This window comes from Chlamydotis macqueenii, chromosome 1, assembly GCF_036417535.1.
Source record: "Chlamydotis macqueenii isolate bChlMac1 chromosome 1, bChlMac1.mat, whole genome shotgun sequence".
Classification (NCBI taxonomy): Eukaryota; Metazoa; Chordata; class Aves; order Otidiformes; family Otididae; genus Chlamydotis; species Chlamydotis macqueenii.
In genome coordinates this window covers 102,055,514-102,340,166 of record NC_141556.1, presented here as the reverse complement: position 1 = coordinate 102,340,166, position 284,653 = coordinate 102,055,514, and the positions used below count along the sequence as shown (strand labels likewise).

At 48.7% G+C, this 284,653-nt stretch overlaps 5 protein-coding genes across 9 annotated transcripts; 3 read left to right on the top strand and 2 right to left on the bottom strand.

Moving 5' to 3' along the window:
* The first annotated feature begins 84,291 nt into the window (after positions 1-84,291).
* POGLUT1 (protein O-glucosyltransferase 1) lies at positions 84,292-100,582 on the top strand. Its single transcript, XM_086763550.1, has 11 exons — positions 84,292-84,394; positions 84,751-84,841; positions 87,640-87,783; positions 88,216-88,351; positions 90,851-90,972; positions 92,516-92,575; positions 93,622-93,721; positions 94,492-94,550; positions 96,648-96,815; positions 98,259-98,315; positions 98,942-100,582. The coding sequence occupies exons 1-11, from the start codon at positions 84,310-84,312 to the stop codon at positions 99,096-99,098; spliced, it is 1,179 nt and encodes a 392-aa protein (XP_086619676.1). The 5' UTR covers positions 84,292-84,309; the 3' UTR covers positions 99,099-100,582.
* A 597-nt stretch (positions 100,583-101,179) lies between these two features.
* Positions 101,180-108,916, top strand: TIMMDC1 (translocase of inner mitochondrial membrane domain containing 1). The gene is made up of 7 exons (XM_086763535.1): positions 101,180-101,300; positions 101,490-101,655; positions 102,816-102,904; positions 104,775-104,842; positions 105,746-105,824; positions 107,273-107,383; positions 107,945-108,916. Exons 1-7 carry the CDS (start codon positions 101,206-101,208, stop codon positions 108,042-108,044), a joined length of 708 nt encoding a protein of 235 aa, XP_086619661.1. The 5' UTR covers positions 101,180-101,205; the 3' UTR covers positions 108,045-108,916.
* A 1,723-nt stretch (positions 108,917-110,639) lies between these two features.
* LOC104486105 (T-lymphocyte activation antigen CD80) lies at positions 110,640-138,086 on the bottom strand. Its single transcript, XM_086763447.1, has 7 exons — positions 137,962-138,086; positions 137,703-137,808; positions 124,587-124,925; positions 121,608-121,889; positions 119,474-119,599; positions 115,141-115,264; positions 110,640-113,260 (listed from the first exon to the last, which is right to left on the bottom strand). The coding sequence occupies exons 2-6, from the start codon at positions 137,788-137,790 to the stop codon at positions 115,158-115,160; spliced, it is 942 nt and encodes a 313-aa protein (XP_086619573.1). The 5' UTR covers positions 137,791-137,808; positions 137,962-138,086; the 3' UTR covers positions 110,640-113,260; positions 115,141-115,157.
* Positions 138,087-154,106: 16,020 nt separating this feature from the next.
* On the top strand, positions 154,107-163,290 carry ADPRH (ADP-ribosylarginine hydrolase). Of its 2 annotated transcripts, none has more exons than XM_086763509.1 (4): positions 154,107-154,293; positions 154,951-155,297; positions 161,686-162,046; positions 162,775-163,290. In XM_086763509.1, exons 1-4 carry the CDS (start codon positions 154,220-154,222, stop codon positions 163,160-163,162), a joined length of 1,170 nt encoding a protein of 389 aa, XP_086619635.1. In that variant the 5' UTR covers positions 154,107-154,219; the 3' UTR covers positions 163,163-163,290. The 2 variants fall into 2 exon arrangements, with proteins under 2 accessions (XP_086619635.1, XP_086619644.1); XM_086763518.1 differs by having other exon boundaries at positions 154,161-154,446.
* A 1,259-nt stretch (positions 163,291-164,549) lies between these two features.
* On the bottom strand, positions 164,550-266,896 carry IGSF3 (immunoglobulin superfamily member 3). Of its 4 annotated transcripts, XM_086763468.1 has the most exons (11): positions 266,584-266,896; positions 238,180-238,265; positions 237,888-238,050; positions 202,350-202,760; positions 201,118-201,507; positions 199,022-199,423; positions 194,936-195,340; positions 175,822-176,232; positions 173,664-174,071; positions 168,291-168,725; positions 164,550-167,533 (listed from the first exon to the last, which is right to left on the bottom strand). In XM_086763468.1, exons 1-11 carry the CDS (start codon positions 266,624-266,626, stop codon positions 167,283-167,285), a joined length of 3,405 nt encoding a protein of 1,134 aa, XP_086619594.1. In that variant the 5' UTR covers positions 266,627-266,896; the 3' UTR covers positions 164,550-167,282. The 4 variants fall into 4 exon arrangements, with proteins under 4 accessions (XP_086619594.1, XP_086619583.1, XP_086619611.1 ...); XM_086763457.1 differs by having other exon boundaries at positions 237,888-238,265; XM_086763485.1 differs by lacking the exon at positions 173,664-174,071 and having other exon boundaries at positions 237,888-238,265.
* Between the last annotated feature and the right edge of the window lie 17,757 nt (positions 266,897-284,653).

Genomic DNA, 284,653 nt, shown 5'->3' with positions numbered 1-284,653 from the left:
CGCAATTTGGATGGATTGAAATTACTTCAAACCTCAATTGCAGAGACAAAAGAGACACTCACATTTGCAGAGATAACGATAGGTCCTCGCCTTTCCAACAAAGTAGCTTACCAAGACCCCTGGTGTCACGACACAGCAGTACTCATTGTGGAGGCCATGAGTTGCAAACCACTCGTCTCACAAGAAAAGAAGACCTGGAAACAGAAGTGAGAGGAAGAGTTTCATGAACAAACATGCACAGCCAAGCTGTGCATCCCTCCCATTGATCCAGCCACAGAAGCAGAGGAATCAAAACTTGCTCGGAACCCACTGACACGTGGAAGTCTGCTCATACTGGCACTATTTGTCAGCAGTGAAAAAGCCACCATCAGACTGGACAAGCCTGAAGATGCGTGCTGCATATGGAGGGGAAAGAGCTCAGACCTGCTTTAGCACTCCCACATTTGAGCTAGCTGGATTCCCATGAGCTCATCCGTGCTTAGAGAAGCTGGCACAGAGCTTGGACATGTAACCTCCCCCTCTCTGCACTCATCCCTCTTCAAAGGCTCACCTTCCCCTCGGTATGAGCCCATCAACTTCTGCCAAATCCCTGTGCTTCATATATACAACCTCCTCCATAGCCAGACAATGTCTAAACAAAAACATCAAGCATCAGGTAAAGCCAGGCAACCGCTCAGTCACATCTAGGGGAAAACCAGGTAGGTTTCAGAAGGAAGAAGCACTGTCTACTGTTCTGGCAGGTCCTTGCGCTACACTATAGGGAGAAGGGAATCCAACTGCAAAACCTTCCAAGTAAGACATACGGCAGGTTTGTTCAAGACAGAGGAGTTAGTCCCACCTTGCACTACAGTTATTTCCTATAAGGCCAAAAGAGTTCACGGCCCAAGAACAAATCAGCCACACTTTCAGTAACAGAGACAACCCTGCACCAATTAACGTTCACTCACATGTTAAAGCAAGTTTAAGTGCCTGAAAGTTCCATAATAGAAGGAAACGCAGACTCTGAGGCATGGCTTAATGGTAAATTTGAGGTCAGTAAAGAAAGACAGAGCAGCTATGGGCCAGCTTCTCCCTCACCCACTGTGAAAACTGGAGAGCCTGCAAGGACAGTATGAACCCAGACAACATTCACACTGTCAGGGCCAGCATGGTCTCTCAGAGCACTTTCAGGTATTTACACAGCACGGACAGCCTTGCAGTTAAAGTACAACTGCAAACTGAAATCACTACCAGAGGTTTTCTGTGTAATCCCAATGCATTCTGCTGACCAGATCTCCCAACAGGAACACAGGAGCTGTTGCAAGGCTCAATTAGTTACGCATTGTGAAACCCTGTGCATATTCTCTTCCCTCCAACATTCTCCAACTATTATCTACTGCAGCTTCACCTTAATAATGTAGCAATGCGCTGCCATGTAATCCACTTCAACAAAACCAAACTACAAAGCTGGTCCCAAACAATGTAGCTACATTCTCCACCCAGTCCAGCCAAATCAAACAATGAAATCATCAACGTGATAGACCATCCTTATCTAGCCAAGTCACACCTGCAGACAGAAGCTGAAACAAACACCTATCGCAACAAGCTGCTTCATCCAGTAAAACCTACCACAGCAGCACAATGATCCCTGAATCCAATTACCCAGTTATATCTCCTCTCCCCTTTCCCCCACCCAACAAAACAACACAGGCTAAGCCATGCCAGTGCCAATACTGACACGCCTCTACCACAGCAGTGACAGAAATCACTTTTTCCCTTGAACACCCAGCACACATCAGGATGGAGAGAATCTATCACACAAACGATCAGGGCTCTATTGCTTGAAACATTCAAGTTCAACTCGACAAAGCACCGGAGCAGGGCAGCCTTACAGGCCATAGCTCAGGACTGCAAGAGGGACACAAATGGCCAGACACGACTCATCTTCAAGGTTACCCAGACAGTTATCACAAAGTAATGCCATCCCTGCTGCTCACCTGCACAGTCTTAGGCCACAGTCCGCACAAGACAGCTTGCTTCACAGTGAATTTAAGCGCAAAAGGGTAAGAGCATGTACCCAAGCAGCTACCAGAGTAACTAACAAGACACATCTTGGCTTACCTTTTGACAATTTATTCACGAACCATCCCTGTACTTCTATGAACTAGCCACCACATTACTGTAGTGCAAACAGAAGGAAAAAAAAACATCCAAACTAGCTTGTTCCTCCTTTATGCCCTTAAACTGCAGAAGCTTGATAGTGACAAGTGGTCAGGTACGTGGAGGTATACAGCACTATGGCTGCTTCAGCAGGAACAGCTGCAGTTATCACTGACTCACTTCAGTCTTTTCTCCCTCTTTGAGAAGGAGAATGTGGAGAGATGAAGTAAAGGCATACCAGGCAGATAAAAGTATCAAAGTTGTGGCCTTACTGTGACACGAAGCATTAAAGGCAAAAAACCTCTTTCTGTGTGTACAAGAAAGAGCACACTTCTTTTTTTTTCCCCCATGGCCTTTCTGAGATTGTCAATCTGTGCTGGTGGTGAGAGCCCAAAATCAGCATGGAAAAAGAAAAAAGGCTAGAGACCTGCTGCTACAGCAAACAAATGATGACTTTGAATGCAAGCTGAGCCAGCACCCCTGAATTGTAGCTGTAGTAGTTGAGCGGGAGAGAAAGAAGAGAGACAGTGGAGTAAGAAACTGCTCTGGGAGCAGCAGTAGCTTCAAGAGGGACCAAGAAGAGCAGCACCACAGCAGCAGTAGCTGTTTGAGCAGCCGCTCATCCTGACAGCCACCAGGAAGCAAACCTCTGCATGTGCATCCACCAGTGGATTCCCCGTGCAACCAGAGAGGTGGGGTAAAGCATGAATCAACCGACGCACTCCTTCAGAGCAATTTTACTGGGAAGGGCACATCCTATTTCTCTGACCCTCATTCAGCCACGTAAGAGGGAGAACAGCTGCACTGGGAAAAGGTGACTCCATGACACCCAACACACCCCAAGAGCTACCACCAGTTTTCAGCACGTGCTGCACTTACCAGTTTCGTTAAGCATTTGCTTATTTTGCACACTGGCAGCTGAACTGCACGTGTTACTTTTTAATAAGCTGCTGTTCATTAAAGTACTTGATTACACACCTCATTGATAAAAAGTGCAACTGGGAAGCAAGTAGGATGCAGGAAGTTTTATTCAATGCTTTTATTGAACCGCCAGACTCCCTTAAGATCACACAAAAGTAAAAGCAAATAGATAAATTGACATAAGTATTCTATACTACACACACATCTCCCCATGACACTTGAGAATACAGGGACAGAGGACACTCTTCAGTCTCTTGAACCAGTCCCGATTTCTAGATATGGCCCCTGCTAAGGGCTTTTAACTACACCTTTAGATTTGCCCCTACCTCTTCACAAAAGCTGTCCTCCTCATCCTTTCCCACAAATTCACAAAGCATGTGCTTGTAATACAACCAGTATTGGACCCACCAGCATTGAAATAGATTTGTCAAAAATGTTGCCTTACCTTTTGTACATCAAGTGCATGCTGAAAGGAAAGCAACTTCAACCAGCCAATGCCTATCCAACTCTACCCCTTCCAGGTATCGCTGGCACTTGTGACCCAGCTGAAAACTAACTCCATATAAGATATTATTAATTTTCATCAGACAAGCTTCCTGTTTCAGCAAACCAGGTGGCCACACGCTCACTGGCACAAAGAAGGCAGCAGTGACTGATGGCACAGGCACGGATAGGCTTAAGCTGGTTGTTCAAATACACCGACATCCTTCTCCTGTCAGGTCCCTCTGCCCTTTTTCTTAAAAAAAAAAAAAAAAGTGCAGAAAATACATAAGTGCCTAAAGAGCTGTTGAGGCTAAAGGCACAGTATCAATATGCATGTCACTTGGACACAACACAGCTCTGCTTGTCCAAGCAAGTAATCAGTAGATGGCTTGATTACCTACTGTCCCAGCTCTTTCCATGCAGGGTTTGTAGACCTCATCCTTCCATCAAACTACGCAGTTATAACACAGCAGTTTCAGCTGGTTTCCTCATGTGCTCTCTGCCAGACAAGCAGTGGCCACTTGGACCAGAGGCACCTCATATGGTACATAGACCATACTCTACACAAAACAGATGTTGATTTGGGGAAAATATCATGTGATTCCCTAATAAGCCACAAATCCCCTTTACTTACTTATTATTTTCTCAAAATCAAGAGCTATATTGTTAATATTTAGCTCTGTACTTGGCAAGATCATGGAGCAGATTCTCCTGGAAACTATGCTAAGCCACATGGAAAATAAGGAGGTGACCAATACGGCTTCACTAAGGGCAAATGGTGCCTGACAAATTTGGTGTCCTTCTGTAATGACATTACAGTGTTGGTGGATAAGGGATGAGCAACTGGCATCATCTACCTGGATTGTGTAAAGCATTTGACGCTGTTCCGCACAACATCCTTGTCTCTAGACTGGAGAGACACAGATTTGACAGATGGACCACTTGGATGAATAAGGAATTGGCTGGATGGTGGCACCCAAAGTGGTGGTCAATGGCTCGACATCTAAGCAGAGACTACTGACAAGTGGCGTTCCTCAGGGGCTGGTATTGGGACCCACACTGTTCAACATCTTTGTCGGCGACATGGATAGTGGGATAGAGTGCACCCACAGCAAGTTCGCTGATGACATGAAGCTGTGTGGTGCGGTTGACGCACTGGAGGGAAGGGATGCCAGTCAAAGGGACCTTGACAGGCTGGAGAGGTTGGCCCATGAGAACCTCATGAAGTTCAACTAGGCCAAGTGCAAGGTCCTGCACATGGGTCAGGGCAACCTCAAGCACAAATACAGGCTGGGCAAAAAATAGATCGAGAGCAGCTCTGAGGAGAAGGACTTGGGGATACTGTTGGATGAGAAGGTCTGCATAAGCTGGCAATGTGCAGCTGCAGCCCAGAAAGCCAACAGCATCCTGGGCTGCATCAAAAGAAGCATGGCCAGCAGGTCAAGGGAGGGGATTCTCCCCCTCTACTCTGCCCTGGTGAGACCCCACCTGGAGTACTGTATCCAGCTCTGGAGCCCCCAACATAAGAAGGACACGGACCTGTTGGAGCCAGTCCAGAGGAGGGCCACGAAGATAAGAGGGCTGGAGCACCTCTCCTATGAGGACGAGTTGAGAGAGTTGGGGCTGTTCAGCCTGGAGAAGAGAAGGCTCCAGGGAGACCTTATAGCAGCCTTCCAGTACCTAAAGGAGGCTTACAAGAAAGATGGGAAGAAACTCTTTAGCAGGACCTGTTGTGACAGGAAAAAGGGTAATGGTTTTAAAATAGAAGGAGGTAGATTTAGACTGGATATAAGGAAGACTTTTTTTTACACTGAGGGTGGTGGAACACTGGCACAGGTTTCCCAGAGAGGTGGTGGAGGCCCCATCCCTGGAAACATTCAAGGCCAGGTTGGAGGGGGCTCTGAGCAACATGATCTGGTTGAAGATGTCCCTGCTCCTTGCAGGGGGATTGGACTAGATGACCTTTAGAGGTCCCTTCCAGTCCAAACTATTCTATGGTTCTAAGCTGATGAGATAGTAACTTGCAGCCAGTCACCAATTTCTAGATAGTCTTAACCTATCCTGAAACATTATGGACTTCTCTATATATAGGTCTTGGCAGTTAAGAAATGATGGCTTACACAAAGTTTCCCAAAGCCAAGAATTCCTCCTTAAGCATATCAGAGAAATCACTGCTAATTCCAAATCTGCACAGCATTACCTCTTTGCTCATGGTCTTGTACCAGAAGCAACTCTCTAGAAAGAATCAAGAACTTGTCATCTAAACCCACTTTTGCTACTTGAATGTGGAGATTACACAGTCTTCACTAGGCAGCGTTACAACCTCCACAGAGAAAATAATTCCTCTTGTACACATGGTGTGTATGCACCTCTCTGTAAACCTCTAAAACACAGGCAGGTTATTGCCAGCAACTAACTCGATGTCTTGAAGCACAGAGAAAGAGGCTGAGCAAAGATAGGATCACTTAAAATTAACACTTTGATGATCTACAAGCACATTGACAGAGAAAGACTAGTCAAGATTATGCCATTACAAGGAAGAGAAGTTCCTTCGACCAGCTCAGATTAGTTTGGGAATTGAGGACCACAGCATAAACATCCTTGAAATAAGAATATACTTAATCACCCCTGTGTAAACTCGGTATGCACGATCATGTGAATGTAGCTCCTCTGAGCCCACCTGTGCCTGCCCATCCACATATCTTGAATAAGACAGAGCAGATACTCTTTCTCCCACTCTCCTATCACCACACACATGGACATTTCCCAAAGAAACAGTCTCTCCTGAAGCCCATTCAAAACAGGGACAGCCACAGAAAGTCCAACCTTTTGTTCTCCATCCTTAAAAGGTGTAGTCAAGACTGTCACTGACAAGGCACAATACAAACCCGAAGGCTCAGAGAATAAATTGGTTTATGACATTTCTCATGTAACTATCCCCCGCTCTCAGACAATGGTATCTCCACCAACTATTCTCTTCCTTCCTCCTTCTGACAAGCACATGGATAACCAACAGTAGCCATAACGTAAAGGCTGTTCAAGTCATTATTCTCGTTAAGTATTTACAGAAATAATTCTAAAATAATCTTTTGCAACAGGCACAACGTTCACTACACTCATAACCATCACTTAAGAGCTGTGAGTAACACTAACTTTTTGTCAGAGACAACTACATGCCCACTAGACTTTATTTTTAGTGCATCTAACAACACTTCAGTGGGTTTTTAATACAATGGAGATGGATGCCTGTCCTAGACAGTTGCGGATTTTGTACAACTCTTTCCATAACTCCTTCCTCAAAGTAATAGAGGAGACAGACACTTACGGACACTGGTGAGCAGACTCGGGGTGTACACTGACAGACACTTGAAGTCCCTTTCAATTTCCCAGCTGCTATTATGTAAAGAAAAAACCAAACTTGAACTACGTGGTCCACCTGGGACTAGAACAACCTCTTGGCAAATTCTGACAGTTACATAAATCAGTTTGGGGAAAAAAAGCCAAAAGGAAAACCCTAAAAAACACCCAAAGCCTAAGCTACAACTATCTGCTTCTGTACAGGAATGCTAGGAACACTTCTCCTTGCTGCTCACACCACGTCAGCATCATCAGCGTTAGCAGCATTTGCAGGTGCAGGTCAGCCAGACTGCTGCCAAGGCATTAGGCACGCTGTCGCATAACCCATAGCGTGCCATGACATCACACTGACCTCAGCTCAGCCTCAATATACTCCAGCGCAGCTGCCAACATCAGTTCGGCTCCACCTATGTTAGCAATGCTGGGAGCAGTCTATGTACATTACAACTGGAGTTCTAAGCACTTTACATGCAGCGTCACTTACCTTAGCAGCAGTCTGTCTGCTGTTGTTAACACTGATACAGATCAGAAGCTCTAGCAATACGAGATTTTTCAAGAAACGTTTTAACAGTATTTCCCTAATATATGGCAATTTTTGTACAGCTTACTGTATCATGTTAGCAGTTAACAGCCCAAGCATCAGTCAGCATTACACGCAGGAGTCCAGTGGATAATGTAAGAGCTTTCCACTGGCTGTTTTCATAGCTTTGCCTTCTGTCTTCTTCTTTGCCTTCATCTACTTCTTGGGAATTAGGTAATACATTTGGAGCCAGAGGCGATCTCTTTTCCCTTTCTTCTCTGGGTTTATTTTTCCTAAAATTTAAATAGGGACATCAGCATGAACAACCTTAGGTAAAAGACACCTGTACCAAGCTTGCCAGCAGCCCATTCTTCAGAAACTAATCTGTGGAGAGGAGGAAGCGGGGCGGGGAGGAAAGATGCGGAAATAATGGATGGGAAGATAAGACTGAGTAGACACCAGTTTGCTCTTCAGTATGTAGTAACATCACCCTGTTTAAGCAGAAGGCTTGGGAGAAATAAGCCACCTATGAGTCCAGCATGGAAAAAAACAAGTGCTTTTTCTTTTGATTTCAGCATCCCTTCACTAGGCTTCCAAAATGAAAGATAAGAAACGGTCCTCAGGCATAACTCCTCAGGCTGCAATCTTGTCAGTTTTCATAAGCTAAGTGGGGCTGAGATGGGTCAGTACCGGACAGACCTCCTCTGAGTAAAACTTAGTGCTACAGAAAGCAGTAATTCCCCAGTAGGCTGCAAGGGGACACCACACACCATGCCTGTCAGAATTGCTGGGGGCAATCTACACACCTTCCTTCATGTTAACGTTCACCGTAGCAGGTATCTGGTGTCTCCCCTCATCCCAAATGAGCAGTTTTTCAAGGCTCCTCTAAGCACCGCTACCTTCCAGCACTGCCTGTGAGACCAGTTTTCGTTCAGGACTGTCTCCATCAGCTACCTCTGCTCCCCCCCCTTACACCAGTCCTCCTGCAGTTTTATAACACCAGGTACTCGCATCTGGGGAGCTCAGCACTGCAAAGCAGGCATTCCCACAGGGGCAGAACTGAAGAATTACTACTTGCCATGCAGCTTACTGCTAGGTAAGATGTGTGTCAAGGGATATGTGTTCCTGTTGCACTGAACCTCTCATTTCTTTGCTTTTAGACCCGCACTAGGCACGTTAGATGTAGCACGACCTTTAGTCACACAGTGCAGTGCTTCTGTATACTGGTTTCCTAGTCGTCAAGTGTAGGATCTTCAACAGAGCAATGACTCTTCTCAGGAGTAAGGCACTTCAAAGAACTCCAGCAAGCAAAGACTGCATGTACACCGTACTCCACGATGCTACATGATTATATCAAAGCTGCTGGGATGAAAAACTGACATTTGATAAATAACATGAGGTCACTCAAAAGATCTCAAAACACTGCATGTAAAAATGTTATTTTGACAAGAAATTAAGCAATCGTATAATCAGGTCTATTATAAAGTCTACTGCTTTGACATGATCTTATAGAAGTATGAAGAGCATGCAATTCCAATTGCTGCAGGATCCTCCCTCACTCAACATGAGATGTACACGTTTAATATTCTTCTAGTTAGCCACGCATGTACAGCAAAGCCTAACGTACTTCAAAGTATTTACTGTACTGTATAAACAGAGCGCTATTTTCAAAGACTCATAACTGTCAAATCAAAGCTAGCTTTCACAAGAACATTCAGAAGCATTTCTGCTGGATGGTGGCTATTTGCCTGACAGTTTCAACTTTCCATCCCCAACCACAAGAAGGTTAAAATTGTTTATATATATATTATTTTTTTTTTAACAGATAGAAGAAAGCATTTTCTTGCTAACAAGCTGTCAAGTTATTTTGGCCTGAAGTTCTTTACTCCCTTCTCATATATACATACAAAATGTGGTCAAAAACTTCAATTCCACTACCGTAAGTTCCAAGAAGAGTTTCTCCATACATAAGACTGCCTCAACTCTCCATCGTAACAGCTCTCACTGTAGAAGCTGTGGCTGCTCACCTCGATAGGCTACAGCTTTGTTTTATATTACACTGCAAATACAGTTCTAATCAATCCTCAAACAAAACCAGATTGGTACATAGATAAAATACTGCTATTCCTCAGGCAGTGGAACAGGGATATCAAGACACTTGAAGAAGTCAGTTTAGCAAAGTGCAGAAAGCATAGCTCTGAGTAACCCGAAAAGGGGTCTACTGCTTGATCTTACCCAATGTTTTTACCAGTGAACAACTAAACCAGAGTTTTCCTTCAGGTTTTGCATAATTCTATACACATTGCAAAGGTGGCAAAGATAGCTTCACACAACATACACAAGCAGACACACAGATTTAAAGCCATTTGTAGAGTGTAAGTAACACCACCAAGTAGATAAATCACAGGCACTTTAAGAGCCAGGTTCTGTTCTCAAGTTCGTCACCAAATCCAACTTAACCTGGTTTTAAAAGAGTCCATGGGCCCCAGCCACTCTACTGATAAGGTAAAACACATATTTGCACCCTTTGTTCAGAAGGCATAGAGGACAACAACAGGCACATGGAGAACATCGGTGACAAGACGGGTCAGCAATTTAAAGCTCCCTTGCTCCGCTACTACACAGACAGCCGCATCAAAGCTAAGTAACAAGAATACAGTGGGACTGCTTTCTCAAGAGGCCAAAAAGCCATGAAAACAGGACAACCAGCTCAGAGTAACTGCAAATGCTAGGAGTTGAGCGGGCAGCTGTACGGCTGTCCATGCCTGAATCACAGCTGCTCTGAACTGAACAGAAAGCAGCAAGCTCTCCCTCAGTTCTATATGCAGTTAGATTATTGCATATATCATACATTCTTTTTGCCGTAGATTGTACCACTGTACCACTAAGAAGCACTTAAAATCAGTATTGTTTTCAAGACTACAGCACCCAGTTTTCAGTGAACTCTCTCAGAGGACATTGCTCCTCCACCTCTAAGCCCTGCTTTGTTGAAAGAAATTGTCACTGGTAAAACATACTTTCCATTTTCCTTCCTTCAGAAGGATTTCATTGATTCTGCCTAGGCTTTAAAAAACAAACAAAGATGCCAACCACCTTACAGTTCCACTTTTCATCTCCCTTCCCTATTCCACAAGCTCCTTCTCAGTCAAAGAAAAGCTCACCTCTGCTTTTAAGTTTGTCTGGGGGAAAAAAAAAAAAAAAAAAAAATCTTGGAGCATATCTATCTACTCTAAAGATATAACATTAATTCTTCAGATATAGTAAACTGCAATTTCATAACAGTCTTTAAAATAAATTCAATGAGTGTTGTCAAGTAGATCAAAAACTGAGCACAAAGATCCAACTCTGACGAAGAGCAGGTAAGAACAACCCATAGAAGTTGGAGCAAAACAAACTCAGAGTCCGGTAGCAGCACTTAACTTCTCACAATAGCTACGGTTTGGTAGCTCAGACCCGATTTCAGGAAGGGTCACCAGGATCCAACCAGAAACCCATGCAGTTTCATGGCACACCTCACACACTGATCTCAGTCAAGTTTCCAGAGAGGCGTGCGAGAACGCTGCAGCAAACCGAGGCACAACAAGCTATTCCCTCCCTCTCTTTCCCAATATAAAAGCATATCTGTTAGAGCAGAATAAAAATCAAGGCTTAGACCACAGGCTTAATACCTCTTCCAAAATTTCTACTGTCACTGATTATGATAATTGAATATTCTTTATATTCCTACAGACATTAGATCCTTTCTAACTCTTGTTGAATTCTTGCTCCTGATGATTCTCACAGCATGAGTTTCACTGCTTAATTGCAACCATACTAGTCTATCATCAATTTATACTACATGTTCTGTATCAGTCTTGAAGCAGCAGAAACTTTTCCACAGCTAAACCATGATACTCATTTTTTTGCCCTGTTTAAAGCTTATAAAAGAGAATTTATCTTTTTATACATTGCATATATGCTCAGAGATGAGAAACATTTTTGGCAAAAAGAACAACGTAAGCCAAAGGAACTTCTCAGGCAAGGGAAGCTGTAACAAACAGGTGTAAATAACATATAGCAAGTTTAGCAGACTCTTAGGGGTATAGTTAGATGAACATTTCTTTTGGCAGCAATGCCAGCTTAAAGAACTGCTGCTACCGCTATTTACTGACACCTCTGCACCACATTGTCTGATGCGCCCGTACAACCGTTTGCATGGCCAAACAGTGAACCAGTTTGGCAAACTGATGCAGGCTCGGTATAACCGTTTTTCTTGCCAGGCTACTTACAATCCAGATCAGGTCCTTGATCCATTTCAGCATACAGCAGCAGTACCAGCACGGACAGAGGGGTGCTGTAGAGTCAAACGGGCCAGTGTTGAGGACTCCTCAAAAACCAACTCTGGCACCAAAAGAAACGCTCACAGGCATACGAACAGAAGGCAGCCAGGCTTATAGGTAAGGATACAGTCACAAAGTACAGCCTTGTTTCTTCAAAAAGATGAATAATGCTCAAATTAAAGTGAACATTGGACCAGTTTGTTTGGATCCAGCACACACTGAAGTATCACTTTATGTTTTGCTATTGTTGTTGAGATAACGAGAGTTTGTAAGACTGCACATCTGAAGAGGTAACTCTTCAGAAATTTCCCAACAGATTTTTTTTTGCTCTAGTTCTTCAAGATTATCTGGAAGTCCTAATTATGAATAAGGTCCCTGTTCTTCTGCACTTGTATAGTCTCTACCACAAAGGAGGTCCAGCTCCAAAATAATTAAACTTTTAAAACAGAAAAAAAAAAACCTAACAGACAAGTAAAGGTAGAGGGGGGAAGCTATTTTAGATACGACAGTGTTCTGGTTTTGTTTAGTGAGGGTGGGCCTAAGGTGGCAGCTTCTGTAGGAAACTGCTAGAAGTCGCTCCCCTTTGTTCAGTGGACTCGGCCGGGCCTAGGGAAGACCCGCTGCTGGCCAAGGCCGAGCCAACTGGTAGCAGAATGTCCCATGATAGCGCCTCTGCGATAACGTATTTAAGAAGGGGAAAACAGAAAAAAAAAAGGGGAGAAGATGTGAAGCAGCTGAGCAGGGGCAGAGAAGGGGAGGTAAGAGCCTTGTGGGCCTTGCAGGCCTCACCCTCTGGCCTCCCGCCAGGCAGCCGACTGGGCCCGACTCAGTCCAGCCCAGCTGCAAGAAGTGGAGAGGAGATGAGATGTGAATGAGATGTAAAAAGGATCCTGAGAGGCATCTGCCAGCCTGTTGTGAGGAACGGCTGCAGACGCCAAGGTCAGTTCAGAAGGAGGGGGAGGAGTAATGCGGCTCCTGGCCAAGATTCCCCTGCAGCCTGTAGTGACGACCATGGTGGAGCAGGTTGTCCCCCTGCAGCCCATGGAGGCCCACGGAGGGGCAGAGATCCACCTGCAGCCCGTGAAGGACCCCATACCGGGGGAGGTGGATGCCTGAAGGAGGCTGTGGCCCGTGGAGGGCCCGCTGGGACAGCTGTTCTGGAGGGACTGCACCCCGTGGAAGAGATGACCCACGCTGGAGCAGTTTCACGAAGGACTGTGGCCCCTTGGAAGGACCCCACGCTGGAGCAGAGGAGAAATGCGAGGAGTTCTTCCCCCGATGATAAAGTAGTGGCGTGAAACAACGCGTGATGAACTGACCGCAACCCCCATTCCTTCTTCCCCCCTGTATTGCTCAGGGGGCAGGGCGGAAGGTGGTAGAGAGGTGGTTAAGCCTGGGAAGAGGGAGGGGTGGGGGGAGGTTGTCTTGTTTTCTGTCTCATTCTCCTGCTAGTTTTAGAAATAAATGAGTATTTTTCCCCAAGTCGAGTCTGTTTTGCCCATAACAGTGACTTTTTACTTTTCCTTATCTCAAACCTCCAGCCATTTTTCTTATACCATCTCTCCCTATTCTCTCGGAGGGTGGGGGGAGCGAGAGAGAGACTGCGTAGTCTGGTCCCGATTGGGGCTGAACTACGACAGATAGGCAGAGCAGTTGCTCAGACAAAAAGTCACCAATGAAATCTCCTTCCATTCACAAATTGCTCTGAAAGCCTAAGTTTACACCTTCTTTTTGCCAGCAGGAAGACTAGAGGGACTCCAGCAGAGCTTGTAAGCAGGAAATCCAAACCCATAGCAAATCTTGCTGGGTTAAAGGACTTCATATCTATGTAAACAGACCACAGACCTTAGCAAGGCACAGAGATTTCTGTGAAGTGCAAGGCCACACAAACTAGATAGAAGGATTTTATGAAGGCTGCCTGCATCGCTCTGAAGAAATTTTGGTAAATTTCTAGAAAGCGGAAGAGATCAAACCCTGCTAGGTAGCACAGCTGACATTTAAAATGGGAATTAGTTTGAATACTCACTTGAGTGTAAATTGCTCCACAGCATAAAGCTGTTGGTTTGGTTTTCTTTTAATTTATAAAAAAAAAAAAAAAAACCAACAAAATTTCTAAGCCATAGGCACAGTTTGTAAGGCAAAAGAATTGACACAGCATGTCAGAAACTCAAGAGGGGAAAAAAGAAATCTAGAAAGAAACATGGATTAATACGTATGGGAAGTCAACATATTACAGAGCAGCAAGCCTTTGAATAGCTAGGAAATATGGATCAAAGGTACTCCATTCTTATCCACCTCAAACACATAAACTGCTCAGAAAAGCTGTTGTGTATGAATATTTTAGCCTTGTGGCTTATAGTTGCCTTAGTTTCTATATTTGGATGTTTAGTGACAAATAGTTTCTCTGACTGTGGACTAACCCTAACTGAAAACAATCCAAGTACACGAGCTGTAAAGATGAAATGCAAGATGGGAGGGGAGGGAGGGGGGGAAGCACATGGAAGAAAGAGTCCACACCCTTTGTATTCATAATATACAGAAAAGATCTACAAAGTTTCTGGTTGTATGAACAGAAACCTATTTATTTTCTTTCACATTAAAATTCAGGTCCTGCCTAGCTTAGAAGACTGCATTGATCGATAAACAAATTAACTGATCACAAGAGAGGAAAGCAAAACATCTCCCCCAAAACACAAAAACCTAAAAAGACACCTACACGCACACCCCTAGCCACAAAAAAAAAAAGACGGTTACAACAGTGCTGTCATAGTCTAGCTACTCCCCTCACACCAGAGTGGATTGCAGTTTATCCCAAAACACCTTTATTGCATGTACGAGCTAAATAATCTGTACTGGGAAAACTATACTGGTAAGTCAGTAACAGAACTTTTACCAAACATTGCCAAACGCAAAAACATACACACACACATAGAAACTACATCCCCAAAAGAATTTCTAATGTTAACCTGACCAAAGATGAGCAGCTGAATGGGAGGGGGACTTAAACAAAAACTTGTTTAGGGTGGGATTTTTTTTGTTTGGTTTTGTTCACACTTATTTAACGTCAATGATTGATTAACATTTTGGATAAAGGAGGTCTTTGTTAGTGATTCAGCATCTCCACCCCTTCAATTAAGGTGTTAAGAGTTCACAACAGTGCAGTGAGACCAAAGATCCTCAGACCCCTCTCTACAAAAAAAAACACGCCACGCAACACAACCGAAAGAACAGATCAACAAAAAACAAACACAAAAAACCACCCATCCCACTGCGAAAATTCAAAAATCCCAAAACTGACATCGTTGCTAACTCCAACTTAAAAAAAAGAAAGCTGCCTTTCTTTTGTTGTTTGAGAAGGGGCCAGCAAGGGAGACGGGGAAAGAATATGAGCCCTTGAGCCATTTTTATGCTCCGAGTAAGAAAAAAGGACACATTCATTAAAAATAATCTCTTTGGAGATCACTTTAAAAAAAAAAAAAAAAACACCACCACACAACAGAAACATCATGCCAACTTGTCCAAAATGGCTACAATATTTCACCAAAGCAACTCCTGTGATGATTCCCAGGAGAAAGCAGATTGGTCTGCTCCGGGATACGGGCATGTGCACTTCTGCTAGCACAGCTCTGCTGCAAGCGCAGGATGAACACAAGACAACTGTGTGTCGTGTGTCTACTTAACTTCACCAGTTCAACACCTGTAACACCCCACTGTAGACAGCAATCGGGCATTACAGCCCTAACATAAAGCAAGAGAGATGTAAACAAAAAGAAGACAGGAATTAAGCTGTTTAAGTATGTTAATTCTTTCATTCCATATCCTGTGAATTTTTTTTTTAATTTCATTTCATGTAATGCCTTGCCTAGCTTTCAACACTCGTTTTTGTAATATTTTGAGCAACCACTGACCAAATATTATCTTCCAACAAAAGAGAATACATCACTTTTTTTTTTCCCCTCCTGCTTTTAAAGCTTGATACATTTAAGGATGCTTCAGAGCATCCTATGATGTCTGTGCGAGCTCTTCCCAGAGAAATCGAGGACAAAATACTTCCAAGAAAATAAAAATGTTACTGGAACCCCTCAAAACTGGAAGAACGGTCTCCTTCGCTTCCTCCAACTGTATTTTGACAGTGGAGCAACTAGTCACCAAAAGGGGAGGCTTAATGAGACAAATTTGACTTGGCACAACCTCTTCCTCTCTGCCTCAAAGTCAGTGAGGCTAATGCCCAAACTAAGGAGAAGATGTTACTTTACAAGGTAAGAGCTACAAGACTTGATGCTTCTCTCCCAGAAAGTGAGGTTCATGGCTATTTCCAGACTAGTTTCTGACTCCAAGTTAGTTCTGGCATCTGGAGAACAAAAGCATCTTCCCTTTCTCATTGGTGGGCTTTGAATTGTTCCACAATCAGCTCCCCACTGCCACTTATTATTTCATATTTTCTTTGCCACACAACAATTTCCCGATTTCTCATTTTGTTGACTATTAAACCACTAACCACGTAATCATCCCACCTTAACATTTTATACGCAAATAACCACCCACAAATGACTGTCACAATTGATTCTACCCCTCTGTCTCCTCATGCTTTGTCTACCCTCCTAGAGCAACATCCACCTTCCGAAACCCAAACATTAGACCATCAAAGGCCTTTTTAGTCCCATCATCCCATGACCTACATAGTGGCCTCAGGGACAGAAAGCTGGACAGCACAGAAATACAGGGCGCTCTCTCTCATCCTAGAAGTGGAGCCTTGCTGCTTGCATGCATCCACCTGTCCCATCATTTTCCTAATTATCTGGGGTCTGCAGCGTTGGGTTTTTTCCCCTCCTCATCATCCAACCCATAACCTCATGAACTTGCAGTGTCTCTACAGATTTAGCATCTCTCATCCCACTGACAGCCTCTGGTTCATCCTTTGCAGTAGGCCAGGGCACAGACTCCCTCTCATGCACACATGCACGGTGCCACTTTTCTACCTATCAGAAACACTTCCAAATAAACACATTTCCCCTGCCTTGTCACATACTGCTCTTCCCCACAATCCCTATATACAAGATCCCCTCCCACACTCTTAGTATCCCACAAACTCCTCTTGCACAACTATTCCACATACCAGCTTGATACTACACGCTTCGCTTCCCTGGATTCCTGCTCTCCTGAACTATCTACACTGCTTCCCAGCTCCGGACCCCTACAATTCCTTTTATAACCACGTGCACCACCTTCCTCATGCTGAAAGCGCTTCCTAACCCATATTCTGGCTCCCAATGCTTCCCCATTCCACAGTCCCACTCCTATATCCCTTTCTCCCAATCACTCAAGTCCCAGCTCCTCACATCTTCCCATCACTACATCCATCCCTTTGTCTATCAACTTATTTATCCCCAGCATACCTCATACTCCACATTTTTCATCCACCTTTCCAAATCCCTTCTTGCAGACACACATATTTCAGTTCTTTTTGCAACAAAGCCCCTTATCCCTTCCTCACAGCACCTCTCAGATGATCTAATGTCCCACGTACCACCTCCCACCCCCTCACTGCATCCTTCACCCTATATCCCACTCCCTACATCCCTACTGTAGACCTTTGTGCCCCAACCCCTCACTTCAGCTCCTCCACAGAGTCCACACACCCAGTTCTCACCCCATTTGCAGTAGCTTCTTTCTCCTAGAACAGCCCGCACCCCCGATCCCCAACAGCCTAGCCCTGGTGTTGCAGCCCCTCCTATCCTATATCCCAACCTCTCATTAGGATTAAAACCTCAGAACTACCTCTCTAATCCACCCAACACCATCCTCTCCATACAGCACAGCCCCTAGGGCACCTCAAGTACACCAGTGCAGCACAGAGCACTCCACACGCCTCCTCATGCAGCACAGCCTCCAGAGCACCCCAGTGCTGCAACCCACAGCACCCCACAACCCTCCAGACAGCACAGCCACCTAGGCACCCAGGGCCCCCTGGTACAGCCTAGGGCACCCCAAGCAGCCCAGCCACGTGGCCATGCACCCCACTGCAACCCAGAGCACCCCACACATCCCTCCACGCAGCAGAAGCCCTAGGGCATCCCTTGCACCACAGAGCATCCCACATACCCCTCCATGTACCACAGCTCTCAGGGCATCCCACACACCCCAGTGCAACCCAGGGCACCCCACGCATCCCTCCACCCAGCAGAAGCCCTAGGGCATCCCCTGCAAGCCAGAGTACCCCCTGCACCACAACGCAATGCAAAGCACTCCATATGCCCCTCCATACAGCACAACCTCCAGGGCTTCCCATGCACCCCAAAGCACCCCACACGCCCCTCCACAGAGCACAGCCCCCCAGGTACCCCCTGCACCCCACACGTCCCTCCACAGAGCACAACCCCGCGGCACCCCACGCACCTCGGAGCACCCTCCACCCTCCCCTGCCACGCAGCAGAGCCGCGGGGCACCCCACACCCCTCCACGCAGCGGAGCGGAGCCCCCGGGGCCCGTCACGGAGCCGAGCAGAGCCCCGCAGCCACCAGCAGAGCCGCGGGGGCGCCGCCGTCCCGGGGGCAGCGCTCCCTTCAGCCGGCGGCGGCGACCCCTCCCCGGCCCCCCGCCGCCCCGGGGCCGCCCCCAACTCTCAAACTTCGGGCGGGCGGGCGACGGCGGCCGGTGCCGGTGGCCGCCCGGTGCCCGCCGCGCCGCCTCCCCCCTCACTCACCGCCGGGCCGTGGGGGAGGGGCGGGGGCCGAGGCTCCTCTCAGCCCCGGGCGGGGGGGGGCGGCGCAGCGTCTCCCCCCGGCGACGGCGGGTCCTTCCCCCTCCCGCAAACACACACAGGCTCCATTGTCCGCCAGCGCCTCCCCCCCCTCCTTCCCGCACACATGGTACCGCCCATCGCAGCCCCTCTCGCCCGCTCCCCCCACCCGCTCTGCTTCTCCCCCCCCGCCTTTTCCCCACACCGCTCCCCCCCCCCTCTCGCCACCCCCCTCCCGCCGCGTCCCGCAACCCGGAGAGAGGAATGGTACCGCCCGTCGCGCGCGCCCCGCCCCGGGAATGGTACTGTCCCCTACTCACTCCGCCGGCGGGACCGCCTCTTACTCCCCGTTCCGGGCAGTGGTCTCGCCCGGCCCCCCGCCCCGCCCCTCCCCAGCGAGGGGGCGGAGACTGTATCCCTTCCCCCTCGCACACGCTCTCCTCCCGCCTTCGCCTACACCGTGGTGGCAGCCGGGCTCTTAAAGGGACAGGCCCACCGCGGCGAGCGCCCCCCGGGCCCGCGGGAAGCGCCACCCACCCCTCTTTCTCTTTCTCTCTCTCCCCCCTCCCTCCCTCCGTGCTCGCTCGCCGCGGCACCGCCCCCGCCATTAACATAGCCTGTCCCCCGCCTCAGGGCGGCCCCACCCCCTCCTCCCCTTTTAAAGAGACCGCGCGCCCAAGCCGCTTCTTAAAGGGGCCGCCCTTCCCGCGCACCACCCCCCCCCGCCAACCCAACACGCCGAATGAACACCCCCACCGCCCCCAGCGCCCTGCTCCCAGGGCGGGGCCGTGCCGCCGCGGCGGGGCGGGGGCTCCGCGTGCCCCGGTGCCCGCAGCCGCAGGGGAGGCGCCCAGTGAGCCGGGGAGGGGCCGGCGCGGGCCCCCTGTCAGGGCGGGAGCCGGCGCCCCCCGCCCCGCCCGGCGGCGCGCGAGCACCTCGCGCTCCCCTGGAAGCGGCGCGCGGGGCCCGCCCCCCTAACGGCACCCCTAACGGAAACGGCGCGGGCCCCGCGGGGATAGGAGGTGGGGGCCCCCCCGCCTGCCCGCCCGCCCGCCCGCCGCCAAGCCCCGAGGCCTCGCCCGGCCCACGGGGGAGGAGGCGCACGCCGGGGGGCGGCTGCGGGAATGCGGTCGCCCGGCCCCGAGCGGCTGCCCTGCCACCCCCTCCTCAGCACCGTCCTGCCCAGACCCACCGCGGCTGCCAGGCCAGCGTGTGCCATGGCACCTTCGCCGGGCGCCGCCTCAGTTTGACGGCAGGCGCCAGCCTGAGGGGCTTCTACGCGCCGGGAAGCCGAGGCGGGCACTCAGCATTGCAGCCAGCCGCGGGCGCCGTCGTCATCCCGAAAGGGGCACGGCCCAAAGGTGCCGGCGGGCGGGTAGGCAGGACCATTATGGAGCAGGCACGCTGGCTCGGCCCGCTGACACCAAGCGTGGAATTTCCCTTCCACATATTTTTGGGGAAGGAAGGGGACGGCTGGCTATCGGCAAGGCAGGAAGAAAGCGGGAGGGAACTTCTGGAGGAGAAGTACGTTTCTCCTACCTGGTGGCTGAGCAACTCGACTGCCCACCAGCTGCCAGCGGGTTGATGGAGCCGCTCTGAGAGATCTGAGGGCCTTTTCTGATGGGAGAAAGCACTGGGTTAAGCAGCAGCTTGCAACTAAGCAGGGAGGAACCAGACAGTAATGACAAACAGACACAACCTATCAACTCCTAAATATGCTCAAGGGCCCTATCCTGAACAATTGCTCCATGTTTGGGGGATTAAACATCAATGTAGTTTGAAATCGGCTGGCAGTTAAGAGTTTTGAAGATTTGTAACAATCCCCCGCCCTTTTCAGTACGCGACTTACACTGTGAAAAGAGCGCTTTCAACATCCACTAATCCTCCTCCTTCACCTCCACAAAAATGTTCTTAAAATGGGTGATCTTGTGGGTTGTAAGGAAGAGCTTTCCAAACCACCGGTGGCACACCGATGCACAGATCCGCTGCAGCCTAACCAGAGAAAGCAAGCTGATCATTTTTGCATATCCATAACGCCTGAATAACCTGTTTTGCCAATACAAGAAAAGTGAATAGAAATGCAGAGTGTCCTCTCCCTCTCCCTTTATCCTCAAACGACCCACTCTTTACCCTGTCCAACTCCCACTTTTAAATAACCAACTCTTTGGAAGAAGACCCTTTCAGCACTGAGCATTCACACGGGGCATCGGACTGGCATGGCAGATAAAACCACCTCCTCTCGCTGCTCAGCCCCCAATCCCTACCGGACTTTTCCTCTTTCTGTCCCTCTCTTCTCATCCCCTTGTCCATGTCTACCTGGTAACATCGTTAAAGAACTCTTTACAGCTTCCCCAGCACTGCAAGAGTAGCTAATTCACACCTCTTATCCCAGATACTCTTCCTTGACCGGGATACTTCTTAACAACCGGTTTCAATCCCTTCTGATTTGCAGACCAGACCCCCTAAAACACTTCCTGCTGGACAAGACTTTCAGCCCATTGATGCCTCTTGCTTCTCTCTGTCACTTTTTCCAGACAAGTCACTTGGGCTACAGGTGCCCAGGATCCACAACCCAGAGGTGGAAATTGTTGGTCTCTGGCCAGTTCTCCCAACTCGTCCACCGACGAGTTTCCGTGGATCACAGCAGCACCTTCTAAAGCTGAAATGTTGGTGCAATCTAACTGATCAGCTCCATCTGAACCACCACCTTTGCTGCCATCCATTCAGCCTGCTCCTCTCCCTGACATATAAACCTTCTCTATTTTTACATTGATATGGGTCTTTTTCAATGTAACACCTACAATTCCCCCTCTGCTTTACACATCCCACACCAGAGAGGGCTCAGTGGATGAAGCCCAGGAAAGGCTGCAGCGGCAGTAGCTACGTGGAGTAGACCGGCCAGGCAGCAAAACACGGTGTAAGGAACAGATATGCCTCATGGTGCTTTAAACAGAAGACCCGGTCCCGCTCTCACCGATATCAGGGACCCATCGTGGTTTGCTTAAAAGGAAGTTTGTTTCCCCTGGGCAGCAGAGACTGAGATTTTTCTAAGGAACCTAAGAAAGCCAGGCACCCAGCTTCCGTTTCCTGAAGGTACCTTTGAAAATCTTACCCTGTGCTTCAATCCTGGCACATGCAACAGCAGCGATAAAATATGAGGTGTTAGCGGACTGCCTTTTTTGTTCTCCTACCTCCTCTGACCCTGTACTTTGCTGTCTTGTCCCTTGCGGAGTTAGACCAGGGAGAAGGAGCACAAAACGCTACTAGTTCGCAGATGCCGTGGTTCCTCCAACTCCCCTCCCATCCCCCCGACCCCATCCCCCCACATTTCAAACAGTTATAAATGACTGTGCAACTCTGCAGGCAGCGGTCTCAAATAACCACACCAAGCCTCTCCCCTCCAACGGCTTTATGTCTCTTCCTTCCTCTCTTTGGGGCTCCGGAGAGAAACGATCAAGGTGTTTTGCTTTGCTCTCAAGAGTTAAGTTGCTACTTCACCCACCACCTTTGGGAATCTGCCACAGCAAACTGCCTCGAGCAGTGAATTCCCAAGGCAGGAATTCTCAGCTGAGAAATCCCTCCTGCTGTCCTTGAAGGATTTTACCATGGGAACTGACAACGACAGGCTCCCAAATGATCTCAACTGCGATGACAGGTTGTAAGGCAGGATTTTAGGTAGCGGAGCCCCAGACTATGGGACTGCCACTGCCAACCTCAAGAGCATCCCCTCGTCTTGGGGCCTTGCCCTCCTTCAGCTAAGGTCATAAAAGCCGCCCCAGAGAAGCCAGCTGTCCCGGCTCTTTAGAGCACTCCAGCAAATCCAAGAACATCTTGGAAACATTACAGCTCTCACCACACTGCGTACACACTCCTCACAGCTCCCTGGCTGCAGCAGGGACAGAAGATCAGCCTTCCTATTCAAAAGCACGGTCCTCTTCCATGACAGCAATCCAAGCCTAAGGAAAGTTGCTACAGGAGCTCCAGTTCTGCAGAGCAGACAGATCAGACGAGATAGGCCAGCCAGCGAAATACATTTGCATTACTCTTTCTATATATGGTTCAGAGCATGGCACACCCCAGTCGTGGCTTTTATTCTCATTCAGGGCCAGGCCCTACAAACACTTAATTTTACATGTGTAAGTAGAGTCCCACTGAAACACAATGGAGCTACTCATGCAAATAACGTTAAGAGTGAGCAGGGCCGTGGCTCCGTTTCACTATTCCATCTGCAGCAGACCCAGTTTAAGAGGATCTGCCACGCTCTCTCACAGTTATTGCCGCTCACTTGTGCCAGTTAAACTATTTATGTAGCCACACACATAGGTGAGCTGTTTAAATGATCCAACTTATTTTTAAGAGCCCTACTAACAAGAACAAATCCTTAACGCCAGACCAGCTCCGATGTAGATTTCATCCCCACAAGCGGCTGAACTGGCACAACTGGAGGAGGTGGAAACATCTGAGGAACAGGAACTTTTGAAGATGGGACTGAGGGCAGGCAAACTGGCGACATGGAGCCTTAGCATGTGAAGGCTGGAGGCATTACTCTCTTCTGAAGCTACAGCCTGCTCCTGACCATCCACTCTCTGAAGTTAAGCCTCTTCCCCAACCACATAGTTGTTTCACGTGAAACAAATTTCACCTCAAATGTGACATCAGATTGAGCCTTTTCAGTCATTAATGCTTAAAAACCTTCCCTCGAGAAAATCTATCACCACTAAGAAGGATCTGCCAACAGTCACTATACCCAGGATCAGGGACACACGCGCATCTGTAGCCAGTACGCCGCTGCTTCTGTAGTCAAAGGATCCCTCGCTATTAGCTTTGACATGGCACATTTGGGGCATGGAAAGTGTTTCCTACTTTTTTTTTTTTCCCAGTTTATGGGCTATTTTATCTCTAGCAACTCTGTGCTCAAATTGCACCACATATTTCCTGTCTGCTGAGGCAAGAATTCACTCTTTCAGTGTGATTATAACCTTCCAGCAGGGAAGCTCCACCAACTCCTTAAGAGCTTTGCTCTTTACACTGCCTCCCGACTTCTGCGTTCATGTACACCTGCGCAAAGTGGGTGTAAAACACTATCGCTGTTGGAAGTGAAGAACACACATCATTAGGAGGATGTTTTGCTTTGTTTGTTTGCTTTAGATTTGGGGGTTTTTTTTCCCTCTTTTTGCTCCAGTGTAAATGATCAGAGGAGCTGCAGGACGAGAGCGAGAGATCAGGCTCTATGAAATCTTTTTCTTACGAGCTTTGACTTTTACATGGCTGCGTGTTCTAATGAGCCTTCTTGGAAGGAAACAGCCCATTTCTGTAAGGAATCCAGGTGATTATGGTTCGCATACTGCCGTGATCTCTCTGCATGGGCACAGTGGAGCTGCCTTCATGAATCTTCCTGCAGGATGAACTCTAAAGCTGGACAGTGTGAAAGAAATGGGAAAGGACCACAGGGAAGGGTAGTTTAACATCCACTGTTAACTTGGGAAAAAAACCCTTCTTTCAGAAAGTCTTTTATTTATTGTAAATCATTCCTAAAAGATTGTGAAATCAGGACTGGGGGAGGGGAAGAGATTGTTGTGGCTTTCTTTCTAGTTCAGTGTCTTTCGGTATTAGACATTACCCCGATTCTCTCCAGTTTTGCCGAACCTCAGTCCTGCAAACATCAGAGAACATTCTTAACTTGGTTCAGGTGAACATTCCCTCTGCACCCTGACTTGTGTGGGACTTCATAGACTCACAGAGGAGGGAAATATATATATAGATTCATATAAATGTCAGTGTCCCTCTGTTCACACACACACACACATCCCCCTCAAAACACGCACAGACACCCCCCTACCTCTGTCCCCACTGCTGGCATAAGACCACCCGTAGCTCACCTATACCGATCACTACTGCCTCGCTGGCTGCACAGAGCTCTGTCAGGAAGGAGACTGGCTGATGGATCTGACCAGCACTGGCTGCACAACATCACCCTACGGCAACAGTGTACAGATGATGGTAAATTCAGAGCCTTGCTCTCACTTTTCCTTTCTACACCAAAAAGAGAGAAACAGTTGATCTTGTGTTTTCCTATTCGCACATGAACATCCAAACAATCTGAGGCTTCATCAAGTTTGGGCTGGAACATGGAACTGGGCCTATGGTTAAAACACTCTTCCGGACATCCAGAGAGCCTTCTAGTTGATCTGCCCCCCATCAAGACATTATCCCACATCAAAACTCTTGACACGATGAACGAATCTCACGTATTATAACATTCCAATTGCAGGAAGCTCTTGCCCTATTTAGAGAGTCATCTTTCAATGCAATAAGCAGGTATGAGGCAAATGCCATGCAGCCATAGATATAAATGCTCAGCTTTATCTCCTATACTTTAAAAAAAAAGAGAGAAGAAGAAGGAGGAGAGACGAGATACTGAATCAGAAGAGAAATGAGGTAAACAGAATCTGGGGAAACATATGTTCCTGCAACACATGAAAAATACGAATTCATACTAAACAAAGGTGGGAGATTTTAGCATACAGGAGACTCCAAAATCAACGTTTGCCCAGGAACACAGCTCCCATTACACTGTCCCCATATTTTACGGGGAACTGCTAACACACACCGAGTCCTGTGGTGCTGCTAGGAGAATTTGGCTGTGGAATCACCTGACCCTTGAGCCTTTTAACATTCTCGGCCATGACTTTACACTCTCTTCGTATGTGTATGACTATCTTTGATTTCAATAAGAAAAGACACGTCAGCAGCCTAGAAAATTCCCAGACTCACCTCTTGCTTCCGTTCGGCCGCCTGCTGAGCCTAATCCAAGACAGCAAGCCCTCCTGCACAGCCATGCCTCTATGTTCTCTATAACGCCTGCCTCACAGCACTAGGGCACACACGTGTGCACTTTCATGGTGTAAAACCAACCAAATGAAATTTCCTTCCCAAAGGACTATTTCTGAGAAAGCCATGACCAGCTGAAGAAAGCATCTTTCACTAGGAGCATCCTTCTCACGGGATAAATAGAAGGAGGCTAAGTCTGCCCCCAGACAGACAGAAGAAGTCATCTGTCGCCAACACATACAACAGCTCCTTTGGCATAACAGGCTTTTTGTGCCTTCCAGTGCTGCTCCTCCAGCATCCGGCTGCTCAGGGTACCTGCCCGCTGTACAACAGGGCAGCCGCGCACACAGGTTATACTCACAACTACAGCTGCCCCTACAGTCAGCGCTCAGGTGTTTGAAGGTAAAATTTTGCTCATGTCGCTCCTGCAAGGCTACAATAAAACAAAAATAACTTCAGCATGATTTCCCCTTCGATTGCACACAAAAGAAGAAACCAAGCCCCACTGTACTGCAGACTGGCCCATTAAAGCGAATGGTTAAATTCTTGCTATGAAAAAGTAGGCGTTGTTGTCTGTTTTGTGAGGCAGAAATCAATATTCCCGCCTCCTCTCCTTCTGTTATTTCACCTTGAGATACTCATGCTCAGACAGATGAGATCTGAATCTTACTCACTGCTACTGCAACTTTTCTCTCTCCTGCATTTCACAGGGTCACAGATGTTCTTGGAGTCCTAACCTGCCTGTAATTTACCACTTAGCTCCCTAAACTGAACACCACTGGTGACTGAAGTAGTGACTGATTTTCCTTCCAAATCACACCACTGTGGCTATTTCTAACTATTTATGTACACCCTCTATCTCAGTCATTTTTCTCCCTGTGTGCTCCAATAACAACCTTCTCTCTTCCACAGCCTCTTTCTTCTCTGGACCCCTATAATTCACTCCCTGGTGCTAGCCTCTTCCATACCACGGCCATCTCATAGAAACGATGTTTTAGTGTGAAATGCTCCTTCTGCTCTCTGTCTCCCTTTAATCTAACTGTGGGGGGTAGCCTGGTTAAGTCTACTGGGGGGGAGGGCGAGGGGGGAAGGTCCTGGGTGACTGATGCTCAGCCCAGGCAAGCCTGAAGCAATGTTGGCTGGGGAGAGACAAGCAGGATAAGATAAGCTAGCACCGTACCTCGACAGCTGCTCCTTCAACTAGGTTTCCCTTCGGCAGTTCAGATTCAGGGGCCTGGACCGATTCCCACAGATCAGGTAGCAATAATGCCAGGCTGACTGGGCTGTTCAGATGAGTCCTCTTGGATGCAGCTCTGTCTACTATCATGCCTGCCTCTGTCACCTAAGGATTAGACAACTGCAGTATGCTCTGTTTGGCACCATGCTTTAAATCCATTCATAAACTGAAGGCAGTGCAGAATTCAGCACTCTGTTAGATAAGCCGTGTCTCTCGCCCACGATCATTCTCACATTCGTGCTCCATTTTTATGCCATCTGACCACCGGTTTCCAGACATATTTTAACACATTCCTGTTGACCTCTAGTGCCTTGCATACCAGAAGCCTTCCCACCTAAGAAATCACCTCTTACACTTCCTAGAAGCTGTAGAAAAGACCGGGTACTCTCACACGGGTACCCAGGAGAGTAGAGCTGAGGGTTGCTCAGTCTTTAATTTGCCATTGTTTGCTGGTGACAGTCTGATGAAATTGCTTGAGCTATAATGAAGACAGTTTTCATTATCTGTCATTTAAAAATGTCAAGGGAGCTTAGACTGAATGGATAGGTGCTACCTGTTGTTTCAAATAGCTTTTGATGAAGGAAATACATTTCAAAAATACCAGTCACTGATTTACAGGTGCTGTACAAAGATTACATAAAACAGTGAGATCCTTCCAAAGAAAACAAGCAGATTTCCCCCCTTGCTCACTAGTTGAGACATTGGTTTATCATCAGTGTGGTGCTGACTTTCTTCTGCAGTAATCATTGGCAGCTTTCAGATCTGCAAGATCCTAGGTGATCGAGGACTATACCAACGAAACCAGGAGTCTTCATTATTAGAGAGCACTCGAGAGCTTTGGCTTAGCTACATAAATGCTTCACTCTCATTTTTCTCAATTTTTACTTGCACACTTTCATGGTGCAAACTCTAGACCACTTTAGCAACAGATGTCACAACTGGAGGACATACTTCTGCCCAAACATTTTGCTAGTCCCTCTCTGCTGAAGGTGTTGGCCTCTCACAGCTGAACTGCAATAACAGTCTGCGTAAATGTTCCTAGTCCATCTGAGCACAAAATCTGCCAGCTTATTTTAAACCATATCTGTTTATTCCCTAACATGAATACATCTGCCTACAACACCTGCCTTACAGGTCCTGAGAAACACCTAGGACAGCACGTTTATTTTCTGTCTGTACCCTTATATTTTAGAGCATCCATTTAACATGTGAGATGGTCCTGCATAGGGGACCTGCCTTGGTAATGCATCTCTGATGGGATACACGCCCCGTGCCTTGGATTGCTTACAAGACAGGCTGCTCCTACACACAACTTGCACCTTTTGCCTCTCCTTTCTGTCAAACCAAGACAAAATGAATGCCAGCAGTCCAGCCAACGTGCAAGGAATGCAGGTAATATTTTGGCTTCAGTGTCTTTAAGAATCACTTGCATTTTTAGTAATTGCTTTTATATAAGTATCCACCATCAAAGGCTGTAGCACAAATCTCGTGTAAACATTTAAAAGCTGAAGCACAAGTACCTTCCCCTGAAGAATCAGAAAACAAAGACTGCTGCTGCTTTGTCCAGTTAACACTTCAGCCCGCCTGGGTCCCACGCAAGTCAGCTGGCTTCCTCATCCAGGTCCCTACTTCCTCCATGTGCAGAGACTGCAGTGTCCCCCATGGTGTCACAGCTCTTGGTGGTATATATGATGTTCAAAACTAAGATTTGATGGTAATGAGGAAGGAGAGAAGGACTGAGCCTTAGGATAATAGACTCTGAAGCCACAGATGTGCTAAAGAAATAACAGTTGTTCTGAGATCCATTGTTTCCATTAGGACAACGTTTCCCAGGCACTTACTTGAGCCATCCTTACAATGCATCTCCCAAAGTAAAGGGTTTATGTTCCTGGCAACACTTTCCAAAAAAACATGTCCCCAGCTCCCTGCTGCCATAAGTAAGCACAACTCCAATGATTTCAATAAAGCTGCACTTTATGTGGCCCTAAGGCTACAACACTACAGTAAACAAAGCCAAATACCATAAGCCAGATGCTTTAAGGTCTGAATCCAAGTCTTCAATGTCTTACACATGTGATCCACCAAAAGATGGCTGAACCCACACCTTCAACTGGCTGTCACAAAGCTCTTTCACCTACCAGCAGAACATGGATCCCAGGGCCTCCTCTTGAGGCAGAGCGATGGCTGGTGGACCTCAGCCTGCTCCTCACAGGCACTTCCCCTTGAAAGGGCACCAGTACCTCACTCTTCAAGGCTCTGTGCTGTGTCAGCGCTCCCAGCCTCCCTGCTGAGTCCTCTGCCCTCTCCAAAACAAAACCCCGCACCCAACTCTAATGGCCACAAGGATGAGTTTGAGCAATAAAATGCTGATACAAAAACCAAATGACCTTACGATTTCAGCTGCTTACCACTCCAGTTTCTTCACTTCCTCATCATACAGCTTGTTTTCCCTTTACATCTAAAACATCCAAACAAACACCTCTCACTCCAAGAAAAGGATAGCTCAGGGCTGTTGCCAGACTAGGTTTGGGATCCACTGGCACAGGCTTGAAAGCAGACCCACGGCTCAGTTAGATGACAGCATATATCATCCTGGAATACGAAGGACGTGATGCTGGATAGTTGCTCAGGACTGAGTGAATACAGCAAACAAATGATCTTCCCAGCTTCAAAAGTGGTCCCCAAAGGCCAGCAGTAAGGGACCTTGGCTTGATAGTATAGCCTGGGGAATGTACCACACAGAGACCCAGTGAGTAATGTTGAAAATCCATAGGCAAAGGAAATGTTTTAAAACAGAGGAGGAAAATCTACTTGAAATCAATAGTGTGAAGATCTCTAAAAGGAAACACTCTGCAAAAAAAGGACACATTTGCCACATATAAATCTTTAATGATATCTTGTAGTTCTAACAAAGCCTTTCTAAAAAAAAAAAAAATCACACACTGTAATACACCTGATAGAGCAATCATCCTCACATGGCAAAATAAGATTTTCTCACCTGGTAAAAGAAATGACTCTGCTGCATCCCGAGGCCAGGGTTAGGGGCTAAGGTGAGTTGTTAATGGAAGGTTAGAGACCACATAACAGCTCTTTAGGGAGCACCTTTCAGATGCTCTTTTCATGTACAGTAGCGCACAGTGATCAGAAGGCACTGGCAGCACATCCTAAAGTCACTGTCGCTAACAGTGGTTCTAACTGTGCAGTCGCTGGTTGATAGCTCAGGTTAAGATAGCTGGCTTGCATGCCGGTGCTCCGCAGACTCGGGATAAGGCTTGCTCTCTTGTAAGAGCAATCCTGGATTCTTTCATCTCCCTCCTGGCATGCCTTCTGCAGCACACCAGGGTTAGCCACTCACTCTCTCCTCGCAGACGAAGAGTGCAGCCATAGAGCCAAGACAACAAACTTTTCGGCCTCACACAGCTAGATCCTCTGAACCATTAAAAGAAAAGCACACAGCGAAAATCAAGGAAAATACTGATCATAGGTCATGCTGGTAGGAACCTGATGGCATTAAGAATCTGCCCTGTATCAGCACACGAGACTGCTAGATCCAGGCAGGATAGCTACACAATTTGCTAATCACTTGGCAACAAGAAAGAAATTAGATCTGTGGGGAGCCAGCAGGCCCCAGAGGTACAGATATTTACAACAAAAAAAATCCAAGTGGAATCAGCAAGAGGAAGATGCATGGAGAAATACACTACACGCTCTAGCACCAAATGAGACATGTGGCTTAACAAGATGCTTTAGAATATCTGGCTCCATAAATTAGACCATGATTCCCAGTTCTTTAGCTCCCAGCTCCTGCTGATTTCTGTGGATAAAGGGGATGTTTGTCACTCCCAAGATCAGACGCCAGATCGAACGCTTTTCAAGAAGTACACAGATGAGTATGTTCCTAGGGAAGAATGAGCCAGAGTTAAGCCTTCAAATGAGCACAAGGAGAACCTCCTGCCCACAGACAGGAAAGTGGTAACCTCCTTCACTTCCTTTGTGGCTTTAACCTAAACCACAACTCCTCCCTTTGGGTTAGGAGTCTCTTCCACTCATTCAGATGTTTGTCAGCTTGTCTCTCTCTAATACCCAGCATCCGTCGCTGCCACATAGGAAAAATAAGCTCTCCTTCTTTTTTCCTCTCTCCCACACCCCATTTGCAGTTTCTTTCCTAAACAAGAATGGCTTCCATGCGCAGCAAAGCAAGTCTAAACTACAGCTCTTCAGGCACAGGCACAGAAATTAGCAATTGCAACATGAGGGAGCAGGGAGAAAGGAGATGTTGGCATACAGGCTACACCAACATTTGGGAATGCTGGCAGTAAGGAAACGCTGCTGCCAGGAGGGAAAGTGATGCCAAACCAACTCACAGGGCTTTTCAACGAGTGCAAGTTCTCCTTCCCAGCCCTGGGTGCAATATCCCTCCTTCTCCCCTAAAGAGCTTCAGAGCATGGAGGAGGTGTTGAAAGCAGGGGGTGGAAGGGGGCAAGTGCAAGGAAGAGCTGTGCTGCCATAAAAGAGGACCCTTGCCTGTGCACATGGATGTGGGAAAGACAGGTCCCATTATCCCTAGTGCAGGGCGCCTATTAGGGAGAAGGGGGAGCTCCCCCCTCACTAAGATCCCATCATCTGCTGGAGGGAAGTTTAACAACGTGAGAGACAGTGGCTCCCACCCAAAACCCTCTTGGTTCAAAGGCTTAACCTTATGATACCCAGGTGATATTGGGTTTTTTTACAGAGAGTTGGGCCTTGTGAAATATTTAAGCAGTACTGCACAGGCATTTTTTTCTACCTTACAACTGTCGATACCAGGTGGGCAGAGCGACACTTTGGGGGGTAACCTCTCCCACTGCTCCCACTGCAGCACACCAGGCAGCCACACATGGTGTCGAGTGATACTGTCACTCCCTTGTCACCCCTCACTCCCAGGACAGTTTGGGACAATGTAGGGTGAAAGGGAATGCTTTTTATTCCTCCAGGATTTTCAGAGATTTCAAATCATTGTCTGATGATCATATGAAAAAAAAAGAAGTTTTCAAAACTTACACCTAGAAACTATGACCAAATGAAATAAATGTAAGATTTCATTTTACCATCTTAAAGCACTTCATTGCGATAGCTTCAAAACTTTTCTCCATTTTTTTTCCAAAATACGACATGACACCGGAATCAACTTTTCCTGAAAGTAGCAAGAGTTTTGGCAAATCAGCAATTTTCTAAGAAAAATGTATCACTGGAGAAAAATCCTAGCAAAAGCTAGTTCTATTATTTCCTCCCAGCGCCACACAAGAATATGCCTCCGTGGTGTAATTCAGCCTTAAGTTTCATAGCAACTCCGATTCAGACATATCGCACACACAGATATTAGAATATGCCTTTGACATCAGGAGAGCAATGCAAAATAGTGCATACACAATATGGCCAAGCAATGCTGCTATGGAAACCCTTGCTTTGAATTCCCATATACGGGGTGTTTAAATTCTTATCCCTAATATTGCTTTAACAGAGTTTTGTGTATTTTATGCCCTTGCTCAAGTCACCTCCCCCATTCTGGACTGCCCCCCTTGGAAAAGAAAGATGTTTTTGTGGGTGAAGCAGAAGGTGCTGAGATCTGCACGGCATTCCTGGTGCTGCCATACACACCAGCTCCATGAGAAGTAACTGATTTGTGCCTCAGTTTCTGCGGCTGTAAAATGGAAACAAGCTGATGTCTTACTTTGGATATGACTCGAATGTGCTTTGAAATCCTTTGTGGTGGCCAGAAGATGCATGCATCCTTATTCCTATTTGTTACTTTCCGTAGGCGAGGAGTTACTGTCCTCCACAGACCTATGCTGATGATCTCTCTATACTGAAGAACCAAATCAGGAAGTACAGTCGCCCACTCATGTAGCGAAGAGATAAGTAATAAAGCAGCGCGCTTGCCAACTCCTAAGGAGGCGGTTTCTTAAAAAGACATAGGAAGCGTTCGTGTTTCGGAGCTGACTAATTTCAGAAAGTTCCTGTTTCGCTCTCCTTTTCTTGAATTTCTTCAAAAAACGTCTGTTTACGTGCTCTTACGAAGTGTCTTCTGCTAGGGAGGGTCAGACCAGCTAGACTAAAGATAACAACGCTGGAAGAAAAGAGGAGACTTTATCTGTCTGTCTCCTCCATTTGCAAGGTGCTCCTCGTGACCCCAGCAGTACCTTTCGGGTCTCACCCGGACAAGGAGAGGATGCTGCAGCCAGCAGCGGCCATCTGAAAATCTGCCGACTGCTCCTGAGTGCAGCGCGTCCCAGGACACATGGCACCACCTCCTGCAAAATTTGAGCAGAATGTGCAATCTAATAACGATCACCCAGCAGCCAAACAAACTCACCCGTGCAATCCAGCGATCACAAATGCAGATTAAGTTACGTGCATTTGTCTGATGGTGTAATTGCCAGACTGCACATTCAAATGAGTATTTGTTTAACTGTGTGATATACAGATAGAGCTTACGCACTTGAGGCCAAATTCACCCCTGTTGTAATTTCGCTAACTCCAGTAGCAATTACTCAAAGGATTAATTTGGCCCACAGTGTTTCCTAGTATATGTGATTCATCATTTCTTTCCTATTACAAAGAATAATACACTGTTTCAATCAGTGGTGATGTCCTGGCCTCCTTGAGGCTGCCGGACTCCCTGTTTAATCAGACATAAAACAAATCACTTGCAGAGGCAGAGGCGTATAAGCATGCTTTAATTACAATATTGTAACACCAATTAGAGATCTATCTAATCGAGGACTCAGTACTTCCTACTCGGGTATTACTCCCATGTTGAGATAATTACTGCTAATTAAGCTTGGAACTAATTAGGCCAAATGATCTCATTTATACCAACATAGATGACTTCTAGGAGTTCACACACAGACACAAAAAATCCAAGGGTGATTTTATCATTCCTGGACTCATCAGCACTTTGCTTTTGAAATGGACTGTCCCACCCCAATGGATAAGGCCTGTTAAAACTCAAGTCCCAGATCTCAGGTGATCTCAGATTCTCCCAAAGGAGAGAAACGCTCCCTGAAGGTGTTTCAGTTGGTTGCCCCAAGTCACCTTCCGCTCTAACAGACACAGTGGATTAACAGAGCTGTGCCCCATCACCTACAGACCGCTCTGACTCAGTGATGGTTACAACCTCTCAGTGCACTTAGCACGATCCATACCACCACAATCGCTGCACAGAATAAGCAGGTTTGTCATAGGGCACTACACAGTGTTAAGACTTACAATAACTTAAAAAAAAATATATTCTTAAAACACGGCCATAGCTGTATGTACTTGTTGCATGATTCGCATCAATGCTGCGTATAATTAGAGATTACATCCCAACACGGTTTAGTAACTGTGGCTCAGCTGTGCTGTACGCGATGGCTGAGGGAAAGAGGCCGTCTCTAGCTAACGGAGCTCCTTGCAAAGCCTGTCTGTGCTACAAGGCTCCCCTGCACTACAGTCTGACTCTGTCTAACAAAATTGGCTTTACACTGCAGTCAGAAAAATAAAAGACAGCCCATGAAGCTATGGTTATGTTGTAGCTTCTCCTCCTCCCCTCCAACCTCAAAATTTCTGCGCCAGCTCAGCACTGAGATTCTCAGGTAGAAGAAACACCAAGGCAACTACCATTTAGATCTGCCCTTGGCTTATGAAAACAGTCGCAGGCAGTAGGTAGCGTGTTCCCTGCCTAACGTCGACATGGCTAAACTGGTGGGTAAAACAAGCCTTAAAAACAAAACCTCTGAGCACTGCATATTTGTCTGGCTATTTTGGGGACTATGAGTTGGCCAGTATTTCAACAGTTGCTTCTCATCCAAAGATGGTTTGCAACAGTAGCATGATTTCCTCCTGCAGTATTTGTTGATTTCAGTTTCCTGGCTGAGTGAAAGAATGCCACCAGTTCCACCTCTGAAAGCAATCAGATATCTTTCAGACGCAAGGAAGGACTAATATCCAAGAACTAGCTGGGAGCACCCATCCTGGCACCCATCTGTGTGCGCTATGAACTTTACAACCTACATGGCCTCCTGTCCCTGGGTGGTTAGAGTACCTCAAAACCTCTGCTTAGCCTGTCACGTCTGCTGAGGCTGCAAACCTGGCAGGTCTGTGCTATCGTACAGCACAGATAAGTCAAGAATGGTTCAGTCACATTCACTGCACAGGCCATCTCTTTCCATATATCCCTTCTTCCAACTCCTGCCTCAAATTCAAGTCTTCCAGCATCCGCTTCAAGGCACAACATGTAGTAAAACTTGCTTTCTCTTTACCTTTGGCTTTCTCTCACCAGCTACCTTTATTACTCCTAAAGCTTCCTCCTAAACACTTCATTTTCTTACGCTTTCTCATACTTCAGGCTTGAATCCCGAAGCCCCTGAACCCGGGAATTCACCACTGCCTCTAGGTCTACTTCCAGCCTGTCCCTTTATTCTCACAGTGATCATTGTTCCCCGGTGAATCACAGACACCCCCCCTTCTCCCCTCCAAATGCCTCATGAACAATCTTCTCTTTTCCAAAGCTTGTCAAAACTGAGCCCAGCAGGATTCCCTACACCAACCTGACCTGGTTACAATACCTCCTGGAACTGATCCTCCAGCTGTCTGTGAAATTTCTGCAGAAGTGCCACTTCTTTATGCAGTACCATTAGCAGAAGATTAATAAATAATGCACAGAAATAACACAATCCCCAATAAACAATGTACTACTACTTCTATTTTCTTAAGTGAGCAACATGGATCCTAAATCTGATCTCCCTCCCCCAGCTGTTACCCAATCCCCATCTCAGCTACCAAGCTCTCTCCCCCCAGCCCTGGCAAGCCTGTCATTCCTTTCTTCCCAGCTGCCAAGGCTCTCAGTGCTACCTCCTCCAAACCAAATACACTAGCAGACACGAATGCAAGCACCCATACATGTATCAGGTTGCATGTTGAAAATGCACATGCTTCCATACACTGCAATACAGTAGCCCACGGCCCACTGAATCGTATTTATTTGGGTATCTGCTGGAACTCCTGCAGGAAGAAGTGAGTTGGGAGGAGATCTTCTAATGGAAACAAAATCACTGAACCCAGAGTCTGAAGAAGACAGCGGTAAATAAAAGATCAGGGCAGTGTTCAGCAGGAGCACACACTGAGCCCAGGGGGCCTCTCTGAATGGCATCTTTAGTGTTAAAAGGGAGGAATTCAGGAGCTTTAGTTCAGAAGTGCATCCCAGCTGGGCATTGGACTCTAATAAATAAGATGCTTTACGCTGACAGAGTGCCAGAAACCTCCTAACATCCTCCCCAAGCTCTGCATACAGGCGTCTCTTCAGCGGATGGCGGTTTGGATGGCAGAAACCAAGCAAACAAGCTCTCTACGTAACAGAGGAGGGAAGGGAAGCAACATCCTGGTGGAGGAACATCAAGTCACAACCACTACAGAAAGCACCATGAATGCTCTAATTTGGGACTACAATAGGTCCTTCAGGACAGGGACTGTCTCCTTCCCGTGTCTGGACAGCACAACACACAACAGGACCCCAGTCCCATATTAGCACTTCAGTACGGAGTGTACAAATGTTTACTGTTACCAGTGGCCTGCAAAGCGAGGCCATCTCAGAAGGACCTCCCCAGGGGGAGATGGAGGTTTGAGTCAGTCACCTGAGACCCAGACCTTGGGAGCTCACAGTGAGTCACAGTTCAACATGACCCCTTTCCAGCCAGGCTTCCTCAGCTATTTTCAAACACCCACCAATTTCTGGGGTTTAACACACTTTTTCAGAGCAAATCCCGTACACCCATTCAGGGTATGCTTACGTGCAGAGGTCTAGTCAGTGGCCAGCCCTGTATGGCCCTATGGGGCCAACCTTATACATGAAAAGACGAGGCAGAAAGTGCAAGGAAACAGACACAGGCCAGAAATAATCAAACTCTTGTTCCCCTGGAGTGCTAGCCACAGGAAAACATCCAGGGTCCCAGCAGCAAGACGTCAGGAGAGTGCGGACACCGGCCCTGTCCCATCTCATCCTGGGTACCTGGGTTGATACTGGCTGCATTTCCAAAAGCAAAGCAGAGGGGCTGCTGCTTACTGCAGGCAGCTGCCAGGTTTGTATCCTCAACCCTCCCAAGAGCTCTGGGTCAGGCTCTTGTTGCATAAGGCTGGGACACATCCCTAAATCTGAGGTTTAGAAACAAGATGTTATTTATTTGTTATTATTTTCAGTTATCTGAGTGCAGTAAAGGTCAGAACACTTATCTTCTGGGGCTGGCTCCTGCTCCCACTCATGTGATTCAAAACCAATTGAATGATTTTTTCCATACTTCTCAGACAGAAAAAATCCAGTGGGAATGAAACCTGATACAGGGCATTTTCTAAAGAGGATCTGCGGCAAAACAAAGATCCACCACAATTGGAGGAAGGGCAGGCTTGTGGGCATTCCTGGGTACCTCCTCCCCAGTCCCCATTAGATGCAATGCAACTCTAATAAAGATGGGTGGGGATGCCACAGCTTTTTCCCTAGGTTTTAACCTAAGCTGATCTTGAGGACTGGAGGCAACAGTATCACCTATGTGACACTCCCAGAGCTGCATTCTGGGTGAGAAGACTCAAGGACATAGCTGCGTGTCATGTGCCCTGCACACAGGCTGCTCCATAATCTCCAAGATTAATTTATGCAAAACATGGGAAGACGTGCTTTTTTTCCTTTTGCAGTGAATGACTTCATTAACCTTTCAGGAGCTTGCCAGTGGAGAAGTAGAAGCAATGGGAAAATCCCTCTTCTCGGGGAAGGAGACTTCTGCCCGTTTGGAAGTACACACCTGGGAGAGGTCAAAGACAGCAGCAAACGATGGACCCTGACCTAGTAATACTCTGCCTTCCCCCTCTGCACTCCCAGACACCCTCCGGTCTCTGCCCTGCTCTTGCAAAAGTCCTTCTTCCTCTTCCCTAGCTGCTGACAGCTCACAGCGTGACCAGAGAGACAAGGAAGCCAGATGGGAAGGCAAATGAGGCAGAGGAACACAATTTTGGATAGTCTGGAGAGAGACCTAGCCCAAAGGGAGAGCGGGAGGGAAAGAGCAGGTAAAACAGGTGAGACAGGTATGGAGAGGGAGAGAAATGGCTGTGGGAAAAATGGGAAAAGGTGTATGGCACCTTGCGTGGAGTGCCAGGGATACCATCTCAGCATGCTAAGGAAGCTCACAGAAACAGAAGGCAGAAATCAGGAACTCTCTGGTTAGGAGAGCTGAGGCTCGTGATTTTTGAGCCTGGAACTGAGACATGCCTGGCAGGGGCAAATGTGGTGCTACTCAGAAACAGAGCTCAACTCCACTGAAGGCCAGAAAGTCACCATGCCCTGTCCTGTAGGATACCAGATGACCTTCAACACGGCCATCTGCATGACCTCTTCGTGCCTTGTTGTCAGGAACACCCGATGAGCCCCGGTTTGGCAGGCTCTCCCATCAGCCTCGCTGCAGCCACCTCTCCCTGCCCTGGGGATAGGACTTCTCCATGCCACATGTCCCTGTTGTGGGAGGCCAAACAAGAGTCCATGAAGGGATATCCAAAAAATCACTACCTTTCAACTGTCACTGCTGGCCAGGATCCTTGCAGCCAAAACCCTGTCCCTGCAGGGAGGTGGTTAAAGAGGCTGCATTCACTCCAGCTGACTTGGAAGAAACTCTATCCCACATCAGATAGTGCGATAGCCTCTGCCTGGGATCAGGTGGCTTGGGCAGATGCGAGAGGGGTTCTCCCTAACACAGTGACCCTGCTGCCCCTGTCCCACCCTAAGAGCAACTCTCTTCCCCTGCTAAGCACAAGTCTCCCAGGAACAGAGTGCAGCTGTCCTGACCCACTGGGCGCTGGCTTGCTGGCTCAATACAACTGTCCAACAAGGTGCAGAGGCCTCCCCAGATGTTTGGTGCTAGTCCTCTCCTCCTTCCATCCCAGCTTTCCCTGGCAGAGCATGGGACCCTGAACTCAGCTGGAAATGACACAGGGGGACAGTCACCCTCCTCTTGACAATGAAGATGTCTCCAAGCAGCCAGGTAGAACACAATCCACATTTTTAGGGCAGAGTGTCAAGAGCCAGGGGGAAGTTGGAGGAATGGAGTAGGACAACGGGCCAGGACCAGAACAAGATGCGAGGCCATGTCCAAAGAGGTAAGGTGACATCAGGAGACAAAATTGTGAGACTACAGACTTCATCAGGCTCCCAGGGAGAAATAAAGCACACAGACATCGAAGTGACAACCGTGCTGCAGCTCAGAACAAGATCCAAGGCAGCCTTGTCCAAAGCTGGCAACACACAAGCAGAGGGAGTCTCACCTTGCCCCATCAGAGGCCAAGCTCCACCATGCCCAGCCAGTGGCCGGGCCCTGGCCACGGTGGGTGGCTGTCCAGCTGATCTCATGCCCTGTCCTTCTCCCTCGAGCCCTAGCCAGCCAGCCCTGCCAGCACCTCCCAGGCAGCCAGGCTGCAAGGACACGCAGCTAGGGACAACAAAAAGGGGTTCACGGAGGAGAGACACACAAGGGAGGAATTTGGGAAATAAACTAGAGAGAGGCGATAGGAAGAGTGTGCGGCACATGAATAGTGGGGGAGGGTAGAAGATACAGGGTGAGAGAAGAAAATGACATGAACAGAAGGAAGGGAGCTGCAAATAGAAGGGGATGTGGAAACAGCAGAGAGAGACAGATTGCAAGAGCAGTGGAAGTAGAGAAGACCTAGAGGGACAGAATATAATAAGAACTCCTAAAATGGAGCGGAGTGGAGAGGAGCGGAGCAGAGCGGAGAGGGGAGGAGAGGATTGGATTTATAGTCTACCCAAGAAGAAAGAAGCAAATCCTGCACGTTTTTCTCCTTAGCTTTCAATGGTTTTGTGAAAGCAGAGTGAGGAGTTGTCATCTTCATTTTAAGAAGGGAGGAACTAAGGCACAGAAACTGAGAGAGGCAGTGAATGAGTGAGATGGTAGAAGGCAGCTTAGCTCCCTACTTAGCGTCTTCCGTCAAAGATACAGGTGAAGAACAGTCTTGACTTTCTTCTGCTGACCACACCAGAGAAAGCCCACCATCCAAAGATGGTAGGAAGAGGCCCTGCTGGAAGAACGAGAGACAAACCAAAGTAGCATAGGGAAAAGAGTGGCACCTGCCCTTTTTCACCAACACCAAAATCTCTGGAGATCAGAACTTAGACATATTCCGAGTAAATTAACCTAGCATGCACCAAAACAAGCACTGTCTGAGTGCTTACATGGAGAATTACCCGCGGGGAGAAGATGTTGCAGTGTGGGCTCAGCTACTTGCCAACCCTACCAGCTCACAACCAGCTGCAAGGAAAACAGAGGAGAGAGGTGCGTGGGAGGCTGTGTGACGGGGGCTTTGCTCCTGCAATGCTCACTAACACCTTTCATTTGCAGCTTTTTTTTTTTTCTTGATGTCTAATATTTATCCAGTTTAATTTGTACCACCTTTATGTTTCAACTGCCACTATGGAAAACAGGCTTTTTGTGTGTACAAACAAACACCAAGTCCCCAGTGTCACGTACACCTTAGCCAAATATAGTTTGTCAGAGCCCTGAATAAACCAAATACCTGGTACCTGCTTGCACTCCCGTACACACACGGGCAAACAGAGCTTCCCAGTTACTCACTGCACACAGGAATCCAAAGGATTCGGTATTTTCCTAACGTCAGACAACACTGCTTTAAGGCTTGCTAGTGCAGGAATTGTCTAGGATTCCCTGTCAATGAGTGACGAAGGTCTCTCCGCTATAAACTGAAGTTAATGGCAGGTTGTGTACCTTGTTTGTTTATTGCCAAGGAGGAATGTTTGTCGTGGCTGTCAAGATTATAAAAATATTTCCATGACTTCAGACAGCTTGCCATTTTTGCATGCAGCTGAGGGAGTGGGTGAATGTACAGATGAAAAATTGAAGAAACATTATTAAGGGAGGAAAAAGAATATCTCCTAGCACCACCAAGACAGCTTAGAAAGGCCAGAGAGGTCAGAGACATTTCTGAATAAAATGCATTTTTTTTTCCCCTGGGGGTTTCTGAAGGGCTGGCAATAATTAAGCTTTACAACACCTTTCTGGAGCAGATAAGTCAGCTGAGGCCATCTGAGGTTAAAGGACTTGCCCATGATCACACACAGCAAATCAGTGGCAGAGAGGAGAATTAATCCAACAGGCTTAGCTTCCACTCCCCAAGTCCTACACACCTGGCTGATGTCCAGATCAAAGGACGGGAGCTGCAGGGATTGTGGACCTGACTGTCAAGCACAGGTCCTCCAAGACAGTACAGCTATCGGGCGAAAAGCTGAGCGGCAGGCATCCATCCTATCTTAAAGATGGTAATTGTGAAAACAAGTGACAGAAGGCTGGGAAGCAGTGCCTAGTTACAAACCGTGGTGCCAAGTGGATTAAATATACATCGATAGATTCAATTACAAAGAGCAGCATGCAAAATGGAAGTGACTGCAGTCAAGGACCCAGGATGGCAGCAAATAACCCCAAAATACAGTCACAGTTTTCAGTAGGAAGAAATCCATCCTTCCAGACCTCGTGGAGAAGGTGCAGCCTTCAGTCTCCAGAGGGACTGTCCCAGGCCACCCCAGGCAGTCAGCGGACAGTGACACCCAAGCCCCAAGGCCTGCTGGGGGGCTGTGGGACTCAGGTTTAGTGACCTGAGAGAGATCCGTATCACCTAACGCAGAGCAGCCCTTTGTTATCGCTGTCACCAGAGAAGAGGGAAAGAGGGAGAACGAAGTGGTGGAGAAAGTGAGCTATGCCCCCGGCCCCCCCAGCCATCCTCGCCTCCCCAGGGCAGGGCTGAGACACACCCGCTGAGCGAGGAGGAGGAAACCTCTTCCACACTTTGGGGGTCCGTGCCGCCCTGGGCTAGAATATCCCAGGACACCCTCACCCGTGTCCTCATCTCCGCTCAAATGCACGTTGTGTTTTCAGGAGATTTGGCAGAAGGTGAGGCCAGATCCTGACACCTCTGACCAACTCAATGGTTGAATACTCCTCGTCTGTAGCGGGAACAGAAGCTCACCTCTTTGCTCTCCTCCTTCACCCATGCATTTCCCCAGGATTTCAGAGTTATGAAATTATCTCTGTAACCCCCTGCTCCCAAATTCATCCTGGGCTTACCACGATACATGTACTACCCCAATCACCAGTAATGATTTAATTTCCTCCTCCTTCTTCTTGAAGCAAAAATAGCAAGGATAATCATTCAGCACTCCATACACACAGCTGCCACCTGAAAAATGCAGGTGAATGCAGTTAAATGGAAAGGCAAGTACAACCTCAGACCATTTTTTGTACCTGGAGAACTAGACCAGCAGTATTTTGCATGCGAGATTACAGGTCTGTGTGTAGTTGCATTTTCACATTCCATTACTGCAATTGCACACGGCCAGTTACGTGCCTTAGCAGCAGTTTACAAAAGCAATTGCTGCTAAACATACAAAATCCAGCCCCTAGATGCACACGCGCAAGACTAAAAAAACGGTCCTTATTTTTCTGCTACAGAAAAAAACATGTATTTGCTAGCCGCCTGCCCCCTGCCCAAACACCACGCTAGTGTATTTCCTTGTGCTTATACTTGTATGTCGATCCACATATTCATTCAAGCCTTGCAACAACCTAAAATACATACAGCATTTGGCAATTAGAAGCGTCCCAAAAATGCAAAAAAGCCCCAGCTTTTGCATAAAAAAATTCTTCTCCCAGCAAGCAAATGTAACCACCTCTCCAGCGAGAATGTACTGTCTGTTTACGGCTCCAGAGAAATACAGCGCTAACCCTTTAAGACAGTAAGAGATGAATACTTTTTTTCATTTAAACTATAGGGGAGTTTTACCTAGATAGACTGCAATTTCCTGAGCTCCAGTCTGGCAAAGTGCCCAGGGCTAAGACCACCCCCACCCCCCCAACCCCCCTTCTTTTGGCAAAAATTACCATGGCGTCTTTAATAGTCAGAAGTAGTTTTTAGGGTTTTGTTTTTACAAAAGATTCCAAGACAAAACTCAGTTGTAAGCAAGCCCGGGTACTGTAGACTTTCTTCCAAGAACGAAACTGATGCGCGACGTCCTAAGCGTGCTATCCCCAAATACCCTACCGAGGGATGGTTCAGTACTGAGTCAGAGGGAAGCGGGCTGAATCACAAATAGCCATTCCTGCAAACTGCTCCCCTCCCCTGTTCCCCAAGTTTACAATCCGAGCGGTGACCAGGTTGCGGTCAGCTTGGGAAAGCTGATGAGATCACAGTCTGGGGAGATACAGCCTCAGACAGCCTCGAGTTTTCGTTAATCGGCTCCTTGTTTTGCGTGGAGACAGGGACAGCAGTTGTTACACCAGGTTTACCATATGTTTATAATATTGTTGTTATGGGAATACATGTACAGCCTGTGTCACTGGCAAGTTGCGCTGTTGGAAGTACAAAACAGAATTCACCGTCCAGTGGAGCACCGGGTGTGCACATAATTCTAGCAAAATTTATCGTAGCACGAGTCACGCTCGGTACAAAACCGCATGGTTTTGTTTGTGCAACGGTGTGCAAGCCCGCCATCCTGTCTGTGCAGGAGCACGCAGCACCTCACAATCGTACGCAAGCAATTCGGTGTGCTGCTCCTTCTCTGAGAGGCTGGCAAGCATTACCCCCATTTTACAGATTTCAGCAGTAAGTGTTTTGCCTAAGGCTGCCCATCAAATTGGTATCAGGATCCCAATTTCTGCGAGATCTCCATGTCCAAGACCGCTGTTTCTCAAACGGGACAAGTGAAGGATAAAGCAGGGAGGACGTTAACTCACTTACATACATAAGTCCACATCACATAGCAAAAATATTTGCTTCCCTGCATGTCCCAAAATGGTGTTTAGAGCAATGAGTTTGCTCACAGGAATAATGTGTGTGCGTGTTATCAAAACTGTGATGCCTGAGACGCCTGCACCCTTAGGTGCAGCGCAGGGAGCATCAGCGAGTAGTGCTCGCATCTCCAGTGGGTAGGAGCAATGCCAGTGACTCGAGCAGCTCTGCCACACAGGAGCAGCACCAAGTAACTGCTGAGGAGAAATCCTCTTGTCTGACAGCCCCCAACGCCACAAAATCCAGGCTGATGGAGTGAAATACGTTTTGTTTACTGCCAGCCCCACCAACTCCTGAGCCGCCACTGAAAGTCTCAGAGGTGAGAGCTGCTGACAGGAGCAACACACAACCAGTTCAAAGGAAAACCAATCTACCCATCACCATCTCCTTCTAGACATCAGCAAATAGCATAAGAAACGGCCAACTCCCCTCCCCGCCTCCCCTCCCCGGCCCTGACACGTTGCCATTTTCTGTCCCCGTCTCCATGCAGCTAGTCACATCCCATGCCGTAGTTGAGGAGCGGCGTGCAGGCTTTAATCGTGCACGTGCTCTCCGGGGAAGGGCGGCATGGGATACAACCGACTGTCCACAAAGGAGCAGAGGCAGGAGGCCAAGGCTGGAATTGGCCTCAAGTCATACTTGCTGATCGGCGCGTCGAGGATTTTAAAATGCATAGCTGATCAGACCAGCAGCTTGTCCTAGAAGGAGAAAGTGACATAAAATATGCACAAGCCTTCCTTCTGTCCTGACAGCAGGTTGAGTTTTCAGATGATGTGGAAACAGCAGCCTGCTCTCCTCCCCCCAACATGGTCTCCTCTTGTGCCTTTGCTGCAGTGCTGCTGTCTTGTTCCTGACTCCAGAGACTCGCTCCCTCCCCAGCCTCCGCGCTGAGGCTCAGGCTCTGGCCAGGGGGCTCCACACCCCCAGTGTTTTTATGCCCGCTCAGCCCTTGGCCTTTCTTCTGAGCACATCAAGCCAGAGCTCATCAGTGTTCCCTGGTGTTAAGCTTTTGTGGCTCAAGCCCATCCAGCACCAAGCTGGAACAGAAAGGGCATCAAATCACCATCCAGGGGGTGCAAAACTTCCCTGGGCTCCCAGCTCAGCTGGAACGCAAACAGGTGATCCTGGAGCGCAAAGGTGGAGGATGCATGCGTGTGATCTGCGTGTGTGGGAACAGCATGCGAGCTCTGTCTGTGATGAGCTGGCACTGCCATTCTGCCTTCAGCTTCTTCCCAAAGAGAGCAACTTCGACTGTGTTTGACCCGAGATCAATCCTCTGCATGTGTATGTGCGTAAAATTTTTACGGCGTCATTTGTGCGCGCGATGTCTGTGGCATGTGCCTGCTCTGTCATGGGAACTCTGCCGTGATCATGGCACATACTGTTTTCAAGTCTCAGCTGCCCTGCACCTCACATCGTAATTTGTGCTATTGCAAAGTTGGCTGTAAAACACTATTGCTACCTGGCTGATAGAATAAGCTATTATGTAAACGGAGGAAAACACGAGGAATGGGCCATGTCTGTGCAGGAACCACGCTTACAACGTGTGCACGTTGCCCCTCGGGAGGAAGAATGTGCTACACAAGCAGGTGTGTTTGCACAAACTTGCTGTTTCCATGCATGCAGAGAGGCAGGGTGTGCTGGAGCATTCAGGAAAAAAAGCTTTATTTCATCCTCACACATATTTTCACAAGGGATGGATATTTTCTCCTTGCTGTTGCCAGATTCCAACATAATTAACAGAAATTTACAAAGACATTTTAATAGAAGGTCGCCCCACAAAAGAAACCACCTATGGAAAAGGCAAGCCACACGCTCTCTCCCCATTCCTCCAGCTGCGATCTTTGCCCAAGTTGCTATCACCCCTTGAGCTGGCTACGAAGATCTCTTCCCCACCAACTGCCTCAAACCCTGTCGAGTCAGAAAACTCAGCCTCTGTTTTCTTCCACGCCAAAAAGTCCTGCTACCTCATGTTCCATCCTTGCTCATGTCCTAATTCAGTTCAAAATTCCCCCTCTTTACAAAGCCCTCCAAGGAGCCGGTCCAAGGTCTTGCTTGGACATCCTTCCTCCCCGCATCCCCATCTGTCTACATCCTTTCTCCGCAGGTTTTCCACCCAGCATCAGAACAGTAGGTGCCAGAGCCTCCTCCCTGCCAGGTCCAGCTGCCTGGAACAGGCATTTTTTCTCCCTGCCTCACAGCCTGACAAGTCTCCTTTCAAACATGATCCGATACTTCTCCCCCTCCTGTGATGATAAACCTCAGAGCCTTTCTCCTTGCTTCTCAAATACATCCATCGCTGGACTCTGACTGTAAACCCTGTGAGATAAAGGTATCACGGAAAATGTTACAGCAAATCATGGGGCTTTGCTTTGATTCTTTTTCTGCTTATTTATTTATTTTCTGAAGGGAGGTAACAAGTCAGAGAGAAGCTGGCTGAGATTTCTGCCGTGCATTTTTTTTTGCAGCAGCAAGATCCTCCATCTTCCTTGCTGGATTGAATAGGGTCTCAGGACAATTTAGACTCCCTCCCCCATCTCCCATTCCTGCTCATATTCTTCAACACATGATGCTCTCCTCCCAGCCTTGACTGGGAAAGCACATATCCTTGCTCGCTCTCCCCCTGTTTCAGCTCCTGCCTCGCTTAGGTTGTGTCAGGACATTAGGATGACGAACATTTGTGCAGCTCAGATTCTTGTAGGTTATTTTTTAACAAAACAACTAGAATCAATGAAACCTGAATGATGGCAGATGACAAACTTAAAAGACCTCATGAGGATGCACCTAGCGTACCGGGAGGCTTTCTGCGTCTCACGCCACTGAATAACCCTCCAAATTTTAAACAAACCCAGTGCCGACGCTGTAAAGAGGCCAGGCGTGAGGATCGGGGTTTCTCTCCCCTCTGCCTTTTTTTTTTTTTTTCGGTTTTTTTTTTTTTTTTTTGGCTCTCGCACATTATCACCTCGCCAACAGTAGGTTAACAGCCACAAAACCTTCAGCAAGCAAGCAAGCAGGCTTCACGTTGCCGCTCTCACGCCGAGCTAGGTATTTACTTGCTGATAAACGGCAACTGTAAATACACCTCATTTAATCTCCCAGCGCCCAGGAGAGAAAAATGCATCTCCCATCCCCGCGGCAGCCTGCCGGGGTCTGGCGGGCTGGGGAGGCAGAGGGATGGAGCACTGACAAAAGACCCCGGGTTTCCACCCTCCCCCGGGCCGCCCCCAGCTCTTCCCCCCGCCCCATCCCCAACCCGCCACCCCCTCTCCTGCCCCCAAAACCCGCCGGGACAGGAGCCAACAGGTGGAAGGAGCTTTTTGTCCCCTCGGCGCTCGCTCTCGGCTCTCTCCCCCCCATCGCCTACCGGTCCCTGGATCCCCCCCTCCGGGGCCACCGCGATCCCTCCCCGCCGGCCGCCGTCGGGGGGAAACTGAGGCAGGGCGCCACGGGGACGGCCGCTGCCGCCCCCCCTCGACCGCTGCAAAACTTTCCGCCCGTTCGCCGGGCCGGGCCGGGCCGGGCCGGGCCGGGGTGGCGGGGCAGCGTGCCGGGGCTGGCTGCGGCACACGCCGCCGCCCGCACAAATGCCGGCGCGCACACGCCGCCCCCCCGCCGCCGCCGCCGGCGTGGCCCGGTTGCCGGCGGCGGGGAGGCGGCCCCGGGGGCGGCGGCGCCAGCCGTGGGCCCCCCGCCGGCAGAGCGGCGCGGCGGGGCCGGGTCGAGCCGAGCCGAGCCGAGCCGAGCCGAGCCGGCCGGCGGGGCCGGCGCTTACCTGGCTCAGGCGGCGAAGGCGCGGAGCGGCATGGCGGGGGGCGGCGGCGGGGAGCGGGACCCAGCCGGCGGCGCGGCCTGCGCTCGCCGGGCGCTAGGGCAGCATCAAGGCAACTTAGGGGGAACCCTTGCGGGGCCTATTGTCTGCGCGGGGCGGCGGGGCGGCGGGGCGGCCTCCCCCCGCGGGCGTCGCGGCGCTTGGTACGGCCCAGGCATTCATGCCAAGCGGCTTTCACACATGGAGGCTTGTCTCCAGCGGCTGCTGACAAGCCACAAACAAGACGTCCCCCTCCCTCCTCCTCCTGCCTCCTCCCTCCCTCCCTCCCTCTCTCCCTCTCCTCCTCCTCCTCCTCCTCCTCCTCCTCCTCCATGCGAACTCCAACTCCGGTGACAGGCGGCCGGGCGGGCCGGGCCTGGCGGCCGCCTCTCCCCGCACCCCCACCCGTGCTGGCCGGGGCGCGGGGGCAGGGAGGAGGCCGCTCGTTGCCTCCCCGGGAAAATGGCAGGCGAGCGGCCCCGCTTTCCACAGGCCGAGCCGGATCCGGGCCGAGCCGGGAGGGTGAGGGGGTTTCCAGCCTCCCCCAGCCGGCATGCCGGGCTCCAGGAGCAAAGCGAGCGGGAAACGTGCGAAGTACAAAATACAGGCCCACTGCATCCCTCCCTCGCAAGCGCGGCCGCTAACGATGTCTTCCAGCGCTCCGGCTCCTCGAGGGTCGTCGTAGGCAGGGGAGCTGCGAGAGAATTTGTCCGATTTCCCCCAAGGTTGTGCCAACAACCTTGCGTGCCAAATGGTGGAGAGCCCCCTTCATGGCAGCGCAGTGGCAGGAGGCGGGAGAGAAGGGCGAGGAGTGGAATCACAAAAAACAAGCCCTTATGGGCTGCCGAAAATCTTTGCAGCCCCCAGCACCGTAAACGGCAGGGGTGAGGGAGCCTGGTTCTCCAGTGGGAAAGTCTGGGTCTCTCCAGGCATGGCTGGCTCTGACAACCCAAGACACTCGAAAAGGGTCTCACCCAACAGCAGAACCGTGTTGGGTCTGAGCTCGCAGAAAGTTGGGCAAAGTTTTTTCGGTGACTTCAGCTAAGAGGCTTTCCTGGACATTCAGGTTTGTACGCCCTCCGTGCAGCAAAAGCTAAACCAAAACAGAGCTGGTGTGAATCATTAAACTCTGTGCTGCCGTACGTATGGGTTCAGCAGGGTTCACTCAGCCCAGAAAGCAAACCACATGACCGACTGTCATAGGTTTCATAACAAAACCACAAAACTCAGTCTCAAAAAAACACATCCCTGTCCAGGGACAACAAAAGTTTTTTACTCAGCGGAAAAGGTCTGCAGAGCCCAGAAGAGTGTTGCACAAGCATCAGCTGGTTTCATTTAATAAAAATAATTATAATAATCATCATAATCACCAGTTGGATAGCCTTTTTTTTGTCCAATGATTTCAAAGACACTTTACTAACCCAGACAAGTATTTTTATCTTAAATTTAACAAGTGGTAAAGCAGATTGAGGCATATGAAGTGACCTACCCAAGGTCATCCTCTGAACCTGTTTCAGAAGGGAGAATCCACATTTTTTAACTCAGGAGCTCAATAGAAAAGCTACTTCCCTAAAAAAGACTTCCTACAATCCCCGCAAACTCGGGCGTTTCATACCAGTCGGGGTTTCATTGTGAGAAGTGTTAAGCAGGCCTAATTTGTAGCTTGGATACTAGGACAGATGCAAATGAGGTGCTTCCCAGGAAAGAGAAATAGAGGTCAAGTGAGGAAGGAAGACTGCAGACTGCAACCAAGAATGACTGGGGAGAAAGGAGAAGAGGAAGAGCAAAGCCAGGAGAGGAGCCTGGAAAATCAGAGACAATCTTACAAATTTCCCAGCTGGAAGAGCAAGGTAGTGCCAAGGCGAAAGGACTGAAGGCAACAAGGAAAATATAAAAAGATGGAAGAAGGTACAGTCTAGAATTGGACAGGCAGGAAAACCAAATCAAACCATTTGCAATCAGGCACTTGGGACTTGGTAGAGCGTGCTCTTACCAAAGCCTTGGGCAAAGGGGTCAGTCAGCCCCCCTGAGCAGGCTGTGGGAAGCAGCGGGGGCAGGCGGAGAGTCCTCCACAGGACCGTCACCTTGGCAAATGCTGGGAGCATGGCACTACAAGTCCTCAGAAAAGTCCATCCTCTTCTGTTGAAAGTAAAGACAGATTATACACAGAGTGGTCATCACATGCACCTTCATCTCCCGCAGTCACCACAACGGGATGTACGGCAGCAGGGTCTGCAGCTGTGCGTGCTCTCCGCAGCAAGGCTCTGACAGGTCTCCTGAGCCCAACATCCAGCTCAAGATTTCTGGGTCTTTTAAGGGAGAACAAAAGCCTCTCTGTAGTGTCACAGGTTGAAGCCTGATTATTTCAAGTACCAATGTTCTGCTAATGGGGAAAAACAACCTGGGGCTAAACTTACCTTCTCCGGGAACCACTGTGGCCAATAGATGGCCTTTCTCCACTGCTCCAAGTCTCACTCTTTCAGATCATTTTTGAACCTTGGTGAAGACGATTTGGTCTTCTTCTCCAGTCCCTGGACTTCCTAATGCCTAGTTAGCTCTGAGTTGACGCCATACCTTTTTGCAGCTGATGAGAGCTGCTGCTCTTGGCAGGCTGGATTTTCCCTCTTCCTTCATTTCCATAACGTTTCTCTTCTGTTTACTTTCCCATTGCTCTCCTCATGGCCTCAGTTCAGGACAGCATGTAAGCACATGTTTAATCTCATTGAGCTCATGGCAGTCCATGTACGAAGGAAAACACGAGTCCCTTTGCCCAGCACCTGCTTATGAATTTTACATTAAAGAGACATGAGGTATAAGTCAGAAGTGGTCACTCGAGAGTGGCCTGGATCATGGGCTTCCCCCTCCTCTCCACTGAAGCCCTGAACAGCCAGGCTGGTGATTCCTGCAGATGCCTCCTCTCCAGGGTGTGTGTGTGCCCAGGGAAGCCACAACTCTTTTAAGAAAATCGTAAAGCCTTTGGCAGGAGAGGTGAGCATGCCCTCCCTCTCCACAGCTTGGGAGCTGGGGCAACTCCATTAGAGATGCAGACAGGAAAGCCCTGGGGGCAGAGGAGGCAGTGCAGTCTGGGTCTTCCACATCTCCCGTGGGTGCTTTAACCCCTTTGGACACTGCACCTTGAAAAGAAGCATCAACCTCTCTAGGGTCTTGCACAGAGTCCATCCTGGAGGCATGCTCCTTTAGGCAAAGAGGCGTTTTGTGGCCAGCTCCTCCTGCTGCAGCTGTTGTGCTTAGCCTTGTCAAGCAGGAGGCTTTCCTGGAGAGGTGCAGAGCAGAGCTGCTGAAGCCATGGGGCCTCACTGCCAAATCTGATGGGCTTGAGGGGTCTGGGCATCCCCAGCACCAGGCATCAGCTGAAGAAGGGTTTGCAGGATCAAAATTTGCACTCAGATGTCTAAAATTCATGTGTGTCCTGCTTTAGGAGACTAAGAGCTTCATTTTATTTGGCTCATCTCTGAGATTCATTTCTCTGTCTGTCAAGAAGGAATTATAATGCCCCTTTCTTGCACTAATATTAAGTTAGATTAATCCTGGTGCAGGATTTTGAGGGGAGGGGAATAACACCTTTTCACTACGTGCATGAACAATGTCTTGAATAATGGAACTCGACCCCAGTTACATTGTTTAGGTGGCTGCTGTAAAACAAGTAGCATGTTATAGGATAGTCTAGCTTCCATACACACGAATATAACGAAGTTTCCCTTTCAGCTGCACTGAGGCATTCAGCTGTTCCCACTTCCACAAATGTATCAAGAATGTGTGAAACCCCTTATGTTCATCCTGTTTCCCAAGCAGCAATACCTACACCTGCACCATATAGATGTTCTGCGCACACGGGGTAGACCAGACACCTTTAGAGCGCGCTGGGTGTACTGTACATATGCAGATCATCTGCGCAGCACATGCGCAGCAGGTCTGACGATTTTTGGATTCATTGGACATAGTGCATGCATGCTATACAGTTCACCTCCCCAGTGTGCAGTCGACCTATCCTGAATTTCTGGATGTTCAGCAGCCCAGCTATCTGAAAGGCCTGATGTGCATGTGAAAACTCTGGATAAACATAGGCAGTGTCCAGATTTCATCCCAACAGAATTCCCGGGTGGAGAAAGATGAGCTGTTCAGGGAAAGAGGCACACATGGAAGCTCACAATGCTGAAAAAAAAGAGGTGGTTCATCTGTACCTGTGCAGCAACTATCCATACCTCTTGACCTATGCTGCTCTACCTCACCTAGTACTTGCTCTTCTCAGTGAAGTGCCCAGGCTGTTCTGAAAACTGGGACTTTTGCATCTACTCTACTCCTTTGAACTTGCACGGCTCTCTGTGGTTGCTCGTACATGCACATCCCGTCTCAAAATGTGTAAGCTGGTTGTGATTGCTGCCTGTCCCTTTGTCCCTTGGCGTAGATGTTCTGAAATGCTGTGCTTGGTCACATTTTGCAGCACTTTGGAGAGTCTTTTGCTCAGGCCCATTAGTTTTTCCCATTGTCAATACAGCCCATCTAATTCCATTGCCATAGATGCTTCATTCCTGGTCAGACCCCAGACAAGATATTCTTAAGAAAATCTTGGGAATCCCATTATTGTCAATTTTCAAGCCATCTGTTACTTTTCTTAAAGTCCCTGATCTTGGATTCATGGGCTTATGCAAGAATCTCAGCCTTCACTAAAAAAGGAAAAGTAACTTTTCCAGCTCGCGAAAGGCTCCGACACTGGAATAGCAGAAAAGGTCTCTGAAGAGATTGTGCATTTATTTTCAAGACAGATTTCTGAGCTCATGCCCTGATTTGCAGGTCCTGCCTCTCAGTGTTTCTTTCTGGGGGGTGACAGTGCGCTGTTCAGCTGGCTTTAGACCTTTCTGCTGAAGGCAGAGGATGTGCGGTGGAGGAGGAAGGAGGAGGAGAAGGACGACTCGGGAGCCATGCGCTGGAGAGGTATCCTGAAGTCTTCTCAGCCGGAGGGGGGACTGTTCCTCCCGCAGTTGCATTGTTTTATGGTGGTGTCATGCAACGAGATGGTGCCGGTTGTGGTTGTAACCAGCAGGCGGAGCTGAGCTGAATAAACAAGAGCGAGCTATTCATAGCCACCAAGAGGGCAGAGCGCTCCTCTCCTAGCAACACAACCAGAAGAAGAGCAGAAGAGCTCTGCCCAACTGGTGAAGAAACGTGCACGCGAAATGTTGGTGTTCCTCCCTTCCCGAGCAGTTCCTGCGCCATCGCTGTGCGATGCCTGGAGACCTCTCACCTACCCCACTCCCTCTCTTCCAAATCTCTGATAGTAGCAACACACTGCTGCAGCTGGTGGCAAGGCCTATTTGCTGGGGTTTGATCAGTGAAAATGTCCTTTTCTGTTTTAATAAGACAAATAGATGAGAAGTGAAAGGTGGAGTGCACACCCATGCCGTAGGCTGCGGCAACCAGGGGCTCCTCACAAGTGGTAGGAGGAGCAGGGACGCACACTGCCCTGCTGCCTGTCCCGGGGTGGGTGCCAGACCATCCTTGGTCCAGGATACCCACAGCCAATGCAAGAGCTGCTCCATCATGTCATTTCTCCACCCACTTCTCCTTATCTGAAGACCAGTCATATGAACACCTACTTATATGGCCTGATTTTTTGGGGGGAGGGGCCTAGGAAATCCTAGGGCATAGCTCTGGAAGCTTTGGGTGCAGGTATGTGATAAAGCCCACGGCAGGGGAATAATATCAGGTAAATGTGCAGGGACATTTTGCAAAGGAAGCCAGCACACCCAGCTGTTTGAAAAATTAGGCATGTAGTAGCAAGGTACTGACAAGTGTTCCACACACCTGTAACATCGCCAGTAAATCAAGCGAAAGCATTTGTCAGCTCATCATTAAGAGAATAATGAGGTAAGTACAACAGAATTTAGGGCAAGCAAAGAGGCCGGCATCCGTCTGCAGGAGATATTGCCAGAGACAAAGAAGAGCTGAAGTTTAAACGAAAACGCATAGACTCCAAACAGAGGGAACCCAGTCCCTAACAAAGAGCACCCCTTGCTCTGACCTCTGCATGGTGAAGGCATACAGCCTCCGGGAAGGACCAACTCTGCCTTCATCCTGCTAGTGCTGTGTAAGGACGACGCAGACTCCTCAGCCCTCAGGACCACGCGCTCCTGATTTCACCAGTCCATAACGTAACAAACGCCCCCAAATCAGCACACAGGTATTCTGATCGCTGGCACACCATGCTGAGCGGACTGTTGAGAGACATCTTAGTTTTCCAGCAAGTTTTCAGCATGCAAATTTAATAAATCGTTGGGAACAAAAAAAAGGGGGGGGGGGGCAATCATAGATACAATTACAATGTCTATCTGAAAGCTGCTTCCAGATCTCTCGCAAAACATGCTGCCACTTGAACTCCAGGAGTAATTATCTTTTATGGAGTTTGGCGAGGAGACAGGGCCTCGACTCATAGGTTGCCATTTGGTTACATATGATTTGGTAAGTAGCAGGAGAATGATCAAACCCAGGAGTCCTGGGTTCTGCTCCTAGCTATAGGACCTAGAGGTTAAAATAGCAGAGGGGCCAACCGAGTCACGCAGATTTAGCCCATCCAGATCCAAGGCAGAGTAGCTGAAGGGGTAAGAGAACTGTATTCTAGTCTCTCTTTGTTTCATTTGGCATTTTGGGAGTGTTAGGCGTGCAGAGGTCACAGAGTGAAGTCTTGGTCAGCAAAGGAGGTTAGGAAGTGCCCTGAAATACAAGTGAAATAGCAGTAGCGGAAAGCCAGTGATGCAAGGTGTGCGTGCTCCCTCAGTGCAGCCTCCCTGACTCTGCCGGAAATTCAGCCTGGGACTCTCACTTAGTGTACCTGATTCAGCTGAAAATGCAAAAGCATTATCCAGAATGTGCTCTGTCACCTCCCAGAGGAAAGAAAAGATTTGCTCCAGCCCTCCCAGCCTGGTACAGCTAAGAATACGTGATAGAAACAATGATAAGACAAGAGAGAGCAAAGAAAAGGGAACAATTGATTTAATGCCTTCTTCAGTTGTATTTAAATAAATAAAGATGCCAATAGAAGGCTCTAGGCACCTTACCACACAATTAACATAACCAAAGAGAAACCAAAGTACGCACCCCTCCCAAGCAGCATGAAAACATTATCCAGAATGTGCTCTGCCACCTCCCAGGGGAAAAAAAGACTTGCTCCAGCCCTGCCAGCCTCCCTTCTCAAAGGGTGCCATTTGCAGTATGCTTGCCCTGTGGACTTCTGCTGGGAAGGAGGGACAGCAGGCCCCCAAGAGCTGCGGCTGCCCTGCCGGGGACCCCCTTTACCCTCTGCCTGCCCGCGGGCCGAGGAGACAGGCGATGCTCCTAGCAACTAGTGCATGGGAACGGGATAAAACGTGCTGCTCTTCTTTCTCTGGTAGTGCCTAGTGGGAAAAATGTTGCCTCACCCAAGATCCTGTTGACACTGACGAATATTACTGGCCCTGGCATAACAAGCTGAAAAACTTCTGTGTCCTAATGAAAAAGAGAAAAGAAAAAAAAAAAGTATTTAACTGGCAGTTATTTCAGTAGCAAGACTGTTACAAGCTCCAAGGTTGTAACGTCGTTAGTGTTTCCCCCACCACCAAGCAGCTTGAATTGTTTCTGGTTTCCATTAGCATCTCTTGCCCAACACTGCAGCTGCACACACACCCCTCTCCCCGCCGGCGGGGCCAGGGCTGGAGCTGACAGCCCTCCTGCTCCCGGCCCTCAGCTCAGCGGGGACCCTCGGTGCCTTCCCCCTGCCTGCACCCAGCGCTTGCAGTGGGCGACCAGCACCCACACCACTGCCTGGGCTGGGCTCCGCAAGGCAGGGGAGCACTGGGGGTTCGGGCAGGGCTGTGCACGTTTCAGGTGTGGTGCCCGGGCGCTTGCAGCATGCCGGCCACTCGTCCTGCACAGCAGCAGTTACAGGACGGACAGAGGTCCGTGCTTGGGTTCAGGTGGGTGAACCTAGATTACAGCTGGTAAAACCAGAGACCAGTTTTCCAGTAATCGTGCTCAAGCGCTATGCCAATCGCTCTCAGAGCTGGGGCAGAGCCCTCCAAAGTCACCTGTGTGTGAACGCAGGAGGGTCCCTCGTGTCCCCTCTCACCAGCCCCAATGATCCTCAGGCCAACTTTTCGCCCAGAAGCCCCTGAGATGGCACAGTGCTGCAAGGCGAGCTCAGGGGTGTGCACTGGGCCAGGACAACAGATCAGGGGATGAGGCAGAGGAATGGCATGTACCTGTGTGTGTGATGGCCCAAAGAAACTCAGCAAAGCTGGGGCACACAGCTAGGACCCAGAGTGAGAGGGCACAGAGGGTTGGTGCCACGAAAGGGGACATCAGGGGAATCAAAACTTCAAACTGCCAACCGGTGTTTTATTGCTGACTTTTTCCTGCCCAAATATCTGTTGCTATTATCAGGCAAATTAACAACCACAGTTGCTGCAAAAAAACCCCACCTCTGCTGCAGTAATGGCTCTCTGGTGTCGTTAGCCTGAGCTACCTGCTCCAGATTCAGCATGAGCTGGTATCCAGACCATCTAGGTGATTGCAGAGGTGCTGGGGGGGCAAGCCCGGAGCAGTGTAACCCATGTGGGCACAGCAAGGACCAGCAGACTAGCTGGTTCTCCAGACCTCTGGCAGATCTGGTATGAAAAGGAGTGCAGCCCCTGAGTTATGTATAAGCCGGGTACAGGAGATTGACATCATCTCCAGCTTCTGCCAGCCTGGCAGAACTTGAAAGCACAAGTGGTCTTGAACCACTGGCAGTGGCTTTGCTAGGTTAATTCTTATATCTTCTCAGCTCTGGCTCTACACTCATAGTTGACCTCTGACCATCTGCTCTGACAAACATGTAAAGTCCTGCAGGATTAAGTTACAAAGAGGAGGCTTTCAACACTGCAGTTACGTCTATTTGTCTTTGGGTTCTGTACAGGTTTACAGTCACCAACCATAGCAATAACCAGAGTGATCCTTATGAAGAAAGGCAGGGTTGCCAAAGCAGAGGCAGGTCCAAAGGTCCTCAGGAATCACAGCTGGATACATTTCTACAGTGATGGGGATGGCACTAGGTAACCAAGCAGTCCTTTTGAAAGCTACACCACATGCAGCTGGCAGGTCAACCAATGTCCCAAAGAGTCGATCTGCATGGTCCTGCAGTGTTGGCCACCTCGGTAACACTGACACCTACGCAGTACAGAGAGTTAGTTGGCCCTGCTGCTGCTAACTGTACCAGAGCATACGGGCATAGCAGAGCTGCTGGGACATGAGACATCTTGGGTCTAGTTCTAGTCTTGCTTCCTCAGTTCACTACTGTGCCTTCTGTAACAAGCCTTACCCTTATTACTTTGTGCAGAGCTTCAAAAGGTACTGTGGCTCCATGGGATCAAGGCCTGAGCTACGAAATCTACATGGTGCTGCATGGGCATAGTGACTTGGGTCTTCACTAGCATGGACATCTTTGCACCACCTTTTGTGTCACAGTGTCCAGATGTTTGCAATGTCCAGGGGGAGCAAAAGGAGGAATGCGTGACATCAGGAGATGTGTTTCCAGAGGGCTTACCCCAGAGACATCTCAGGTACGCTTTGTCACCTGCTCCAGTGCTGGGTATGCCTCACAACGCACGCTTGCATACTTCCAGCCTGGCAGTCATCGTCATGCATCCCCTCAGTGAGCACTGCCTGGCTCTGAGCCTTCTCCTCAAGTTCCCATCAATTGCCAGAAAAGCTCCTGCGCTGTTGTCCCTGGTGGCCAGCGCTCACATTCAGAAGCACAGTCTGGCAGTCCTGCGGGAAGCCATGCTTAAGTTGAGGAGCTGAATATATCTCCTCCCTCATCCAGCAATTATTTCGCTTCCTCTTCTCACTCTAGGTCCCCAGCCTGAGTGCCTCTGCCTCCTCGCAGGCTGGATGCGGTCCCAGCAGTGCTCAGCCCTGCGTGTCAGCTGGGAGCACACACAGCCGCAGCATCAGGCATGATTCCTGATCCCAAACAGGACCAGCTGTCACCACCTCGACCCCCTGGGACTCAGTGCAACGTGGTTTTTCTAGTTTGTGCATTCTGGCCACCCCGAGCCTCAGAAACCCATCCAAGCTGTGCATTACTCGGCAAGCCCCAGTCCTAACCGCCGTGCCAGCAAGGACAAGCCACAATTACTCTGCTGCCTGCTCGGGGGCAGGAGGTGGGCTGAAGGAAGGGGTGACCCTCCTGTGGGTCAGGGAAGCTCCTGGCAGTCTTCTCAGCAAGTCCCTGGGCGGTGGGCTCACCCCATCCATGTGCTGCCGGTGATCACCTCACAGATACTCAGAGGAGCTCCCCGGGGAGCTCCAGAGGCACAGTGAGCCAGGGCAGTCGTGTGGATGTACCACACCTCCCTGGGAGCATGCGTGGATAAAAACCTCTCTTATCCAACATCCAGCCTTGAAATAGTACAGGCAGCCTTGTCTGGCTCCCAGTGTTCTCTAAACACCGACAGGGTTGATGTCGAAACTGTGCTGCTTAGGGTGGAAGAGACTGGTCCACTTCCAATGTGGAAGCTTCACTGGCTCCAGGGAGGATTGGGCTGGGGCCCAAGGGAAGAAGAGATGGGATGCGGTGCCACCATGGAGGAATCAGCCTGTCCCGTTCAAGGCCGTGTGGCCATTCTCCTGGAGGCAGAGGCGGCAAAGGAAGAAAATCCAGAAGGGGACAAACTGACATCTGGAGCTATCTGGCTCCATAATTCTTTGTCTCTCCAGTATTTATTGTTTGTACAACAGCAGCGATTAGTGCCCCTGCCAATGTCAAGGCCTCCCTGTGCAAGGCACTGAATAGGCATAATGAGAAACAGCTCCTGCCCTGAGCAGCTCGATTGAGGGAGAGAGCGAGGGCAGGGGGAAGGGGACAGGGATGGGAAATGACTTGCTTACGGTGGCAGGGGCTAGGGGGAGGGCTGAGATCATGGGCACGGGTCTCCCCGCCTCCGTTCTCTCCCTCTCCCCCAGCTCAGTGCTCTCGGCAATGACACCACACTGACGCTCCTCCGCAGCTCCGCGCGGCTGCAGAGTTAATTAGTTGGGTCTGTGAATTAGTTAATTTCCAGGAGCGGTTCTTTCATTACAAACACCACGCGGCAGGCATTTTGCATCTACAGCTACAAGAGCAGCCTCTAAGCCCACAACCTTTTGTCAAGAGTAAAAATAGAAAACAGTCACAGTAGATGGGAAGGGAGTCAGGAATAAGGCAAGGGCAGGGAAAGATGGGAGCACTGCAAGTTCTGCAGAAGAATGGAGGCTTCAAAAATCTCCAATTCTTTCTGGAGCCTGAATGTGCCGCACGCTTGTTTTGGCACAGCAAGATGGTAAAGAGCTGTGGCTCAGGGCCACACGAAGCCATTTCTGACAGCTATTTGGATTCAAGCACCTTAGACTCATTCCTAAGTAATTAGGGAGCCCATCCTACCCCAGAAGTCACATCTTTCCACGTTGACTTAAGCTGAACTTAAGGCCCTTGCCATTTCCGTCCCACCAGGGTCCAGAGATTCGGCAGCATGGGGGCTCTATCGGGGCTGGGGAGGCAGCTGCGGGCAGGGGCGGTGGAGAGGGGCAACAGCTGCAGCCCCCAAGAGCCCCTGTGGAGGAATGATGGGGAATGCCGGGGCAAATACATCCTTGGGGAAGGACTCCTCTGTGAGACGAGAGGCTGCGGGAGGGACACTCAGAGAAAGGAGCAGCTCCATCTGTGAGCGCAGTGGTGCTGGGCCAGGTCAAAGCTCAGGGCAGCCCAGTCGCCTGCCTCCGACTGCTGCGAGCAGGAGATGCTGGAGGACAGGCAAGTGCAGGGCTGGGCAAGTGGCCTTCCCACTGCCCATCCTCCCAGCCAGAGCCGTGGCTGTTTGCCTGCAACAGGGGTGACAGCGGGTATGAGGGGCACGGAGTGAACGTGAGCGGGGCTGAAGTGCTGTGAAAGGGAGCATTGCTGCGCAGTCGTGGTGTGTGACAGGCATGGAGCAACTGCGAGGTTGGGGTGGGGGGCGTTTTCATGGTGGGGAGCTGGGGAGGGATGGCTGAAGCACAGGCAAGTGTTGGGTGGCCAGAAAGAGGGAGATGGAGAAGATATTTTAGAAAATAATGGAAGGGAGAGATTCCAAATGGAGAAAAAGGAGATAGATAGGTCTCTAGAAGAAGGAGGAGGCTTCGGTGAAAGATGGTGGTAGAAGAACAAAGAATAAAAGAGAGGTGGTGTGAGAAAGAGAGCACGAACAGAGTCAGACTGAAATGAGAGACTAAAATAATGGTGGGGAGAGCACCCCTCAGACAGCCTTCAGAAAGGAAGTGACAGGAAAAAAAAACATAAAATGCAAGGAAAATAAGTGAATATCATTTTGTCATCAAGTGTAAGGTGATGCTGGTGTGCAGAAATCCAGTGACTGAAAACCACAGGCAGAACAGTGAAATTCCCCAACATAGAATCAAAGAATCATAGAATGGTTTGGGTTGGAAGGGACCTTAAAGATCATCTAGTTCCAACCGCCCTGCCCTGGGCAGGAACATCTTCCACTGGAGCAGGTTGCTCAAAGCCCATCCAACCTGGCCTTGAATACTGCCAGGGATGAGGCATCCACAACTTCTCTGGGAAACCCGTTCCAGTGTCTCACCACTCTCACAGGAAGGAATTTCTTCCTTGAATCTAATCTAAATCTACTATCTTTCTGTTTAAAGCCATTACCCTTTGTCCTATCACTGCATGCCCTCGTCAAAAGTCCCTCCCTAGTTTTCTTGTAGGCCCCCTTTAGGTACTGGAAGACTGATATAAGGTCTCCCCGGAGGCTTCTCTTCTCCAGGCTGAACAGCCCCAACTCTCTCAGCCTGTCCTCATAGAAGAGGTGCTCCAGCCCTCTGATCATCTTTATGGCCCTCTTCTGGACCCTTTCCAACAGGTCTGTGTCCTTGCACATGTGCTTGCACAACACCAATACAAATAACCAGGGGATGCAAGGACTGCGTATTAAGTTGAAGTGATCTCCAAAAGCATGGCCCACTATCTTTTCTGCATGTTTTTGTGCTGGGCCTGAAGTTCAGGCACAAATTCACCCCAGGCAAAACACCCTGTGTCAGTGCATCCCTGGCTCTGCAGCCTGCTGCCAGTGGTGGGAAGATGCTGCTGCCCTGCAACTGTGGGTGCAAGCCTTGGAAGCGCAAGTATCCTGCCTGCGGGGAGCCAGGATGCTGAAAACGTTGGACTGCTTTGAACAGCGATGAGCTTCATCTCCTCACCTTGGATGGTCTGCCTTTTGCCTATGCTGAAGGCTGGAAACAACCGCAGGGTGATGAGGTGAGCACCCCTTGGGGTCTGCCCGGGCTCCCCAGGATAAGCGCGAGGCTGGCCTCAACACGTGAAGAGAGGAACCCAAACACCACCTGTCTGTGGCCCCTGCTCTGATGCTCCTGAGAGACTGCTAAAACCAATTTCCCCCTCTAACTTCCTTTTTAACATTGCTAGCAGTTTGGTCTGGAAAACATGACTCAGGAAGAGTCTGCGGACGTCTCGCTGAGCAGAGAGAAGAGCAGCGAACATCAGAGAGCAGAAATCACGTCCCTCCTCACACAGACACCACCACCCAGGCAGCCCAGCCTGCTGCGGCTCTGGAGGAGGGCTTGGGCAGAGGAGGGTTTGGCTGCTCTGGCACACGCAGCGGGTTTCTTCACTGAGGGGATCAAACGCATCATTTACAGCTGCGATTATCAAAGCCAATCTTTAGGTTTCATTGGTCAAACTGAGGAAACCTCCCAAGTGCTTGTACTACTAAAATAAGATCTTGTTCACTGGAGATTATGCAGAGCCATTTCTTTCCAGGCATATTTTGTTAGCAAGGGATTAACTAGGAATGTTGACATTTAAGTTGTTGTCACTGCGTATTTGAGGTTGAGTGTACATTAATTACAGGGCAGTAGAGCTCCGGGTCTCAAAGTGCTTTTTCACCGGGAGGAGGGACACAGTGAGAGGGGTCGGTGGGACCTGCAGGGATTTCAAGGGGGCAGATCAGGGGACAAGAGGTGAGAGTCCTGTGCAACAGAGGCAGCCGCCGCTCACACCGTGTTAAGGTGAATGGGGCCGCATACACTGACCGCAGCTGCTGTTTCAGGTACCTTGCAGACACAGGCAGGCATCATGTTTCTGTATTTAAGGAATTGGGCAATTACTAGAGGTTCTTTGATTGCAGAACCATATCTTATCTCCAAAAGAAAAGGAAAAAAAAAAGAAAGAAAGGCTGACACCACTTCTTGGTATGTCCTCTCGGTGCTGGGATGGCATGGACAAGCAGGGGGGTGCTCTCCTTTCCTCCCATCAGTATCCAGCCTGGGCACTGCGGATAATTCTGAACTACACCAGCTCAAAACATCAGTCTAACCATCCATCACATCTCATTCACGCTGGATTTCCAATCTCATTACCATCCAAAAAGGCACAGGCAGAAATTCACAGTTTTGTTATTCTCCTAGCATTTCCAGCACGAGTGCATTCAAAATACCGCAAGAGAAACGGTGCCTCGGCACAGGGACATATGGCAGCGACAGAAAAAGCTGCTCCGGTGCAATTGTTCAGCTCCATTTCGTGGAGCGAGCGGCACAGAGGGAGGGCTGGGCGGCGGGGAGAGAAACAGAGAAACGCGCCAGGCTACACAGAGCTGACAGGGAGAGAGCCGAGAGGCAGGCGGAGAGGACAGCGAGAGACGAATGCAGCTCAAGGGGAGAGGCAGCAGCAACGACACCCCTCCACACAAAAGAAAAAAAAAAAAAAGAAGAAAAAGGGGGGGGAAGGGGGAAAAATGAAAGAAAAAAAGGGGAAAAAAAGGGGAATAAGAGGGAGGGGAAAAGGGGACGGAGGGAGAAAGGCCGGTGCGTGCACCCAGCTGCGGAGGGCGGCCTGCGGGCAGACACCAGCCCCGCACCGGCCCCGCCGCGCCGCCGGAGGCGGGACCGCGCCTGCCCCCTGCCGGCCCGGGCGCGGCGGGACGGGGCGCCCCCTGCAGGGCGGCGGGGCGCGGCCAGGCGGCACCGCCGAGCTCCGCACACCCCCGTCCTCCCCCCACGCCGCCATCCCTGGCTGGGCCAGGCCGGGGGCTGGCGTGGCCTCTCCCGAAGCAGCCGCCGCTTCTTCGGAGCGGAGCAGCTGCAATTGGCTGCCCAAATCTGGGAAGGAGCCCTGGTTCCCCAGCAAGGAGAAGTGGGTGGAGAGAGGAGCTCTGGTTACCCAGGGAAGGGGAACTTTTGGATAGATAAGACCCTCCTCAAGAGCGGTGAAATGGAAAAAAAAAAACATTTTTTTTTTCTAGAGAGACTGGAAGAGAGCTGATGTGTCCCTGTCGCTCTGCGGGCAGCGTAGCACCACCGCTGGAGAGTGGGGAAGGGGACACAAGCTTGCAGCCCACAGCGGTGGCAGACTTCGGGCCACCCCGTATGTTCGCTCTTGGCACACGTAATGGAAGGAGGATCCGTGGGATCATCCCATGGGATAAGGGCCATGAAGCCCCAGTGAGGCTGTTGGGCGCTGTGATGCGAAAGGGCCACCAGAACTGAGCGGGTCTTGCTCCCACCACGGTGGGGAGGGGGTGGCCAAAGTGTCTGGAGTCATTCACCAAGCAGTACAAGCTTTGTGTGTTTTCAAATTGTTTTTTTTTTCCCTCCCTGTGTAAGAGCCTCCCTTGCTTCTCCTCAGTCACCCTCACCCAGGTGCTGGGAGCCCCTGTGCCAAGCACTGGGTACAGCGGCTGCCGCAGTGTAGTGGTTAACTGTGCTCCCCCCCCTCCCCGAGGCCCACCCGCCTGGGTGCAAAGTGAAGGAGGCAACTGCGTGTTTACAGTGGGAGGGTGCAAATTAGCCTTCTGGGAGAGCCGCACCGCTAATTTCCCTGCAGCTCTGGGTTGGGTGTGGGGAGGGGAGACTTCCAGCTGAGGAAAACAACCAGGAAGGCGAGTATCTGCCATTTCCTAGGGGGAAAGGATTCAGAGGAGAACTGTCTGAGTCTATTAACTGATGCTGGTTCCTGTGGAGAGATGGTGGCACACCAGTTTGCTTCAAATAGGCTGTTTCTATCCCTCATACCACCTTTAAGCATTCAAAACCAGCCACATAACGCTGCCTTCCTGCTACTTTCTCCGGCGCGTCTCTCGACGACGATTTTGTTTTCGTAACGGGAGACCCGAAGCAGGGTTTGCAGAAAATGAAAAGAACCGTGTCCATTTGCATGGTTGCATAATCACGTTATACAGGGATTTTTCAGATGCTAGAGAGCAGAGCGAGCGAGAGAGAAAAGCGGGACGTCACGAGCGAGAGCGAAAAGCCAGATCTCTCGATGAGATCAAGAAATAGATGTGAAGTCAGTCAGATGGAGAAATGTTTGGGTAGCTCTTCCAAGCAGCGCGAGTCGCAGGCTTCGCTCGGAACATAAACAAAGCAAGATGTTTCTGGGGGTTGGGCTAGGTTTTGTATAAACTCTGTTTCCTCTTCCATCATTGAAACCGGATGAGAAGAACGGCCTGTAGCCAGGATCCTTTTGCCTCTCTGCTGGGGGCTTACATGGGGCTCAATTCCCAGGGCGCTCAGGCCAGGACCTTTCACCAGCAGCATATTCACTGCAGAGTGAAAGAAAAATCGCTCACGTCCCTGCTGCTGAACGAGAAGCTGAAGCCAAGCATCACTGAGGAGCAGTATTATGTATTCCAGAATACATGTTTTCCTCTTACTAAATGGTAGTTCACCAGCACTGGCAATTTTCCCTTTTGGATTCCCCAGTGACTGTCGGTTAGCCCAAGCCTCAGCCTGGGGTCACCAGAACCACAGCCCTCTGAGACAGAAAGCATCACTCAAAATATAAACGCTACTAAACCGAAATGGCAAATTTTCACAGAAATGAAACAAGGGAAACCAAAACCAGGCAAGTGTAGCGTGTCCTTTCTAAGGACGAGAAATTTATTTTGAAACCTAGCATCACCCATTTACTTTCCCGTTACCCTAAAATTCCCGCCTCCCTTCCCTTACTCCATTATTTGTTCTGACGGCAGTAGCAGGAGGGTAAGAACATCCCCACAAACACTTCACGGGCCACTTCGTAGCTTAAGTACTTCTGCGAAATTTTTAAAATCTAGGACATTTACCCATCCAAAACCATTTGAAATGTTTAACCAGCTGAAGGATTTCTCAGCTGCTTCCTTGAGTGTGAAGTCAAACATCGCCTATCCTGTGGAAAAGGCAGAGTGGGAGGACATGTTTTTTACATGTTGTGCCTCCTCGCCTCCTTTGCACAGTCTGATTTCTTGCTCACAGCGTAGGTAACGAATACAGTGTCTGAAGGAGATCTGTCCTCAGCTGGGGAGGACGAGGGAGCAACAGGTGCCCAATCTAAATTAACTCTCTTACCCCTAGGTCCAGAGCTGTCATCACCAGCCCCAAACCTGTTACGCGGAATAAAAGGCTAATGTGAGAGGCACAGGAGAGCCTTCCCTCCCCGAGCAACCTGCAGCATATGGCAGCAGGAGCCTGCAGGATTTCCAGTGGCACCGAGCATGACTGCCAGGGGCTGCCTTCCCTTTGATGCTCGGGCCTTTTCACAGTATTCGGGGAAGTGTGAAGAGGCGATGGGCGAAATGCAAACCTGGCCCGCTGTGCTCACATTAAATTCCTCTACATGTGGTGTTTCGTGCGAGTGGGATAGCTGTCAGACATTGCCTCTGAGGACACCTTCCTCAGTGGGCTTGGGCTGCTCAGAAAATGCTGGGTTCCTCCCCCAGGCCAGGCAGTTCCTGGTTACCCCTCCCTGCACAGCTATGCCAGGTCCTGCCTGCTGCAACTGCACGGTGAAAATTGGGACATTTATCTGTACCCCTCTGCTCAAGGTAGACATAGCTTAACTAAGTGGGATAGAGTGCACCCTCAGCAAGTTCGCCGATGACACCAAGCTGTGTGGTGCCGTCGACTCGCTGGAAGGGAGGGATGCCATCCAGAGGGACCTGGACAGGCTGGAGAGGTGGGCCCGTGCCAACCTCATGAAGTTCAACCAGGCCAAGTGCAAGGTCCTGCATCTGGGTCGTGGCAATCCCAAGCACAAATACAGGCTGGGTGGAGAATGGATCGAGAGCAGCCCTGAGGAGAAAGACCTGGGAGTGTTGGTAGACGAGAGGTTCAACATGAGCAGGCAATGCGCCCTTGCGGCCCAGAAGGCCAACCGCATCCTGGGCTGCATCAAGAGGAGCGTGGCCAGCAGGTCGAGGGAGGTGATTCTGCCCCTCTACTCTGCCCTGGTGAGACCCCACCTGGAGTACTGCGTCCAGTTCTGGAGTCCCCAACACAAGAAAGACATGGGCCAGTTGGAGAAGGTCCAGAGGAGGGCCACAAAGATGATAAAAGTGCTGGAGCACCTCTCCTATGAGGACAGGCTGAGAGAGTTGGGGCTGTTCAGCCTGGAGAAGAGGAGGCTCCGGGGAGACCTGATAGCAGTCTTCCAATACCTCAAGGGGGCCTACGGGAAAGATGGGGAGAAGCTGTTCAGTAGGGCCTGTTGTGATAGAACAAGGGGTAATGGGTTTAAATTAGAAGGAGGTAGGTTTAGATTAGATATGAGAAAAAAATTTTTTACAATGAGAGTTGTAGAACACTGGCACAGGTTGCCCAGAGAGGTGGTGGATGCCCCATCCCTGGAAACATTCAAGGCCAGGCTGGATGGGGCTCTGAGCAACCTGATCTAGTCAGGGATGTCCCTGCTTCTTGCAGGGGGGTTGGACTAGATGACCGTTGAAGGTCCCTTCCAACTCTAACTATTCTATGATTCTATGATTCTAAGTGCATCTCCTGTCACATCCTCACCACAGCTGCAAACTCCCACGAGAAGCACCTAAACCTCCCAGGGACTGTGAGCAGTCCCAGGAGTGGGACCGAAAAGTAAGCTGAGAGGGGTATGTCCACAGTGCACGCTGCCGCGGAGGGGAGGGGTACCTGAGTTACCTGCAAATGAACTCGTTCAGGCTCTGGATGCAGACTGGGAGCTCTGAAAGCAGACTAGGAGGTTCATACAGATGCTGCTTGCAGCTGCAAGCCACTTGACATGAAACAGGATGTGTTTGGCACTAGACAGGGTGGGTAACCGCCTTTCAGATTTTGCAGAAAACAATATATTGCAAACCCATTGTTTGAGATGTGAGGGCCCGAATTATCTGCCACATAAAGATGAAGAGGACCTTTGCATCAAACTTCCTACTAGTTGTCTGGCTGGGATGTCACGAGGAGGAAGGAGATGGTATTTTTTCGTTATGAGAATGTTCCTTTTTGGCCTGGACTGTGCCACATACACATAGACTGGCCTGGCTGAACAGAGAGCTTTGGCTGGAACTCAGAAAAAAAGGGAGAGTTTATGACCTTTGGAAGAAGGGGCAGGCAACTCAGGAGGACTACAAGGATGTTGTGAGATTATGCAGGGAGAAAACAAGAAGGGCCAAAGCCCAACTAGAACTTAATCTGGCTACTGCCATAAAAGACAACAAAAAATGTTTCTATGAATACATTAGTAACAAAAGGAGGGCTAAGGAGACTCTCCATCCTTTATTTGATGCGAGGAAAAACATAGTGACAAAGGAAGAGGAAAAGGCTGAGGTACTTAATGCCTTCTTTGCCTCAGTCTTTAATAGTAAAACCAGTTGTTCTGCAGGTTCCCAGCCCCCCAAGGTGGAAGATGGGAACAGGGAGTAGAACAAAGCCCCCATAATCCAAGGGGAAATGGTTATCGACCTGCTACACCACTTAGATACACACAAGTCTATGTGGCTGGATGGGATCCACCCAAGAGTACTGAGGGAGCAGGCATAAGTGCTCACCAAGCCATTTTCCATCATTTACCAGCAACCCTGGCCAAGCGGGGAGGTACCAGTTAACTGGAGGTTAGCAAATATGATGCCCATCTACAAGAAGGGCCGGAAGGAGAATCTGGGAAGCTACAGGCCTGTCAGTCTGACCTCAGTGCCAGGGAAGGTTATGGAGCAGATCATCTTGAGTGCCATCACATGGCACATACAGGACAACCAGTTGATCAGGCCCAGTCAGCATGGGTTTATGAAAGCCAGGTCCTGCTTGACTAACCTGATCTCCTTCTATGACAAAGTGACCTGCTTAGTGGATGAAGGAAAGGCTGTGGATGTTGTCTACCTAGACTTTAGTAAAGCCTTTGACACCATTTCCTGCAGCATTCGCCTGGAGAAACTGGCTGCTCACGGCTTAGACAGGTGTACTCTTCACTGAGTAAAAAACTGGCTGGATGGCTGGGCCCGAAGAGTTGTGGTGAATGGAGATAAATCCAGTTGGTGGCCGGTTACAAGTGGTGTTCCCAGGGCTCAGTTTTTTGGGGCCAGTCTTGTTTTTAATATCTTTGTCAATGACCTGAATGAGGGTATTGAGTGCTCCCTTAGTAAATTTGCAGATCACACCAGATTGGGCAGGAGCGTCAATCTGCTTGAGGGTAGAAAGGCTCTGCAGAGGGATGTGGACAGGCTGGATCGATGGGCCGAGGCCAATTGTACGAGGTTCAACAAGGCCAAGTGCTGGGTCCTGCACTTTGAGCACAACAACCCCATGCAACGCTACAGGCTTGGGCAAGAGTGGCTGGAAAGCTGCCTGGTGGAAAGGGACTTGGGGGTGCTGTAGACAGCAGATCATGAGCCACCAGTGTGCCCAGGTAGCCGAGAAGGCCAACAACATCCTGGCTTGTATCAGGAGCAGTGTGGCCAGCGGGAGTAGGGGAGTGATCATGCCTCTGTACTCGGCAGTGGTGAGGCCACACCTCGAATACTGTGTTCAGTTTTGGGCCCTCACTACAAGAAGGATGTTAAGGTGCTGGAGTGCATCCGGAGAAGGGCAATGAAGCTGGTGAAGGGTCTGGAGCACAAGTCTTATGAGGAGCAGCTGAGGGGACTGGGATTGTTTAGTCTGGAGAAGGGGAGGATGAGGGGAGACCTCATTGCTCTCTACAACTACCTGAAAGGAAGTTGCAGGGAGGCAGGTGTTGGTCTCTTCTCCCGAGTAACAAGTGATAGGATGAAAGGAAATGGCCTCAAATTGCACCAGAGGAGGTTTAGATTGGATATTAGGAAAAGTTTATTCACTGAAAGGGTTGTCAAGCATTGGAACAGGCTGCCTAAGGGAGGTGGTTGAGTCACCATCCCTGGAGATATTTAAAATGCATGTAGACTGGAGCATAGGTACATGGTTTAGTGGTGGACTTGGCAGCGCTAGGTTGACAGTTGGACTTGATGATCTCAAAGGTATTTTCCAGCCTAAACAATTCTATGATTCTATGATTCTTATACCCTGAAACAGGGATCAAGTACTAAGTAAGGGAAAGCTCCAAGCAGCACTCAGTGAGAGACCTTTTGAAGCTGCTATGAAGTGCTAACAGCCCCGCCAGCTCATACCATGCCCCAGGCAAAGGGGTTAGCCTGAAGTTGTGAAGGGGCAAAAGCAAGGAGGGAAGGTGACTTACATTGCTCAGAGGCTTCTGCTCTACTTGTGACAGAGCATGTCTTCTGGATGGCACCCATGAAACTGATACAGAAGAGTACAAGGAACAGGATCACTTGAATCGAAGCACGATCCATGTGGAAAGCAGCTTTTGCTGCAGCAGCAGTCCAAGGAGGAGAGCTTTGGGAGCAGTGAGACACCCTAGAAGGATGGAGCTGTTAGGAATTGCTGATGGCTGATGCTGGTATTAGGAAAGCACGTACCAAGGAGCTCACCAAGCCATAAAGCTATAGAAGTGCTTCCTACTGCAAACTAGCTGTGCTCTTCCTGATACACAAGCAGTGCAAACACCACCAGATAGCTACAAAATCGTCATAAGCCACGACAGCCAGCAGGACAGACTTCATGCCAGGGTAAGTCACAGTGAATCAGAGCTGCATGATGCGGCCAGCGTAGGAAATGGTTTTCCTGTTTCAAAAATGTTCCCCAGTGTAGCTGGAACAGAGGCAGGCAAATAGCAAATGTCTGTGAGACAAACTGCCAAGGGAATAACACTTGGGTGTACTAAATCAGCTCTGAAATTGAGGACTTTCCTCACCAGTGTCACTGTAAAGATGACCAAAACCACCAAGAAGAGTAACACCTGGAGGGACAGGTGGTGTGGAAAGCCTAAGAAAATGAATACTGTTGTCAAGATTTGATTTCATATTTATGTAAAGATTTCTTTTTAAACTACTGGCAAAAACATAAGATGCAAAAAAATAATCAATATGTAGACAGGGGAATATCATGTGGAAAAAAAAAACCTTAGCTTTTCTAAAGAAGTTTCCAAACAACAGGCCAGATCTCCTTCAAAGTGACATTTAATTGGAAGAAAAAAAAATGGAGCTACTCAGGTTTAGTAAGGAAGTGATCCTATTGTTCTAACGTTATTTTGTTTCACTGATGTTATGAGAAATTGGCTCCCTCTGGTTTGGATTTTTCCAGATTGGCACAGGACAGATAGAACAAATGAAGAACGCCAGTAGGACTATAAATGGAATAGAACTGTAGTTTCTACACTTAGTTATGCCTGTATCTCACATACCAGAATGAAAAAAAAAAAAAGGCGAGGGGGGAGCTATGTTGACATGGAGCTAGGGCTGAGAGTATTTGTTAGTAAATTTAGGGTAAGATACATCGCAGAGCACTGTAAACCCTCAGAGCTTAGCATTAATTTGAAAATAAAAACAGAAAAAATGCAGAGCTAAGAGCACCCAAAAGAATGTGATTTTGCTGTACAGTGCCACTGTTGACTAAGAGCATGATTATAGTTACATCATTTTGACGTTTGAAGTCAAGAACCCCAGCCTCCCCTGCCAGCCACCACAGTAACTCCCCATGGCAGAGGGAATCCATCTCTGCCTTTTCAGATATCTCCATCTTTGGTTTAACCTTGGGCCTGAATTGCGACATTTCTATTCATAGCACATCAAATAGTTATTTCCATCCACCCACAACAGTTTTCTATGAAGTTTACATTTCCATCTTCATCAATATATTTTCCAAATTTCTTCCATAATTTAAACGCCCTAATATTCCCAAAGATTTTATACGAAATGAGTTCTGCCATGTCAAGATCTCACACTCACCAATTCCAGCCTGTCTCACTAGATAGTCACATGGGTATTTATTTTACTTAACCTTAAAGCAAAGCAGCTCAGCTTTGTTGTGTAGACGATCCTTATATTTTCTTGTTTTTGTGAATTTGTATACAGATAAACAACATTCAGGATCTGACATTTCACTTTGATTGCAAGTTGCTGTAATTAAGAACCAAAGCTTTATGAATTTTAATCATCAGCTGTAAGTGGTACATTATCTCTCGTTCACAATGAAAGCAATCAAGTGGACAAGATATTTTTAGAGACATTACTGTGGTAATATTACATTAAGTAGTGGTTAGTACACTAGTTTCACACCCAGTGATTTCACACATTAATGCGGCTATAGATCAGTGTTAATGACAAGAGAAAGTTATTTTTCAAGTAGTATGAGGAGGGTGGTTAAAAGAACTACTGGGGATTTACACTTCAGCAGCAGGAGGGACGTCTCAGCGGGGCTGCAGTTGAAGATGCTCCAGCAGCAGGGGCTGCTTCCACTTCTCCTGGAGACTGAGGTAGAAGCTCCCGTTGTCCCAAATGGATATGGGTTAACGCGACGGGCAGCATTTTCTCCCTGCTTCTTGGGAGAGAAAGAATGACAGGAGGGGAGAGCAAGGCAAAGTACTCCAGTGCTGGCACTTAACCCCAGAGCTGATGAGAGAAATCACATACCACATCTTGCCCGAGGCCACCACTCCAGCAACACAACACTCCCCCCTTTCAAGGAGGGCACAGTAAAGAAAAAAATCAGAAACACCCTGCGGCTTAAAGGAAAAAAAAGGCAGGGAGTCTGGCACATTTTAAAGTTTCAGTATATGCTACTCCATGAGGATATGACAACACTGTCTAGCTAAACCTGCAAATACAGGCATCTCTTCTTTCAAGGCAGGAGGGACAAATGCACAAAGCACACTGCCCGAAAAGGAGCGCAATTAAGGTACTGTTGTCTCACTGAAGGATACCAGTTCATCCAAAAATTGTTTGCCTGAAACTAAGGCTAATGAGAAACACTGTTCTGGGAAGGAGAAATTCTTCCTTCTTCCTGGAGTCTCAGATCTGGGATAACAGAGGAAGATCCAGCAGCCTCACCCCAGACTTGCAGGCCATTTTATTTTACTGCAGAGGTCCTACAAGGGTGGCAGGGCTGGGATTCAGAGAGCTCAGCCGCTAGTACCAGAGAGAGAGTGTGCTACAGTGTCTGGGTGTCACAGTGGCAGATAGCCGTTGTCACAGCATCTTGGATTCTATTGGAAAAGCCCTCATAGAAAGCCAGTTCAGCTCCACAGAAGGTGGCACTCAGAGGCTGACACCTCTGCAGCCAGAACTTGCTGGTACCAGCATCACAGCAGCACTTTGCAATCCCAGTTTAAACCACCTGGTTAGGCAGCCCAGCTGTTGATGACAGGTCATTCATGAAATTTAGATGGCATCCAGATGCAGAGATATAATGGCCTCTTTTGCTACTCTCCTTCAGATAGCACCAGTTACAACCCAGTGATGGGCCTGCCCTCAAATTCAGTCCAGAATTACTGAACATGAGTATAGAAAGGTTGGATCACTACTGCTCTGTGACACAGATAGGCAGTATGGAAATACTGATCAGACTTTAAATACACATCAAAATGTCCCTTACAATGTTTGCCTTACTTTTACTATAGGGTAACCTAAGCAGCCCAGGGCTGTGGCTAGGGCACCAGCTTCATCTGTGTCCTCGCCCAGTACGGGAGAGAAAATGCAGTTGCTTCATCATTAGGTCAGAGTGGGGGATGACTTACATATCCATCTTTGCCTGTAATTAAAAACAGATAATGATAGGAAAATATTAACAATAATAATAATGGATAAAGTGTGTAACTGAGTGACAGCATTCTTAATTATATACCCAGACCTGCACGTATAGAAAGGTCTGCACTTACATCACACAGGGCTTTCTTCACCACTTCCTTTTGTCTTTCCAGAGTTAGTAATGTGTAAAATGCTAACTTGGCATCAGTTGTCTCACTTAAGAGGTGCCTCTGCTAAGTGCGAGAGACAGGGAACAGACACCTTTTTTTCATTCCCTTATATCAAAATGCAAATTCCTCCTTTGGACTCCTGTACAAACTGGGACTCAACTCAATGCCCTGTTTCTGATGGTGCCACACATGGATGCTCTGGAGGAATATGTAAGAATGTCCTCAAGAATCAAAAAATCATTGAGGTGGGAAGGGACTTCTGAAAATTGTCTAGTCCAAGCCTGATCAAAGCAGGGTCAACTAGAGCACATTGCTTATGCTGTATCCAGTCAGAGTTCTAGTATTTTCATAGCATCATAGAATAGTCTGGGACCCTTAAAGGTCATCTAATCCAACCTCCCTGCAAGAAGCAGGGACATCTCCAACTCAATCAGGTTGATCAGAGCCCACTCCAACCTGGCTTTGCATGTTTCCAGGGATGGGGCATCCACCACCTCTCTGGGCAACCTGTGGCAGTGTCCCACCACCTTCAGTGTAAAATATTTTTTCCTAATCTCTAATCAGAATCTACCTCCCTCTATTTCAAAACCATTACCCTTTGTCCTATCACAGCAGGCCCTGCTAAAATGTTTCTCCCCATTGTTCCTATAAGCCCTCTTTAGGTACTGGAAGGCAGCTATAAGGTCTCCCTTGAGCCTCCTCTTCTCCAGGCTGAATGGCCCCAACTCTTTCAGCCTGTCCTTATAGGAGAGGTGCTCCAGCCCTCCGATCATCTTTGTGGCCCTCTTCTGGACTCTCTCTAACAGGTCCATGTCCTTCTTATGTTGGATGCTCCAGAGCTAGACACAGTGCTCCAGAGCTGGATGCATTACTCCAGGTGGGGTGTCACAACAACAGAGCAGAAGGGCAGAATCCCCTCCCTTGACCTGCTGGCCATGCTTCTTTTGATGCAGCCCAGAAAGCCAACTGCACCCAGCACATTGCCAGCTCATGAGCTTCTCGTTCACCAGTACCTCCAAGTCCTTCTCCTCAGGGCTGCTCTCACCCAGCTCTGCCCAGCCTGTATTTGTGCTTGGGATTGCCCTGACCCATGTGCAGGACCTTACACTTGGCCTCGTTGAACTTCATGAGGTTTGCATGGGCCCACGTCTCCAGCCTGTCAAGGTCCCTCTGGGTGGCATCCCTTCCCTTCAGTGTGTTGACTGCACCACACAGCTTGGTGTCATTGGCAAACTTGCTGAGGGTGCACTCCATCCTACTGTTCATGTCACTGACAAAGATGTTAAACAGGGCTAGTCCCAATACCAACCTCTGAGGAACACCACTCAGCCCTGCTCTCCACTTGGACAACTGAGCTGTTGACCACAATTTTTTGCTTGCGGCCATCCAGCCAATTCCTTATCCATTGAGTCGTTCATCTGTCAAATCCATGTCTCTCCAGTTTAGAGACAAGGATGTTGTGCAGGACAGTGTCAAATGCTTTGCACAAGTCCAGGTAGATGACATCAGCTGTGTTTTGTCCACCAATGCTGTAACTGCATCAAATCCATTTTCAGGGATGGAGACTCTGCAACGTCTCTGGACAATTGATCCAGTGTTCAACCCCTGATCAAAGTAAAAAAGAAATCTAAAAAAAAAAAAGAAAAAAAAAAGTGATTTCTTATGTTCAGACAGAACTTCTTGTGTTTCAGCTTGTGCCTGTGGTCTCTTGTCCTTTCACTATACACCATGGAGAGGAGTCTGGCTCTGTGTTCTTTACTCTCTCCCCATTAGGCATTTGTATGCATGGATAAGATCCCCTTGAGCCTTCCTTTCTCCAGGCTGGACAGTCCCAGCCCTCTCAGTCTTTCTCTGTATAAGAAATGCTCCAAGCCCTCAGTCATCTTTCTGGCCCTTTGCTGGACTTGTCCCAGTAGCCCATGTCTGTCTTGTACTGGGGAGCCCAGGAGCAGATAGCACTCCAGATGTGCCTCACCACTGCTGCATAGAGAGGAAGGATCACCTCCCTCAACCTGCTGGTGATGCTCATCCTAATGCAGCTCAGGAGCTGTTGGTTTTTTGCCACAATGGCACATTGCTACCTCATATTCAACTTGGTGTCCACCAGGAATCACAGGTCTTTCTCTGCAAAGCTGCTTTCCAGCTTCTGAGACCCTGGCCTGTACTGGTGGCATGAGGTTATTCCTGCTCAGGGATAGAGCTTGGCTTTTCCCTTTATTGAACTACATGGGACTCCCATGGATCTATTTTTTATCCAGCCTATTGAGGCCCATTTGGACAGTAGCACAACCATTTGGAATAATCTGCCTTCTGCAGAGAGCTCTTCCTGATACCAAAAAGTTATTGGCCTAAATCTTGAAGGTACAAGCCATCATTACCTTGAAAAATTCAGGTACTCCTCTTGGACATTTGAATGCCTAAGCCCTCTTAGAAGGATGTCTGAGAACTACTTAGCTACATGCAGATCAATGTACCATCAGCATGAGATCACTGTACAACTCAAGTAGCAAATCATGGGAGCTTTTTTCAAAGAAATAAAACCTTTAAGGAATTGCTGAGCTTTCTACAGAGGTCATACTTGTTCCAAAAGACTTAAACCCACAGGTTTTTTTTTTTCAACAGTCTGCTAAGACTATTTCTGTAACACTCCAGCTTTAAGGCCAGGAGGTGTCTTGGCCTGGTAGCTGTCTGGCAGGGTGCCATAAATACTTAAAGAATTTCCTTGAACAGATCGTCTCCCTTTAAATGTTTATGAATTTTAGAGCTAGAGCATGGATCTTCTACAATCTAGGAGTAAATTCTGCTGTTAGGCGTATTCTACGCTTCCCCAGCCTTTGGAGACTTTCCTTTGTGACAGATTGTAAACTTGGAACATTTCACAAGCTGTGAAAGCAAATTGTTCTCGATCGTCAGTTGGGGCAGGGGGAAATTTCATACTCGGTGAAGTTACTGCTGCTTCTCCATCAAACTAGAGAGACACATCAAGCTAGATTTTTGTAGAGAACTCTCCCAGAACTTATATTATTCAGTATTTTCATTAATGACAACAATGAAGGAACAGAGGCTGAGCTTATTAAACTTTTAGATGGCACCTTGATGGGAGGGGCTGCAAATATGCTAGAAAACAGACTTAGTATTCAAAACAGCTTTGATTATCTGAGAAAGTCTGGGGAAAAAAAAAAAAGATGTTATTCAAAAAAGACATGCAAAATTCTAGTTACTTAGGAAAAATCAGCTATTCAAATGGAGTAGACAGGGGTAGGACTAGCTACACAGGAGCTATAATGTCAGCATTAGAAGACAGGATTTGGACTTGCTATGGAAGCAAGCCCAAAATGAGACAAAAATTCCTACTTGTCTGAGCAGGCTCCATCACTGCATGCCTTTAAGAAGAGGACAAATGTTGGTCAAGAATGACAGATACAGCTAGTCATGCTATTGGATAGAGGGATGGACTAACAGGCATCCCAATGCATCTTTCAGTCCTCGTTCCTGAGTTTTCAGTGATACAGTATTTAATAAGAAGAAAAGTTTCACTGCTTGTTTTAGACTGGTGGGCATCTTGGAGCCATGCCTTATCACCACTGTCAGACCATCTCAGTATCCCTTTTAAGACAGATCTAGCCCTATGACAATAGGAGGTAACAAGATAACCAGTAATAACTACTTCTTTTGGAAGTCTCTTCCAAAAGCTCTGCTCTCTGATCAGTAAAAGCCTTTCTCAAATTTTCTGCTTAAATAGAGTCAGACCAGTTTCTACCTTTTCTCTTTTATGCCTTTACTTTAATTAGCACTTTTCCGCACACTTCCGACTTCTAGTCTTCTCAATATATTTCAGTAACCAGCAATACTATCAGGCTCAGGATTTATCTTGCTTTGAGGACGGAGTAATGGGCACTCTCCACAACACAGGTGCTTGCAGCGCATGGTCCAAGGGCCTGTCTTCCTAGCCCAGGGATATTCTTTCCAGTCCTGTCACAAGAAGATGTCCCGGGTTGCTGGAGAGGAATCCAAGCCATCTGTTGTACTCTGGGCCAACTGTTTCAAGTCTCTTCTGGATGCATGCATCTCTTGCTCCTTAGATCTTCAGTAGCTGGTAATGATTCACCCTTTATAACTTGTAGGGTTTACCTGACAGGAAAAGTACTACTATTGTTTTTCTAGCACAGGTAGTCCAAGTCATGTGTTCAAGTTGCTATCTTAGCGCCCGCTACAAATTGGTGATTAGTCTACCGCAAAACAAAGACAATCAGTAAAGTAGCTCATGGTCTGCAATGGCCTTGAAAGCTTCTGGAATCTCTGGTGTCTCTGATGACCTTTCTATAATTTCCTTATCCTTTTCCAATCTCCCTTCTAAGTGTCTCACCTTTTATTTTCCAAATGTGGATAGAGACTTTATCAGCCTTTTCTATAACCATCCCCTTTCCTGTTGGTGATAGCTCATCCAAGGTGGCCAAGTCCCTGAACTGCTCTCTAACCATCTGTTCTATAAGAACATCAGAGTAAGATGTGATGCTCTGACTTCACAGATGATGTGCTAGTCATTTAAATAGTGTAGTAGGATGCAAAGTTGCAGTGGAAGACTCAATCTCTAACAGAGAAGTTCAGCTCTGATAACTGTTCAAGTCAATGGAACAGCAATAGGGATTAAGCTAGCCTAAAGACTTTCCTCAGGGCCAGTTGTTCTCAGAAGTAAGGTTGCTCTCTCTCTTCAACTCACATAGACATTGGTACTGAAGAATCCAGCTGGTTCATAGACCAAAAGGTGTGCCAGATCTGAAAGAAGCCTACCACAAGCAGGAAGCTTAGCGACAGGACAGATTTTTTAAACCCTGAAAAAGTTCTGATTTGAATTTGCTTCTCCCTGATTTTAAGACAAGCTTTAGCTGAACCAGAGAGAACATTCTTGATGTCCTCCTAAGAGGGGTATCACTGTGAAGGGAAGATCCTACTCCTGGGAAGACATGAACTAGAAATGCTTTGGAGATCTTCCTATCCTATTAGATATGGAATAAGTTGTTCATCTTACTGCCACTTGAGACCCAGCTCTTACAAAGTTTGAGGGAACTAAACTAATCACCATTAGAAAACAAGGGTCAGAAAGTGATAATTAAGTAGCTTGGGGATCTATTAAAAAAAACTTTAGAAATCAATGTTTACACTATGTAGTTACAAATTAGCTGCAATGGGCATTGTTAAGAAACCATTTTTATAAGACAAACACTGAACGTGTGCACATTAGGAGAGTTCTCCCATGATTAGAAATCACGGCACAACTCATTTTATCCCATCCCTAAATTAGAAACTTAATGCCTCAGTTTATTAGCAGAAGGAAATTCTATTACATCCAAGCAATGTTAAGATTCAGAAAAGCACAATTTTTGTGCAGCTCTGCAAAAAAAAAAGTAGTAGTTGTAACAAAGCTGCTCACAATTACAGTTCAATGCTTCAATGATTTAACAACTTGAATGACTTAATGTCTGCAGAGTTACAAACATCTAGGAATTCTCCAGCGACGATGGTCTTCAGGAAACAAAGTAGTTGAAGCAGTGACACTGGTAGTGACAAGCGCCGGGACGTTAGGAGGAGCTAGAGCCCTCTCAACACTCAGGGCTTTGTACACAAATACACCATTAGTTGCAAGTTGAATTAGCACGTAAAAGCTAGCATATTCCACGTTGTTCAGGAATTACTCCTAACCAGGAACCCCAAAGAGCTTTGCTTTAATCACTGTCTGAGCTCTGGCTGATTGGTGCTGTTCAGAGCTCCTGAAAGGTCCAGGACCCCAAAGCTTCCCTGGGGAGCCGAGTTCAACTACACCCAACTAACGGACAATGGCAAGTACATACAAGCTGTCTGCTCCCCCTAATAAATGTCCTGTTGTCCCAGATGTCCCATGTGTGGTCCACTGTGTCCTCAGGAAAACCCATACCATGGTTAGTTAGCAAAAGCCCACTACTCCTAGCTGCTTGCCTTTCTGGACTACAGCCGCTCTAACCTGACACCACCACCGTGAAAGGCAGCAGTTTACACTCTCCCACTGCCCTCTGAAATTTGGGAAACGTGAATTTATTTCCCCACAGCACGCACTGCCTACAACTGTGGCAGTAAAAACACGGACTCCATGGATGGTGTTCCAGAGACCTCTATTGTTAGTCAGCATTAGTCTTTTATAATCTAAGTTACACACGAAGTGCACACACTTAATAATCTAATTCGATTGGTAGCAATATACTGTTCACGCGCCTTATGCTTCATTCGGATTGGTTATAGTTTTTTGGTTGTCTTTACTATTTTTGCCTTTGGTATTTCCTTATCTTGTTCTAGTTGCTGTTTTTTGTTATTGAGCAAGTGGTGTTCAAGGACATGGCCCAAATTCGTCAATATCAAACAGCGGTGCTGCACTCTTTGCCTCCACATACAACAACCGCTTCACATGATCCCAAAGTCTCCGCAGAGCACACCCCGTCTGTGATTGTTGTTTCGTGCTGTTACTCTCCATCTATATCACTTGTGAAACACTGCCAACCCCAGACTACAAAATCATACCACGTTTTCATTCCACTTTTTCTGTTTACCTCTCTCAACCAACCCACCCGTGTAGGGTATCAGTTTCTGCTAGCACAGATGTGACAATCCACGGCAACCGAGTAGTGCCAGAAGTGCAGCAGATTGACGCTGCCCCCTTTCTGGCAGTATTTTGACATCAGTTTCCACCGGCCGGGGTAGGTTTAGGCACTGAGGATTAGCTGCGGTACACGTAAGCTTGTACTAAACTGCAGTTCATTGACGGATGTTATTGTTATGTATATGAAATCCACTGTTAGCAGATACAAGCAACCTGCTCCCTTATAATGCTGTAGTGCCCTCCAGAAAAGACTACCCTGCGATATGAAAATGGCTGCTCAGGACTCCCCACATCAAGCTGATGCAAGCCTACTTCGTTAACTTCCTTCTAGAGGGTAAGTGTTTTCCACTAGCACGCGCTCCTCCATTTCACATCACTTGTATTTCTGACTATTGAGGGAGGCAGAGATGTCTCGCGCTGCCTTCAGGCTCTAAATGGCTTTCTGTATCTTTATTTTCCTGCAACACTTCAAGGATCAGTTTTCTTCGTGCCTCGGAGAAGTGGTATCAAAATCGTTTTAAACTGAAACAGGGACAGAATAAGCTGTGCAAATCATTTTCTAGTAAAACCTTAATTACATCCTGCAGTGTCTCGTCCTCAGCGAACCACTAGCAATAAAATTCTGCATTTCATTTGAGAACCGACAGGGCTGGGTTTTTCTGTTTTGTTTTCCCCAATTGACATATACATAATCTAGCCAGGGACTTTGTTCCACAGCATTTTTGTCAAAGGCACTAGAGAGTATGCCTGCAACTACTAAATCTTTCTCAGGTTTGCATTCAATTTGCAAGTTATACAACTGCAGATAAAGAAAGAGACGTTCTGTTTGCGGGAAGGTGTTTGCCAGATCCCCACCAGCAACGGCAAAAAGTGATTTATGATCAGTTTTAGTTAACATGGCCTCTCAAACAGATTTTAAAAAGCCTTTATGGCCAAGGCCTAACGCCAAAGCCTTTTCTATAGGAATATACTCAATTTTCACTTGTGTTGGTGCCCTGCGAGGCAACTGCAAAGGCAAATGGGTACAAAGATTAAATACATCCTCTTGATGAGGCAAAGGCCCTGATACCTTCCGAATCTACCAGATCCCCCCACGCTCCAGCATTACAAATCTGCGGCTTTTCCAGTTTGTTGTTTGTGCAAGGGTGTTGATGACTTTTAATCCCTCAGTTAATTATTCTGTACGAAACAATAATCCCACATTTTCTGAACTCCAAGAAAGGTAGATTCACCTGTTCCCTTTTTTTAGGGGTACTAATAAAAAGACTGAAATATAGTCTTGGCCCCACATTTATACGTGCACTTACCCATGCAGCTCACACTAAACTGGTGTCCTTCTTCCCTTTTGGGGCTGCTACACTCTGTTGCCATAATGAAAAATCCTTTATATCATATCGTCATGTCATCATTGTCATGAGCACAGGCATCCCCTGGCACATACAAATTCCTCAAGGGATGAAACCACTGCCATTCTTGCATCTTCTCTCAAACACAAGATGTAGCTGGTTTCTGTTGGTCCCACAGCATGCACAAGTACTTAAACTTTGACCTCAGGCTTGAGCTACAGACACTTTGCCCACTTTTTCTTGGATCTTCCATTGCTTCCGTTGCCTTCACAAACCCTCAGGGTGGGCTGAGCACTGGGTTACTGACTTCCTTCACTGGCAGACTTGGATACAGTTTCATCAAGACTGAACTCTGAACTCTGGGATCTCCTGCTCTGGTGTCTCCCAGTCCAACTCAGCAGTTCTGTGGGCCCCGCGGAGTCTTAGTCTGAGCCTTAGTTCATGACCCCAGCCGTGACTGGGTGTCATATTCGGGTACTACACTTCTCATGCAGTGCTCCAGTTGCTGTAACAGTTTCATAATTAGCCTCCTTTGCATAAAATAATTGAGTATTCATTACCAAACATCCCCAAGCCAGGTACTGAGGATGCGGCCAGCTTTCCTGAATCCTGCCAGCCACAGTCCAACACCTCCACAGGGCTGCATGCTGTAGGACGTAGCTCAGAGCCAAAGGGAAAAGAAGTTCCATGAGGAGCTCATCAGCAGGAAGCAATCTTGACTCTCTAGAAGCTGTGTGGCTTCTTATGGGAAACACTGGGCTCAGCCCCAGAAGCCCTGCTAATGTCAATCACAGGTTTTGAACCTCAGCAGCCTGTATAGCTTCTTTCCTCCCTCTCCTGAGCTTTGAGACTACCTTTTGCAGCAGCCTAGCCCCACTGATGATCACATGTGAAAGCTATATGAAGAGCTACACATCAGCTACCTCACAACTATTGGAAGCTTCACTTGTAATGTTTGGGTATTTCTTAATTTACTAACACCATCTTTTCTATCTGCAAATAAATAATCTCTAGTTGTCCATACTTCAGGAACTTCAGTGCAGGTAGGATGGCCATTCTTCATAAGAAAAAATTGCCATTCTTTGAGGAATTCAGAAAACCTAGGACTTCCATTTATCACAAAAAGATAAATTAAAGAATAAGAGCCCCACTGGCACCCTGGCACGAACAGGCAGTAGCAATTAGACAAGCCAGACCACAGCTCTGAGAGAAACTCAAGATGTAGGAATTTCTTTAGCTCAGTCTTATAACCAGCTTAGAAAACCAGACTCTTTCCCAAGCACCCTTCTTCTACCCCATGTTGAATATGTAAAGCAAGGATACCAGACTTACAGCCAAGTGATTTTCCACTCCAGGCACATGGAACATGATGAAAGTAAATTTGTGGGTGTTTGTGCTTGATTTGGCAGAGAAAAAAAAATGAGGGAGGGACTGTGTTTGAGGGAGGGTATCAAAGATCAGAGCCAGATGCTCCTGCACAGAGCTCTGGATTTGCAGGAAATTAAGAAGGTAGAGAAGGTGAGGCAAAGGCTGTGTTTGAAGTGAGAGTCAACGGGTTCTGAAGCTTACAGCCATCCAAGGTGCTTGGGGGAAACTACAGCACATGCCAAAACCACACCACAGTGGCCCGGGGTGCTTTCATTAAACAAAGCCTGGGAGAGCAGAGGCTGTAAATGTAGCTTCAAAAGGAGCTTCATCTTAAAGTCTTAGCTCTCAGGGCCTATTAAACATTTATGCTGACTACCACTCCTACTCTTTGCCTCAGAGAAAGCACCCGAAATAACCTTTGTTACAGAGCAAACTACTACAGCTTTACTGGCTGTGTAGGAGACCAGTGGGGAACTGTGACAAACAACCAGAAACGGTGTTGGAACAGCACGCTGATGTCTCTATTCAGTCAGCTAGGAAAGAAGTAGGAAAATCTGGTTTGGAACCTGAGAGGGAAGACAGAAAACTGTGCCAGAAATAATGAGTGGATTAGCCATGTAGAGACGGGTAAGACTGAGTGACACCATTGGAGGCAAATATAGATACTTAAAAGTATTGGCAATTTTTGCTTTTACCTTACTTAAGGTTCACACTTTTGGGCAAGTCTTCAGACCAGCCTCCAGTTTTGGAGCTATGACTACTGCAGCTGTGAGAGAGACTGTAGAGGAAAAGGAAGAAAGCGTACCCTATGCAGAAATCAAAAGGAAGACAGAGGGACTGTAGGAGAAGATGGAAAGAAGGGATAAATTTGCTTAAAAATTCTTTGGCTGCACAACAGGAATTTAGGATGAGACAGCCAGAAGTACTCCAGGTTTTCAGTCTAGGAAGCTGTTACTACTAGTAGAAGATAATATACACAACGTTCACTTATTGCCTCATAGTTCACTCATACAATCACCCAGTTACCCAGCTGGAGCTGCGTACTCAGCAGAGGGTTGTGCTGACACACTAGCAGCTTCCAAGTAGATATTCAGAAAGTCCCTCAAAGTCATTTATTTCAACAGCAAAGTCACTTATTTCAACAGATGTGCACATAATCCTGCAGTCTTTGCATATTGGAGTCCCTGCCCTACAGTCACACAACCCACAGTTGATACTGGCATTCACTTGTGGCCTCACACAGACTGGGCCAACACTTGGTGCCCAGAGTTCATCAGCTTTTCCAGATTCAGCCAGTCTTTAGAATTTATCAGTCCTCTGGAAATCTTCATGCTCCTTCTCAGCACATGCTCTTCCTCTTTGGTCTGTTTTCTGGTAACTATTTCTCCATCCAAACCTACAGATACCTGCAGGACCAAGTCAGTTTCACACACAAGAAGCCTTAATGATAAGTTGAGTTGGTGGCTTGTGGGGCTAATGACTCAGCCTTCACACTGCAGGTACAAACTTTACATAAATGTGACTTTGTGTTGCTGTGGCTTTCATTGGAGCCACAGCACCTCCTCCTGGAATCCAATACCACCGAGCTGGATCTGGGCTAGGAAAGATGAAAGTTTAGTGTTCACGTTTGAATACATAGACAGCCATGAAGAGGGAATAGGCCTTCCCATGCTCAACCTAGGGAAGAAACATCAATTGACTGGTCTGGATCCATGCTAGGATAGTGTCTGCTTAGCCCCTGCCCCTCTGACCTACATTAATTTGGCTGCTTATCAGCATGATTATTACATCCAGCACCAGGTTAATGAGCCTGTCTCCTGAAGGTTGGCCAGATGTGACTGAGCTGATCCAAACAATAACTGGGGGCTAGTTTTGAAGACTATATTCTTAGAAACCATTTTGGAAAGAGAAGGTACTCTGCATTACATTGATGGCACGCCACCACCAATTCTCGAACTTGCTGTTTCTCTCCTTTCCTGCAGTCCACATCTCTGAAGCTGCAGAGGAGTTTATACCCATCAATCTAAACTTCTGAACCGTAACAATGAGATTCATGACTTAATTGTCAGTGACCAAATTGAATCAGGCCTTGGCAACAGTAAGGGCCAGAAGGAGCCCCATACAGGTTGGACAAACCGCTTGATGAATTCAGGTGTCCAGGGAAGTTCCCCCCACAAAAAAAAAAAACAAAAACAAAAACAAAGGGAGCGAGGGTCACCAGGTACACAAGATGTGCATAAGGCTTGTGAGGCTCCTGAGTGACCTTCTCAGGGCAGTGAGTATTTTGCAGCACAGTCCCGATCTACTATAGGTCCCCCACCGCGTCCGTGCCTTTATTTCCATAACAAAGCTACAAAAACCTATTGCGGTCACGACGTGACCCCCGCGGGGGTCTCCCCACACAACAGTCTTTGAGGGGGAAGGGACAGCGCCGCCACCCAGACGCCGCGGGAACTACAGCTCCCACCAAGCGCCGCGGCACAACGCCCGCCGGTAGTGCCGCCATCTTTGTGCGGGGCTGGAGGCCGCAGCCGCCATCTTTGGTTGGGGCATCGCCCCCACCCACGCCCCACTCCGCGCCCTGCCGGTAGCGGGTCGCGCATGCGCAGGGCGGTGCTGGCGGTGGCGGCGGCGGAGGTGGCGGTGGAGGTGGAGGCATGGGGCCGGTGGCGGCGGCCCTGTGGCTGCTGGTGGTGGTCGCCGTGTGGCGGCTGGAGCCCACCGTGGCGGGCGGCCCGTCAGGTGAGCGGCGCCCGGGGCCCCTCGTGTAACCCCGGGCGTGAGCGTGTTGCCGGGGGAGGGGGAACCGGACGCGACTTCGCGGCGGGCGGGGAGGGTTTGTGGCCCAGGCGGGAGCCCGCGCCTCCTGTGAGGGGGTCTCGGTTCTTCCTCCTCCTCTGCCCGGCTGGGCTGCTCCCCCGGCACCCCGCCACGGCATCCCGGGGGCCGTCGCGGGGTGCCCGACCCGCTGCTCCTTCCCCAGCCGCACGGACTGGAGCAGCACTGGTGTTGCCACGTGGGCCAGAAATCCCGTTCAGCTTCTCGCTAGTTGCTCTGGTAGTTTAATTCCTTTGGCTTTTCCTTCCCCTGTGTTTCAGATGTCAGATGGAAAACGGTAACCGACCGGATTAAGAAAGCTGTGGAAGTCTATATGCCGTGTGTAAAGGAGAACTGCAGCTGCCACCAAAGGTGAGAGACTGGTTTCCTTTTGGCTGCACAGGCTTTTGGCCATGAGAGGGAATACTTTTGCCAGTGCTGATGGATGGGAATGAGCTAGAGTGTTTACACTCTAAAGGGCCACATCTGCAGCCATCATAAGTCACGGTGCTTGCAAAAGGGAGGTTTTTAATGGCACTGTGTGAAGCAGGTTGGCCTCCATAGTTCCAATAGAAGGTGTGTCCACCTGCAAACTGATCGTTCTGCTTGTTGTCCTCTGTGACTGAACAACGTAGACTATGTCAGCATTTTTTATACGATCACACAATAAACCCATACACCCATACCCCTTCTCTCTTAGTGTGGTGTTGATAACAAATCTTTATCATGGGCTTTTGAAAGTGGAAGAAATCAAGTGTGTGCAAAATATTTTGAAATAGCTAGATTAAGATTTTTACAGGACACAGATCAGATTCGTTTGGTGTGATAGTGTGTTGTACTTTGCTTACTCCCTGTGCTTGGACAGGGCTTCCAGTGGAATAGGAGAAGGGGAGACTTGGAGAAGTGCTCTTTCTAGGAGAGTTTAGCTCACTGCTTGTGAGAATTGGAGTGGCAGTGGATATTTAACTACCTGATTTTCACATGACCAAAATATGATCAGAGGAGTTCATTCAGGAAGACACTAGTCCTGTTTATTTTTTTATAACTGTGGAGCATTATGCAAAATGCCAGCACTGTGCCTAATCTTCCTGCAGTGATTTAGTGCAGAGAGCTCAAGACTTACACGAGGATGCAAGACCACTGTAGGCGGTACAAGTGTAGACGTAGCAAAACCACATTTCCCTTGTGTTCCTGCTGGTAGAGCGTGACTTCAGCATGCAGAATATTACAGGTGCATAGGTAGTGACTGTTATCTGGGTGGAGGCTGTAGGACAGGGTTTTTCTGATATCTTTAAGCAGTGTTTTTATTCAAAGGGGAAGAGAATACAGGGAAGAGTCAAAATATTCTTTTGCCCTTAGGATTTGGATTCCAAATGCAGAAACACAGATGCCCAACTTTAAGCCTGCTGTTTAAAAAAATGCCAGATGTACTTGCTCATTTTTGGGGTGAGATTGAGCTCTATATCGGCTTTTAATAACAGATGAGTCATATTGGGCAGCTGTTTGTACATTCTGTTTGGAGTTTTTGATCTTCATTGCTCTTGAAATATTGATGAAAAGTCTCTTCCAGCTTAGCCTTCCAGTCTTTTTCCTAAGTTCCATTTCACACACAGCCTAAAGGTATCTCCTCGTCTTTAAACATAGATTCCACCATCTCCTGCCAACCTTTGGGTAGAGCACTTTCCCAAGTGATTACAACCTCCAAATCTGCTTCAGGTCATGGTAGTTGATAGTAACATGAAGTTATGGTTGCTGTGAGTCTCAAAACCTAGTTTTCACTAGAGCAGTAGTTCATTTAAGGGCTGTTAAGGAGCACTACTATAGTGACAGACATTACGAAAGAATCCGGGAAGATAATACAGCACATGCGCTGTGTGACACTTCAGAAACTCAGTTCGTTTTGATAGCCGATTTTGAGATATGTAAATATGCAGTAGAACACCAGACACCAGTACTTTTCCCCATATAACAGTTTCTACTTGTGTCTAGTCTTCTGTGATTCAGTGGCCAAGGCCTGAAGGTCTGAACTTAATCATTGCTACCTTTCAGTTGTCACTTAGGTTATAATGACATGGATATGCCATAAAGCTGCAGCTTTCTTCCTGTTCTCAAGCTCATTATGTTTGCATCCCTGCCAGACTGCTTATCCTGTGGTCATCCTGTCTGCACAATGGCAATTCTTTATGTAATTTTACTGTTTTCTAACTGATTACGAAATAGCAGAATCCTGGAGGTTGGAGGGGACCTCTTGAGTCCATCAAATCCAACCCCTCTGCTCAAGTAGGGTTGCTAGGACTGTGTCAGTCAGGTTTTTACTATCTCAAAGAATAGGCACTCCACAGCCTCTGTGGACCAGTGTTTGACCACCCTCACAGTGGGATCACCCTGACAGTGTTGTATTGATGCAGTGTCTGCCAAAAAGTGGGGAGGATGTCTCCATGGCTGTTACATTCTGACAGCGTTTGTTAAATGCTCCAAGCAGTTAGATTTGAGGACCTTTAGACTAAATTTAATAAACTGCATCCTCCTTCTGTGTTTTCTTATATATGTTAGGTTTATTTTTTCATGCTACATTCCTGGAACTTACTGGTGATGTGCAGATGTCTTGGAACATGTGCTACCCGGACCTCTCCAGCTGGGATGGCTTGCACCACACAGAGCATTATTTGGGAATGCTGGTCCGTGCAACTAGACTCTTACCTTCTTTTTTGTGTCTAAATAGTGTGACATTGTGTCAGGAGTTTGGTCTTGGTGTGGCCCATAATTTATGAAAGGCCAGAGCACAAGCTTCACAACTCAAAGTTAAGTGAGCTGAAAGCTCTTATCCATAACCATAGAATATGTAAGGTGCTTTCCACTGTGTGGCCTCTCTTTTCTGGGAGAGTAACTAGAGTTGTTCGTGTTGATTTAGCTTCAGAGTCCTGTGCTGGGCTTTCTGTTTGGCCAAACAGCGTGTAGATAGTCAAAGAGTGAAGCTTGGACCTTGGAGTCTCCGAGTAACAGCTCTTCCAAGTGACTTAAATAGAATTCGGTGTTATACCACGTGTAGCAGAGCTCCTGGAAGCTACACAGAACTTGTTTTAGCTGAAAGTCTGTTCTGTGTACTGCAGTGATTTAATGTACAGTATCCTTCCTGTTGTACATAATAACAGCTGATTGTTTTGTTTCAGTGTCTGGAAGCAGGACCTGGCTCCTTTTCGAGGTGGCATTTCCAAGGAGATAATATCAGATGTGGTGAGCCGGAAACTTGGGACACACTACCAAATCATTAAGAACAAATTATACCGTGAGCAGGACTGCTTGTTCCCTGCAAGGTAAGAGCTGTACAGAAGATCTCGTCTCTCTACCTGTGGCACAGGAGTACTTTCAACTCTGCCAGGTTGGAAGTCATTGAGCACAATGATATTTCAGAGGGCTAAATTCCTTATCAGAGCAGGAGCCTAGATAATTATGTATGAGGCTTAAATGTAGCCAAGAGGTAAGTGTCATTGTTGCACTTCAGTGTACAAAGGGTTTGTTGGTTGTGGGATCCCAGAGAAAGCTGCAGATCAGGCTGGATTTAACAGGATGGGTTACTTCATTGGTGTCTGTACTGTGTTGGGGCTTAGAGGCTGCTGTAGGCAGTTTTTGGCTTGCATCGTGGTGTGGCTCAGGCTCTCTTCTGCTCCTGTGCAGAAAAGCCTGCAAGAGGCTGCAGGATTCTGCCGCCTTCTTATAGCTCCTTGCCATATGTCATTTCTCCACAGATGCAGTGGAGTTGAGCACTTCCTTCTGGGGATCGTCAGCCGCCTTCCTGACATGGAAATGGTGATCAATGTGCGAGACTACCCCCAGGTCCCCAAGTGGATGAAACCCATTATCCCAGTCTTCTCCTTCAGTAAGGTGCGCACACCTTTAAAAGCTGAGGATTTCTGAGACATGTATTTTTCCTCCTTTCTCTTGGGAACATATTTTTGAGGATGGTTCCCTGCAGATTTTCTGTGTGTCAAAATTGCTTGCTCTTTATGTTTCTTTTTGCTTTCAGTTTTCTAGCAGACAGACTTCCAGATTTATTCATTAGAACAGTTTTTTTCCCTCATTAGCTCCTCTTCCAGGTCAAAAAATGTACCTCTCTGCCACAGTGGAATGATGCACAGCTGGATGGGATATGTGCCAGCATCACTATCATTTGCTGCAATGTCTCTGTTAAAATTGTAGCCGTATTTTATCAGCGTTGTTAAGGATTTTTGATCATCAATCAGCTGTCATACAGTTAATCTCATTTAATATGGATATTTTAGTCCTCTTTTTGGTACTACAGATAAGTGTTTCTTATCTTCTTTTCTGTAATATTGCTGTCTACTGTGAACCCTTTTCCCCTGGATTCTCTCTTCTATCTCCAGACATGCATACACATGCAGAGGCATTTGCTCTCTGCTTCTCTGTTCCCAGACTCGAGAGTCCTCCTGTATGTTTTCCTACCTCTCCCATTGTTAAGCTCGTGTCTCATCCTTCTGAACAAAATATCGTTACACCTCAAGCTTCAGCTAGTCTTGTTTTGCGTTAGTGTGTGCCCAATGGGCCCAAATCCTGCACCCTTGCTGCCTAACCCTGATCATGATCCTGTCCTTGGCCTGGAGCCCAGCAAACAGTAAGATGCAAAAAGAAGCTATAAACCATTTGTTCTTGCTAATTCATGCCCTATTCTGTTTCTGCTAACTTGAGCATTTTACTCTGGACCCACATCTTCAGCTCATGCAGTCTGAATCATAGTATGATCCATAACTATTGCCTAGACCCCAGCCATCCTGAAACTCTAGAATTTCAGTACAGCATTGCAAGCACTGTTATTCTTTAACCATGTTCACTGCCAGATGTAGTATTGAAGATAGCGGTCTTCCCCCTTGACCATTGCACAGCCAGAATACAGCCAGCAGAAACCAAACTGATGCAGAGCAGGTCGCAGGAATTTAATCTTTGCGGCTGTGTTCATCATCCTGCCCCTGGGTGCCTTGCAGAACTCCTCGAGAAACTGAGTTCTCTGGTCACCATTGTCAAATTTCTGAACTGTAACTACCTCAGCCCCATCCTTAAATGAAGCACAGTGACCCAGGCAGAGCTCACATTTAACCAGCGAGAGCTGGTTGCTACCAGAATGATGAAGGATCCAGGATGCATTCTAAGGCTGAAAGCATAAGGGGTTGCAGGACTGTGCTACTTTGCATCTCAGAATGCAAATGGTGGTAAAGCTGTCACAGTTTGTTATCAATGCCTGTTTATAGCAAGACTAGGAAGGAGCAGATGATAGAAGCACACACTCGTTTGAGTTGGAAGGGACCTCAGGAGGTCACCCAGTCCAGCACCTCGCTCAGAGCAGGACCAACTAGATCAGGATACTCCAGACTGTGTCGTGCCCAGTTCTGAGCATCCCTGAGGACAGGGTGTCCACAGTCAGTGTTTGACCACCCTCAGAATGAAAGCATGTTTCCCAATATCTAACTAGAATTAATCAAAGCCTGTTGCCTCTCATTCTGTCTCTGGACTTCTGAAAAGAGTCTGCCTCCATCTTCTCTGAACTCTCCCATTAGGTAGTAGAGGACAGCATTTAGATTCCCCAAGCCTCCTCTTCCCATGCATGAACAAACCCATTCCTCAGCCCCTGTTTATAGGTCATGGACACCAACCTCCTGACTACTTTGGTGGCCTTGAACTCTCTCCAGTATCTCCAGGTGACAGGCAGATGGATAATTGTATAGGAATTTTATTACTAGTGCGAGGAAGTGGCCTATAGACCAGTTTAGTGAAAGGTTTTAGTCTTACTTAAATGCCAGTCTTCCCTCTGATTATATGGGAATTTAAGCATCCAAAGAGGAGTGAGAAACTGAAATTCTTACATGACCTGGATGTTTGTTAACAGTAAATTATTGAGAAATTTTTAGGAAGGCTGGAATTAACTGAAGCGTTGGAATCCTAAATGTCAAAGTGGCTATAATGCCTCTATCTCTGAGCAGATAATAATGCTTCTTAACTTACGGTCAGTAGAAAACATTTGTAGCTACACATAGGCACAAATCTTTAGAAAGGTGAGTGGAACTCAGATCTTCTGCTATTTCCTAATCAGCTATATCAGGGATCTGTTTTGTTACTTTCTAACATGAAAGTCCTGTGTTGTCATGCAGCAAGACATAGCCTTTTTTAAATCACTGAAACATTTCAATATTGGGTTGTCTTCATATGAACCAGCAACACCATGGTGACTGCAAAGCTCTCGTGGCTGCTTATGGAACAGTAATGGAGAAAGGCGACAGAACTCCCAGAAGGGCTGTTCGTGATTGGCGGGCTCGGTCAGTGAACTGAAGTAGGTATTACTTGTATTCTTACATTATTTTCCTTTTTCTTAAGACATCTGAATACAATGATATCATGTATCCTGCCTGGACATTTTGGGAAGGAGGACCAGCTGTTTGGCCGATTTACCCAACAGGTTTAGGGCGCTGGGACCTCATGAGAGAGGACCTCAGGAGGTAAGTTTTGGAAGTGGTTATGTGGGTGAGGAGGTTTAGTGGAAGACAAACTCCGAGGAAAAGCTGTCTAGCCCTGGACAGCATTAGAGCAGCGTTGAAGTCTAAGGCTGTAGGTCTGTTGGCCTGTGATCTGTCCTGCTGCCTGTCTGAACCACATGCAGCCTAACTGCTGTATAAGAATTCTCCATGGAAACCTTGAATGATGTAACTAGAAGTTATAATTAGCTTCTCTGTTTCCAGCACTTTAGTAAGGAGTGCAGAGGGCAAAGTGTACATGTTCTTTGTGCTGTCAGAGCCAGATTACTATCGTTTTAGCTGGGATAGGGTTTGTCAATAAAGCAGCAGTTATCTTTTGCCTGCAGAAATCTCCCCTGACAGATGGAAATATTTTCCTTTGTTTCCAACTACTTCCCTAAGAGCTGTGGTTTTTTCACTGCAGGGATGATCCAGGATGTTTGTATAAGCTTCTGGAAGGGTAAAGGAAAGCCTTCTTTAGATCTCCTTTTACTTGAGTATTGTTGTGCAATAGAGAAACCTGGAATCATTCCCAAGAATCAGGAGTCGTGACTGGTCTGAGAGTAACTCAGAAGACGTTTCTGATCGGGAGTCTTTCTCTTGGCAGGATCTTTGACTGTTAGCAGAATAAGGGGCTGTTTTCCGTGGAGAGTGACAAAGTATGCGACAGTGTGTGAACGTAGAAATATAACAAGAAAAAAACACCTTGGTGTCAATCGCTTGATATCAGATTGCAAGGCTGGATATTTTCCTCTTCAAAATCTGAAAATCTATGGGACAAATCGTAGCTGAAGCTTAAGGTGATATAATATAGTGAAGGTCCTAAGCATTTACTTATCCTTGCTTTCCCAGTGAACCCCACTTGTGTTGCTGGGTTACAAGCAGATGCAAAGCTTGACCTGCACAGATCAGTTTGGGGATCAGGACCTTCATGTCAAGCCAGGTGCAACAGCAAAGTACAACAGAGTTCCCCAGAGGGAGGCAGGTAACTGCACTGAGAGAAATAAAACATGTGAACAGCTAGTTTGAAGGACTCGCTTAGATTTAAAATGGAAGTTATTTGGGAAAACAATGAATCTCTGTGTTTTACATGCAAAATGCTAGGCAGGTTTTTTTGTTTGTGTCTTTTTTTTAATGGAAAATGGCAGTGGTTAGAAACGAGTCATTTTGCACTATCCATATTCAGTGAAGTATAGAAAAGTAAAGCAACAATGCAAAAAGTGGATTCAAATTTTAGATAAATTATAATACCGTTAAAGGTTTGGTGAGGGGGTTGTGTGTAATTCGTTGTTTTGACTGAAAGGTATTCTGAAAAGTAGCATATATCATGTTGCCTTAAACGCAATATTCACAGGTAAACCTGTTTCATTGGACCTGAATGAGAATTTTTTCTGCTATAATGAAAAAAGTAATTTCCATCAAAAATGAAGAATAATAAAAAGAGATCATGCTGTGAAAACTGATGAGAGCACTGTTTCATGGTTATGTTAAATCATTTTTTTTTGCCATGTATAAACACTATTTTCAGATCTGCAGAAAAATGGCCATGGATGAAAAAAATCTCTAAAGGATATTTCCGAGGATCCAGGTGAGCATATTTTCCTATAGTAGGAGAGTCTACTAACATATGCTGTGACAGCTGTCTGTATGCAGAAACTTCTCTATCTCCAAGACCTAAACAAATGTAACACAGCATGTATTTTTTAAAAGTAAGGAAAGCAAGACATTTTGTACAGCAGCATTTCACCATTAGTGATTCTCCGTAAGACTTGCCATTTGCGGCTAGTTTATTATAATAAGTCGAATATTGGAAACAGAAGTTGTGATGGATTTGCTACATTATTTCTTAACGAGTATAACTGTCACACTAGGAATCAGCTTGTTTTGTTCTGTGAAGGGAGCTGCAGGTGCTTGATAGAAATATAAAGGTTTTATATTGACGTGCATGCTTCTTGCCAATGTGGATACTTCATTCTCTGTGCAAGTGCTCGATGGTGAATTAACAGATATTCTTGGATAAAGTTACCTGAGTGGTGGGGGATGAGAGAGAAGATGATTTTTGCCCTCTTCAGTGACAGCTTGAAAACAGAGTGTTAACCTCTACTCCTTTTTCTTCCTGCAACATTTTGTTCTTTCTCCATTCGCAATAGGGATGGATCTGCTATCTTACCAGGTAGACTCAGGACATGATGAGGAGGGAGTCTCAGGGATGTTGTAACCTTGTTTATCAGTAGTGTTTTAAATTAATGTCAGAGGGATCAAGTGCTGAAGGTGCTTAGTGTCCCTTCTCTCTCTCTCTGACTTAGAAGGTAGTTAAATTATTTGCCACCCATCAGGATGAGGCCTGAAGTAAATGTCACCTCTGCTGATTTTTCCTGGGAATTGCTTAAATAATACTATTAAATATTTAGTACATAAAATAAAGAAACAGGGCCTCAAATCGGTACACATAACTCATTCTCTTCTGCTAATACGCCTTTGGACAGAAATACACTGTATGGTAGGCACTTAATATATGTTTTTGAAGGACATGGAGAGGTCAGCCTCATAAAGAGGCAGGAACTTGAGTCCTGTAGTTTGTTAGCTGTGTTGGGTCAGGTGGATTGGTGATGACTGATAGCATTTCTTTTGCAGAACAAGCCCTGAGAGAGATCCCCTCATTCTGCTCTCCCGTGAAAACCCAGAACTTGTTGACGCAGAGTACACTAAAAACCAGGCTTGGAAATCTGAGAAGGTGTGTGGGTGTTGTCTGTCTCCTGAGTGTGAAGGCCAGAAAGGGTGGCATTGCAAGATGGCTTTGATGATTGAGATGCATCTTCTTGGAGAGTTGTGGGTGATGCCCTAGAGTGAGGGAGGTTTGTGGTTCCCTTGATGGCCGCATCTCTCTGACAGATGAAAGGAAGGAGTCTCTAGAGCCTGGCAGGCCAAACACCTACAAGGAAGCCAGCACACATAAGAAAATGAACCTATGCCAATCCCCTCCTTCTCTATTACAACAAAATTAGTCAACTCTTCCCCTTCTAGCCCCGAGCTGCCTGTGTGTCGTTGTCAGTCTTTTTAAACCTTTTTCTGTCATCTCCATTTCTTGGTCTTGTTGTTAATAACTTTCTGATAACTGTTGCTAATAACTTTTTAGTTCTGTACTTAGTCTACAGTCCAGCTCTCTCCAGTCAGTCTTCCAGTTATGCTTGGCTTCACGTAGTCCGTTGTCTCAAGCTGTTTTCCACTCTGTAGCTGCCAGCTAAACATTATAATTTAATGTGTTTGTGCTGGCATTTGCTTACAGGTAGTGTGTAATTTACTGAGCTTTTTTTTCTTGTTTGAAGGGCTGTGAATTCTTCATAATACTTCTAAAAGCCCACCAGAGCCGGTTTTCTCAGAAGTAGGAATGGAGGGTTTTGAGACTTCAGCCTTGTTTCTAACTGAGAAGGAAAAAGGAAAACAAATATGAAATAACCATATAAAGCTTACTGATTTTTTTTTTTTAATTCTCTTTATTTTAAGGATACCTTAGGGAAGCCTCCTGCAAAGGAAATTCCATTGGTTGATCACTGCAAATACAAGTAAGAGTTTTCATTAGTAAAGCTATTCAAGGGCTATAGGTTATTTCTTTCCTTGCGTGGTGTAAGGTCTCAGTTCATTTTAAGTTGTAATTGCAGCAGCTTGGCTCCATGCAGACAAGAAAGCTTGTGAACAGACATAAGGCAGTTGAAAGTTTGGGAGTTTAGCATGGCCTCTTTCAGTGTCAGCTTTCCTCTGTCAGATCAGGAGAATTAAAGTGTTTTGGGGAAAGTAAAGGTTTTAGATCGCTAATAAACATATAGATAATTTTTTTTTTAAATCAAAAAGACCTTCTATGAATTTTTCTTCATATTCTTTTACCAAGCTATGTGTTCAAAATTATTTCTTTGATGCTACAGTCATAGCATTACTGTCTTTGAAGACATAGGGAACTAAGGAATCGTATTATCATATATATTTGTGGACAAGTGTTGCCATTGGATGTACATAGTAAAAGAGAGAACATGAAATATGATTGAGCAGATATAGTAATGATTCATACTTTGTATGTTGTTTGGGAGAATGTGCTCTTAATTTGCAAAGGTTTTTATTTTTTGACTGCTTTAGGGAGGGGTTTTTGGTGTAATATTCTTGTGGGTTTCTGTGTAAGAATATAAACTTGTAGTGTGTATGCACTTGTATGTCTGATGTTTTGCTTTTCTTTTGCTTTAAGTTCACCTAGTTACGATTCTGCCAACTAGAATCTGCTGATACAAGAACTCAGTCATTTGGCTGGATCTGTGTTTTTGTGCAAATGTGATTTACTTGTCTCATTTTATATTTCACTAGACTGTTGCCCAGATTTCTCCCTTCTGTTACACATAGACTTCCCAACTGAGATGCCTCCTAAGCTCCTTGTATGGTATCGGCTGAGACATTCTTACACACTCTTTTTGTAGCCCAGGGTCTGGTGGGGTCAACATGAAATTGTCATGGCTTCCTTCAGTGTAGGTGGTACAGCAGGCTGTCGAGAGCAGCACTCAGTGACTTGGCTGAGGTCATGGATGGTGGGAGCTGTGTCTGGAATTGGGCAGAGGCATTTCCTCGCTTCTAGACCACTGTTCTTGTTACATCTCTACATATATTTGTTGAGTTCCTAATACAATAAGCTCCTCATCCCTGCCTCGAGCTCCTAGGTAGTACAAAGAATGCAAAGTAATTTCAGATTTACTTCTTGTCACTTACTGCAGAACTAAGTTTAGCTGTAATTCCCATCTCACCCAAAATAGCTTCATTAAAGGAAGAACTCCCTTCCCCCAGCCCAAAATATTTGGCTTCAAAGATTAGTTGTATGTACTGAGGGGTTTTACCCACAGGAAAAACAGCTTTCCATGTAATTGGAGAAATGTGGGTTTAAAAAAAGAAAGCAAATAAGCAAACAAACATCCCTCTGAGATACAGTTTGCTAAGAGAAATCCCCCCCGCCTCATTCAAGCCCACTTTACTAACTTGGCAGAAAATACTGAAAACAAAATTGTGTGTTCTTTGTTATCTGCAAAGTCCATCTGTTGTGTGCTCGCCTGTTTAACCTCCTAGGGTTGCATTCCCAAGTTAATATGAAATGATTAGATTCAGATTAAAGCAGGATCCCAGAGGGGGGAAAAAAAAACCAAAACAACTGAGATAGATGTGTCAAAGCAGAACAATGAACAGAAAAGCTCACTGCAAGACAGGAGAGAGTTGGGGAAAAAGCTCCTCATGGTGACAGAGTCTCTGAAGCGTAGAGTGACAGGATGAGCATCCACATTGTGCCCTTCCATGCCTTGTTGGCAGTTGTCTGTGAGACCTCCTTTGGTTTGTCGCAGACAGGTGTCTTTATCAGAGGGAAAACCTCACGCCTTGATTTTCTCCCTCAGTCTTGACAGACAGCAGGAACTCACCTAGCACATCCTTAACTTTAGCACACCTTTCCTTTGAGGAGCTTCAAATAAATGTCTTCACTTTGTTTTAGCGACCGATGCTTGGCTGAGTGTGAGTGAGACGCCCCCAGCTGCTACCTGTGAGGGAAGATTAACTGTTACTTAGAGCCCGGTTTTAGTGCATTTCCTCACAAAATGCCAAGTGTAATCAGGTCTCTCTCTTTGCTTATCCTTTTAAAGGTATCTGTTTAATTTCCGGGGAGTGGCTGCCAGTTTCCGGTTGAAACACCTTTTCTTATGTGGCTCACTTGTCTTTCACGTTGGAGAAGAGTGGCTGGAGTTCTTCTACCCCCAGCTGAAGCCTTGGGTCCACTACATCCCTGTCAGATCAGACCTCTCCGATGTCAGGTGTGAGACCTCAAGTGTGCTCAGCGGAGCATTGCACGCCACAGGAAAACACTGCTGTGTTTGAGAAGGCAGTTTGGTTTGTGTTGCACTAAGAAGTGCCTCCACTCCTAGGCATCAGACATCAGACAAAGGCTCATGGAGGTCTCATTCTTTTCTTTTTATTATTGTCCCCAGAGAATTCTTTGTTCATATTACTTTGAGGGTACAGTTTCACTGGGGTATTGTCGTAGTTCAGCCCCGATCGGACCAGACTACGCAGTCTCTCTCTCACTCCCCCCACACTCCGAGAAAAACAGGGAGAGAAAATATAAGGAAAAACGGCTCGAGGTTTGAGATAAGGACAGGGAGAAATCCTTAAAGTTACCGTCACGGGCAAAACAGACTCGACTTGGGGAAAACTATTCATTTATTACTACGAACAGCAGGATAATGAGACAGAGAACAAGATAACCTCCCCCCACCCCTCCCTCTTCCCAAGCTTAACATTATCTCTACTACCTTCCCCTCCCGAGCGGCACGGGGGGGAAGAGGGAATGGGGGTTGCAGTCAGTTCATCATATGTTGTTTTATGCCGCTGCTTCATGGTCGGGGGAAGAACTCCTCACATTCCTCCCCTGCTCCATTGTGGGGTCCCTCCCACGGGCCACAGTCCTTTGTGGAACTGCTCCGGCGTGGGTCATCTCTTCCACGGAGTTCAGTCTCTCCAGAACAGCTGTCCCAGCGGGCCCTCCACGGGCCACAGCTGCCTTCAGGCATCCACCTCCCCCGATGCGGGGTCCTTCACGGGCTCCAAGTGGATCTCTGCTCCTCCGTGGACCTCCATGGGCTGCAGGGGGACAACCTGCTCCACCATGGTCGTCACCACAGGCTGCAGGGGAATCTTGGCCAGGAGCCGCATTACTCCTCCCCCTCCTTCTGAACTGACCTTGGTGTCTGCAGCCGTTCCTCACAACAGGCTGGTAGATGTCTCTCAGGATCTTTTTTACATCTCATTCACTTCTCATCTCCTCTCCACTTCTTGCAGCCGGGCTGGACCGAGTCGGGCCCAGTCGGCTGCCTGGCGAGAGGACATTATCTCTACTACCTTCACCCCCCCCGAGCGGCACAGGGGGGAAGAGGGAATGGGGGTAGGTCTCTTACCCTCACCGAAATCAGCAGGCATTAGGCACTTAGATTTGGAAGTGGGCTCTGCAGCACAGATAAGGGGGAGGGGGAACTTATCACTGGGCTAAAAATGTGTTGGCTCCCAGATTTCAGCATGCTGTCTAGAATTGATACAGAACAAATGAGAAGGGCAGGTTTCTTCTGTGCTCTGAAATGAGGAGCACCAGTCCCTCACTCAGTTGTAGATCCTTCATTTCATCCTCCGCAGTAGTTCAGCTAGGGGACAATGTTCTCCATTGAGCTAGTTGTTTCATAGCATTATTTTGGTCTTCGTTTTAGGGAGCTGTTGCAGTTTGTAAAGGAAAATGATGCCATAGCACAAGAAATTTCAGAGAGGTAAGTTGTCCTTTCTGGCTATCAGGCAGTCTTCTTCCAAAGCATTTTCTTAAGCAGCTTTTGAAGGGGTTACCTATCAAAGACAACCCAGTGTGAATAGGGTGCAGTGTAACTGATCTTCTGCAATAACAGCAGGAGGGTTGGAGAACTCCTAACAAGCAGGGGAAGCCAGAGAACAAGATTATATGCTTAGGTCTTTGGTTCCGGTGTGACCCATGTCAGGAACCCCACTGAAAGCTATTGGAAGTTGGGAGCTTTCTTCGCAGTATGAGGTGTGTTGACCCCTGGGAACTGTGTCTGCATTGTAAGCATTATGTATCCAGGCTGGCAGCGACTGCCTTCTGAAGCAGCATGCATCAGTGCTGCTCAGGCTATATCTGATACATGAAATCTGATATTTATTATCCCAGATAACAAATACCGTCTTGAGGGTAACAAAAGCACTGCAACTGTCAGAGCTGTGAGCGTGAATGAAAAGTGTGAAATTAAAAGAGACGGTACAGAGCAGAGCATGTTGTTTCTCATTTGAAACACAGAAGAGTGAAAGTTGATGTACATATAAAACAAAACCAAAGATTCTTGTAGGAACTGGAAATTGGTTCTGACTGTGCCTTATGTGTCTCTAGGGGACGCCAGTTCATCACCGAGCACTTGCAGATGGAGGATGTCTCTTGCTACTGGGAGCATCTGCTGTCTGAATATTCCCAAGCCTTGACTTACAAAGTGAAAAGGAGGAAGAGCTACAGTGAGATCACTTCTGGATGGCTGAAGACAGAACTGTAGAGATTTCTTTGTTTTTTCTTTTCAGCTCAAACTGATCTCTTTCTTGTTCTCTCAAACTTCCTATCCTTTACACTAGAACTACAGAGAACAGCGATAGGCTGACTTTGAAGTTGCTCCCGTACAGTGGGACCTGGTTGTACTGTCGCCGTAAGAATGTTAAGTGGAAGGTTGGATTGTGGCTCTTTAGTGGGGTTGTTATGCTTGTGTCTGAAAGAGGGTTGTTAGCATTTGAGACTTAGTTACTACCTGTCTCAGAATCATCCTAAATCCCATTCAGTCAGTGAGAAGCCTTTCTGTTAATTCTACTGACTTTTTACCAACTCCTCTGTACTCGTGCGCAAGGTACACAGACTGTCAGCTATGCTCGGCTGGGAGATACCTGCCCATTTTCGGCAGGTGGTCAATGTTTTCTCCCCTGTGTGATAGTGCTTGGGATATTAGATATTCTCTGACAGAAGCAGGTACTGGGATTTGGGGTAACCTTAGGTAGCTTAGAGCTTAGTTTTCTGGTGTCTGTGTCAGGTTTTTAAAGAGATTTATGGTAAAGGCTTTGATGTGCCACTGGAGGGACAAGTGATCCTTGCACAGTTAAACTACCTACCTCATAGGGGAGTGGCAGGCAGTGATGGTGTTGCCACAGTGCTGATCCTGAGTAGCAGACAGTCAAGCAGTTGGCAACTGAGATAAAGATGGTTCATCCTCTGACAGATGAGCTGGGTGCCCGTACAGCCATGCAGAGCCAAGCCCCTGTGAACAAGCGCTCACCGGTCGGCTGGCCAGACATCCTTAAGGACCCAGGGGAAGTATATGCAGAGGCAGAGTCAGCTCTCCTTTTTACCAGATGTTCACAGATTCTCTGCTCTGAACCCCCTCTGTAATCTTTCTAGGGTTGCTTTTTTGTTGTTTTTTTTTCGAGGCTGGTAACATGTCTGCTCACTTCAGTATTCGCTTTTCTTTCCCACTGCTGTTACACTCCTTTTCTCATCTCCTTCAGTCTGGTTGAGGGACCATCTTCAGCCCCACAGTGGCAGCTACTCCTCACATCAGTCGTTTTGAGTTCAGTCACAGGTTGCTTGTGCTCACTGTATTTATGCCCACTACAGGCTGCTCAGCCCAGAGGGACTGCAATTTCTAAAATCCTCTCCGGCCTCTGAGTTGAGCGGCCTGGTAGGAAGCTGCATCTTTTCTGAGCACCTGTCTGGGTGCCAGAGGAGCGTGGGCAGCAGCGTGGGATCCCAGGAGGGCTGCTGCCTCCCAGGTGAGCACCTTTGATGAAAAAGTGGCCTCAAGGCTGAGGAAGCAGCGCATCGGTGGACGAGAATGACTGCAACAGCTTACAGTCTTCTCTGCAGTCGGTTTGGATCGGAGAAGAAAACACTACGAGGAACAAAAGTGTACCTGCTCGCGTACGTGCTCAGACCTTGCGGCACTGCCAAGCCCTGCTACAGGACCGTGACTGCCAGGCCTACCTGTCAGGCGCCGGTTGCTGGTTACCCCAGCCTGCAAGGGGAGCAAATCAGGGTACTGAAATAGCGTGGTTTCTGAGGAAAGAACGGTGCAGGAGTGGAAGGGGTTTTCTGGTTTTGTATTTTTAGTCAATGGAGAGGCAGCGCTCTGAGAAACTGAAATAGCTCTGTATAATGTTTTTAAACCGTTTTTAATGATGTGCTTTTGGAATAAAACAAATGAAAACCAAGCTTTGTTGGATGCATCATTGCTTAATCAGAACGGCCATACAAGCTCTGGATATCCCTAGCTGTTTCGCCACGGATGGCAAAGCGTGTCTTTTGGTTTTTCGTCTGCCACGGTGATACTTTAGGGTGTCGCCACTGCCAGTCTCGGGTCACCGCGGCTGGAACCTTCCTCTAGTCACTCGCCCGCGTGAACTGGGGACTTTTCAGTCCCTTTCCTTTTTATTTTTTTTTCTTCCCCTCGTTGCCGAATCAGCCCTGGCCCCTTGCTCTCAGTAGGGAGGACCAGACCCCGCCTCTACTTGCCGGGGGAGAGCTGGCGGCCCCCGCCGGCGGCGCGGTGCGCCGTGGCCCGCCGGGGCGGCAGGGGGCGCTGCCGCGCCCGCCCAGCGCTGGCGCCGGCGGCGGGGAGGGCGATGGCGGAGGGGGTCGGCGCTGGGCCGCAGTTCGGCCGCCCCGTGCCGCCGCCGCAGACGGGCTGGGAGCGGCTCAGCGAGCTCTGGCGGCTCGAGTGAGCACCGGGCCGGGCCGGGGCTGGGCTGGGCCGGGCCGGGCCGGGGCTGGGAGCCGGCCGGGGCGGGCGAGCCGCTGCGGGTGCCCTTGGGCGCAAGGGCCCGGCGCTGCCCGCCCGCCCCCCCGCCGCCCCGGGTTCCTTTCCTTCCACCCGAGCCCAGCGCCCGGCCCTGCCCTTCCCTTGCAGCGAGCGGCGGCGCTACCCGGAGGAAACGGTGAACATCGTCAAGTCGACCTTCACCGGGGGACTCGTCGGCTGGTTGTACGGCGGGCTGCCGGCTTTCCACCAGGCCCGGAAGGCTTTCATCGCGACGAGCCACGGGGAGCTCTTCCACAACCGCGCCGATGCCGTGGTACGAGCCCCACGCCCACCCGCGAAGCCGGGAGCCCCGCCGGAGTGTGGGGTGTGGGATGTGTGGGGGGGGTGTTACAAGGGGGTGCGGCAGCGGGACCGAAGCGAATCCGGGCTCCCGGCAGCGGCCTTCCCCAGGGCGCTTCTGTGTTACCCAAATTCTGCACGGTTAACTTGAAAGAAGTTATCCATCCTTTCCGAAAAAGTTGATGACAACGTTTACCGTTCTGTTAAATGGCTAATTAATATGTCTCGGAATGTCTTTTGCCTTCTAAACTTCAGCGTGGTGGCAGGAGGCTTCACCCCATAGTGTCACACTGGTGGGGTCTTCTTAGAATCCTTTCGGCTTTGCACTGCACCTCACAAGAAGGAACACCTGTGACATTTTATAGGTGTATTTGAACTTCTAGGCGTTTGCTGTTCAATTAAAATGTTGGTTACCTGGATTATTAGGAAGAAAACCCCTTTAAAAATCTGCCTGATTTTACATAATTCACTGTTTAGATTTGTCCCCGATGTAGCGGCCTGCAAAGTATTGGGGCCTGGCTTCACTCAGTCCTTCTGCTTGACTCGCTTGTGTGTCTGCACCCAGGCTAAGCACTTACACCACAGGCACTGGAAGGAGAACATTTATTTTCTTTCATGTATGAACTGGAATATTTTTAATTTTTATGAAGCTTCTATTTGTCGCATCTTTTAAAAAGCCACTTACTGCTAAACTTTTAAGCACCAGTGCTAAACTGCAGAGCTTGATGATCTGATTATTACTTGCTTATTATAGTTATTATTTATTAATACCTATGAACTCATAATAATAACAAACTAGTTTCTAGTTTGTCCCCCCTTTCTTCTCCTCTGCCACTCTCCTGTGCTGTCCCAGGAAGCTCTCTCTGGCCCCCTAGATGTTTTTCAGCACCAGGATTAGAAAGACCAGTTGACGTTACGAACCAGAATTAATTCTTGGTTTTCCCGTGGGTGGCTGGGGTAAACATGAGTGGCCTTTCCTCTGAAGATGACTGACTTGATCCCTAAGGGTCAGGGTATCACTCCCCAGTGACATCAGTCCCATGACCCGTCGCGAATACCCTGGATGGCAGCGGGCTGGTGGTACTGGCAAGGAGGAGGGCTATGATCTGTAACCTGTATTCTCTCTTCCCCTAGCAATCTGCGCATCGTGCCGGTCTCAGGAGTTTCATCCGCTACGGCTGGCGCTGGAGCTGGAGAGTAGCTGCTTTTGTGGCAATATTCAAGTAAGTGTTTCCCCGATGGTAGTGGGAGAAGAGCTGGCTTGTGCCTAAGCACCAGTGGCAAGGAGCCCTTCGTGCTGTCAGTGCTCCCAGCTCCTTGAGAGACTGCTGGTGATTGATTGAGGCTCAAAGTATTCTGTTAGCAGTGAGTCTGATTGATAAGGTGTGAACATAAAGAGGATTTAACCTTTTGTAATTATCCCAGAATTCAGGTCTTCTAGTGAACCAGCACAAAAACTAGAACTGGAAAAGCCCTGTTCCTTACATCTAATCCATGCTGTTACTAACCTGAATACTGTTCTTCCCTGTACTTGACAGCTTCTTTCTGCTTTTGCTTCATCTCTTTGTTTGTGTTTTCCTCTGGGAGTGTTACAGTGTGTTGGCTGTTCCTGGAAGAGCTTTCTATCCCACCCTAATTTTTCTCCTTTTTGTTAGGGCTCATTGCTCCTAGTTTGTATACACTAGCATTACTCACTGTTACTTGTTCTTGTCCTCAAATGCTTGCAGGTGATCGTCTTGTGATTAAGCAGTTTCTGAACATCAGATCTACCGGTTGTGTACTCTTTGGGCCCTCAAATTTTTCCTACACGCACAACCAACACAGATATTGTTCCACTTCCCTGATTTTCTCCCCCAGATGTGCCAGTGTGTTTCTGATAATATAGCATCAAACTAACCACACTTTTCTGAATAATGCCCTTTTAAACTAGGAATATCTATTTCCCTGACGTTCAAAATGGTCAATTTATGTGTAGTCCTGACCCTGCATTGACTATGTCTGCAGGTGCGTTCCGCTTAAATTCCCCTTCTCCTTTTAAGATACCAGCAGTATTGACTAGCATTGTTTTATATTTCCATCTCCCTGTTTTGTTTGTTCCTTTCTGAATTTCTTCCTCGATCTCTCTTGGTTTTCCTGGCTTCTTTTGGTTTAGTGTCTGTTCTTACGTTTAGTTAGCGTACTGTTTGTTTTCTCTCCTGGAGCTTTTGACGTTTCTCGATTTTCCTGGGCTTGGCATGTCAGCTCGTCGTCTTCCACCAGGTGTCTCCCCTGCAGTCCCATTATCACCTTTTTTCACCACCCCTTTGTAAAAGGCTTTGAAAGAGGCTATTTGCCGCTCAGCATTAATTGTTTCTGTAAAGCCTGAGTTGAAGATTTTGTCCCGTGGCTGTGTGAATTTTTAGGTTTGCAGTTTAAAAATAAATTGTTTAGTTTGACGTTCTACAAAGGCGAGGGTGACGTTACAGCATTGGGAAGGAAAGGAAGGTTGCTGTTGGCTTGTAGGTGTCACACTGGAGGCTCACTAAAGTGCTGGGGAGGCAGCGGCTGCTGAACTGAGAACAGAGAGTGTTTTGGGGCTTAACTAGTGTTTCTGGAGGAGATGTGTACCTACCTTGGTGGGAAATCTCATGCTGCAAGAGTAGGTGACCCTGCTGAGATCATGAGTCTGACTTAGCTCTAGAGGTGGGGACTGTCTGTCAGGCAAGATCTTACCGACACACGGATTCAGCTTCCGGGGGTAAAGGTGCTACATCAGGACTGACTGACAGGACCTTTTCATTGCTCAGTTCCTTTTATCCTTGAATATGCAATAGAAAAAAAATATCCTTGATTAAATAGAAGGAATATCCCCAGATCCAGGCCAGGATTCCTTGGCCTCTGGCTGTGCAGCTGCCTGCATTAGCATCACAGAAATGAAGGCACTTGTGGCTAGTGCGCGTAAAAGGGGCAACAAGGGAGCTAGATGGGCAACAAGGCAGCTAGAGGCAACCTAGGGACTGGCTCAATGAAATCCAGCTTTATTTCAGGCTGTGTTTTGCTACTTATTTTTTTCCATGTGCAACTGCTGACTTCTTCTGTGACTTATCTTTGCAGCACGGTGAGCACTAGTCTGTCTGTGTACCGCAATAAAACCACCATCAGTAATTTTGCTTCGGCAGGAGGTAAGACTGCTGTAAGCTTGTGTACTTTTCTCTTTATGAGCGAGGGTCAGAAATGGAAAAACATAAGCAGAAGTCCATATATCTCAGATTTGAGCAGGTCTCTGGCTTCTGTGCTCCTGGGTTTTGTTTCTTGTTTTACTGCCTGCTGTTGTGACTTTCTTCCATTGTTTAACTGCTGTGTGCCTTTATTTGTAACAGAGATGTTGATGCGCTTCTGAAACCATTGGGGAGTTTTGCGGTTATCAGTTCATCTTCAGAATACTTGCTGGAGTTTTTTGGGTGAAAAATGCTTGTGTAGGGTAAAGGCAACACTTGGTGCATAACCTGCTCTCATAACCACCTGTTTAGCAGGGAAAGCATTTCTTATTTCCACTCCTTATAGCAGCTCAGCGCGCTGTTTATAAACTGCCCTTTTCATGCTAAGTTTTGCATGTCTGCTTTTGGCAACAGGGCTCCAGGTAAGTGATCTGCTTGTTCGGTTTTCTGGGCTTTATTGCCCTTACAGTTGGATAAGTGTTTTACTGATCTTTTCTGCCTTACATGGCAGCTACTATTATTAGCTGTTGTTGAACAGAAAAAAAAAAAAAAAAAGGCGGAGGGATCATGCTCCAGCCTGGAGAGACCTTGGTTTTACTTTCATAGATACTTTTACTTCTTAGCATTTCTTGGGGATTTTTTATGAAGCAGAAGGAGTTTTGTGCAATAATTTAGTGCAAAGACCATGATGACTGTATGGTGAGAGTCCCTCATGCTGGCCATGGCACCTGGTTTTTGCTCTGTTAAAAGTGGATGTCAGCTCACGGAGAGGAGAAATGCAGCAAATCAGCTCCCTCCATCTGTATGTGATGGCTGGTGGGGGACTGTTTGTGTTTTTAATGGGTTTGTGGGTTTTTTTTTTTTTAGCCTTCACAGGAGCCCTTTTCAGAATGCACTTGGGCCTGCAGGGACTGGCAGGCGGCTTCCTGTTCGGAGCAGCGTTTGGGTGAGTTGTGACTGCTGCCAATGAGTGATTGAGACACAGCTACTCTTCAGGGATGTTTGGTAGTCGGTGGCCTCACACACCAAGCCTTGAATAATAGGTGGGGCTGCAAAAATTCCATTCCTCTGTTGCCTTGAGGAATTTTCTGTGTCTCTCTTGGGAGCTCATGATGATAACTTGTCTTCCAACCTTTAAACTGGTTTTCCCCCGCCCCATCTTTTTTCCTTGATTTCTGTTTTGTTGCTTCCTCAGTGATAAGAACTCAGTGTGCTCAACAGAGCATCTTACTTGCTGCTGTTCACTTATTAGAGGAGACACTAACTACTGTTAAATGGGAAATTATGAGGATGGGTTATAGACGTGTCTCCTGTCCCCCTCCCTTGGTGTGGTCGCTGATGAGCCCGATGGTTGTGCGCAGAACTGTTGGACATCTGTTTTAAGGAACTATGTTGTCTGTGAGTAAAGGCAGGCATGTAAGACACATATTCTGGGCTCCATCCTCAGCTTCATCGGCAACTGCTCTTGTAGCAGCTCAGAATCCAGATGGCGCACAAGGGGTGTTGGATGTCATGATAGCACCTTTTGAAGAATGGAGTACCCTGAGAACTGCCAGCTCCTAGGTTAGGAAGCTGTGTAAAAATGACTTTTTTTTACAAAATAGGCTCCATCAAAGCCAAAATGTGGAACAGCAGCCATTAGGAAATGTTAAGGAAGAAGCTGCGTGGTTGGGCTGCACAACCCAAGGCTGTAAGGTGGTACATCTCTTCGTGTATCTCTTGCAGTCGTGTATCTCCTAAAGTCCCCAAGGCATGGAGGAACCAATGGTTCTCTCTCTGGGGCTCTGTTCTCAAGACAATGACCTCTTAACTCAGGAGAAGTCTGACTTTTCAAGCAGAACTAAGATTTCTTCTCAAAGCATATCCTCAAAAAGTGCATCCAAAGAATGTCCTCACAAGTGAATTTGGGGATCCTGCCTGGACAGGTGAATGAGCTTTTTATATGTGCTACTTAGCACCATCAGGGTGGTGTCAGCTGCAAGCAAGCCTGGAAGCAGCCTAGGGAGCTTTACCAATGAAAACACAAGTACCTCTAGAGCCAGACAGAAGCTAAGCAGGGGTGTGACTGTTAAAATTACAGGTTAGGAGATCTACAGAGGTTGTTTTGGGACCTTAAATCCTTACACCCCTTTGCCCTATGTGTGCCTGTGAATGAGTAAATTCAAAATATGTTATTGAAGGGGCTACAGTGACTCACAGCTGAAGACAGGCTATGTTTGGTGACTGACACTAGAATAGGAATACCTTCATCTGTGGTGTGATGTGAGTGTTGGGGACTGTTACGCTCCGCTGATCTGGTGGCTGGCCCCCGCACACTCCTTTTGCCGATGCCAGTAAGTTATTACTGTTGTGTGTCCCCTGGGTGACTTGTGACTTTTCTGCTTCCTCCTTTAGGATCCCTGCGGGAGGCCTCTTAATGATAATGCAGAAGCTTGCTGGTGAGACCTTGCAGGAGAAGAGAAATCGTGAGCGCAGGGAGCTGTATGAGCAGAAGTTAGCAGACTGGTAAGGAACAGCTCTGCCTGTTCGAGTCTTTGACTGGAAGTGTGTCTAGGTCTGTGCAGTTCAAACATTTAAAGAAACCATGACACACTACATGTTCTGAACCTTTGTTGTTCGGCTCTTGGTTTTTGGTGTGTTTCACACACCAGTTTGAGAACTGATGATTTAGTCTTCCCAGCGTGAGATGTTGCTGCTTATTTTGTAACAAGTTATTTTGTTCAAAATTTGTGCCCCGGCCCGGTAACTCTGCATCAGTATTTCACTTTTGCAGTGGCCGAGAAGACAAGCAGGACACGCACATTAGTATTTCTTAACCAAAATAGCCAGAACTGTGGCTTTTCCTTCATTGCTGCTTTCTTTCCATTCCTATTAAAGAGAGGAAAGAAGAAGGATAGCTGGAGGCTTTGGGGAAAAAAGGCTATGACAGTGGTTGTGTGACTTACTGAAACTCACAAATAGTGCCAGTTCTAGAAGAAACTTTTCAGGAGCTGGGATTCTGCAGTGATGCCTTTGTCAGGAAGATACAGGCCTAAGATTACTTTGCACTCTCTCTTCTCTCGTTAGGCAATCCAGGCTCAGTGTGACTGAAGTCTTAGGCCAAACAGAAAGCAATGCCCAGGGAAGACCGGAGACGGAGAGTGCAAGAGAATCTGGGAACTACTGAGTCTTCTGGGATCTCTGTTGTAAGCAGCTACAAAGTATTTTGATTCTGCTCGTAAAAGTCTTCAGTCAAAGGGTCACCGAAGTCTTCTGTGAATGCAGTTATATCCTCTGCAGTTGTGAAAAATCCTTTTGCTGAAGACATTGTTCATGGATGCATATCACTGCACAAGAGCTTGGAAGGGCCAAACCTGTTCCACCCAAGAAGGTGGAAATGCAGACTAGGAACTGTCATCTAGGTTTGGCAGGGGGTGAGGGCAGCCCCTTTGTCTAGAACCCATTTCACTGCTGAAAATGTCCAAACCACCAGCAATGTAGAAATATTCAAGGTGGAGGAGCCTATGAATATTTTGGATGCTAAAGGTACCTTGATTCCAAAAGCGAATTATGCTCTGGTGAAAGATGCTCTTCAGACAGCGCCTGAGGAACTTGCTGTCAAAGTGCAATGCAGGCAGCACCAGAGCGAGTGGGTCTCCTCCTCTTGCCAGCCCCCTCCCACAGCTTGATTTGGCCTGGCTGAGACCAATGCTGGTTTTGCCGACCGTGGTTTCTTCTGGCTTTTTGCAGAAAAACACAATTGACTCCTACAGTACTTGGGGTATTTTGCAGTCAATGTTGAGGAAGGGTGGAGGAGCTGGGAATGATGTGGAAATACCCTGAGAAAGACATAAAAGACATATTTTGGGTTCCTCAATGGAAGTGTGGCTGAGGGGGCCACAGAAAGGATGGCTTGTTTCTGGTGGTGATGGTGGAAGAATTGGTACTGCGGACAGTTTTAACAACAATAAAAGGGCCTCTAATTTCATTTGAAGGTTGGAAACTGGAGGATTACCTTTGCGGGAAATGTGGTTCAATAAAGTCATCCAGCAGTGGTGATTGTGTTTGTAAGCTCTTTGTGTTAGTACAGCATTTGCACTGGAGAAACGTACTTGAGTGATATCCCGTGAGAAGAGCTCTAAGATCCCACCAGCGAGCAGTAAAGTCTGGTGGGGGTGTCAGACATTCCTCTATCCAGGCGGTAACGCAGACAAGAGCCAGGAGAGTTCCAGCTCTGTTTATTATTTTTTGCCAGAGATCAAGTGTTAAGTCATAGCTGTTACCTGTGGGTAGGGCTGAAGTTAATCTAATAATGGTTTGTACCCAGAAGGGTCAGATGGCCCATCACCATTTCCCTCAAAGCAGAAGGTCAGAATTCTGGTCCCCTGTCTTTGTTGCTGTTTTTTTCCCCCTATTGAAGAGAACTGAGTCCAGGAAGGTGGTTCAGGTCTCCTTCCCACAAGAAGAGAGTAGCCAGTCAGTTCTGATTCAATGCTTTTCTCTGTAACAGCTGATTACTGTTTATTGAAATACGAACAGTCAATTCCACAGAGCGTTTTCCACCCACCCAAATAATTTTTTTTTGGGACAGCTTGCTTCCAAGAAGGTGGTGTGTTTTATTTTTCAAACACCTGGGTGTAGTTCATTTTTCCATTGAAGAAATATGTGTGTTTTGAGGTTGTCATCAACCAGCTTTGATTTTCCTTTTGTATGTGTAAGTGAAGGTTCTGAATAAGCAGAGGTATGGATGTGCCTCTCCCCCTTCCTTTTTTAAGCTTTGCATGAATTGATGACAGTAGTGGTGGTGTCCTCTGCCCCCCCAAAAAACAAAATAGGCCTTTGAGTCACATTTTTGCCATTGTGGCTACACAGCAATGTTTTTCTTTTTCTCCTCTTCTTTTTTTTTTTGCTGTTAAATCCCCACCTGATATCCTACAGTCTTATCTGTACAGCAGTTGTGATGACATTTAGCGGTGTCATTGCTCAGTCTTTCTCTATTCCTATTTAGTGGTATTTGTTGTGATGCCTAAAGAATACTAATTTTCTTGTGTTTGATCATTGCTGCAGGGATGCTCTTCCATGGGAGGGTAGGCAGAGCCAAGGTGTAGCAGTTGTGTGGATTTTCTCTCCACATGAAGAAGGAAGGACTGCTAGATGTCCTTGTGCTGCACATTAGCAAGAGGAAGCAGAGACTTCCATCTACGTTCAAGATTAGCAGCCATTTTTTGTTCCGTTTCCTGATGAATTTAGTTCCCTGCACTTCCTCATTTCTTGTACTCAAAGTCACTTTCCAAACGGGGAGTGAAGAGTTGGTTCAGAGCTTAATTTTTAAATACAAATGAAAGGGATTCTTTACACCCCTACTTCCTTCTGTCCCCATCAAAAGCACAGCACAGAAGTTACCGCTCCTCCACTTTCAGAGCGGGTGACACAAGTAGCAGGGACACAGTGAGAACACCTTACACTGGATTTTGCTTTTGCAGAGAACCTGCCTTTTTGGGAGGGAGAAGAAAGACCTGTGGCAAACTGAGCATCGAGCACTGTAGCTGCACTGCTCGGTTAATCCCTGACAAATTGACAGCCATGAGATATGTGGAGGTTACGAGATGGGTACCTGAGTGGCATTTTGTCATTGCTGTTGAGCACACCAAACAGAGCTGTACCTTTGCAGCTCTGTCAAACAGCTGCATCACTTACCTTGATCCTACACAGCCTGTGTTTTTAGCAGCTGCGAAATGGTGGCTGGAGCTCATGTGAATGATTGAAATGTTCAACCACTTCCCAGCCCATGGAACAGATATCTTTTATTACTAAGGAAAGGAAATTGAGTTTACCATTTATTTTTTAATACAATTAAAGGAGGAACCCCGGGAAAAATGTTATATACAAAATACCTGTGATAAACAGAGCAGCTCATCTGGTACAAAGACCTAGATATTAAGCTGAAAAGGTCTCACAGAAACCATTTGTGTGCAATTCACTGAATACAACATTAGGCAATAGAAAACATGATTCATAGTATAAGTGCTTAAGGAAAAAGTAAACCAAATAACCTGCCCATCAATAATGTAAAAACAAACTGATGCTAGATATATTTGTCAGTGAAACTTTTTGTTTCCTTTAGAAGGCATGACTTAAAGTGTCACAGGTGTCTGTGGTGATGTAGAAAGCTTTGACACAGTGCAAAAGACAAACCCTTCTCCAGGACGCTGTGCAATCATCAGCCAGGAGCAGAAGCAGAGCATTGGATAGAGAGAACACGTGCAGGTACAACTGTCAGAGCTGTAATGTGGTTCGTAAGGTGGAAATGCATCGTGATTGCAGCAGGGAAGGAAGCACAATGTTGAAAATGAGCAAAGTAAATACAAAAAGAGGGTGTTCAGCCTGCAAGAAGCCAGTAGGGTGTGCTAGAAAGAATGAGCATAGATTGAAAGAAAAGGAAACATGAAAAGTCTGAGACACCATTGCCCATACACCAAGTCAGGCTGCCTTTTGGCAGAACTGCTTTCTGCATCACCTGTGTTCTGCTTGCAACCAGAATGCAGAATTGCAGAGTATGGTTTCCTTATCACCCCCCTTACCTCCTTTTGTCAAAAAACCCTCTGCAAGAATGCTCTGAAATTTCCTTTTCACTTAATACAATGGGAAAGCAGTTAAAAAAACTGATGGGGCAGCATGACTCTGCAGGAGGAGAAAGGGAGCAGTATCTTACTTTTCACTGGCAACTCGATCCCATAGCCTCTCATAGCTCAGTCCTCTATAAAACACTTTTAGTGCTCCTGTTTCCTCCAGCAATTTCTCTCTCACTATGTACATGCTAGAAAAAAAGTGAAATGGATGGAATATTTCTTTGCTGTGTCCTAGACAGATAAACAGCTCAAGCAACAAAACATCCCACGAAAGACAATGGCGTGGTCTTTGGTCTGGTCTGCCCTGCTAACTACACACATGGACAGAGCAGTGAGGGAATGGGTACAGCTTGCAGTGGGACAGAGCAAAAGGGAAAACCAAACTCGTCAATCTCAGTTCAGGGTTGAGTTAGGTTAGTATGAAGAGTTGCTGAGGAAGTTTTTGGGGCTTGGGTTTTTTTTTCCTCTCTTCCCCTCAAAATGAGAAACTGCTTTTTCCTACACAGTAGGCAAGAATATCACCAGATCAGATGCGTCCTGTCCAACGTTAGCATCCTGTAGGGAACTTCCTTCAAGTCCTGGCTGGGTAGAGAAAATGCTGGCAGAAAGCAGCAGCCTTCAACACAAAGTAAATCCGTATGTCGCTGTGAGAGACTCCCGAGCATCTGGAGGGCCTACCCTAACAAGTGTTCCTAGGCAAATGTACAAACAAAAGCTGACTTACGTTTGTGAAGCAAGGCCTTGAGTTACATTTCATGACAGTAGATACATGTGAGATAATCACTGAGTGTTACAGAAATTTAAATGGGGCTTTACAGGTGTGGGTTGGAAGGAATGTATATAAAAGCTTGTACATGCACAAACGGGTGCACATGCCTGCACTCACACACACACCCCCCACCAGCAGCCGGCTGCGCTCGCTCAGATGTGCTCGTCTACCTCTGAGTCATTGAACAAGAGGAGCTCTACCTCAGTACCTGTCTTGGCGAGGCCGTTCTTTCAGGAGAGAAAGTTTACGAGAACTTCTGCCACTGCTGTAGATAAGCAATATTAGTTAGCTGTTAGGTGTGCCGTCAGTGTGTATAATTCCCTAAAATGTCTCATAGCATTGAAAATAAGCATGAGGCATACAGTCCCACCTTAAGGTGCTTCTTCACGAAAAGTGTGTGCATTATTGCCTCTTTAAGGTAGAAGGGACATGTATCTGTAATGGTCAAGCTCATATCCAAAGTCTTCCAGCACAAAGAACAGTACTGGCAGATACCTGTGCAAGGCTGAATATAAAAGTTTTAGCTGCTCCCAGTTGCAACATGGTGGCACAGCCTGACTTGAGATTGTGTGTCGGGGTCTGGGGTCTCCCAAAGGCCAGCTCTGTGTTACTAAAGGGGTAGGTGGGCCTGGGCTACCTGCCAGGGCTCTGCAGGCCCCCTGATTTTCATACAGGCAGCATCAAAGCCAGAGGATCCCGAACTCTTGAACTGGTGTGTCGATGCTGATGGCACTCTTCAGCCTCATTGCAGGAACACAGAGGGTCCTCCCAGTTGGAATTCCAGCAACCCCTTTGTAACAAGACCATCCCACAGCTTCTGGGGCGTAAGTGGGGTTTTGTGTTCATTCACACAAGATTATGTTGTCAGTCTTCTTGAGGAGAGTTTTCTACTGCTGTCGTCCCCTTTCAGAGAGCCAAAGGGTCAACGCAATAAGCATTGCTGTACAATGAACGGTGGGGACTGCAGTGCGGAATGATGATATGGATCATCACAGGATATGAAACCTGAGGGACACAAAGAAAAGGTTTTACTGCTTTTTCCCTCTCTTAATCCTAAATGTAAGCCAGAATGTTGCAGAGCTGAGTCAAACAGGAATCACCTGCAATAGCCCTCCACAAGAGGGCTCTTACTATAGGTGAAGACAGAGCTCTTCAGAGCTAGACAGCTCAAGACAGGTGCTACAGCGAGCTACAGACTGGCTCAACGCTTACTGTGAAAACCTTTGGACTGTGCAGAGGTGCTAGACCTCCGCAAAGTGAGATGACTAATGAATGCACTACCCTGTTTAAGCAGTAATAGGGCAGTCAGCCACTAAGGAAGCACAGCTGCCATCCCTATCCGTAGACAGCAGCCACTCCAGGCACTGGAGTTGGGAAGCACCAGCCACTTAGAGAAAAAACCTGGCAAACTTTTATAACCAAAGAGGAATGTGGCAGAATGGGTTTATTCAGTAGGTGAACTCCTGCCACTCCCATCACAAAACCCCCGCAGAATTCAAGCTAACCAAGGCTCTAGTATCTGTTCCAGATAGGGCCTTCCCCAGAGGAAAACATGAGTGGGTGGTCAAGTTTGGAAATGAGATGAGTAGCCTGAATGATAGTTTCCCCTCCTTTCCATCTCAAAAATGTTATGCTTTTAGATTACTGCAGTGCACAGCGTGAAAAATTCATGACTTCTAGGACTCTACAGCTGCTACTCTATGGCATTACCCTGGCAATTCAGCATGCTGTCGTGAGAGCAGGAAATGCAGTCACCTGGATAATGATGGAAATAAGAACAGTTAGCTGCTAATCCTTCCTTAAGTCTCCTAACTTGAAAAATGTCTTTTTGGAGGACACAGCCCTGAACACAGCTGAGCTTTCAAGCTGAAATTAATGTAATGCTTTGTAGTCATAAAATCTTGGTAAGCCAGACTTTTCCTCAGCCTGTCCTTCACAACATCTCATTATTGAAAGTAACTCCTTTTAAAATATGAGTGTTTCCTGGACAAGTCTTAGACGACTTCCTTCTCCATTCCTCCAGCTGCTGGAGGGAATGGAGATATCTCAGAAGTGGACTGGCATTGCTGATCTTACTGCGAAAGTTGGAGTTGTTCTCGTCGTTTGCATCTCCCTCACCCCACCATTTGGTCAATCCTTTCTTTCTACCATCAATGATGTTCCCATATTTGTGCATCTTATCACGCACGTAGCTCACAGGGCATCAGCCAGAAATAACCTCTAAGGGATGAAGCCACATGTGGGACCTGTAGTAGTGATGAGCTACTGACAAATGAGTCCAGCAGGACAGGAACTGAAAGACTGCCCAGTTCTTAGTTGGGAGGCCCATAAAATGAGCACGAGGGCAGTGGCAGGGGATGTCACTGCAGGTCCTGATAGATGGGTGACCATGTTACAAAACCACCTCTGAGGTATTAACCAGCTTCTTTACACAAGTTGAGAGGAGACACTGACAGTCAAATTTGCCAAACATTCCTTTTCTTTCATCTCGCTCTCTCTCTTTATCCTCATTTAGTCCTTAAAAATTTGTGTTAATTAAGGAAATTAATGCCACAAAAACTTGCACGGCATCCATGCAGGGCCCCTTCTGTGGAGAAAGCAGCTTAGCAGCCCGGGAAATTTGGTCCCCTAACTAGATTAATTTCTATAAATTTGAAATAACTCAAAAAAAGCAATGCCCCACAAGCAACAATCATTCCTCTTGTTACCTGACCAGGAAACACCATGTATTTGAGCTGGCAGTAGGGCCCTACCACTTTTATTTACCCTACAGGACAGCACACACTCATATTAAAAGCCATGCATGGTTTTGTGAGCTAACATCACATGAGAATCTAATAGTATTTGAGAAGCTATTATGCCAAGAGACGAATGGTGAAAACTACCTGCAAATGTGATCTGGTCATACAGATGATGTTTCAGATGTCACTTTAGAGCTCACAGGTGTCTTTGTACATTCTTTCACACTCTCTTCCACTGGATCCTGAGACTTACAACAGTGAGAACAGACTGAAAAAGAAGATCCCTCATTAGTATTTGGAATTCCAGAAGACATAAAAGTGCTGAATCCAAATGTCTCCTTCAACAAAGTAAAGTATAACTCAGAACGGGAAAAAAAAGATAGAAGAAAGTAAAGAAAATGAAATCTTTTAGGTCTAATTACTTCTAATTTTCCTTGGCAAGAATCATCCCTGCAGTACCTCTGAATATGGCTGGCCCATAGCCACAGCCTGATCTGACAGAAAGCTCTGTTGTATTTAAACATTATCTGTGTAGTGTCATATGGATAAAACAGTTCTCATGAGCACAGGGCTAGGACCTCAGCCTGCCACAAAGACAGGTGGCTACATGCTAAGATAAGGTCAGAAGGAAAACAATGGTAAAAGTTAGGTGTCACTAAATGCACTTACCAAGTGAGTGAAAGAATGCTGGTGTTGGAACCAGCCAACCAACTCTTTCAGTGCTTTAAGAGGAGATCAGATTAAACAGGTCCCTTAGTATCTCAGCATCTATGAATGACTTCTGTTTTAATAAATTAAGTTGAATCTCCCTGTGCTATTACAGCAAATTGTACTTGCACAAGTTTTACAACATGGATCCTAAGCTATTCTTTAAGTGATTTCTAATCTTGGTCTAATCTTGGTGCTTTGTGTTAAATTAATTGAACAGCCAAAAATAAAAAAAATTTAGAGAGTTTCCATTTTTAAATTACTGCAAAGATAGACTGTGAGCTCCTCCAAGTAGAGAGCTGTGAACCTCAACAAAGCATCTACATGTTTTTGTGACCACCACAATCACGCATGTGAGAACACTTATTTACATTTTGCTCTGTGTTTCTATTCTTCCCTCCCATACTTCAACTCTTTGAAGCATGGCTTTTTGAGCTCAGAAACCACTGTTAGCATCAAGGCAGCTCCTGACTCAACTTTCCATATGCCAGAACAACAGAGGTACTCTCAGACCTATTCTGAGCTCCCACAATAGCTCTTCAAAGGTGACCCATAGCAACACCAACACTTAGGACAGATATTTCCCTTCCCAGACAAGTGACAATGCACAGCAGCGCCAAAATGGGACAACTATACAAACTGGGAAGTTGGACTGAAGCTCTAGCTTCAGTTTCTTACAGTATACCCCTGGTCTGGAAAGTGGCTGCACAAAACTGCCTGACCAATTTGGTGGCCTTCTATGATGGGGTAACAGCATCAATGCACAAGCGACAAGCAACGGATATCATCTACCTGGACTTGTGCAAAGCTTTTGACACTGTCCCACGACATCCTTCCCTCTAAACTGGAGAGACATGGGTTTGATGGATGGACCACTCGGCGGATAAGGAGTTGGCTGGATGGCTGCACTCAGAGAGTGGTGGTCAACGGCTCAATGTCCATGTGGAGACCGGTCACGAGTGGCGTCCCTCAGGGGTCCGTGTTGGGACCGGCCCTGTTCAACATCTTTGTTGGCGACGTGGACAGTGGGATAGAGTGCACCCTCAGCAAGTTCGCTGATGACACCAAGCTGTGTGGTGCCATTGACACGCTGGAAGGGAGGGATGCCATCCAGAGGGAACTTGACAGGCTGGAGAGGTGGGCCCGTGCCAACCTCATGAAGTTCAACCAGGCCAAGTGCAAGGTCCTGCACCTGGGTCAGGGCAATCCCAGGCACAAACACAGGCTGGGCGGGAGAGAGCAGCCCTGAGGAGAAGGACTTGGGAGTGCTGGTGGATGAGAAGCTCAACATGAGTAGGCAATATGCTCTTGTGGCCCAGAAGGCCAACCGCATCCTGGGCTGCATCAAGAGGAGCGTGGCCAGCAGGTCGAGGGAGGTGATTTTCCCCCTCTACTCTGCCCTGGTGAGACCCCACCAGGAGTACTGTGTCCAGTTCTGGAGCCCCCAACATAAGAAGGACATGGACCAGTTGGAGAAGGTCCAGAGGAGGGCCACGAAGATGATAAAAGGGCTGGAGCACCTTTCCTATGAGGACAGGCTGAGAGAGTCGGGGCTGTTCAGCCTGCAGAAGAGGAGGCTCCGGGGAGACCTGATAGCGGTCTTCCAGTACCTCAAGGGGGCCTACAAGAAAGATGGGGAAAGGCTGTTCAGTAGGGCCTGTCATGACAGGACAAGGGGTAATGGTTTTAAAATAGAGGGGGGTAGATTTAGATTGGATATTAGGAAAAAAATTTTTACAATGAGAGGTGTAGAACACTGGAACAGGTTGCCCAGAGAGGTGGTGGAAGCCTCATCCCTGGAAACGAAACGTTCAAGGCCAGGCTGGATGAGGCTCTGAGCAACCTGATCTAGTCGGGGATGTCCCTGCTTCTTGCAGGGGGGTTGGACTAGATGACCTTTGAAGGTCCCTTCCAACTCTAACCATTCTATGATTCCATGATTCTATGAAAATAGCACCACTTGACTTGGCCAGTCTGCTCCCTGTGCCTATTAGGAAAATGGGAAATTCCAGTTCATGCAGCCATGTCCCACGCTGTTGCAGGTGATCGCATTCTACCACACTGGTATGCTTTTCACATCTAACTTTAAAACCAATTTGGTTTCTATGTAAAAGGCTATCTTGGAATGCTTCAGAATCTTGCTGATTTAATGGCAAGGAACCTTTTCATTTCCAGCCTATATTTGTTCAGAGCCAAATCTTCCAATTCCAGTACATCTTCTCCTATAGTGAGAAGTTCATTATTCACACAGCTAACAGCACAGGCTGTGATCAGCTATGATTTTCTTGGTTTCAACCTGCTTGTTGCTTTCCCATTGATATAGCCCTATGGAAAAATAGGGGAGAACCAGCACTGGTGTCATAGAGGAACATGAGTGGAAAATGAGGAGGTGCACAGGTGTAGCCAAGAGTCATCGCCTTCCAGAAACCTCCTTTCTTTGTGATAAAACACCAAAAAGAAAATTAGCCCAGCTTGACTCAGTGGTCACATCATATTTTGAAGGGATATGGTTGGTGAGGAGAGAAAAAGAAAAACAGTAATGCTACCTCCACACCTCTGACTTGGGAGTGAACTTGTCTGAAGTTGAAATAGAGGTAACGGAAGACACAAGCATGACAAACAAAGTATCCCCAAGTGAACTCCGTCCCTGCTGCCTAGCAAATAACCTCTTTCCAGCGGGGGGATACCACCACAACCATGATGAGCTAAGATGCTCAGACTGGTGGCTTCTGGTTTAAGTGGGCTGAACACAGAGTGCTCTCAGTGTGGGATTCTTGTTTCCAGACTTGACTTCCCCAGTGACCTGACAGAACTTGATTGGGTGATATTTATAACGTGTTGCAAGGCCTGCTGTCTTTCTCCAGGGCTGCTTTTCAAAGCTGCTGACAGGATGTGGATAGGACATCTACTGCTGTTGCCTTTCAATACTGGCTGGATGCCTAGCTGCCTTTAGCAATCCCTTAGATGTCTACCCACATCTTCAGGGCTTTCTGACTGGGTCAGCTTAGAGATGATTAGGGGCAACAGCTAACAGATGAGATTTTTTTTTTTGAGCTACAGAAAAAAAAATATCTACTCAGCTGCCAGATAACCTAAGATGATTGAGGTTCCTCCCCTTTGCCATTGAAAAACTCCTGGAAACATGTATGGAGTTACTGAAGACTTTAGAGAGTGGGACAGGGCACCTCACCTGCACCATTTTTGGCCACACCAAGAAGGCAAATCCATCTCTCCTGATTGGGATTCTCCTAAAAGTGGGACATTGCTATGCTTAAGTCCTTTCTGTGGCCCTAGCACTATGTATTTTTGCAACTTTGGCTCTGTGACTTTTCTGAGGGATTGTCTACGTAGGGCATGTAGAGAGAGAGCGAGCCCATTTTGAAACTGTCAGTGCTCAGCTGCATCTATCGTGATCACCAAGATTCTTGGCATCTTCAAGCATCTTAATACATAAAAATGGAGCTTTGTGACTCTCTTCAATTCTGTGTACCCCTGATTTTGGAAATATTCTGATCTGCTGTCAAGACTCCCAGTCATCCCTTCACTCTCAAACCTGAACCCTAGTGCTGCCTGCACTAGGAAAGTCCTGAGCTGGACTTAGATTTTGTGACAGTAGATGCTGCATGGAAAAAAAAAAAAAAAAAAAAAGGAAACAAGAAGAATGTATAAAAATACCTGGTGTATCAGTATAGTTTCTATAAATGTGTATTTTATACAGGAACTCCATAAGCAGTAAGAGACTGCTTCTTGAAAAAGGAGCTACACTTACCATGCCTGAGGAGGTATCTTGCTGCTAGGGTGAGAGCCAAAAGGAAGATGATAATGATGATACTTGAAGCAGTAATGACGTTATAAGTTGGAGACACAGTAGGGACAATGCAATCATTTGTTTTTCCTGAGACAGAAGAAATAAAACATAAATAAAAGGTCCAACAACATATTGGCAATTTCATGTAAAAACAGGTACGTGAATTTTGATGGTTCTGGCCAAATTCTAATTCAGCTATTCAGCCTGAAAATTTACCTGTTCAACAAACAAACAGACAAAGCTGGCACCTAAATTTCTTCTGTTCCCCTACATGTGCTATGTGCTGAAATTTTTAACACATCCACAGAATCTGAAATGATGGGTCTTTGTCCAGAACAAGACTGAGACAGGCAATATTTTAAAACACATAAGCTGTTTTTAAAGAAACTGCTTAGGCTTAGTGGAAAAGTCTGAGTCCATATCTAGAAAACTTCCATTCTCAAAGGTACTCTGCAGGGTTTTTTTCCTCTTTTCACCAGATTTATGCCTGATTTTTTCCCTCTGAATTCACAAGTAATGGAGAATGATGCATTAAACAGAAGAGAATAGACTTTTTTTTTTTCTGCATGGCAGGAAAAGAGTGTTGTGGCAGAATTCAGTTTCAGTGGATCTGCAGCCTTTAGCTTTTCACCACTGGAGATGACCTTTCTACCAGTTGGACATGAGAATAGATAACGGGCTGTGTTCTTGTACAGTACAGGACAACCCTAATGCAACAGGAGGTTCAGCCTTGGTGCATGTTCATAGGTCTTCAGATTTTAATCATCTGCATCTAGCACAATTAAGCATCATTCAGCTTCTAAGACACTAGCCTGATCCGCTGTACAACCTTCCCCTCCACTGTAGGGTTTGCCTCCTATATTTACCAGAGGCTGGATTCTGTCTGGAACTCTGTGTTCATGAAAGACTTCTTTGGAGGACCATTTCCGTCATACCAAAATGGGAATGGTTCCACATCTTAAAAATCTGTGACTGCTGTTGTCACTGTTGATTGCACCCTCCTCTGAGAATTTGGGTGACAACAGTGTCTTACTATTGCTATTTTTTTTTGTTGCTCTCCTTTTCTGTGCAGTATGATATTCATAGCCTTCTTTCATTGTCATCTCTGCATCCAGCAGTAACCAGCATTCATAAAGCACTGGTTTCTGGCATTTGTCCTGAAGCTGAATGGCACCTCTCCTCACAAGCCCCTTTGATTTTAGTAAGATTGATGAATAAGGTACCTGGATGAATCAGGTGCAATTCCCTAGGAAAAATAGTGCTTCTCTAGCTTCCCTTGAAGGTGCCCTTATCTCTACAGCAAAAATATCAGAGCCAGAGACATTTCAGAATACTTTTTTGGTAACAACACTAAAAAAAAATAAAAATCCCTTTGACTTTAAGAATTCGCTTGCAAATCCCCTTCTACTGCCAAACATCTGGGCTGTAGTGTGCCGCCTTCCCTCATGCTGTTTCCACTTGTGCCTCAAGCTTTTCAAAGCACAGACTTATCTATTATGTTATCACTTTTAAGCCACTCACAGTGATGGAATTTTTTTTTCCGTATGAGTTAACCCTATGTTAAATGTGCATATGAAAGCAAAGTTTCGTCTAGACCCCAGCTGACAGTTTCTGTTGCTGAAGCAGGAGCAAACATGCTTGTTAGATGAGGAAATTCTTTTTAAGCGCAATCTGTGGCTCTTAAGGCACACGCGTCTCTCAAGTCCCTCCATTCAAATACCAGGTCTGTGTCACTGGCAGCAAGATCGTGCTGGTACAGAGGGGTGCTGAACGGTGGCAACTCCAGCCTGTGGGAGCCACCGAGGTTGACATCACCAGATCACAATGGGATCCAGTTGCCCTCTCAGCCCAGCTGTGACTCACGGTAGAGCAGCAGGAAGACAGAGCCGTCTCTGCTTGTCAGTCACTGTCCTAACTCTCCTCTCCCACCCCTGCTGTTTTACAGCCTTTGAAATATTTTGGTGTGCAGCTCACAGGTGGGTTCATTGGGTCACCCTTGCACGAACAGATACACAGTATCTACTGCTTTCTCAGAGACGCAACTCAGCAGATTCAACAAAACGGTTTTGTAACACAAAGTATTAATAAAACCTACTCAGAAGCAAGCTGTTGGTCTTGGCAAAGCCATTGTATTCAATAGAGCAAGTGATCCTGATGTCTTTGGTCACGTTGAGCCACAGTTCGCCAGTGACGTTGTACGGGCTGAAGCTGGACTCGGACACCCAGCTGGCATTCCACACCACGGACACGTTGTTGCAGGTTCCAGAGATTCTGGCTTTGGGGAAGCCTCCATAAGAAGAACATCTTACCACCATCTCAGTTGATTCGCAAGAATTAGCGGATACTTCTGCTGTAATGTTCGGCTTACTGAAGTCAGCTGAAGCAAGAAAGATTTAGTTACCATTCTGTCAGATTACAGTGAGGGCTGCGGTCCTGTCAAAGCAAAGACTCCCCCACAGGGTAACGTTCCTCTGTTAAAACCTGTTTGGCCTTTCTTGGGCCTTAGTCTTCTCCTCACAGCCTTGACTGGATATGGCCTTGGCCTTTGCTTCTTCTCCTCCCTGGGCAGTATACAGACCTCAGGACCCCACCTCTCCAGTGCTGCTGTTTCTCTCTACATACACCAGTTTGTGGAACAACAGGAGGAATCATAAAACATGTAGAAAAAATATGGAACTGAATAAAAAATCTTATTACAGGCAATAGTAGACAATTTCCTTTTCCCTCCCTCATTAGTCTCTTCCCAGCCAGAAGCTCACAGAGGGTCCATCTCTGCTGGGAAAGGAGGTGAGTCACACCTTGGTCTCTCAGCCGGGATGGCCAACAAGAGGCTGAATTACATTTTCTGCATAAGAGCCCCTCCAGAAGGCCCAGCTGACAGCAAGGCCAAGTCACACTAGTCATTGCAAAAACACGTAGCAATACACAGGTCCTCTCAGACCATCTTCTCACTATACTTTTTTCCCATTGCCAAAGACAGTTTTCAGAGGTTTCCCACCCAAAAAGCTTGTTCCATGCCTTCCTGCTTGGCCAGATGTGTTGCTGTAAGTGTTTGTGAGGCTGCATGGTGAAATGGATGAGAGGAGTAATATCAGTGAAGAAGGAGGAGAAAGAGGGTGCCCTTTTTGGCCGGCTTCCCTTTGCCTATCTGGTTCATCATGTTACTGTAAACAGTTGCATTGGTACAACTGAGGATGCCCATGGGTTGCAATAAACAGCCTAGGGTGAGGAGGAGGAAGCAAGTGGTGGCAAAGGAACTATTTAAGGCAACTCTCTCACTGAAAAAAATCTCTCTGGGACTACATCTTTAGCAAGAGAGGCACCAGTCAGAAAAATAAACTTTGTGTGTGGCTTCCTGGTGGGCGTGAGTCGCATCAACACCTCTGCTGCCAAAGGGACCAAATTCTCCCTCCCACCTCTGCCAGCTGTAGGTCTGTAGCCTGCCCACCCCCTCCGGTGCTAGCCCCAGCCATGGCAAGGCCAGGCAGAGAGCTGCAGCAGCTTGTTCAACTCACTGCAAAATGACCCTTTGTGGGGCAGCTAAGATTTTGTCTGTGATTGCTCCCTACCTGACTCACCATTTGACCACATGACTGCTGGGACAAGGCAGACAGCCTTGCGGTCGTAACGTGTCTTCCACAGCTTCTGCTGACCACGAACCCATGGTCTCGGCTACCGAGCAGCTAGTAACCAGTGAAAGAAACTTGCTAAACATTGCACGACTGACCAGAGACAGACAAGGAGAGACACGGATTTCCTCCCAGGCCCACTATCTGTTGAGCAATACGGCACTGACATCCAGTCTGGAAAGTCCCTTCAAACCTCCCAGCTGGCTTCACTGAGGCTCTGTGATCAGTCACCACGGAGTAAAACCTTTCTGCCTCTCTCAACGTAGCAATATTCCAGCAAAGGCGAGGGGAGCTTTCCCTTTGCTGATCTCCACAATAACTGATCCCACATTTCCAAAGGGAGCAGAAGTCTACCACAATTATTACAACTGGCCTGTTAAGACAGCAAGGGGATTTCTGGAAGGAAAGAAACTTGAGTATTTGCAGGGAGGAAAAGAGATCCGTTGGCTCACATTTTTCATGCCGTTAACTCCTCAGCCCTCATGGCTAGAGCGGGTGTTCTCAGTGTACTTCCCTTTTTTCATATTGGTTCCCAGAAAGATCACTAAATTTGTCTCCTTGCACGTATGCCCACCAAGCCCTCAGACAAGCAGGCAATGGCCAAACTGCAGGAGCTTTTTTTTTTTTTTTTTGCCAATGAGTCTCATTCCAAATGGGGAATGTTCATTCATTGGCTTGTCTGGAAGATTCCTGGAACTCTCTGCTGCTAAAGGTATTCAAATATATGTATATATTTATATACGTTACCAGTATCTCTGCCTTTTGTTGAAACCAACTGCCACAAAAACAGTGGTGGAAATGGAAAATAATGTCAACGGAACTTTTTGTAGCCTCCAAGAAAAGATTCAGATTCGTTTTGAGCAAAGGAAGTCAAGTTGCTTATTTAAGGTAAAAAGTCTCAGATCTCCAGCTGAGTTCAGCCTTAGGCTGTGGAGCTGCAGTGCAGCCGGCAAGCTGGCCAGCCCCCCGGAGAGCCCGGGCTCCCAAGGGGTTGGATGCAGGGCTGAGATGCTGCTGTGGCCACAGAGGAGCCGATGCCACCGCATTCCTCTTTCGGCTTGGATGCTTCCTGTGCACCAAGGACTTGGTCTCCGCTTTGCCCAAAAGACAGCAGAGGGCAGAGGTAGCCCAGGGCACCCACCAGCAGTGGTATGTGGGGAGGTGTCCTGGGAAGGGTCCTTGCCCAAGAAGGAGGCATCAAGGGGAGGTTGGTGGGCTGGTGGTGGGAAAGGTGAATTTTCTGTACCTGGGTTACCTTTGGAAAGGTAAGGAGGGAGAGAGACTGCTAGAATGGAAATACAGGGGCCTTAACAGACATTCCAGCACTCTTTTAGGCTTCCTGATGAAAGCCTATTGCTACACTGTGATTAAAGCTTGGAGGAGTGTCTCTTATCCCCAGAGGCTGGCACCAGAAAGCCTCAGGTGTCGGGAGGCAATCCACCTACCTGTAACAAAGAGGGTGACAGGCTCATCACACACAACAACTGGGTTCTGCGGAAATCTGAGGTGCTGAACTACACACTGGTAAGACCCGTTGTCCAGGATTTCCACGGGGGAGATCCACAGGGTGAGGTTCCTGATGTCCATCTCTGTCCGGTTCTCGTACCGTTCATGATTGGAGATCTTCTTCCCCTCTGCGTAGGCAAGCACTACCTCTGTGGTGTTCTTCTGCCAGTAGACCCGGTAATTATGTAGGCTGTCTGAGCTGGGAATTTCATGACAACAAGGCAGGCCAACTTTTTCCCCTACTTTGCTTTTGGCTACTTTCTTCTCCAGTGCATAGCCTGTAGGTGGGGGGCAAACAGAAGTCAGTGATATAGCCTTGTGCCAGGACCTGCTGCATTGAGCTCACCTCTTTCGGCTCTGTCTGTGCCCACATCACCCACCGAGCTGTTTACAACTTCAGCTCTGCACTGAGGGGAAGCCTACCTTGGTACTGCCTTTTAAGTCATGCTCCAGTCCCAGTTAGGGTCCCGAGCTAGCGGGCACACAATGATTTCTGCATGGATTACTGAAGGCAAGGTAGGGAAGTTACCTGCCTGAACAGAAATTTTGCTGGCCTCTTAAAAAAAAACACACCTCAGAGTAAAGATTTGCCATTATTCATGTAAAGGGATAAAAACATACATGCCCAAACTGCTATCTATCTCCTCTGTTCTCCTTTTTCAAAGCTCGGAGTTTGAAAAGTCTGTGTCAACCTCCGGTGGGTTCCCTGCATGCCAAACAGGGCCACAGTGGACTATTTTGGGAGATTGGGGCTATTTTTGGAAGGATTTTTTTTTTGGTAAAAGAAAAAATCCCAAACCTTTCAAGATCCCAGAAGCTAGAGGCAACCCTACAGTGATAAACAAAGGTTACAGCCGCACTGAGATCAGCCTCCCAGTATTAGCGAATGAACAATTTTGCCTAGTCTAGCTAAAACAAATTTATATTTGCTAAGGCCCATGGTCCTCCCTCGGGATTACTAGCAAACCAGCACAGGCATTCCTCAACCCCTGCCCAGTGACCGTGTCGGTGCCATACCCAGTATACAGGTGTGCACCCACAACAACCAGCTGAGGCCCTTGCAAGGGGGAAATTCGGTACAACTTTGACTGGCTTAGCAGTAATGCCCCTGCTTTGCCTGACGATTTCTATGCATGCCACTCCTGTGATCAGCCCTGCTTTCCCACTCTCCTTCCCCTTTCCAGTGGGTAGGCGCAACGGGCAGGCAGCCTAGCACGCAAGGGAACGGCCCAGCCAGGAGCTGCCGCTGCGGCTGGAAGAGTGAAGAGGGACCCAGTACTGACACACGGTCCTGTGCTGCGCCAAGGCCAGGGCAGACAGTTGGGCTTTTGCCTGGGTTTGTGCAACCTTCAGGATGATGCTTATCCCTGCGCACCCTGCTTTGTTAGTCCTGAAGGTCAAGTTGCTTCACATTTGCTCTCTTTGCCCCAGCCTCACCACCTTAGCACCCATCTCCTGGAAGGAGATGGTGGAAGGGAGATACCAATCTGTTGCAACTCCGTTGACCAAGAGGAGAAAAACAAGGAAACAGCCGGCCTCAGGACAGAGAAGATTCAAATTCCCTCTTCCTTCCCTGCAGAACAGATCTCAGTAAACACGTCTGAGAGAGAAAGTGGGAAAGTCCTGAGCAGGCAGTGTGTCACTGATGGGGAGAGTGTAGCATCAGCCGTCGGTGGAGGTGAGACCCCATGTGCAATGCCTCAGCCTGAAGCGTGAACGGAACACTTGACAAAGCTGAGCCTAAGAACTGCCACCCACCCCCAGCAAAGTCTGGCTGAAGCTGGCTGAAGCATTACTGTCCCTGCTAACGCCTAACTGCAGCCACGTCGTACAAGGGCACAGAGCGCAGCGCTCGGCGCGTGACCGGGCTGTGACATTCAGATTCAGCTGAAGTGTTGAAAACAGCCGCAAGCTTGTTGCCTGCCAGGGCTCGTCTGCTTGGCGATGACTTACAGACCCGTAGGACACCGTCACGTAGCCGCCAGCGAGACCCCGGCAGCATACTGACCTGTGCCCGGCGGCACACCCTGATGAAGTGCTTCTCAACCCTCCAGCTGCTGGTGCTGAAGGGAAAGAAGCAGATGTGCCAGCCAGTGCCCCGCACAGCTGGATCTCGGAGTAACATCGGGGGCTGCTCACTGAAGTTAAGTTCAGACAGAGACCCTGGGACAGAACACAAAATAAGCTTTCACCCCCTTCCCCTGTGGCACACCTACCCCTGTCACACCTGCACGCTTTACATTGAATCTGCAGAAAACACAAAAAAAATACTGGGGAGGTCCTGGCAACACTGTGGAATGTTTTCATATTAATTAAATAAAATAGAATACGTCGTTAAAGGAGCAACTTCTCATGTAACTGGTTTCTCTCCACTAGCCACTTCATTGCTCTTCCAAAGGGGAAGATTCAAACACAATTTCTTTCCCCCACTACCGGTACTTCCCCTTACAATGCATCGCAGACTCTGAGCAACCAGACTGAGGCAGACCAGGAGCCCACTCAGCCCGCTGACCTGTGTCAGTCAGCAACTGGTAGCAAAACGGTAGAAAAACCAGTTCTTCTACACTGCATGGGATAAGAACTGCCACACCCTGCCAATCTTTGGCAGCCAGGAATTTAGGGATTTCTTGACATCAGCAGTTTAATTGCTACTGCTAGACCTACCCTTCCAGAATAGTTCTTGCCCTTTCAGGAACACACGGATGTTTTTGGCTTCCACAACATCCTGTGACAATGAGTTGCATAGTTTGATTACATGCTGTGTGAAAAAGCATTTCCTTCTGTCCACCTTAAAAGCAGCTCACTTCAGGTTGTGATTCTTGAAGTTCCCCCTCCTGCGCGACTGCCTGCATTTGTGTGTGCGTATGTTTTTTCCCCTCGACCACATCTTCAGTTGTTCTCACAATTCAGCTGTTACTATTGCCAGGGCGACTCACAAGAGGAGCCAGTCAAACTTTGGAATTATGGAGTCTGATAAAGATAATTTTTTATTTTCTTTTGCAGCAATAGGGGAAGAGTAGGCGTATGCTAAATGTCATGGTGACATCGCATCATGAGTTGCATGAGGTTCTCTGCGCCTTGCCCCAAAGAGTCTCCTCTGCAACCAAAAGGAGAACAAAAACCTTCTCGGCAGTACATGTGCAGGGGCTGGAAACTCCTGCTGATGTCACATCTACCCTTAAAAGGCTCTGCACTCTTGAAACTGCAACCTGAATGCTGCAAGCCTGAAGGAACCAAAGTCCACGAGGAGTCATTCAGCCCCACAAAAGTCCCCTTTCACTTTAAAGGTGAACTGCGAAGCAAAAATGAAAATGCAGTTCTGTCCCATTTCTGTGCTGGATGCTCTCCGTAACCAGGCTGTGGGGGAGGTATCCACCGTGGAAATAGTTTTTAATGACTTTTCTAGAAGTCTTTCTTCCCAGCCCCCTGAAGCCCATCCTCTCCCTTGCTGTCCATGCACTTGGCTCCATCACTGGAAGCCCACGACATGTGCCAACGCTGAACCGATGAAAGGGCTGACTTTTTGTTTCCCAGGCAGAAAAACGTGTTTCATTCAAACTACGCCTGTGCTGCAGATGCCCCACATGGCAGGGCTAATGAGAGTGGAGAGACGAGTGCAGAGGAGACCCGTCCTTTCTTGTTTGCTCTGAGGGTCGTCAAGCAGGAGAGCTATTGAGCCCATATCCCTATTTCCTTCACTCCTTGCCCAAGCTGTGTTTCAGAAATTCCCTGGCCACAGAGAGCTTGGCTCTCCTGACCACACGTACAGTCAGGAGGTAAGGCAGAGCCAGTTGCCTCTGGGACAGAGGTCCTGAAGAGACATTTGACTGCAAAAGGCAGTAATAGACCAGGCCATGCTTTAGAGAAGCAGTGCTGAACTGCTGGAAACCTTCAGATAATTCCTGGTGAACAGAAACCCTAAAGCCATTCTCTTTCCCCTCCGTCCACCATTTTTCTGCCCTTCTGCACTGCTTTGCCTTTTTTTGGATCTTGCCTTGTGTTACCTTGCTTCACACACAACCCACAAAGCAACACACATGGAGGGAAAGGTTCTTCTTGGTGGGCTTGGAGTCCTTTGCTCCCCTCCTTGTGTAAAGCAGCAGATAAGAGTGGATCTGCAGATTTTTTCAACCACAAGTCCTGCAGAAAGCTCTGAGGCAAATTGTTCATGGCCCTCCAAAACCAGGAGGGTCTAAACAGTCTTGTGCTGCTTTTTTTTTCCGTAAGGTTCCCAATTTATCTTTGCAACAGCACCCGGTGTCTCTACTCTTAAATTATTGTCAATGCTGACTTTGCCTGGACCATGCAGCCAGGACTGCTGCTCTGCTGGGGCACCAACACCTTTCTTACCCTCTGCCTGTGCATGGGCTGGAAAAAGGGACTTGGGGCAGCTCTGGGAGAAGGTGCACACCACGTCATGATGAGGTAAGGACACTTCTAGATGGGCCAACTGAGGAAAACTTGTCTTGTGGAGCTGCTGTTTTCTCCTGGTGGCCACCCCGTGGGGTCAGTGTGGGAATCACACTCGACAGTCCCTGGGTAATTCTGCAGCTCTGGCTCCTCATTTTCTGTGAATAGCACATTTGCCCCAAACTTGCAGGATTTATCGTTTGAGGCCAACACAGTATTTTATGGGGCTTTCCAAGCAAGACAGATTATCAGTTGAAAAATTGAGAAATTTTGCAAAGCTGTGTCTTTAAAGGACTAGAAACTCCTCCTTGGTCTTTTCTTTATCCCAGGTGATTTTACCAGTGAGGAATCAGATTCTCCCCAATCTTTCCACAGAGTTAAAATTCAGCAAATGTCCCGTGCTACTCTGGAATATGGGAATAAATGCTTTGTATTTAAATCAGTGTTGTGACAGATTCCTGTGAATGCACTGATCACAGAAAAGACCCCATTAGATGCTCAGATGGCTTCTATGTGGAGATATTGGGATGTTTCAGTAGCATGTAAAAACATTGCCTTCCTCTGCGTTTCACAGTAAAGGCCCTGTACAATGAGAAAGATGGGACGAAACAGAGAAAAGTGGGTGCTGGCAGGCCCTGCTGGCTGTCCTCTTTAAGGAGTCCGTGACTGCGTATTAACCTGGGCATGAGTGCCTGGCAAGCCTCTGAGGTTCCTTCTACCCAGACTCCACTTCAGCAAGTGGAGGCAGGCAAAGGGAGGTTTCGGCACGCAGAGAAAGGATGAGCGGCCCTTTCCCCTTGCACAACCCCATGCCCAACCTTCCGGTTGTGAACCACAGACTTGCTGCTACCCTTCAACTGCTCTACGCTGCCCTGGCAAAGCAACGCAATGGCAAACACAGTTTGCTTCACTCGTGTCACAGTGACCTCTTGCGAGGTCATGTTTCCTTACTCATCCCAAACGTGGTGAGAAAGAGGAGCAGAAGAGAAGGCGTCCCGAAGAAAAAACAGTGACACACTTCATTTGGCAGCAGTTCCACTCAGTCTTGCTTCCCTGCACCCACTCACGCTAGTCAAACATGGCCATGGCCTTTAAGTGACAGAATTCATCCAAATTTATGATGATGTCGTGGCTTGCCTGAGGTAGGGAAACATTTTAAAGAGGTTTTTCTAAAAGTTCAGCTCTACTTGCTTCTGCGGCGTAACCCTGGGGTGCCCTGCTCAGAGCAGTACAGCGAGGGCACGGCACCCCTTATGTGGTGGCTCTGTGCACTTCCCATCTTCACATTCCTCCTAAACAAAACAGTAGCCTTGCTTCACCCAGCTCTGTACTGTGTGATTTGGCAAAAAATATAATATCCCCATGGTGTTTTGGTGCTTGGTTCCTTCAGCAGCCTGCGTTCCATTTTAATGCTGTTTTGTTTCACATGCAAAGCCTTTAGTGAGGAAATCCTTGAATGAAGCAGCTGTGAAAACCAGAGGACATCTTCCTGCATCTATAGACAGAAAAACAGCTCATCTTTGGGAGTGTACACTAGTCCCATTTTTTTTTTTCCAGCAGCGTGCTAACTTGCGGCCCTATTGATGACAAATAAAATTACCCGTCTCACTCATCTCCCTGAGCATGCTTTGAGAAGCCGTGATGTACTGTAGGTACCACTCATTTCAGAGTGGTTCACAGGGCACTCTCAACACACACTGGTGCCCAGTGTGGTCCCAGTTTCTTAGACACGCAGTACTCTGGCTGAAGTCCTCCCTCCGACTACAGTTTCCTTTGCAGGCTGCAGACTGAAGGCTCTGCCTTCTCCAGTCTCAATCGCTGCTCACCAGAAAGCAGATTTCATGCCCGGCCGATAGCCTTTTTGCCACAAAAGCCAGCAAGGCAACAGAGTCAGATGGGGAATGAAAGGAAGCACCAATACTGAGTCACCACTGTCAGCGATCTGGCTTCGAAGGGGAGGAAACTCCATCAAACACAAAAGAGTTCCACGTTGCTCATTTGCGATTAGCAACTGGGAAGACGAAAGGGAATCTGAAATTCTTTACTAAAAGGGACTCTGGGGCAACTCCAGCCAGCTGACACCCCTCCCTCTTGCTCCTGCCCTGCCCAGCTTGTGTTTCCCTGTTTCAGTACTTCTTGAGACAAGGATTTACTACTTTCTGAGTCACCACCGCCCAGCGCTGGGACAAGCCCACTGCCTGGGTATGTCCAGTCTGCTTTGTTTATAACATGAGTAAGAGCGCAACTCTTCATTAAGCCAGCTGGCCAATTTATAATCTTGGCGCTAGCGAGAAGGTCAAATCCAAGCAAAGAGCTGGAGCTGAGATGTCAAAGTACTTGGGGATGCGACAGGGACTGTATCATGTCTTGTCTCATATCATGCGGAGCCCTCTGCATGGAGGTTGCTCTGGGAGCAGTGGAAGGAGGGCTTGCTTATTTCCAGTGCTGCATACCAGCAGAGACACCAGGGATGAGGACAGAAGGACATCTCTGACTTGGGGAAAGGAGCGAAGGGAAGAGTCCTTCTGAACCTTCCCCTTTTCTCTGTTCCCAGCACATGAAGTGGGTGACTCCACTAGAATGAAAACGAGGACACTAAATCTGGATGTCCTCAGAGGGTTTGCATATTTTAGTCCATTTCAAAATCAAATTCCTGCAACTGGATCAGGACTCTTACAATTTCCCAGTTTGGGGGCAGAAACTAGATGTTCCAGTTGTGTAAGACAGGCCTTTGGGGGAGATTTGTCACACACAAAGACAAAAATAAATTTGTTAATTTTTTCCCCTGCAGACTCTGTCCCTTGCTGACTGGATCACTTTGCACTTCCTCTATATTTATCTCCTAGCTGAAGATCTTCTCAGATCATTTTTCTAATTCCTCCAGAACCACTGCCATGCATACCGCTGGACTCGCAGCACAGCTTCTGAAGTTGAGGTCCTCCCGACTGCTTAAGGCCCCAGTTTTCTTCAGTGCCTGCTAAAATCTCACTGCCTCGCATGCTCCCCAAGTAGCGACCCCGCTCTTGAAACTAACAGAAGGTGAAAGTGCCCAGCAACCAGGAAAATTAAGTATGACGCCTCTCACATAGGCCCATTCAAAATCAGAAAAATTACAATTTTTAATATTTTTTGGCTTCTAAAGTACTTGTCCACAGCCATAGCAATATTCAGCAGTGCAGCTAACAATGCTACAGGCCTGCCAGCCACTATCTTGTTACAAAAACCTGATCTTGGCTCAGGCACTAACTCACAAACGCTCTGCAGACGACAACCTTGACAATAACCCTGCAGCTGGAGGCCTGGCAGGAGGAGAGATGAAACAGCCCTATGTAAGAGTGCGGCATGGCACAGGGTAATTAGCCGAAGGATGCCTAAGGAAGTGAGACCAAAGCAGTCCAGAGGTGTCTGAAAGCTGCAAAAGCCGCAGAGAGAGTAAAATGAGAGACTCAGGCAGGGGCTGCCGGAGGCACCGGCTGGGAGCATCACAGGGCAGGGTGGCCTGGGGAAGGGGCTCTCGTGGCTGGTAGGAAGCAGTGTCTGACAGCAAGGTCTGTTCAGACTGAAGCACTTCTCCTGACACAAGGATGAAATCCTTTTCTGCCCAGCACTGAAAAACTACAGTGGAAGGTACCTGCTGCGGCGAGAACCGCGGTGCGCAGGGAAGCTTGCCTCAGTGGTCTTTCCTAACAACTTTTTATACGATACGGCAGTATTCTGGGTTCGCCAAAAAGTGAATGGCTTTTGAGCGCAGTATAGGCAGAGATGCCACCATTAGCCAGCAGTCAGCACTTTTATTTTCAGCTAGGGAGTCCCCTGGGACCAATGATATTTTAAAAGCATAACAGTGAAAAAGCAGAAGCAAAGTCTGACATTTCCGTGTTGGGAAAGATTTACATATTCTCAAATGACCTCCTGAGACTCCCAATGGTGATGTCCCTCCAAGGGGACAGAACAGCTACAATTGGACATAAAGTTAATCTATTTAAAAACAAAACCGACCTCCTTTCACCAAGCAAGCAGACTTCACTGCGTTCATCACATTTACCTTGCCACCTCATGAAAAACACCACATGTGTGCAGTGCTTATAGCAGGAAGCACAAGTTTAAAAGGAAGGGGAGTTTCTCTGAACGTGGAAATTCTCCTCCAGCCTGGCATGGCCTTGGGGTGCAGCCAGATGACAAACTGGCACTGATCTCATGCCTTTCCCACACGAGCAGAGGGGATCTGGCTTCTCTTTCCCTTCCAACCCCACGTGCTTCCACTGGTTTCCTTGCAGGGCTTTCCAGAGCCTGGTTCAATGTGCCACAGTGGTGTAAAACAAGGGGGGAAAAACAAACTTTCAGCTAAGCTGGAAGGCAAATTAGATCATCCAGGGAACACGCAGACCAGAACTAGGGCAAAGGAGAGGAAGATCACGTCGCCAGAAGCAGATGAGATAGGAGCAGGACTGCGCCTTCCAGTGGCAAGGACCTTTTGGCCCCTGCAGCTGTGCAGCCTGTCTGCACCCCCCCTCCACATGACACAGCATCGAGTGTAAAAACAGACTGGCACTAAAGATTGTGGGCTGACCCCTGCAAAAAACCAACTTATCACAAGCGAGGCAGGGGGATGACTCCATCAGTGGCAGCCTTCATTTATGACAGATTAATTCCGCCCATGAAACCACGCTTGCAGCTTAGAATTGAGGCAGCAACAAGCAGGAAAGGTGTGAGGGCGTACGGAGTGGCAACTTCTGCTGGTAACCCACCACAGCGCGTAAAATCCTCAGCCCCAAACTTTGCATGTTTAAATGCAGGAATGTTTCACATTGCAAAAAGGTTGCAGATGTCTCCATGATCCAAAAAGTACAGAAAAGCTGTTGCCCTCAGAGTAAGGTGAGCTCACCAGAGCGATCTGGGTTCATTCTGATCTAACTGGAGAAAGGAAACAACGTGGGTGAAAGGAATGTTCAACTGGTAGCTTTACAAACTCGGTATGCGGCATGTAACTGTATCTTGATTGTGTAAGAATGTAGTTTGCCTATGTTTAATTTTTTCTAAATAATTCATTCATTAAAAAAAAAAAAACAACAGGATAGAAGAAGCAAAACAGAGTCTATAAGAAAAAGCAGGAGCCTCTAGTTGGGTTTCTGTTTCTCCAGACAAGCTGTTATGGGTTTCACCCTGGCTAGAGAGACAGACAGAAAAAGGAGCTCCTTAGTTCTGCTGCTCATTTGTGAACGAAGGACATTTCTTTTTTGCATGTCTGGAACAGCAGGAGAGAGAAATTCATCCAAAAAAAAAAAAAAAAAAGAAATTAAAAGAAACAGCTGAAGGCAGCAAGAGCAATAAGGCAGAAACTCAATTTGCATCCAGTGATCAAGCGGGCTAACCTGGTACATAAAGAAAAATTTCTGCCATCTCCGCCATGTGATCTGCCCTAAGCACAATCCGTACTGGAGCCGGCACGGAAATCAGCCACCAAGCACCTAAAGCTTATTGCTAGACACCTCAATATTTGGGGGTGGCCATGAAACAGGGAACCTTTCTCGTTCTCGGCTCTCTTTGTCCCTTTCCGAAACCCAGCTCCACTCCAAGCGCTTTATTGGCAGTAACATGCAAGAGGGGATTCCCAGAGTGAGTTACTTCTGAGCCAGCGCTCGCTCGCAATGCAGAGGGAAGTGGATATTCCCCCCCCTCTCACAACTCTCCGGTAACTCAGAAAAGCTGTAGGGATTTTCCTCAAAACTTCCCAAAAAATTTCAGCACTGGGAAGAAACCAAGAATTAGGCAGTCTCCCCAGTCGGAAGAAAAGACTCCAGGGAAGCTTAAAAGGAACAGTCCATGAACGAAAAGCTGGGATTACTGGGTCCCTGCAATCGGTGCCTATGCCACGTTTGCACACAGGGCAGGGAAAGGTCGTACTGGCTGACTTCTAGCAAGTTTTCCTAGTATAAAAAAACTGGGCTGAGAACACGCAGCGATTCGTAGGTAGGTGTGAAGGTGCAATGGCAAGAGAAAAACAAGCCCGCAGGGATACCAGCAGTGTGTTCAGACTGTAAATAAATAAGTTTGTGCTGTAATCAAGCCTGTAATCAAGGCTGTTCTGCCGCTTATCCACGGTGCTGAGACAGCAGGGTGTTCATGCACATCCGTGTCTCCAGTGCAGTTGACATCTCAGAAGCAGTTCTGAAATACACTGTCATTTCAGTGGCTCACCTCAGGTGAACCCCAGTGTAGCAAAATTCAATTTAAGAGGAAACAAATGTATCTACATAGCTTAGGCATATATGATTTCCTATGCAATACAACCTTAAAATCTTCCTTTTTAATTAACTCCCCCCCCCCCCCCAAGTAATGCCTTCTACTGCTATGATGTAAAACATCAGCCTGGCATTCCCTGTATTGCTATTTTACTCACACAAGGTATAACGGAGAGCACTTGCTTTCATCCTAGCACGCTACTTGGCATTTCGGACACCTGGGCTAAAGCCAAGGACGCAAGATGTAGCCACAGGCTCTGGGGGATGGCTTTGACTGCACCTTGATGTGGTCGTGAGCAGCCCCATGCGGGGTCAGTTCAGTAAACACTGGCCTCAGCGACTCACTCCCCAACGCGTGGGAAGCCACCGGCAGGGCGACGGCAGACTCCCAGGGCTTCACTGTTTTGCTACAACAAGGTCAGAAGTCAGCCCTTGAGATGCCTATGGGTGACCTAGGAAAGGCATCACCTACAAGTCCCAGTAAAGCTTCTGAAAACACTTGTTTGTGGGTACTGCGCCATGTACTTTCAAGGGTCACTAACGTAGGTACCTCTTTTTAGAGAGGAAGGTGGCTGGATCTGTATGATGCATACAGAGAGAGAGAAAGGCAGTGCTGTTCTTATCAGCCTGCCAAGCAGTCTGCTCCTGAGGCAGCAGGACTTCCACAGACCCATTGTGTGGGAAGTATCTAACAATTATGCCCCAAAAGCTGAAATAACATTTTAAAAATAGCGCTTTTTTTCCCCCATTCTGCCTCTTGCAGAATTAAACCTTGGAATTTTGTGATCAATCAGATTCGGAGAAACATATCTCAGCAACAGGATGACCAAATCCTGCTGGCCTATGGATTTGTTCCTTGTGTCTCCCAGCCCAGGTACCTCGGTGCCACCAGGCTCCTCACAGCCTCCCTGGGCATGAGGAGGGGCAGCGCGGGCTCCGGCTGTTCGAATGCTGCCCCTGGCCAGCCAGTGGCTTCTACATAGCAGGCAAGGACGCTGCACCTCTGCCAGTTCTACCTCCTTGTCAAATCTGGTAGACTGGGCAGGGGATTTGAAAGTTAGGAGCAGGGGCCTAAGTCACAGATGGAGAGAAAGAAAGCAGGATAAACTATCATTCCCTTAGGAAAACATATTGAAAAAAAAGTACAACTATAGGAACACCTAGTTTTCTATTATCAAACTCCTATTTCTAGTACTAGATATCAGCATGCATCAGGCTGCATATCCAAGTATTGCCCGTCTTCAGCCTTGGAATCAGCATCCTTTCTAGAGAAACCACATGACAGGCAAATTGCCACATGCTCATAATTACATTAATAACATACCACAAGCTCTTAAAGTACGGAGAGAGAAACAGTTCTGCGCATGATAGATTGTTTGCCCATTGCTGTACGGGCAAAATACACCCGTGCTTGACACATGCTTCGCGAGCGCAGAGGTAGGGGAAGGAGTGTGGGGGAAGACAGGAGAGCAGAGATCTCACAATCAGTGTTTGAAGTGGTTGCTTTCTTTACAAGCGAGCTTTGCAATTCAATCCCTGTTAAATTCTCTGAGTTTTGTTTTAAGATTCTGAGACTGAAACTCAAAATGAAACTCAGCATCAAATATCTCCCAGTTTCACAACATCAGCATGAAAAACTTCTAATTTTGCATCACTTGATTTTTAATCAAAGCCTCAGTTCAGCCCAGGTTTGCTCCAGAGTATCGTTAGCTGCAATAAAACACTAAAATTGCCCATAAGCAAAACCTATTTTGCATCCACCATGAATCTCAGCTCAGAAGTGAGTTTTGTGCGGTTTCAGGGTTAACATTTCACACAGCTGAGAAGACTCATCCCAAGCTTCTTGAGGTCAGGGAGAATCTGTGGACTTCAGCGAGCTTTGCAGCAGGTCCTCGGAGAAGGACAGGGGACAGCCCTCGCAGTCCTCCGACGGGGACTCGCGTTGTTGGAGAAAGCACCCGCTGCGTGCTGCGCTGCCTGGGTGGCGGAGAGCCCTCCGACTCACCACCCTGCCCCATCTTCCCCAGCACACACTCACTTTTAGCCATCCAAAAAACTACAGAAACCACCCCACCGCCACCGCACCACATGCTCGCTTTGGATGTCAGCTGTCCCAAAAATGCCTTCCTTTCTGTCACCTGGGATGGGTGACCTCCTTGCCCCTCTGGGAGCTGGCAGCCCAGCACAAACGGCTGGGGAGCTGAGAGCTCATGGATCCTCAGTGCTCACTGCCATGGTTAGTAGAGCCAGCCACCCCCAAACCCTGGCCCAGCCGTGGCAGAAGGCACCAGAATAAGTGCCCTGGGGCCACCGTCCCCCCCAGAGACTGGCAGGTGGGCATTACCACCCGCTCAGGCCCAGCGTGTCCCCTCCCGTGCTCCCAATCTGTTCGCGCTTGCTTACCTAAATTAAAGCAGAGCAGAACGAAGAGCCCGAGCCCCAGCCACCTCCTGGAGGCCGGCGCTGCTGGGGTGGCAGGCAGGCACGCCATCTTCCTGTAGCTCCTGGGCTGGGAGGAGAGGGGCACACGGTTAGGGGAACGGTGCCCGAGGGGCCACAGCACCCACCATCGCGCCCCTCTCCTTCCTGCCCGCTGCCGCCCCAAAAAACCACAAGCACAAGCCTGGCCTGCCTCGCTTCTCTCCCCAACGCCCTGGTGTACCTGTGGCTTCCCTGGGCGAGTGGCTCCGAGGCCACCTTGTGAGGCGGGTTGGAGGCAGGGGGCTCAGTGCCAGGCCATGAGCACCCAGCTCCCACCGCAGGACCGCCGAGATGCTCACTCCTCGCCGGGGCGCAGGGGAAGGCCGGGCGGCGACAGCGGGCGCGCAGCCTCATAAGTCGCCTCATGCCCGCCTACGGCTTCCTCATGGGGCGTGCGTAAGGCTGCAGGGACGGGCACGGGTGCTGCCTTCGCCCCTCGGTGCCGGTTTAGCTGTGCCTCCAGCAAGGGGGCGAGGGGGCTTTTGGGCTCAGGGGGCAGAAAGGACAAGCGGGCACTCGTGACAAGCGGGCGTTGAGCGTAAACATAAGGCAGCACTGGCTCTGGTGGGACTTCTCAAATCAACATTTAAAATGCAAGTGAGTTAAACACCTGACACTACTTTGGGAATAATTCTATAAACTTACATTTGAAAACAAAAAAAAAACCAAAACAACCACACCGTCATTTCATGTCCAGCTGGATCTAATCCATCAAGTTCAGTCACATAAAGAAAATTTAAGAAAGATCACTTAAGCTGCACACGTTGGCCATCATGGCCAAGCACCCAGACGGGGAGCCACTGCTGGACACCCCACGAAGACCAAACGGGCTCCAGAGAGCATCTGTCAGTCCTGGCAGGAGACACCTCTTCCAGAGGGTACCCACCGCTCGCCCATGGCGCCCACCGCCAGCCCCTTCCTCCCGCTCCCCGTCTCACCCTGGCTCTAGACAGGGCAGAGCCCTCAGGAACCCAAGTGATCAAACAGAACCAGTCTGAAGCAAATCCTAAGCAGAAAAACAAACCACTTCCTAAATAAGAGCCCGAGGGAGTAAACATGTGCTGAGTGATGTAGATTTGTACAGATACTGCCCACCTTCCTGCAAAATAACAGTGTAAGGGGTTATATTTAGCTGTAATAATCACAGCGAGAGGTTTACATGCCAATGAAAACTTGATTTTCTTCAAGGAAAAAAAAATTAAGTGCAAATGCAAACCAAGATTAAAATCATTTATTTAAATGCAGATTTCTGGCTTGCTGATTTAAATTACTTTGATTTAAAGCAAAGGCATCCTTTTTATCAGAAATGATTTGCCCCTGTGTTGCCCCAGTTTTTCTTCAGTATAACTGGCTTGAATTAGATGGATTAGAGGGACTGATGTAGAAGTGAATTGGGCTTATTGGATCGTGATACAAATCAAAGTTTTATTTTGACATAATTAACTAGGTGGTATTCTATACCAGATCAAATCAAATCAAATACCAGAATAAGAATCAGTTACAACTTCTCTGCAGAGAAAAAAAAAAATCATTCTATATGAAATAGCAGAGAGGAGTTTGTCATTGAGTCGAACCGGGACTCTGCCTCTCCACTGCGGGGTTTCTAGCGCACGTGTTTTGTGATTTGGGCTCTGCTTTAAGTCCTGAGCGTTTGTACTCTACCCATGCATTTTCTAACAGGACCACCAGCGTGGTTTGCAAATGCAGATGACAGTAGAACCATCTGTTTACATACAAGTGTTTCCACGGTACTCAGAGAAGAAAAAAAAATAGCATTAATATAGTAATTAATACCTTATTTTCCCCGAGTCACAGCACCAGCTCTCAGGCAGGGACTGCCTCTCTCTGCAACTCAGACAGGCCCATGCACTTTCTGTTCCCAGTCTGATCACATATCCTGCATCATTACAGAGCTACTGGCAGCCCTGTTACAGCCGAAGAGTTCATCACCTCACTTTAATTTTAAATTCAAGCTTTTTAAAAAATATTTCTGCCATTAGCATATTACAACTATTCCATCCGCATCTGCATCTCTTACTTGGGGTTTAATCCTGCTTTGAGACGAGCAGTCCCAGGGAAAGCGATGGAGCTCATCAGCTGCCAGTGTGCAGCAAGGAGGGATCACACCCCTTCTCACCCACAGAGAAACCCCGAGTGGCTAATTGCTTCATTAAGGCTGCCTGGATGTTAGACAGACAGCTGATCTCACAGATGCTATTCTCGGTCAGAGCTCCTTCTCTTTTTCTAGGTATCATGGCTCTTGGTATTTTCTTCTTCTGAGAGCTCCCTGATTGCAAGGAAACTGCAATAACGGTGAGGGTGTAGTGGCGAGGACCTTTGCTCTGCTTTGATCAGAGGCAGAAGTCATAATTTTCCCATCACTTAAAGCTTCCCTAAGCACATGTCCTTGATTCTTGGAAGCCATCTCTTCAAGGGAAGAGGTATTATGTGTCCTTAGGATGCTAACAAAGTTGAAGGACTCACACATATTGAAGTTACAGTTCAGAAGAGACTCCTTAATATGAGCGCTGTAGTGGGTACGATAAACCCACTAATTCACAGCAAAATCCCCCCAGGAATAAGCTTTCTCATGCACTTTAATATGCCTTCAGCATTTCACCTATGCAGGCTCCAGAAACAGGTTTAAATGGGTAGAAGCAGCATTGTAGCCTGAAAGGGGAAGCTTGGATTTAATATGAAAGGGCCTTTAAATTCTGCTAAAAACAACTACCGTGGAAAAGAGGAAGATGTGAGAGCCACATTTTTCCTTTGCTTTTCACACAAACCATTAGGAAAAAAGCAGAAAAGACAAGTGAAATTTTGCAACGTATGTGCTATGTAGAGGAAATTAATTTCACTAATCAGCACTTGTGGTAGGAATCCTTTGCACTCAAAGGGAAGGCTGTTCAAATGTATCACTGCTAGATTCCTCTCAGACCCACTGACATCATCAACTTTTTCTGAATAGCAGAGCCACTGTCGCAAAAATGTACTTCCAGCACAGCCAAATATTACTATTTTGAACATTTAGTAAAAACAACAAAAAAAAAAACCCACCAAACAAAAAACCTTCCCCTCTTTCTCAGTTGACATCACAAAGAAATATCAGAAAGGTCAGAACAGGGTAAATACTGAAAACCAAAACACAGCACCTAGTCTCCAGTTAGGACTCATAAGTACGTTCCCTCCTGCAGAACTGGGATCCCATTTATTTGTTTTAATGTGAATGGACATTCCCATCTATGTTAATCTGAACTAAAAGCAGATCTGCATGCCTTTAATACAAGAATGCCCAGGCTGGATGGGAAGTATCCAAGATGTGTTTTTAGAGATGTACATTACTAAAAAGTGACTGTGTGAGTGCCCTAAAAACATATTTGTCAGAGAAATTATCCCATTGCAAAGCACAGTAACATTTTTAGGAAGTTTTTTTCCTCAGCATTTGATGGCTTCAATATCAGCAAGTGGAATACGAGGTATATGGAGTAATGAACTGAATTCAGTGGTAACACTCATCTGTTCATCAGCAGAAGTAAAGGACATCTTTTTTCCTTTTGCTGTAAGAAAAGGCCAGAAGTCAGCCTTACAAAAGAGGTCCCAGCATCCTGAGAAGTTAAGCTGTCCTGACAAAGGTAGACTGTCTCTTATGCAATGTCAATAACAAAAGAAAAAAAACTTTGTGGGGAAAGAGGAAAATCCAGCAGTTTCAGGTTACAGAAAATCACTTTCATCTTACAAAGGAAAATAACAATAACAAAACCCCCACAGCTCAAGAGATTTGTTGTTCTCGTCTTTCTCCCTAGCTGTCCCCAACCTTCAGGCTGTAAAGCTGGCAAGATTTGAAGAATTTAAATGCTTCACCTCAACACAGATTAGAGCTTAAGTATGGTCCTGTTTACAGAAAAAAAAAAAAAAAAAAAAAAAAAAAAAGGACTTTCATGAAACAAGGGCACGTTTCACTTGTGCAACCTGCTTCCAGCATGTCAGGACAGACAGCACTGACTCCTCAGACCATGGGAGGGAGCCTGCCCCTCTCATGTCCTAGACCCTTCACTCAGAGGTCTCAAAACTAATTTCATCCAAAGATGCTGTTAGGTGATGGCCCACTTCAAGTGCTTTGGCCCTCGATGTGCACTGGTGCTCAGGCCAACTGGAGGAGGAAACCTGGGGCAGTGTCCCTGTGCTGGGCTCAGTCTTCTCCCTGAGCTCAGCATAGGTCGCATGTGTTTGCTGGGGATCCCTCCCCTGGCATTATCCCCTGGGTGCTGTGCTCCTCCACCACCCTGGGCCCAAAGAAGTCCTCAAGACCTAGGAAAGCCATTTTAAACCTAGGAGGTGGGCTCAGACCTAGCGTTCGCCCCTGTGCACTGCTATGGGCTTGGTGCACTGGACTGGCCATGCACAGATAAATAACGTGCTTTGGTGACACGGTGCGTTAGAAAGCACAGGGAGTACGTCTGCCGCACCATGGTAAGTTAGGAGTGATGAATAAAGTTAAAAAAATCTTCAGAACTCAGAAACAGAGAGGGGAAAATGTGGGAAATGAATTCAATAAGGTAAATGCAAAATGCACCCACATTGTTTGGCAAGTGTAAGGTCGCCCTGATTACTCTGTGGATATTTGATTTTTACCACTCAAAGCACCAGGGCTTCTTGCCAAAACCAAAATTGCCTTAATAATCTGGGACTAACCTTCTTCAATTACCCTCACAGCAAACTGCTGTATGGGACCCACTTGATCACTACACTTCGTTGTTGTGAGGCATCACCGTTTGTGTCACCACCAGTTTATGCTGGTGCTCACGGGGTCTACACAGGAAAGACTGAGCAGTCTCTGCCTCAGGGGCATGCAAACTGGCACTCATAGTTGCCCTCATCCACCCCAACCCTGCCCCAGGCTAGTTCCTACAAGCTCTTGCCTTGCAGCAGAGGTGATTCATCCACTGTTAAAGGAGAACCGGATGTCCACCGGATTTTCCACCCCAGTGCTTGAAGACAGAGCAGCAGAGATGCTGGTTCTCCTCAACAAAGCACTGCCTGCAATAGCTGTGCCAGCCCTCCTGGCCAGGAAGTCATAGCCCTCGGCAGTAGCAAGCTGTGAAGAAGGCACAGGCTGGTTAATTATTTTTTTTTAACATTCACACCAGCTATTTCAGTGTCATAGGCTTCTGCTGGCCCATAAGGGGCTGAGAGCCATGGTCCTGGTTTCACCATCAGCCTAGCCTGCCAGGGCTGATATTACTGTGGTTGAGATGGCCTCATCCTCACTACCCTCACTGTGGCCCTGGGACGGAGACCAGGGACAACACGGCACCATGTCCAGCAGCACTGCCTGCCGCACCAGGCGAGAGATCAGGTGGACACCTGGTAGTACATACTGGGCTGTATTTCGTTTTGTGTGTGTGTGTGTGTGTGTGCTATCACACTGAATAGATTAAATGAAGGAATGAGCAAGCATTGACAAGGCCCCTGCCTGACCCCAGGGGGCCGCTGCCGGCTGGCATGCCAGGGTGCACGTTTACGGCACGCTCCCTGCCTTGTTCTCCTGCCTCTGAGGACTGCTGTAGCCCTGCCTTCCCTGGCATGCAGGGCACCTGCGCTCCCCGCTCCAGGCATCAGCAGTGCCGGAGTGCGGCTGAAGACAGCCGGTCCCTGGAAAGCCCGTCTAATCAGGCATTTTGCTATTTGGCATCAGTGACTGCATCATGGGGAAGATGATTTTCAATCTGGTTCTTATCCAAGCAGGACAGTATTGCTCTGTGTTACCTGGGGAACAGAGTCTGCTCTTGCATTAACAGGGGAAAAACGTGTAAGGCTCTGAGTCGGATTCAGAGCGGACCACATGTCAGGGAGGTCTGAGGACTTTGGTCTCAGAGGTTTTGTGGAGGTCCACGGAAGTTCAAGCTGTCCTAGTCATAAAACCACAGCGACAACGAGAAACCAACACAGTGCAAATGTAAGCAAGTAAATGTTTAAGCATGTGTGCCAACATAATGATGTGCAGATATGAAAACGCATGTGTAAAATGAATGAATGAAGGTATGAAGTAGCATGAGAGGTAGCTTTGCCTTCTTCCTCTTCTGCCTTTAGATCTGCCTTCTACGTGAGGTCTGTTGGGCATTTGTCCTGGGAACTTGAGGAATTTGTCAACACGACTAAGGGCTGACAACCTGTAAGTGGGTTTTGTGCATCAGAATGTTGTTTTGATTTTAGTAATCCACAGCTGATTCACATGGTGGTTGGTTTCTAAGACGCAGGCTTGAAAAAAATCCCAAGAATTACTTCCATACAGTCGATCAGAGAGAAGGACAAATCTCACCCAGGGACATTTATCTGTCAGTGCCCCCGTGGAATCTGATTCAACACGCAACGCAACAAAGAAAATAAATAGAATAAACTTGCTTTTCTTTCCCACCTTTGTGAGTTGTATCATTTTGCTGGAATATCAGATGAGCCCAGGAAGCAGGGTCAGCAGCAGGACCTGGTGGGATGAGGGCAGAGAAAAAGGGTCAGGTCCCTGTTGGCAAAAGCCGGGCATTAAATCAGCTCCAACTGTCCTATGTAACTTCACCTGACCCATTGTGTTTGGACCTCTGCTGTCTTTGAGAGTGAAGTAAGGCAAACCACACCCGGTGCCCACTAAGGCCATGTAAACGAGGAGCTAATTAGAATCAATGAGCATGCTGCTATCTTGCAGCCCAGCTTCCTACCTGCAATTTCCCCGTATGGACAAGCACAGTAAGTGTGGCACAGATTTGTATATATAATGCAACATTGATTTCAATGGGAGTCACGCCCAAGGAGCAAAATTATAGCCTTTGTTGAAAGCAGAGCTGAAAGTACTACCTGTAATCAGTGCTTCTAGGCATTGTTATCCTCTCCTTTGGTTGTGGTTAGGCTTCATTTTAAAGGCATTAGCTCTGCTGTGATGAAATTTTATACACTGGGATGAAATTATATACAGACATGGTTTAGACTGATCTATTTTAAAAATCCACCTAAAAAAAAAATAGAAAAGAAACATCTATTTCTAAGATTAATAGTAAGAAAACAAGAAGCTTATTTTCTTTGTGCTGACGTTGTGCCTGTATATCCTTACTGGGCTCTGGCTTGCTTCTTTTTGCATTGGAACAAGAAATTCAATGGTCAAAAGAGCATTGTCAGGGCCTCTGCTTTTTTTGATCCTTCGAAAAAAGTATGCCCATATGTGTGTTAAAAAGCATCAGCTGGTTTCAGTTTACATGTGCTCAGTAGAGGGATCAGTACAGAAAGCCTCCAAAACCTCCATCTGCAGCAAGGTTGTGCTGGCAACCTGCAGACTGGCCAGTCCTCACGTTGGAGTAGTTTTCTTGCCAAACACAACATTTTTTTGGCAGATTTGCTTATATAGAAACAGCTATGTATCTGTCCTTGCTGATGTATCTGCAGACACAGCTCACTCTAGTGTACACACAAATCAGGTGGCAACATGGGAAGTGCAAATTCAGGGCTTTCAGGAAGCAAAGCTCATAAGGACTCAATTCCAGAAACCTGCCAGGTTGACATTTGAAGGTGGGAGGGGGAGTTCAGGGGAAAACAAACAAAAGCAAAAGCCCCCAAAGCCTAAAACAAGAACCAAACCTGAAAACATTTGAACCTCAAACCTAAACTTGGCCTCCAGCTTTGGTTTGTTTCTTTTCCCTTCGAACCTAAAAAAGAGTGATTTTCTGTAAGTGCAAGCCATGGGACTTCCCCCTTTACAGGAGTATCACACTTTTTGGATGGAAATCCTCGGACCGCTGGGGCACAGGTACCTTTTACTTGGTTGTGCTTTCCTTCAGAGGCACCATCCACTCGCTGTGAAGCTCGGATGAACCCGTGTCCTGAATTCAGCTCCTCCGCCATTATATCTCATCTTCCACTTAGGGTGCTGGGAGATGGCGAAGACTGATGGGAGACTCGAGATCTAAACGTCCTCATGAAAAGCCACGAGAAGAGATAAAGCAATCCCACAGCACAGATGCTCTGTTTCGCCTGTTCAGCAGGCTTCTCACAGCCAAGACCCAGTTGTCAGAAGTTTGCAACCTTCAGAAGGTGAGGACCTTTAGAAGGTTGCAAGCAACCCTAGGACACCCAGGTGTTTGGAAATAAGCCTCAAGCAAACATGTCTGGAAGAGCTGTCCTGAGCACTCAGCCCTGTCCCTGCTATGACGGGGAAGATCTACCCCAGGGTAAGGTGGCACACTGAGCAATGGACACCTGGCATCGCAATCCCTGTTGAGTGAGTGTGGCTTTGTAGTGGGCTCGCAGAGAGGCACAGGCTCAGACTCACTGTCCCCAGGCCCTGGTGAGACACAGGCAGTGTGGATTTTCCAGCATCAGCACCTTGCTGTCACTTGCCATGGAGCTTCTCCCACCCAGCAGCCATGCCCCTGCACAGCCCTCGGCACTGGCCATGCTGTTTGGGTCTCTCCTCACAGAGTGGGTTCTCCCTCCAGCCTGGCCCCCTCTGCCCTGTCCTTTGTCAGCCTGGCAGGGCTCCCCAGAGCCAGCCTGCATGCCAACTGCAGGGGTCCTGCGCTTCCATAGCCACCCAAAGGCGCCTTTAAACCAGCTGGGGAGATCTCATCTGTGGTCACCTTCTTCCTTTTCTCGGCTACACTATGGTGAGGACTCATCACCTATCGATCAATTAAAATTCTCCTTCCTCTGTAATTTCTGAATGGTATGGAACAAGCTGGGAGCAAAACATCTTACAGCTACTCTCTGCACATGCAAGCTTGTGCTTTGTGCTGCTGACTTTCATCCTGTTTCCCCTATTCCAGTCCTTGGTGCCATCAGCTCTTCTCATGCTGCAGCCCAAGCGACCTCTGCAGAGACTAGCCCTTCAAATCTTACCGAATCTGATTAGAGCTTATTTTCCTCTGGGTAAACAAGATCATCTCTTTGAGGAGCATCGTTAATAACCCCTTTCTACCCTGCTTGCTTCCCTTGAGGCACAACTTCCTGACATCTTTTCTTTAGGCATATCCTTACAACGCTCACGTTAGTCCCCTGTTTCTCCAGCTTAATGGCTTTGCCTGTAGCACTGAAAGGACTGCATTTCTGAATGCACTCTCTGTCTACATAGTCAATTACCTTATCAAAATAAACCTGCTATGATAGCTTGGCATGAGATAGCCTTGGTAAACTCATTTTGCACTTTATCTCATTTCCCATTTACCGAGGTCAGGCTAGTTGGCTGCTTGGAGATCCCAGCTCACATACCTCTCCAGCCTTGGATTCTTAATGGTAGCGGTGACCTCTGCTACCCTCCTCTCTGCTGGCACAAATTCTTACCACCGGACTGTGTTTTCACATCCCAGTTCCTGCACTTGGGGATTATGTTGCTGCTCATTTTCCCCTACCACCACCCACAAATGCAACCACCTCTTTTCCAGCAAGGAGAGCCATCAGCTCTTCTGGTTTGCTTCCTCCTGGCCATGGCACAAGGAGCCTAGGGGTTCCTCATACCAGCCTCCTTTATGGCCGGACACATTTGTGTCAGTCCAAGCGTGGCCTCACAGATTTCACTGTTGCAGCCAAGACAACTTAAGCCACGCACGGCTAGGTTACATCAAAGTGGCTGGCATGTCAGGGATATTCAGTGGAAAAAATGAGAAGGCTCTGGAGACTGAGGACGGGATAAGCAACATTTCACTTCCCAAGCACCAGTCCCAGTGCAAACAGATGACTGAACAGCATGCAAAAAGATCTCACACTCCTCTGCCTCTTACAGCTCCCCAGCTACTCCAGCGTGACGGCGGCTTTGACAGACTGGAGACCAGCACGTTTCCCATACCCAGAAAACGCCTGCTCTGACACGAAGCCTGACCCCTGAGCTCATGCTCTTGTCACATCCATGTCAAACAAGAAGCTGTCCTGTGATCCCGCTGCTGAGGGTTTGGGGTGGAACACAGTGGAGGGGTCATCAATACAGAATGAAAGCGCAAGTCCCCTGCTCCATGCAGAAATGACTGTGCGGAGGAGGTGCAGAGCCCCTCTCATTTTGGGGGGTATGGACTGCACCAATACTGGACCTACAAGAGGGGGAGCATTCTTATTCCCATGCCTCCCTCTGTCTCCTGGAGCTGTGATTTTCTTAACCTTCAACTGACTTTTGACAAAACATGGTGTGATATATATCACCAATCAAATATGTGTGTTTTTTTCCCCAATCAGATCCTCTTATGCTGTCTTACAGCTTTCTGCAGCCACGCACCTGGTATATCAGTGACAGACCATCTCCTCCCAGGTCTCAAATGCTATCTCTCGGTTTTGAGAGCAAGAGGCTTCACAGTTGGCATCTTCCTTTGCCTAGAGATTGCTGTCAAGAGCTTGCCTGTCCTTTCTGCCAGACCAGGGCCATTGTGGGAACACGCCAGAGGGCTAACCACAGCACAGCGATGTCTTTGGTGGCTTCCTGCAGAAGCTTTGTTCCCCTGCGAGTTTTGGTGTGTGCTTGGGGTGAGGGGAGAGCCAGAAGAGGGGACGCCAGCAGTCGATGTCCTTGCAACAGCTCCTCACTCCTCCTTCCAGGAGGACTTCTCCACGCATCAAGGCGATGTTACCATTGAATTGCATCACACAAAGTGCGTAAGTACAGAAAGGAAGCAGGCAGATATTTTTAAGCCTTGTTAGACCAATGGATAAAACAGAGCATTCAGTGGTCTTGTTCATATGTTCCGCTTCTGTCACACACTAGCACTTCCCAATTCTCTGAAATCCAATTCATGAAGAATGAAATGCAGAAGTAAGCTTTCAAATGTCATGTTTTGCTGCCCTTAAGCCCTTGCCCACTAATTCTCATGCCTCTTGGTTTAGTATATGGCCAAAAGTAGGAGTCATTGTCAGGAAAAGCAGTGTTTTAGAGGGAGCTGGTGAAGAAACAGTCAGAAGAGAAAGGCAAGATAGAAGGCTTGGGTCACAACCCTGCATCAGAGAAACCCCTGTGGTGGAAAATAACCACCCAATCAAATAACTCAAAGCCACTACAGGGCTTTTCCTAACCCAGCATACCTAGGATTTTGCCGAGTCTCAGTTTAAGTCATTCAAGCTGGGGAAAGTCATCCTTCAGCCTGGCAGGTGCTGGTGCTATAAATGATCCCTGATAAATTAACAGGAATTTCTGAGTACCGTTCCAATCCACCTGCTTCCCCAGACCTCAGCTAGTGTCTCCACCTCTTCCTCACTTAAGTTTAGCTCTCATGCCTGTACACAACCTGTGATTTCCTTAGACAGCTCAAACACACTTGCGACTTGCCGGCAGAAGAAAGAGGAGACCCTACTCCCCAGCCTTGTTGCCCTCCCACCCTTATTTTTACACTATCCCTCCCCTTCACCTAACTCTGCTTCAGCAGGATGGAGGGCCAAACGGGCTTTACACTGCGGGTGGATGACCCTCAGAGCAACAGGTGGCTGCATGCAGCTGGGAGGAGGGAAAGCTGCAGGGGAAGAGGAGGAGAAGTAGTTACTGGAGGGGTTCCAGTAGTTAATTTGCCTCTGTGTAGCGTGGAAGCACATGTTGCCTGTGTAACCCACGCGTGCTCAGCCGCATCTGCTGCTGTTGCCACACCAGGAGCCTCAGCGAAGTTACCATGGGGACTGCGAGATGCACTGCACTCTGTGCCCCACAAGGCTGAACTCCCTCTCCTGTGGCTGTTCGTACTCCTTGCACCTGATACGTCTTTTACAGCACAGCCTGCAGTTATGTTCCCCAGAGTGTATCTTTTTACACAGAAAGGAGAAACCTGCTCTTGAAGCGGAAAGCACATTTAACACTTTAAACATTGCTGCTTCCGAAATGCAGGAAGAGCATCACATTCCAAAACCTATAGCATGAGGAAACCTCCTCCCCTCACATCGCCAAGTGGCTGGCCACGTTTAGCCCATCACATCCCACTAGGATTCATCTTCATTGGCAAGTGCCAAGGACCTCTAAATTTAGCCTGCCAGTGGCTGTAAGGTGAGTTGAGAGTGGTTGAGAGTGAGGCAGGCTTGATGGGCACCTCTGCTTGCAGACACGACACCCCTCCAATGGGCTCCCCTAGTCCCCCTCAATATACTCAGGCAGGACATGGATGCGACTGCTGACAGCTCACGGAAAGAAAGCGGCAGAAGGGACAGCAACGCAGGCCCGAAGATGCCGTCACCCTGCAGGTGGGAAAGCACAGTGCCAGCAATGGCATGCAACCAAAAATGAAAACGTGACTTGATTCACATCAAGGAGCAACCGGCCTGCCAGCCCTGGAGCCTCAGATCCACTGCCCGAGCCAAACCCCAGGTCCGCAGGAGCTGGCTGGGCTTGCTTCACTGATGTCCCCAGGCTCAAAAGCAGGACTTGCAGCCTGCTGGGGAGGTCCCTGTCCCTACACACTGCCGTTTACCAACAAGCCAACTATAAACCTAATGGAGGGCCAGTAAAGACGAGTTTGCAGTTCCCTTTCCTAGATGTGGATGTGGGAGAGGTGATCACAGCCCTCAGCTCACCCAGGAGATGTTCCCTGTGTCACTGACCTTGCTGGTTGTCCCAAATCGGCATTGCAGTGCCTCTCTCTGTGGTAAAGCAATTATCCTGCTTACCGTCTACCCTGTAGAGTTATGGTTGTTTGAAACAGTTAGACTTAGTGGGGGCTTTTTGTATTTTTTAAATTTTTCTTTTAAAATCTGTGTTTGAGAGGGCTTTTGGAAGCACCGTGAGGAGAGCGGCAGGGTTCCACAGGCAGAGTCATGCTAATTTCTCACTGTTTCCCTTTTGCCCTGGGCAGCGAGCTAGACCCTCTCTCGGACAGTTTGTGGAAGGAGGCAAGACTGGACAGAAAGAGGCAGGTATTTCTGCAGTGAAGTCTGGTTTCTTGATCGAAAGGCCAAAGTTCAGTATTCCCTGAAACCAAGTTGGTTACCCAGAGGTACCTCCTCTGCTGCTATCTCCAAAACTTGTTTCAGCCAAGCCCTTCAAAAGGTCTCTCACTATTCCCCAAATATGCCCACACATGATCCCACATGTCTAGGCAAAAGCAGCTTTGCAACTGGCTTCTGCCCAGGCACAGGCTGTGTTTGCAGCCAAGGCTCTCACCTTCTTTTTCACCTGTGCTTCCCTGGACAGGAAGGAGGGAGGCGAGGGCCCCCCATATCATCACCACGGGAAGTCAAGCAACAAGTGAGGATCACCACCCCACCAGGCTTAGCTGGAGAAACTGAGGCACAAAGTGCCCCTGCCGTGCCTAGGGCGAAGGAAGCGCAGAGCCAGAAGCACCCGCTGCTGCTGGGTGCCCGTCTCCTGCTGCAAGCATCCATCCAGAGCGAGCACAGCAGCCCTGAGCATCTGCAACGACGAGTGTTTCTCTCGCACGTGCACGCGGGGTCATGCGCTGCTGCCTCACCAGCAATTGCTGCCTGGGCTCCCCACAACGAGCCGGCCAGGTCCCGAGCAGACCTCACATGGCATTTGCTGCCCCTGTTTTGAATGCCCCCGTTATAGCATACTACTATTTTCTGGCCAGCGACACACACAGACATGCACCTGGGGACTGAGAATTAGGGTAAGCCCAGAAATATTCCCCACTCAAAAAAATGCCTGCTGACATTACAGAGAAAAAAGCTCTATTAAAAGAACGAGAGAGTGTTAAGAGGTTGGCACTGGTCCAAAATGAACATGCTTGAGGGTCCCAGAAGATCCCTTGGAAAGTCACCTTTGAACCCGTGGGACAAAGAGAAGATGAATAGGAAAGGTGAAAAAGGAGAATTCCAGATGTTCCCTCGCAGTCCCGTTCCGGGGACAGCGGTAGCATCTAGAACAGGGGCACTGACATGTTTAAGAGGGTGCACTGTGCATTTTTAATGATCACCTTCTTCCAGCTCTAGTCCTGAGGGCCTCATGTAGTTCTGAGGAAACGCCTCACAGGGTCTACACCAGTACATAGCTCCAGCGCTGCAACGCTGCCCTTCATAGCCCCTCTGAATAGGAGCCCTCAACCCTGGGCTCATCTAGAAAGGTACCTTTTTTTTTAGTCAGAAAGAATTACCCTTTTTTTCCAGATGAATATGAAGGAAAATTCTGAGTCTGAGTGAGTGCTAACCACAACGTCCAACACACGGCAGGGTCATGTCAGTGAGCTGCTCCAAGGTGGTACTTTCCAGAAGGCCAATCCTGGCCATTGGTCCACCGCAGCCTAAATTTTCACTAAACAAAAAAAAATACAACAAAAACCCCAGAAAGGTGCAACATGGTGAGTCTTTAACTCTTTGCGTGGCTCAGCACCAGAAGTCTATCCTTGCCAAGGCGGGAGCAGTGATGCCCACATCCCCACACCACGGGGTGAGTCAGGGCAACACTGCCCTAGTGCACCTTGGAGCTGGATGTGCTCCCTGACGGAGAGTATGCTCGTGGACATCCTGTGGGACTCGCACAAGGAGATCCCTTTGGGATCAACGCGTGCATTTGAGCCTGAAAACTGCCACCCTCCCCACCCCATGTTTGCTGGCTCCTGCTGCTGGCTCATGATCTGCTGTCAGTGAGGAGCATTCAATGTTTCTCTGTGACACATCTCAGATGTCACTTTACTCCATTGTGTGTCTTGGTTTCAGTTTTTAGGAAGCTGAAAGAGCTCAGAAACCAGGAAATAATGATGATATCCAAAGATCTCAGTGCCACAGGCATTTTGTGCTGATGCAGAGGTGTTCTCCCATTTTCCTGTCCCTTTGGGGAACCCTGCAACTTTCCTCTCTGCTCCTCTGCCCTTTGGGCTGCAGCAGAAACCCTTCCTCACAGCCAGCCAGCCAAAAGCAGGAGGGATTTTCCCTCTCGCAGGCTCAAACCTTAGGAGAGAAAAACTCCGCTTTGCTTTTAAGCACTGCACCAACCTGAGTAAATTCAGAGCAGTTCTATATAAAACAGAAAAGCAGAGAAGCAGAAAAGGTCAGCAGGCACCGTTGGCACTGCTAAGGCACTAGCAGCTTCTTTTCCCACTTCCTTTTCTGTTACTATTTTCTCTACCAGATGCTTCTCAAACTCCATGTTTGCAGTGGGGTGCAGAGGAGCAGCAGATACCTGAATGTGCACTGCAGACCAAACTGTTGCAGCCGGCGGGGCAGACGCTCCAGCACAGCCCTATCTAAAACTGCCCGGTGTCCCGCTCCAGGCCCCTGCTCTCACTTGCCCCTAAATTCCCCAGGGACTCTGCTCTGACCCACCGCTACATTCATGATTGCCTTGAAATCCCCCAGGGCTGCAGCTCAAAAACTACCACTGCTTTCTTTCATAGGCATGGGGTGGGGGGGGGATTTTTTTTTTTTTTTCCCAATCGTGTAAGAGGCGTTTGGTGCCTTCTGGGGCGAGCCTGGGCTCTGGTGACCTGGCGTGCAGCCCGTCAAGTGACCGCTGGTTAGTAAAATGGCTGGGCCTCTTCAAAACGCAGCCTGAGCCATGCTCCAGCCTGCTTCTTGCTCCTGCTTCCTGCGGCTCTCCCTTCCTTGCCCATTCACTACAGGATCTCAGCCGCAGAACCACTGCCATCATTAAAAATAAAGGATAAAGCGAGGCATGAAGCGACTCAAGATGTAACATAAAGCAGCACCACTGGACATAGCGTAGACCAGCTCTGGTTTGGGGGAAGCTGGGGTCACCTGGGGGCTGCGCTGGGCCACGCCGGGGACTGCGGGGAGAGCACTGCCCCCAGTTACCGAGGGACAGGGCAGCTGCTCCCAGTAAAAGGCTGGAGGCTCAGCTCAGGCTGCAGTGAATGAATGCTGAAAAAGGATAGGGAACCAGAAGCCAAGGCTGGAGAAGGCTGGGGAAGCCCGCCGCTGAGGTCTCCGGGGCACAGACCCTGAGCAGGCCCCGCAGAGCGGCCATGTTCCCCCCGGGAAGGTGGCTGCCCCGGCTGGGGCTCAGTCGGGAGGAGGGGGCTGCTCACGAAACCCCTGAACAGCTTTGATAGAAATAGCAGGGGAAATGCTGCAAACGCCTTTCAGTTTTTTCTTTTTCTTTTTTTTTTTTTTAAAATAACATATTTCATTCCTACGTGGTGACTTTACTTCCATGTGGCAGCTTCATTTCCGAGCTGACGACTGTTGTGCCGCTGAGAGCACCGAGACAATCCCGAAAACGAAAGGAGGAAACGCCGATCTCCTCCCGCAGCTCCCGGCCCTGCCGCCCGGGGTCAAAACCCTCCGCGGCCAGCGCGGCCCCGGCAAGGCGGCACCGGGGGGGGGAAAGGGCGGAGGACCAGAGGCCCAGCCTCCTCAGGCACCGACCCCCGGGGCGCCGGGCAGGGAGGGGCGTCGCCTCTGCCGCTGGAGCGGGCCGGGCCTGGGCGGGCCGATCCGGTGGCGCCGCGGCGGGGCAGGGCCGGGCGGAGGGAGCTCGGGGGGGCACAGCGGCCGCCGAGGTCTGCGGAGGCCCCGCCGAGCCGTATGTCCGGATGTCCCCGGGGAGCTGCCTGCCGCTCCCGAGGGCGGGCCGGGCCCAGCGGCCGCTGCTGGCAGGGCTGGCCGCGTAAGTACCCTCCGGGGCCGGGAAGAGGCCGCCTCCTCCAAGGCGGCGCGGATCCCAGGCTCAGCCTCCGCCGGTCCCGCCGTCCTTACCCGCCTCCGCTTCTTCCAAGCGAAGGGGCCTCGCCGTGAGGAGCAGCAAACCCCGACGAGGAGGGTGGGTGTTGGGGGGCGGGGAGGCAGGCCAGGCATTGCCCAGGGCCCCTCGGCTTATGCCAGGCCCTGCCAAAACGGACCAGCTCGCCCTCATTCTCCCCAGGGTATGAAAGCCGTTGGGAGCTGATCTAAACTTTCTCTTGGTGTAGGCTGCACTCCAAAAAGCAGTGAACATGGGTACGGTCACATAACTTGCACGTGTCTCCGCGGCCCTGCCCATGCTTTTCGGTCTTTGACCTGGCTGTGAGATGCAGCATCATCCTGGGCTGCTCCCACCGCCGCCCTGGGAGGACGTAGGCGGCTGCCCTTGGCCCAGGGCTGGGGTGCTCGGCAACTGCTGCACGCTTACCCCTGTGTTTTGAAGGAATATACCCTCTGAGGGAGACGCAGGTGGTAGGCTGGGTGTCCAGCCTGCTGGAGCTTAGCAGTAGAGACTCGTATTGAACTGGGAAAGATTCTATTTTCAATCTCCCTCTCTCTTTTTTTTTTTTTTTTCTTTTCATAGCATTTTCTGCGTTGAGGCAGCCCTGGGGCAAAAAATGTGTCCTAAGGCAATGGAAAACTATGTGGCATCGATGGTGTTGAGCGCAGTTGGTGACACGCTGGGCTATTACAACGGGAAATGGGAGTTCCTGCAGAGCGGCCCAGCCATCCACAAGGAACTGGCAGAGATGGGGGGACTCGGCAACCTCAGCATCCAAGGTTGGAAAGTCAGCGATGATACGGTGATGCACTTGGCCACAGCCGAAGCCCTGGTAGCTGCTGGAAAAAACCCAAGTTTAGAACATCTCTATTCCCTGATTGCAAAGAACTACAAGGAGTGCATGAATGACATGAAGGGCAGAGCTCCAGGTAACCCCTCTATAATGCTGTCTGGGCAGGGCTGCCCTCTCGCTAACGTCACTCCCTTTCCTGCAGCTTGGAGCTGAGGCTGGCCCTGCCTTTGCTTTTGGCTGTTCATAGCATTAATTGTATTTCATGTAAAGGCAAAAGTTTTCTGCACTCAGTACCTGTTTCAGGATGAACTAAAGAGAACAGAATAAGGCAAACTGAAGTGGTTTGGCCTTCTCTAAACTAGATGAAGAAAATACTGTTTTGCTCATGTTTACAGAACGTTCTTACAGGTATGTTTGAGGCCTGGCCTTGAACTTGGGGGAAGGATGCTGGTTTTTGTTCTGGGCATGTGTCTTTTCCTGCACTCAGTGGATGAAAAACACAAATTCAACCATGTGTAATGCACACCCTGAGATGTTGTGTTAAAGCAAGGCATTTAAACAGAATTAATACAGAACATCTTGTAATAAATGCAATAAATCACACATAAAATATATTTAAAGGCACAAAGATCGTCGCTTAGAATAATTAAGTTTATTAAACCAAAAGTCTAGTTTTGGCTAGCCCCACATGTCTACTTTCTGCGACAGGACAGTCAGGCCACAATTGTCTTTTCCGAATCCTGTACTTCCATCGTCTCTCTTTTCTCTGCAGAGACACCGTGGTGCCGAGTTTGGGTCACAGGCAACGGGGACTGGCAGTGTGTGGCAGTATTCAGTAAGGGCGCCTTGACAGGCTGCAGTAGCCAAGCCGTATACAACATATTCCTGTAATTCCTAGTTCACCCAGGCCTGCTGACCCAACTCTTCCCTAAGGACCCCATCTCTCTCTGTGCTCATGGCCCAGCCTCTTCTGGATCCTTGAATTAAATTTAAATCGGAGCTGCTGAGGCTGGGCCTCTAATTTATCTAATGCAGGCAGCGTGAAGTATCCAGGAAATACACAAATTCAGCAATCCTATGCAAAGTTTATACATTGAAAAGAAATTGCCTAGACATGCCCGTTTGGAAGTGGCCAGAATATATCAAGTATGTTCTGATTTGACATTAAACATGGGGGAGGCCAAATCCTGTGTTGCTCTCTTGGGGTCACAGAGCATAGCGTGACAGAGCTGTGCGTTCCCACGGTAAACCAGGTTGGAAACTTGAGCAAGAATTCATTCTGCTTACCTTTCCACAGTGACCTCCTTCCTTCGTGTAAGGAATTAAACTACCAGTATTCTTTAACACAGAGAGTCTCAGTTGTTGGAGCAGCCTAATTTATAAAGTATTTAGGAAGAGGGTAACAGGATAACCTTGCTAACCTTAGCAGGTTAGCAGGAGCCGGCAGTTTAAACTTCCGAGAGACTCACTGCTCTTCTGGCAAAGGAGCATCTTGCAGTTCCCCCAGCTGATGGGGTCTGCTAAGGTGGACTAACCACAGCTGGCAGTGAGACAGCACCTGGAAGCTATTTTCATCTCTGCTGTCTAAGTTCAGTGGCTAAAACCTGAGATGAAAAGGAGAAGAATCTAAAAGTTAAATGTTAGTAATTAATAGCTAAGGATAATAGCACACCTGCTGCAGTCCTTCTGTGAGTAACTGAGCTGCAATATGCCCAAAAGCAGTTCTCATTTGGAAGTGAGGGATTTTAAAAGCACATTTGCTATGGACACTAATCTGAGTGACCAGGAAAGGTCAGGTTACCTAGCTAAACAAGAAATGCAGCTTCTTTAGTGGGTCCATAGACACTTAACCTCATAAAATTTGGGGGGAAGTGGGGAAAGTAACGTGCAAAAATGTGGAAGTCTGTTGGGAATGCTCTTGCAACAGCGTTCTGAAGTGCTCCTGCTGCAACCACAAGAAAGGCACTCAGCTCTGAGAGTTTAAATCCTGACACTTAGCATTTTAATGCCCACTGACTACCAAAGGGGACACCTAATCCATATCCTAGAAGCTGTCTGCGATCTGCAGTCTCCATGTGTATTGGTGAATCGTAGTGGTAGAACCTGCGTGTCAGTAACTTCTTTTGGCAGTTCAGAGGAAATGGATTTTAACTGAGAACATAACCCAAGGTGATGCTCTTCTGGCCTAAGTAAATACTCACTGGGGAATTGCGGCCCTAAAGGCTGAGAATGGAAAGTTGCTGCTGCAGCTTTCACCCAGCAGAGAAGAGATTCCCCCAGAACAGTGGGGGAAAGTCACATTGCTCGCCCACATAAGGGAGTCCAGACCCGAAAACCAAAACCTGCAGTAACAAAGGGATTCCCACAATGGTATGAGTCATCAGACGGCCACGGCAGGGTCCCTCAAGTATGCAGCCCCAGGAGAGAACTCACTGTCTTAATTGAATGGCACGTTAACCCCTACATCAATTATTGCTCGTTATGGTGTGCCACAGCCACAAATTCATTGTTCTTCAAAGATAACGAAGCCAATAAATTAAGTGGCACAGGCATAGTCATATTTCTTTTTGCATGATAGTACACCTGCCTCCACAACTCTCCCAGAAACTTTCTGCTTCAAAAATGTTGCCTGGCACTCCGTGTTTTTTAATCCAAGTCCTCTCCCTGTGGAATTACGTACAACCGTGTGGTTGTTTTAACTCACCTTTTTAACTTGTATGGACAGATTCCAACAACTGTTCCTGTCTGTGCTCATGAAGAGTCTTTGTAATTTGAATAGAAGCCTATTCCAGAAGTAGCATCCGGTTGTTCTTGAAACTTTTTTCAGGTTGGCTTTCTTCACACAGTGCTTTTTGCTTGTATTTCTTTTTTCCTTAAACGAGTACCCTCCTCAGGTTACTTGTCGTTTCTTACTGTTAGTACAAAGGATGCCTACCCAGGATTTAATGGATTTCCAAAACAGAATTTCCTGATTCAAAAACTCCTAGAGCATTTTTTTCCTAAACCTTTTTTTTTAAAAAAAAGGCCCGACAAGGTGATTTCAGCTTAGTCCTCCTAAATCAGCTTTCAAATGTTTTAATATTTTAATTGCTTAAAAGCATGAGGATAATACTTGTAATACTTCATAAATCACAAGAGTCTTAGCTGTTGTATACTGGTTTGCTTTATACATTTTTTTTTCATTTGCATGTTATCAGTAGTCATCTCCTAAAGTAATACACACATTTAAAGCTGCAAGTAAATTGGTATTGCAAAATAACCCGTCTTTCCTTACAGTTTAAGCCTTGTCATCTTCCTCATTTTCTTTTGACTACAGTTAATGCAAGAACAATCTCACTTTTTATCAAGGACTGAGTTGCTTGCTCTCAGCTTGCCCAAACATGTCCTGAAGAAATGTCTTTCTCACAGTTCCAGCAAGATTACAGAGCTCGTTTTTCTTTTGTTACGCAGATTTTGATTTTAAGCTACCCTTTGCCCTCTCCGGTTCCCCTTGTTCCTGGCTAAAGGTCTGTTTTACCAGGAACATATGAATAGGGTAGTCAGCACCGCTTTTTAAAAACGTGGCTTTGTTTTTGTTGGCTCTTTTTAATATCCTGTTATATGTCATAATTGTAATGCTTAGTATAGTTAGATTTTTTTTTTTAAATGCTTCAGTTTTCTGTTAATCATCATAAAGTTGGAAATTATACTGATATTCCTCTTTTAACGATTTTGATACATAGCAGCCAGCAATGAATTAATAAACTAGGTGAAAAGCATATTTAGAGGCTTGAACATGTTCCCACTTATAGACATTACAAAAACAAACTCCCTGGCAGTTCAGTTAGAGGCTGGTGGCAATCAGTCCCAGCAGAGCTGGGTGCTACCCACACGAAACGCTCTGCCTACTGCTTCTTCCAGCAGAGAAACACAGCCCTGCTATTTGCACTCTGTAAATCACCTGGAAGAGAGATGTGTAAGGAACACTTGGACTGATCCAGGGGTTGGCTGGCCGGGTGGCACAGCAAGGCAAGCAGGTCTTACCTACTGGGATGGGTGTGATGGTGGCGTGATGCCAGAGACTGGTGTGCCAGCACAGCAGGCATGGATGAGGCTGATGAAATAGCAGCTCTGTTTCGTGCCTGGGTCACGCTGTGGGGAGTTCACAGGAACTAAAGTGACCTCACGCTATGGGCTGCGCTGATCAGCAACCCATTTTTTCCTATGGGGGAGACTTGCATAGGCCGTTTCCGTTCTCAGAGTCGATTTCAGCTGACAGGCTTGCGGGGCAAATAGCCCGACAGCCACAGGACTGAGCTGCTTTTTCAGTTTGAGAGAACCATTCACAAGGAGCTGGTTGACCCGTTCACACTGCACTGTATGCTGTGCTGATCTAATAAGCCTATAATGTGACAACACTGTCGGAAAAGAAATACGCTAAAGACACTTAGACCAGCACATAAAAGGATCCACGTGACCTTATTCCTGACAGCGGCCAGCCGTTATTTATTTTTGGCGTATGTCCAGAAGCCAGTCTTAAAGCTGTGCTTGGATGTGGAGGTATTTCGGGCACAAGGGTGTTGTAAGTGCTGTGTGCGGGTAAAATAGACTGCCGTATACCAAATCCTACTGCCCACTGTATACAAGAAAGTGCGGAAATGAACAGCTCTGCAGGGTACTTAGTGCAGTACCTAGCTGTGATTAGCAGGGTCCCACATCTTGGTGATCGAAATGCACCAAAGGTAACGGAATTGTAGAGGTACGTGAAGTTTCTCGACCAGGCTTCTTCCTTGCTGCTCTATTCTACTTTGACTTTCAAAGTAACAGCACCTGGAAGTTTATTGGCTACCTGTCCCAGCTAGGCAGCAAAGTTTAGCAGCAATGGTCTAATTTTGGGGGTGTGAGCATGTCAACTGCTGCTGTTACCCTGTGTATCTGAGACAGAGGCACACTGTGGTTAGGAGAAGACTAGCCTTTTGAATCTGCTTTTGCCATTGTCCAGCACATTAAAACTCAAATGAAGCTTCTTGAAACCTGCCCGTGATTTACCTTTCTGCTAGCAAAGAAGTATTTCAGATTCGTCTGTAAGGCTAGGAGAAAAAGGCAAGGTAGAAGAGAATCAAAGATAATGTAATGTTTCAAACCCTTGCACGCAAACATTTGAGTTTAGCTCTCAAAACTTGTTCCACAGTCCTGGCTGGGGAGGCTGAGTGGGCTCTGAAATTTGGGTGTGTTTGTGCAGACGGCTTTAACCTGTCAATATGCTGGACTAACAAGTGTGTTTCTGAAGAAGCAGCACTGGAAGAAGCAGAGTCTTTTCTTTAAAAAGTAAATAGCAGAACTATGAAAGAGATGGAGGTGGGCAAGGAGGAGCTATGGTGTGGCTTCCCACCAGGAAAGGCGAAATTGGACTAGGGTGTCAGCTCAAAGCGGGAGAGAACTGAGGAAGAGGGACAAAGTATGTACAGTCTTGAATAGCGTGGAGCATAGAAAGTCATTATTTCTTGTAAGAATTAGAGCGAAATAGCTGTTTAAAACAAAAGGAGAGACTTTGCATAACAAAATCATGGCTCTGGTTACCGTGGGATGTTAGAGTCTGAAGCATGCATGCTAAGGTGACCAGTCCATGGTGGTTACGTCCACTGGGGTTTATTGAACACAGCAGTTTGGATCCATCTTCCGACTCGAGCAGGCTGTGCTCCGTCTCTGCTGGAAGGCGGGTCTTCTTGAGGTAACATTGTACTTGCTTCATTTTTTTATAGTCTTTCCGTAGTTACCTTTTAAGTGGCTGTGTTTGGAGATAAGCTAGTGAGCTGGACAAAGCTTTGGTCTCACCTAGTACGGTTGTTTTTCAGCTGATGGAAGAGGAGTACGGTAAAGCCAGTTAAGCAGGCCATGTTGTGCTGAGGCAGATACTGCATTCCTTGTTTTCTGACAAACTTAAACTGCAGCAAGAGAGATCTGGAAAACATTTCCTATCAGTGATGGAGTGGGAAAGGTTCCTGGGGAGATTGTGGGGTCTCTGCCTGTAAAGAAAATAAACAACTGTCAGGAAAAAAAGCAGAGATACTTTGACTTGCCTTGGGTCAGGGATCAATTGATCCAATGGTCCTCCAAACCCCCTTCCTATTTATATTTGTGTATGTCTATCTAGATATGTGTACATAATCTAACTAATATACATAGTATATATGTTTTATAGAAGTTACTGAATAAGCAACATGAAATGTAAACATAAACAATGTAAATTACATAAATCAGCAGTGGAATGTTTTTTACCCCCTAGACTTTTTAATTATTTTCACAAACAGGAATTATCAGGTCTGCTTGGGAATATGCAGGATGCGCCAGCAATTTAAGGCATGAACCATATTTGAGCAGACAACTGATGTTTTTACAGGGAAGGCTGGGTCTCTTTTACACAGAGTAATGCTTCCTTCCCTGCTACCTTGGCTGTTTTCCCTCGAGCTACATGACCCTGTCGCCTACTGATGTGTGTTTCTTTTTCTTTCTTTTCTTTCTTGGGCTCTGCCACTCCTGTCCAGGTGTCACATGTGAGGAAAATGTGCTGAAGCTGGAGCCAGAGAGGTCAGGCGGGTGGAGGATCCCGTTCAGCCCCCGGGCAGGAGGCTGTGGGGCTGCCATGCGCTCCATGTGCATTGGGCTGCGTTTCCGCCACCCTGCTGAGCTGGATACCCTGGTGCGTGTCAGCATTGAGAGCGGCCGAATGACCCACCACCATCCCACCGGCTACCTGGGGTCGCTGGCTTCGGCCCTCTTCACAGCTTTTGCGGTGAATGGCGTGCCACCCCCAGCCTGGGGAAAGGGGCTGCTGGAGGTGCTGCCGCGGGCGAAAGCCTACGTGCGGAACACTGGCTTCTTCGTGGAGGAGAACATGGGGCAATGGTGAGCTGTGCTCCTAGCAGCGGGTTTTGTTAAAATTTGCGAGCTCTGTTTATACTTGAGCTTCAGTAATCACATGGTAAACTAGAGCAGGACATGCCTGCTGTGGACAGAATCGATTCAGAAAGTCTCTGAAGTCCCTCAAGGCAAAGATATCTCTAACTTATTTAAAAAAAAAAGGCAGATTGTGTTTGGGTCATATAGTTATCACATTTTTTGGATCCAGTATGAGGTAGCTAGACTTGTCATCTCAAGCAACCATGATCTGATGAAAGATGGGAAGCAGTGCTGGGGAACAGCAGCAGGCTTAGGGCTGAGCTCAGTTTGAAAGTTATAATCAAATCTGGCTGCAGATTCAGTGTGGCTCTATGTGCAGGGGCACAGACAGACAGGGGTAGATGTACTCTGAATTTGGGAGGATGACTCAGTTCTCGCTCTGAGCCTTTGAATCCTGTGCAGTGCGACAGCAGCAGGTGCTGGGCTGCCTTCTCCCATGTGACTGGAGGAAGGGGAACTCTAACTCACTGAAACACGTCCTTGTGCCTCTTACTGTAAATCATGTCCCGAGTTTGACGCGTGGGGGACGCCTACCATTTTGCCGAGCCATCGCTCCGGGCTCCTGCCGTGGCACATTTTCAGCCTACGTCCGGAGTGCCTGCGAGGAGCTTGGGTATATGCTTCTGCCGCAGGACACGTCTTACAGCCTCTCCACCCCATCTCCTGTTTTGCAGGCATTATTTTGAAGAGCAATGGGGAAAATACCTGGCGGAGAGAGGCATATTGGATGGAGTCTCGTTGCCCACCTTCCCCTCCAAGTACGGCGTGGAAGAGAGAGACTTGTTCTATACCTCCCTCAGCTACGATGGCTGGGCAGGCAGCAGCGGGCATGACGCTCCCATGATCGCTTACGATGCGCTGCTGGGCGCGGGCGACTCCTGGGCAGAGCTGGCTTACCGGGCTTTCTTCCATGGGGGTGACAGCGACTCCACTGCCGCCATCGCGGCCTGCTGGTGGGGGGCCATGCACGGCTTCCGGGGGGTCAACACCTCCCTCTATGCCCACCTGGAGTACAGGAACCGCCTGGAGCAGGTGGCCAAGGACTTGTACCACATTGCCTAGGCAGGGGCGGCAGAGCAGCAGGGTCCCCAAGGGATGTGCTTACCCTACCTGCTGCCATTTGCTCACTCAAGGTTTTGCAAACCCAGTTTACAAAGCAGCTGGATTAAAGCATGCAAGCGTAAGCCAGAGCCAGGCCTGCTTTTTCTGTTTGTGTGTTGGCTTCAGCGGGAAGGCCATTTTTGGAGCTAGCAGCTTGGGGCTTGTGGGCAGTGGGTGGGGGAAAGCAGTTAGAAGGGGGTTTGATAGGAGCGTGCAACGGTGCGTCTGTCCCTTGAGCAGCCGGGCCCTGAGACGTCCCTCCTGCTCAGCATGGCGGCTGCACATCGACTGGGTCTCAAGGGGAGCAGGAGCACCCACTGCCGTTGCTAGCCATGCTCCAGCAGCAGGACAGGCACAAGCTGCCCCAACCAGGGTCCTGCCCTTAGGAGCATGCCAGAGGGCATCCGGGATGCATGCTGGACTGCAGGGAGCACACGTGGGCTGGCAGAGATGCCTCCTGGCAAACCAGTGACAGCTAGCCCAAGCTTGCCACCCTATACTGTCAAAAGGGAGTGCTGGGGACACCACATGCCATACAGCACCGAGCACCTGTAGAGCTAAAACCTCTGCTCCTTGGCACAGACACCACAGCAGATGCAGCCCAAGAAAACCTACTGGGGGGAGCAGGGCAGGGAGGCAACAATTATTTTGGTAGAGATACTTTTTCTTTTAAATGAACATGGGAAAAAAACCCAAACGCAACCTTACAGTTGTGTCAGCAGTGCATTTTGCACAATTTCACAGCACTTCTGCTATACAGGTAGGAATGTATCGCGCTACCTCCCTATTTCGGTTAATGTGGGAGCTCAAGACTACTGACCAAACCCTTATTCAAGGTAAAAATGGGTAATGAGAATTAAAAGGTTGCATTTTACATCAACTTAAGCAACTTCTGTAGTGAACTATATTCTTCCGCTTGCATCAAGGTTACTAAAAATTATTTGCTTCACATTTGCTATGGATAATTCTATTAAAAAATATGTTTTTTTTTTCTTCAAATTGAGACTGACAGCAAAGTATTTGCTACTTTCACAGCAATTTCAAAAATTCTGTATCCTATTCAGTAAATAGACCTGTTAAATGTTATATTCTATTGTGGGATGAATTAAGGGATGGGAGGGAGACGTATGAAGAGCCAGAGGCAGCAAGGTGTCTGCAAGCTCAGCCTGCAAGAAAGAGGAGATGCGCTACCGGGGCAGGAGCAGGCTTAGTGCATCAGGGAGTAGGGGTGGTGGGAGAGGCTGCCTAAAACGGGGAGCGGGCTTAGGAGTTCAGCACACCTTATGCAGGAAATGCACATGAAGGCATAACGAAAGCCCAAATCGACAAAAACCAGCAGCACTAGGAATCACAATTTCAACACAGTTTACTACAGCTCTTAGGTGTGTTGTATAAAACATGTTATAGTGCAACATAGTACAAAGTTTTTGTTGTTGTTTTTCTTTTTTAAAAAAAACCCCAAACATTTTTTCCACATCATGCATGGATCTCTCTCTTCTCGGGTTCGTTACAGAAAGTTATATCAGAGAGAACGGTTTGAAAAGCTTCGTGTTAAAACTCGTTAAAGGAAGAGTCTGCCTTACAAAAAACAGAGAGAAGCTTGAGACTGGGCAACACACTGCCAGAGCAATGAGGAATGTCACCAGCAAGGTACATTCAGGGACCACCATGGGAGCTGCTTCCCGGGAAAGTCTGGCCTCGGTGCAGGAACAGCTGGGCTGGAAAGGGACCTATTCTGGCCGGAGGAACTGGGGCCATGGGACAGCCCTCCAGGAGAACCCTGCTTGCAGGCAGACGGGCTGGCGAGGAGGAGCGGGGCTCGAATGCAGTGCAGTGCTCTCCCAGGAAAGAATGGCTCCCGCCGACTTCCATTTTCTCTTTTTTTCCTTTAAAGCTGAAATGAGTTGCAGTTCCTGCCTAAGAGCAGTATGTACAGGAGATACTACATGTACGAAACAATACCCATTGGCTGCAGCCGCCGCTGTTTGCGCCTCGGTTCTTCATTTCCATTCACTTCTCAGCCCACCCCTCTCTTTGCAGACGCCTCATCCAGAAAGGGATGACAAGTGCGTGGGTGTGTGATACATATAGGAGTGTGATATTATGCATATGCTGGGGCCAGTAAGCAGTTACATCTCGAGGAGGCAGACTTTGCAGAGGGACGAGTGAAATTTGGGATTCCCAGCAGAAGAAGAAACCAGTGCCATTCTGGTAGAGGAGCAGAGGTGGCCGACTTCGAATGCCCCGGCATGGGATGGTCCACGACCACGTGGGTCCTCTCCAAGCTGGGAGAGAGAATGCGCGGTGCAGATCTCCCATCCAAGGCTTCACCACCTCTGAAACGTCAAGGCATCAGGGTCTGACTGATTAGTGCTACAGAGCATCTGATGAGGTCCCCTTCTCTTCACAAAGAGCAGTCCGACCCTCCCGAAGAGGACGGTGGCTGTGGATATGGTACCCCTCGTGCGCGAGGCTGGCGGGGTCTTGCGGCTGCACCCATCCAGCCCGGTTGGCCTCAGCCATGCTGCAAAAAATAAATGGCCGGACTTGCCAGGAAGACATCAAGGAAGACAACAAAAGGCCTTTTTTGGCAAACATTTTCTTCCGCCAGACATAACGTTTCAGGCATATCGGGGAGGAGGCGGTTTCCTCCACAGGACAGGGCAGGGGTACTTGGCATTACGGGGTATGGGAGCTCAGGTGCCCCATGTGGCGAGAGCCCTGGTTTGGTTCACGAGAGCCATATCTTTCACAGAAAGAACAGCATTTCCTGCCACAGCGACTGCCTACGACTAGAGCAAGTGACTTTGCCAGGAGGGGGAACTTGGGGAGAAATGGTTTCTGCTCCTAAAGCCCAGAAACAAAAAATGGCAGATGCATGCACGCACGCAGGGGAAGATTTCTCTTGGCCCAAGGGGACAGGGAAGCCCTCATGGTGTTGGTGCATTGCAGGTTCCTTGCCTTGTCCAAGCTCAGGCTGAGAAGTAGTGCAAGCTGCGGGGAAACTCGTGACACGTGGTGCTTAATTGCATGTCCCCGCTGCGTGGCATGGCCGTGACCAGGCTCCTTGGCTGAACCATCCAGGGGCTTTGACTCCAGCCCATGGAGCTTCCCCTTTCCCCCTTTCTAGAGTAATTACTTTGGTCATGTTGAAGTCTTCAGAGACTGGATCCAGCCACTTGTTCCCAGGCAACTGGAGAACAGCGGGGACCCATCTCGTCAGAGGTGGCAGCATGAACACCAGGGAGGAGCATGTCTCTGGTAAGCTGGACCATATGAAGACCCTCTTTGATACCAACAAAGTCAGGGCTTTTAGGTGTCCTCCTTCCTTTCCCCCCTTCAGTTCCTGGAGACAAACTAAACTGCTTTTGTCCTGACCACAAGCGTGCTGAGTATTCAGTCTCTCCAAGACCTAGGAATGCTCCCAAAAGGTGAATTGCCCCCTCCTGAGAGAACAGTAAGATGGAGGCAAGAAGATGCTGAGGCTACAGCCAGTCTTTGAGACGGACCTCCCAATAGCTCAGCTAACCCCTCTGGAGGTGGACCTGGCTTTGTCTGTTTTGGAAGAGGGAGGAGCTAGCTCAGCACATCTTGAGAAAAGACCTTCACTGTGGCACTGAGGGTGAGGAGGAAAAACAGTCTGTTTTGGAAAACAAATACATTTACTTCCAAAGAGATCATCCCAGGACCAAAAGCTCCCAGAGGACTCCTCGCTGTGTGGAGGGAAGCCTATAGTTCTTTGAGTGACCAAAAAAGAAATGACAACAAAAAAATTATTGGCCCAAAGTACAGCAACTGACGGGAGCAAAATTAATCCGAGAGGAACATCTGCTATGTACAGCAAGTGCAGGGACCCTCTGTCCATCGGGGTGAGGAGGTGCGTTCCCACAGGCGCTGGAGGAAGCCTTGGACCTTCCTGTCCCCACCAGCTGGGTGCTCTGCAGAGCTCAGCCGCTGCATCGGAGCACAGACACTGAAACAAATGAAACAAGAACAACAAAACCCACTATGTTCCTTATTGTTCCTGGTGTGCCTCTGCTTCTTTCTCTCTCTGTGCGTCCCCCGGTGCGCCTCTGTCTCTTTAGTCTATGGTTCCTGGGTGGATGCTGAGGACCGGCGGCTCTAGACAAGTGGGAGAGTAGTTGAGGTGAGGCTCTTTGATCCACAGCAAGGGGACCCCATTCTTGCCCTCTGAGTTCTTGCTGGAGTTTCGGCTCTTGAACCGCACCAGGAGGATGGTGATGATTAAGATGCCAAAGATGGGGAAGGGGTAGAAGAACACAAAGTAGAAGAGGGCGTCATTGGAGCAGATGACAGACTGGAGGGTGGAGCCTGGAAAGAGATACAGGATGGTCACATTTCACAGCTTCTCTGCAACACATGGCCTACAAACTTCTTCAGAAACAGAAAAATCTGATGCTCACTAATCTATCTCAATGTAGAGAGTGAGGCTCTGAGAAAAATACCAATAATGGTAAACAGAGCATCAGAAAAAAGCTATTGCAGGGCATGTTTTGGCTTTATTCCCCTCCAAGAGTTTCACGTGTTCTAGAGAGTCCTCCCTGGTGTGGATTTTCTGATATAAAGCAGGCAGCCTTGCAAAGCATCGTTTCCCTCAGTAGTGGTACACAGAGGCAGCACCCTTGGGTATTTCCCTTAAGGGCCCACAAAACTCTCATGACCTCAGCTATCTCTGGGGCCTCTCAACCATGTGATGGCTTCAAGAGTTACTGGGAGTAGGCCTTTGTGCCACAGCCTACACTCTTGCGCAGAGCTAAGCCAACTTCCAGGGCGTTTCCTAAAGGGAAGGGTTAAACCCCAGCGAGAGGGAAAATCCACTGACTTGGGGCACACCAGGCGGTAAGTGCTGTGGGGCGGGCAGCCCCAGCGCAGAGCTAAGTGCAGTGCAGATGCTCAAGCCCAAACAAGAGCTGGGCTATGAGGTATCAAGCTGATTGGAAAAGCACTAGCACCAAAGACTTGCCCTGGTGCAGGTGAGACCCACTCCCACTCACTCCTTGGCCTTTTTATCTTAGTTAAACCAAAGATGCAGGCGATGCCAGCCCCCAAGGCTGTCGCCTCTTCTCACCTGCATCCTGCACGTGAACAGCGACTGCCCCCGACTCCTCCTCCGCCAGCCGGTACCACACGCCATTGGGGTCCGCCAGCCACTCCACCACGCGGCACGAGTAGTTGCCCGTGTCGGCACCGCCAGCCTGCAGCACCGTCAGCCGGAAGAGCACTGCCGAGAGCCTCTGGAAGCGCAGACGGCCCTCCCAGCGACTGGCCTCAGGGCTGAAGATGGCGTCAGGGCCCACGCTCAGTACCGCTTCCCTCTCCTCCTGCTCCTCCTCCTCGTCTTCCTCTGCCCGGCCGCCCGCCTCTTTGGCCCGCAGGTTGTACCACGTCACAGCAAAGTGGGACTCTGGGCTGGAGCGGGACAGGATGCTGCAGTCCAGTGGGAAGGACTCCTTCTCCTGCACTGTGAGGTTGGCGGTGGCCGTGTCCACCTGCAAGGTGGGATCTGAGATGAAAAAAGGGGAGAGGTGAGCACTGAGCAAGATGCTATCATCAAAGCCACCCTGCTCCAGCACAAACTGATTGTCAGAACTCCAGTGCTGGATGAGATCCAAGCAAAACCCAAAAGCATGATGCAGCCTGCCAAGTTCCACAGGTACCTCTGTGGTCAACCCTGCAGGCGCAGCATCCTCACCTCACCGCAGACCGCCTGGCACAGGGTCTAACAGGAACTGGCTTTGAGCACTGTGCTACCACCCGACCCACACAGACCCTCGCACCAACTAACGGGCGTGAGTGTGAGAGGAGAAAGCTGCTGTAGCTCATCCAGACGCGCTGCAAGAACGTGTCAGGAAACACTGAGGTTTGGTGTGTACGTTGAGGAGCAATGTACTGCTTCTCCACCGCTACCAGTGCAAAGCGCATTGCACTCCATGCTTATTTTTCATTTCTGTGAGAGCGCTCAAAGGACTTGAAAATCAGTATGACAAATCAGAGAAGAGGATTTTTTCCAGCAATTTGGAAAGTTACTTAGGTAAGAGGTTCCTCCATAGAGATGTCCTCAGCACAGACACAGCAAGGATGCTTCCAAGGGTCTCCCTCTCTCTTTTTTTTTTTTTTTTGTCTAGCGCTTGCTGCAAGGCTAAAGAGATGTTTTTACCTAACTGAGATACAGCGGCCAGAATCCAAGATGAGTTGATTAAAGGCTGACTTCAAGAGCAATTAACATTTGGTTTAGTCATCTTGCCAGGGAACACATACTCCAGGGATCGCAATCAGTCCGGATCTAAGCTTTCATTTAAAGATTAAAAAGCCCTTTCCGATGCAGGAGCTGAGCAGGAAGGGCAAGCTGATAGCTCGCTGAAGACAGAGGCACTTTCTCCTCCAGCAAAGGCAGCTGGGCAAGCCCTTCCTAGTGCAGATCGTGGGTGTCCCTGGAGAAGGGGGCTGCTGTCCCCCAGCTCTCATCAGCCACGGGGCTGCTGTGCCCAGCGGGGCACAGCACCTGCCCTACACTTTTTAAATAGTCCCATAAGGAAAAGCTTCATTAAGGCCAAAGCTCTTCAGACTGTAGGTAATGTGAGACCTTAGAAAACATGTAACCGATTTTTTTCATTCACATCTTCCCTAGGAAGACTCTTGAGCAGAAACAGGAATGAGGGAAGCCCTGAGATTTCAGGGACTAGGCAGGTAAAAAAGAGAAAGGGAAGGAAATAGCTTGTAAAAAACAGCACAAAGCCTGCCCCACCTCAGCAGGTTAAGCAGAAAGAGAACTGCTCTCTGAAGACGCTGAGAGGTTTTTTTCCCCCCTTTGCTCACGCTTATAGTCCTGAAAGATGGGCATGGACATCCTCACTAACAAGACATGAGTCACAAGCAAGTTTAGTCATTTTGCTAAGTACTGGCTGCTATGCAAGAAAAACAAACAACAACAAAGCACTTTCAGAAAAAAAATTATCTTGTATTAGTGCACCCTCAACTCCCCCTCTTCTTCCCACTCCATATCCTTTCGCAATTCAAAATGAGCCTCAAGGATTTCCCCTGTCGTTTGTTCCCTCCTCCGTCAGGGCCGGCAATTCTCAGCCTGGATGAGAGCTGCACTTAAACCGTGCGGGCATGCAGGGCACAGGGACTGCCTGGGGAGGGGTCTCTGCTCACGCCACCTCGTCCAGCAAAGGTTCCCAAGCAAGGACCTGGCAGATAAGGGCTATGCTGTCCCCTGAGAGAGCTCCTCCTTTGCAGCACAAATCCTTCTCCGCCAGGAATGAGCACTAAAACCTTTCCAGATTCTTACCCTTTTGCCGGCTTCGTTGCAGGGTTACAAGGCTGACACCTTGCTGGAATGGACAGGCATAAAGCACCACAGCAGTCCTTACAGACTGGTTGCTCTACATGCTGGAAAGTACCCAGCAAATTAGGACCATAACTGTTATCTGACCTTTAAGGCAGACATTTAAACTTGAGTCATTTGCCTCAAAAACTAGGGAATCTGTATTTTCCAAGGTAAATTGTCCTTGCAGCTTATCTGTTGTTAAAATTGACAAAACTTAGCAGAATACCCCAGGAATCTGCTTTTGAGGGCTTAGAGGAGTCCACAAGTGCTAGTCAGTCTTTAAGAACCACCCTTTAGAAGCACAGGAGCAGGCAATTCCACTGTGTCCTAAGTCAAGTAAGCATAAGAGAAGACCAGCTTGGCTGAACAGGGAGCTCCTCATGGAGCTCAAGAGGAAAAATAAATTTTATGATCTCTGGAAGTGAGGTCAGGCTTCTCAGGAATATCACAGAGCTCTGGTTCGTATACGCAGGGAGAAGACATGAAAGACCAAAGCTCAATTAGAGTTGAAACTAGCCAGAGTTTGTCAGATAACAAGAAGGTCTTTTTTAAGTACATTAATAGCAAGAGGAGGTCTAAAGAAAACATTGGACTGACAGTTGTTAAAGATGGTCATCTGACTAACAGGGATGAATTAAAAGCAGAGGCATTCAATGCTTTTTTGCCTCAGTCTTTAATAATATCATTAGACCTTGGGCTGCCCAGTCTCCTGAGTTGGAGGACCACAAGTGTGGGAACAGTGACTTTCCATTTGTGGGCACTGAAAATGTAAGGGACCAGTTCTATCAGCCGAATGTTCACAAGTCCATGGGGCCTGATGGGATTCAGCACCGAGTACCAAAGGAGCTAGTGGATATTACAGCAGGATCCCTCTCGATCATTACCCAAAGGTCTTGGGAGTCTGGGAAGGTCCTTGCTGGCTGGAAGCCAGCCAGTGTTACTCCAATGTACAACAAGGGTGTGAAGAAAGACCCAGGGAACTACAGACCAGTAGTTAATCCAACCTCAGATCCTGGAAGAATTATGGAGAAGATTATACTGGGTACCATTGAAAGGCATTTAAAGAATAATGCAATCATCAGGCACAGTCGACATGGGTTCACAAAGGAAAAATCCTGTTTAACTCATTTAATATCCTTCTACAATATGGTCACTCGCCCAGTAGACGAAGGGAAGGCGGTGGACATAGTTTTTCTGGACTTTAGTAAGGCTTTTGATACTGTCCCTCACAGCATCCTTCTCGACAAGTTGTCCAGCTGTGGGATAAGTGAGTTCACAGTGTGCTGGGTGAAGAACTGGCTGAAGGGCAGAGCTCAAAGGGTTGTAGTGAGTGGGGCTACATCTGGCTGGCAACCAGTGGTGTTCTTCAGGGCTCAATTCTAGGGCCAGTTTTGCTCAATATATCAATGACCTGGATGCAGGAGCTGAATGCACCATTAGCAAGTTTGCTGAAGACAGTTAACTGGGAGGTGCTGTTGACTCTCTCGAGGGACGAGAGGCCTTGCAGAGGGATCTGCATAGATTGAAGCACTGGGCAATTAGCAGTGGCATTAAATTTAACGAGAACTAATGGCAGAGTCTGCATCTGGGACAGAGTGATGCCGGGCACGAGTGTAAATGGGGAGAGGAGTGGCTGGAGAGCAGCCCTGCAGAAAGGGACGTGGGGGTGCTGGTTGGCAGCAGGCTCAGTAGCAGTCAGCAGTGTGTCCTGGCAGGCAGGAGGGCAAACCGCATCCTGGGGTGCATGAAACAGCATAACCAGTCAGTGAAAAAAGGTGATGTCCCTCTGTATTTGGCGTTGGTGCAGCCTCACCTTGAGTACTGTGTGCAGTTCTGGGCTCCACAATTTAAGGATGTGAAGGTCCTCAAATGTGTCCAGAGGAGGACTACAAAGGTGGTGAAAGGGCTGGAAAGCATGTCCTATGAGGAGTGGTTAAGGACTTTGGGTTTGTCTAGTCTGGAGAAAAGGAGGCTCATTCCCCTCTACAGCTTCCTGAGAAGGAGAAGTGGAGAAGGAGGTGTCGATCTCTTTTCCCTGGTATCTAGTGATAGGACGTGTGGGAATGGTTCAAAGCTGCCTCACGGTAGGTTTGGACTGGACATTGAATTTACTGAGAGGGTGGTCAAACACTGGTACAGGCTTCCTAGAGAGGTGGTTGATGCCCCAAGCCTGTCAGTATTTAAGAGGCATTTGAACAATGCCCTTAACAACATGCTTTAATTTTTCATCAGCCCTGAAGTGGTCAGATAGTTGGACTAGATGATCATTGTAGGTCTCTTCCAACCGAAATAGTCTAGTCTAGTCTATTCTAATTTGCAACCCTTTGAAACTGGAGTTTCCTCCCTGGTTTGAACACCTGTAGCCCTTTTTTTCCCCATCAGATTCTAGAAAGAACAAGAAGCACCTGCAGTGATCCCTGATGCCTGCCTCCCTGTGTCTGGGCACAGCCAAAACAGTGGTGTTAGGCAGCAGGACCCGTCTGAACCACTATCACCGGCAAGAGGGTGGCAGGGAAGCCTGTAAGTAGCCCCTTCTCCACACAGAGGCAGGCTCCTCATAGCCAACTCTTGCCACATCAAGAAGCCCAAGCCCTCATCCCAGACGACAGATGAACCCTTGGAGCCGCGCACCCCGCATCTGCTTCTTCACCTGCAGAATGGGGAGCAGCAGCGTGAGAAACTGCCTGGACACCAGCAAGGGTCTTGGCCTCCTCTGCTGCCCTCTTTTCATGCAAGGATCCTGCCCCTGGGGCACATGCCTGGAAAGCACAGATAGCTTCTCCCATCTCATTCTTAATCAAAATGTGAATAAAATCAGAAGCTTATCCTACTGAATCTGCCCAAACTGCTGTAAAAAAATAAATTTGCAGATGCGGTGATGACAAAATCCCAAGCCCATCTAGCTGTGCTTGCAGGACTCGCTCCATGCTCCTTCCAGAAAAGCAAGGGTGCACACAAGAAGACATGTAAGAAGGCATCAGCACGGTCTGTAGCGCAGTGGTCCTGCCCTCTGCCCAGACCTGCTGTCAATGACGGACAGATGGTGACGCATGCGTTTGGTCCAAGAGGGCAGAGTGCTGCTCAGAGCTGTTGGCATGAGATCCTCCTCACCTGGCTGCTTGACAGTGAGGGTGATGAGTCCAGAGAGGTCCTCTGCCCGCTTGTACCAGCGGTCACTGGGGTCAAGGAGCCACTCCTCCACACGGCAGTCATAGGCCCCACTGTCCCGCACGGTGGCGTTTTGGATGGAGAGGAGGTAGAGACCCGGGGATGGGCTCTCCAGGTGCAGCCGTCTTCGCAGGTCACCCAGTGCTGCCAGGTCTCCATAGCGCAGGGTGCTCTGCCGGCTCAGTCGGACCACTGCTTCCTTCTCTGGGTGGCCCGGCCGCCAGACATACCACTCCACCGAGAGCTGGGACGAGGGGCTGGTCCGGCTGCTGACCAGGCACTCCAGGGTCACCCACTGGTTCTCCAGCACTGTGATGTTCTTGTGGGTCTGGTTCACTTGCAGGCGGTTATCTATGGGAAAAGGCCATGAGAAACACAAGGTGACCGAGGGCTGTGAGTGTCCTTTGCCTCCCCACAAGCCCTTCCCTCATGGCCACAGTCCCGGGATGTGATGAAAGAAATGAGGAAGGGGAGGAAAAAAAAATGGGGGGAAAAAAAAAGGAGGAAAAGAAAACAGGACTTGTGTTTTTTCGGGTCTTCGGAAAATCTCAGGCTAGCCACCAACAATGCCCATTCAGCACAGGGAACTGGAAACCCACAATCTCCCAGTAGAACCTGGGGGGTCCTAAGTGCATAGACACCTTATGAAGGGAGGTCACATCTCAATCTTTTCTCATCCACCTCCTGGGGCAGGGCAATAGCCTGGTCACACCCTGACCTCACAGCCCTCCTGTTGTGGGAAAAGGGAAAAAATCAAGGCAGAGAACGGATGCTTGATTATAGGGAACCACCACTGCAAAACGAGAAGTGGCATGAGGGCAAAGTCACAGATGGTGTTTTGCTGCCTTGGGAATGCCCCTGGTTTTTGCTCCACAATTTAACTGATGCATGGTGGGGTGACTGCAACCAGCGTTTTTATGTGAAATGACATGTCGTACACTCCTAACTCCTTAACGACTTCCTTTCAGGGGCACAGTCTGGACTTCCCTGGTACAGTCGCTGCAGCAAGCGATGGGCGCCGTACTTCCCAGAGAGAGGTGGGTGACGCAAAGGAGGAGGCAGATCACAGCTCCCTGCTCCCTGACTGCCCCTTAGCCATCTCAGGACTTCGCAGATAGAAATGAAGAGCTGGGACCAGCAGCGAGTGGCACGCTCTGGCCTCCTGCGCTCCCTACACGACCCGGCAAAGCTGTGCTGGGGACCATACTCAATATCCCTCTTGCACCCCCATCCACAGAGCTTGTATCTAGCCAGCCAAATCCAAAGAGGGAAAATGCATTAGGCACCCTAGTCCAGCCCTGCTATCCAGGTGAGTCCCTCCTGCCTGCAGGATTTTATCCTCCAGAAACAGGCACCCAAAGCCAGCAGGGACAAGGCAGGCTTCCTCATTAAGTACCAATGCTCTGCCTCAGCAGCACACGTGGGGTCCAGGCGGCTCTTAGTGCTTGCCTCCCTGCCTCTCTCCTTTGCACAAAATGAGGGCTCTGTCCCCAGCTTGTGGGGGTCATCTTTAGCTCCTCCATCAGCCCACCTTTACCAGTGATGTCTGCTGCCACAGAAACCACCAGCAGAGCAGATTTCTCCCTCCCTGGCAGTCAGCTCCCCACCTCGTTAAACTCATTACTCGCATCTCATGTGCACAGCGCAGAGGGAAAAGAGACAAGGCTCCCCGCACCTACCAGGATACAGGCACAGAGTAAAATTAAACTGTGTGCAAAACATAAAAATGCTTTCTCAGGCAGGCACACACGAGTTCTCTCTCAGCAGGTCGCTAGTCGACACTCTTGCTACGTGATGCTCTAGAGGATAAAGAAACCTGGCTGGATACAGTGGCCCTCTAGATTGTGGGGGAGGGACAGGCTTCATGTGAGAACACTGAAATGCATGCAACCCAACTTAAATGGAGGAGGGTCACATCAAAGGGGGAAAACGTCCTTCTTCATGCAGGGACGTGCAGGCACGAGGATGCAAGCAGGGGATGACAAGGCTGTAGCGGAAAGAAGAGCAGAGAATCTCTGTTGCCCCAGGAAAGCTCAGCAAGTTCACAAGCTGGGCACAAGAGCCGATGCCAAGAGGACCCCACCAGTGCGGCACGTGGTACCTGGCTGCTTGACGGTGACCTCTGTCCGCCCCGACACCTCCTCCGCCAGCTTGTACCAGGCATGGTTGGGGCTGAGCAGCCACTCCTCCACGTGGCAGTAGTAGCTGCCGCTGTCTCGGACCTCCGCCCGCTGCACCGTCAGGCTGAAGAGCCCACCCGACGCCGAGCGCTCGAACTGCAGCCGGCCCCGCAGCCCCTCCTCCTCCGCGTAGGTGCCGTACTCGAAGGCTGAGCTGTGGGTGGTCTTCAGGATGAGCTTGCCATCGGCGTCGGAGGGCTTGTGGACGTACCACAGCACGGCGAAGTGCGAGTCGGGGCTGGTCTGGGATTTCACCGAGCAGTTGAGGGGGATGGGCCGGTTTTCCACCAGAGTGATGCTCCGCTTCGACTTGCTCACCTGCAGCTTGGTCACTGGGAGAGAGGAAGGGAGAAAGATGAGGAGAGGTGGGTCACAAACATAGAAAAGAAACTCATCTGGTTTGAGGAGGACCAGAGAGTCTTTCCCCAACAGCAGGCATGGCTGCTTTTGCCTGAGTCCCAGTTGCACTGGACCTTTAAGACAAAGGCATTTAGATTTTCTCCTGACAAATTTTCTCTCTTCTTTCACCCCCTGCTCTATTCCTGGATCCTCCCACCATGTCCCTAAGCAAGAAGCTGCTTTTTCACAGTTTGTCCTTTAAAAGATTCCCTTTCTTAATTCACCATGGCCTAAGGCACCAAACCTAGCAAGAAGACTACACTCAAACTCAGTGGGTATTTTTTCTGGTGAAATCACACCACTTGCACCTCAGGGTAATGAGCTGTTGACCAACTCCAGTGCAAATAATTTCCAGGAAGAGTGAATTAAATGAGATTCTACTGCTGTCACATGCCAGCCATCTCAGTGACACATAACCCACAGACACACAATAGCTAGAGGAGCAAACGTGGGTGCAACTGAAAAAGAACGAGCACCAGACTGGAAAAGATCAGCAGGCAGCAAGCTCTGCTCCACCAGCCAGGAGCTCTGGCTCCAGGTCCACCATGGATGGCACAGCCCGGACAAGCCACAGGCACGTCACCTCCCTTGGCTTCGCAAATGTGACTGCAGTTCCCACGCAAGTAGTGAATTGGTCACACAGCGTCAAGGATGACACGGCGGTGTCATAAGCTCTTGTCTCTGCAGGGAGAGAGACACACTGGTTTCCGATTCCTCTCTCTGTGCAGGAGCAGGAGATAAAGCCTCTGCTGCTGCGTGTTCTCTGGCTATGCCTGTCACCCAAGCCTTGACCCAGGGCGCACCACTCCTCCCAACAGCTCTGCCACCACCTCCCTCCCCTTCTTCGCCTCTCCTGCGCAACCAGCATCTCCTCTCCAACGCGAGGATGCCCAGATCTGACAGCCCAAAGGGATGAGCCCTAGGCTGAGTGTGAAGCACAACACATTACCCAGGACATCGGAGCACAGTCAGGAGAACGGGAGGGAGGGTCCCAGGAATGGGAGCAGTGTGCGAGGGGTCTGGCAGGCAGCCGGTCCCCCCAGCACCCCTCCATGCAGACCCCCTTCCCAGTGCACCCTGTGACGGTGAGCACCACTGCTCAGGCATGGCTTGTACAGGGCGTCCTGACAACCTGTGGGTCTTCAACAGCCGAGAGGCAGAAGGTGGGTACCCCAGTCCTGCTCCAGGTCCAGCCAGTCCCAACCTCTCCCGCTGCCTCATGGATGCTCCCTTCTGAAAAGCAGCATGCTGTCTTGCTGCTGGGTGAAGGAATTCTGCTGGCAGCCGATAAAACTCTTAACGGAACCTAGAGAGCACCCTGGGCACGAGTGGCACGACAGAAACGTGGCACCACAGGCACAAACAACTGAAGGCTGCCAGGGGAGCTGTGCCCATCCGCACCCTGAAAACTCGCCCCACGCATCCTGTTTGCAAGGAAGCAACCTTGTCTTCTCTCTCTCACCAAGGCACAGGCTCCCCGCTTTGCGTCACGCTTTGCTTCCAGCTTCCCTTGGGCCCCAGGATCCCGGATGCCTGTCAGCACAAGCAATGAGTGGTGGGGCTGAAGGAGAGGACAGGTGCGGGCAAACAACATCAAATGGGAGGGAGGAACCCCCACCACGGTGACGCTTTCTGCTCTAACACAGCACCATCTGAGACAGGCATCCTGGTAACACATTAGACATTCCCCTGGAGCCTGGACTGCCCGTGGCTTTAATCAGTATGCTAATAAAGACTCGGTGGCTGTGTTTATGGGTATAGCAGGCAGACAGCGGAGGGAGGGAAGGAGGGAAATCGTCCCTTGTTTTTTCTCTCTGGGGACTTCAACCTAATGGAGAGATTTAGCATCATCCTGTTGTATTTCTGCTGTAGCCCAGACACACTCCTTCCCCTTTGTTTCACTTTAGGAGAGCAGCCTTAGCCACCTCGCCCACACGCATCCCACCTTCTTGGCTCACTGTTGGTTAAGAAAGGTTATTTCAAGCATTAATCAATCTTCCAAGTCCCTGGGAGATGAACCAATAAAGGGGAAGGTGATTCTCCGCAGTTTCCTTTCTCCCCCAGCCCCCTTTCCAAACAGTTTATTTTTAATTGGTGCTGGATTATTTTCTGCAACCGTTACTAAGGAAACCTCTGTTACTATAGCAACTGTGTATGTTAAGTCAGTAGCCCTATATCTATTAAAATGCAGTATATACACACGCTGCGTGTGGCGGGGTTGCTCAACATCAACACACACACAGAGTGAGCCAGGGTACGCGCAGACCGGAGCCGCCGAGATCCAAGCGTCCCTCCCAGTGCTCTTCCCACACCGCGGCACCTCCAGGAGATGAAAATCAGGAGGACAGGCATGGGGTCATTTTAAGCCTGGTGTTTAGGGCAACAGATCCGCGTCTTGTACACGACAGATGTATTTTACTGAAGCAGTGAGGTCTTGCTTCCGAACCATCATCACGGCAATTCTCACTGTGTGCAAACAGCACGGACCCCAAGGGCTCTTGGATGACCTCCGTGCAGTTCTCCCTGCTTTCATTCAACACCTGGGAAGACATCTTCTTTGTGGGGATGAGGGTAACAGGGAAAAAATCTTATGAACTCTGGCAGAAATGGGATCTTAAATTCCACACATGCACCCCAATCCTCCAAGCCCTCCCTGGCAGCCACTGCAGCCAGCATTCAGGAATTTGCCCGTGCATGCACAGTATCCCCCAAATCTTGATGAGATTATTGCTTCTACTGCTGCTACCAGCTGGAGCAGCAGGCCCTGACAGGGAATTACAGGTCTTCTCTTTGCGAGACCGCACACACTTGCACAGGTTCGTAACACTGCGCGTGAAGTTTCGTCTAGATTAGAGGTATCAGTGGTACATAATGACACCCCTGCCAATGCACTTCTCATCTAACACGACTTATTTTCCTAACTGAGGCACACCACTGAAGATGCAAGCGCAGGTTTTGCTTCCCTCCCACAGAATTAGAGAGGACAGTCTCGGTATTTTCCAATCTGTGAACACCAAATCCTTCCCTGTCCAGGTACCGGCTCCTGCACAGTAAATATGCACCTACCTCTTCTTCATCACCTTCTGCAGATCCTATAGAAATAATGCACGACTTTTACAGACCACAGGCTGAAAACTGCTGAGGAGGAAAAACTCTGGCACACAAGTTACCTTGGGGCAGCTTCACTTTCGGGCTGCAGGCTGGTTTGCCGGCTCATACAGGGCAGAGGTTCCCTGCCTGCAGTCCAGTTAAAACATGGGAAGCGTTGTGGGGCTGCTTGCACTTCTGCTCTCCCACAGGTAGGGCCATCAGCCACCACTCACAGATACGCAAACTAATCCAAAAGGCTCATTTCGCATTCGGGAAAAAAAAGATTTAACAGGGGAAAAAAAAAAATAATCCTAAAGTTAGCGGTCAGGGTGATGGTGATGGTACAATACATCAGGGAGCCCATCTCTACTCCAGCACAAAGCGGGTCTCTCTACACCCCGTGCAGCTTGCCAGGTCATGTGTAAAGACGCCTGCCATGACACGGAAATGACTGTAACGGCTGGTGCATGAGTGAGATTGCAAGAAGACTGACAGCCCAGGCATTGAGCCAGCCAAACCTCACCCTCCTGACATGGGGAAAACTCGCTTTCCTGACTTGGGGATCTGCCTGGGGAGAGAGCCAGGAAAGGGCTCGGCCTTCAAATGCTGAGTTGATCCAGTCTGCCCCAGGTGCTGGGTTTCGGTGGGCCAGGGCAGGGCTGCTTTAAGCCTCCATCGAGCAGAGGAGGCGGTGGGCACAGCGATGCGAACAGGCAGGGTTACGTGGCGTTTTCTGCTGCGCTGTCAAGGGGCTGATGTTCTCTTAACAGCCTCCCAAACATCTGCTTAGTGAGGGAAACAGGTGCATGCGTCTAGGTGAAGTTATCGTGCGTGTCATCTGCAAACCATAACCCTCTTGCCACAATGTCTCCTGGCTCCCTGGAGGGTGCCGGTAAAGAGGATATCATACCTTGATGTACTGTAATTGGCCCTGTGTACGCTATTAAAGCTTTCAATTTACACTGGCAACAAGTCATAGTTACAACCCTCATATTTTTTTTAAGCCAGCCTGGTCTCCCAGCCCCTGTGAAGCCGTGTTACCCATGTACTGAATGCATGCAGTGGTGTCAGGCAGGGGCCCTGTGCCTGGGACAGAAAACATCGGCTCTCCGATGGCACCGAGACACGCTCTCCTGCACTGCTGAGGGCATCCTGATGCATCTGCTGGAGGAGCTCCGGGAGGTTCAATGGGTGATGACTCAGGCTGGAGCATGGCCAGGACAGGGGGGCGTTACGTGCCTCTTAGGGTGGAGAGGCTGGTAAAGATGCTAGGTGCCCACAAGTAAGCCCATATGGTTGCTAGACACCTCGCTTTACAGACTGCCCTCTGGCATCACAGTCCCTTTGCACTAATTCCCAGGCTGAGGAAAACGTCCCCACTCATTTGCAGGGACACGCAAATGTCTCAGGATACCTGTGGCAGCCTCTGGTCCTCAAATCTTGCACCTCTGGGCTGGGGGCCCAGGTCCGACACACCTTACAACCACAGCAGGCTACGACACGGCTAGCTGCTCTGCAAGCTGATCTGTATGGCAGGGGTTTTCTACACACCATCAAGGAGGCAATTGGTCTCCTCAAGCTGAGCATGTGGTAAGCACAGTTATACAAATATTTGGGGGAAGGGAAAGCAGTCATTAGAGGAGGAGGAGGCCAGAGGCAGTGATGTGATTCACAGCTTTTCTGCTGACTCGCTGCCGTGGTGAAGCCACTTGGCTCCCTTCCCTCTGTTTCCTAATCATCAAGCAGGGGTTACAACACTTACCTTTATCAAAGCACTTTGCAATCTGTACCTAAAAATACTGTGATAAAAAGATGCTCTGTCTCAGACTCCTTACATCATCTTCCCTTGTAGGCAGCAAGAAAATCCAACAGCAGGAGTTCACTTCCCACCTGGGAGCCACTGTTACCAAGTCCTGAGAATGGTGAATAATTGCAGCTGAAGATACCTTCCCCCGAAAAAAGCCCCATACAAAACCCCAGCATGCTGCCCTGCAGCGAAGGAGGAAGGGACCACTCGCCAGGGAAGGAGCCAGCTCTGCATGAGGCAGCGGCCCTGGCACAGAAAGGCTGGGTGGGAGGATGGCCACCACCAGCCCACAGAGTCCCTGGGGAGCCCTGTCACCGTAGCAGGGAGGCGGTGTCCCACTTTGGAGCCTGTTGCCCTCTGGGGAGAGCTCCTCCAGAAGATGCTCTTGCCTGGAGAGAACTGATGAAGTGTTGCAAAAAGTTTTCCTGGGGAATGTCCTACTTTTAAAAGCCTCCATCGGGATTTCTTTGTGCTGAGGTGTGGGGGGGCGGGGAGCAGAAACGGGGCCAACCCAACCTGAACTGTGCCATGGTTTAACACCAGACATGGGGTTTAGTAGGCCGATCAGGAGAGACTAATTTCCAGGAGCACGGCCCCAAGGAGCTCTTCCTGCAAGGAACCCATCTCTCCCTGGCACCCTCAGTGTACAAGCCCTCATGGGCACTGGCTGGGCTTTTGGCACAAACTCAGCCAACCCCTCAGCCTGCGGTCACAACCCAGAGGTGCCTCACCGTTTCCCTCACCGGGGTCTGAAAAGCACTCAGTGCTCAAATTCCTCCTGGGGGATGTTTGCCTGGGATTCAACGGACCCATGCGCAGGTCACTGCCCTGCCACAGGCTTAGACACACACTAACGCTCAGCGCCTCCGCCAGTCCTTCTCCCTTTCACAAAGCAGGGCTGAAGGGCCTCCTCCACCTCCACACATGTTGCAAGGACATCCGTATTAACGACCGTGGGGAAGTGGGGCGACGAGAGTCAAGCAAGTACAAACCAGCCTTCTGACGCAGCGTGGCTAGGGGTGGGTGACTCACATTTACTTAGGCTAGCTGAAAGCAAACCAATGTTCAAAACTGAAAGATGTGTGAGCCCTTCCAGAGAAGACGCATCAGAGAAAAGGCATTCAGAGAAGGGAGGAAGACGAGACGTTTCTAGGAGGACCTTGTGCATTAGGCTTAACGGTGGCATCAAAATCACAGCAAAATAAAGACAAAGACTTCCAGCGCTGGGGCAGCCTCCCTGGAGATGGCAGGAACATGGCAGCACAGCTCCCAACTCCTGTTATTCTCTTTTAACAGAACACAATTCCTCCTGAAACTGGATTTAGCAAGGTTGCAAATTGCATTAGCCAACATGGGAGGCTGCTGGTGCAACAGGAGCAGGAGAAAGGGAAATAGCATTAGACTTTGCCTGCCATTATTACTGCCATTATTAACTTGTCACTTTACTGTAGTGTTCCTATAACAATGAATTATTGCCTGCAAACAGTCTGACATGATTGAATTACTGGGAGAGCAGCTCCACGGGAAGGAGAGACAACATTAACCCTTTCCTGAGGAAGGCTCAGCTGCTGCCCCCTTCTAAGCGGGCAGACAAAAGAGCCAAGGCTTCGACTTTGAACACCAACCTGCCATCTTGACCTTCAGCAGTGCTGGTTTCAGAGCAACGCCAAAAGTTTCTACAGCCCCCAAGCTGCTCAGGTCCAGGTTGCAGGTGGGTTGCTCTGGCTTGTACATGCAAACAAAAGCAAAATATAGGTCTGTCTGCAACAGCCACAAAGAGACACAGCTGGAGCTCTCCTATCTTTGCAGGTCTTCCTGCAACCTCTCTAGCCTACTAATTTTGTAAGGCTAAATCCTCACTGTTGCATGCTGCTCCCTCTCAGATAGAGAATATATCAGCCCTTTATATAAGGGCTCTGGGGAGACCTTACAGTGGCCTTCCAGTACCTAAAGGGGGCTTTTAAGAATGAAGGGGAGAAACTCTTTAGAGGGGCCTGTTGTGACAGGACAAGGGGTAGTGGTTTTAAAATAGATGGAGGCAGATTTAGACTGGATATAAGGAAAAATTTTTTACAGTGAGGGTGGTGGAACACTGGAACAGGTTGCCCAGAGAGGTGGTGGATGCCCCATCCCTGGAAACATTCAAGGCCAGGTTGGAGGGGGTTCTGAGCAACCTGACCTGGTTGGGGCTGTCCCTGCTTCTTGCAGGGGGGTTGGACTAGATGACCTTTGAAGGTCCTTTCCAACCCAAACTGTTCTATGGTTCTAAGATCAGTCTCTGGGCAAGCCACCAAACCGACCTGACTGCTAGTTTAGATGGATATGGGTCACCTTTTGTCCCCTTCCCCCTTCGCAGAGACAGTACCATCTGCTTGCACTCAGACAGGCTGTTAATCCAGCTCCACTCTCCCCTGCCTGACTCCCCCGGAGAGACGGTGCGATGGCCCTTCCACAGAGGGCTGTGCCAGGGCAGAGCCCCTGTGCGGAGCAGGAAGAAGCAGGCATGCCTTCACCCACCCAGGACATGCCCCTTGGCATCACCCCACGTGCCACACAAATGCTATCCCCACTCCCCTGGGGGTGGGAGAGGCTTTGGCCTGCCTGCCTTTGGTCTCTTCCTCCCTACATGTACAGCTCATGCTTTGCTAAAAATCAGCCACCTGACACTTCTCTCCCAAATTCAAAGCTCCTGCTGCAAATAATGCCTCCTGCAACATGGACTGGTGGGTGCTGCCAGCCCCAGGAGCAAGCCAAGGAGTTGGCTGTGACCCACCTCCTCTCAAGGACAGAAAGAGGCTGGGAATAAACCACCAAGCAACTTGCATTTCAGTACGTTCAGCAAGTTGCCACGAAGTCCATCGCCCAGCAGGCACAGGTGTTCCCCAGCCTCACAGCCTGCTGCTGCAGCAAGACGAGCTGGGTACTGAAGTAGCTGTGCACATTCGCGCTGACCGTTACCCATTCCAACAGCCCCAGCCCAAAACTGAGCCCCAAGCACAGGCATGCGCCCCGAAGCACACTGTAATACTGTAACTTGGGGAAGTGCAGCTTGATGCACTCAAAATGCTGCCGGTGGGTGCTGTGGTAAAACAGAACAGGCACCTCCCCTCGTACCCTGCAGTGGACCTGCCAGAGCATCAGATGCTTTGCTGTACCCACACCAGCTTCAGCCCCACAGAAGGTGAACACTTCATCAGCCAAACCTCCTGACAACAGACCCAATGCCTCCCTCTCCCCAAAAGCAGCACAGCCAGACTGGTGACCTACCAAACACATAGGTAATGGGTCAAGTCCATTGTCACACGCCTCATGCTGCGGCACAAAGACTGCAGGTGATGACAAGGACATCTGCTCAGCTAGGGGACAGCCTGGGATTACCAGCCATGCCACGCTGGAGCCTGTGGAGCAGCTAGCGAAGCAGGGCCTCGGGGAAGTATGCATATGTGACCCAGAAAGTCTCTTTAAAGCCCAGGAGCCATACATCTGTGAGCACATATGGAAAAGGCCGCGCGAGTAGCTGCAGGGATGTAGGAAGCTGGGAAGCCCACGGCCTCCACGGTCCAGTCATGGATAAGCCAGATACCACAGTCTTGGGATATGCCGCTGGCCTGGGAAAAGCAAGAGCTTTCCCAAGAAATAGAAATCACATGTCTCTGAAGGACAGCTAGAAACAAATATATCCCAAAGCAAAATGCCCCACAAACCTAAAACCAGAGACCTTCCTGCCAAACCCTGAAATTAATGTAAAAGTTCTGCAGGAGAGAGAGGAGGGGAGGTAGGAACAAAAGATTCCCAGCATGAGTTGTGCCTGCTGTCAGAAAACAATATACGGCTCACTGATCACTTGTAAATTAAAATATGGAGATAGGATCACTGGAAGATAAATTCAGTACCAAGCTACAGCCGCTGAGGATAAAAAAAGAAAAGAATAACATACTGAGATATTTAATCAAACCCTCATCAGAAAGATTTCAAACAAAGGAGTGCTCTGTCAATTAGGAAAAAAACCTAATTAAATGTACCTGAAGAGCAAGTTATAACACATACAGCAGCACCACACACAAACTGCCATGCCATTCTGGAGGTTGGCCATTAATGGTTGAATATCCTAACAGGGTGTCAGAAAAATACTTGAGAAGTTTGTGTAGGTACACGCTAAGAGTACAACTGCACTCTGTAGCGCCTCGGTAACTTTTGCACACACTTGAGAATTTTCAGTGGCTATCGCTGAAAAGCTGGCTGCTACACAGAGCGCGATGAGACGCTGAGGGTGGTATGAAATGCTATTCTCTTGCCATCCAGAGAGTAAGCTCTCCAGACAGACCTCAGGCAAGATCACAAGGTCTTTTAGATGCTGTCCGCACCAGCCCTGCCAGCCCCAGGCTGTCAGTGCTGTCCTCTGTGCAAAGATAAAGTCCCCTGAGAAGGACCAGGCTGAATCCATCCAAGAGCTACCTCACTCCACTCACCTTTATCTATTCCTTTCCACTGCGTTAATTTTCTGCAGGTTTAGCAAACTGAGCTGGCACGCAGCGGGATCGATGCTGGCACAATGCAGGAGACAGGACCACGCAGCCAGCAGTACGCGTCAGGGATGAGGATCATCTCCTGCTACGCAATCAAGTGCTAGATCAGCGCCACCTGCACCCTAAATGCTCATGATGCTGCTGCCTCCATAAATTAACTGGAAAATCCGTCTACTGTGTGGAAGAACAACCAAGCAAAATGAGCCATCTGTTGTTTCTCAATAAATTGTCTTCTTGAACTTCTTAAGGACAGAAGAGGTATTACAGCAGGATGGGCTACAGATCCACCATTATCTGGACTCCCTGCTTCTCTGTTACATGGGATAAGAAAAACTGTAGGAATTTTCTTTAACAGCACCCCAAATTCCTATTTAAGCAAGTAAGATGGCCCTGGGAGCCAACTTTTATGTATGCACGTTAAGATAAAAAACCTTGAGCCACAGGCTCAGCATGTCTGAAGCTTGCCATTTCACTGTAAAGAAGCAGATCGCAGGTTCAGTGAACCTAGGAATTTAGTATTTGACCAATGTCAGAACAGGCAGAAACCCCAAAATAATCAGCCCTTTACGAACCAAAGTTCTGGAAAAGCATTCAGACAAAAATTGCCCTTGTTTATTCTGCTGTCATGGAGGTATTAATTTCAAAAGGTAAAATCGCCACAGGAAGAAATGGTTGGGTTTATTTTACTGAAGTTTCTTCCTTTACATGGGCATTGCTGCACCACCTGGCTATGAGGGCCACTGTCATGTAAGAGCAAAGCTGCTGTGTCCTGCCAGCTGTGTCCCACCAGCAGAAGACACTCCCAGACCATCAATCGAACCAACACTCACAAAGGCTAGAGGCAAAAGATTTACAGTACTTGGGGCTGGGCCATCCCTCTGCCTGGCTGCTCAGCACTGTTCTTCTCAAAAGAGGACACAGCCTGTCTGTACAAAAAGACTGATGGGAATTATATAGTTTCTCATCTGATGAGAGGCATCCAACGCGACAGAGAAGCTAGAAAAATGGTACAGATCCCATGCACAAGGATGGACAGCCAAAGCTGCTGCTCGGGCATGCTGGGAGGAACATCTGGGCTGGGTACCACTCTGACTGGAGGGCTGAGAATGCAGCAAGAGAAAAATCATCCTGCTGCAGCACTTGGCCTGCTGGCCATGAGGTCACTCACCGTGTGGAGCGCAGCCAAAGGGCTGGGGCTCCATGCATGGACCAGGGAAGGAGAACAGTGGTCAGCACCTGGCTGGAAACCCGTTCATCACTGTAAGGGCTACCCCTCTTGACTCTGCTGTTGAGGACTTCAAGGACATGAAGGATGCAAAAAGCTTGAGAGCTGGACAACACCTAAATACTGTTCACTGCAGAATATTTTAGTCCAGGGAGAGCAAACAGGGAATCGATGAGAAGCTAAAGTGTGCGGAGAGAAGACGTTCGAGACAACATCAAAGCAGCTGCATGTGCACAGACTGCAAACAAGCCGACACTGTGGTTCTGTATACGCACGCTGCAAACAGGAGTGGGAACCTGCTCAGGAGACACCAGAGAGAAGCAGAGAGTGCTTTGAAATCGAAGTGAAAAAATTGCTCCTGAAAAAGTAACCATGAAGAGAGTTAATTTGAACAGAGCAGAGTATTCTGAATACAGCCCAGGTCTCCTGGCACCGTCAGTCTCGTTCGGGGGCTGAAAAGCAAGACTGCCCGCAGTAAGGTCAACGGGTACACACAGAGCAGGCCACGCCAGGTTAGGGTCCCACCAGGTGCAAGGACGCATTCCCACCCCCTTCACCCTCATGAAATGCATCTGAGGTGCTTCACACATTTAAAATCCAGCTTCTCAGGTTGTGCCCTTGGGTGCATTTTCCAGGCTAAAGCCCCAAGGGAAGCCCTGAATATAACTGACTACAGTCAGCTCAACACGCCTGGCTCTGACAGAAATGCTTCACGGGCCCTGCAGCGGAGCCAAGTCTCACTGCTCCCAGATGGAAAACCAAAGGCATGGGAAGGTGAATCACAGTTCTTTTTGTAGGATCAAGACGGCATTTGCTCTGGCTGTTCCGGCTCTGCTGACACCAATGCAACCTCACACCCATGGTGAGCTGCATCGGGCCAGATGTGTCCAGCTGAGTGATGTGGTGGAGCACCTCTCTGATACCCATGAGGGCAAAACCACAGCCAGCTTGAGAAGGCCAGCCAGCAAGCGCCCCACCGGGAGCAGGGCAGGCAGAGCATTCTCATGTGGATGTGTGCTCACAGGTGAAAACCCACCTCAAATCTGTATTTACAAACCAGTGGCCAAACACTAAAGAGTATGTTATGTACCCTCTACTCTGCTCTGCTGAGACCCCACCTGGAGTACTGTGTCCAGTTCTGGAGCCCCCAGCATAAGAAGGACATGGACCTGTTGGAGAGGGTCCAGAGGAGGGCCATGAAGACGATAAGAGGGCTGGAGCACCTCTCCTATGAGGACAGGCTGAGACAGTTGGGGCTGTTCAGCCTGGAGAAGAGGAAACTCCAGGGAGACCTTATAGCGGTCTTCCAGTACTTCAAGGGGGCCTACAGGAAAGATGGGGAGAGACTCTTCAGTAGGGCCTGTTGTGATGGGACGAGGGGTAATGGTTTTAAAATAGAAGGAGGTAGATTTAGACTGGATATAAGGAAGACTTTTTTTTACACTGAGGGTGGTGGAACAGTGGAACAGGTTGCCCAGAGAGGTGGTGGATGCCCCATCCCTGGAAACATTCAAGGCCAGGTTGGAGAGGGCTCTGAGCAACCTGATCTGGTTGGAGATGTCCCTGTTCCTTGCAGGGGGGTTGGACCAGATGACCTTTGAAGGTCCCTTCCAACCCTAACCATTCGATGAGTCTATGATGCTACCACAGCAGCAGCGAGAAGAGGGGGCTCTCGGATGTGTGTGACAGTGCCAGTCTATGTAGAAGATGAGGGCTGGGGATGCTGGGAGGAGGGTGTGACGGCTAAGTGAGGAGACGAAGCACCCTCGGGTGCCAGCCTGGGATAAATACCTGTGCCAAGGAAGTGGCAGCAAGTCTAAATGGTCCCAGAGGACCTGGCAAGTGTAGGGACAGAGCTCCCCAGGGCAAATGTGCATGGGTAGGAGACTGGAGACAAGGGGTACGAGGCGGAGGAAGCAAACTCACCTGTGCTACTTGGAAAAGAAAAATGGCTCCAGCTGGGTTGCTAATGCAGGTCTATGCAAGTGGACAGCCCTGGGTCACGCAACACTGAACCTCTTCATTTTGTCCTTTCAGTGTGCTGGAAGCCGACAGGAAAGAGCAACAGCTCTGAGGCGGAACAGCAGGTCTATGCCCCACCGGTGCTGAAGGGAAAGGAGCAAGTCCCCAAGTACCCAGCGGAGAGGAGAGGAGACTGCTCTGCGTCTCAGTTGTGGCTGCTGATGAGCAGCCTCCTGTCTCTCCTGAGCACTCCTCGATCTCCTTCATCACTCAGGCAAGAGTACAACTATTTGCCAGATGGAGCAGGCAGCTGTAAAGCAGGGAAGCATTCCTATTCTACAAAGTAAAACCACTCCGGGATCAAACAAGCTGCAAACTCAAGTTTCCAGACTTCACTTCTGAAAGGAAGTTTCCAGCTCACTATCTTTCCTTGTTTAACTTTATTGCTGGATGCTGCCAGCCACAAAAAGTGTCAGGTTTTTAAATAGGCACTTTGTGGCCCTTGAAAACATCCTGTTTGAGCCTCCATTCAAGAGCCTGGGAGAGGTCAGCACGCCACCAGACACCCATGGCAGAAAAGGCATCTTTTGCATCCATCCACGAGAGGATTCCTCGCACGCAGACATTACTAAGAAACCAGATGGAAGAAAGGCATTAACAGTAATCTCTGATTTTCACTTGTTAGGGAAAACCTCTTCTTATCCTCTGCAAGTGTCTTGGCAATTGTTGGAAAATCAGTCCTCCTTTCCCAACATTAAGTGTGCCATAAAGCAGCCTCTGCCTCACTCCCCTCCTCATCCTCCCAGCATCCCCAGCCTGTGCAGTCACAACCACCATCAAGTCTTCAGAGGGAAGGACAAGCAGGATACTGAACAGTCTCTGTGGCTGCCAGGGATGGGCTTGGGCCAAGAGGTAAGGGTCCTCTGCTCTCCACTCCTGAGGTTTTTCCGGCCACTGCTACCCCAATGCCACCAGGCTGCTGTTTGCGGTGGTTTCTTGTGGACAGCAGGAGAGCGGCAGAGCGCTCTGCACCCACCGAGCTGCCAAAATAAGGTTCAGGCATAAGTCTCCCCCTTCCCCAAGGCCAGCTGAGGAGCCTCCACCCTCAACCTCCATGATGGTTTCAACTTGACAGTTCCTAATAAACCAAACTTTGCAAAGTAGTCCCTGGAGAGCCCCTGGAAACTAATTAATGCTCTAATGAAGAGCCTGACTGCCTTGTTTGCTTGACGGCTCCCAGGTCAATCCATCTGCCATAGCCTGGCTTGCAAAAAAGCAGCGAGGAGCCCAGCACCCCTGGTGCCTGCTCGGTTATCATCCCCCACCACCCCTCCCCATCCCTCCTCCCATGTTCTTTACTGTCAAAAACCCAGCAGCAAGAGGGCAGATTTATAGAGGCGATTGCAGCTCCTCCCTGTGCGCCTGCTCCAGGATTAGTCACAAAGGAACCGTCCCTTGACGATGAGCGGATGGAGGGGTGGGAAGAGCACAGAGGCACAGGGAGGTGGGTGCCCTGCAGGTCAGGATGGGCAAGTCTGTGCCTGAGTATGAAAGGGGCAAGGGGGTGCCGGGAGGGGTTGCCAAAACCTCCTGCTTGTGTGAAAGCCCTGCTTTTTTATCCAGCTGTTGCCAGAAAGACTTCCCAGTGCTCAGACCCCAAGCCCTCTCAAAGCTCTGCTGAATCACTCCCTTACTTGTGCTGCAGGGGAAAGATAAGTGTAGTAATGCATACAAGGACAATAGCAATTTAATACACCAGCACAAATCTGCTCAAGACTCCTTGCCAAGAGTCCTATCCAGACATCCTAGCCTGCCCAGATCACAGCAGAGTCCTCATCATGCACAGTGCTGCCAGAGGCTGTCTGCTGCCCTTGTCTGAGTCCCGCAGACTGCACCGATGCACGCCGCTCCCAGACAGCACCCCCCGTCTCAGCCACTCCATCCCTGAAAATCTGTCAGGGAGAAACAAGATCCAAGGAGGAGCTGGGAACAGAGTCCACCTGGCAGCCCTTGGGTCTCCACTTGACCCACGTCCATCTATCTACCTTCCTCCCTTGGGCAGGACCCAGAGCCTGGGCACCGCTCCCCTTCCACACTGCATGAGGAAGGGAGCAGAGTGCAGTGAGGGGCTACTGCTCAGCGGACATCCTCATGCCAAGAGCTCAGCCTGAATCCAAACGCTTCCAGGGTCACCTGGGTTCAAAGGGAACTGCCTGAGCCTCTGCCCCTGCTAAAACCGAAGAGCAGCAGGTGCCAGGGAGTCATCACACCTGCCCCCCTCCAAGGACACGAGACATCTGTCCAGACTGGTCTCTTGCAGATTAGCCCCGTAAAGCCTGTATGGAAGATGCTCTTCTCCGTCTGGATAGGGGCAAGAATGCAAAGGGCAAGGCAATGTCTCTAGAAGGGAAAGGGGTGGTGAACCCTTGGGGGAAAGAGGTGTTGAGCCCTTGGGGCAAGCCCCAGCTTTCAGGGATGAAAGAACTGGGGTTTCAGAGGCAGGCCAGATACTGCACTGGAAGGGGAGCCCCAAACACAAAGTTGCGGGTGGGAAGAAATCTCCACCTCTGCACTTGAGGCTCGCTTCAATATGAGCCCGCGCTCCTCTGTGTCTCCTGCCAGGCTTGGCTTCAGGGAAGCAGCTGGCACGAACCGAGCCATATTTTTATTGTTCCTCCCCCTCTGCTGCAACATGAGCTCACCGAGAAAGAAACAACAGGCAGCTGGAGAGATGGAAGGAGAGCATTCTGTTGTAAGGATACGGAACACCCACAGGCAATCTATCCGCTCGGCAGTCTGGTCCACAATCCTGCCTGACAGACTCCCATACCAGCCTGGATTTCTGCTCCAGCCTGCAGAAGTTAAAATCCAGCACTCACCCTACAGCAGTGCAGGTCCCTCACCTCGCAAAGCACAGGCCAGCTACCTGTGGCTGTGTGCACATACCTGTCCACAACCCTCCCTTTGCAGCCCAGCATGTGCTGGCTTGCGTGACAGCAAGGAGCAGGCCATGAAACAGAGAAATACTGGAGCTTCAGGTCCTACTGCTGCCACTGGTGAGTTTTTATGCACCACCAAATGATGAACACCATGCCCTCGTGCTATCTAAATACTCTGTAAGCTCTTACATGTACAACCAGCATCCTTTATAGGGCTCTTCTTCATGCTGCTGGTCCTTGTAAATGGCTTCATGCCCACGCAGCCAGGAACGTCACACTCAAAGGCCAAACCTGGCTCTGGTTGCCATGCAGGGCACTTCTGCCATCCCACCTACAGACTTTCACTTTGGAGCTGGGTTAATGCTGCCATTGCCTGTCTTATTCACTCCCTCCTGCAGGAGCTACATGTTTCGTGTCTCAAATATTGCTTGTTTCTTCCCGGGAGCAGGAAAGGACTGGAGTGTTTCAAGCTGATGACATTTCCTCAGCATTACCTGTTGGCCGTGAAATAGCTGTAGACGAAATTACTTTGCAGCCACATTAATACAGGCAATTCAAAACCAGCACTGCCACCTCTGCAGCTGCTGCTCAGCACAGATGACAACTACAAACACTACCCAAGTCCCAAGGAGAGACAGCCTGAGCACTGAAATGGCAAACCGACACACCAGGGGAAGCTCCAGCACCCTGTCCTTTGGGGATTTCACAAAGCAAAGAGATTGATGAGGCAATCAGACAGCCACTGTTTTACCTTTCCCACCTGAACACACTCTAAAGGCTGATATACGCCAACTGCCACATCTGCACCTGGAACCTGTCAAATAGAAAGGTCACTCTGACAAACAGGGAGCAGGGTTTTAAGAGGAAACTAGAATCCCAGCATTAACTTACAATCTGGAAACACACACTGACTCAATTTGCCAAAAGACCTCCAGACAAGCCTTCTTTACAGTGTCCCTTAGTGGATGCACAGTGGAGATATTGCACCCCAAATGCACTGGTGTATGGGTCAAGGGAGGAGCTGGTGGCAAAGGAAAGGAGAAAGCTAGGTCTAAGGCATGCAACAGCAGCCAGAAGTTATGTCAGATTAAGGTGACTATGGAGTTACAGACAGACTGACAGTGCTCTCAGATGTTCAATCATTCAGGGGTTCTGAATGACCCCTTTTGAAGAGGCCCTGGATATTAATCTAAAAACCACTATCTGCTTCATCAGCACTAACTGACTGTTGGGGCACTAGGATGTTCATTCAGAGGTGACCGAGGAAGGCGCCTCCCACATCACCCTGGATCCTCTATGAAGATTATCCAGCCAAAAACCCAGCAACAACATGACCTTCTGCAGCTTGCAAAACCAGGGAGAACCACAGGAATCACTGGTACGACTGCCAGCATTGCATTTATGGAGAACATCAACCACCCACTCTCAGAGGCTGTTTGGTATATGTAAAACAAAACGCAGAGAGAGTACAATCATGGTGCTGGAGACGCTCTGAGGAGTCCCCCTCTTCTCCAACCCCTTGTGGGCCATAAAACCACAAACATTATGCAAGGCTCATTGGACTGACAGCTAAGATTTGTGTATTAGCAGTTTGTTGAGCAGCAGGGAGATATGGAGAGGTAAAAACCATGGAGATCTAGATGACTTGTTCTGTTAAGGCATCACTTGATGGTTACTGCTCCAGTAAAGAAGAATCTGCTGTAAAAGCACGGTTCAAATGTCCTTTAAATGTCCTCCTGGCCACCCTGATCTGTGACACAGAGGTTCTCTTCTGGAAGCTGTTATCAAGGATTTCTCTTTGTCTCACACACATACGCATGCAAAGAGACGTGCCATGAAGAAGCATATTACTCCAGGGACCATATCCAGTCAACGCTGTTTCCTAGGGAAATAAACTAAAATGATGAACATCACCAACCTGACCTTGCAAGCAGTAAAACATGTATTACAAGGCAGGATAATCAAGATAAATGGAGAAGATTAACCTGGAGATGAGGACAAGGAAGGAGAAAGGGAAGAAAGAGGATGGAGAACTGATGAGGCTCCTGGAGCTCGCTGCATTCCCTAACTTTTCCAAAGACATGCTAAGGGTTGGGGAAGGTGGAAGAGAGTATGAAAAGGGTCACCGAGAGGAAAAACACAAAGCCCAAGCCAGAAGACAGACCCTAGGAAGGGGTCCCTCTGCACAGGAACATGAAAGGCTGACCATGCTTCAAGGACCTGAGCCAAGAGTTCTGAAGGTGCTAAAAGCCTCACTCTAAACATCAACTCCAGCCTTAAGGCTGAGACAGCAGTAAACTGTTCAGCTCAGCGACGGCTAGAGCTGTCTTGACCATGTATCTTTGCAGCCTTCATGGACAACAGAAGGCACCACCAAAGTATCCATGACAAGGCCTAACTCTTCCACTGGCTGTACGTGGAGCATAAGCACCTTGTAGGTTTTCTGACTCTCCCTGCCAAGCTAGGTGTCTGTTGCCTAGGTGTTGCACACTCTGCATGGGCACCCACAGCCTTGGTGACTTCCAGCTGGAAAGGGCCCAATTTCCAGTAGGGATGAAAGTCAGGCACTTTGATCACTAGCTGTTTTTGAAGGTGCCTCCAGCACAGTGAGAGATGCAGCCAGCTCCTAGACAAGAGCTGCAACACCTCACCTATGGAGCATGTGCACGTGCAGGCTTTGGTGGGAGCATTCCTCTCTTCTTTGATCCTGTTTGCCCCATCCCTCTCTCTCTTCCCCAGGTTAATCTGCTCTGATGAATGGAGGGGGCAACCTGAAAGCCACCTCCATCTCACAGAAACAACCCAGAGACTGGATCAAGCTGCAGTCACCTCCCCTTCCAGAAGAAAACCCCATGAATAGCACACAGAGAGCAAAGAGAGGGTCCAGTTCCCTACAGGTGGATAAAGGGGCTTCAACAGATCGGCAGCCAAAGAGCTGAACAGTCCCACCTGAGCCACACACAAGTGTGAGACATCAGTCGCAGCCACAAGAGCGGTCCTCACTCTGTAGAGACCACTGCAGCACTGGTACATACTCCATCCCCACGATGCACACCCCAGCCCCTCTCACATGCTCTCAGCACTCACCTGGCCGCAGGACTCTGATTTCCAGCAGGTTGGAGGTCCTGTCTGCCAGCCGTGTCCAGCTGCTGTTGTAGTTCTTCCTCCAGAGCTCAGCCACGCACTGGTACTTGCCAGCCTCTGTGTCACTCGCCCTGCTGATGCTCAGGCGCACGTTGTTGCTGGACTCTGCCTTCTCGATGGCTGTCCTGGTCCGGAAACCCATATACCTGTCACCCCACTGTACCCCGCCATCACGCGTGAAGGTGACCAGGTCATGAAACTCGGTGCTGCCCGCTGGCTGGAAACGCCACGTCACCGACACCGGTACCCAGGATGGGTAGTGGGGCTTGATGATGCACTGGAGGTCAAAGGACTCGTTGTACGTCACCCCAGGGGTGCGGGAGATAGCTGTGACAGCAAAGCCAGCCTCTGTGGAAAGAGAAAAAAGGGCTTTGAGGGACACCAGCTTAACAAGGCCCTGCTGTTAGCATGCAAAAGCTAGAGCGTAGTCATCCAGTTGCAGGCCTGGAATAATCAGCCGCTTGCATTGTGCGGCTCCTCGTTTGCAATTGCAAAGTGGCATGAAAAGCAGCGGCAAAAACACACTTAAGTGCCCGCGTAGCGGTGACTGCCTGTGTGGTGGTGACCGCCTGCCTGCAGCAGCAGCAGGATCGTGCTCGACTTCCGCCCAGAGGAGCGAGATCCCCCGAGACCAGGAGGGCGAGCAGCCAGCCTCTGCACGCTGCCAAAGCCCAGTAGGGAAACACAGCAGCGTAGCAGCAAGGGAGCAGCGCCAGGCAGAACAGCTGCCCAGCGCCAGCCTGAGCGCTCGCAGACCCCACAATTCACATCCGCCTCTTGGGCAGGGAGTCCCCACCCCGTCCCCCACCCCATGGTCTGCATCTGGTTGCTGCAGGTAAAGGAAAGATGGGGAAAGCGAGAAGTAGCAGCCTTTGTTCATGCACCGGAGAGGTGGCAGTGGTTATGAAACCCCAGGACGGAGGCAACTGAAAGAGAGAGAAGCTGGTTGCTCCTGTTCTTCACACAGCACTTTTGTTCTCTTCCAGATCACAGCTCCAGGACGGGTTCATGCAGTTATCCTCACAGGTCTATCACTCTGCAAGCTGGTCAAAACATTTTCACTTGTCTACCCCTAGTACTTTGTTGGCTTATAGGAGTTTAAAACCAGAAGTCTGTTAGTAATTTGAAGATAACATATTCCCAGTCAACTGGCTTATGTTTTGGGTCAGGGCATTTCCATAGCTCAGTTGTTCCAAGCTGCAGAGAGAAAATATTTTCTTTTCTTCCAATCACTTCAGTGCAGCTAGCAAATTTAGCAGAGACCATGTTTTGCACTGTCAACATCCTCAAGATGTGCTCCCTTCCCAGGAGGCTCCGCAGGCTGTCCCATGCGAACTGGCAGCTCTCCTTCCTCCCGCTGCGGTGCTGACCGTCCTGGCACCCGGCACAGCCATGGCTGCACAAGAAAGCCCGGCCAGTGCCCAGTGGAAACAGGGACATCTTCTGGATCAGTACAGAGCTTCAGACTGCTACCGGCTTGAAATTACAGTTCAAGAGATGAGCTGAGAGCCCACTGCAGCCCACAGAGCTGCTGCCACGGGCCACTCCAGCCACAGCACGGACACTGATGTATCTGCACGCTTCCAGCAAGTGCCTCTGCAGCCCCACGGTGTCACCGTGCCAGAGCTCCAGGACATGTAATTACTGAGAAAAACAGGTCAATCTTTCGGATTAAAGCCTCTTGCAACATGTTCAGTGATTACTCAGCAGAGGAGAGCGAGACCTAGGCTGTCTCCCCTGCAGGACTGCTGTATCTTATCCCCTCGTAAGCCCTTACCTTCAGACCTCGCAGCAGCCCTCCTGCCCTGGCAAGTGTGTTACCGGGCCCTGCTCAGAGCACCACTGAGCCAGTGATGGCCCTAGAAAGCCAACTTAATTTCACCAGGACCAGCTGACTTAATGAAGTTTATTCTCCAGTTGGCCTGGGCAAGGAAGCTACATGCAGGGACTTCTCCTGACTGCTGTGTTAAAGTCAGGTGTTTTTCTCAGGTTCTCAACTCAACCAACATGCTCACGGCACTTAGGTTAACACGCAAAGACCCTTCTTCCTTTGGGACTTGGTACAAAAGGAGAGAAGCCATGCATAAAAATGGGAAGATTTTCTCCAAGACCTCCCTGTAAGAATACAGCGGCCTCCTCTCATCCTGTTGGCCCCCTCCTTCCCCAGCCAGCCAGGGACTGAAGTCCCTGCCAGGCACTCAAGATCCTCAGAAGTTCAGGGACATGTGGTCTCATCCGCCAGCACATGTCTCTTCTAGCTATTGCTTCTGAACCACCCTATAGATAGATTTATGGGTTTGAACATCATCTGTGCTAGTTCAGCTAAACAGTTTCTTACCCTGGCAGACTGGCAAATGATTAGACTTTAACTTGAAATGTGAGTGGCACTAAATTTACTGCATTTTTTTTACTAGCAATTTCTGTAGCCATAAACCTCTCTCGCTCTTTCTTAGCCCCTTCCATTTGAGTTTCTCAGGACATTTCAAAAACAATACGCTGAGAAAAAAATATCAGACTCAGCAGCAATGAAACAATACTCAATATTTTCTTCACTAAATTTTCATGAGCTACTTCAGCTTTGCTAGTTATAGGAAGAGGACCTAGGAATTTCTTAGGGATTGACAGAACGTGCTCAACAGCCAGTGATTTCTCTGAGACAAGGAGCGGAAGAGGAGGGACAACGACCTTTCCATCACCTCTTCCGGAATTGCTGGGCAATTCCAATCATCTTAAATTTTAACAAGAGTAAAAGTGATATATTTTAAAGTCTCAACACTTCTACAAGTGGCAGAGTACAGAGAAGGGCTCTTCTTTTGCACTTATAGCAGGCCAAATGCTGCTGACCTCGTGCTGGCCACTGAAACCAGATGAGAGTGTGCCTTTAGTTCTTTACAAACTAATGTCCCTACTTACTTTTGGAAGCTAAATAGCAATTAGATTTCTAGCTCCAGATAGAACAGCCTCTGAAAGAAGGCCAAAAGTGAAGGGGAGGAAAGAAAGAAAAAAGTAAGATTTTAATCAGAATACAATACAACTTTGAAGTCTGTCATACATCTTGCCAAAGTGTAAGATTAATACTGTAGAGAACCAAAAAAAAAACACCAAAACCCCCAAAATTCCTATCTCAACCTTTCAATAAAGCTCCCCAATTGTTTATAGCCCTGGCATTCTGCAAATCAGTGGCCTCACTGGAGCAGTCATCCATTCTTCAGTCTCCTGCAGAGCACTTTCGGAACCAGTCCAGGCCTTCAAATAGCAAGGCCTGAGTGGGACCAAAGTAATTCACAATCCATGCAAAATCTGTAATGCCGTACCTGCCCTCTCCTAAACTGATGTGGTTTCACCGTGTTTGAACTGGAGGAGCTCTTTGGCAGAGCAGGGTGCCAGCTGCAATGATCCCAGGTCCTAGTTTGACTCAGTCACGGACAACATTGTAGTTCTGGGCCAGCAGCTCAGTGCCTCCTTGCAGAGGCAGCGAGGACCATTTCTGACCCATGTCTTCTGCAGGCTTCTGACAGTGTCACAGATGCTCGCCGTTTCTGATGGCCAGGCCAACAGATGCCCAGCGTTTTGTTCTCCTGGTCTGGTGAGTGGAGGTATGGTTTAACCAGCGCAAGCAAGGAGGCTTTGATGCCCAGGGGCTCCATGCCATGGAGAACCACCACAGCACTGGCGGGGACACGTCATGGGACCAAAGCTGGTCACGTGTCCAAAGCTGGGGGGACACGTCATAGCACTGGCAGCGTCTCTCCTTGGAAGGATGCTGGAAGCACGGCCCCTCTCCTTAGCCACCACTGCTTTGCTTCTGCCACAGCCACCCCTCAGACTTTGCCCCCACACGCAATGGGGCACGCAGGTGGTTTGCACCAACCTACCAGGAGCTGCAGGTGGGCTGCTGGGTACCGCCATTTTGCCAGCCAGCAAAGGTAGGAGTGCCAAGAGCAGCCCTGGTTATTCACAGGTGATCTGCTGGGGGGTCCAGGCATGCGGTGAGCATGGCCCCATGGCCCCTGTGCCTCGAGTACTCACCCAGAGCAGTGATGGACACCGGGGTGCCCGCATGCCGCTCCCCAACCATCTGCCACTCCCCATCCAGTGTCCGTGTCCACTCGGCCACCCGACACTCGTAGTGGCCCTCGTCTGCCTTGATGCTGTTGAAGATCTCCAGGGTGAAGGAGCCGGGATGGACCTGCTCCACCTGGATGCCCCCATAGCTGCTGCGCTCGGCGTATGAGGGGCCTGGCTGCAGGGTGCCCTCCCGATCCAGACGCACAATTTCACTGCGCCGGTTCAGCTTGTCCACCAGATGCCAGGTGATGGAGAGGCGGCTCTGGGGCCCAAAGCCCGAGCGCACGTTGCAGCCAAAACGCAGGCTTTCCCCCTCCAAGACGTTGCTGGCGTTGTTGATAATCTCCAAGGAGATGCTGGTCTCTAAGGAGAGAAATGCATACACACAGGGGAGATGATACACACTCGGCACTCCTTGGTCTGCAAGAAGGACGCTGTTGGCCAGAGAGGCTTTCTACCAGGTGCAGGAAACTGCCCACGCATTTGGGTCCAGGCACGTCTTAATCTCATGCGTGACCACATCCAAAACCAGCTTGTGGGCAGCGAGCTGCTCCTGGTGACTTGCACACTCAAAACAGGTGTCGGCCAAAGCTGGGAGAAATCTCTCTGCCTATGGCTCATGAGACATTGCCGCATCTTCTGGTTGCAGGTCCAGGATGGAATCTCAGCAAAACTTGAGGGAATTTGTGTTGCTACAACATGCACTGCATGCAACCAGCTCTGCCAAAAAAAAAAAAGTTTCCAGCTCCCTGGGCTTTTCAACTCAATGTCATCCTGATCACCATCTTGTCATGTCCATTCCTACATCTTTTGGGAGAAGCTGTCCCAAACTCCCATTGCTAGTGACATTAGAGATAGCTATCAACGTTTGGTAATATAAAAAAAACCTGGTATCCTGAGCTTCCCAGAGGTGTAAGGCTTTACAGCTGGCTTTTCAGAGATACTGAGTGCTGGTTACTCCTGCTGTCTTCCGTTGGAGTTATGGATGCTTAGCACCCTTGAAAAATCATCACATTTGTTCCTAGAGCTGCTGATTTATCAAATGTGAGGAAAGAAATCTGTCTGAAAGGTGGCTGTGCCTAAAAGCACTACATTTCACATTTGTCGAGTGCCTGACTTCCAGCTAGAGTAATTTTCAAAGTCAAACAAATTAGAGCAAATATTGGTAGGAGAGAAAAGAAATAGAATTTCTTTTGGAGAAATGAGGAGGGAAAAAATAGCTAGAGGAAAGGGCTGCATTTCCCTACAAACCTAAGAGATAGGAAACAAACATGGCAAAAAATCCTCTTGAAGCTACCCTCTGCTTAGTCAAAGCCCACGGCCAGGGTAGCCTGGGCAACATGTGCATGGTTCATCATGCCACAGCTACCTGAGTTTCGGAGAGCAAAACAAGGAATGAGTCAGTGGACCTTCTCCTCTCATCCCGCTATTTCTGTCTTTATCATATTTGTCTGACAAACATAAAAGGCATTCAGGCAAGCCTCTGGCAGGGTTGTTTTCATCAGGGTTGTCAGACACACAGTGACCACAACAAAGCTCCATGCTGAAGAGCAAGCCGGGGCTTGAGGAGCATATGAACCCTGGTTTCTCCCAGTACAGCTGTCTTGCAAGACAGCTGAACAACAGCCACCAAACAGCCTGCAGGAACCTAGCAGCTCTTAGGATAAACCAGGGCCAAGCCAGTCTCCCCATTACACCTGCTAAGTACTTTAGAGGATGCAGCTCCCTGCAGAGCAAGGTGAGGAGAGAGGTGTGAGGAGCAAGTCAGAGGCTGTCACACGCACCTTCAGCTCAAGGTCAAAACTGCCAACTTGGGGCCGTTACCAAGGTGGGGGCATGTTTCCCTACCTATGAACCTGACACATATCCCTCCTTCTCTATCATCCACTTCCCATCAAAAAAAATAATCTTGCCAGCTGGGATTTCAAGCCTCCACAGCATGCAAACTCTTATCTTCCCTCTTCCCCACCACCAAAGTCTGGGCATATCACAGCCTCACCAGCTAGCTGCCCAGCAGAGCAATGGCTCCAGGAGGGGATGGGCAAGTCTCTACTTACTGAGCGGGAGGACGGTGATGGGGATGTTCTTTGGCCGCTTGCTCTCCTTGTCGATGAAGTCCCCTGTCACGGTCTTCTCCCGCTCAGTCACCCGGCAGTTATACTTGCCACTGTCCTCAAGGCGGAGGCGGTAGATCTTGAGCACAAAAACATTGTCGCTTTCTTTGGCTACCTTGAGCTGGCCCAGGGCCTCGCGCTGGGCAAACTCGTTGTTGAGCACTGGCACAGCATTGGGCCCCAGGCTGGCAATGAGGGAGCTGTTGAAGGCCCAGGAGATGGAAAAGTAGCGGTCAGGGATGTTCTGTGCCTCCAGGATGCACCGAAACTCCACCGGCTCACCCACAATGTATGTCCGCTTCTCTGTCTCCAGCCGGACACTGAACTCCTTATCTGGGGAGAGACAGATCGACTCACGTTAGCACGGCAAAGACCACTGGGACAGCCAGAACACCTCATGCAAAGTGTTTACAACTTGTCACTCCCTGTGCAGTCAGCATCTCTTGGACACATGCATCCACAGTTGGAGGGGTGAGGGGCTTACTTTTGCTGTGAGAGCCCAGATCAGCCGTGTTGCAGGAGAGGCAGCTTGCTGCCCAGCATGCAAGAGCTGCAACGCCTCCCCAGCCATAACCCTCTTTTCCAACCCATTACTGCTGGGAGCAGCTCTGCTGTGACAAAAGCAGCCAGTGGCACTGTGGGATGCAAGCTGGAGCCTAGTCCCACTCGTACCCTGCTCAGCCAGCATCGAGAGGCCTTTGGGGATATAAGAGAGGAAGAAAGAGCTCAGCTGGGTCTTTAGAACCTATGCTGTAGGCTGGGAGAAGAGTTTTGGCTCGTGCAATACAGAAGCACTTGCTGAAAGTTTTTGGTTTATTTTCTGCTGTGTCACTCTTATCTCCTCACTTACCCAAATTTTCCTTGTCTGTGCTAGCACCAAGTGCTTAAGATGTATGTTTTAGCTCCTGTGTCAGCCCCAGATCGTTCGCTATGTCAGGAGACAGGGGTTGCAACCTAAGCCCCCTTGCTGCCCCAGTGTCCCTTGGTTGCTATTTGCTGACATCTGCCCTGCTTGCAGGCAGGGCTTCGGCCCTCCTTCACCCCAGCAGCAGCCTCCTGAGCAGGGCACAAGGCAAAGGAGGGAGCCAAGCACCAGGCACCTACCAAGGCACAGCCCCATTTTCCACCTCTTCCCACCACCCAGCTGAGGAAGAAAAGGCAGAGGAGACACTGACCGGTGGCTTGCACATTGACGATGGCACCCTGGGAACGCTTGCGGGTCATGGCATACCAAGACTTGTCTGGGTCCTGGATCCACTCTGCCGCCTCGCAGTAAAACTCGCCCTGATCTGATGGGTGGAGGTTGTAGATGGTGAGCTTTGAGGTGGTCTCCCCGACTTTGTCCAAGCGAACGTCCCCTGTGGCTTGTCGCTGAGCGTAGGTGCTGCCGGCCCGCAGGACGAAGTCACGGCTGAGGGAGATGACCTCCACAGGCATCTCGCTGCCTCGCTGCCGGTACCAGGCGATAGAGATGTGACTGTGTTGGGCTGTGCTTTTGGACACCTCACACTTCAGCTCCAGGGAGTCGCGCTCCACTTTGTTCAGTGTCTGTGGGACTGCTGTCACTCGCAGCGAGTCGGGGATCACTGCAGCAAAGGTGGACAGGAAAACACAGCCCGAGAGTCAGCAACGCCGAAACGCTGATTCTAAAGCCCAGACGTGTTAAAGGAGAGATGGGGGAGAGGTTTCTTTTTAGGGTTGTAATTAATCATTAAGTATTAGCAAAGCCCTATGAGTTCACATCTAGCCTGAAGAGGAGAATCCTTCCCAAAGCCCTTGGCCATGACCTGCAGCACATACTCCAGTGCTGTGCTTAAATCCCTGCTCATTGGTACAGAGTTTTTCATCACGCTACAGAGCATCAGAGCTTAATACATCCGCTTCCTATTGAGGCACTTCGTCACGGGTGGCCTCCCCTTCATCATGTGCCCCTCGCCATGCTTCGTGACCCCCCTCCTGCCCACATCCTTCAGCCACTTCTTAGCCCTGCACCATGGTCTTTGCCCCTGAGTCATTGGTGGGGCCAAGCTAAACATATTCAGTCCCTTTAATCTTCCCTCATAAAAAAGTCAGGACATCCAATTCCCTTCTCCTTTGTTTATATCATTTCATGTTTTAACGACCTCCTCAGGCCACATGAAGGGGTTTCTGCATGTGGAGGGAAGAGTCTTCTCTGAGGGCAGCAATGCAATTGCAGCATGCCCAGCGCCCGCTCCCAGGACACAGCCATGTCAAAGAACTTGGTGGTAAAACTGCTGGCTACTTTTCCAGTTGATTAACTGAAGGAAAGGAAAGACAGCTGCTAAAATCAGGGTGAAAAAAAAATTGCCGCCCCTCAATTAGCAAGCACCTTAAATTTAGCAAGAGGTTCTACCCCAGAAAACAGACTTCCTCAAAAAGAAGCCTTTCTAGACTTTGCTGTCTCAAGAAACATCATGTGGAAAGAAGAACGCAAACCTCTCCAGCTCTGCAGACAAGGCTGCGTTAGCAAGCCTGTTAATGCCCACAGTTTTGCCATGTACCGGTGGAATATAATTAACATCTCTCCGTTCGGTTTCACTGACAGCACTGGAAGGCTTGATGAAATCAGTGGAGCAGCTGAAAGCTGCATCTGTTTCATTCAGGCACAGCTTCAGAAAGCAATGAGCTGCAGTGGAGACAACCACTGGGATTATTTATGGCAGAAAAGTCAAAAGTAGAAAAGGGGAAAGAAAAAAGCCATGAGATGCAGTATCCCGCGTCCAGTCCAGATGGGAGCATTTGCTTTTACCAAGCGTTCACTACCCAGGGAATTTACTGCCCCTGACAGGGAAAGTACCCAGTAAGGCCACTGCCCCTGTCCCTGCAGTCACATCTCCTCCCTCCCTTCCCCTCATCTTCCTCGCTGGGGTTCCCATCCCCCGGACACCGGTGATGGCCTTTGGCAGATCATGGCCAGGAGCCCACCTCACTTCGCCTTTCTCCCTTCCCTCTGACTCCCAAACCAGTGGTGACAGCAGCAACCAACCTTGCCGGTTCAAGCCGCCTGCACAACGAGACTTAAATTTCTCATTTCAAACCTTTCTGAATAATTTCCAGAGCTGCACAGCTCCATTCTCTTTGCCCTCCATCCACGGGCTCTTACAACTTTTCTTACATTATTTAAATAAATTCAGCCTGATCATCATCTTGCTGAAGTTACTTTCCTGCTAAGCTGCTTCAAAGGCAGAGCTCCTTGCTTCACCAGCCTCCGCGTGACAGCTTATGGGGCGAAAGCAGGCATCTGTGAAGAAAACCTGCCTGTCCACCTTCCCCCAATTTGAGAGCCCTGAGTACCCCACTGGGTGCCTGTGTGCCCCCGTTAGCCCCGCTCAGCAGCGTGGCTGCTGGCTGGCTGAGCGTAAGGCAGTGCCCTGCTTATCCTTGGAGCCCGCCTGGCTCCGCGGGGCGAGTACAGGGCAGGCCCTTGGCCCACCAGACACGGAGCTGCCTGCTCCCGGGGAGTAATGCCAGGAAGCCTGTCCAAAGGCTGGGCCCCGTGCAAGTGCTGGCCACGCCGTTCCCTGAACGGGTGAGAAGCTGGCACAGGCACTGCTTCACCAGCTGGACCTGTGACTTCGTATTTCCAGGTCAGAACCTGGCTGCAGGGTCAGCATCTTTTACACCACGCGGGCAAGCTATTACAAAAGGCATTCCTGGAGAAAAGTCAGGAGGCAGCGGAGTGCTGCTGAAGGCTGTAATTTACCTGCAGTAATGCCTGACACGCTGTCCTGCATTCCTCCCGCTCTTTTGGTTAAAAAGGCCAACCAGATCCTCCCGGTTAGAGGAACTGGTAAGAACTTTTGGGTTGCACACGGCCTTCAGGCCATTGTCTTACGTCAGCCTGGCATGGACATACATTCGGTTGATGTTACCTTCCTAGGTAGTGAGATGCACTCAGTAAATGAAAGCCCAGTTCCCAAAGCCTCAGACGCCAGGAGGGACAGACAAGAAGCCTGAGCTGGCCGGGTCAGCAGGAAGGCTCTCTGCTTCGCACCACCGCTCTCACACTTGGCCAGTGATGCACAAACAACTTTTTTAGTTGCATTGCAAGACACGTCTTGAGTACCAGGTTTGGGGAGGGGGGAAGCGGGTAGGAGAATGGCGAAAACGCCGTTCTCAAGAGGCAGCCAAATGTGGCAGCAGGTCACAGCTCATTTCAGAAGTCAGACGAGCATTTCATTCTGAGTCCTGTGGAGCACTGGGGACTCCCATCACAGGACCACAGGTCTGCTGGGGCTCACGCACCACCCCAAGGCACAGATCCCGCTGGCCTAGGCTGACAAGAGGGCTACAGGCACGGCTTAGCCCATCAGGCTGGAGTAGGTCAGGTCTGAAAGTCACAGAGAGAAAAGCAAGCAAGGACTGCTGTGAAGGCGCTCACCAGGGAACGACACCACGTGTGAGGAGGTGCGTTATCAGAAGAGAAGTTCCTCCCAAGCCAGTTGCCTTGCTCAGGTTTCAAGGACATCAGTTTGCAGATCAGGACACGAGTAACTCTTTGCATGGTGTTCACGTGGAGCCCTGGCTCTGTTGCCAGCCATCACGCTGCCGAGCTGCCTGCACTCATCCCGCAGCCACTCGCCATGGGAAGCACCAGGGTTTCTGGGGGCACTCTGCAAGCTGAGCTTCACTTGAAAGCAAGGGTAAGCTTAGATGAGAGTCCTCACTGTGTGAAGGGGAGCGGAGCCACACCTGAATCAGAGCTGAGATGGATGCTGCAAGACACATCTCCTCGGCTCACTCTTTCTCACCCTGGTCCTGCCTGTTTCTCCCACCTTTTCAATGTGCCATCCAGGCAGCCTGCCTTGCACTTCCCCCAGTGTCCAGCCTTGCCTCAGCCTTGTCCCCCAGCACAAGTCCAGTCCTGCAGCTGCAATGACCCCTGGGGCGGGGGGTATCGACAGAGCTCCCCTCTCTCCAGCATCACAATTAGGTTTAGCAGCGGGCGGCTGGACAGGGAGACGAGCGGCAGAAAAGCACTTGCTGGGAGCAAACCTACAGGGTTTGCCAACTGCCACCCCAGAGCCGGTTTGCTAAGCCTGGCCACAGCCAACAGCACCAGTCCCCAGTCTGCAGGTTACTGCAGAGGGAAAGGTACTCAGCGGTGGGTGGGCTGCGAAGTAGAGGGTGCTCAAAAGCACCCCCAAGTTTTGAGAGCGCCTGAACTATTAAATGTAAATACTGCCACTAGAGGGTGTCAGGGACCCAGCCAGGAGAGTCCCAGGGCCCTGCTGCCAGGATGGGGAGGAGGAAGGGGGGAGCCTGGAGATACTCCCCTCTCACCAGGACGGTGCCCATAGGCATCCCTCCTCACGAAGCCGGCACACACAGCTCCAGTCAAACCCACCTCAAACACACACACACACACCTCAGTAATGCGCCACCAAAGAGCACTCCATGAGCTAATCAAGGCTAATTTTAGGACAAGGAACTGGCTGACAGTCTCCCAGAAAACAAGTGGGGAGCAGAGACTCGAGTTCCCGGGTCTGGACTCAGTGCACACATCAGTACGCTCTCCTTCAAGCCCCAGGACCAGCTCCGTTTCAGTAGCTCCCATGCCGAACTCTGCCTGAGGGAGACAAAGGCAACCCAAGCGTCTCCCTTTTCCCCAGGCTGGCTCTGGTTTCTCCTTGGGTATCCAAAACGCCAACCACCCCCAAGGGGTAGGCTATCAAAGCTTTTATGTGCTAGACACAAATCACAGAGCTACCACATTTCACGTACTCCCAGGTAAGGCAGCAAACCCACCTAATGATGCTGTTTCCTCATTAAGAAATGCAGGAGGAGTGTCAGGCTGGGAACCAGAGGCTCCCTAACTCGAGCTGGTAAAACAACACTGAGAAAATCGCGTAGCATCATGGTAGCCTTGCACCGTAGGCTCTTCAGCCTTCAGTCAAACAACTTACACAGGCTACCCAGCACAGCGGGGCCATCTCAAGGCCACTGCAGGACAAGTAAAACCCACCAGCCTCTTCTTTCCTTGGGTTTCATTACGGTTTTTACACACTTTAGAGGCACTCTATGGTGCTACCCTGTGTCCCAAGCTCCCCGCTTCACACTATCTGGGCAGAGCTATGCTTGCCAAGTGTCAAGTGTGAACGATTTAGGAAGAACAAATACATTTACTCCCTACTGCGAGGGAGCTGCTTCTAGCTGAGAAATACTGTTCTGGATTTTGCAGGAATTAGTGCAAGAGTTATGTTTCCATCTGCCCCATGACATCTTGTTGCCCCGCAGGGATCCCAGCTCAGTGCCATGAACCTCCTTCCCCAACCCCTCTGGTTGTGAACGTAAGAGAGAAACAACCTCCTCCAGAGGACCTGCAATGCCAGTGCCACCAGTTCAGAGGTGAGAGCACTGGCAGGCATCAAACGGCACCGCTGACAGCAGCGCTGGTGGGAGCACAAGGAGAGGGAACACAGTGTTTCGTTACCACCCTCTGCAATCTGCTAACCCTCCTGCCACTCATGCCACTCCAGGGAAGGAGGGTCTGCCACCAGAGCCACCCCGATGCCACAGGAACAGCTGGAAGGGACCTGCCCTCTCCCAGCCACTGCAAGCTCTCGGGGAGCCACGCTCCTTACATCCCTCCCCCACACGGCTATTGATTTCCATTCCTTACAGGATCCAAATACATGTGCACGCATGTAGCAGGAGGAAGGGGGTGGTGATAAGGCAGGAAAGATATCTAGATTAGCAATGTAATCCTCTCAAGCTCTCGTGCCTGGCAATTAGCTGTACATGCTGATCCATACCTGCTGCAGCACAATCAGAAACCGTTCTTCCTCGTCAATCAAAAGCTTGTGTGATGCCTTCAGCATGGAGGAAAACACATGCTATGTTAGGCTGCAAAATTGATGCAGACCCTCAAATATCATCTTTGCAAGGGGACAAAACTGAGCAGGTCATGCTGCTGGCAGTGTCCTTTGCTTGCCTTATTTTTAAGTCCCAGCTGAAAACTCGCAGGTGGCCCAGGGCAGGCAGAGGAAAGCTTTCTTCCAGCTGTTGCTGCTTCTGAGTTTCCCCCACTGCCCAAGGTCCCACCCGGGACCAGAATTTGAGGAGGCAAACCCACCACCTCAAAATGTACTTTTGTTGCGACTGAAGGTGTGGGGTCTCCATGCAACACGTCCCCTCTCCTCTTCCTCATCTACCCACACATAGCAACAGGCTCCTGGTACCACAGGGAAAACGTAAAGGAAGCGCTAATAGTCTGGTTGGTTTGGGGACTATTTTCCTTCCATAAAGTCCCACCTTCATTGAGAAATAAGATGTGTAAAGACAGGTTTAAATGAAAGGCAGCTAAAAGGCTACTAATTGTTTAACTAAATTAAAAAAGAAGTCATACACTTTCCTGAATTAGTCAGTGAACTCACTTCAGGCTCCTGAAGGGGTGAGCAGAACTTGTGCTGTGGTCTAAAGAAAAGCAGCCAGAATATACTTTTAATCCTTGTGCAAACTTTGAAGCCTTGTTCTAAGTGAGAATGAAGTTACTTTCAGTTGCTGCACAATCAACAAATACAGGGTGAAGCACTACAGTCACCTGCAATTGTATCATTGAAACATTCTGCGCTAAGACCGGGAAAATATAATAAAATAAAATAAGATTTAAAATAAAATAACGCATCCTTAGTTTGCACACGTGCAGTTTTTAAAAGGGCAGTTTGTTACTGATTCAGCTGCTGGTAGAAGGCAGGAGGGGAGCGGAAGAGTTAAGTAAAACTGCATGGCAGTTGTTTCACAGCAGTAGTAATAAATCCTCCAATTACAATAGTATCCTTGTTGGTACATTAATGACTGGCTGGAACGATTATGCTGATAGGAGTGCATCTCCCAAAGCAACGGGATGAGTTCAGGCAGCCAGTGAGAAAGGGCGCAGAAGAAAAAAAAGTAACTCACATAGAAAAAGGGGAAAAGAGAATCAGACAGAAGATGCAAAAATTGTAAATTAGGTCAGCTTAATGACTCAAGGGTCTGAACTTCTTGCTTGCTGCGGGCTCTGTTAGTCATGCACCCAGCCTGCCCGGCACATCCGTTCGAGGCTGTCATTGTGCTTCCTCCCAGGCAGCAGCAGAGGATCCCATTGCACAATCTACACCCGCTCCATGATGCGCCCTGCAAGAGGAGCTTCCTGGCCAAAGCTGCATCCCCAAGCCACATGGGACCCCTTAACCAGATGGTGCGGTCACAAGCTAGTGCACCTACCCCGGGCACATGGGCAGCAATGCTTTCCTGCAGCTTCCCAAGCCCCACACGAAACCACAGCGGGCGCCTCTTGGCCCCACCAGCACCCCCTTCCCTTGTGCCCAGGGTCGGTATGCAAGAGGAGCAGACGTGCTCAGTCCCAGCTCCGGCTTGTCCTTGATGGACCCAGGGAACCTACGGCTTTCCCAGCTGCTCCGGAGTGCTTCGGCTCCAGGAGAAAGGACACCCGCTCTCCCTCTCCCCCTTGCCCTTTACTCTGAGTCTCCAGTCCCGCCAGAGCAGTGCTGTTCCGAGCAGTTCTCCAAGCCTCCTCCAGCCAACAAGTGGCGGAGCTTCTCCAAAACTGCTGGTCCCCTTGCCTCAGCTGCTTTGGATGCAGCTTGGTCAGTGCTGGGAGCACATTCACACCCACTGCCCCTGTTTTGCTGTGCCCCATCACCCCTCTGCCCTCAGCTAAAGCCGCTCTGGGGAGCAGCGGAAGGCAGGCTCTCACTAACAGGCTTGTTCTCTTTCCACCCACTGCGTCCCAAAGCACCCCAAGGAGCATCTGGTTATTAGGACAGCTAATTTAGGTGGAGAAGTTCAAGTGACCTCATTAAAAGAAAAAAAAAAAGAGGAGAAAGCAGAAAGGGGTGGTAAAAGGACAAGGCAGCACCCTGCAGGGAGAGTCATAATTTGTTCACTAAGAAAAAATTAGCAGGAGCATCGGCAGAGCGAACCCTGACAAGAGGCGGCCTGAGGGGCAGAGACGCTGGGGACGCAGAGGGACCCAAAGAGTAGGGTGAGCCGGGCACATGGCGGGGGCAGAGAGCACAGGCCTCACCCCTGCCTCCATCTCCCAGCCACAGCTGGGAGGAAAACCTTTACTCCTTTGCACGTGCACTTTTTTTTGCAATCCTGCTCTGTGAGGCAGATGCTCCCTGTAAGGAGGAGCATGCAGACCAGCCTGAAAGGAAAAAAAAAGGGCACGAGGTGGTGGTAGAGATGACATCCAAATGGACAGGGGTTTTCCCTTCCCTGCAGTGGGGAAACCTGTACTTTGTGGCAGCCTCTGCCACCTAACAAGGCCTGGTTCCTCAGCGGGCTCTGTATTTGGGCTCTGTGGTCACAGTGCAGGCTGCAGGCCAGCACGCCAGGCAGATCCCCCAGGCAGATCCTGATGAGACGCTCCTGCAGCTCCGTTGAGGGTGACGCTCGCACGCTGACCTCTGCCTGGCCTGTCCTCAGCTGTGGGACCTCCCCGTGCCCCCGCCGCATTGCTCGGTGACACCTGGCTCGGTGACACCTGCCAGCCCAGCACGGAGCACTCTACTGACCCTCTCCAAAACTGAGCCTGTGGAAGACATCTGTGGAGGGCAGCAGCCACCACGCACTGCACCGACCGCTCACTCGCCAAGGCAATAACCTCCGGCAGCAAGCCAAGGTGAGTCCGCTCACAAATCCCTCCTTCTCCATCTCCCTCCCTCCTCTACAGTCTCACCTCTGAGAGGGTTTAGCTCTGCCGACGATCCCGAGCCACCGCAAGGGCAGCGCACAGCGGCACGCGCCTCTTCTGCCGAGGGTTAAGCTGATGTGTTTTACTTAACAGCGCTCGTGAGCTAAGAGCAGGGACCTGGGAATTTGCTGTGGCTTAAGCCGGCACAGCGCAACCTGCTAAGCCACAGCCTCCCGGAGCCCACAGGACAGCCAGGGAAATTAAAACAAAAAAATAAATCAACCAAATCCCAGCAAACGTGGAGCCGAGGAGCTGATGTAGCCAGGGCTCCTCTGAAGCTGTGCATGCAGTGCTGTCTTAACGTTTTACACCTCTGAAGCTGAAGTTAAGAAATTACAGAAACAGGGAGCTTAGAAAATCCTCTTTTCTGCAATTTAATTTAAAACCCTTATTTCATTCAACCTAGCATGCTCAGGCAGGCAGGCAATACAAACAGCTGAACAGGGAGAGAGTCCTGTAGTATCCTTCCTAAACAATCAAAACACATCTCAGGCCGTATTCCCCCCGGACTATAATAATGTTTGTGGTGCTTCATAGGCAGGTGAATCGTCCTTCTCAAAAATCAATTTTCAAGGAGGATTCTTCTCCTCTACTTTAACTACACCAGTAACAGCAGAAGCAATGCTGGAGATAAGAGTGCAAGAATTGCTTTCAGAGATTAGTGTCCCTGCTTCAAGAGCTCTGCAGAGATCACACAGGAGGTCAAGGCGTTCACGTGAAAGCTGGTTTTCCTTCACTTATGCAACAATGAAAGCTTTGGAGACTTTTCAAGTGCCCTTCTCCCATCTGCCTTCTGGGACCTGACCTGTCCTGAGAGCTGCAAAGCCCAGGACCACAGTTTCCAACGACCCCTTCTGGCCACCCACTCCTTAAGCTCAGCAGCAATGTTTTATTTTTGCTTCAGGGCAAGATGACACAGACCAAGACACACTCAGGAGACAATTACTGTGAGCAGCAGTTTTTAAACTAAAAACTCTAGAGGCTCCCTGATGAAGAACCTGGGTCCCTCCCCTCCAAAACCCACCCTCCTGCTGAACGTGCAAGAACGGAGCATTTCAGCCCTCACATGCAAAGCATGAAGGAAGCACAGAATTAGGCTTTATTCTCTAATACAGCCCAAATTTCTTTCTGTTCTGTTCTGGGTCTTAAGTTCCCATGGAAAGACTATGTGAAAATACTGGCGTCCTGATGCACGGACAGGGAAGGAGAGACCAGAATCACACCTGCTTCACATGCAGATTATTCTACTGAGAACATAGGGTGGCTAATAAATAGATGAGAAAAAGTTCTGAAATCTAAGATCAAAAAAATCCCCTGTATAAACCAAGATAGTGGAAATCTTTTCTTTCGCTAATGGTCCTGTTTAAGGCATGGAAATTTTTCATAGCATATTATACAAACATACATCTTCACCAGACAACAACCATCTACAGAGCCACGAAATCAGCATGAGCTGGAGGGCTTTCTGGGAGCTGGAACGAAGGACGTTGGTTCTTTTGGATATTTCCAAGCTACCTTCCTCCAACAAGGTTTTGGCAGCTCAGAACCATTATTCTGAAACTGCACTCCCATTATGAATGAAAGGCACAGTCTGGCTCTTGCAGGATGGAGTCCAAGTTCTCCAACCACGAGGACCACCTGCTCTCCTCCTGCACTAGAGACTGTGGAAAGCAGAATTAAGACAAGTAATGCAAATTCAGCCAAACAGCTGACAGACTTCTGCCATCTGATCAAGGTGTCATAGATAAAACTGGGTAACATCCACTTCTGCAAATCTATTTTCCTGATGAGTTTTTTCTTTTACTGTACTTCTGCAATTTTGCCTCTTATGCACGTGGCTATGGTGCCTCTCCTCTTTAAGCTCTTCATGCTCCAAGCTTCCAGTACAGGTGGCAGTCATTTATCCTTATTATGAGAGGCAAGGTGAAATACTGTGCTTGGAAGAGCTTTTGAGACTGTACAAAAAGGTGTTCTCTTGCTCCAGTGTAGCAAACAGCTAGTCTGGAAAAGCTAGTCTGGCACGCACAACCAGTTGACTTTCTGCATGACAGCGCTTGGCATCTTTATATTGAAATCTTTTAATAAATGTATTTATTTTTATTTTCATTGATTTGGGCATTTCAAGCACACAGTGCCCTTCCTTTCTCCTCCTTCGCCCATTCCACCTTCTCTCAGATTTCTGTGAACCTCTCTGGTTATCACCACAATGACAGATGGCCACCATCAAGTTGCTTTCCCTGCCAAGGCTTGAGTAGCATCCCTGCACACAGCTACAGAAGGGGACACCACTTTTCCCTACAAACCATGCTATATTTGAAGGAGATGAGGAAGGTGACAGGGCTTCTTGAAGCAGTTGGGAAGAGCTGTGAACAAGGATCAGGTGACGGAAATAACAACCGCTCTCTGTTGTGACGTTCTGTACTGCCTTGGCAAAGTGTGTGAAGAAACCCTTTTGTTCACCATCTCTAAAGGCAGCAGCTCCTAAACCAGACTGACAGCCGGAAAGGATTCACTCAATAGTTAATTCCTGCCATACAAATTGCATTCCAAATGTTCCTGGAATGGCCTTCGGACTCTTCTTATGTAGAAAGGGCGTGACGACTATCCAAGGGAAGATTTGGTCTTCCCCACCAGTGAGTGCTTCAAGCAACCCCAATCAATTGACAGCAGTTAGCTTCAGCGAAACCGCCAGGTAGTCTTCCAAGACTTATGCTAAATGCTGAATGGCAGCATCATTTCAGAAAAAGATGGACACTTTCTCCAGCTTTACAGCCACTGGTTGCTTGTCTGGCTCACCAAGTGACCCTCCACGAGGTGACCAGCCCCATCAGAAGACAGCTTGCTCAGAGCCAGCAGCACACATGCATACCACTGATGGTTATAGTCAGAAGTGAAAGGTCTGTGTCTCGCAAAATACAAGTAGGTCTTCTAGGGCACAGTGCTCCAAGTTTTCCAGGATACCTCAAATCCTTTGCAGCAGCCAGTGGGCTTTTTAAAATAAGCGTCCAGGAAATAAATCTCACATTAAAATAAGGAGAAGATGCTTTTGGTGCACCTACCATTAACCCAAAGGCAGACACTGTATCAAAGTAATGCATTAAAAAACCACTCAGAACAGTAAAAAAAAATAAGTCATGAAATAAACTAGTAAATAGGAAGTTTCCATGCTGTCTCCAGTACAGGATCAATATCACCGACTCCAGTAGAACCCAGGATTTTATTTATAGTACTTCCAGCCTTCAACTGGTGAAGCCTCTGGATGAAAGCCAAGCACAGCTGACACACTGCTGTCCCCAGGTCTCCCAGACAGCTTCAGTTTTCCCAGTCCGTGGTTGTTTCACCATTGCATCTGAGTGCAAAAGGCTCTGCAAGCTGCCAGCTTCCCAGCTGCTCTTTGCCACCCTGTAGGTAAATGGCAAAATGACCAGCATGAAGCATTTCACTTGCACTGCTGCTTCTCAGGAATGCCCTCAGCGGAGGTAGGCTCTGGAATTTAACTGGGTGAGACACCACGAGAGGCATGCCCAGGAACAGCAGCAGATACTCTGCTGGTTGCAGTCTGAGGAAAGCACAGCGTAACGGAAAGATCACCAATTCACATCAGCCTGGAGAGACGCTTGAGCAGGAGGGAGAAGGAAGCTCTTCTCAGCAGTTACAAGAACAGGGGATCTCTAAATGTCCTCCTGTGAAAGAAAAATAAGGGAGCAAGACCCAGAGACAATGCTTTTAGACTGCTGAAAGACAGGAGTCTTTAAGATAGGCTTCTCACCACCACAATGTCTTTGGACAGCATCTTCTTGCATCTCTACCTTTTGTATCAGCCTCTGGCTGGTAAGCATCCTCAGGTTAACTCTTCCTACAGATAATGAAGCTTCAAGAGGAGAGAAAAATGGGAAAGATTTTCCTCTACTGCTTCAGCCACCTATGTTTCATCCAGAAGTGCCACCAGCTCTGCCCCATCCGTACCTGTGGCTGAACCTCTTCAGTGCTTGTTCACCTTCTCCTGCACAGAGACAATGGCTTGTCTCACAAGCACCTGAGAAGTTTGAAAAGCCCAAGGTCTCTCATGCAGCCCAAGGTCTCTCATGCAGATGAGCTACGGTATGCAAATAAAGAACATACTGGGATCCTGATAAGATATTATTCTTGCATCACCCTTCCTCTGTATCATCTGTAGGGGGAATAAGTGTCTTACAACCATCTGATCCAAGTGGCTTTTTTACAAGCAAGTAGCACTGGAAATCAAGATGGGTCGACCTGCAGAATTATGACCAATTAGTGGATGCGAGAGAACATCACATTACCAAAAGCAAAGCGCACCAATGGCAAATGGCCAGAGCTGATTAATTAATTAATTAACTCATGGCAGGTGCACGGACCCACAACCCATTTAACAGCCACTCTCCTGCTAGATGAAAGGAGCCTGTGTGGGAGCCTGGCTGATCCTCTCTTAGCACCACCGTGAGGACTGGCAGCCTGCAGTATCGCAGTCCCTGTACACGGCGTAACACCCAGGCGATGGGGCTTGCTGTCCCCACCAAGAAAATGAAACTGCAATTACAGCATGGGTGTGTGCGCCTGTCTCCCACCTAACTTTAGCAAGTGGCTACTGTTTTAAGAGCAGCTAAAGCTCAAAGTCAAATACTGAGAGATGGGCAGCAGTCTCAGAATAAGTTTCACAGGTTTCATGAATTGCTGAAGAAGAGGAGGAGATACCTACCATGTACTAATATTTCTCTGCAGGGAACAATGCAATGTTTGGTCAGCCCTTAGATGCCAAGGAAGTCACCCGAAGACAACCATGGGGATACCGCAATTAAGTAAAACCAATGACTGCACTTTATTAGATACCTAGGAATTCAACCATGAAGCAAAACCCACAGGAAACCAAGCTTCACTAGGTTCTTCTGCTCACATTTATTCCTCTTTCTTTTATAAAAGAACCCTTCTCCAAACTCAGCACTGGTATCACCACGCTATCCTGTCTAAAATGGGAGACCCACTCACCCACTCTAACAAAAAAATACACCAAAGGTAGAATCAGGAGCCTTGTTTGTGGCATAGCTAGGACACGTCCTCCCTCCTTGTCTGTCAGCGTTTTGTTCCCTCTAACCTAGACATACAAAGGGGGACAGACAGGCTATCATATTTCAGATCATAGCTAATTCCTGTAAACACGACCTTCAAAAAGGAAGAAGAAAAGAGCTTTAGCTTGTTCCTTTTTCTGCTACATTAAAATGGCAAAAATTTTTTTTTTTCCTTAATTATGCTGGGTTTTTTCCAAAACCCTTGCTCGAGCACATTAGGTATTCTGGTCTCCTATGCCCTGTCAGATTCAAGGGTGACTGAAGAACTAGTGGAATCACAACATGGAAGGGAGAGTGGGGAAATCAGTAAGAGAAAGGAGCTTCAGTCCGACTCTCACAACTCCCAAATCCTGGTGCATGTGGGAGAAAAATTCCTTGGGAAAGACTTGCCACCTGTGGCCCTTTGGCAGAGATGGGAGAAGACTCTCTGCTCACACCTGAGGCTCCAAACAGCTCTTCTAGGCAGGTTCTTCCAAATGTCACCACTCTATAGCAAAATGAATTATACAGCAACATTGCACACTGCTCCCCCAAAATAAGGAAGCAGGGAAGTGATTTAAAAAAGAAAAAAACAAACACCCTTGTTTAAGAAAAATGTTCATTCTTCTAGCCATCACTGAAGAAAAAAACAACATAAAAGAGACAGAAAGCTATTTCCCCTTAAAATTCATTGCAAGTTTATTTGAGTACTTGATCATCCTCAGACATTCTGGATCTATTAAGGACTGGTTTATGCCAGAAAAATCTACGCAAAGTGATTTCAGTTAAACTAATGCAGCCTCTTATACATGCCTGTTAAAAGAGTTTTGCAGCAGACTGCAAAATCCATGCAGTTTACTTTGATAATTTAAGGGCGTCCAGATAGTGAGGGGGTAATAAGATTGTGGAAAAGACCCCCGAGCCAAATGCAAAACTCGCTACCTCACATGCTGTAAGTGAAAAGCAAATTCCTTTCATGCCACCAATGCAAATTTAACCCCCAAGAGCGTCCAAAAACAGTATGAGAAAAATGTGAAGATTAAATTCCTAGGAAGCTGACAAATGCTCCTCCTTCACCATAGAACTGCTGAAGTGCACACCTCCACGTTGAGAACACTGAGAGCACGGCCTTCCATCGGCTTCAGTCAAGCCTGACACAGGAGCCCCTTCCCGTGGCCGGCAAGACATCTGTGTCCTCGACACACAAGGCTGAGAGTGGGGAAGAGGCAGCCACAGATCAAGGTACCACATTCACCCTGGGCACAGCAGTGGAGCTGGGCGGGATGGATGTGTGGCTTAACAGCAATGACTGGCTTGCTGAGTTTCACCCCCACTAGTCTCCTACTTCCTTTTTTTTTTTATTTTAAGCGATGGTCAGTTAGGTCTCTGTGATTCAACCTTTTTCCTTTAAGGAAGAGTCGTACATCTTCTTTCCACCTCTAGAGCTCATGGTGACTGCTGTGGTCTTACCCTGGATGTTGACTAATACACTGTTCATAGGTTTTAAGACAGGACTTTCCACTAAACTATGCATCACCACCTCCCTCCTGAAAACATTATCTCCATGGAGCCTCCCTAACCCATACCCTTCTACCTACCTGCCTATGGGTTAGACTCGACCACCCACAAATGCAGGCAATGTCACAGCTCCCCAGAGCAGAGTCCGACATCTTCACCTATCAGAGCCATGTCCCACAAAGCCAAGAAACTCCCCACAGCGCCAAGGATCTAACTAGGAACAAAAGAGGTGGCCATCTTACAAATCCTCACAGTAGCCCAGGGGAGGTTGGCTCCTCCTCAGCAAGGAGGGCAGCACGTCCCCTCTTTCCCAAAACCCCCAACCACCTCCACTGGGACACAGCAAACCAGACCAAATCATGACAAACAGTCCCCCGCAGCCCAACACATTTGGGCGGAGAACAGCAGCATTTTCCCAAGGTAAGACCAAAGCCCCTTTCTTTTGCTGCCTGGTGGGGAGCACCTTGCTGGCTGTGCAACCCCAGGCAAGCACTGAACTGCTGCCTCTCCGGTCTCCCCACATCTGGAGTGAAAGCCAGTGGTGCCCTGGGAGATGCTGTGCTGCTTATCGGCATCAGCTCCTGGCATATAGTCCTCCGGGAAGGAAAGGGCTGGATCATAACTCGCAGCTGGGGAGACTCGCGAAAGGAGAACACCGTCAGCTTTACATGCTCAGGGAACCTCACCTCACTGAAAAAATAATTGCAAGGTTTGGGCTTTGTTTGTTTTTACACAGCCCCCAGTACCCATCACATTATTAGAGAAGATTTTGGAGCGTCTCTGCTGACATACTCACTTGCAAAAACCTCTCATCTTCCTTTTAAATACTTCCCTTCTTCCTGTCTTCTACTTTTTAATTTTTTTTTATTATTTTCATTGTTTCTTTTCAGGCTCCTCATTTATCTTCAGACTCAGTCATTTAAATTTTAATAAGAGGCTTCACTGTCTATCCCCTTCTTCTTCAAAGTCCTTGCTTTATTTTTCTGCCTCTTCTTGGTCCCCCCAGCCTAATTGTTGTTATTATTTTTAACCTTCAGTAGTTTCCTTTGCTTTCTTTTCTGTTCTAATCTCTCCTTGCTCCTGTTTTCCCCCTCCGTACTAAGTCCCTTTCATCCCCCACCTCCCTCTCACCCCCGGCCAAGCATCCAAATAGATGTGGAGCAAGCGTAACCAAGCATAAATATGAAAGGGATCATCCAATTTCAGCAAAACGCTTGCCCCTACCCATTCAAATATTTGGCTTGTAATGATTAAGTCCAAGAAGATCATAATTTTTTTTTTTTTAAAAGAGCTCTGCAGGTCTTTAATAAACCTCAGCCTACACCTCGATGTCAGCCAGGACCGCAGTTGCTGAGCTGTTTCCTATGTATTACAGCAGATTTGCTCCAAGGTAAGCGAGAGGGACGCCTGAGCCAGGAGCTTGAATTATAAGCAAGGAGATTTCATTCCCCAGTTGCTGGTTTATTGAAATTCAATGCCTCCCTCTCACCTGCCGCTTTGTTATGCTAACCTCTTCTGGCTGGCCTAAAATTTCCAGTCTGTGGCGCAGGCAAGCAGCCGCAGTCCCATCAAATCTGGGGAACTGTGCCCCGCAGCAAGACCTGCCCAAGGAGACACCGGCACAGCCTCTTGTGGGCACGTTTCTCTCCCATTGCCAAGTGGAGGGACCACTCCTCCTAAAGGGAGGTAGACATCGGGGTGTCACTAAAGGCTAGCCTCAGTGCCAGGGGACACCAAGTTGATGGTCACATCGCACACCAGTTCATGAGAAGGGCCATGGGGGTCCTCTCACCTTAGTGGGGGACCCACTGGGGTTTTGAATCCCTTGCACAGAGCACTCGCCAGGGTCTTGCACTTTTATCACAGCCAACCTCACTTCCCTCCAAAGAGTATGAAGACTGTTTCAGCCCCGAGGGCAGGGAGGAGGAGAGGAAGCCATCTTCTGTTGGCAAGGTATAGCTCCCTCCAGATTTCCACCTTCCCAAAAGCACACGGGCTTGCCAGCCACACCTGAAAGCTCACAGAGCAGCAGAGCTGGAGAAGCTCAGGGCAGAGCTGCCAGCTGGTGCCCAGGATGCCAGCTCCCCCCAGCCCAACTCCCCAGAGCCCTGTGTCGCATGCTGACATCTGAAAAGAAAGATTAAACCCCTATGCAGCTTACAGTGCCCCGGGATAAGCGTGTGCAGGAGCTGCCAGCCCCTTTCGCTGCTCCTCCTGGCCAAAAATGCAGAGGCACAAGGAGGATAAAGCACGGCTCACGCCAGCTTGGCACACAGCGCAAGGAGGGCATGGCGAGGATATAGACAAGGAAGCCACACTTGGCGTGTAACAGAGCCCCTGCTAGAGACTCATACTGCACTTTGCAAATGTTTCATTAAAAGTAAGCCTTCCCGAAGGGAAGAAAATAGCATCTTCCTTTTCCAAAACAGAGGAAAACATGCAAGAACTGAGTCATACGTGCCTCTGGGTGAGGCAGTGAGACAGAGCCCATCCTATGAATGCCCACCAAGGAATATGACAGTTTTGACATAGCACTGCCACAGCACTGGCAAAAATACTGTGTTTACAAAGAGTGGAATGGGACTACAGCACAAAGTCATCTCCTAACTCTCCATGCCATCTCCCCATTTCCAGAGGAGACAGAAGGCTGCTGCAGGCGGTAGTGAAGACTTCACTTCTCACCAGCCTAGGTGCACAAACCTGGCTGGAAAAGAGAGCAGAATGCATCTATTTTTGTTTTATCAGTATTTTTATTTAATTTCCATTCACCTAGGTTTTAAACTGGCTGTTTAAGCCCACCCTCAGCCATGGAGATGCCTTCAGTAACCCAGAAAGCCTGGGGTGAAGATTTGCTGGAGCAAGCCTACCACACCCTTCCAGATGCTGATGCCCCACGCCAGCGCTGGAAGGGGCCCCCGCCCGCCCGGCGCACATCGGTGCACGAAGGTGCTCACGTTTAGCATCTCGCAGGAAAAGCAGGTCTCACCAGTACAACCAGCCCCACAGCAGCTGGCTGTAAGCTCCGAAAAGGGAAAGTTTTTGAAAACACCCCAAATTCCCCAGCATCCCCCCCAGCTGCATTCCCACAGGCCAGACCTCAAACCGGTCTCTCACCATGAGGAAATAAATAAATAAAATAGAATACACCCGTGTGTGGGCTCATGCAATTTTAATCAAACTAATGTCTGCAAAAAGGGGGGTAGAGGGGCGGGGGCAGGGAGGGATTACGGTGCCACTTGTTCAAAGCGCTCCCGTTTATTCCACATCTGCGATCGCTTTTGAGCTCCCCACAGCAGCGAGGAGTACGAGACCTACAAAGCGAGCGTGCGGTGCGCACTGAGCTGTCTCTTTGTTTTAGTCACCGTCTGCTGCTAATGTCAGCGAGAGAGCACTCTGGGGATCGACGCCTCGGTGCAGCGCCAGCTAATTACACACCGACAAAAGCACCCGGAGGGGGGAAAATAAAAAAGAGAGGAAACCGATCATCCTAAAAAACAATGGATAAATTATTGGGGGCCAGGAGCTAGGGAGACCAGACCTGGTTGGAGGGGGACAGAGAGCACCCTGAGTTCCACCGGGAATGGTCTTGACCCACAGCTGCGTGGGCTCTGGAAGAGGGGAAGGGGAGAACATGATAGCCCTGCCCTGGCAGCAATGCAATGGAGTGGCAGAGGAATGCTGAAAAGGTAATTGTGGGCATCTCCAGGGTCCTGGATGAAGGAGACGGCAGGAGCATGGAGAACTGGCCTGAAAAGTTTTGGGGAACGCTTCCTGCAGAAATGCTGGGAAAAGAGCTGGAGCTGCAGGACAGGGAGAGGAACTGGTGGTTCACTGGGGTATAGCGATGTTTGTGTCAGCTGTACTAACGTCTGGGGTGTTTCAAACGTGTAAGAGAGGAGCTCACAGCAGGAGCAGAAGGGGAGCTCTGTCCCTCGCCTGACCACACAGACCTGTGAGCCCCCAGTACTGATGCTCACCAGCCTCGCAGGGAACACACAACGCTTAATCACCGTTTGGGAAGTGGTTTCACTACAACACATCCCTTGGAGATACCCGAGAGCCACCCGCCGCGGGGAGAGGCATAGACAAGGGAGCTACTCAGGAGCAGGTTCCTGCAGGGGCTCAGGTATTAACTAACACGACCCCAGCCCCCAGGACCCAGCCCCAGCTCCTAGACGGTGATTAAAGCCAGCAAAATGAGAATTTCAAACACGCGTCCAGTAAACCCATGTGCATTCCCCACAGTGGCAAATCATCAGGTGCCAAGAAGGAGATTAACCCCACAGGACTGAAGGAAACAAAGGCATAAGAGCTGCTCTGTTTAAGGAGCTGCTGCTGCTGCTCCTCGCAGACGAACACAAATCTGACCAGCAGGAACGAGGGCAGTGCCTGTGTGCGATACACTGATTGCTAGGAAATATAAGCCTCCGATTTCATGCAGATCCACAACAAGCAGCATGAAGATCCCCGCAACAGCTATTATGGCAGAGATGGTGAGCCAGGTGGGCTCCTCCCCAGGTTGTACCATGGGATGCATTGCTTTAGAGATATTTTAGCTGATGGTAATGGTTTCAAAATAGAGGGGGTAATGGTTTCAAAACAGAGGGAGGTAGATTTAGATTAGATATTAGGAAAAAATTTTTACACTGAGGGTGGTGGCACACTGGAACAGGTTGCCCAGAGAGGTGGTGGATGCCCCATCCCTGGAAACATTCAAGGCCAGGTTGGAGGGGGCTCTGAGCAGCCTGATCTGGTTGGAGATGTCTCTGCTCCTTGCAGGGGGGCTGGACTAGATGGCCTTTAAAGGTCCCTTCCAACCCAATCATTCCATGATTCTATGGTGAGCAGGCCCCAGGGCCCTGTGTGCCAGCCCCTGCTCCAGCTCCTCACCTGGGGTCAAAGCAACACAGGCTAGTGACAGTGCCACAGGGCTACAAGGACGTCCTTCGCAGGTTGCTGAGCCTGATTATTTTGGTGGGGGGATGGTGACACACCAGCCAAGATGGTCACTGTACCTGCAGAGGTGGAGGAGCTGTGTCCCGGTCAGTGCTCACTTGTTCAGAGGATCACCCGTTCAAAGCTGAGACGGGGCATCATGCAGCGCAAAACAAGGGGTTGCTCCTCATTTGCAGGCAGATGCAGCCAATGCCTATTTTGGGAGGAGGCTCTCCCTGCACGCTGCTGGCAGGCTAACAATTGCAAGGGACTTTCACGTGCTCCCTACTCAATGGATAGATGTGTGTCATGACAGGCTTCAAGTGACACATCCCTAATGCTCATGCTGCTGCAGCAGGAACACGGTTCCCAGTCAAGCAGCCTCCAGCAATACCACCTTGGGCTGTGATCTTGTCAGGTTTCATAAGCTTAATCAGGCTCTGCTCTGGATGGCATACAGGGGTTTCACTGGCAGGCTGGCTGTCCTGCTGCTCCAGACAGTGGCCTCAAATGCTCAACAGCAGCGCTGCATCCTGGCAGTCAACAGGAGGATTTACATTTCGGTCCTGACAACTTCAACCAGCAGACAGTAAAGCGACAGGACGGGCAGCCCTTCAGGCATCAGCTTGGTGGACCAGTAATAGAACTGAGACTGTGGTAGCTGGCTCAAATCCATTACACTTCAGCAGTGATTGAAAGCACCTTCTGGCTTTTCGGGGATGGGTCCAAGGAGCAGAGGGTTCTGAGGTGGCTCCTGGGGCACACGTCATCTAAAACATCTTATTAGTGCAAACTGTCCAGTTATCCAGCTAGACTTAGCCCTACCAGAGCAGCCTGTGGCCTGAACATACCACAGGAGACGACAAGTCTGTCCTCCTGTACTGATGGTCTGCAACAGGGCTGCCCGCAGAAACTCATCCTGCTGCTGCCACGGAGCAGCTCAACACCCATGCAGCACCCTGAGCTGGCACTGTGTTTGTCTACAGCAACAGGCTCTGGCTAAGCCTGGTCCCAGGGACGCGATCAAAAAGCCACTGCATTGCCACCTAGCCCAGCATGCCTCTGGTGTCCCGATTCCTTCTCTCCCCTTCCCTCCAGCCACACCAGACCCTCAGCAGGAGCCTCTCAAAACAGATGAGATCTGATGAGCCCAGGGTCTCCCAGGACGGGCATGCAGCCCACGCTGCTCTGACCACAGACACAAGAGAGCAGAAATGATCTGAGAGTGCTGGGTGCTGGCATCTCATTCCCCACCACTCACAAGCCCCTGTGACTCACAAAGTCACTTCAAAAGGAACTCCTCAAAGCACTCTGTTGCTGCCTCTGACTTCCCAGTTGCAAGGGGAGAGAAGAAAGAGTAGGAGGCAGCAGCACAAAGGCAATTACTGCATCCCAAAGGTCCTGATGGAAGACAGCACTGAAACCCCACAGCCTGCTCTGGGGTCAATAGCCTGAAACAGCATCTAGGAAATCTGAAGTACGTATGGAAAGGGTGGGGGAAGAGTCCTCACAAAGCACCTGCAGAAGGAGGCCAAGGTCCATGTCTCTGGCACCTTTGGGGCTCCCTCTCACTGCAGGAGGAAGCAAGGATGCTCCTTCCATCTCAGCCAGAGTCCCTCACCAGTCATCCCCACATGCAGTCCTCTCTGTTCCAGCACCTCCAGGATGTCACCCTCCTACATGCCCCGCTGCTCTTCACAACACAAAACCTATCCAAGGTCTTCCCACCTGCCACTTCCACGCTCCCTCCTCCTCTCACCTTGCCAGTGCTGCTGTTCTTGCTTTCCTTCCTGCTCCATTTTCAGGTCTCTTTTTTCCCCACCTTTTGCTTGTTTTTAACTCGCTCACCTCCAGTATTCCTCAGCCTGCTCACTCTGTGCCTTGCACACCTCCATGCGCTTCCCTCCACACTGCCCAGGCCAGCGCTGGGATGACCACCACCTTGCCATTCCCCAGCAAAGGCAGCAGCCCCTCGATTCCCCTACACCAGACCACAGCCAAAAGAACTCCATCTTCTAGAGGGAGACCTTACAGCAGTCTTCCAGTAACTAAAGGGGGCCTACAGGCCCTCATTTTTACACTGAGGATGGTGGAACACTGGAACAGGTTACCCAGAGAGGTGATAGATGCCCCATTCCTGGAAACATTCAAGGCCAGGCTGGAGGGAGCTCTGAGCAACCTGATCTGGTTGGAGATGTCCCCGCTGCTTGCAGGGGGGTTGGACTAGATGACCTTTAAAGGTCCCTTCCAACCTTAACTATTCCATGATTCTATGATTTGACTGAGCTTACCCTGCACCTCAGGACCCAGCTTGGAGGCAGGAGCCCCTCATGCAAAGGGATGTTTATCCCCCAGGGCCACCTGCCCCAACCACTGTGTTCCTCCAGATACATTCACTTAGCTTCAGCCGCCGAACAGCTCAAGTGGAGTTTTTTAGGTGATGGGCAGTGCTCCTAACTTTACACAACAGATAAGCTCTGCAGTGCTACCGCACAGGTGTGGCCTGAGCAGTATCCCCTCCTTGGTGACACATTGGTCCAGGATATCACTGTAGAAAGGAAGAGGCTGGAATCATACCCATGGCTGTAATGGGTCTCTGTGCTGTCCCAGAGCCGCCACCCCTCTCAGGGTGACCTTTCTGGCCAGCACCCGCAGCCAGGGAGCAACTCCGAAGCACAGAGTCTCTCCAAAGGAACAGTTCATGCCTCTGGCAACCCCACTTCCCCACCAGCTTCCCCTTCCCCACAGGCTAGCATCGCTGCACCAGCGCTCCCACCTTCCAGCAGCAGTGGGCCAACCGCCCCGCGTGACCATCACCTGCAGTTTCGCGAGGAATCCTATCTGCGGACAGGTGGCATCAGTACACCTGAGAGAGCTCAAAAGGTGACAACAGACTGCCAGAGCACCTGTGGTCATCTGTGACACGCTGATGCAATCCTTCAGCGGACAAAGAGGCTCGAAAACCTCACATTAACTCTCTAACAAGTAACCTGCTGCTTTGGGATCATCTCTGTTTTCATGGAGCAGCACAAAGCCATAAAAAAAAGCCTGGTCTCTTTAAATCTTCTCACCCTCAGTAAGTTTGGCATTACAAGTTACAGTCATGAAATGCATTTGGTAAGGAATGGTTTTATAAATATCTTGCTCTCTTGAATAGGCAACTAAAAATGAAGAACAACAGGATCTGAGAAAGTTAAGCGCTCGGAGCACGTCGTGCCTAAGACAGAGGCATCCCTGACTGGAAAACCCTGCCCACCATGACACACTTCCCCAAGGCAGGCATCCCTAGCTACAGCATTTCAGCCAGAGCCCTACGTTACTATTTTAACCAGTGCACAGTTAAGGAATAAAGCCCTGAAGGGTGCAATATGTTGAAACACAACGTGAGGAAACCGGAGCAGAACTGAGCACAGACACTGAAGGGCATCCACCCCATTAGTACCAGCTCAGCCAACAACCATCTCTTAAGGCAGAGGCTCATTCAGATTTTAAAGTGGGGGGGCAAAGCAGCCCCACCTCTTGCCTCCGTAGGGCCAGAGGGTAAAATCACGCTTCTCTCCGCATTCAAAAGCGTCTTTGTTCAGGTTCGCCCTGTTAGCTCCAGCTTCGCTCCTCTTTGCAGGCCCTCTAGAAATGTCTCTTGTTGATGGCAAGGGCAAGTGGGGCAGCTAATCCTGTCCCCATTAGCGTTCACTGAAATACTCCAAGGACTGTGGAGCCGTCTGGGCGCAGGCGGCCAGAAGGCGGCTCTTGCTAAGCCAGCACGATTTCTGGATGTGTCCACACAGGCTGGGAACCATCCGCCGTCCATAAAGCCTGCTAGAGGGAGGGAGAGGATAAAGAAACAGCCCGCACATGGCTGAAAAGGAGACTTTTCTCCTACAGGCGCAGCTTTCCCAATGCCAAGGGTCACCACCGCTCTTTTTTTCTGAAGGTGGCATGAAAACCTTAAATTGGGAGTGTACACCAAACTGACTGTCATCCCACAAGGGCCAGGGAAGCTGCACGGGGTACCTTCAGCTCCCCATGCTCCTGGGGGCCACAGCAGCACAGCCTCTGGTACCCCTGGGGGGCAGATACGTGGCTGAGAGAAGCCACCCCCCTCCTCAAATAACGAGCCAGCGCTGCCTGCAGCACTCTCACGTTCTTTACAGTTCTCCTTCCCATTACATCTCCTATTTATAAACAGCTGTTTGGCAGTATTACTAATCAGCGCCGCGTGGAATAATGTTACATTTCCCTCAACATTATTATTTTATCTTCTTTCCTCCCCTCCTCCAGCTGCTGCTTTCCTTCCACCGCCCCCAGCCTGGAAAGAAATAATACAACTCCTTCATTTTATCCAGGCTCTACTTCTCTGATAATGTAAACAATTTACTTATAACCCATGCAAAAAAAAAAAAAAAAATTAAATACTGTTAAACCCACTTAAAATAAATACTTGCCGAAGGAATATCAGCTGGAGACTGCTCTCTGACTTATAATAATCCCACTGCGCCCAGGGAAATCCTCTTAAACCTATATCAGATAAAGATTGTAAAACTGTTATAGGGCTAAACTGACGGGGCAGCCACAGAATCAAGATGAAAATTTCTCCTCCCAGCCTCTCCCTACTGAGGGGCAGCTCCATCCCAGTGCAGGTCAGTCTTCTTTCTCAGCACATGAAGCGAAACACGTGTGCTGCAGAGCTCATGTGTGGGACACTGCACCGCCTGGTAGGACCTAGAGGATGGAGGAAAGGCCACTCCTGGTAGGGCTTTGGGCTGGAGGAGGACAGGGGATAAGCTGCCTTGGGACTCAAAGCTGCTCCCCCTGGAGCAGCAAAGTGTTGCTCTTCCCTTCCTACCCCACCCCAGCAGGCAGCACCAGCAGAGACGAGACCCTATGATGCTTTAAAACAGAAGAAATCTCCTCCCCAGAATGCTCAATAGCAACATCTCTAAATTAGCAGAAAAGAAGCCCAAACCAGAGGGGACTCACCTACGTTTTTGAGCCCTCCTGGCTGTCGGATGGAACCAGTAGGCTTTCAACTTTTGTGCTATCCTATCTGAGAGGACAAAAAGGATCTGATGTATGATCGGTAATGCTGCTAGGGGCTTTTGCGTTTGTTGCTGCTCTGTGGTTTGCCTGAGCACTGGCCCTCAGTTTAACTTTCTTTTGTTTGTTCTTCAAGAAAAAGAGGTGTATCCACACCACAACGAGCATGCAGCTTTGTGGCACAGAAGCAGACTGGCTCAGCAACGGGCACTGTACTTCCCCTCTGCTACAAGAGGACTTGATTGTTCACCGACAGACCTACTTGTTTTTCCAGGACCACCAAAGAAAAGCATCCGCATCAACAGCAGAAACAGCTGTCCTTGCCTCTCAGGGCAGCAGATCGACAGAAATGCAGAGCAACCAAGTCTAAGGGGCTAGAACTAGAAAACAAATACAGCAATCGTCCAGGGGAAATGAATTAAAACGAAAAAAAAAAAAGAAAAAAAGAAAAAAAGGAGTGGGAGGAAGGTATAAACACAGCAAAAACCTCCCCAGGGAGGCAGCAGGAAAAATATGCAATATGGAATGTGAAATTTTCACTGGTAATCGAATAACGGGCTGCTCCGTTGCAGGATTTCTGAGCGCTGCAGCTGGCTGGAGCCACGGGAACCATATTCCACTTTCAGAGTTCACTGAGCAATTGCTAAGGCAGGGGACGGGTGCCATATGTTACCAGCTGCGCTCACAGTTATCGCCTTCCCCGTTTAACGCTGAGAGACTGTTTGAAGGCATAGAAGCAAAGAAACCTGCACATTTCGTGCCTCTCCCCGCCGCCATCCGGTATTCTGGCAAAGCTGCCAGAAATGCCAACAAGGCTGTGCCAGCGAGTCTGGGAGCAGGTCCCCGCGCCAGGGAGTCGCCAGGCTCAGCCAGCAGCTCAGCCCTGCTGGTACCCACCACAAGCAGAGAGGCATAGGCAGAAGAGATGGGTGCCACCAGGGAGGTGGTCCACACGGCAGGCAGGAGGTAGGAGGCAGGTACAGGGCTCTGCCCATCCCACATTACATCCCACTGGCTCCACCACCTGCTAACCTGATCCAGCCCAGCTCCTTCTGGCTCTCCTTTTGTGCTTTGTATTTTTTTTTTTTCATCTGTCAGAGCTTCTCTCAGTCATGCATGTAGTGAAAAAGCACCCATTGGGGAAAATAAAAATAAATTGAGGGCTGCCCAGATCACATTGGGACGAAATGTTAAATTCAGAATGGGAGACACCGGACTGTTTCTAACACCAGACTTTCGCTTCCTATCATTAGCAAGCAGAGCCTGACCTGAAAGAGCTCCCTCACACACCCAGTTCACTTTCCCGGAAAGAATGGAGAGCCTACGATTTGAACCCAGGGATCTGAGTAACCCACCTGAGGTAAAGCTGGCTTCCAAATGCACCAGGATGTCTGGTTAAAGATTTTTCTATCCCAGCTAAAAACTTTTGCATCCTTTACCTCCTTAAAGATACTTAACATCCAGAAATTACGGCAATCTACACAAACAGCCTATACCACCGATCGCTCTCCTCAGAGGGACGGACTGAGAGGCATCCTATAAATAAACAAGACTTTTAGAACTACCAAATAGCTCATTTCACCAGGAACTGGCAAAGCATACGAGAGGAGAATCAGGAGGACAAGCAAAAGAAGCACATGGGCTTTTGCAGCAACTCCTTTCAAGGCAGCAGCAGAAGACCCCAAGCCTTGCAGCCTCCAGCCTGGCTGACATCAAAGGGGTAAAGGGCCAGAGGGAAGAGGGAGCACCACAGTCCCACCAACTTGAGAGATGCTCAAGTAGAGCCAAGCACGGCTGGAGACGGTGTGACCAGACTAGAGGGCAAGACTCTAAGCCTTCAGAAAAGAGGCTTTTGCAGCAAAGACTGCTTTAGTTTTCAAAGATCCTTTTAACTGACTGGTGTGATTTTACTATTCAGGCTCAGCGCTGCACAGAAACCCAGCCAAGCAAAACGCCGCAGCTCTTTAGAGGCTGAAGGCAAGTCAGCATTTGGGCTTCCGCGCCTTCCCTCCTGACAAGCAAGAGACAGTGAGAGGGGCTCATTTTAAAGACCAGCCTAGTCTGGCGAGCAGAGGGCCGTGCAATTGCCTGAAGCTGCATTCATTTACATTTTTATAAATGCATTTTAGAATACATTTTTTTCTTACAATGCATAGGTACGAGTGTACAGATATGCATAATGAAAGGACACGTATTCTCATTGTAAGCCTTCTCCACATGCCAGCTACATTTTAAAAAGTACCTCTACCTCAAAAGGGACAGTATAGGAAAAACATATGGAATACAGTGATATGCCCCAAATGTGTCTAATGTCAGGTTTTTTAAAAACGGGTAGGTGGACAGGAGGAAAGGAAAAAAAAAAATTTAGCTCCACAACTGAGAGCCCCCCCTGCAAAGCACTTCATGCCACCAAGCTGCCCACAGTTTTGAGGGACATGGCAGGAAGGTGAGGGAGGAAAAACACCAACAGCTGAAAAAGGAGAGAGTGGATACAAGGGATTATCCATTTTTTTTTTTTGTATGGCCTGCCTAAAATTCGTTCCATTTCTCCTGTGCAGATAGAGGTGGAGAAAGGGGTATCACGTAATACAATAAAAAAGTAAAAATGAAGCAAGCAATTCCAGCGGGAAAGAATAGGAGATGATGGACTGCAACAAAACATGAGTAATTGGAAGTGTTAGCAGGAAAATATAGCGACGGGGACAAGATAAAGATACACAAAATGAGTGAACCTTGTCTAGCAATGAGAAGACATGTATAGAGGTTTCTGTTACAAGCTTTCAGCTATAACCCGAATAGTAGCTACAAGGAAGTGCTCTAAAAAGCGCAAGAAAGAAGTAGCCTCTGCAATTCATTGACAGACTGTATATGACAAGAGCCAAGATTTTTTTTTTTTTTTTTAAAAAAAAAGACTGTAAATTTAAACAGGTCTTAGGTGCCACCCTCGTCTTAGGTGCCATCCTCTTACAAGCAGGAATTTTAAGCCTGGAAGGGGCATGGAGCCTCTGGACTGGCTTCACGCGTGCCCATGCCGCAGCGGGCTGTAAGGAAGCTGCCCCTCCTGCCAGCTCCAGAGCTGCGGGCGGCGGGGTTGCCGACACTGGGCTCCCACGCACCTGCCCTTAGAACCACGGACCACCAGCCTCCTCAGTCTGGTAGTGCCTATTAGCCTCACAGCTTCCGCAAGGGCAAAATTGGGTGAGCTTAAGCAGCTATACTTTCAAGATATCAGAAATGACTGAGCAGGACTGGAGATGAATTCTATTCAGCATCATTACCAGGCAGAGCTGAAATATTAAGCCTTTGTTTCTAACTCCTGCTATCTGAGGAGCTCAAAGCACTTCACAATTATTTAGCTTAGACTTTGTGAAAGGCTTGTATGCTATTATCCCTAATTTTACCAGCTGGAAAATGGTGAGGGAGACTAAGACTGTCGTACCCAGGGATATGCAGCGAGCTGGCAGCATGATGCAGGATACGACCCAACGCCTGCAGCCCCTCACTGCTACACAGCATCACCAACCAGGTACTCCCAGCCCCCAGGCTGTGTCCATAGGGACTGCCAGAGGTAAATACATTTACCCCTCCTCATCCTTCCCCCATTAACAGACAAACACTCCCTTTCCATCCACAGCAGGAACAGAAAGAAAAAGCAGAGCAGCACAGGTTAAATTTTTTCTCAAGGCTACTACAAAGAGATTCAGGTATGTAAAGGAGGACAGTAAGAACAAAATACTCTGTGTCTAGCTGCAAAGGACCACCTAGGAGAAGATATTTGATTTTTTTTTTTTTTTTTTTTAATGTCAGCTAAAGGGGAATTTGAAAGTGAAGGACATTTTACTTCTCTGGGGAGCTAATTACTGCAACAAGCACGGCCCAAACAGGCAAAGACGAATGTAACTCACAAAGCAGGAATTTCATCAACACCAATCCTTACAACTCACTTTGGTTAACTGATGGTTTGGCCAAATAAAACATACACATGCTTCACGGAGGCAGCAAAGCTGCTAGGATGGCCTCAGAGAGATTAGGACATCTGAGCTTGGGATCTCCAAATTCTACCTTCATACACCAGAGCAGAGCAATAGAGACAAACTCCTGCAACATCTCTAAAGAAATACAAAATACAAAAAAATGCACCAGAAAAATAATTTGGGGATGTACAATGGGTCATTGCAGTTCTTACCTGGTTGAGATCTGCAGCTTATGCCATTATTTAGCACTGACATCACCACTACATACCATTTTACACCTTTCCTTAAACACCCTCCCCTCCACGCTGCTGCTGCCTAACAGTGGTTTCTACTGCACAGCAGCCAAATGGTTCATCACGGAATCATAGGACGATTCAGGGTGGAAGGGACCTCAGAGGGTCTGTAGTGCAACTGCAGGGTCACACAGGGTCAGCTCTAAGGTCAGATCAGGCTGCTCAGGGCTTGATCCTGTCGGGTCTTGAAACTCTCCAGAGACGGAGCCCGTGCAACCTCTCGGGGCAGTCTGAGCTGCTCTTGTTTCGATTTTTGCCTGTTCTTGCTCATCTGCAAAAAGCCTGGCCTCCCCAGGACACAAGCTGCTTGCTCATGTACAGTGACAAACAGTTTCCCCTGTCTCTCAGGAGAAGAAGAAGAAGACAGTATAGAAAGAAGAGCCCCCAAAGACTTTTATCAAAACCGCTAGATCCTTGTCTGCAAAGTCTGCCATCTCTTTCTTCGACACCTCCCTCAAGCAAAGCCACCTTCAGCCCTGTTGACAGCCAGAATACACTAGCAGCGACCGAGGCCCACGCGCCTCACGTGAGCAGGAATGACTGCTCTCACCCTGAGTACCCCCAGGCTCCCAGGAGCGCACAGTGCTCTTCCAAACGTGGGGAACCTGCGACATGACTTTCTCTCTCTGCTCTGAGTGCAGACAGATCACGTATGGCAGCACTTGACGAAGAAGAGGGGAAGCTGTTGGCAACAAGCAGCAGCAGCTGGTACAGACTAATAAAAGTCCTTTTTTTTCCTGCTATATGCCCTTTAGCTCTCCACAGAGAGATACTGTACATTTTTGGTCGCAAGTTCAACAAAAGAGACTTGCCTTCTTCTCTTGAACACTCATCTGAGACACATGTACCTCCTTCCCTTCCAGTGCTAATATCTGGCCTGCATAAATCTTTCTTCCATGTCTCACGTCACTAAAGCCTCTCAGATACACCCTACAGCTATCCTTCCCACCCCAGCCATGGGCTTGCAGCTGGCCTCACAGTTACATGCCACAGTTCATGAGCACAGAGGACCCCTACAAGACACACTCCCAAAGTACCTGTGGACCAAGTTCTGGTCTGCAAGTGACTCAGGCAGCTCAGCATTTGGAGACGAGACTCCACCAAGCACAGTCACAGCCAGCACTGACCTCAGGCAGAGAGGCAGCTGGCTCTTCATCCCACCAGTGCCCTTGCCCACCACCACTCCCAAGCCTGGCACGACGCTGAAACTTCACCACAATGGGGTTGCCAGCCAAAAAAAAAAACAAACCCACACCCAGCCCCAGGGAGCCATCACAGCCAGGCAGGACCCAGGAGAACAGGGCAGAGATCAAGGCACTGGCCTGGCTGGGCATGGTGAGACCAGTGAGAAATACCAAAGAGCAGAAGTGTGGCCAGGCTGAGAAGGTAGACAAGGGAGCCACTGAATAGCACCTCGCTAGCGCGAATCCTCTCTGCCCCCCTTTCACCTACACCTGAGAGGACGGAGACACCAGTACCACCCCTGCAGGCACTACCAGCTCCACAGCAGCTCCTGCCTGCCACCAAGACAGCCGTTTCTCAAGTCTACACTGAAATTGCTCCTTCCTCCTCTGCAGTACCATGGAGCTTGTGGTCTCTCCGCTCCGTCCAAACCCTTCTCATTTTTTTTGCTTTAACTTGTTTAGGATTGATGCTGTACAGGTGCTTCCCCCAAAATAAAGAGCACAAGAGCTGCCACCTCCTCAAGTGCTTTGAAACACTTTCTCCCGCTCTGTCACTACCTGTTCAAGAAAAATCTCAAAACTCGATTTCTTTCCTCAAATCATTTACTCTGAAAAAGACCTCAACGTTTTTGGAAGCACAGATTAAAAAAAAATACTGAGATAAAAGTCTGAAGCTTCTGAAGAGGTTAGGCCTGGGCCTCTTGGCTGTTATCTAAGCAAAGGTACAGGCACACAAACAACTCGTTGCAGAGATATAGCAGAGTACAAATTTGCAGTGACTCACACTCTCTGAAGTAGCTGCCATGTGCTCACTTCTACCCCACAGCAAAATACAAGTTTATTTACCCATCAACATAAGACGAGAAGCACAAACCAACAACTCAGATTGCACAGCACCCTTGCAGCTTCACCACCTCAATTACTGCACAGAAACCTCCTCTTCTGCCCATATTTCAAGAGTTAAGACAAGGGATAATTCCAATGACAATCTGGAAAATACTGCTGTCCTGCCAGCGATGACGCTATGTTACTGGGATGCTGCTTTCCTTCACCTGCTAATTCTTTGCTGTCCTTAACTTTTTCAAAAAGCGAAGGAGCAGGCCACATACTTCTCATAGCCAGCAACAAGCAGGCCAGGACTACAATACAATTGCCAATCAGGTGTGTGTGGTCCCCAGATCCTCCAGTTAATGGATCCAGTTTTCTAACTCCCCTCCTCAGTATAGCCCAAATGTCCTACCAATTGAACGACAAAGCCAAAATTTCCATCAGTTGCTTAGGAGCCTCCTGGGGCAAGTTTCCAAACGCAGTCTTCAGCCACTACTGGAAGAATTCATTTCCCTCAACACCAGCTGCCTAACCCAAGTGTAACATCTAGGCTCTCTCTTCAGTCAATTTAGAGAAGGATGCACTTAATTTAAACAAAGATTAGTTGCTCTCCAGATTTCTCCCTCTCAGTCCTCTGATTGCAGATATTGCCTCAAGATCCACCTTTGGCAATGTGCCTGGTGTTAAATGAGTGGGAGGCCACTGTTGCCATCTTCTAAAAATCTTTTCCCTGCACCCTGAGTAAAAGAGGATGAACGAGCTTCAGCAATTTTGTGTCGGCCTTGGGGAACTGAACTCTGGAGGCAAACAATGGAGTTGAAGACTTTGTATGTGGGCTAATCCTCTCTCATAAATCAATTGCAAGGCCACGGTTCCACAACATCCTGAAGAGCTGTTTTTGTGTCACCTCCCTCACCACCTGCAACTCATTCTGACATGTCCTAAATTCTTCCTCCAACACATCTTGCAGCCCAGGTATAACTCCTTCTTCCCAGTGATGCAGCTCAGGAGGAGAAGAGAGGCAGCAAGATACAAAGACTTATTTTTGAAGCAACTGAAGTAAACTGAAGATGGTGAAAAAGGCTAAGCCTTGATACACATTTCCCCATGGCAGAAGGCCCTTGAATCACATTATTGGCCTCATTCCTAGCTTCAGTGAGATTAGCACTCGCACTACACACCTAGATTCAGATAAGAGTCCCACAAAGTGCCTGGGGAGTATTTCTTATTCCAAGACATCAGAGACATCAGGTCCTCAGAGTGCAACTAGATCCTGGCCAAGATCTTGATGAAAGAAAAGGAACCTTGAGTGGAAACACCAAAAATGGGAGGGGGACAACCAACCATGCTCGTTGTTCACGAGATGGGTAGAAGTATACTTTCAACCCCAACTGGCACATCTTCGAAGTTGAAAAGACTAATTTTTTAGCAGCTGCAGAGCCCTGGATACATAGTCCTCAATGCTGCTCAGATAGCAGGAGCAAAGACACATCCCAGCTGCTCTTCAGCAAGCTGAGATGTCCCGGTGCAGATAGCAGTCCCATGTGTTGCTGCACCAGTGTCCCATCCAGCTCCCACAGAACTCCCAGCTCCCTCATCACAGGGTCAAAAGAGGAGAAACTCTTCCTTCAGCTTTTCTCTCAAACCACAGGACACAACAACTCAAAGCCCCCAGAGCAGTAAGCCTAAAACCAACACTGCTCCAAACCCATCCACTTCACACATAAATGGAGAGAATAGAGATGCTAACAAACATGTCTCCCTCCAGACTTTGCTACTGCCAAAAAAGAGCCACTGAGTCTAATGAGTCAATAAAAAATTCATAACCGAATGAAAGAAAAAAAAAAAGTTTGGTTCTGTTGTGAGAAAATGAGAACAATAACTCTCATTTAGGTCTCGTGTACCTCTTCTTGCATATTGTCTGCAGCAACAAAGCTGTCCTGAAGACCCACGACCTGTAGCTGACAGCTAAAATGACAGGAGAAAAAAAAAAAAAAAAGGGTGCATGCTCTGTGCAGCCCTGCAGAGAGCAGTCCATTTCCCCGGCACGACTTCTGGGTCCAATGGGGCTGAACAGGGTCCAAAGGGGCTGAAGTCAGCACTGGTTCATGTGAATGGGAGCCAGAGGGGAGGCCCTCCGTAAGAGCTGGTTGTCTACAGGTCATCACAGAAGGCACTCTGGAAAATTCAGTTTCTATCAGAGTTTGACTAAACCACAGAAAACACCTATGCAGATGCTCACATTCAAAATGCAAGTGACCCTAACCCACTTCTGAAGTGAATTTTCAGAAATGAATTAAGCTAAACCAAATGAAGGCCCCAAATTCTGAGCGCAAGCATCCATGAAGAGGCATAATGTGATTTAACCAATCCACTATAACTTATTTTAGATCAATTTTATTGAGCATCCCCAACACACGTAAGCCCCAAATCTTACACGCCTTGTACCTGTGGCAAGGGTAGGACAGAGCAAACATATATCAACCCAGCCCGCCCCAGGCTGGCCACCAAAGCAGCTGCTGAGCTACGGTTAAAACCAGGAGGGCGCTGGCTCCCCAGGCCCCAGGAGAGCAGTTGAGGAGGTCCCGCTGCCCAGCCATCAGACATGCTGGCTACGCTCGCCCACATCCCTGTCCCGTGCTGTGCCCTATGCCAGCGGCTAATGCAGGTACCCTCACTTGCTCTAATGGCTCTCCTGTAAGGACCCCAGCTCATAGGCTGGCTTCCACTGGGTGCAACTCCCTGGCAGACAAACCCAGCTGCAAAACTTCAATTGCCACAACCCCACCCTGTCCCAGGCACTTTTTTACACCGGGTGTTGGTTTTCAATGGGCTTCCCTCCCTGACGTGACTCTACAGCGGCAGTGCTGACTCAGACTTGTTCAGACTAAACGGGGAACCGCAAACCTGGACACCTGAAGAAAACCACGGAACCACAAAAAAAGTAGAAAAGAGTATTACAGTGTCTATGTCCCAACTGCGGACTCTGCTCATGGACATCAGATGGGAAAGGAGGCACCTAAATAAGCACCTGCACCCCGGCCGTGGGGTTCAAGGGAAAAGAGCCATAGTGCACAAGCGAGGTGGAGGCAGAGCACAGCCCAAAGGAGGGCTATTGTGATTTAAATTTGCACCTAGGCTGCTTTCACAACTGGTTTCCTGTGTCAACACGGCCTGTCAACCAGCAACACCCTGACCCACTAGCATGTGGATAACACCAAAGCAGTTTCCAAACCAGAGACCTGCAGGCTCATGAACGTCCCCTAAGGAAAGCAAGCCTGCTGTCTGTGGGCTTAAACTTTCTAGAGGGGTGTCTCTGCTGCCAAGGAGCTCTTTCAGGAGTCCTTCAGCCAAAGAGTTTGATGGGAGCTATTTGACCGCTGTTAGCCGAGTTAGAGACTTCAAATCCAATCCCATTTTGAGATACAGAAAGTAAGCTGAAGCTTGAAAAGGTCAAATCAGCTAGTCAGAGAGGTGCCATGGAAATACTCCAGATTTTAAAAAACCTGGCTTCTAACCAGGTCAAATCAGCTAGTCAGAGAGGTGCCATGGCAATACTCCAGATTTTAAAGAACCTGGTTTTTCTAACACAGACCAAAAAAAACCCCACCCAAACCAACTCCCCATATTCATCTACGGACAGCTCAATTTGATCGGTGTTCTGGTTTCAGCATGAGTTCAGCACTGCACTCTGCTAAGAGCCTGCCTCTCCCATTACCTTTACGTGCTGCTCATTATTGCTGCTCTCTTCCCCACTTTGCTATTTTGCCACCTTTGGCATGCAGCTCTCTCCTCTGCAGCTTGTGCCATCTGGAGCTGCCTCCCTACTCCTCTCTCCCTGCATAAATCAGTTCCACGTCCCTCCTGCTTTCAGCCACAGTTCCAAATGTTCCTCTGCCCGGCTATGCTGCCTGGTGTCTCTTCTTTATAAGGGCCTTATTACTAGAGAAAGCCTGTTACCTCCTACGTCTCTATACGGCGATTTCCTGCAATTCACACCACTGCGATCTGCTCTCTGCTCCTGTTCTCCCTCACTGCTGTTTTTTCCTGATAGCTTATGTGGACTACACTGCACATGAGGGATTCACAGGTTTGTGCTACACGCTGGCTGGGAGGTGCCCTGTTGCCCCAACTGCACCATTATCAGGACAGCTTACCCACGAGGTTCATCTTGGCGCTGTAACTCCCAAAGTACCTCTCGTCGGTGTTGGGCGTGTGGCACTCGTACTCCCCGGCATCCCGGTCCTGCAGCTCGGTGATGTGCAGCAGGACAGCGTCCCCCTGCACCCGCTCCACGTAGATCCCCCGGCTGCGCACGCGCTGGGTGTAGATGGCGTAGGGGAAGGAGGGGTCGACGGTGCTGACGATCTGCACCTCCCGCTCGGGTGCCGAGGGCAGGTAGATGGACCACTGGAAGTTCTGCTCCGCCGGGCCCTGGTAGCCGCTCACCTTGCACCACAGCGTGATGTGAGACCCCTCCGTGCGGTAGAGGGGCCCTTCCTGCACTGCTACTTGCCGCTGGGCCAAGGCCATGCCTGCGGGAGGAGAGGAGCCCAGCATTACTTCTTGGCAGGCAGCCTGCATGCCTCCTCCCAGGGGTACCCATCCTACCCCTTCCACAGCCGTGCTTGGCAACGCAAGCCCTCACACCCCATTTTAAAACTGGCACAGCACCCCCCTCCGCTGTGCTGCAGCTTTCTTGCTGACTCAAGGGAAGTGTTTTTTTTAAATGCCCTGTGGAAAAAAGTAGCATTGAGATAACATAAAACCTTTCTTTGGTAGCGATAAGAATCCCGGCACGAAAAGGTACTGCACCTCACGGCAACAAACCAGAAACCGAAGCTGACCGGGCTCTGTTTTCAGTACCGCTCTCATTTCCCAACTCCATCTCCCTGTGATCCCAGGGGTAGGCTGCTGCCTGAGGGCACTAGGGGGTGGCATACAGTCACTCTGCAGCATCCCAGTGCCACTGCTGGGGCTCCCAGCAGTGACTCCCTCTTCTCCTGGCACAGCCCAACAGAGACTGTCTCCCAGCAGAAAAGAAGCCCATGTGCAAGCCAGGAGGTTACACTCCTCCTTCTTGGGTTTCCAGGCCAGGAAACCCAACAGCTATGGCACAAGCACTTGTCCTCCATCAGCAAACCCACCGGAGGCTTCAGCTGGTACAAAATCCCATTCTTCTTCCTCACAAACCCAGCATGCCTTCTCCAGTCTCTCTCCTACACTTGTAAAGGCATACGGGGAAATACCGCGTTTCCGGCACTGCCTTCCCAAGTCTATTTGAAAAGAGTATATTTAGTACCTAACAAAAACAATTAAAGTTAATGGAGGGAGGGGGCATATTACACTAAGACTCACCGCCCCTGGCTGCTGGAAATCAAGACCCAGTACCGTGCGTTGCATGCACGCAAACACGTGTGGCACGGAACAAAGACAATCCCGCAGCACAGCGACCGCGATCTGCTATATTTTTTACACAGATTACGGATGGTTGGCCCTTGGGCTCATGGCACATTACCAGCACAGCCCTCCAGGGGCCAGATAAATTACAGCAATCTATCTTGTTTGTTGCTACATCAAAGGCTGGAGGTCCGGAGACCACGGTGGGTGTTCATCGGTTATTGAGTTACCAGCAGCATGCGCGCATGGTGAGGCCAATCACCCTGCCTTCTGTGACTGCTTGCTTGCCATCATAAAACAGCAATAAGCCGATTTAAAGCAGGTCCTGCATAATCACGTTTGCAAATTTCATCCTCTGCATGTGCGTGCCCACTGGGGCTTTCACCCCCCTCCTCTAATTTTGGACAACAACGTTCAAGTCCAGAGAAGAATTTAACCTTTCAAAAACTATCAACTTGCAGGTGGAAGAGGTAGTCTGGCAAGCGGGGATTATGGACTCAACCCTGCCCTCTGGACACGGGTGTCCAGATAGGAAGTCTTTCTCCACAGCCAGCCTGGACCACAGCCAGGAGAGATGGTCCTTATGAGCTTAAAACAAATTGTGAAAAATGGGTTCAGCACATCCATCAGGCCATGCAGCTGAACAGATGGAGCGCAATTCAAACTATTAACTTGGGCTCAGCTCGCTGCTGCTCCAAATTATGTTTCTTTTTACTCTTTATGAAATAATGTGATTTAAGGGGAGGACGGGGAAGGCTAGCACGTTCGAAAGGTACAGGGAGAGGAACAAGGGAGGCAAACATTCCCCCGCTGTTTGCTGCACCAATCTCTTCATCCCAGGGAAAGATACCGCTAGAGACAACTAACATCTAAGGTGCAGACAGCCTCCTCTCTCACCCCATAAGGCTAAAGGACAAAGCAAATACTGCAGCCTTTGAAGTGAAGAACTGTTTTTAAAGCAGCAGGAAGGACGAGATCTTTATTGCACACCTCAAGACAGCCCATAATACAGTTTTTGTATGCACATGTAGCCTTGCTACAGCACGCAGATACCCTGCATGCAACGCCACAACTAAAATTGCGCCGTAAGGCAAACATGCAGCAGTAGGAATTAAAAGTTGCACACACAAAACTCATTCAGGTGTTTCTCAGCTGAGCGCATAACCTTGTTTTGCAGGCTTTTACTGTAGCACTGTTGTTTTTACGTAGGAATGCTTTGAGGAGTTTTCCTAACTATCCAGTTGAAAAACACCATTTTATCAGCGATACCTATTGGCCCTTCCAAAGTTCGCTGGCAAGATCATGTCCTCGGGGACCCACAGTGCAGATCTCTGCACCCTGATGCACACAGGCTTTTGGTAGATGCCAAATCCCACCACGCTCATGGCCGGCACTAACATGTGCTGGCTTCCTTTCCTCCTTGCCAGTCGTTTCTGGGACCTTGCCAGTCCTGCTCCAGGCTTGGAAGAGACTCGCTTTCTACATACCTCCTCTCCTATTCCCTCTTGCACTGGATTGCGGCACCTTCCTGATCCAGCCAAAAGCGAGAGCGGTAAAGGGTCAAAGAGCTCCCAGCATCCTATTCTGGTTCCACGAGCCCAAGCAGCTGAGGGACAGAAGAAGCCGGTGCAGAAAAAGCCCTGCCCAGCTCCAGTGCAGAAGGAAGACAAAACAGTCTGGGTTTTGCCACAACTTGCAGCAGGTTGCTGTTCAGCCTCCTGAGAGGTGAGACAGAAAGGCTCAGCAGCCAGCTGAATGGGATGGGTCTCCAGAGGGACAGGGAGCGGCACATCCACAGCGCTCTTCCTCCTGCCTGGTCGCAAACTCCTGCTCCAACACAAACGGGCACAAATGCTTGTCAATACTTAAAAAAATCCCTCACAGCAGAAGCACAGATACTTCTCCAATAAATGACTTTAACTGAGAAAGGGAAGGAGAAAAAACAATCAGCCTGAGACAGACATCCACCGCTACAAGCTGTCTCCTCAAACGGTTAACTTTTTGCACAGTGAAGGGTGTTTGGCAGTTTTCAGGCTCTGGGAATTGCTGTATCCATGAACAGGCAGTATCAAGAAAAGAACTGCGCTTCTTAGCGAGCAAGCATTCTGATTAACAAAAATAATGCGCCTGAGATCCCATTTTAAACTCTTATCTCTTCCTCTTGAAGCGAGAGAAGAGCTCGCTGGAGGAGGAGCCGTGTGCTCCACACCTCCCCTAGGACGCCCAGGAGACAGCTCTGGTGGCATTTGGCTGGTACTTCACTGGCACAGCTGGCTTTTAATTGCAAATCCAATATAATTTACTGACAATGCAAGGGCTGATACAGAGGAGGTAGTGAGCCAAGAGCTACTTTAAAATTAGTAAGAAACAAGAGGTTTGTGCATCTGTTTAGGTTTTTTTTTTTTTTTTTTTTCCAAAAGGCAGCAAATCCCGTGTGATAAGGAGGAAACGTTCACTGATCCTTATCCCCTCCAGATGAAGGCCATTGTTGCCAGTCTTTTGGAGCTAAGAGCAAGCCAAACAACAGCCAGGCAGCTCTCAACGCTTCCTGCTGGCTTAGGCATCTCCCAGGCCCCTTTTGGGAGACAGGAGGTGCGCAGGGGAAAGAGGAGAAGGCAGCAGAAAGAGGGGATGGTGCCGCTGGGTGACAGACTCAAGGTCATGCAGCAAGGGGACCATGCAGGACCCAGGCACCAGAAGACGCCCAGTCCCTGCCCCCTCTCAGAAACGTCGGCTGACTACGGCAAGATCAGAGTTTTCCATGGGGAGATGTGCAGAACTCAGGTTTTCCAAACACGACCGGTCATTTCAGGTGCCCGATTTGAAATACTGTGAAGATGCCCCACTTCAGAAAGTGCCAAACACTTACTCTTTGGGAAGGAGGTGGACCTTCAGGTCCCTTTCAGAAGAATAGGTGTGCAAAACTGTATCTGAGAACATCGATTCAAGGCTTACTGAGGGATAGGTGAGTGCAATGAAAGCAAGGATGGCTGTGCACACAGGAGCTCTGCCACAGCATTGACACACCAAAAGAATAAATAAAAATTAGGGACAGAATGATGAGGAACCTTTTGCGCAAACACTCCTTATTTTTTGAGAGCGTGAGTTCTGCCTGCACCACACCCAAAGGCACCAGAGCAAGTTGCATTAAGGTATCTCAGATATCAATAATCACTGCCAGTAGATCTTTAATCTAAAAGAGAAACTTGAGCTCTTAGAAGTATTCTCCTAGGTCTCTAATCATTAGAGAGCAATTTAAAAAAAAAAAAATCTTTATATTTTTCCGTATCTTCCAGAAGCACAGCTGGCAGTGCTGAACACTGAATGGGTTATGTAGCTTAAGGGGATACCTCTACCCCTGCAGCTTTACAGCCGTTTTGCTTCACTTAGAAGCTCTGAAGCAGTACTTATCAATAACTGATAATACTAGTCCTAAATTTCCTTTAAAAATTACTTTGCGCCTTTGACTACAGTTACTAGACAGAAAACATTTCCAAAGAGATCCCTTTCCCTCCTCTCCCTGTCCCTTGAGCAAATACACAGTGCACATTTAAGGGGTTTTTGTTGTCACTATTGCTTGTTCAATTTATAGGTGCTCCTGAGAAAGTGCTAGAGAAGAGCAACAACGATGACAAACACTAGTGAATGGCTTCTACATAAGAAATAATGGAGCAGGTGAGGACTTTGGCCTGGAAAAAAAAGATGACTTTAAGAGAATCTGGTAAAGGTGTATAAAAACATGCATGCCGTAGACAGGATGGCCAAAACCTGACCATTTACCATCCGTTCTAGTTTAAAAACCAAGGGCCGACAACTCAAACTGGTCAGATCCAGTGTTAGAACAAGCGAGGCAATTCTTGCAGCTGCACACAGCAGACCTTGGGACGTTCTTGCCCAGGGATGCTGTGGATATGGAAAGTTTACATGGGTTGAAATGTGGGTGGGACAAGCACCTGAAAGGGGACTACTGAATAGGTGCATCACATCAGGTTTGGGAGGCTCTCAAACCAAGATACAGTCGCAGAGCTGTCTGCCTCCAGCTTTTTGAGCCGTGTTACTGAGCTAGGTGGAGGACCCTTAGTCTGAACTAGTACAGCTGTCTTCAAGCTCCTTCAAAACATGTATCATTGCCAGGCTATACTCTTCAGCCATATGGGTCACATCTCATCTGCAGACTATGAATTGGCTATACTACAACAGAAGCTAAAAAAGGCACCATTTCAGTTTTTTCTCTACAAGTGTGGCTACCTCTGCTCTGAACACTGCCAGCTGAACTGGTTCTCTCAAAACATCCTCAGAACTGAAGCGGGAGCCTGTGCCCGTGTGCAGGGAAGGGAAGGGGAGCGTGCATAAATCCTATTTGGCTATGACAAATTAGCATCTGCAGCAGACCACAGGACCTGGCAGAAAGTCCCCAGTAATGAAGACACTTCAGACACAAACGCTAAAGAGCAGTTATGCTGAAGTGTCCACTTCCTAGCTTGAGAGATGCTCTGGGCATGCACAACCCAAGAGCAGGTGCAAGCGCCAAGTGCATCACGGGCAGCGGCAACTGCTGCCCTCCCGCAGGTCCGGGGCTCGCTCAGGCGAGAGCGGCGCAGGAGTCCAGGCTCGCCACCCAGCTGGCCCTTGCTCTGCAACACACGGCATGGCTTGGTTTGAGACGAGGCACGTGCCAGCAGACTCTTCCTCCGGCTGCATTCAGCACCTTTGGCCTGGCCTGATGCCACAGGAGGCAGCAGGCATACCTGCAGCCTGCTCCGACCATAGGGGCGAGGAAAGGATGCCGTGCCCCTAACAAGGAAACAGCGTTTCCATCCACTCCAAGGGGTGCTGTTGCTTTACCACCCAGTGTTGTTAATTTGTTGCTTGCCCCCTGCCTCCCACATACTGGCAGCCCACCACAAACAAGGACAGCAGTGCTGCGGGGCGATGCCACAGCCTGCAGCTCACAGGCAACGGGCCATGGGGAACAGCAGGGCAGGCGGCGGCAGCCTTTGAGCTGCAGCAATCCCTGCGTTGGCTGCTTTCACAAAGTAACGGGGTGCACAGGATTAATTGTAGCCCAGCAAGCACGGCTTCCCTCCAACTTGCTCCTCCTCAGCGTTTCCATTCCCCTACCCCAAAACAGAAGCATCGTGCCCCGCACAGGCATTTGCTGCCAGCGAGTTAGAATCACTGAAAGGTTCGGGTTGGAAGGGACCTTTAAAGGTCATCTAGGCCAACGCCCCTGCCAGGAGCAGGGACATCTCCAACCAGATCAGGTTGCTCAGAGTCCCCTCCAACCTGGCCAGGGACTGGGCATCTACCACCTCTCTGGGCAACCTGTTCCAGTGTTCCACCACCCTCATTGTAAAAATTTTTTTACTTATGTCCTGTCTGAATCTACTTCCTTCTATTTTAAAACCATTACCCTTTGTCCTATCACAACAAGCCCTGCTAAGATGTTTCTCCTCATTGTTCCTATAAGCCCTCTTTAGGTACTGGAAGGCCACTATAAGGTCTCCCCAGAGCCTTCTCCAGGCTGAACAGCCCCAACTCTCTCAGCCTGTCCTCATAAAAGAGGTGCTCCAGCCCTCTGATCATCTTCGTGGCCCTCCTCTGGACCCTCTCCAACAGGTCCATGTCCTTCCTATGTTGGGGGCTCCAGAACTGGACACGGTACTCCAAGCGAGGTCTCTCCAGAGTTGCTCAGGACAGTTAACATCCTCTAAGCTCATGCTCCTTACTTAGCCTTGCTGTAGAGTCTGAGAAAAAGCAGGGACTGATATCCACAAAAACATGTTTTGTTTCAAGAAGGCTCTTCCAAACCATTGTCCAGCCACTGAGAACACTTCCCCAAGCAGCCGTCTTATTTTTCCTTGGCTGAAGACTAACGCAATCTCTCTGGGAGACTGTCCCAACAGGTAATACTAAACCAGAGATAATCTTCTAGCAACACGCACCTGCTATTCTGTGAAGTCTCCTGTTAACGCACACAAATAAAAATCAGGCTCAAGCTTAATTTTTTGCATAAAGGAGTCACAGCAGGGACAATCTCAGTATACTGCAACTTGCTGCCAGATGGAAAAAAACCAATCCTATCAGAAGAAAACATGTGGTAACCCTCCCCTTATTACTGTAAAGCCTCATTCTGGGAAAATACAGTATTTTGTTCAATGTATTTTTTGTCATGCCAAGAGAGTTCACTGTACTGAAAGGCTGGCTGGAGCCACCTGCAGAACAACACTGTCCCTATCCTCCACCCCTTTGCTTTGATGTTTAAATTGTGCTACCAAGGGTGCCTGATCCCCTATCCTCCTCCTCCTCTCCTGCCACCATCCATCCCACCGCTCCCAGCACATGGGCCATCCTTTCTGAACCGACTCAAAAAGCTATTCCATACCTCATTCAAATTCCTCCCACTGCTAAGCCAACTAAGGACGGCTAAGTAGAGAGGTCAGCCAGGAACAATTTATACAATAATTGGTATGGAAATATCACAATCAGTGGGGAAATATCAAAGCATGGGCAAACGAGACAGGAGCCGCCAATGAAGCTCTTTGTTCTTCCAACACAACTGCTTTCACTCATCTCTGCTAGCTGCTCCGTCTCACAGCCGCTGACTTCCACAGCAGATGTTTACCGTCTTTTAAGAAAAATGTTTTCAATAAATATGAAGAGGTGACATTTCTTTTAATCACCATAGATTGTTCTGGCCTGTGACTAGCTTCCCAAGTTCTGACTGCAAAAGGGGTCTTGTACCTCTGTTATAATTATGCATCCAGTCAGACATCCAACCCCCTCACCAAGATCAGAGGCATTTTTCATCCTTTGGTTCTTCTCAGATCTGGTCCTTATATTGACAGACGACTTCCTTACTTCCCCCAGTACAGCATTGGTATTCTACAGCGGCACAGTGTTAAATGTGATCTGCTCTTCCGATTTTTCCTTTTTTTTTTTTTTTTTTTAAGCAAACCTCATACTATATGGATGTGACATTCCTCTAACTGCTCCTTCTCTGTATCTACAGTTAGGTATGTTAAAATATGATATAGTTTTAACACCACCTTAGAATGGCATATTCTTGAGTCACAGATCATCTCTGTTACTAAAACCTTTAAACTTCTAAAAATGCTGGAAGGAGGAAGGAATAATTTATGTTGGACACTGAGAAGACAAGAAACAATAAGCTTGGACTTGAACAGCAGAGATTCAGGTGGGACATGGGGGCTAGATATATTTTTAACTTCCCAGTAGCAAGGAAAGTGAGGCAGCAGAGCGACCGCTTTGTGAGACTGAAGGTGCTCACACTACAGCTCCCTCTGACAGACATTCACCTTCTTCAGGAATACCACAGCTGGAGATGAACCTGCCCTGGGGGATGCTCTTCAGGAGATCTCCCCGCTCTTACAGTTCTATCATTCTCAATCATCCCATCAGAACGTAGATTTAAAGTTACTTGTCTGCACTAAGTTCTGAAACTACACTTTAACCTAGCATAGTTTTACTTTGAAAAGTCACGGGGTCAAACATACAGAAGCCAGCCAGCCACGCTTGTGGTCAGAGAAAAGAGCAGTACCCCATATTAACAAAAGGAAGAAGGACAGCAAGGCAGCTGTTCTGCACTCAGGTCCCTGAGCTCGGCAGCTCAAGGTGCTCAGCTCCCTTACTTCACACGGGCTTTCAAGAAACTGGTGGAAAAGGTGAATAATAATACGTGCTGATGTACGGGGGGGGGGGGGAAATCAAGCTGACTGTCCTGGTGGTTCAGATTCATAATGGTAAATGACTGCTGGGGGCTCAAATACCTTCGAGCAACACACCTGCTGCTTTTTTATAGTTCAACTATTTTCCTGCAAAGATACTAAGAAAAAAAAAAAAAAAGTCCCTTATAATCTGCAATCCTTGTATTCCAGATACAGTTTTGACTCCAGTAGCATTATAGGCTCTTTTCTGTACTCAAGGTAGAGCCTGTTCCATGAATCTATTTAATCAACTATTTCTCTTCCTCCAAGGTCAGAACAGAGCCTTCCCAGATGTTTTCCAGTTCTCAGATTAGCATGCTCTTCATATACCAAACCATCGTTACCCTTATCATTATGGGAAAAATATGCAAGCAGAAGCTCCCTGGCAGATTATACTTTTATTTGGAATACGCGGGCAGGAAATGTGGTTTGCCCACACACTACTTCTAACTCACATTGTTCTTTGTGTCTTGTCCTTCGGAGTTTCTTCTTTCCTACAGCCTACAGAATACACGCCCTAGTGACTTCTATCACTACGGCTGGTTCCGGGTCTGGTTAAGCACTGCGATATGCAGCAGCATTTACAGTGGCCTGCTGCAATGCCCAAGGCAATGCCTCCTTTTATATTTTCCAATGAAAAGCAGTGATGGCTTCATTACTGCCTTCCCAGCCTGAGCTTTGAAGCTGTAACCACAGGTACTCCACTGCAAGATTTAGTGTAGACCTGCACAAAAGTGAAGTCTCCCAAGACTCCTATGTGTATTTTCTATTCTGTTCTTGCAGCTCTTAAAATGCAAGTAAGGACAGACCATTTACACTGGCGTCTCTAGTACTGCTCCCAGACCTCTAAAAGATTCAGCACTGCCGTGCTAGCACCAAAGCTATGAAGCGTCAACACACATTTCAGATGGCTGAACTCTTAGTTAGTATGTGTTCCCAACCTATCAAGAGGAGGGGGGCGAAATGAAATTGTTCGAGCGACAGAGCTAGGCAGGAAATTTCTGACATAGTTCATTATGCCCTGCAGCCTCTCTATTTCTTTTTGTTATCGTTCTTTAGTCTTCAGGTCCTACATGTTCAACAGCCAGGGTCACTCTTCGAATTGTCAAATGTTATTCCCTGTGTGATCACTCACTCTCAAACAATAAGAAACTTCATTTTGTTTCACAGTCAATAATGTTTTAATGTCACTTCTTTTTTCATTTTCCTGCATGCTCTGCAATCTCTCCCATTATTAAACAACTGAATGCCCCTATTATTGCTGTAATTCACCTCATAATATCCCAGATGCTTAAAATACTCTCCTAGGAGAGAAGAGTGTGGAGTCCCAAATCTCACCTTCACATTTTCCTTGCCAAAAGGAAATAGCATTTACTATCCAGTCTTTCATTAAAGGAATTCCCTCCTTTTCATGAAGAGGTCTCTCAAAATACTCCTTATTCACAGAGTGCTTTGTCCTTACCTTTGCTCAAATCTACTTTTCCTGAGGAAAAGTAAAACTTCTCGCTCTCTTCATTTGAGACAAATGGGGAGTGAGTACACACAAGTGCCGCCCTTTACCTTCAAAGAGAAACTCCAGTGTTTTGGCCCAGCTTCCCATACCCCTAGAAGCTTTTATTTGGCTTCCTTCCCCTCCCCTTACCCTGTGTGGTTCGAGGTCTTCCCTTACCCTGGTAAGGATAACATTCAGGAGTTTGGCACCCTGACTTTCTCTAGGACCTCTACTTGCACGCTTGTTCCTCTGGGCTAGGGCCAGAGCATCTGCTTTCCAAACTCCAAATCAACTCCCTCAATTAGCCATTTAGGAATTGCTCAACCCCAAATCTTCTGCTTTCTGAGAAGAGAGACTTGACAATAATCTGTTAGATATGGACAAGTTTGAAGAGCTGATGACAAACTGCCCTGCTGCACATCCCTCCTTCCCTCCCAAAGCATGCTGTTCCTCCAGCACTCCAGCTGTATCCTTAGGCATGGGCTCTGCACCTGCTCCCCACCTCCTTTCGAGCACACAGCTCCCTAGCAGTGCCACTACAAAAAGTTATGAAGTGTAATATCTAAAAATGAATGAAGCCATGAGCAACCTCTCCCGCTTCCTTCCAGCATGCTAAAGAAACATTCGTGCCCCTCAGCCATGGCCATTAGCATGTGAGAATATCCCATTTGCAAGGTAAAGCTGCCATCTTGTACCTCTTCTTCACCCGAAAGAACTTTTGGGTAAACAGCAAATTAAGTTATCCTCAAAGTCAAATGTATTGGCCAAAAGCACGCATTTCTCCAAAGCAATTTTTCCACCCCACCATAAAAGTGCACAAGAATACAAAGCATGGCCACACAACACAGACAGTTTCCATTTCCCCCCCTCCAATTTCTTCTGGTTTCTTCTCTGTTTACTAAGTACCAGCAAGATGCTGCCTCTCAAAATCTGTGATTCAGTTAGACGCTATGCCTGAAAAAGAAACACAGATCTGGGGAGATTCTTCAGCTACCTGCTGCCTCTTGTTGCTAATTAAGATGTCAGAACTCTTCATCTCCTTACACTGTAATTTATTAGTTTGACATGCTACAGAGACTATCAGAGTTGTCACCAAATTACCAAGGCTCCCATTTCAAATGGGAGGACAGGTGCTTTCTGGTATTTGGAAAGGAAAACAAAAAAAAAAAAAACAAAGAGAGGTGTTGAAGCATTTACATTACTATTGCTTCCAGTCTGGGAAGGAGCAAGGTACAATTATTCCCTCTACACACATTCATAACGCAATACTATTACCAACGACTAAGAAGGAGAATCAGATGCGATTTTCCTCCCTGGGGAGGAAACCATGGAGGACTGACCAGTTGGAAAGTGCAAGAAAACGTTTTTTGTTTTTTTTTTTTAAATAAACTGTGAGGAGTGACTGCGCATGGGCACAGGTTGCCCAAAAAGGTTGTAAAGTCTCCATCCCTGGAGAGCCTCAAAAGCCATCTGGACATGATCCTGAGCAGCTTGCTGTAGGTGACCCTGCTTGAGCAGAGAGCTTGCACCAGATAATCTCCAGAGGTCCCTTCCAACCTCAACCATCCTATGAAGGATGCTCCAACAGAATTGCATTCACCACTGCCACAGGCTCTTATTTACCTTAGCTCAGCACCAAGCACCTACTCAGAGCAGCCTCACTGTGCCAGCTCCCCTACAGAAAAAACAGCAGCAGAAACACCCTCATCCCAGGAAATTCAGTTTAGAAATGTGGTTTCACGATGCAGTTTAAGCTGATCTAGGGACTAGCTACCATGGGGAAAAAAGCAGTCTTGCTTTCTCACTCGCTTTATTCCCAGCAACATACACAGCCCTCTCCCCATTCTCGATCCCCACAGAGAGCTGAAAGAAGAACGACCCAAGGAAAGAATTGTTTGTTTCCACTGAGACAGCAGGAGCACTTTTTTTCTTTGGTGTCTGGGGATGGAGGCAAACAATGCTTTTCATTAGAAGCTGGGATTTTGCACCAGCTCAGCCGTACTGCGAAACAGCACCTTCAGACAGGCAGCAGATGGGTCAAGAGAGGCTAGAGAGTGGGAAAGAGCAAGGCAGCGTGTGAGGAAGTGCCGTGGTCTCTCTCTCTACTGGGAGACCCTGATGGCAGGTCTCTAACAGGCCCTGTGGCAAGGCATCAGGTGAAGCAGTGCTGCAGGTGCCTGCTGCAGGCTACTCCCAAGCACGCTGAACAAAATGAAAGAGCTCCAAGCCACCATTTTCAGCAAGCAACCCTAAGAGCAGGAGACTTAATGAAGCCTAGCTTCCTATGCCTTCAGGAGGGAAGCTGTCTCTGAGACTAATGATCTGTCTGCAAGCTTCAGCGGGAGCTTCTCCTGCAGCTGGCAGTCATTTGGAGGCACTGCTAGAGCCCTTGAAGAAAACTGTCTCCTTCGGTCCCCTGCCACCCGCCCCAACTCAGCTACCTACTCTTCACAAGACTTGCAGGAACTCGTTTGTCTCCAAGCTCTCTACTCCCGTCAAATTTGCGTGGAATTGGCCAAAGGGCTGCCAGGTTATCCAGGAAGGGGCGGCAGGTGAGGCAGCACAATCAGATAAGCCATCTTTCTCCGAAAACCCAGCCTGAGGAAACCCAACGAGAGGCAGAGGCTGGGAATGGAAAACCACACAGAAGGAAAGAAGCGCTAGAAAAGACAAGGTAAAACAAGGCTGAGAAGGGCTTTTAAAGGGAAGACAAGCATCTTGCATTTGGCAGGGCAGAGAAGGAGGAACTAATTCGAAGTTCAGGGGAATGAGCAGGCAACAAAAAACCTGAACAAATTTCAGCGGCAGAGATCGATGGGAAGTACTGCACCTTACACTTCCTAAGCAGAAAGATTCAGGTGCATGCACATGCATATAAGTAAGCACCAGAGAAAGAGGTCAAGATTTTAATTTGAACAGAAATATGAACTTGTAACATCAGCACAGAGAGGCCAGTCCAATTTTTATTACTGGATAAAATTATCAAGAAGCAGGGACTGTAGGAAGAGGTGGACAGTGTCACAGAATAGGCCCCCGATAGCCACCAAAAAACCAAACCCTGAAGCTGGGTAGGGTATACTCACGAGGATGTAAGAAAAGCCCTGTCAGAGAGACAGGAGAAGGCAAAGACAACGAGACTCAAAGGAAACTGTTCCAGAAACAGACCAAAACTGGTTATCACAAGGGCAATTGCTAAGTCAAGGAAGGTAACGCTGGATCACGACTGAGATGTAGAGCAGTGGGGGTTATTAAGAAGACCCTTGCAACGTAAATCACAGAGACAGACTAAACTGGCAGAGAGCTGGAAGGCAAGAGCTCCAGACAGAGCATCCCACAGGAATTGCGGAGGACAGAGCAGCTGCTGAAGGAGGAGGGGATAAAGCAGCTTTGTATTGAGGGAGAGAGGCTACGAGCAGCAAAGCAAATGACAGATACAAGGGAAAACGAGCTGGGACCCTCAAGGCAAGCAAAAGGGTTAGAAAAATCTACCTTTGTGAAGAACATGGAGAAGGAGAGGAGCACAGGGCAAACCCCCAGGTAAAGGCAGGCCCTTACTCCTGTGCCAGTCCTCTTTGTATGAGGAGCAAATCTGAAGGTGGAGAAGGGGAGGGAAGTATCATTAGAAGCATTCAGTAAAGCAGGAGAAGTTAAAGCGTTTCTGAGGAACAAGGCAGAGGGAAGGAGCTGAGCACTCTGAGACAGGGAGGTCAGCACGGTCAGAGGACTCATGCCGGCTTCACACCACTGCATGACAGCAGGAGCAGAGGCAGCAGATGGTGGGGCCAGGAGACACGGCAGAAAAAGCGTCCTGGGGAGCAGGGGCAGATGCCACTGCGTCAGTGGTGTAAACAGCTATGGGATACAAATACTGAGAAAAAGAAGAGAGGTGGGGGGAAATCCAAGTCCAAGGTGCAAGTAGAAAGGTGGCACCAGTGGTGGCAGGGGATAGGAAACGTGGAAAGACCCTGAAGGGGGAGAGTGGTGCTGGCTGAAAACCAAGACAAGCAAAAGCCTGGCTGGCAAGCCAGGTAACTTGTTACAGCAAGAATGATCTAGGCACAGGGAGGAAAGACCCTGGACTAACCAACAGCACTTGCTGAACGAGAGGAGCCCCATCCTCCAGCACCACAAGAGATGCAACAGAGAAAGGGATGTGCCCTTAATGACCGCAAGTCTCACTTGATATATGAAGCTAGAAAAAGCTGCAAGTTGGATTTTTTCAGGATTACAGCATCAGCTCAGCAACACCACACCTCAGGCACAAGTCCAAATGCCCTCCTGCCTCCCAAAGCAATGTGTCTCAGCAACCTATGCGACGAAACAGGGTAGTGTGGCTCAAGAGATCCTCCAAAGGCAATACACCCCGAATTCAGCAAGAGCAGACCTGCCCCTTCGTAGGGCTGCAGGTTATCTAAAGGTCTAGAAGAAAGCACAGTCCCAGTTTCTAGACACAGAATGCGTATCTGAGGGTGACTAAACAGCATTTGTCACTAAACAAGAAGTATTTCTCCATCAACTGAGAAAAACGGGGTGTGGGATAGGCAAGCCCTTCCTCTGTCAATACACCACGCTAAGTGCCCTCCTGCCTAAACTCCCTGTTGAGCAGATGTACAGAGAAGTTTTGATCTTCAACTACTTACTTAGCAGAGCCTCATCCCCTCTGATTAGGAAGTTAAGGAAAGGCTTACGCAGCTACCAGGGAGGGAGGCCTTTTATTTATCTGATTTCAACATGCCCAAGTTATCAGACTCTAGAGGAATTAAATTTATGAGATTAAAACTCTTGTTTGATGCAAGTCTGGAGGGGGGGGGGGGTGTTCTGTTTTTGTAAATAGCTGCACTCCAGAGATTTTACACTGATTATAAGCATTAACAGCAACTGACTGGCCCAAGTTGAACAGATACAGCAGCTGCACCAAAATGCAATGTATGTTCCAGACCAGTCGGGGACTCACAGAGCTGGAGAAGACCAGCACAAAGATGGGGAGGATGGAGGGAGAGAGAGGGAGGCAGGGCCAGGAAGCAGAGAAGAGTAAGCCTCAGCTGCTGATGCCATTCCCCCTCCCTAGTCTGCTTCAGTGGACTGCAAGTGGTGAGGGTTGACACTGGTTGCATTTAAGCACCCACTAGGACAGCTTCACATGTGCCTGCCCATGGCAGCTATGAAATACTACCTCCAGAGACAGAGGAATAATTAAATCTCCCACACAAGCTCACAAGGCAAGGCCAGGGCACTGCTGGTGCATGGCTGCTCCTGGTAAATGTCCCAAAGCATAAGAAAGCCACTCCCGGCGCCCAAAGCTGTGGCCACCCCAGGCTGTGGAGGTGCCCCCATGTCTGCCACAGCCACCTGCTCCCCACCAGGCCCCAGGTGCTCCTGTCTAGGCCTCCTGCCACCAGGCATCCCCTGCATCTCCCTGCAAGGAGGGAGGACAATTCAAGGGGGCAGCAGGAGTGAAGGGACCATGGCGCACGTCGCCCCTGATTTCTTTCTCAGGCCACGCCACGAAGGAGAAGACACTGAGATTTTCCCACTTGGGACAGAGTACTGCCATGAAGGCAAGGGGCACTGGCGGCCCTGACACAGCTCCCACCCCTTCTGCGGTGAGGGGCTGGGCCAGGAGGGGACATGGCACAGGGTGCTGCCACCACCACCCACATCTAGGCGGGAAGGGGGCCATAGCCACGCCAGGGCGGCCATGCACACACCCTGTGCCAGCAACAGCCCCCTCCTCAGACCCTGCCCTGTGCTGAGGGCTGCCTTCCCCAAATGGCTCTGTCCTCCACGTGGGTGATTTACAAACAAAGATGGCAGCACTGAAGTAAGTTTTACAGCCTGCATTTTGCAGCCGTGATGGCGTAATGAAGTCAGACGTCTGCTCTGCTGTGCCCAGGTTAAAAAAGTGACCCAGGCCCGCAACGTATGCGGCAGGCAGCCGGCCAGCCAGGGCTCTGTGCCCCGTGCTAGTGGCTGTGCTGCTGCAGGTGCCACCCAGCGAGGCGGGAGGCCCTTTCGAGGCCCATCTGGGTGGTGCGAGATGGCAGCCTTGCTGCAAAAGTCCATCCAAGCAGGCACGGCTACGGGGACACAGGGGTCAAAGATGCCACAGGGCAAGATGAAACAGAGCCACAGAGATGGGGGCTGCGTGCTTGGGGTTTCTTTCTAAAAATGAGCGTTTCTTATTTTTACTAGTGAGAAAACTAACTCTAAAATACACGCGAATCATGGCCCCATATCCCTACTCAAGCAGGAGCCAAAAAGGAGAAAGTTTCAGCAGCAACTGGCTGAAGTGGCAACCATGCAGAGGCCAGGCCACCGCGCTGCAGCTGCTCCAGCATCGCTGAGCTGCTACCAGGGCTGGGCCTGCTCACCCACTGCTGCCTAGCAAAGTGCTACAAATCGGACAAAACCCCTCTCCCGAGGTGGGACCGAGGGGCTCCAGCAAGCACGGGGGATGACTCCAGAACATTAGTACAGCAATGGATTGCACCTGGGCCCAGGTTAGCCACTGGGGCTGTGGAAGCAGGAGAAAGAAGGAACTCTGATGGCGATATAGGCTTTGGAGAATTTTACTCCAATAATCCTCTCCGAAGGTCACTGGCTGGCTTTAAAGGGAACATAAGGAGGAACATTACAAATCACTGAACCAACGGGAATCAAAAGCAGGGTGCAAAACTCTTCTCATACAAATGTTTTTTTTTAAATCCTGCCATGAAGACAAGCATGGCTCCTGACACTGGCTTCCAGGCAGCTCTCATCCTAGGAGATTTACCCAATGTTTATTCAACGCACATTTCACTAAAACTCGCATCCTTGTATCCAGCCAGGAGACCAAATAAACATCCATAATTTCCTCTGACACCTCCTAGCTACACTGCTCTGACAAAAGCAACCAGAGGCATCCAGTACCATTACATGGCAAAAGAGAAAAGAAACTGCTGCTCCCCTACTAAGCCCCTTCAACACAGCGAGAGAGAGAGAGAGAGAGAGAGGGAGGAATTGAAGGCTGAACCAGCCAGAATTCATCAGCTGGTTAGGACCGCACCAAGAATACCTCTTGGCTGAATACTTGGGAAAGACACGTAGGTATTTCGGTAGTCTGCTTACACAGAAACCTTAGGAACTCTTCCTCCTCTTCCCTAAGGGAGATTTCAAGACATTTGAGGTTTAACAGCTGCAACAAACAGCCTCCTCTTACAAGAGAAAATATTCAGGAACAAGATAACAAGAGACACAGTTACTGAAACAGGACGGAAAAAAAAAACGGAAAAAGCCTCTGGGGCCTAAGCACTACCCTAATGACTGCAGACTGTAACTCAGAAAATCTGAATTTGAGTATACTGCTCTCATCACCACTTGCAGACCAAATAGGCATGGCAAGATGCAAATTTTGCTGCCTGCAAGAGAGGTAATCCAAGCTACCATTTGTGAGCAACCTACTAGCAATGCCACAGACCCTGCAAACACACAGAAATAAAAGTCTGCAAAAGCCGTTGATCTTGTACTCATTCCCCAGTAGATCACTGTGCTTAACCCAAACATTACTACTCTTCTGTTTGGGGGAGTTGAGGGCACGGTCTTTATTACACTTGAAATGGCAAGGGAATATATTCTCTATGCAAATTTGATTGCAGACATGGGAGATGTGTTAAAAAAAAAAAAAGCGTTAGAAGAGAAATAATAATGCCAGCTATGCTCCTTTAAAATAGTTTTAAGAACAGTATTTTACTTATTTCACAGCCAAGAGGTATAGAAATTCTATAAAGCCAGCTCAAAATTAGCAAATACATTTTGCCTGTACACTAGGAAAAAAAAAAATGTAGATGCTAAACCCATTATATAGGCAGTGAACTGTCATCAGAGCAAAGAAGGTAAAAATAGCTAAGTTATCTGGAAGATGACTAAGCAAATGGATTTTCAAAAACATGCTTTCAAATATGACACCCTTTTCTTAGAGCTGCATACATCCGTTTAGCTTTGTTAATTTCTCAATTCTTTCTTTTGATAATTTATTTTTGGCCTTCTGTTAACACACTTCCCCAGAAGCCTCGCTTCACCCTACCCACACACAAGACTTGCATCCACATACAGAGAATGATTTAGAAACCAATGCTGATCACCCCAGTAACAACAGAGGACCTCTACCGCAGCATTTCTAGTATCACGTATTGGAAAACTGGATTCTTACTGTCTCCCACCCTCATTTCTACCCCTTCCTCATGACCCCCACCCATCTCAGGGGTCTTCATGGCAACTTTCAAGACTGATGAACCTTCCCCTCACACATGACTCTTGCTTCCAGCACTTTTGCAGGCATGAAACTGTTCACCTTTTCCCCAGGCCACCGCCAGTGCCCAGAGGAGGAGGCTAGATGTTGCCACCTCAGGAACAGCAGTGGTTAGAAGCAGCAGGAGCATCAGAGCTGAGTACGGCTCCCATAGTTGGGCTGGGAGTTGCGTCCCGCAGCACCTCTCTCTCCCACATGTGCTACCAGCAGCCAGGCTTAGAGGCAGCCAGCCTCAGCTACAGCCATGCTGCTTTGCATATCTCTCTCTCTTCCACCAGCACTCAGATGTCTCCATAAAGAAAATTACTCTTTCCTCAGATTAAATCTCTTCAGGGACTTAGCTGGCCTCCAGACAGCTGCAATCATTGGTAATCTACATTTCCGAGGTAACAGCAGTAGTTGGTGCTTGGCCAAGCCTCCCAAGTCATTCCTCTGCCATGCCAAAGCCCTGCGTATGGCTCCCCTCCAGCTCCTTCTCACAGAGGGATGGGTAGCTGCCAGCACCCTAAAAAGTCAGCTCCTGTTCCTTGCCCTGGTCCATGACAGGAGCCCAGCACTCATCCTCCAAGAGCTGAGCAGAAAGTCCTAGGCTGTCCTTCCCAGCAAGCGGGTTTCCAAGGCTCAAACCCATTACGTCAAGGTCATTAGGATGCTTTTAGTAATGTATCCCAGTGGATCTGCTAGAGCAGCTATTAGGTATTTGACGCATAGTAAATCTTCCCTCACACTCGCCCCTCTCAACCCTACATCCTCCCCCAAAACAAGCTAGCTGAAAGACAGGGACAGGCTGAACGATCCAGCTTTGCGATCCAGATGAGAGCCAGGAGAAGCAGGGTGGCACCAGCCCATCATGGGCAGGCCGCTGAGAAGAGGCAACAGACCTCTTCAAGGCACAGCTCTCTGACCCCTCGTCTGCCCTACGCTACCCCATGTAGCTTAGGGCAGCCTGAGACAGCACAGCCACACGGTAACTCCTCACCCTAGGAGGAAACCAACCTCCTTCCCACCACACGTTCACTGCCACCTTCTCCCCTGCAAAGGCTGAAAAAAAAGAGTCAGCCCAAGCACCACAAGTAACCGCACTGCCTTTCCTTTGTGTGGCGGTCGCAGGGCAGCGAGGGTCTTCTGCCAAGCTTCCTGGGAGCACCCAAGCCAAAGCAAACCAACGGCAGACTCCTGTGCATAGCAACTGGCAGTCTTCATCCTGTACTTTCGCAAAGTTATTCCCTTTAAAAGATAAATGGGATGATCTCCCATGACTCGCCCCCCAAAGGCAGCGGAAGCTGCAGTGGAAGCAAGTTTTTAGCCTCACCTCTCCCACCTTCAGCAGCAGCAGGAGGTGTACTTCCAAGCACATCATAGGAGAGCTCTTGCTACAGAGAGGAAAGGGGCTAACCTGGGGCTAGGGAAAAGTGGAAAATTCAAGAGGAATGGATGGGGTGTAAGGACAGTGGAAACGAGGAAAGAGCAAAACAAAACTAGGCACCTTAAGCAAGACTTGAACACGTCCAAGAATGCAGATAAGGTCCCTCTATATTCTAACGACAACAGCAGTACCTCTGAACACACCTCTCCTTACACCTAGGCAAGGGGAAGGGGGTGGGAGAAAGAGCAATTTGAGATGAGAAAAAGGAAGGCGTTTTGACAGCTACATATGAAGACTTACACCTATCTTGCAGCCCTTCAGACTCTGGACAGCCTCTGCCCCTCTGCGGCATTGGCATCACAGGCTGAACTCTGATCCCTACTTGCAGGCAGGGCACCTGAAGCTGATCTTGTTCAAGTCTGCCTTATTTACAGCAGAAAGGAGCAAGTGCTTGGCGACTTAAAGCATTTGGCAGCTACACACTCTGGATTAGATTTAACTGCTGACTAGCTCATGGCACAGGACTGATTAGACATAACAGCTCCTTACATGCCAGTGACCCATAGATTAACTGTGCTGCTGTAACACCGATGGCTGGAATGAATCACAGCAGCTCCGAGTTACAGTCACATGGGCTACATACACCCCACGAGCATAACGGGGTGGCGAGGACAGGCTGGTCCCATTCACACAGGATAAGCGAGAGAGCTTGTGCAAGTAAGTAACACCATAGAGCTCAAAGTAAAAATCAGTCTCTTTTCCTAACACCAAGAGTGAAATCAATCAGGGCATAACAATCTCTTCCATTCTACATCCCAACATGTACAAGAAAAATGCAGCCTGCACGCTCAACGGCAGCAAGTCATACCTCAGCCCTAATACCGTACTCTTCCTCAAAAAAAAATCCCACGACACCTTTTAAGCCACTCTCTCCACTTCAAGGAGCCGAGAGCAGAGACAGAATGACTTGCCTACAATTATATCACAACTCAGAAGAAAGCACTGGAATTTGCATGCTGCGACTCCTGCTGTAGGCGCCGGCTAACGCTGCAGGCGTAAAGGTCAAACCCTTCAGCAGGAGCTCTTAAGACACTGTCTGCAGGCCACCAGCAGTCAGCAGAAAGCTGGGAGGTGGCATGACACCAGCCCAGTTTCTCTCGGTATCCATGCCCTTCATAGCAAAGCGCCTGGTGGGGTAGTTAAACCATCATCCCCTGCGAGATGGAGCAAACATCCCTCCTCGGAAATGGGATTAGACAAGCTACAGGAACTTCCAGGAGACGAAACAAAGCTTGGCAGCATATTCAGGAGGTGAAGGATGCTGAGGACCAAGGACTGCATGAGAAGGGAGGGAGCAGAAAGCACTGAGCCAGGGAGATGAAATGATACGGGAGAGGGGGTAGAGTACTTTGAAAGCACACCGGAGATAAACGTATTCAGATAATTGCTTAGAAGGGAATAAATATTAGTAAGTACTATAATTACCTTGAACACTTTACAAAGCCGTAAGAAGAAACATGACTAGAAGAAAGGCTGGCACACGTGCTCATTGGGAGCTCCTATTTCAAGCTAGCAAGAAGGAACCAACAAGGCCTGACACCCAGGCTGGTAATTTCAGCCTGGCAGCCAGCCACAGCCCTTTGGCTAGATCCTAGGTACGGAGTAACTCGAGTTAATAAGTGCCAGATTCCAGCAGTACGGTTTTCCGGAGTAAAGGGCTTCTGGATGACTTCTGACAGCAAGCACTTGCCTTCTCCTGTGGCTCTTATTCAAGGCCCAGCTCCACTGTCAGAGAGATTTGGAGGAACCTGGGCAGATTCCTGTGTCCCTGATGATGGTGCTGAATGGTAACAGGAAGATTTGCCCAAGAAGTCAAAATCTCAATTTATCTAAGCAGGCAAACCTTAATATCCACGCTCTAATGAGAGACCAGAGCCCTTCTTTCCCCGAGGGGCAAACAGAAATCTTTTTTGCTTTTTTGGGGACTCAGTATCTCATCTTCGAGCCTCCATCTCTCTAAAGGCCTCAGAAACCACCCATTTCGCACAGCAGCCTGGGTCAGTGCTGAGCTCCTCTCAAACGCAGGACAGACATGTAGCACTACAGAGTCCATCGAAAAACACACTTACCTCCCCTTGTGCTCCCAGTTCCCTTTAACAAGCTTATCAACTTCCATACAAAGCCCAAAAGCCATAAAAGTGACAGTGTGCCTCAGGCAGAGACATCAGAGACACAGCAGGGGAGGAAAAACAACCACCAAGAAAACAAACACACACACAAAAAAAATAATCCCCAAAAAACCCAGATGCATCACCCATTCCCTGCTATTCCCCTGTCATCACAACTCCAGAGGGCAACACACTTGCCAGGACGCGAAGCGATTCACTTTTGTGTACGGAGTAGGGAACACTAGGCGAATGATATCAATTCCAGTTCCCTGCCACTAGTTAAAAGAAAACAAAACTCAGCAGCACCACAACAGCTGTACATCAAAATTACCTCCAACCATGTTAGACCCTGATGAGCTGTTTTGCAAGGGCCAGAAAAACAAAACCCTGTACACCAAACCAACCAACTGGCATGAGAGTAACGCTCAACAGTGCTAATGGCCATGCAGTTGCTTTGTGGCATATGCTCTGGATCCAGATGGTTTCTACTGTCCCGATGGGGCCAACTTTGTCGCCAGAAACTGCACAGGAATCTCCTTATTCCTGCACTTCAGCAGCAGCCTCAGCCCTTCCTGGCTGGCAAAGTCTTACGGCTGCCAAGATCAGAAGAGACAGGAGAAGTGCTAGATAATTTTTCAAGTCCCGAATTGAATGAATAGCTTGGTAGGAAAGGAGCAGTCAGCCGAGAGCGGTGGCGAGTACACTGTTCAGGAACAAGAGAACTAATCTGGATGGATCCTCAGTATCTCAGTTTCTTTTGTTCTCAGGAGTCTTCAACACTTTAAAAGCTATGGGTGTGGTGGAAGGCCCAGCACTTGGTAAGATCCATCCTCCACGGCCTGTTCTCATCTATCTTCCTTGTCAGTTGGGCTCTTCACCTTCCTTTGCCTCCTAGTGCTTTCCCTTGGCTCACCTTTTCCCCACTCCTCCACTTAACAGTGGGCCACCTCTTCCCTCCCTGTGAACCATCACCCAACAAGAGTGGGAAATGGACCTGGAAATACCAAGGAATCACCAGCAGCAGAGTAAAATCAGAAGGAAGGAGCCACAGGAGGGCATAGGCAGTGCCTTTAGCCAGAAACCGCAGATTAACCACTACGCAGGGCAGAGCAGGCAGCCTCTGTCAGGAGCCAGTAACAGTTAAGAGTGGCTGTGGCCAAACTCTGGGCTCCCCTCACCCATTTAGCACGGCTGAGCAGCTGGTCGCATGCCCTGGACCCCTGGTACTGAGGCCCTGGTGCATGAACAGCAAACCAGGGTAACCCAGTCAAAGGAATTCACTGCGCCCTCCAGCCACCTGCCTCCCCTAGCATCCCTCCTTCCCTTGGGCCCCCATAAATGTCTGCAGGACCATATGAAAAATGGATCTACTTTCAAGTCAAACAAGCTAGTTTTCAGAAAAACCAAGCTCCTCACACGAGCACCCTGGCCTGCACCCTCCCAACGCCGGGCAGGAACCAGCCTGCAATAACTCCCTTCAGGAGCAGCGCCACTTTTTAGCATTCGTGCAAGTACTGTGCAGCAACAGTACAAGCCCTGAAGTGTCAAAGCCTCTCCCTTTTCAAGAAAAGCTTCCCATCACTTAGCTGGGATGCTCTGGTTTTGTGCTCGTGTTCAATTGCCTATTGAAATGGGACTTCAGCAGCAGCTAGAAAGGCAAGATTTCCTCTTGTCTCATTGCCATTTGCTAATTAAAGCCCCTAACGACAAAAAGCTTACTAAAACATACATCACTGGAAACACGTTCTTAGAACGCTGATGGAGACAGGGCGAGCAACAGGTTAGAGCTGGAAATGACATATACACGCACGCAGACACCCTAGACCCACCGAAGGCAGCTGCACACCCCATTTCACTGCCCTGCAATTTGATCAAACCCTGCTTCGTCAGGAAAGGCTCCATTTTAGCCTCCCCACAACTGATAAGAAACAGATGCTAAACGTCTCCTAACATTTTGCCAGAGAACTATTCCTTAAGAGGATTTTATATGGCTAGGAAAGAGATGCCAATATAAAAATGGAGTCAAAACCAATTTAGCAGGTTATCATTAAGGAGTATTTAGCAACTTAAAAGCCAAAGGCAAATCACAATACTGCGGTTTTCCAGACACTGGCTGGAGGGCCTAAACGTCCTTGATACCAGTAGACAAGCCGAATCACGAGCAGAGGAACCCTAGCAACAAGAAGAAAACCCAATTGTGCTTGAAAAGCTTCTCCCTTCCTTTCAGACGGTTTTCCTTGTGCTCTGAAGTTTCTGGGCAGGGTCTGCAGATTGCTAACTATCAGACAGCGAGGAGCACGCTTTCAGGTTATAGCACTCTGGTTCACCTTAGTTAAAGCAACTGAGCTAAAACACCTCTGGCTTCCTACTAGACTGTATAACCTTATGGACGATGGCTGAATCCATGACTGATTTTGCAGGGGTAAGAAAGAAGCCAGGAGACACCAAAAGGAAGAACTTTAAAAGAAGATTTTTTTTAAAGAGCAGTTTCCTGGTCCAGAAAATTCAGTAAGCCCCCTGGCAACAGAAGCAATGCTCTCCTTCCCAAGCTCCCTATGACCCTCTCTCTCCCACCCCCCTCTCTGTGGTCTGCAGCGCTGTTTATTCTGCCTTTCACTTTATATAATGGGTCTGGTAAAAGTGTTCCAAGTACACATTCGATTTACAATAAAACCTGCTTTAATAAAGACATCTAACTTGACGGAAGGTCAACTAAAAGACGACAATTCGCATAAACCAAAACCTCCTGTGTAAATAAACAGGATTTGCAGGAGCCTCAGGATGTCAGGCAGTCTGGCCAAGACTGCAGGCAGGAGTCTCCCCACGAAAAATTACATTCGGGGACGCGCAAGAGCGGAGCCTGCCAGACTGCCACTGACAGGGCAGCAGGGTGTAGCATCCCACCGCACTCAGGCAACCTGAAAAGCCAGCTGAACCTCAGTCTGACACCAGGTGACAGCCAGGGCCATGCTGAGCTCCTGTGTGACATGATCCCCAGACAAAGCCCACCCGGTCCCGTGGGACGTGTCCAACACCATGGTGATCTAGAGGCAGCAAACACAGGACTGAGGGCGGCCCAACCCGCTTGCAAAAAGAAGCTCGTGGCGGAGCACTTTGGGCAGACGCAGATGGAAAAAGCACGATCTTGGCCACCGTCGCTAACAATGCATCAAGGAGCAGATGAGGCGCCAGCAACATTCCCAGGCCGCCAGCTTCAGTAAACAGAAGCAACCCCAAAACCCGTGCGTGTAAACACCCACTCTGCTGTCTTCTCCTCTGTTCGCCTCCAGCCAAGCAGCCTTTGGGCTCTATCGCATCTAGGCTCGCATTTTAGCCACTGACCCCCTCAACCCCTGCGCCGGGGCAGGCAGCGGAAGAGCAGGAGGGGTGCGAGAGCAGAGCACCTGAGGGGCAGTCAACTGCACCCGGCTGCTCCCCAGCCAGCACCCCTTTCCCTCCGGGAGACAGGTCTTCCGAATCATCCCTTCTTCCTCCAAGAGTCACCTCTGCGTCGTTATTTCACTCCAGCATGCCATTTACAAGTGAGCTGCTGTTTCAAGACCTTATGAAGGCTCTGCTCCCCTCTAGGAATCGCAAATAAATCACCAATTACTATGCATGAATAGAGAGAGGAAGAGGGTAATGAGTCTATGTACATATATACATATGCAATGTTTGAACACAAAGAGCCGTAAATTGCATTCACAGGTGGTATTCTGGAGACTGCAGGAGACTCAAAAGCAGAACTATTCATAAAGCAGTCACCGACATGAATGAATTCAGCATTCCCCAGAAGCCTATTGTGTTTCCTATATATTACACTATAAATATGAGGAGTATCAGACTTTGCATCCCTGCAAAAAAGAAGGTAAATCTTGCAGCTACACATAGGATTAGCACTGGCTGGCACAAGTATTAACGGTCTCATCGCTGCATGAGGATTATTTACAGCACTTGCTCTATTTTCCCATTTTGTACTTGCTGTGATGAAGTGCCACTTGTTTAAAGAACCCTGTAACAAACACTGCAGCAAGAGGGGAACAAACAGCAGAGATCTACAAATGTTACACCCACATGCCAGATGTGGGTTTTCAAACCCTGGTTTTGCAGTTACTTGGATTCTGGTCGCTAGTTAACACTTGATAGATTACATTAAATCATCTACCGGCTCTTTCCGTAACCACGATTCCTCCTTCAGCAATTCTAACGAGTTTGCAACAGGATAAGGAAAAATTGAGTTGCATTTCTTTTCCTGCATACTCAAGCCACAGTACCTTACCCAGGTATTCTAGCATTAACATCACTTGTTTGGAAAGCAACAGTCCTTTTCTAGCCAGCCAGAGATCTACGTTACAAAACAAGGGTTTTTACTCCAGCCTCTTCCCCACTAAGTCAAATGATGTCTCACTTTTACAAACAGCAGCCCAAAGCACTTTTGTGCAACTCCAGGCTTTGAGTCACATCCCTGGTTTTGTTAAAACCAGCAGCCGGGCAAAGGCAGATCAACTGTCTAAAGCAATCCAGCTGAAAAACACCAAAAGAAAACTAAACTCCGAGCATACACATGGTAGGCTTCCTACCACTAAAAACAGCCTCACATTTAACGCAAGGAGGCCAGCACAACGTTTTTACAAACTAGGCACATCCTCCATGGGATCTGGGGACCTCTGAAAAGCAACCGATTCTCCAAGTGACAGAAGACACCTCGCAGCTCATCCCCCAGCGAGGGCGAAGCCAGGTTAGAGCCAGTTTTAGGTCAAACCAAGACAGCCAGTCCCTGCAAGCAGAGAGTCGGGGCGGCCTCGGCAGCTGGCGGGTTAGCATCGAGGCGGGGTGTACAGTGGTGTGCATGACAGGTCCCACTTCTGTACCTTCCGAAAGTCTTTGACAAGACGATGCCCTCTGCTGCTAGGCGCTGCATCAGCCGGGCACCCTTTGGAGCGGCACACAGGCAACCGACCGCTCGCTCACTCGCTCCATATTAGGAAGATTTAATCCAGAGCGATGTTATTGTTCTTCGACCAGAGAGACTCAGCGTGCGAAGCCAAGGCAGCAAGCAACTGCCGCTTGTCTACACCCATCTCACGGGCTACGACAGACTGCCTGTACTCGTGGAGAAAAGTCACCCTGGATAAACTTAGCTTTAAGACGGCTTTTTTCAGGGAACCGAAGGAAGAAAGCTACCCGTTAAGGGAAGTTTGAACCCTCTCCAAAACCATTTCAAAGAGTCATCTCTCTCCCTCTTTCCTAAAGACAGACAGAGAGCATGAAAAACCACGCATGCACACAAATGAGAGAGATAGAAGCACGACTGCAATTCAAGTAAAGACATGGTTTCCAAATTGGCAGAGCAGGTATGTGGCAATTCTCAAGACAGTAAAATTACCAGCCTCGCTGCCTCTTCTCTCAATAACATTTATACCAGCAGAAAACCTTCCCGGTGAAAAGGCAAATCAAAACAACGCTGAGGTTGCTCTGCACACACACAGGCAGAAAGCAGCGCGAGGGTGCCGTATTTTCCACAAACGCTCCTATCAACTCAGCAGTACTAAGCCAGACACATGGGCTGCCGCAAAAAACGTAAGAGGCACGTTAATTGTCTTGTATTCTGCTCTTCCCAAATTTGCAGGAAGGGATCTTTTGCATCGCTACAGCATCTCTCATCTGGCAGTGGGGTCCCGAAGGACTTCCCAGGGCTGCGTACAGCCATCCCCTGGGCAGGCACTCGCGGGATGGGACAAAACCTTAACGCTTAACGGTTCCCAGGGTACAAAACGCAGGCACGAAGAGAAGAAGGGACTACAGCAGGAGTTCGGCGAGACGGCACAAAGCAACCAAACGGCATTTTACGAGCGCTGGGACTGCCTCCCCTCTACATGTCAATGTCCCCTTCGAGAGCCAAGAAGAAGACTTTGTTTCTGCAGCCTACACTACCCCAGGCGTTTCCTCTGCCTTCATTGTTCAAGCCCGTAACCCCTCTACCCGCAGCACTCCCCTCCCAGCCGCCCCCCGACCCCAGCACCGAGCAGCCCCTGGCCGGCCACTCGCCCTCCCAGCCCAAGTTGATGCCGGAGCCCGGCGGGGAGGAGGTACCGGTCCCCGCAGCTCCTACCGCTCCGGTGGGACCCCGGATGGCCACCAGCGTATTGCAGGTGGAGATGAAACCCTCATCTATTTTTTTCATATATATATATTTATATATATATTTTTTTCTCTCTCCTCTCGTAGGAGCAGCGCGGGCAGTGACAACTCCCGGGAGAAGGCGTTGGGTATTTTCGGCAGGGTTGACCCTCCGGGGAGCCCTACGAGGAGGCTTCGGCAGGGGGGACACCCCCCCCACCCCGGGGAGCCCTCCGGGGGTCCCGTCCCTCCCCGCCCGGGGGACCCCCCGCCCCGTCCCGTCCCGCACTTACCGAGGAGGAGCAGGGAGGCCAGCTGCGGCCGCAGGGTCCGCATGGCTGCCGGGGCGCGGGGGGGCGGCCGCCCTTACCTCCCGCCGCGGGCTGCCGCGGGGCGCCGGCTCCCGGGGCAGGCGTCGCGCCGGGCCCGGCGGCACAAAGGGAAAGCGGCGGGGCCGGCACGGGGAGGCGCCAAGGCAGGCGGGGGCATCGCCCCCGCAGCGGGGCGGCCGCCGCGCCTCCCCTCCCCTTCCCGCCCCGCTCCGCTCCCCGCCGCCGCCGCTCCGCGCCGACGGCTGCCGAGGGAGAGGCGGGCGGCGAGGGAGAAACCGTCTCGTCCGAGGCGCGGAAAAAAAAAAAACAACCGGGGAACAGGCGGGGGCGGGGTAGGCAACGAAACTACAACAAAAAGACCCCCACCCCGAAAAGTTTTAAAAATCAGCGGGGCGCGGCTCGCCCCGACCCAGCCCCGCCGCCCTCACCTGCCCGCCCGCCCGCTCGGCGCTGCCGCCGCCGCAGGGTGCCCGGCGCTTCCTCCCCGCCGCCAAACTCCTCCCCCGGCCCGCCCCAGCCCGCCCCGCCGCCGCCGCCCGCTCCCCCCGCCGGCGGGCGAGGGAGGCGGGCAGCGCCCGGGCGGCGGGAAGGGGGACCGGGGACGGGGACGGCACCGGCCTCTGGGCGTTCCTGAGACGGGGGTCGGGGGAAGGGGAGGGCGCCGCGGAGCCTGGATTTTGGGAGGTTGTGACGTGGAGCTGCGAGGCCGGGGTGGTAAAAGAGCGCAGGGATAAATCGGGTTCCTTTGTTGTAGGGAAAAAAAAGAGGGTCCTCGGGCGCTCCTCGGAAACCCGGCTTGTTGGCAAACGGCGTAAATGGTGCCTTTTGTTCCCCTGCAAACCCAAAATAACTTGGAAAGTCCTTCCAAGTTTTGACCAACTCGTGACCGCCCTGCCGCCATGCGCTCTTACCGACACCCGAAGCCAGGGCTGGTACCAGATGTGTACACCCGGCTGCCAGATGTGAGCCCTCCGGATGTGCAGGCACGGCTGAGCTCGGGGTGCTACCCGGGCTTCCAGGTGTCAGGGCCAGAAATGCGCCAAAAGTAGATCCAGGAAACACTGGAATGCACAAATAGGGCAACGCTGGGAATTGGGGCTTATGTTGCTTGTAAATACAAGATGAACAAGAAAGCACTTCTCAAGGGTGCCAGTGTTCAAATGTCCTTGCACAAGAAACTCTCAGTTGCTTGTCTGCTCACAAAAATAAGAAAAGAGGCCAGGAGTGACAGCAAGGGCAGAGTGAGGTACCCTCCCCATGCTCTGACCCCATGAGGACCCTTTGCAGGAGACCCTTCTGCCTGCACACAGTCCCCAGTGAGGTCTTGGTGATGCAAATGCAGGAACTCAGCCCTCTTGTGCCACAGAAAGGCAGAAACCAGCGCAATAATAAAATAATAAAAGATGCCAAGTCCTTAGAAGCTGATACCCAGCAGAAGTCAGAAATTGTCTGCATTAACATATGGACTTGCTTCCCAACGGGGCTGGCGTGGCAGATGCCTTGGTAGCCAGCTCCTGTTGACCCAGCAAATTCTGTTTCTGCAGGCTAATAATGTTACGCTGTGCCGTTTTCAGAGTGGGAGGTTTCATTTGCAGCTTTGTCATGCTCTCTGAACGGAGGAGCCAAAGAATGGAATAAGCGGAGATGTGTGGGAGAGAAAGGGTTAGCGTTGTATTTGCACTGAAAATTAAACTCACGCTTTGGCCCTTAAGCTTTAATTATATCAAGACTGCCTTCAAGTGAGACTTGGAAAAGGAACAGAGGTGATGATAAGGGTTGATAGAAAATACCAGTCTATTTGCCTTTTCTCTTAGGTGTTTTGAGGGCTGAAACGTCATCGAGTGTAATATCGCTCAGCTTGCTCAATATTTTTTCACACGCAGTCTCCTATTAAAAGTCCTCACTGACAAGCCCATGAGTATTTAGAGCAAGCACTGTGGGGCTACTTTGAAGGAAACTTCCAGCATCTTTGAATGGATGCAGGGTAAAAATAATTTACTCTAATCCTTCAAAAGATGTATCACTAGAGAAATAAATAATAGCAAAAGGAAAAAAAAAGGCAAATTAAAAAATGCAGGGCACAGGCAGGAAAAGAAAGCATTTTTTTCAGGATAAATGTAATAAAAAGGAAGCATTAAAGCTTGGTGATAGAAGAAAGGTTTTCTAGATAGCATGGGCTTTAGACCATGGACCTACTACATTCCTGTCTGGACAAATTATTTCCGTCTCTGGCTGAAGAGGAAAACAGTGGCATGATTCAGGTGAGCTCCCAGTGCAGGTCAGGGACAAACCGGGAGCAGACCCCTGGTTTCTTGGCTCCAAATACATTGCTTTCACCAGTGGAGCCTGTCACAGGATAATTCGAGATGAATTTAGGTGCATTCTTGGTATTTCCCGGCGCTGTGTCACTTTACAGCATACAAGCCTAAGAGGAGCGTAAAAATGCCCTGCAAAAATGTTACCAGCGACTCACTAAGCATTCACATCCTCTTCTCAGAGCTCTTGCGGGGTATTGCATTAATGCATAGTAACAATAAAAATATAAAAAGACCATGGAAATGACTTTATAGCATTATAAGATTAATCCAATTCCAGTCAAATTAGATTATAATAAGAACTATGTGTGCTAAAGATGTTTAATGGGAACCTGTGTTTCAAAAGCTTCATCACCTTTGCGCGTGTTCTCCTCCCTGACCCAATAATAAAAATAGCTTTGTGTTCATGAGAGCGTCCTTCTTTGGGGGACTTCACAAACAGTCTCTGGTCTTTTGAGGAAAACGTTGGCCTCCCTCCTGCATCAATGGGGAAACTGAGGCTCGGCCAGGGCATTTTTCTCAGATGGAGGGAGCCAGTCAGTCTTCAGGCTCGGCTCCCATGGTGGGGCTTCGACTCCCTGTGGACGTCCATCCGTCCGTCCACATGGTTTATTCACGCGGCTGAATGGGAGCAAACACCACAGTCGCCTCAAAGACAAGACCTTCTCAAGCACAACATTACTGTGAAGCAGCTTTCCAGGAAGACAGATCTGGGCTGCCTTGTACTCCCAGCACAACTGAGTCATTCAGGAGCGCCGTCCTCAGCAGCAGCCGGATCATTTTGGTCAGGCCGTGTGGTTGCTCTTTGGCGGCAGGATTGCTGTAATAGCTGGAGGCAGACGGGCGTGACTCAAGCGATGCTGCTGATGATATACACATCGGGTCGCAACCCACACCGCCGTCTTTTCTTGTTGCGCTGTCACTGCCAGCAGTCTGCTTGGGCTTGCTTCCCCATTGCTCACCGCGGCAGGCAGGGGTAGAGGCCGGACAGCAGGAGCTCTTGGAGCGAGGGGGAAGCGATCCCACGTGCTGCTGTGTGATGAGCTGCTCCGTCCTCATACCAAGTCACAGGCGCTTCCCGTCGGCCCTGCCTTTTCCAGCAGGAGAAGCAAAACCAGCGGGTGCCTGCAGCCCAGGCGAGAGGCGAGACTGGGCGGCTGCTGTGTGGCCGAGGGCCATCGGGGTAGATGCCTCCCAAACTTCTGGGCTGCCGGAGGCTGCTGTAATACCACAGCTGTGACTGGGAGTTGTGTCCTTCACCCTGGGGAAGGAAAGTGATGTCAATATCCAGACTCCGAACATGCCGTTTGCCTCATGTGCACAAGCTTCCTGTGACCCACAGATGAAGAGTGAAGTTAGGCTATTGTCCAGCCTTCAGAGAAAAGGAGTTTGGCAGAAATGCAACATATTTACATCATGAAACAAGAATGCCGGTCTTTCTTCAGGACAAAACACTGCACGCTCCCAAGTATTGGACCCAGTGGGTATTACCCGGCTCCTCTGGTCAGCAGGCAGAGGAGGGAACAAGGCACAAGACAGATTTGCAACCTTTTATATTTTGTAGCAGGCAGTGGTAACTGGTAAGCGCGTATAGCAAAACGGGGACTGGGCTCCACCAAGCAAGGCAGGCCCCTGTCTTGTTTTCAGCAAGGTGGGAGACTTCTGACTCCTCTGCAAACCAGGAGGAGTGATGTCCTTCCTGTATGGGAGGAAAATAGAAGGAGAAAGAGGAGGGGGAGATTTAACTGCAGCTGCAGGAGTGACTCCCTCCCTGAGGGCGGCTCCAACCAGAAGTGGAGAACAGTTTAAAAGCCTGTAACCCTTGGAAAGGGGTGGGTGTGCATCTGCATCCCCCTCCTCTCAGAGGCTACCGGAGTGTTTCAAATTGAGCAATAAGAAATCAAACCGTCCAGAAACAGCACCTTAAAAAAAATTATTCTGTCTGATTTGCTCAAGATCACACAACACAATCCACAGGACTCAGTATTCTGGCAACTCCAAGCCTGAAGATGTGCTTGGGGGAAGGTCACAACCCAGTCAAAGCTCCTCTGCCGTGTTGTGAAAGGGAGAGGAGACACACCTAGAGCTCGGGGCTAAAGTGGGGAGGAATGGCCAGAGCCATTTAGTTTGAGTAAAATATTGCCTAAAACATTTTCTCCAGACCTTATTTACATGCAAAGTTTTGAACATCAGTTTCACCCAGAGGAAAAAGAAGATATTTATATTTAATGGCCAACATTTAAGCTCCTTTAAAATGAGCTGAGAGGTTGCAGTTGCAACAGAGAGAAAATCCTAGCTGCCCTGGCACAAAGCAGCAGTGCTGCTATTGCAGGGAAGCTGGCATCTGTAGCTAGACTGAGGTTTCAGGTCTAGCTCAGCCTAGGTTGCACCCCAGGACCAGTATGCTGGTCCGTGGATGGCACCAAGGCAGTTCCCAGGCAGCCTCGTAGATGTGAAGGAAATCCCATTTGTGTGCCCTGGGTTGAGGAGAGGGAGAAGGAGGAAGAACAAAAAAAACCCCTCCTGTGTAAAGATAGATCGACACATTTCCAGATTTTCAGGACATCTGTCAGCAAGCCCCAGAGTGTATGGCAGCTAATCCCTTTGCAGATTTTCTTTTAACTGTTGCTTGACAAAAGAGTATGCCAATTTTTTCATAAACGTCCCCATGTCTGAAGTTGTGCTCCACCTGAGGCTATGATCTACCTGCAAGGAAAAACATTATGCTACCAGCTTGAGGAGTGACATGCAGGAAACGCTGAGAAGCACACAGCAGCTTCAAGCTTTGGAGTATGTGCAGAGCAAAAGATATTTCCTGAAGATGAAGAAGGCCAGAGGCGAGGTGGCTACCTGACTAAATACCTGCAGCACTCCTCACCTTCTTTGACATCCCTTCGGGCTGCCAGCTTGCTCCTGGGCTGGGCAAAGCAAGAGCAGGGGAGAGGGCTGGTGGTCAGCTATGGCTTCAAACCCCTGCTAGAGAGCTCCAGAAGTCCTCCCGTGTGTCACCTCCAGAGATGGCTGGAGCGGCAGCGCAACTTAGTGTGCTCTTCAGGATCTGTGAGAGCTAAAAGCCAGAATAATCATAGAATCATAGAAACACAGAATGGTTAGGGTTGGAAGGGACCTTCAAAGGTCATCTAGTTGAATCCCCCTGCAAGGAGCAGGGACATCTCCAACTCTATCAGGTTGCTCAGAGCTCCATCCAACCTGGCCTCAAATGTTTCCAGGGATGGGGCATCCACCACCTCTCTGGGCAACCTGTCCCAGTGTTCTACCACCCTCATTGTAAAAGATAATGCAAAGTTGCATTCAATCATGATTTAATTCTCAAGCGCTGTGTTTTGTGGAGTTCAGCTATTGCATGGCTCATCCAGGGCAGGCAGAAAGCAGTCCATAATACTATTCTACTGTACTTCAGTGGTAAAACGTCTTGGTCCTGACATGGATACACACAAATTACAGGGGCAGAGAGCCTTGTGGTGCCAAGAGGACCGGGCTCATTAAGCATGGATGACACAGGCAGGGCCCCAGGTACTCCTTGGCAAGCTGCCGTAGGCTCGGCTCTGCGGCCAGCCAGACCTGCAGCTGCTGCAGGGACCTTCCAAGCTTCTGTAGGCTCTATCTGAAGGACACACAGGAATGAATAAACTGCTTTTCTGCTTTCTAATCTTGCCTACCAAAATCAAGCTCGAGTTCCAGTTTTGTGATGTTTTGCTGGTTAGCTCAGATTTCCCTATGCTTTGAGTATGTACCAGAATAAGGCAGGTGAGTAAAAGGTTGACTCCAAGCCTCGTGATTACTGATGGAGCAGAAGTTTGTCATTGTTTTACTTCCCCCCTGGGAAGAAAAGTGACATAGAAAAATGGGCAAATGGACTTTCCCATCATCAAGTTTTTTTAATACTGTTTTTTTCAACCAGCAAAAAAATGGGCATCTCAGCAGTAAAAAGGAAAAAAAAAAATCACCTTTACCAAACACAGTTTTAGCTTCCCATCCCACAAGACTTTCAGCTCCTGGTTGCACTTCACCTTTTTCCACAGAATCATTTTAAGGAAAGAGAACCTATTTCCTGGCCCAGTCTAACAATGTGAGACTCTTTGGGTGTGTCTGAATTCTTTCTAAACAGTCCTGGGCAACTGTACAAAAAAAAAAAAAAAGCAGTCTCTCAGCTGCTGTCATTTATCTTAAAAGATTTCTTTCATCCAGTTAGCTACGATAAGCCCTTTGATTGTTACTGTGGAAGACATATGCAATCATTAGGTTTCAGAGTCCACACCTTCATTTCTCTGATTGAAGCCGATTCATACCTCTCTCAATATTGGCCTGATGGCAAGTTAGCAGCTGATACTAGAAGACAGCAGCCATTCTGCTTGCACTTTGCTGTGGGCGTTGGTGACCTTTATGTAATAACCAAATGATTTGGGACTAATCTAGGAAAGGGAAGTCCAGGACACCATGCTGTTACTCCCAGGATTGTTTTGCATTTTATGTTTAAGAATCATTATATAAATCCTAAAACATTTGTGAGAGTGGGAATGAAAGCCCAGGAGTCTCACTTTCTACCAAAGTGCCTGAATGCTAAATTACAAGACTTGCTCCCTCATTCATCCCCTCCACCAGCTTTTTCTCTTTCTCCCTCAGCATTTCATCTCCCACTCCGTGGAGCACACCTCCATAGGGTTGGCATTCCCAAACTTGGCAGGCTTTGCTGTCTGACTTCCAACCCCGGGCTGAAAGCACACAGCTCAAGCAGCCAGATACCTGCCTGCAACACAGGCAGGCAGTGAATGGCTTCTCTGCTACACTGCAAATGACTCAATGCCTCCAACTTTTCAGCTCCTATAGTCTCCCGAGGGAGGCAACAGGTTTGGTGCGTTAGGGATGCAGCCAGGTATTTTAAATTAGTGCGCTGGCAGAGCCAACACTGCCCCTTCTGCTTGCACTGAGCTATAGGCAGGAGCTTGCCCAAGAATCCCTGTGCCGCCTTTACAACAGTAGATGGGGAAGCAAACCTACACCTCCAGAACAAAATGGAGACAAAAACCCTTTCCAGAGAACCAGGAATACTTTTCTCCTCCTCTTTTTTTACCATCATCCCCTTAAATTCTGTGCAAACAAGAAACTGTGGCAGGGACGAAGCCACTGGTTTCGTACGGAGCAGGGGTGCAGTTGGTTCGCCGCTTTCCATCTTGTCCACCTGACAACATCTGACATCCCCAGCAGCATCATGGCTGAGGGAGGCGAAGGGGTCTTCCTGCTCTGAGGCTTCCTCAGCCCTCTCGGCTGAGCCTGCCAACAACACACCCACGAAACATGGATGGCCAACACAGTTTTGTGCTGATTCTTCACTTCCCAGGGCAGTTCACTTGCATGCTGAAAAGAGCTCCTCTGCCACATGAGTGACGTGGTATTTGCTGCTCAAGAGTGAGGAAAAAATAACTTCCCATGACTGAAAGCTTATTTGGTTTCATCCCTCCCCCTGCACCCTGTCACTTCTTCACAGAGGCCCTGGCCATGGGGAGGAGGCAGCCAGACTCTTCCTCCTGCCCCAGGAGCGGCTGCGCTGCTGGAGAAGAGGCAGGCACAGGGCAAAGCTGGGAGAAGAGGCAACAGGTTTGCAGGACGCTTACTGCCAGGCTGATTTGCTGTCCTCAGCAATTTGCTGCCTGAAAGCAACTCCTGTGACTAAAGCTGGCCCCGATACAGATGGTTACCAAATCCTAAGGATATTATCTTACTCCCACTTTACGCTGATGGAAAGCACAGCTCAAGGGACAGAGCAGGAAAGAATTGAGGTCATGGGGTCCCCCGAGGCAGGACCCAGTCGTGGCCCCCTCGCTAACACCCAAGGGATGCTGGCTTTGACTTGCTATCGACCAAATCACCCTGGCCAGCCAGTGCAGGCAGGTTTTCATCTGCAGCGCTGGAGCCGTCCAGATCATCCCGCCCATGTGGAAATGTGATTTAGAGTGGGGCTGCAAACCAAAAATCTGAAACATTGCTCTGGTAAAACATATGTCAGATTGCCTTGCTAACCTCCCTTGACAGATGAGCTGTAGCAGAGCCTTCTTCCCCAGGGGACAAGGGGAGCCGTCACTTGCCCTAAAAAGGCTTCTGGCTCCAGCCAGTGGAGTTCATCAGCTGCTTTTCAAGAAGAGCCGTTTGCTCTGCTTTGTTTTCTTTTGAGTACCGTTTGAATTCCTCTATAGACATGTGTTTCAGGCCAGAGCTAATGCTGCAATGGGCAGCCGGAGCTGAGGGAGGAGTGTCTTCTCCTGCCCCGCCACCAGCACCAGCCACCACCCCGGGGAGGACAACAGAGATGGCAGCAGTCAGCCCCAGCAGCAAGGAGGAGGTCTGCACGACCCCTGCACTCTAACCTCAGCTTTCCTCCTGGCTTGCTTTAGGATCTTTGTCTCGGTTTCCACCCCAGCAGGAAAAAGTAACGCTCACTGCAGCCTGTTTCATAAATTTTCCGGCAAGCACCCCTGCCAGAAGAGGAAGAGCTGCCAGTACCTGCACTAGCACTTGAACCAAGGCTGCATGGATGCAGTGACAGACCTCACCTGAGAGGTCTCAACAAAGCCAAGACAGACCAGATTTTATATCATCCTACTCCTAAGACAAAAAAAAAAAAAAAGAGAAAAAAATAAGAAAAAATACCCAAAGCACTCTGGTAGCAATACAGCAGGAGGGGATTTTTGCAAGTGTGTCACAGACCAGCAACAGCACCCAAGAGGGAGCAAGGTGGGAGTTTTGCAACCTGGTTATAAGCCAGCTCCACTTTCACCTCAGCAGTCAAATACAACAGCGTTATAACACAAGCATGGTGTCATCATGTCATTTCACAATTTGCACAGATGGGATGGTCCTTAACATTCATAAGAGGAAGCTTCCTTGTACCAGCAGGACATGAGTTGCCCTGACTCTGGGGAATGGGGTGATTTTGGAAGCTGTCATAGCCTCTAGGAGCAACAGGCATGAACCAGGGCCCCCATGCAGATGAGGCGGAGAAGGGAAGAGGAAATTCCCTGATTCATAGTTATTGATTGGTAAGCAAAGCAACAGCAGATGGATATGGATAGAGGAGTATAAAGAAGCCATGAGGCAACCGTTAGTCATCATGATTAAGCCATGAGAAGTGTCTACATTTGCAGTTCTTTAGTTCACTTGTTTGCAGACATACATGACAGGAACTTAGAGGAGATGTGAAAAAAGATGACAACAGAGTATTGTGGATGTCCGCAGAGGTCTCCTCCCTGGCAAGAATGGTCATACAGGTACAACCTAACAATGTGTGAAGAACTGTGAAGGGAAGGCCAGCACAGGCCTTCATGCCTCCCGAGTGGTTTGGAAAAGGGCAGCATGGGAACAGCTGAAGAGCTGTGAAGGCATGGGAGGTCAAGGCAAATAAGGGGGACCCAAAAAGCCAAGCAGAAGGGGGATGACCTAGTCCAGCATCATTCTGAGGGGTGTCTTCAGAGGTCCTCCATCAAGGCTGGAGGAAAAGGCTCTGGCCATTCTGAGATGTCAAGAGTCTGTATAAGCATTTCAGCGTGCAGATGACTAGGGAAGACTGCACATCAGCAACATGATACAAGACAAGGTTGTGTGGATAGGAAGACAGCAAGGCAGCCAGGGTGCATGGTGGCCCTGAGTGCAGGCCATGTGGTGTGGTGAGACGGTGAAAGGCATAACTGAGGAGGTCTGTGAGCAAGAACAGGCTGGTGATAGCATTGCTGAGACTGAGCTTTTGACAGCCATCCATAAAGAAACTTCTTGGACAAAGATGAATGTAAAGGTGAGACACAGATTGACTTGTGTTCAGCGTAAAGGTAGTGGTTGGACTTTTGGAGGTAGACAGGTCTTGTTCTACGCTCTCCAAGAGGCAAGAGAGTTGTTGAGGAAGGAAGGTGGGAACCTGAAGGACAGCAGGTTTATTTAATCTCCACAACAGCATTTCCACCTGAGGTGCTCTTCAGGGTCTGAAATGAAAGTGCCTGTGTTGAGAGAGAGAAGGAAACACTGAAAGAGTGGGATCCATGGCTCCATATTTTGTGTCTCTTTCCCTCCCTCACAGGTCAGCCAGCAGCACCCCCACAGCAGGTACATCCTGAAAAGAACAACAGCTATCCTTCACCGTCAGCCCATAGCAGTCCTACATCTGCTCGGTGAAACCAACAGCCCTTTTGCAGGGCAGCGCATGCATAAAATTTTGCAGGATGGGGCTTGGAACAGGATATAGTGGGGTACGTGTTAGGAAGGACTCATCACACTGAGCTATCCCATTTGCAGCATGGACCTTGCAGTCCTGCCAGACAGAAAGCAGCAAAACTAGGTAGAGCTTCCCAGAAGGGAATTTACAGTCCAAATACTTTTTCTGTATAGGAAATCCAAAAGAAGAAGAAGAGAAAAAAAGAAGCCCTTATCTATATTTATAAGATGAAGCTTTTCCTACACGAATAAACCTCTTAACACATTTTTCTGGGCGCTGAGGTTATATATTTAATAGGTTTTTCTGGTATCACTTAAAAGTAGATCACCACCATGCAATGACGCCTGCTGCACTCTTTTTCTGGCATCCTCACCAGCTCCCTTCACCCGTGCCCCCAGTAACTAGAGCACCGTGTGTTATTCTCAACAGACTGCGAGAGAGGATTTTTCCTTTACTTAGGAACTTTTCCTACAGATCTGCTTGCTCACCTCCTTTTTTTTTTTTTTTTGGCCCTCCATGCTTTCTTCTTTCCAACTTAACAAAGAACATAGGATACTGTGGTTGGGCACTGGAACAGGCTGCCCAGGGAGGTGGTGGAGTCACCATCCCTGGAGGTGTTCAAAAAACGTGTAGATGTGGCACTCCAAGACATGGTTTAGTAGGCATACTGGTGTTAGGTTGATGGTTGGACTTGATGATCTTGGAGGTCTCTTCCAACCTTAAGATTCTGTGATTCTATGATTCTATACACTCTCCAGAAGAGAAGGGAAAGCACATACCCCACTGAAACCCTCCTCCCAGCTCTCCATTAGCATGTTGGGGCTGCAGATCAGCTATTCTGCCCTCCAGCATGGTGCATGGGTGGCAGAAACATGCACAGGACTCCAGTCAACCTCAGTGCAAATGAGAACCCGGCCCCTTCTGCCATGGGCAGTGTGGCTAACACCTTTATTGCACCTTTACAAAAGTTTACAGAGCAATGGAAAAGCAAGTAGCTGCCTTATCAGCATTCCAGGTTTTTACATCCGTAGCCTTTAACTACTTCCTTATCCAGAGGATAGCTCTTGAGGCCCAAGGAGCCTTTCCTGTGCATTGCTTCTCTGTCCCGGTGAGTGAACCAGCACAAGCATCCTTTCAAGCGAGGCACTGCAAATTACTAAGGGGCATGTTAAGGTATACAAGCCAGGCCCTGAAGAACTATGATTGTAACTAAAGCCTGAGGGCTGTCTCATCCTTGAGCCAAGGCTGCTTTGGTTTCCTCCTTCCCGGTCCCAGCAGTCCTGCATTGCAATGTGAAGAGCAGAGCTCTCTATTGCTGTGGCAGAAGACTTTAATGGGAGAGATGTTAGCTGTAGGTAACCAAAGAGAGAGCACATCTGTCATGTTCAGGGCCAGTTCTGTGGAGTAAGTGCTTTGTAACCAGTACACTCCTGATTTCCACTTTCCAGACTTGGCATTTGGACTTTTGTCTAACCTCTTTCCCCTTTCTGCTGTGTTGCGGGCACAAGTTTCATTTTGTTGCTTTATTGTCTCTCACCTCCTTATTAAATACAATAAGTTAAAACCACTGCCTTTACAGACATCTCTCAAGAGGGAAGAAGTGAGTTACAGTGGTGTCACTCTTCTATTCCCGACCTAGGAGAAGAAAAATGGTGGGACTGCTCTCTTCTGCCTCTGCAAGGAATAAATATCTTGCACCGATTCTTAAGCTGTAGCTTACTGTAGAAGCCTCTCTGTTTCCTCCATCCACTTCCCACTCTTTAGGACAAAATAACTGCCTCTTCATCTCAAGAGATTTATCTATTCTCTTTCGTGCATGGACAGAAAAAACATTTCTTCCCCCGCAACAATGCAGCTAACTCTAGGGTAGAGCATGACAGCTATTTCACAGCACAGAAGGAGCGGCAGGGAAAATGCAGTTGTTTTTTCCTGCAGAGATGGAACAGCAGATTGGAATGGCAAAAACTGCAATTTAACTGGAACCTTGAGAAATCCTTCACGGTTTTCATAATTTAGCCCAAAGGAAAAAAAATGTGCCTGTAAAGGCTGGATCGCCAAAGCTCAGGCTGACTCAAAGGGAAGGGCTCTGTTTAGTGAGGTACAACGCTATCTGCTATAGCACCCACATACTTCTTAGAAGTCTTTTCATCTACCTAGTGAGTAAGCCCACTTCTGCTTACTTGTGAAACCAGGCAAGCTCAAAGGCAGGAGCATGAGGGTTGCAGGTGAGATACAAAAGGTGTGGGTCACTGCTCCTTCATGTGACCCAGATGCAGCTCACGAGGCAGCCATCTCACCTGATCAGAAGGGCGTGATACTCGTGTGAGAGGTGATCACCAGCACTTTTTCTCCTGCTATTGTTTCTAACATATACGTTAGCCAACATGACTGCTTCCCCCTCACCATTTCCCTGCCCAAACCTGCTCTGGGAAATTAAAGCTTCAGCAAAACCGTGTCCCTCAATGAAGCTGGTTCAGGGACTGCGCCTGACTGACAGCACAGTAGGTATCGCAGTGATTAGCTCAATATAATTATGTGCTCAAGATATTACAGATAATTTGGGGGTTCTGAGCTTCCAAGCAGGCAAAAGCAAACCCTCTCTACACTGGTAAGAGGGGAAGGTTAGGACACGGGAGAGGCAGGTTAGTTAAGCAAAAACCAGCCTTCAGCAGGACCTCAAATATCAATGTCATTCGTGTATACAGTAGTACATGGAGTAGATGTTCTGTGCACATTGTCATGGAGAAATCCAGGTAACAGCCTGTGCCATCCCTGCCTGCCACCTTCATTCTCTGCTCCTTCAGTGGGAGGCGCACCAGGAATTACACACACAAACACATCTCTACATGACACCAGCAGTCAGGGGTGCTCCTCGATTTTGCGTGACACTGGGAATCTCAGCTCCCATACAACTCAGAGGAGTGCTGGATGTCCTCCCTCTTCCTGGTAACATCCCTGTGGCCCCAGCCTCGCTCAGCAGCCAGCAGGAGCTGGGTGGTGAATGTCTCCGCTGGAGCTGATTTTCAGTGCAGCGTGCTTCTCTGCGCAGCAGCTTCATGCAGCACAGCACCAAATGTTTACGGCACGGGAGCAGCTGGGCAGAAACGCACCACGCAATAGCTCGGAGTTATCGTCTCATCCCCCAGCACGGCTATCCTGCTTTTCCTGAGGTAGTCCTGGCTTCTAGTCCTGGCTCTTGCATGTTCCAGCATAGGGCTGTGTGAGAGGGCTCCCAGGAGGTGAGGCAAAAGATCTGGGGACTCCTGGGGATCTGGGGATGCTATACACAAAATCTGAAGACTCAGGAAGGCAGACATCTCTCCCACTGCCAGAAATCAGCTCTAGGGAAGACGCAGGATGTGACTTCCGGATACTTCCAAGCCACATATATCCTCTCTCTAGCTCTGGCCATTTTTAAATTCATTTGCCTGCAAGTATTTTGCAGCAGAGGCCTCTAACTGGGCAAAAGGGGCTGAATCGGAAGCGAAACAGTGACTGTTGCATTATGCAGCATCCAGTCACAACAAGGGAATTAGATTTTGATCTGCTTGCTGAAGCTTGCAATTTCTGCTCTGATACCTGGTGGTCAATTCGTTGCCAACATCTGTATAACATCAAACATTTGCATCCATATGGAAGATGTATAATTAAAGCTTGCTGCATATAACTGTGAAAACTTTCTCATATCCTCCCTAAATTGCACTGCAACCCCCAGATGAGGGCTGGGAGCCAAAATGGAAAAAGTCTGGCATAAATATTTAACTAACTTGAGATACGTATTCCTCAACTATTAGCTAATTATTTTGTGCCAGGCATAAATGGCATCTGGTTCGTTAGCACAGGACACACGAGGATGCTGCAGGTTGGACACATAAGTGGGAAATGAAACGTGACTGCATGCTAATTAATATTAATGAATGGCTCGAGAACCAGCATCTCTTTGAAAATATGAGCTCAACAGGAGCCTGAGTGTGATTCATTATGATTATTGCTGGGGTGACAACCATTACCAATCTCAGAAAAGCCTCTGTTTCATGTAGCATCTCTTTGGGAAGGACTTAATTGGCTGCTGGAAGAAGTGAGGATGAACAGGGGAGGTGGTTTCAGACCGCCCTGCAGGTATGTGTTTGATTATCACCCCGGCATAGGAGCAATAGTAACAATTCCTTTTGTGTGCATGTGCTGAGGTTCCCTTGCTTCAGCTGGCTTGCCGAGGCAATAGCTGTAGCCTGCTGTCAAAACCCTGCCGTACTTATTCCTATCCCTCCCAACTCAGTCCTTTCTTTTAGCCCTCAGTCCCTCGTCCTCTAAACTCAGTCCCTTCTTCCCTAGACACCGCCCACATTACTGCTGTTTCAGACTGCCTTGGTAGCCAGGTAGCTCAGCTCCGAGGCCTTGTACCTGGATTGAGTGTGTTTCACCTGTGAAGGAGAAAGTTTGTCCTCCCTTTCATGTAGCATCTCTCTGGGATGTGCTCACTATGGCACCGAGGGAAGGTCTGGACAGTCACCAGGGCAGTTTTCTTCCTTATGTAATATAGCTATGTCATAGGCATTGCCAAACATTTCTGTTCCCTTCTTTCAGTTCTGTGTGGGTTGCTCTCCGTTCCTGAAACACGCTAAGCCATTAACAGAAATGTTTGTTCTCATATGGGAATCTTGAACAATCATCATTTGGTAGCCAGTTGCTTCACTTAGCTATCGTGTCTGTACACCACTCGGCTCTAGCATTGAGCGCCGGCGCTGATAGATCTGCAGCTTCAGCAGGGCTCAAAAGGAAATGCTAGACCCTCTTTCTTTTGCTAAGCCTGTTCAGTCAAGGAAGAGTTTTCCAAGTTGGTTTCTGCCCTTGAAGCAGCTGCTGAACTTGCATTATTGTATACATTTGGGGAGTATATTGGGTTTTTGGATTGCATCAATCTTTTTGCTACCTAGGAATTACCACTCATCCCATCATTCCCCAGCTGTTTCTCTGCTGTGTTCTCCATTTCTCAGTCAATTTTCTACTAACAGCTGACTAGTCCCACAGCTAATTTCCCTCTGGTCTTGAACAAACATCAGCAAAAATCAGTGGAAGCTGAAAGCCTGGTGTTGCTTTACACTATAATTTTCCTGAATCAGGCAAGTCCCAAAGACCCACTAGGACCAATGGTATATCTCCAGGAAGGGAAGAAGACTACTGTCTCTGAACTATCATTGCAGTTCCCGTTAGTATGGCTTTAAAATTGCCACTCCTGCATTATCTTCACCACTTTCTCAAGTCTTCGTAAAATCAGTCCTGTCACTGAAGATTAACAGAGAGGGAGTAATTGATGTGCAACTTGTGTTATGGTCTTATAATGGCAATTGGAGACTGGATCTAGGAATTCTTCCCCAAGGTAGTCCTTCATGTCTTGTGACTTTATGTAAAACCCTTCTATTTCCTCCCATCTTGCTCAAGACTGGATGGAAAACTGGGTTAACAAAAATGTAAAGAATCTCTCAATGCAGCAGAGACTGCTTCGGAGCCAAGCTTCCCCGGGGAAATAAATGATGAACAAAAACAAACAACAGCACAGCTCAAATGATTCCTCCCCTCACCACAGTCCTGAGATTTCATAATTGCTCCCTTCATGACCATTTTGGTTTGTAATACGCAGAGTAAAGATTTCCATTATAGCTGTGTTTACTTAATCACTATAATTTTTTTTAAGTGAAGTTCAGGCTGTTGAAAGTGCCAGGCTGCCAGCCCCAAGCAAATTAGCCATCAGCTAGTTGCACTAGAAGCTGCTTTGCTGTCTTCCTTAGCAAAGGGTTTACTCCCCAGCAGCCTCTTCGTTCTCAGGTGGGTCACCCACCTCTGGGAGCGAGAAGGTTATTTACCATGTTACGCCCTTTGCCTTATCAGGCAAGATAAGGAGGGCTTTTTTTTTTTTTGAGTCTGTTTGTCAAAAAATCCATCTCTGGGAATGAGGTGATCATGTGGACATCTGGGACCAGTCTGACATCCATCAGAGAGAAGCTAGACAACTGACAAATGCAGAATTTGTTTCAGAAAGCAGCAGGACATTGACTACATCTGCAAGACAGTCTTTCCAGTGAGGTTACATTGAATATTCTTGTCGTGCATGGCAGAATATCCTGGCATGAATATTTAATCATGCAGGGCAAATACAAGTAGATTGAAATTCTAGGTGATGACAACTTTCAGATGACCTGGGCCCAGACTAGAATTTGTGATTTCAGACAGGAAGGCTTCATCTCCCATTCCTATCCTCCTGAGATGTTGATCATCCGGCGTGGGAATTGGGAAACACCTTAGCCTTTATAGAAGCAGCTACACAGGGGACTTAAGCCAAACGGGACAAACACATGGAAACAGAGGCAACACCTGCAGCTGCTGGAGTAAAGACACTTCCATGGGTGGAGTGTATGAGATTTGCTGTCACTTGAGGCAGTCAGCAACATCAACATTTTCTCAGCACTCTCATTGTTTCCAGCACCCCAAATCACTTTGCTCAAAACCAACCCAGATTTTCTTTGCCATTTTCAAGCTGGATTGACCTGAGCTACTGGGCAAAGCTGCTCCATCCTGTGTGCTTGTAACCTTTGGGGAATAAAAGATCCAGCCTCAGAAACAAAACCGAGGAGTAGATGGGCTTCCTTGGCCCCAGTCGATTTAGGATCCCCAGCAGAGATCTCAGATTAGTCTAGTGGACCTCCTTCACATAGACCTTTCTGCAGGTGCTCCACCCTCAACCGCTACACTTCCCAAAGTCTTTACAGATGAAAGAGATGAGGGAAAAAGATGTGCAGGTGCATTGGTTTGGGGAGAGACTGTAGACCAGCTCTATCACGATATCAAGTGCCCAAATCCCATAGAAACAACAGAAAGCAGACACCTCTGTTCTTCTGGCCTGAAGCTACTACAGCGCTGAGACCCCGTGCATGATCAGCCAAAAAAAGATGTACATTGTCAAGAAGACAGGGCATTAACAAGCTTATTCCTTTCTGTATTTAGAACTGCAAATTTCTCTATTTCCTTGTTTAAATAACTGTAACTCATTTCATACTTTCTGCTGATAGAAATATAATTCAGTCAATTCAGCAAGGTTGAAAGGCACCATGAATGGTCTCTGCATTGACAGCTCCAAGTATTATCCTCATTTCCTAGTGGGAGAAATTCAGAAAGTTCAGTATCATCTCTGTTTGCAGAAGCAAATCCACATAAAGTGAAGCTATCATAGCAAATTTTAGTGAACATGTTTGCGTCACAAAGAGGTGGAGGGGGCATGCAGGAGAAATCTCACTGTACAGGCAACAGGCAGAGATTAGAAGAGCACCAAGTGGCCAGGTGGTGAGAGAACCCACTTCTGATTTACAATTGCAATGATTGCGATGAATAGGGAGAGTCTATGATTTAAAGACATGTCTGAAAATAACAGTAATGATTTCCACTTGTATGCCTTTGATCAGACAATCTCACGGTATTGTATAAATGAAATCTCCCAATATCTCTA

Bases quoted from the DNA above. Each gene is read 5' to 3' on its own strand.
- POGLUT1 (XM_086763550.1), top strand. From the start codon at position 84,310: ATGGGGCCGGTGGCGGCGGCCCTGTGGCTGCTGGTGGTGGTCGCCGTG. The intron at 94,551-96,647 runs GTAAGAGTTTTC...ATCCTTTTAAAG, and splicing joins GTTGATCACTGCAAATACAA to GTATCTGTTTAATTTCCGGG. The intron at 98,316-98,941 runs GTAAGTTGTCCT...ATGTGTCTCTAG, and splicing joins GCACAAGAAATTTCAGAGAG to GGGACGCCAGTTCATCACCG.
- TIMMDC1 (XM_086763535.1), top strand. From the start codon at position 101,206: ATGGCGGAGGGGGTCGGCGCTGGGCCGCAGTTCGGCCGCCCCGTGCCG. The intron at 101,301-101,489 runs GTGAGCACCGGG...CTTCCCTTGCAG, and splicing joins AGCGAGCTCTGGCGGCTCGA to CGAGCGGCGGCGCTACCCGG. The intron at 104,843-105,745 runs GTAAGACTGCTG...TTTTTTTTTTAG, and splicing joins TAATTTTGCTTCGGCAGGAG to CCTTCACAGGAGCCCTTTTC.
- LOC104486105 (XM_086763447.1), bottom strand. From the start codon at position 137,790: ATGGCGTGCCTGCCTGCCACCCCAGCAGCGCCGGCCTCCAGGAGGTGG. The intron at 119,600-121,607 runs GTAGGTTTTATT...CTTCTGTCTCAG, and splicing joins GACCAACAGCTTGCTTCTGA to GAAAAACAAATGATTGCATT. The intron at 115,265-119,473 runs GTAAGTGTAGCT...CTTCTTTTTCAG, and splicing joins AAGATACCTCCTCAGGCATG to TCTGTTCTCACTGTTGTAAG.
- ADPRH (XM_086763509.1), top strand. From the start codon at position 154,220: ATGTCCCCGGGGAGCTGCCTGCCGCTCCCGAGGGCGGGCCGGGCCCAG. The intron at 154,294-154,950 runs GTAAGTACCCTC...TTCTTTTCATAG, and splicing joins CTGCTGGCAGGGCTGGCCGC to CATTTTCTGCGTTGAGGCAG. The intron at 162,047-162,774 runs GTGAGCTGTGCT...CCTGTTTTGCAG, and splicing joins GAGGAGAACATGGGGCAATG to GCATTATTTTGAAGAGCAAT.
- IGSF3 (XM_086763457.1), bottom strand. From the start codon at position 266,626: ATGCGGACCCTGCGGCCGCAGCTGGCCTCCCTGCTCCTCCTCG. The intron at 202,761-237,887 runs GTAAGCTGTCCT...CCTTTGCTGCAG, and splicing joins CGCCAAGATGAACCTCGTGG to TGATCCCCGACTCGCTGCGA. The intron at 199,424-201,117 runs GTAAGTAGAGAC...TTCTCTCCTTAG, and splicing joins CATCACCGTCCTCCCGCTCA to AGACCAGCATCTCCTTGGAG.